Source organism: Dermacentor albipictus, chromosome 6 (genome assembly GCF_038994185.2).
Source record: "Dermacentor albipictus isolate Rhodes 1998 colony chromosome 6, USDA_Dalb.pri_finalv2, whole genome shotgun sequence".
Classification (NCBI taxonomy): Eukaryota; Metazoa; Arthropoda; class Arachnida; order Ixodida; family Ixodidae; genus Dermacentor; species Dermacentor albipictus.
The window spans coordinates 124973409-125218927 of record NC_091826.1 but is presented as its reverse complement, the minus strand read 5'-3'; the positions used below and the strand labels follow the sequence as shown (position 1 = coordinate 125218927).

Genomic DNA, 245519 nt, shown 5'->3' with positions numbered 1-245519 from the left:
TTGGACAGCGGCCCCACCCCCAGAGGTCGCTGTTCTTAGTTTCCCCGACTTGGGCTCGTGGCCCGGTTGCCCACGGAAGCGGAGAACGTAGTGTAGCGGCTAGGTGACGCCGATCGTCGAGGAGGTGGTGATCGTGACTGGCGCCTCTGCGGAGACGGAGATCTGGTCGTTGGCAGGGACTGTTCAACCGGTGGGAACTGCGCGTACGGCAACGAAGGTTGACTGGCCAGATATTGCTGGATTTCTCTCGGGCGCTCTCCCTCACGTGGGCGACGAGCGCCGGGGTGATAGCCCTGGAGTCCTATTCTTCGGTAGTAGCAGGCACGGTACAAGTGGCCCGCTTCGCCACAGTGGAAGCAGAGTGGCTGATAGTCCGGTGTGCGCCACACGTCTGACTTTCGCGTATTGATTCGGGGGCTCGTGGACCCGTATATATTTGTACGTGAAGCTTGGCCCTGGAAGTGGCACAGCGGTTCTTCAGAAGAAGGCGGGTTACGGTGGTTCCCGGGTTGCGATGGTAGCCTCACTGCTTGTGCATAAGTCAGTACGGGGGCGGCTTCAGGTCTGGTTTGCACGAATGGCTGTGCCGCCTGGCGGACTTCTTCGCGGACAATATCTGTGAGGGACTTTAGGGTCGGTTGAAATCATGCTCCCTGTAGTCGATCGAGCTCCTCACGCACGACACTACGCACAAGCTCTCGAAGCGCATTGGTGTCATAGGGCAACGAGAGAGAAGACGCTGATCCCAGGCTGATTTGGCGATCGTAGGCTGAGGAACGTTGCTGAAGGGCTCGCTCCCTTGTCGTAGCCTCACTGACGAACTGAGCTACTGTACTTGGAGGCCTTCGCGTCAGTCCAGCAAACAGCTGTTCTTTCACTGCACGCATCAGCAGGCGTACTTTCTTAGCTTCTGTCATGCCAGGGTCAGCACGCTTGAAAAGCCGCGACATGTCCTCGACGAACATGGCGACGCTTTCGTTCGGCCTTTGAACCCTGTTCTGAAGGGCTTGCTCTGCTCGTTCTTTTCTTGCGGGGCTGCTGTACTTATCGCGTATCTGCTGCTGAAATTCTTGCCAGGTGGTAATGGATGGCTCGTGGTTAGCGAACCATGTTCGGGCAGAGACCTCTAGGGCGAAGTACACGTTCCGTAACTTTTTCTGCTCGTCCCAATAATTGACGTCAGCCACACGATCAAAGTCGTCAAGCCAGTCTTCCACGTCCTCAAAAGGCTCACCATGGAACGGCCGCGGCCAGCGTGGGGTGTGGAGAACCAGCGACGCAGGAGGCTGTCCCGTACCGTACGTCTCCTGTGTCTGGCTTGCGGTTGTGGTGGACATCCTCGGCAGATCTTGCAGGCCGTATTCCGGAGGCAGTCTTTGAAGCCGTCGGCTTTTGCGTAGGTTGTCCACTTCCAGTTCCTGGGAGTCAGAGTACATAGACGCGTACCCAGCACGTCCACCAGTTTGCCACAGACAAAGCCACAAAGGACTTCGGTCGACGCTGGAGATCTCTTTATTGATCGCTGTCCTGGCACCTTCGTCGTTCTCTTCTTCTGCGAGCCACCCAACATGCCTAGCATGTGGCACCGAATTGCACCGTGTGGCTGTCAGCTGTGTCGAGGTCGTGGCAATATCATAATCATCTAAGAATGATTGGCCTGACGCCATTGGAAGCCAACCTTGCCGAAAACCAGGATGTAAAGTATACCCCTACATGTGCAAATCGCATCAGGTAACAAGTACGGCTTAAAACTTCATTTAAATACCAAAGGCGGTTTCAACTGCGTTACTAAAAACGTAATATATATGCTTGAATGTACACTGTGCAAAAACAGTACATTAGAACAACAGAAGGACCTTTTAAATTGCAATTTAACAATCACAAATCTCACGCTAATACGTTGCTCAAACTGTCCATCTCAAGACACGTACACCTCCCTGACGGCTCATTTGGCAAAATTAAAATCACGTTGCTTCAGTCGGGTTTTCGTTCAAATTATGGTAAAGAAGCCCATGAATCTTTTCTTATCTATAATTTTGATACCGTGACGTCTTTCTTGAACGCAAGTGTTGGAAAGTTGAATTGCCTGTCCACATAGCCCGTCACATCTTTCCTCGCTTCTATTCTTTTTGCTAGTACGGCACTATTTTTCCTTTTGACGTCACTATTTTTCGTTTTCGCTTTTATTTTTATTTCATTTATTGTTTTTGATTGGTGACATAGCACCTATTCGGTGACGCTATTGGTGTCACTTGACAATTTTTTCGGTTTTCATTTTTTGCACGTATCTCCAATTGATGTGTTTGCAAATGTCATCTGTTTAGACAGGTATCAGCTGCTTTTCAGAATGATTGACAGGCATTCTTTTCGCGCATTTACTTCGTTTTTTATGCAAACATATCTTGATCTCGTTAAATGTGCATGTATATAAACTGTAGTTAGGCCATACATTGCATTTTGGTGAAGGCCGGACCCCGGCCGAAACGTCAATAAATCACTTCAAAGGCACTTTTACTTCACTGTATATATTTGCCAGGATCGAGAAACGCTTTTTTTCTGGTATATTGCAACCATGGTTGCTGAGAAGACCGCGTAGCAGCATGTCTGCTGGAATTACCCGAAGAGTGCTCCGTCTTTAACCGTTGTAGTTGAGAGCCAGGCAGAACATATTTATAGTATTTTGATCGTACGTTGAGTGAATCACCAGCGCTTGGGTCTCAGTGTGGCGCATCGATCAGCGCCGTGCCAGGACTATTGGATTTCGTCCCCCAGAACAACACGGCAAACGTTTTTCACGTAGGCACCAAAAACCTTGCTCGAGTATCTGCACGAAGAGCTTTCGACAGCTAATAAGAAGTCAGTAGCCACATTGCCAAGCAACGCCCTGAAGTCACCAGAATCTATGCCGCTCTCATTCTGCCAAGAGCCATGAACCGCTGATGAGGGCACCCGAGTGCTACATTCGTTGATTGCTTCAACCAAGAAGCGTCCTATTTTAACGCCCTGCTGTAAAAATCCTGTAGACGCTCTCGACTGGCATCTTTTGTGAACCATGGATTTGAATGTTTGCCGCTGCACAGCGTGCTGGCCGCTGATGACTTACGCGCGAACCTCGAATGCGTCTCACTCATGGCCTGCCACATTTACCACCTCTGTTACAAGCCGTTCAGGGCAACGTCCCACTCTTGGTTACACACGTACCTGCGATCCGCCTCAGAAAGACACAGAGGAACACTCCATTGCGGGCCGATTTTCGGACCCCGGCAAGTTTTTACAATCGCTAGTAGGTACAGCGGGACGTGGCGCTTTTCACGGCGCTCGACGTTTTTGCGCAGGCGCGAGTAGAGCGGGTTCAAGAGAGAAATTCTCGGGGCCTTTGCTCCTTGAATACGTGAGTCTGCCTAGGCACAATGGAGGATGTTTTTTAACGCGTGTTGTATGCGTTTGTCCCCTAGGCATGCCGGCATTGCGGAGTACGGTCCAGTTTACGCTCCGCCGCTGGCCGCCAGCACGGTGAGGCAGTGGGCACGGACGCCCAATTTGGTGATCGCTGTGTCTGAAGGGGCAAGGTTCTGAATGGCGTTATGTAAGTCGCGGGTCGCTCTTTTAGCCGCTACAATAGATTACATTTTTTACAAGCACTGCTCCAGGAGGGCACATGTAACCGGCAAATGGAGGCCTCAGGGGAGCAACTGAGGTTATATTAAAGCAGGTGGCGCAGGATCTCCAGCGAACCCAAGCTGTAGCGGGGGCATCAAAGCTGGAAGCAAGGGCGGACCGTGGGTGGGGCCGCGGAGACCGAAGCGTGCCAGGGAGTAGTCGCATAAAAAATTGGCTGGCAGCGACAGCGGACAGCCGATCTTATGCTCTCCTGGCACGCGCAGGCCTCTACGAGCCCCAGCGCACGGACCAGTCCGGGTTCTAGCTTTGATGTCGCCGTTGCCGCTTTGGTGTGCTGCAGGCGCCGCCAATAATGCGAATAATGACACGTTCTTTTAATTACTAAAAAAACACCACTGGATAAATATAAGTGCGGCGAGCCGCCAACTTGCGATGCTAAGTTGAGCCCTACCGCGTCCCGCGACTTCTGCTGGCACGCCTATAGGGAAAAACGCATACGACACACGCTAAGAAACCCCTCCGTAGTGCCTAGGCAGAGTCGTATACTCAAGGAGCAAATTTTCCCACATTTCCTCTCTCGCACCCGCCCTTATTCACGCATGCACGCAAACGTCCGTCATTTCCGCAAGTTCCACGCCCTGCTGTACCTACTAGCAGTTGGAAATACGCGACCCGATGCTCATGATGAGGTAAACAACGAATCGTAGTCCCTCTCAAAAGGAATCATCACCCCACAAACGAAAAATTCAGCGCCGTGGAAAGAAGGCTATTTCAAGGAATCCACCAAGAAACGCGGCAGTGAGAGCTTCGTCAGCTGAACAGTTCCTTTAGCACAGGACACAACAGGTTGCTCCCATCGACGTCTTTGCTACGAGCTTCGCAGTGCCCACACCCAAGCCGTGAATGACGCAACTGCGAATTAACTAAAAACTGTGTCTACTGGTAATAATATCACTTATCTCTATTGAAATGGTTCTTTAGGCTATGGATGGTTTTAGAAAAAAGAATCCGCCATGATCGACATGTAGATATGGTAAATACCTACCTAGCTACGTCTGTTGCACCGAAGGCTCTCCGCGTCTTTGTAAAACCAGCTCTGTCTTACATACCTGAACGCAATAAGGCTAGATGGGATAACCTACTAACAAACGCCTAACTAGAACTCACGCGAGTTGTGTTGGATCACTGTCGTTCTTCCAGTAAGGAATTCGAGAACCAAGAAAGTCAAATTGAGCGAGATTAAACATGTCATCTACACATTCCGCGGCCATAGAGGCATTTGAGTAATAAAAAAAACGTATAGAAATTCACGCATTCAAAGCCAAGTCCCTGTTCCGTGATAGTGTTGGGTGCCGTTCTGCATTCCAGGACAGGGTATGTAATTCCGCCCCTTTTAAAACCAAGCCTTTTGAAATGAACTCCGTTACTTCTTCGTCAACCTCTGTTAGGAATTGTTTCAATTGAGGCCAGAACAATATTGGTAATATTTCTGACATTTTACGAGCAGCTGACGAGCGCAGCGTTCTGCCTCATGGTCTCCATTTTTGTGCAGGTACAGGCGGACAGAGTGAATGTCAACTGCTGAAAATTTGGATAATTTCGCCTGGAACCTACGCCTACGCGAATACTTCAATGACCAACCCTATTCTAGCTATTCGAAAAACACGTTACCTTCTGGCAAGCATTGGGTCACTCCTCAACAACGTGATAGCTTCAAATTAATTCATTTCCCTGTCTCTTTTATCTTCATTTATTCCACGCCAAACAATATCCCTCATACTCTCCCTACTGAAAATGAAACATGGGCTGCGGCCGAAGCCCTAGTGATTCAACACTGCAGTACACAACTAAACACCGCCATTGAACATTTAGACATAGAAAGAGCACACAGATTAGGTCACTTTAACAGTAACAGAAATAAGACTATAATTGTCAAATTCGCGCCTTTTATTAAAAGAACGCGTGTTGTCATGCGCTAAAAAACTAAAAGGAACTGAATATCGGATCTCGGAAGACTACTCTTCTAACACGCTATCTGCTAGAAGACACCTAGTTCAGATTGCCAAAGCACAAAAGAGACCCTTCAAACCACGCCACGACAAATGACTAATGGGAAATACAACTTACACATACCACCATAGTTCCGATAAGGTAGCCGCTCGATCACCGGGATCCTAGCAACCGACCGTCCCAACAACCGTCCGAATAACCATCCCTATAACTCCCTTTCATTTCTTTACACCAATATTCGCAGTATTCTTCCCAAACTTGATGCCTTCCAAAGCCTGCTCAGTACAACGGCATCGAACATAGTCCGTCTTACTGAAACTTGGCTTAATCCGTTCATCAATAATGCAGAAATTCTGTCACGTTTTCCAAATTTTTCTATATTCCGACGTGACTGCAGATCCCACAAAAGGGGGGGGGGGCGGCGTACTGGTATGCGCACACGAAAGTCTTCAGTGTGTTGAAATAACAGTAACAACGCCCTTAGAAATTGTCTTTGCGATAAGCAACGCTTCCCGCCCAGCCGTTGTTATCGGTACACGCTGTCGTCCACCCGACGCGAACAGCTCTTTCGTAGCTGACTTCTATGAGGTGCTTCACTCCGTAAAAGTGCTTTGTCCCCAATCACCCATCATACTGTTGGGTGTTTTCAACTTCCCTGCCATCAATTAGTCCAATATAGCTGAAACAACGTCAAAAAACAATGTCGAAAGTAATTTCCTTAATACGTGTCTTACGTTTGGCTTAACACAAATCATCAGTAACCCCACGCGGCACAATTATAAGTCTTCTAACATATTAGACCTTATTCTCACTTCTCACTCCGGTAATCTTTCACCACTGACGCACTTACCTGGCCTGTGCGATCATTCAGGGCTGCATACCTTATTCCAAAGTGACATCCCTGCCTTCACTAAAACTAGAAAAACTATTACGCTTTACGACAAAGCTAACTATACTGATATGAATATTAAACTAGCGGAATTTGCCAGCTCACTCTTTACCGGTTTCTTAGAACGTTCTGTTGAAATTACCTGGCTTCTTTTCAGAAATAAGATGCATGAGCTGATAAAAACTTACATACCTACTATCACTGTAACGGAAAAGCACTCATCACCCTGGTTCAATACGACACTAAAGCATCTGAACAATCAAAAGAAAAGGCTTTACCACGCAGCTAAGCATTCCAACTTTGAGTGCGCATGGCAGAAATAATACACCGCGGATAAAACGTACCTATCCCTTGCTAGTCAAGCAAAACGCTCCTTTTCTTCCATTACCCTACCAAACATCCTGCAAAATAACTCCGAAAAATTCTGGAATATTATAAATCCAAAGCGTTCGCAACCGCTTGCCCTGTGCGACGAGAAAAATAAGCCTATTCCTGGTCACAAAATCACCGAAGTGCTTAATCATGCATTCTCTTCCGTGTTTACGAATGAACCTACAGGTGAACTTGCTGAATTCCCATTTTTTCAGTTACCATACAATGCCCGCAATCACCTTCAGTTCTGATGGAATCAGGAAATGCATTAATTCCTTAAAGCTGTCGTCTTCATCTGGCATCGATGGTATTAATTCCAAATTCTTAAAAGATACTAAATATGTTACATGCGAGATTTTATGTCACATTTTACATCAATCTTCACCATCAGGAGTGGTGCCGGATGACTGGAAAGTGGGTAAGGTTATGCCAGTCCCAAAGAAAGGTCCTTCATCATCATGTAGTAGCTACCACCCAATTTCTCTAACTAGTGTCTGTTCGAAATTAATGAAACATGTGCTTTACTCCCACATTGCTACATTCCTTACATCTGTCAGTTTCTTCCACCCTAACCAGTATGGCTTCCGTAAAGGTTTATCTTGTGATAGCCAATTAGCACTCTTTTTAAATGACATAAGCTCTAACCTTGATCAAAACATCCCAATTGATGCCCTCTTTTTAGATTTCGAAAAGGTGTTTGACAAAGTTCCGCATCAAGGACTTCTAAAACTTTCTCGCTTGCACCTTAATCCCCTTGTTTTAGACTGGATACGAAATTTCTTGACTAACAAACAACAGTTTGTGTATGCTAACAACCACTCCTCCTCTAAACGCCCTGTTCTCTCCGGTGTACCCCAAGGCACAGTTCTCGGTTCCCTCCTATTCCTTATATATAAAAATGATTTACCGGCTAATCTTTCATCCAACATTCACCTATTTGCTCACGATTGTGTCATTTATCGCCAAATCCTAGCTGATACCGACAACCACGCATTGGAAGATGATCTAGACAAAGTTACCATGTGGTGCAGCATGTGGCTGATGTTACCGAACACTACAAAGACTTTACTAATGCCTTTCATTGACGGAAGCTTCACCGTACTCCTAAGTACGTTCTCTGCAACTCGGAAATATCATCAGTGGAGTCATGCAAGTACCTTGGCTTTACACTCTCAAATAACCTTTCTTGGTCCTCATATTACGAACATCAATAACGAAGCCAATCGCACGCTTGGTTACTTCCGCCGCAACTTGCGCAGACCTAAGCTAGAATACGCATGCTCTGTTTGGGACCCACACAAAACCACCTGTTCTAGCACTCTAGAAGCAGTTCAGATTCGTGCAGCTCGCTATATGTATTCTGATTATTCTTACCACACTAGTGTCTCTCAGCTGAAATTAAAAGCAGGAATTCCCAATCTAGATATAAGACGTCATGTTTTCATACTGTGTCTTTTTCACAAATTTTATCATTCTGCTCCTAGTGCTTCAGCCATCATTGCAGCACACCGTCAGTCTTGCCGATTACGCCACGAAAAATCTGTGTATCCTCCGCCTGCCCGGACCACTGCGCACCTACATTCTTTCTTTGTGAAGATTTGCCGGGACTGGAATGACCTTTCCGCTGACGCCGGGCACCACTCCAATCCACACCATTTCAAGGCTGCCATTGAGTCCATATTCCACTGAAGTGGTCACCCATCCCTCATGTAATGCCCCGCACTGGGGCCTCTTGAGGTAATAATAAATAAATAAATAAATACTGTGGAGGACAGCACACACTATATCATTACACCTGGGAGTGCCCACACTCTCCGGGTTACTGCCCTATTCCTTCATCTTCACCTTCCTTCTGGGAGACTGCGCTTACCGGCTTAGACGCGCAAGAGCAGCGGTGGCTGATCCGGCGGGCATGTGGAGTGGCGCGAGCATATGGGACCCTGGAGTAATGGCTCAATCTTACGAGGAAATGTCCCCGCCTCATAAGAAATAATCGTTTTTTCTCTCTGTCTTTCTCTTGCGCATGTGTGGTTGGATATGTGCCAATGGATATGTTACATTGGTTATGGCTCGCAAGGGCCACTGTGATATGTGCCATTGTGTATGAGCCACTTTCAATGAACCTATGACGCCAGCTTGGGCCCACTGTGTATCACAATGAACATCATGCCTACATCCCGGATCAATTCACACTTCGAAAAAGTCGCAGACGTTTACGCGGTACCCCTAATGAAAAATTTGAGTGGCGTCCTACATGTGTTTTTATTTCGCAATATATTAGAGGGGCAGCTCTTCTACTCCAGGTACAAACACAGAAAATGCCTGGTGCCTTAAAGCTGACCTTCGAGTTCAGCCAAGGTCAAACTGGGGCTTAGCCTGCCTACTTCATTATGGAGTGAAAACGAACAGCGGCTCAAGGTTAGTCTTTCGTGCCGCTACCACCAGAGGTGCTGGCTGCATCAAACTTCATTGGGTGTTGGCGCCGAGCAGCGCCTGTATACATGTGTTGTCTTGTGGTGCCATTGTACATGCGGTAGTTTCTGCTCCAAAAGAAATGCAACATGATCAAACCTTTTCAAAACAAGTTTCGTCCTATCTAAACCAAGAGAAGCAGTAAAATTAAATATCTGCAAACCAATGGTCTCGTCCTTTCCCAAATCACGCAAAACTAAGCTATAGCTAGACGTACTTGGTTTAACCGCATTCAACCACGGCAATTTTATTGGCTGGCGCAGAAAACCTGTCCCTTGCGGCACGTTGCAAAAGGAGCCAAGTGTGGCACGACTGCCTCCCTAATCGGGACATCGCGAAACACCGCGTGGTTGACGTGTGGGCGCGATTCACATGAGCCGCCGCAAACAGACCTCCGCTAATGCAGCGCTTGGTTTTCATATACATGTATAGTATCGTTGGAGGCGATACTATGCATACAGGTGCTATACGATACAGGTGCTACAGGTGCTATAAGATGCCACAGGTGAACACACGACGCTCTGCTCTCGCGCCATCGTCGGTGCAGAGCGGCACTACGCTTTTCTTCTCATCCTTTCGACAGACAATCCTGTTGAGCTTTACGCCTCGTGCTTTACCTGTAGCCTCTTCCTCCGCTTTCCTACTCGCGCTTTCTTGACTTTTTATCCACCGCTGCACTCCACGCTCGCTCGATTACGCCTACGACGACGACCCCGAGATACGCCGACGGTAAATGCAGCAACGGGCACTTAAAGGCTGAGCTCTGAAATCCTTAACTGTTCGCCATAAAATAGCCGATATGATTCATAAGAACCAATCTGTACGAAAACGATCATGCTTTGCAATACGTAGTTGTCAAGCGGAGTTGAGGCTGCTTTAGTTTTCGATACGCAATAGTGAAACAAACCCGCACCAACCTGGATGTGTGCATTGAGAGTAGAGTGCGCTAACCGCCCTAATATCCTTCTGCTTACAATTGTGCTCTTATTTACAAACTAGGATGTAGGCGCTTCTCGGCCGCTGCGGTATACCAGGCAATGAAGCATCGCGCGCTGCTGTTAGCGTGATACCAACCTTTAACCGCGGCAGCGATGTAACAGTCTTCGTGCCTTCACGAAGTTGCAGCAAACCCCTACATCCTTCTTAGTGTAGCCACACAGACAGAGCGCAGAGAACACCAACACACGATAGAAACTCTGCGCGCTGGTTTTTCTGCGACGCAGACCACTTGTACGTAACTCCCACCCTGGTGTTGCCTTTACGCTGTAGTTCTTGCGCACTGGCCACCGTGCACCGAGAAGACGCCTGTTGGGTTGCAAGCTGTACAACCCGGCCACCATCCCACAAACAGGCACCTACCAAGAGAGTTCATTAGGAGACAGCGCTCCTACAAATGCACCTGGGGCCAAATGACCAGCTTCGCTGATGATGACAAACGTTTTAAGTGCATGATAAGAGTGGCAGTCCTAGTTTGGCAAGTGCGTCCATTCGTCAGCGGAGGCCAACAGACTCCTGCTAACGCTCTGCCCTTTGGTTACCGAATCTGGTATCTTTCGCATGGTGCAACTGTGCGAGGAAGCATTAGTACAAAACGGAATTTGCGGCCATTTTTTTCGTTTCGCTTACTTCGTTACCACTAGCAGGCCGAGGAACCATTCACACTAATAAAGCTTTATCACTCTCATCAAGGACCACGCTGTGCTAGGGCCATAACTTTCTGCATGTACTTCGGAGGTCAAATCAGGCAACAGTGAGGTGTAAGAAAAGAAAACGTTATGTGGATCATGAGCGCAAATTGGTTGTGAAGATAGCGGTGTGCGCTGCGAGAAACTCATGTCAAAGCAAACACGGTGAGAGCCAAAGGAATTAATAAAGCAACATTTTGTTTTCTCTTCAGCAGCTTTACGAAAGCACGAAGACCAGCAATGGACAAATGAGGTCAATTCGCTGTACAACGACGGGAACAATGATAAATTCGTAAATAAGAGGCACATAAGTAGTAAGAGGAAAAATGTGCGCTTTATTGGCCGGCGCTAAGCTTATAGCATGTTCCATGCGTAACATTTACGGTGCCTTGAAGCATGTCCTCCTTAAGATACACATCTTACTATTTTGTCGGCATGGTTGAGCAGTTTGCTTCGCTACTGTGTTCACCGCTTTCATGTTCTTCCTCCCATTTCGTGAGATCCATATCTGGTAGGTCACTGCACATTACTGTATCATCTCTGCAAAGAGGAAGAGACAGAGAAACCAGATAACGTCATTAGGGCACGAATGCACCCGCCGTGGTTGAACAGTGGCTATGGTGTTTGGCTGCTTAGAACGAGGTCGTGGGATTGAATCCCGGCCACGGCAGCTACATTTCGATGGGGGCGAAATGCGAACACATTTCCGGAGTCCTCCGCTACGGCGTGCCTCATAATCAGACAGTGGTTTTTCCACGTCAAACCCCATAATTTAAAAAAGAACAGGACAGAAAAGTCAAGTGTGCATGCTGATGCTTTGAAACTTGAGTGCGATATGCAGTTTCTTGTGAGGTGAGTTTAACTGGTCTATGAAAGTACTTTTCTCTTCTGTAAAAAGCTTTTAGAAAGCCGATTTCACTGATTGTATTTGAATGAAATAGCTGCGAAATGTTAGAAATTATTCTCCTGCGAATTCACGTCTTTCCCGTTCAGCTCACATTCTGGAACATGAGTATGTCTCGCCGCCGATAACATGATGCGAATATTGTGCACTTCCAGTTTGCATAGACCGAATGTTTCACCGCCTGTTTCAGTTGCGTTCTCATTATTGTGGTGATGATGACCTCCAATTCAAGTGTGCGTGTAGCTTTCGCGTTTTCTTTGGCGTGTGCTCACTGAACTGCACACCTTGCCCACATTTGTCGCGAAAAGAAGAAACCTTAGTGCAGAAGCCTCCTTTAGGAAAACGAAGATTGCAGCGGTGGCAAGGACCACGTGGCAGGAGCACGTGAACAACATACGCCATTGTGCGATAACAAGATCGAGAAGGTTAGTGCGATGACCTAATTAAAATGGCACTTTATGTTAAAATAATCAATTGGGGGAAAGCAGAGACGTTTCTGCGATTGTAAATTGGCGGTACATGCACTGTAAACAAACAGGTATGCGTTAAAAAAATATATATATATTCAATGACCTGTTTCTTGCCATGAATCAAATTACCTACTTTGTGAATCAAAATGTTTGCCTTAGATCACCACACTTTGTCGGCGGAACACATCAGACGTTCAGACCTTCCTTCGAAAATGCGCGGAGGGCAACATCATCTGGTAGTGCTGCTGCAAAAAATGTTTTACGCCACGTGACCGAAATTGCCTCTCACTGGTTGCTCCACGTAGCAACCAAAACTGCTCTGCCAAAATTGGCTTAGTGGAGTGTAAATAACGACTGATATTCTTGTTTCTTCCCAGCTTGCTTAAAAGCCTCTGTTTACGCAAATACCGGCTGATGTAACTGGCACCGCTATATCGCGTCGGTGCAGCGGTGGCGTCGAGCTAGAGCACCCGCCTCGCGTGCAAGAGGTCCGTGGTCTGAATCCGGTGCCGCGCAATTTTCCACCGGATTAAATAAAAAGAAGAAAAATCCGCGGGTAGATAAAATTGCATAAACAGGCCTGGAGTGTGGCCTGACCCCGGTGACCAGAACCGGTAACGCACTCCCTCACCAGAGCAGGATTGGTCACCCTGGTGCAGTACTTGGCCACAACCTCCTATATGAACACAACAATCAAACCCCGGCCCTCAGTCCCCAGCAGCTGCGAAGCAACTGACCACGGCGGCGGTGAGACCTGCGACGCAGCAGAGCGTGCTAAGAATCCCTGGCTCCGGACAGGCCGCCATTGGAATATGAACCTGGCAACGTTTAACGCTAGAACGTTATCTAGTGAGGCGAGTCTAGCAGTGCTATTGGAGGAATTAGAAGGCAATAAAGGGGATATAATAGGGCTCAGTGAAGTTAGGAGACCAAAGGAAGCATATACAGTGCTAATAAGCGGGCACGTCCTTTGCTACCGGGGCTTAGCGGAGAGACGCGAACTAGGAGTCGGATTCCTGATTAATAAGAATATAGCTGGTAACATACAGGAAATCTACAGCATTAACGAGAGGGTGGCAGGTCTTGTTGTGAAACTTAATAGGAGGCACAAAATGAAGGTTGTACAGGTCTACGCCCCTACATCCAGTCATGATAACCAGGAAGTCGAAAGCTTCTATGAAGACGCGCAATCGGCGGTGGGTAGAGTGAAACCAAAATACACTATACAGATGAGCGACTTAAATGCCTAGGTAGGCAAGAAGCAGGCTGGAGACAAGGCAGTGGGGGAATATGGCATAGGCACTAGGAATAGCAGGGGAAAGTTATTAGTAGAGTTTGCGGAACAGAATAATATGCGGATAATGAATACCTTCTTCCGCAAGCGGGATTGCCGAAAGTGGACGTGGAGGAGCCCGAACGGCGAGACTAGAAATAAAATAGACTTCAAACTCTGCGCTAACCCTGGCATCATACAAGATGTGGACGTGCTCAGCAAGGTGTGCTGCAGTGACCATAGGATGGTAAGAACTCGAAATAGCCTAGACCTGAGGAGGGAACGGAAGAAACTGGTACATAAGGAGCTGATCACTGAGTTAGTGGTAAGAGGGAAAATAGAGGATTTGCAGATCAAGCTACGGAACAGGTATTCGGCTTTAAATCAGGAAGAGGACCTTAGTGTTGAAGCAATGAACGACAACCTTGTGGGCATCATTAAGGAGTGTGCAATAGAAGTCGGTGGTAACTCTGTTAGACAGGATACCAGTAAGCTATCGCAGGAGACGAAAGATCTGCTCAAGAAACGCCAATGTATGAAAGCCTCTAACCCTACAGCTAGAATAGAACTGGCAGAACTTTCGAAGTTAATCAACAAGCGTAAGACAGCTGACATAAGGAACTATAACATGGATAGAATTGAACATGCTCTCAGTAAAGGAGAAATCCTAAAAGCAGTGAAGAAGAAACTAGGAATTGGCAAGAATCAGATGTACGCATTAAGAGACAAAGGCGGCAATATCATTACTAATATGGATGAGATAGTTCAAGTGGCTGAGGAGTTCTATAGGGATATATACAGTACCAGTGGCACCCACGACGATAATGGAACAGAGAATAGTCTAGAGGAAGTCGAAATCCCACAGGTAACGCCGGAAAAAGTAAAGAAAGCCGTGGGAGCTATGCAAAGGGGGAAGGCAGCTGGGGAGGATCAGGTAAGAACAGATTGGTTAAGGATGGTGGGCAGATTGTTGTAGAGAAACTGGCCATCCTGTATACGCAATGCCTCATGACCTTGAGCGTACCGGAATCTTGGAAGAACGCTAACACTATCCTGATCCATACGAAAGGAGACGCCAAAGACTTGAAAAATTATAGACCGATCAGCTTACTGTCAGTTGCCTACAAACAATTCAGTAAGTTAATCGCAAATAGAATCCGGAACATCTTAGACGTCTGTCAAGCAAAGGGCCAGGCAGGATTCAGTAAAGGCTACTCAACAACAGACCATATTCACACTATCAATCAGGTGATATTGAAATGTGCGGAATATCACCAACCCTTATACATAGCTTTCATTGATTACGAGAAAGCGTTTGATTTTGTCGAAACCTCAGCATTCATGGATGCATTACGGAATCAGTGTGTAGACGAGCCATATGTAAAAATACTGAAAGATATATATAGCGGCTCTACAGCCACCATAGTCCTCCATCACGAAAGCAACAAAATCCCAATAAAGTAAGACGTCAGGCAGGGAGATACGATCTTTCAAATGCTATTCACAGCGTGGTAACAGGAGGTATTCAGAGACCTGGATTGGGAAGAATTGGGAATAAAAGGTAATGGAGAATTCCTTAGTAACTTGCGATTCGCTGGTGATCTTGCCTTGCTTAGTAACTAAGGGGACGAATTGCAATGCATGCTCACTGACCTGGAGAGGCAAAGCAGAAGAGTGGGTCTAAAAATTAATCTGCAGAAAACTAAAGTAATGTTTAAGTCTCGAAAGAGAACACCAATTTACAATACGTAGCGAGTGTACGTAGCGTAGTGTACAATACGCTGGAAGTGGTAAGGCAATACATCTACTTAGGGCAGGTAGTGACGGCGGATCCGGATCATGTGACGGAAATAATCAGAAGAATAAGAATGGGCTGGGGTGCGTTTGGCAGGCATTCTCAGATCATGAACAGCAGGCTGCCATTATCGCTCAAGAGAAAAGTGTCTATTAGCTGTGTCTTACCAATACTCACCTACGGCGCAGAAACCTGGAGGCTTACGAAAAGGGTTCTACTTAAATTGAGGACGACGCAACTAGCTTTGGAAAGAAGAATTATGGGTGGAACGTTAAGGGACAAGAAAAGAGCAGATTGGGTGAGGGAACAAACGCGAGTTAATGACCTCTTAGTTGGAATCAAGAAAAAGAAATGGGCATGGGCAGGACATGTAATGAGGAGGGAAGATAGCCGATGGCCATTTAGGGTTACGGACTGGATTCCAAGGGGAGGGAAGCGTAGCAGGGTGCGGCAGAAAGTTAGGTGGGTGGATGAGATTAAGAAGTGTGCAGGGACGAAATGGCCACAATTAGTACATTACCGGGGTCGTTGGAGAAGTATGGGAGAGGCCTTTGCCCTGCAATGGGCGTAACCAGGCTGCTGCTGCTGCTGATGATGATGATATCGTGTCGTGCGCGTTTGCTCGTGCTGCTTAGAGCGACAGCAGTCAGTATGACATCCTAAATTCGAATAGTTTAGGGGTGATTCTGACCGTGACGGTAAAACCAGCGCTTTCGATCAAGCCTTCTAAATTATTTTACGTTCCTGCCAAGAGACCAAAAGCGGTCGACTGCCTCAGGTCGCTCACTGCTATTTGCTGAGCAGTTGTGTGGAACTTGTAAACGTATAGGAGTTTGCGAAGGCTGGAATGTAAGTACTAGCATAGGGTCCTGGGAGCCTATGATACAAGTTACGCGCCCTGATGTCAGAATTCTACTTCATACGAAACCAAACAGAACTCGCGGCGATTGGTGCCTGACTCACCCCACTCGCCATTGACATTATCCTAATGCTAACTTCTGATGTGGGTTATTGTTGTGTACTGATATCGCGTGTCACACTGACCCTGCATTCTCAGGCAGTTGTAGTCAGCTTTCGAAAAGCATGGATAATACAGCGGTAAAGAAATAGGAGCTGTTGCTCTTAGCAGCAGAGCTCGGTATATAGATTAACCATAAGTTGAGGAAGCCTGTAATTCGTATGACGATTCACGAAGTGGGTTTCGACGCGGGCGAGCGAAAAGGAAGAGGAGAGCGAGAGGATAGAAAGAGCGGAAGTGAAGATGCGCCAGAGCAAAGAAAGAGCGGAAGAGAAAGAGCGCGAGTACCAAGAGAAGCAGACACCGCATGAAATTGAGCTGTCGGAAATAATACCGGTGTCGCAGGCCCACTTTCGATTGCTGTGATGCCCGATCCGGATCGAAATTCTCGACAACGATTGGCTCCCTCGCGCAGCTTGCTCAAAGGAACAAATCGTGACCGAGAATTTCTATCCATATTGGGCTTGCTCGCGATCAGACATGCGCCATGGGACACCCGTATAAGACGAGAGATAGTGAGATCAATGCGCAGGTCAGATACGGCGCCACCACAAATGCAAAGCGTAGAAATGACGAGTTTGCTTCAGCCGTACGAAACAGGCGATGACATCGTTCCGTACCTGATTAATCTGGAATCGATGTGTGAGATTTGATTATTTCACCAGCCCAGATGGCCGAAGCGTTTGTTTGAGCTGATGCCAGGAGAAGTAGCGCAGGTCGCAGTCCGACTGAGCTCTGCCGAGGCAGGCAAGTACAGTTTAGTGAAGGTGGGTTTGCTCGCTAAATGGAAGCTCTCCGCAGAGGAATTTCGGGAGGAACCGATTTCCTCGACCAAAATTCAGAAGGGAGGTCTGCCGCTGGGTTACGACGCGGAACACAGTGCAAAGAAAGACGATCTAGTAATTAGCTCGAGAGGTGTAGTCAAGCCGGAGAGGGAAATCCTCCCGATTACCTCGAAATGAATTCAGAAAGATCAGGTGCTGTGTTACGGCGTGAAACGCAGTGCAAAGAAAGACGACGAATTAGCTAGCTCGGGAGGCGTAGTTAAGCGACAGTAGGAAATACTTCTAATTTCCTCAACAGAAAATCAGAAAGAAGAAAAGGCATGTGTTGCGATGCGGAACATGGTGCAGAGAACGAGGTTGAAGTAGCTAGCTCGGGAGGCATAGTTCAGCCGGAGGAGGAAATCTTAACGAGTCGGCGCTTAATTACGTTGAAGAACTCCGTACAAAGAAAAAAGGATGAAATAGCTACTTCAGGAGGCAGAGTTAACCGGAGGTGGAAATCTTTCTGATTTCCTAGACAGAAATTCAGGAAGTTGGTCAGGTTGAGGAACCACAAATAGGAATAAATAAAATGTATTCGGAAATGAGCACCAACAGTGCTAAGAGAAAGAGGCGTCGCAAATTCAGAAACGCGTCAAAGAAAGCAACGCATCTGAACAAATCTAAAGCCACTGAAATCTGTGGGGAGCACAATGGAAGGCATAGAAAGGCGCGTTTGTCGGTTGGAATGTCTCGAGTCAGAGTGCGTCCGATTGGTCAGACGAGGTTGCAAAGAAAGCGACGTTGGGTGGCGAGGGGAGAGACAAAACCCAGCGGGCAATTACGTTCGCCCTCCTTTAGTTCTTTTGGAAGTGCAGCCTCTCTGGCTGGGGAGAACGCGCCAATCCGGCGACCCGACGTAGTGATACCAAGTAGTGCATTCCGAAGGCAATGCCAGAAAGGCAGTTGGACAATACAAAAGGTACCACTCCTCTACATCGGGGAGAATGACATAGGTGCCCTTTGTATTCCCGGGTAGACAAGTTTCACACGAGATATCAGAGAGCGCCCCACTCGATTAAGGTTTAAGGAGACGTTTTTCAAGGCGTTAAAGTTTGGGAACTTTGTATTTTGATATGTCGCTCTTTTTAAGCATATAGGCTTCATTGTTTTGTACGTTTGCACCGCCAAGTCTAGGTTTGTAAAAAACCTGTAGTGGGAGGCTTTATTATCAGTTTCCATTTAGACAGGCTCGTGAAATTTTTCGTTGAAAGTCAAACATGCTATTAAATGGGCCGCTGAACCACACATTTTAGAAAGGCTAGAACTGTCCCTTTGATGCACATCATTCTCGGACACAAAGAAGAAAAACGTTGGTGCGTGTCTCGCTTGTGTATTCATCAGACAGCAGCATTTTAGTAGCGTTTAGAGCGCGCATTGTAGAACTTAGAAGTAAACTCAAATCTTGGTGGAAGTTCAAGTGCGCAAGTTGCGCCACATATTTTGGATCTTTCATTAGCGCGGGTCATTTGTGGACCAGAGAAAGAAAACGCTAGTGCGTGAACCGCACGCCAGTTGAAAGTTAGCGGAGCTTATTCGGAAAATGTGGGTTGCTCGAGACGGAAGCTTTGTGTGCATGGCCCTTTTTTGTCTGGCCAGATTTCTGCAGAGAATGGATTCTCTGGTGTGACGCTAGTAACCGTGGTTCAGATGTCGTCCTTGCCCAAATTAACTAAAGCGGTGAAGCGCATCCAATGGGGTACCTCCGTCAAAAACTGACACCGCGAGAAGAGGTGGTTAGCACCTCGGAGAAATAATGTTTTTGCATGGAATGGGCAATCCAAAAGAAAGGATGCGATATTCAAGGCGCTAAATTCACGGTCGACAGTGACCAAGGCCCTCCTGCATGGCTGAAGCAAATGTCGAAAGAAACGGGAGACTGATGAGATGGTCGCCTTTGGCTAGGATCAGAACGCAGGCAAGTTCAGCCGGGGCCGCAAGCTCAGTTTTTTTTAGGAACATGTTTTGCACGTATCGGCTAGTGATGTTATTGTGGTAGGCAACCTTTTTCTGTCTTGACCACGGCTAGACAAGAGGAAGACGGAGAGACAGTAAAGAGGGAAAGGAAGGAGAGGAAAGGCATGGAGGTCAACCAGACGAGCACCCGGTTTGCTACCCTACACTGGGGGCGGAGGAAAGGGGAATAGAAAGAGGAAGAAGGGGGAGAGTAAGCACTGAGTGGGTGTGGGAGGCACACTATACACAGGGCCGCTATAAACGCTCCCTTAAGCAGGTGCACTTCTAGTACTGAACTAGTGCAGGAATCGCTTTTCGTGTCAGTTACAGGTGTGGCCATGGTCCAATTATCATTCACTCGGTGAACGGTCTTCAGTCCAGTCGGTGTAAAGTTGACCGAAGAGAGAGGCGTTGTATATCGTAGCGAGGGCAGGTACAAAATAGGTGCTCGATGGTTTCCTAGCACCCACAGGAGTCGCGCACCTTGCTATCGGCCATTCCAAACGACAGGAGTAGGCATTCGTCTGTAGGCACTGTCAGCCACAAGCGGATAAAACTTTATAAAGCGATATAGTGATCATAGCGTCTGGTAGGCGTGTCGCTCGGACACGCCGACGAGTGTGTGTGTGTGTGTGTGTGTGCTTTTGTATTTGCAGGTAAGTGGACAGAACAATGTGGGAGTGGGGCTCTCGAGCTGCCGTGTAACATCAGCCATCCCAACTAGACCAATCCCCGTGGCCGCGACCGAACATCTACGCTTCGATCAACCTGACCCACAGGTCGAAGCTCTTGACCGCGGAGGTGTTTGTTACCTTTCAACCGCATAAAGGCGGTAATTGGACGTTTTCCACCTGTCAAACCACCACACCTCCTATCCATACGTGCAGCCTGGGCACCAACGGTTGAAGAGTCCTACGAAGGGCACTCACCACATCATTACCTGGAAACCTGAGCAGAGGTTGAAAGTGAGAGAAACGCGACAACTAACTGAAAGGCACAGTTAATTAGACGTTTGCGACTAGGAAAACCACCGCCTATGCCTCTGCGCTTCTCCAGACGTCAACGCAGGGTGAACATCATCTGTTGCAAGGGTCCACGAAAGGCTCTCAGCCCACTTTTACCTGGAAGCCTGAGCAGAGAATGAAAGCAACCACGACAGCTAACTGAGAGGCGCAGTTAATTAGACGATTGCCACGAGTCAAGTCACCACCCATTGCTCAGCGCTTATCCTGGCGCCAACGCAGCGTGAACACCGACTGTTGCAGGGTTCCACGAAAGGCCCTCTCCCTGCCCTTTACCTGGCAGCCTGAGAGAATAAAAGGGGGGGATAACGACGACGAATGGGGGGTCGCCGGTTGCCTTGCTTGCCACACATTCCAAACCTGGCTCTTCGGAAGCGGAGTTATTGCGGGTTATTGCGAGCAGGGGCGTGGTATCGCAATGAAGTCGACGAGAGGGATTTGCTGCTGGTCAGTCTTGAGCTGCCATAGTCGATTCGACGAGGGAAGACGATGGTATTAAAAGCAGAGACCTTTCAAGAGTGAGGACATAGGATGCTGAGGTGAACTTCCACGTTTAACTTTCTCCGGCATGGGGTTTGCTTCCGTAACCGGAGACGTGTAACTAAGCGAAACAAACCCTTTTTCTTCATCGACTACAACCAGACGTAGTAGTCGATGGGCTTGGTAGATTACGTGCCCTGAACACTACCATAGCCACAACACCGCGCAAACACGGTGTCAAAACGCTGGAGTGAATAATTGCGGCAGCAGCAGCAGCGAGCGAATTGGCTTTCGTGTATTTCTCGCTTCAAGGTGAACTAAACGTCGAAAGCACAGCGCATACGAAGCTACCCGCATTACACGCACTATGCAAACATCGGAGATCGCTTTGAAGATGAGGCCAGCGCGGGCGCGCACGTTGGCCACATCGCAGGTCGCTTTCAAGATGTGCCACCCGCAAGGCCGCGGAGAAGAACGCCCGCTTTCGTCGCCACACTCCCCTGCCCCGCGTGGGACGGAAGAGGAGCGGTTTCTCCCCACCCTCCTCGCTCGCGCACGCGAGATTAAACTGCGTTCACCGGCTCACCCTTGCAATCTTGCGCTCGCACATACAGGATACGGCGCGCGGCGAAGATTTCATCACCCTTGAACTTTATATGGAATCTCACGGCGCCGCCAGAGATGTGCCTGGAGTGTCCATATATTTGCTATCGCAGTATTAATAATTAACCCAGCTGAAACAAGACAGTGAGGAAATGGAAATGTCCAAAACTGTTTCGTTTCGCTCGACTGACTTAAGTGAAGACAGCAAAAGGCATGCACATTACACAGGAAATAGGAGAACAGCAAACTTGGCTCCCGTTTTCCCTACTTCATGTTGCGTGTCTGTCTTTAAAACAACTTGCGGTTTAGGAAAGTATACTGATTCTTCACTAAATAATGATGTGAGCGAGAACAAAACAAAAGCCACTATGACCATACAGTTCAAAGGCAAATATTCGTTGTAGTACGTAATCCATACGACTGACATATCACACTTTACAAAATTGTCCTACAAGATGGTTCATTGTTTTACAAAAACTACCGGGGCGAATAGAATAAGCGACCGACCACCATTTATTTAGTAGGATCTTCCGTAGTGTAATCGCCTGCATGTGTCGTGGTCAAAGAAAATGTGCGTTTCAAGGACTTTCACCTTACTGAATACCCTATAGACTCGTGTAAGGACCGCACCCATGTAATGGCCGCATTCCCAACTTGACAGTCAGAAAATTTGGGAAAAAAAGTTTCAGTGAAGAAGAAGTCGCGCTCGGTACCCCGATGCCGCGCGCGCGCGTCAGGCAATTTTTGTTCATGGCGTACTGACGGCTGCCGATACATGATGGCGAGAGCTGCGCGTTGACCACTGATGCAATAGTACAACCGGGGTGCGCGCAAGTCAAAGCTGTGCCGGCACCATTTTGAAGAAAAAGTTCGGTTGATTGCCAGGGCGGCACTTCACCAAAATTACGAAAAAAGTGCGGATCTTACACGAGCTTATGCTGTAGTTTAGAGATAGAGAAGCAACAAAGGCGTTCACGAAAGCAGCAGATCATCGTATAGTAGCTTGTAAAAGAAGTCCAGCAAAAAGAGGCTCCACGCCAGAAATACAAATGCGAGTTGCGGAGGCTGCAAACATACGCGTGGTGTTTACTTTTTAGTACCACGGAATTCGAAATATATACCTGTGGCAGATAACATAACTCTATTCCTTAAGCTGGGTTATTGAGAGAGGCCGACATTACTTGCAGGACAGATCGAAAAACATATTCAACTATTTGGAAATTCACTCACTTCTTAATTAGGCACTTTAGGACACATATTGCTATTTACGAATTGTAGCTCTGACGTTGCAAGACAAATTGGCTTGAAATGGATTTCTAAAATCACACCAGTTGGGAGTTATGCACCTTCAAACTCGCCATGAAAATACTCTACAGCTTTACTTACTTTTTGGACAAGAAGTTCTTTTATGGATTGAAGCAGACAAGTAACTTGTGCGCCCATGTATTTTGTCCCACACTTCGGAAAATAATATTTGGCAACTGATGTCATCTTGGAGGTTCAATCAGCTAACTCTATAGAGTGAGGCTAGCTTAGCGGGACTCTTTCAGGAGCTATCAGAGATTGTCTGGGATATGATCGGCATTTGTGAGATTAGCAGAACTGCTGTGGCTTATACTTTGCTGAATAACGGCGTTTTTCCTCTGCTATAAAGGTCTCCTGCTATAAAGGTCACAGGGTAGGATTCCTAATCTATCTGGACATAGCCGGCAGCATTGACGAATTCTACAGCACTAATGATAGGGCAGCAGTAGTCGTAATCATACTTGATAACAGGTATAGATTAAAGCTAGTACGAGCCTACGCTCCAACATCCAGGAACGATGACGATGAAGTAGATCAGTTTTATGAAAATGTTGATTTACCAATAAGAAAATTGAAAGCTCTGTATAGTGTAGTAATGGGCGACTTCAAGGCAAAAGTTGGGGAAAAGCAGGCTGGGGAACAAGCAATTGGAAACTACGGCGTCGATTCTAGGAACGCTACAGGAGAGATGCTGGTAGAATTTGGAGAAAGGAATAGGCTTCGATTAATGAACACCTTTCTCAGGAAGCGTTGCAAAAGAAAGTGGATCTGGAAATTCCCCATTGGCGAATCAAGAAACTAAATTGATTTCATACTTTCTGCCGATCTCAGCATAGTGCAGGATGTAGAAGTGATAGGTAGGGTAATGTGCAGTGATCATAGTTTAGTGATGGCTAGTATTGACCTCAATTTGAAGAGAGAAAGAGCAAAATTGGTAAAGGAGAAACAGGTCAACCTAGAGGTAGTCAACCTAGGTAGTAGGCTGCTACTTGCAAACAAATGTGCAGCCTAATAACAGAGATGATGATGACATAGAGGTAATGAATGAAACCATATCTAGGCTGGCGTCAGAGGCAGCAGTTGAAGCGGGAGGCAAGGCACAAAGGCCATCAGTAGGCAAGCTCTCCCAAGTAACAAAGGACATAATAAAGGAACATCAAAAATGAAAGTGTCGACTAACTGAAAAGACAAGATAGAATTTGCGGAACAGTCAAAACTGATCAACAAGGCGAAAATAAGTGATATTCGAAACTATAACGTGAGAAAGACTGAAGAAGCCGTAAAAAACGGACGCAGCCTGAAATGAGTGAGAAGGAAACTTTGCATATGACAAACCAAGAGGCATAGACTGAAAGATAAGTAGAGTAATATCATCAGCAATCTCGAAGGTATAGTAAAAGCAGCGGAAGAATTCTATACTGACCAGTACAGTACCCACAGGAGTCAGGATACCTCCGTGAGAAACAGTAATATACAGGATACCGAAACTCCTCCTATACCTAGCAATGCAGTAAGTAGGGCCCTACAAGACATGATAGGAGGAAGAGCGGCAGGAGAAGATGGAATAACAATCCGAGATGGAGGAGACATAATGCTTGGAAAACTGGCGGCTTTTCTACCAGGTGTCCATGGGCGGCTAGAGTCCCAGAAAACTGGAAGAATGCAAGTATTATGCTAATCCACAAATACGGAGACGTAAAAAAATTGAAAAACTATAGGCCCATTAGCCTACTGCCTGTATTGTGTAAAGTATTATCCAAATTATCGCGAATTGAATAAGGGCAACACTGCATTTCAGTCAGCCAAGCGAACAGGCTGACTTCAGCAAGGGATACTCCACAATAAATCACATCCATGTCATTATTCAGGTAAACGAGAAATCCGCATAGTTCAACAAGCCTCTCTATACTGCTTTCATAGATTACGAAAAGGCACTTGATTCAGTAGCGATACCAGCAGTCATAGAGGCATTACGCAATCAAGGAGTACCATACCGCTTACATAAATACCTTGGAAAATATTGTTACGTAGGAGGACGAAGACGAAAAGCTATGTACAAGTATATTTACAAGAAAACACGCTGCGCTTGGTCAAGAGGCAACAGTCCGCGCTAGCTTCCAATCGTCATCGTCGTCTTCACACTGCTCGCCTTTTCGTGATCGCACATATTGTTCCGTAGCACTACCTCCGGCTGCAAAAGCGACGTCCCGGAGAGACTAAAGATCGGACTCGGAAGCAGCGTAGTAGGCCTTGAGCCTACTGACATGCACGACATCACTGGAGGCCAGAGGAGAGGACGAGGTTGAACCCACAGGAGCAATTTCTTAAGTCACAGGTGTCACCTGGCGCAGCACGTGGTAGGGCCCTGTGAATCGCGATAGGAGCTTCTCCGAAAGTCTGACGTGACGAGAGGGCGACCACAGGAGCACGAGCGCACCAGGCGAAAACTTTACGTCGCGATGGCTGGCGTTGCACTGACACTGATGAGTGGTTTGTGAGGCCGTCAGTCGAGCACGGGCAAGCTGGCGTGCATGGTCGGTGAGGGCGATGGCGTCGCGCGCATACTCGCTTGCTGAGATCGCAGCAGGAGGAAGTGCCGTGTCTAGGGGCAAGGTAGGTTCGCGGCCGTACAGTAGATAAAATGGAGAAAATCCGGCGGTGTCGTGACGGGAAGAATGGTACGCAAATGTTACGTAAGGAAGGGCAATGTCCCAGTCGTGGTGGCCCTTGGAAACGTACTTGGACAGCATATCGGTAAGCGTACGGTATAATCGCTCTGTCAGGCCATTGGTTTGAGGATGGTACGAGGTAGTCAGTTTGTGTTGAATGGAGCAGGAACGCACAATGTCAGCGATAACTTTCGAGAGGAAGTTTCGACCACGGTCAGTAAGCAGCTGTCGCGGGGCGCCATGAAGCAAGATAATGTCACGCAAGAGAATGTCCGCAACGTCAGTGGCGCAACTGGTAGGGAGAGCCCGAGTGATAGCGTATCGGGTGGCGTAATCAGTCGCGACGGCTACCCATTTGTTCCCAGAGGATGACGTGGGAAAGGGACCGAGCAGGTCTAATCCAACCTGAAAGAACGGTTCCACAGGGACGGTGATCGGCTGGAGATGACCGGCAGGTAGCACCTGAGGTGTTTTCCGACGCCGGCAGGGATCACAGGCAGCAACATAGCGTCGAACGGAGCGAGCGAGACCAGGCCAATAGAAGCGGCGGCGGACGCGGTCGTACGTGCGGGTTACCCCAAGATGTCCTGCAGCGGGTGCGTCATGCATCTCAAAGAGCACAGTCTGTCGTAGCTGTTTTGGCACGACAAGAATAAGATCAGAGCCGCCAGTGAGGAAGTTCCTTCGATACAGAATGCCGCCCTGGAGGACATATCGGCGAACGGATGCGTCGGTAGGTGTAAAGCACAGACGCTCGATAAGTGCTCACAGCGATAGGTCTCGGTACTGCTCATCGGCGATGTGAGCAAAGGCAGACACAGAGAAAATGCCGTTGGCGCTACTACTGTCGGCGTCGTCAGGCTCGTCGACTGGGTAGCGAGACAGGCAGTCAGCGTCCTTGTGTAGTCGGCCAGATTTATAGCTGACAGCATACGAATATTTTTGGAGGCGTAAGGGCCAGCGACTAAGTCTTCCTGTAGGATCTTTCAGTGAGCATAACCAGTAAAGCGCGTGATGGCCTTTGACAACGGAGAAGGGTCGGCCATATAAGTATGGTCGGAATTCCGCAACCGCCCAAACTAGGGCCAGACACTCACGCTCAGTGATGGAATAGTTACGCTCCGCGGGTGAGAGGAGCCTGCCGGCGTAAGCGGTAACACGGTCCTGGCCACGCTGGCGCTGTGCCAGTACTGCGCCAATTCCATGACCGCTGGCATCAGTACGGACTTCGACTAGCGCAGGAGGATCGAAATGGGCCAGAACGGGAGGCGTTGTGGGAATGTCGATTAGATGTGAGAATGCAGAGGCCTCGTTATCGCCTCACTGGAAACGGGCGTCTTCTTTCAAATGCTTGGTTAGTGGTCGTGCTATGGCGGTGAAGTTTCTCACGAAACGGTGGATGTACGAACAAAGGCCGATGAAACTGCGCACATCCTTGACGCACTCTGGAACAGGGAAGTGCGCAACAGCATGGATCTTGCCTGGGTCCGGTTGCACTCCGTTCCCGTCAACGAGATGTCCAAGGACGGTAATCTGGCAATGGCCGAATTGGCACTTCGATGCGTTGAGTTGCAGACCGGCTCGACGAAAAACGTCCAGGACTGCTGAGAGGCGCTCGAGGTGCGTAGCGAACGTTGGGGAGAATAAGATGACGTCGTCCAAGTAGCACAGGCACGTGGACCATTTGAAACCGTGAAGAAGGGAGTCCATCATGAGTTCAAAAGTGGCAGGGGCGCTACATAGACCGAACGGCATCAATTTGAATTGATAAAGACCTTCGGGTATTCCAAAAGCAGTCTTCTCGTGGTCGAGATCGTCCACGGCAATCTACCAGTAGCCGGAGTGAACGTCAATAGAGGAGAAATAGCGAGCACCGTGGAGGCAGTCAAGGCCGTCATCAATCCGAGGTAGGGGATACACGTCCTTTTTGCGTGGACTATCGGCACCTTAGCCCTGTTAAGATGCCGATAGCCCACGCAAAAGCGCCATGAGCCGTCCTTTTTTTGACCAGTACTACAGGTGACGCCCATGGACTATATGATGGTTCAGTAATGTTCTTGGCAAGCATTTTGCGAACTTCTGCGTGAATAACTTGACGCTCAGCTGGTGACACTCGATACGGGCGGCGACGAATAGGAGGGGCATCGCCGGTATTAATGCGATGTTTGACAGCTGTAGTTTGGGCCAAAGGACGATCGTTAAAGTCAAAACTATCGTGGTAGGAAAACAGAACGCGATAGAGTTCACGAGCGTAATTGGACGGCAAGTCGGCGCAAACATTTTCTGTAAGTCAGCGATGGTACAATTTGCCGACTGCGATGGTAGAGGAGTATCGGATGAAGTGTCGACTACTGCAATGGATGCTACTGGGTGATCCTCGAATGAGCAAAGCTGGGCCAGAGACATTCCGCGTGGCAGCACTTGTGTCGTCAAACCAAAGTTGACCACTGGCAGGCCGACGCAATTCGCCGTAATAGATAAAACTGTATGAGGTACTGTGATCCCGTGTGTAAGGAGGACGTCTTGCATAGGAGCCGCGATGTAGTGACCGTCGGGGACTGGTGGGGATGACACTAGGTCAACGCAGGTCAGTGCCGAAGGTGGCAAGCGAACGAAGTCGGCGGAACTGAGGCGACTCGGGTGTGGTTCAGCAGGATTCAGAACAGGCAGGTCAAGGCGGAGAGCACTGGCGGAACAATCGATGAGAGCAGAATGTGCGGAGAGGAAGTCTAAGCCGAGGATGATGTCGTGGGGACAGTGGGCGCTGACTGTGAATAGGGCGATTGTTGAGTGATCGGCGAAGGAGACGCAGGAGGTACACATACCAATTACGGGGGCTGTTCCACCATCGGCGACACGTACAACAGGCGTCGTGGCGGGCGTGCTAATTTTCTTGAGCCGGTTACGAAGGTCAGTGCTCATTACGGACAAATGCGCCCCAGTATCTATGAGTGCAGACACAGAAACACCGTCGACTTGCACGTCAAGAAGTTTCAGATTAGTGGGTAACGTCAGTAGAAGATTTGGCGGCGTAGGGAGCAATGCAGCATCACCTCGAGGCGCTGCATCGTCTAGTTTTCCGGCTGGGAGCGGCGTCCGAAGGGAGTCGGCGAATGGGGGCGACGGGGCTGGGGACAGCAAGATTGTCGTCGTTGGGGCGAAGGCGGACGAGAATAGGGGTTGTTCAGTGCAGGAGAAGCAGCGGCGGCATTATCGGTGCGTGCGGCATAGGGACGTGAAGGGCCACCTGGGGCGCAAGGGGGCGAGAGTAGGCAGTATAAGTAGACCAGGTCGGGGAACTCCAGCGACTGCGACAGTGCCGAGAAATGTGCCCGATTCGACGGCAGTGGAAACAAATGGGCTTGTCGTCAGCAGTGCGCCATTCAGATGGGTTGCGGAAACGTGGTGGGTAAGAAGATGCGGGACGGGGCGAAATCGAAGAAGCCGGGCGGGTATCAGGGCGATGGGCCGAGCAGATGGTGTGAAGACTCATGTTTTCGAACTCCTGGCGGAAAACTGCCTGGATCAGTGAGACCGTGATTGCAGATGTGTTGGTGGGACTGGAGTCGAAGGCAGCCGGTTAGGCAGCCTCGATCTCACGCCGGACGATCCTGGTAACATCGGCAGTGTTGTTGGGATGAGGAGCGTCGGCACAGGAAGATGTCGCTGGGGTGTTGGGCAGACGGGCAAACTGCTGGTCAATACGTCGGCTTTTAGCTAGTTGCAGGCGGCGGCACTCTTTTATAACAGCATCCACCGTCGCTACGTTGTTACAAACGAGCAAGTTGAAGGCGTCATCGGCAATGCCTTTGAAGATGTGGGAAAGCTTGTCTGACTAAGTCATGTGGGTGTCAGTTTTGCGGTGCAGAGCCAAGACGTCTTGAGTGTACTTGGCAAAGGGCTCTGTTGACGTCTGCACACGGTCGGAAAGCGCCTTCTGCGCCGCAAGTTGGTGACCGTAAGGGTCGTCGAACAAGTCTCGAAGCTGTGTCTTAAGTAAATCCAAGCTGGTGAGCTCATCTTCCTGCGTGCGATACCTAACTCGAGGTGTGCCACCGAGGTAAAAGACTACGTTGGCAAGCATATTAGTAGGGTCCCACCGGTTATTGCGGCTGACGTGTTCATACAGGCTGATCCAGTCATCGACGTCTTCCCCATCTTTGCCCGAGAATACGCCAGGATCACGGGGAGCGGGGAGAGTGATGTAGGTCTTTGAAGTGGCAGCAGGGGTCGGACCCAGCGGAGTCGGGTTGTCGTCGCCGGGAGCCATGAAGGAAGGCTCGATGTACCGTCCACTGCGAAGCTCCGTGACGAGATACAGGGAACGTCCACCTCCACCAGATATGTTACGTAGGAAGACGCAGACGAAAAGATATGTACAAGTATATTTACAAGAAAACACGCTGCGCTTGGTCAAGAGGCAACAGCCCGTGCTTGCTTCCAATCGTCGTCGTCGTCTTCACACTGCTCGCCTTTTCGTGATCGCACATATTGTTCCATAGCAATATCTACAGAGATTCCACAGCTACCTTAATTCCACGCAAGAAAAGTAGAAATACACTTATAAAGAAAAGGTTGAGAAAAGGTGTCACACTTTCTCCGATGCTATTGACTTCGTGTTTGGAAGAAGTATTCAAGCTCGTAAACAGGGAAGGCTTAGGAGTAAGAATCGATGGCGAATATCTTAGCAACCTTTGGTTTGCCGATGACAATGTTCTATTCAGCAACAATGCGGACAAGTTACAATAGACGATTTAGGTCCTTAACAGAAAGAGTGTACGAGTGGGGTTGAAGGTTAATACGCAGACAACAAAGATAATGATGAGTGGCCGGGAAGGGAACAGGAGTTCAGGATTGCGGGTCAGCCTCTAGAAGTTGTGAAGAACTACGTTTACCTAGGTCAAGTAATCACAGGGAACCCTGATCAGCAGAAGGAAATTCATAGAAGAGTAAAAATGGGTTGGAGCGCATACGGCAGACACTGTCAGCTCCTGACTGGAAGCTTACCATTATCATTGAAATGGATGGTGTACAATCACGTGCGTATTATCGGTGCTAACATGGGGCAGAGACTTGGATATTGACAAGGAAGCTTGGGAACAGGTTAAGGACCGCGCAAAGAGCGGTGGAACGAAGAATGACGGGGATGACGTTAAGAGACAGAAACAGAGCGGTTTGGGTCAGAGAGCAAACGGGTGTAGCCGATATTCTAATATACATTAAGAGAAAAAAGGAACAAAGCATGACAGGTCATGTAATGCGCAGGTTTGGTAAGCGTTGGACCATAACAATTAGAGAATGGGTACCAAGAGAAGGGAAACGCAGTCGAGGACGGCAGAAGACTAGGTGAAGACTAGACTACTTGCAGTTAGTTGGCTCTGGGCAGGGGTAATTGGAGATAACAGGGAGAGGCCTTCCTACTGCAGTGGACAGAAACTATGTTGATGCTGGTGGATACGTCTTGCAAACTTAACGGCTACAATTCATAAATTCTAAAATTTGCAGGAAGGTAATAGTTAGGAAGGTAAATACTAAATTTTCGGCAAATATTTGCATATGTGTTTTGATTTCTCCTGCTACAAATGTCCGCCTCGTTGAATAATCCAGCTCAAAGTCATGAATTATGCTCACAGTCACAGGCGATTAATAAAAATTCTGGAAGACCTCAAATTGACCACCCAGTATATGATAAAAAAGAATACCCTAGAACATGAAAAGGCAGTTCCTTTGCACAATGTTGGGTGGGAACCGACACTTACATCATGTAAATTTTCGAAGCTACGGTAAGAGCACTGGTGATTGCATAGCTCTACGAACGACACGCGCGCATCAGAGAAAAACGCAGCTAACAGCATCGCAGCTTGAGTTTTGCTTACTCATTTGTGGGGCGCAAGAAGGCATTTCGATTAGTTGCGACGGTGTCCATTCTTGAGACATTTTCGCAGAGAATCTTCGTCAGTGTGGTTTTTCGAACGGTGGCCAATTGATCTGAAGAAAGAATAAAAATACGATAAACACGAAGTAGCTTGAGCCTTACCTGGATGTAAATATTGCAAATCAGTGCGAATGTCTGCTGGTATCAAGATATCTTTTTTCCAGTTGGATGATTTCTGTGAAGCAACCGATCAGTTTCGGAGTTGTGGTCTAAATATTGGGAACAGAGAAATTGATTTGTGCGCCATAAACGGCATGCCGTTTGACGAAAATTCTTGCCGCTCATGCAAAACGCTGTTTCTATCTAGTGACTGCAGCAAGCCCATTTTTTTATGATGCTGTCAATAATAAAAAAAATTGTTAAAAATTGCTGAGTCCAAGAAAGTCTGAAGTACCAAATTTTCAAGATTATAGCTTAGTAATAAATTACGATGTCAACATTCTGTAAGCTTCTCGCATTGAGGTACATTAAGCGGACGAAACTGATGTGTTGTAGTGGCTTTTATACACACTAATAATTTCTGAGTAGCACTTTCACAACACTTATGCACATTCGCATGAACTCTATGAAAGCTGCAGTCAGATATCAAATTTGTCCCCTTTAGATGCTCTAGTAGATTCGATTTACAAGACTGCAGTATCTGTTTTCGACGCACAGTTATATATTTGTGAACTTTGTTTTTTTTTAATTTTTTTGCCTATCAATTCATAAAAGTTATGAGGTCCTAGATGAAAATTATGCTTCTACATATACGAGTATTTATTTTTCTCAAATAGAAAAGAAAAGAAATATTCAAGCTGACCGAGGTCTCAGGGGAAAGAGCTGAGAGGGTTTTTTTTTCCTTACATTTCTGATGGGGCTTTATGGGGCACATGGGTGCCGTGAATCTTGCGAGCTACCATGCAAAAATAAAAATAAAAAGAACTACATGGTGTTAGTGTTGCGATGTTCTTGTTTGCGCCGACACCATCGATGCTTAGGACATTGTTTTCTACGAATAGGCAGATTGTAGGCGGGTCCTGTATTGCCGCTATGAAACATGCTCGAGCCTCATCCTCGTCATTGTCCCGTACCCATCGGTTGTGCTTGCGAAACCGCTTTCACGAACGAAAAATTACATGCAAGCACGACGCAATCTAGTAAAGAACAATTTTCATGGGGTGCACATATTGTCCACCTCGTCCACTATTCTATTGCTTGTCCCGGCTTTCGAAATACTTGTACAGATGCAGCCGCTGTTACAGTCAGTCTGCCACCCAATACCGGGCCGTAATTACTCGGCGCTGTTGTTGCGATGTATCGCCATGGTTATCGCACCCGCTTTCAAGTGTACATTGTCGCCGGGCATGAATTTTAATTTCAGTGGTGAGGCTTCTCTCTATGGCGACGGTGAAGCTGGGTTCACGAGCTGGCCTGACGACGACCAAAACATGTCAGTGATGTCAGGGGTCGCCTTCAGTGTAACGGAATTGACAGACGAACGAGGCAAATCCAGTTTCCAGGACACAACCAAATAAAACTCATGACATATACATACAATGCTTTGAAAAACCGTTTATGCCATGGCGCTAGGTGTGAGACGACCTCAGAGAGAAACACACTAGGGTGTAGGTGCTGGCAGAATTGACATCAGACGAGTGATAGTGTTTCCAGGTTCAAGGCATCTGGTAAGAGGAATTTCTCACGGCATACAAAACCTCATAAGCAGCATATTTCTCACTTCAAGCCTGTAATTTAAAACTTCGCAACAAAAGTTAATAGAGGGAACGGACTTAAAGGTGGCTGTCGTGCACTCCTAAAAACGTTTCCCCTTTTTCGGACTATCTGGTTCTCCAACAAATAATCATCATGTATCTTGCCCGCGTTTTATTCTTTAACGTTTTGCACCAGGTGTTCCAGGTCACGAGCACAATGTGCGGTTTGAGTGTGACACAGCAAGAATGGAAACTCAGGCAAGGCAGATGACGTTTATTGTTTTAAGACAACATAAGCCATAAGGGTGCAACACGTTTTAACACTGCAGTCTTCTAGAAATTTCAAACGGTCTTCATGCAAGCTTCTGCTGACGCTTGAGGCGTCTCCAATGACTGCAGCGTCATTTAAAGGTCGAATAAACAAAATCTTGTTGGCAGCAAGTGTGTTTATTATGTATGCGGACTAAACTTCCCCATTTCATTTATGTTTTCGTCCATGTCTGTGTACAATAAACGAAAATAAACACAGCAATTATCACTTCGCTGCTAAAAAGCTTTTCGTTCGTCCATCATATTGTTTCATACCATGCGACTACAAGCCTGAGGTTAAATACCCTATATTACTAGACAAATTGACGATACCTTGCCCGTATGATCGAATTGGACAGGCTGAAGGAACTGTTGCTACTGTTGCGTAAAAGCCAACACCTATTTAAAGTAGTGCGCAACATCTTAGAATACCAACGTTAGAATGTCCTTCCTCGAGTACTCATTTACCACCGCTCTCTATATATTTAGAATCTTATTTCAACGACTGATTGCTTTTCCAAGATACTTCAAAGCTATTACCTTCATTAAAGGAACCTGATTGGTTGGCATGCTCGTAGTAAAACCTGTCTGCGTATTTCAGTAGGCGAAACTGCCTGGCCACACCGCAGGCGAAGGTGGCGCCAAGCTCTGCACCGTCGAGGCGTGTCTCCGATAGAGCTCCCGAAACAAGATCGATGTCTCGAACATCCCTGCATGGCAAATGAAAGTCAAGCAGACGCTTTATGCTTGGCGGCAAAAATACGCTTTTTTCTGCAAATTGAGAAGCAGAACATGTGTTACAGCACAAGTATGCCCTTTGTTAAAGTTGCATAGCAATGCCACTGAAGCCGAGGTTGTGTGCTGACGTCAGGAGAGAGTGAACTTCCCTGTTCTTAAGATACTAATGTGCGACTTCTGAGAAAAAAAAATGTTCCTGCAGATACGCTTGCAGCGCCCCCTTCCAGCACCTTAAGGTGGCTCAGAATGAACAAGTAAAAGAGATGGAGAATGAGGGTGCGTGGTTCGTGGCGTGTACACGTGCACGACAAGGCTAGCAGTTAGGTTTCGGAGTCGGACGTCTTGTCCTCATGGTTCGCTCCTTCATTGGTGACCAGGAGTATTGCAGAAATAAAGCTACTGGCACCCTTTCACGGATATCACTTCTCCTACGCAAGCCGTAAACCTGGAGCTGATCACGACAGCGCAGCTCTAAGATGCGAATTGCAAGTGCTACGTAATATCTCCCGTCCTCTCCGACCGCAGCTGTTACGTCATTCGTGTGAATCAAGACAACTTTGATGCGACATCTCAGTGAACCTACCTCAGCATTTCCTACCCGCGTGACCTGCCGACGCGCTCTGTTTACTTATATTCACGATATTTATCTCACCCGTACGCGAGCAACGCCGCGCCGCGCAGCGCAACGCTGCGTCCTGGCCGCACATGAACACCGACATGCTCAACCAACCTCGTACTGACACCCCCTGCCAATTCGCCAATGTTACGCGCCGCACCAAGTAGCCGGTTCAGCCTTTCCCACCACCCGCCCAATGCTCCGACTAGTTGCGCATCGACGTTGTTGGAGGACTTGCTTCTTCACGCGGTTGCAGCTGCGTGTGTAATGATCGTGCCAACGCGTTGTCCTGAGGCCGCGCCCTAAGCAGACATCAATATTGAATCTGTTTCTCAATCCCTTGTCTCAACATGGGTCTCACGCTTCGGCAGGGTCCCAGGAGTGTCACGATAGATTGCGGGCGGTAGCCTGAATCCGCCACACTTACGTCCCTAGCTCATCTAGTCGGTACGACTCACTGCCTATCCATGGCCCACCGCACCTGGGTCAATGGCATGGTAGAGTGGTTACATCACCAGCTGAACACTGTGTTTACGGCAGGTATAAACGGCGAACACTTTGACAATTTCCCCATAGTACCGCTTGGTGTGCTAGCGGTCTGTCGCGAAGAATGAGATTGGTTAGCGGCCGACCTCGTTTTCTTCGCTGCTTTGCCGCTTCCTTGTGACTTCTTTACCCCCAGGCACGCACTACGCCAGCCACAGTCAGTTGCTCATGTACAGTCCTTCATATTGCGTTGCCGCTGTGTTTGTTTCGGCGTGCCGTGTAGGCGAGGGGCCTGTTGCGCCCTCTTCCGACAGCTTAAGGAGGCCTGCACAACTATCATGCATAAAAGGAAGAGAATAAAGATACGCGTGGAAGACCCACCATGGTGGCTCATTGGCCATGGTATTGTGCTGCTAAGCACGAGGTCGTGGGATCGAATCCAGGCTGGGTCGGTCACATTTTTATTGGGCGAAATGCAAAAACGCCTGTGTCCTATGCATTAGGGGCACCCTAAAGATCCCCTGGTGGTCGAAATTAATCCGGTGTCCCCCACTGCAGTCTGATTTTGGCACTTCAAACCCCAGAATTCGTTCAGTCAAAGATCCGCAGTTCGTGGAGTGGGCACGAGCACGACACGGCGTGCAGTTAGGTTTCCAAGGCCTCTTCCTGGTGTGGCGTTGTCTCATACTTTTATGGACCCGTTTGTATGCTTCATGTGATATAGTAGATAACTCAAGCTGAGATTGGGCAGCAGGTTGAGATCTCAGCGGGAGTTGCTGAGAACCATACCTTTTGGAAATCCCACGAAACCAAACGTCATTTCGACGGAGACAACCTTACTCTTAACCGCACGACGCTGTGTTGGCCGAGTTTATGGTGATGTTATATGGACTTCAGTGATACTCCAGTGTTCCCGGTACTGAATGATGAAATGGCTCAGGTGATGGTTCAATTAGTATAATGTAGAAATAGACTTGAAGAATAACGCTTCCAGGCGCATACTTCCAGAATTCTACACTTTGCTGTAGTAAATAACGGTAATACGAAAGCAGAAATAGGGGAAGTTGTTTAAATTCTGCTTTATGCCACCGGTAGACGCTAGGGCAGTCTGCTGAAAGAAGTAATGGGAGTCTCAGAAACACGTGGCATCTACTTTTGCCAATACTAGGTTGATCATGAAGGCGGTGCTGTCCATATTACAGTTTGGTATAATTATTTATTTCATGCATGCTAAAATCACCCCATGAATATTTCATCTGTGCATAAGAGAAACATTTTCAATGGTCACAGTGATCAGCAGAACCACATAGGAGATTATGTTCTGATTGCCTTTAGCACATCAAAGGAAATACACTCGGTTAGGTTTTATCAGGGACGCAGCCGCAGTGGGGTATGATCGTCTGTATGCTGCAGAGGGCGTATGGGCACTACGCTACAGAAATAATGTAACCCTATATATGTTGCATTGATTCACACATTTGGTGTAATTTCGCATTTGTGCTCGCTCCCTTTTCGTAGTTATTCCAATTTTTTTCCATAGGGTGTCCAGGCCTTAATATAAAGAAATGGCCGCGCTGATGGTGGTACCCGACACTGCTCTGCGCCACGCGAGACCGCCGCCGTCTCGGGGATGCCGCGTTTTTCTCAGTCTTCTACGTTCAGGCTTCCTATGGAGACGAACATGTTGTACAGAGAGAAAAGGGATTGGATAAGCCACGGCCTTGCTACCTCAGTTCCTTGACGCGATTTGTGGATGCTGCGTGTCGAAAAACCCGTAAAAGTTGAGCAATTGAGAAATTTCGGCACGAAATTGCACCCTTGTAGGCCTTATAACTCCTCATGAGCGCTAGTTTGTCGAAATTTGCGTACTATGAGATGGTGAGCTCCCTCGCACGTGACCATCTCTGCTCTGATGAACAAACATACAGCCGAACTATGCATGTGTCAGAGCCGCGCGCGAGTTTTAATTTAGATACTATTTATTCATGCACGGTGAGAGAATGACGCCATCGTCGTGCACGACACATGCATGATTGAAGAATGGCCATTCCTGTACACAACGACACCTGAGTTAAGGCAAGCGGCATACGCACGCAATAAAAAGATGACATGTTTAACTCACTAAACATATAATATGGATCCCGCCGCCCAAACTTGCAACTCCCTATTTGTAGTGGGCCGACAGTGGTCAAATGTGGTGACCGCGCAATGCCTTGCTGAGTCTTGCTGCCCGAGCCTCCTCACGCCTTTTCTGGATGCTGCGTATGGAACACGCCCGCACCATAAGTGAGCAAGCGTGGAATTTCTGCTGCACACTTTTATACATCTTTATAAGCACGGTTTGAGTTTGATGGCTTATACCAACTGTGGCTCAGTGAGATCACTCGAACGCGAACACTCTCGTTCTGTTCCTCAGAAATAGTGCTGACCTTGGCGTCCCTGAGCGCACATGCGAGGCTAAATTCAGTTCCAAATGCATTAGGACTGGCGCCAGAATGGCGCCATCTGTGCACGACACATTTGCATCGACAAGTAATGGCTTCTTTCCTTAACACAACGACACCAAGCAAGGTGCGTAGACAGTATGGTTGCAAAGTTATGAACGATATTATTATGTTTTCTTTTGGTCGCGGGATCGAATCCCGGCCACGGCGGCCGCATTTCGATGGAGGCGAAATGCGAAAACACCCGTGTGCTTAGATTTAAGTGCACGTTAAGGAACCCCAGGTGGTCAAAATTTCCGGAGTCCTCCACTACGGCGTGCCTCATAATCAGAAAGTGGTTTTGGCACGTAAAACCCCATAATTTAATTATGTTTTCTTTTGATGCGGTTTCAGAATTCACCCCATCGGCCCAATTTCAAAGACGTTTCACTTCAAAAGAAGGGTGAAGGAAAGAAAAAGTGTCCGCCTCCATTCGACGTTGCGAAAGTTCACATACAGCAATGATGGTGCAGATGTTAGAGAAGTGTCACCACCCTAACCGACGTTATACAGGCAAGTATTGCCACCACAAGCGACGTACGTCACGGGCGCACGCACGCGTTCGGAAGCGCAGCCTGCATCCTCATCCTTAAAGGCCGTCCGCCAAACGCAAGTGCGTTATTGAACTAAGTTGAGCTTTAAAAGTAAGTTGCATAAGAAAATACGTAAATTACGACTTATGCACAAGCTGCAGACATGATAGTGTCACGTAGTGTTGACGTTGAAGAACACAGTAGCATACTGTGAAAGACAAAACTAACTTTTATTGGGCGAACCTGTGCCCACAAAAACAGGTTACGCTTATAGTACAGCGATAGCGGCGAACACAGCCTGCGATCATCGAAAATCTGATGAGCGGATCAAGCGCGTCGGCTTTTATACATCAGTCGTTGAATGTTCCAAAGTAATCGCTGGGACCCGCGTGCCTTCCACGAAGTTCTATATTATTCGCTTCGCGCGCACATGCAATCAGATCACACAAGGTTCGGTCAGAGACAGCGGATGGAACCATCGGTAACATTCCAGAAACTTCCGATACATGCACGCGTCCTGCGCTGTGCGATAACATTTGTTAGGCGGTGTTAGGTTGTCGCCCGATAATGACAAGTACACGTGTCAATAAACCCCTCGTAAAAAGCATCGACCCGATGCTCCAAACAAACGTAGTAAAGAAGCAAAAGTAGTAAAGAAGGACTCTTTTTTTTTATTCGAAAGCATGCCCTTAGGCATAATACAAAAGATGTTAGAAATACACGAACAGATTCGACTCGTGCAAAAAATCTAGAAGTGAACGATGATGGGGTCCATGAATCCAACGTTCAAGGTCGGGTGGGCGGCCAGGCCGAAGGCCTGTTGCCCGGAGATGGCGGAGACGGCTTAGATGAAGCCCTGGGCACGTCCATAATAGGTGTGTTACTGTCACATTGTGGATTCCTGTGTTGCAAAATGGGCACGATGAGCCGTAAGGACCATGGTATTGTTGTGGCCAGAGAGCGGTCACAGACGGGGTGAGCGCGACCCCGACACGTAGCCTCCTTAACGTAACCTCCTCTCGGCGGGTTAACCCGCCAGGGAGGTCTGACCCACACGGAGGTATGAGAGCTCGTGTGGTACGTCGGAGGTTTTCCTTTTCCCGGATCAGTCGTCCACAGGCGTCTTCAGGAAAATGTGGAAGTGGGTATGTTGTAATCTGTGGGTGGGTTGCCATATCTGCTTCAAGGAGACCCGGCAGGGCTGCTCGAGGCACCCACTGGACGCGTATGAGGATATTCGTAGTGGCAGCAAGACGGTGAATGCTATCTGACAATAGGGTGGACCGAGATACCCTACGTATGTCGTGGATGGCTTGAGTCGAGTCTGTGCGAATGATGAGTTGAGAGTATCGAGCATCTTGAACAGTAGGTAGCAACGCGGCCAAGCCGTCTCGTATGGCAGCAAGCTCGGCAAGGTAGGCCGGTGGTGCAGGATCGGCAACATACGAGCACGTTTGGCCTGCCTCTGGTATCAATGGACACACGAGAGCTGTGTGAATCATGGTGCCATTAACACTGGCATCAGTGTATGCTACAAGAGTTGTATCGTCTTGGTTGTCATCGGCGCGATGAAGGCGGGAAATATGGGCATTCGCCTGACGAGGAACCGGGCTATACAGACGACCAAGAGGCTTATTGTCACTTAATTGTACCCTTTCCCACGGAGCTACATCGGGTCTCGTAGATGCTGGATTGTCTATTTCGTGCCCCATGTACCGGGCCAGTGAAGCAGCCGAGCCGAAATATGATGGCTTTAGGGCGCGCGCGCACCGACGTTGGTGTACGAGGTCGTCAATAGTGTTGAGTTGGGACTCAGCCTGTAGAGTTGGCAACGGAGTGAGACGTGGTAATCCCGTTATGGCCCGCATAGCTTCATTATTAATGGCCTCAAGGCGAGCCCATTGTGCCTTCGTGAGATGATGAAACTGGGCTCTGTAGACGAGTCGTGGTTGCAATACAGAACGGACCAGAAGGCGAGCCATGTTGGTGCTCGCTCCACCAGATTTCTTCGCAATCCGACGTATCAACTGTATCGTTTCTGCGGCCTGTTGCTTTGCGTTCTTGACCCATGGTCCCGCAGATCCGGAGGAATCCATTTCAAGGCCGAGTACACGGAGAGTTGAAGCCTCGTGTAATGGTTGCTGATCGAGAGTTAACTGAAGAGGCCGGAGTGCCAGTAGACGGCGCCCATACTTGTTCGCTACTGACATGTGCGTCGTCTTGTCCTTGGAAATGTCAAGGCCTATCTGAGCACACCAGTTGTGCGTCACGTTTAGGGCCTCTTGGAGCACTTGTTCTTGGTGGCAGATTTCAGGATCAACTGACCAGACAGTGATGTCATCTGCGTACATTATGTACTGTGCGTTATGTATCGTGGCTAGCTTCCAGGCTAGTGGAAGGAGAGCAATATTAAAAAGGATTGGTGCGAGCACAGATCCTTGTGGGACACCCCGATGTGCGACGAACTGACCTACTGCTTGGCCAGCCAGGCGAATGGAGAAGGTGCGAGCGCACAGGAAGGCTTCGACGAATGTGCAGACACGGCTAGGGAAGTGAAGCCAATGGAGAATTCCGACAATTGCTTCGTGACTCACATGGTCGTATGCTTTACGAATATCCATTGCCAGAATCGTGCGAATTCTTCGGGAGCGGCCTCCGATGAGAACCATAGAAGATAGGTACGCAAGGCCATCCTCTGCGCCTAGATGAGCACGGAACCCGATTTGACCAGGATGATACCATGAGTACCGCTCGAGCCACCATGTAATACGTGTCGCGAGCATACGCTCCATCAGCTTGCCTAACGTTGAGGTTAGTGCTATTGGGCGCATATGAGCGATATTATCTTGGGGTTTTCCGGGTTTGGGAATAGGGACCATTTCTGCATGCCGCCAAGAATTGGGAATGACTCCTGTAGCCCAAGCTTCGTTTATGGCCCCCAACAGCACTTCGAGAACCTTGCCTTCCGTGTTTTTATAAAGTTCATACGGTATGCCATCCGGTCCTGGTGCCTTGCATGGCTTCGACAGGTCGATTGCCGCTAAAAATTCCGCCATAGTGAAAGGAGCTTGTATACCCTCGATGTCAGAGAGCGTAGGTGGCGTGCCTGCGTCCGCAGGAAGGCAGTTTTGAACAACGAAGGGAGGCGGTGCTGTGTCCAAAGCCGGAAAAAAGGTGTGGGCGACAGTTTCTGCGAATACTGCTGGTGTCTGGCCCGATGCTAACAGGGCGCAGGCTGCGGGCTCTGGAGGGCGCCGACCACGTTCCATTACTCGGAAGGTGCGCCAAATGGAGGCATTGGACGACGAAGGTCCGAGAGAAGAGCACCAGTCCATCCAGCGGCCACGTTCTAAGCGGTGTACATGGCGCCGAGCTACTGCAGTAAGGCGTTGGGCCTCTAAGCGAAGGGTATTTGATGCAGGGTCACGTTCTGATGCAAGTTCTGCTTGGCGGCGCGACGCCCAGAGGCGCAGAAGTTGCAAATCAGGAGCGGTTCGGGATTCATCAACCTACGACGTACGTGTCGCCTCAACCAATGCCGCCTTAAGACAATGGGACGGGTCCACCATGAAGTTGGATACATTGCTTTCTGATACCACCCTGTATCGATCCCAGTCCACCACTCGACATAGGCGGCGGAGGCGGCTTGTTCCGCCCGAAGATAAGCCAAGGTGAATCGGATGATGGTCGCTACCCCAGCAGTCGGGTTCACATGACCACGAGATGGTCGTCCTTCCTAGCCACCAAGATAAGTCCGGTGAGTGTGGCGGTGCGCAAGGGTGGTCTCGCCGACGAGTAGGCACTGACACATTATTAAGGAGAGTGAATTGGGCGTCCGTAAATGTGTCCAGCACACATGTACCACGCGCACTGGAAATAGCGTATCCCCATGTGGTGTGGGGCGCGTTAAAATCTCCTGCGACCATAATGGGGCAACCAGGATGTTTCTGTCGTAGGTGCGCCAGCCAGCCGAGACACAACCGAGCCGCACGACCGCTGTAAGGCCGGGCATAGTATGAAACGATGATAACGTCCGTGCGTTGGAGACGAACCAATACGGCCACGACTTCTTGCCATAGAGTACACCACCGTGAAAGATCAACACGAGTCTGATGAAGAGTGCATCTTACATACGCTGCAGCCTTTCCTGGAGGGACATCGGGCGTAGCACTCCTACGATCCAACATTGAAGGCGATGAGTATGCCACAAATCCTGGAATGGGTGGCAGGCCGTTGGATTCTTGAAGTAGTAGAGCCCAAGCACGCAGCTTCCCATATCTGAGACGCTGACGCAGCTCTCCGACCTTCCCCGCGATGCCGCGACAGTTCCACTGTAAGATGCCTTCTGGCACTCTTGAAGACGTAGCAGCCATCATAGATTAAGATTGGCCAGTAGAACCGAGGTGAGATGCTGGAGCTGTTGCGCAACGAAGCGCAAGAGTTCTTGGGGTGAAAGAGGCTTCGACACAGATGCCGGGTTAGCCATATGAGCAGGACTAGACGACGACGGCGAATGCGACGGCCGCGCTCCGTCATGACGACGCCGGAGCACTGTACGGCGGTCCTTGAGACGTTGGATCTCCCTTTCAAGGTTGGCGAGGCGAGCGTCGATCTCGAACTCTTCGTCTGCCAAAGGAAGCGGCGTGTCTTCTATCGATTGAGATGCCCGTTGCGGCCGTGAAGTGGACGACCGAACAGCTGCGCTATAGGTACGAGTGGCAGCATCACTTGTCTCTGTACATGCTTCTGTCACCTGGCTAGCATCCTCTTCCAGCGAGGCCAGAACGGCGTAACGGTTGTACACAGGGACTTGTTTCATTGATGAATCTCGAGGGGTCCTTGCTGGCTGTCGAGAATGGCGTTGCCGAGCCTTCTTAGTGGCCTTCAACTTCGTAGGACACGTCGTGGAAGTGATGTCATGATCGTTTGTTTGGCATAGGCCGCATCTAAACGATGCCGACGGTTCAGGCTCCATGGTGTCGTCCTTAGGTGGGTAGGGGCAGGATGATTTCATGTGTCCCTGTCTAAAGCAAGAGTAGCAGTACACAACGGAAGGCTTGAACGGACGCGGGCGCAGTACGCAGCCGTAATACAGGATACGTTCAGGTGGGGAATTAGGACCTTGAAGCGTGATTAGGCACGTACGACCGCTGCCTAGGTAGCGAGCAGCCACGACCTTGTGCGTGGGACACGATAGTTCCTGCAGGAGCCTCTCGGGTTCTTCGTCAAGGTCAACGCCATTAACCACGTAGCGTCTTAAATCTGTACCACTGGCGAGGTACGCCTGGACTGGAAGGACACACTCTTCTGAGACTTGTATTTGTTGCAGTTCTTCGAGTTTATAAACTAGTGCCATAGCAGACACCCATACTGAGACCGTATTAGTGGGTTTGTGTAGAGCAAAACCTTGAAATCGGGAAGTCTCGAGGCAGGCGTCCAGGGCCGCTTGAATGATACGATTGTGCAGAGTGGACATGTCATATCTAGCACGAGGCTTGATAACCACTTTGTACCACGATGTCGTTGGCGACTCCGGAGACGTGCGTGTCGGTCGTGCAGGCAGGCCTTGTGATGAGCGAGGTCTTTTCGGGGCTGCTGGAGCTACATTTTCATCCGATGGGAGGCCAGTAGCTTCCTTCGTCCTCTTGGCTGAGGTGTGCGCCACGACAGCAGGGCTGTTCTGCTCCATGTTGGTGGTATCCATGCTCAGGGTGCCGCCTTCACCCGTTGCACTTGTCCCCACGGAGGAGACGTCCCTGGCTTGGATGGCAGTTGCATCGGTAATGTTCCGCTCCCTCGACGCAGCGGACAGCAGCTTGGATGCTCCGCGCCGGCGCGGCGAGTGCCGCGGGGGCACTCGCACTCGCGAAGCCGCACAAGAACTCGAGTTCGACGGCGCAGCAGGAGGGTGTAGATGACGGCGTACCTTGTAGATAGGCGCCAGTAGTAATTACGAACCGCCAAAGCGGTCCATAAACAACAGAGTTCCAGTAGCGGGGAAAAGAAACCAGCAAACGGGGCGAAAATCCGGAGCTACGGAAAAACACGTCCGTGCGGAACGAGCGCTGGAAACGCCCCCCCAAAGAAGGACTCGTCGTAAAGAAAACAGCAAAATAAGGCAAGTTCGTCAGCGTTCGCAAAAGGGTTTAAGACGCACCACATGGACCACTTCAGATCATGCGCGGCGCCACTGTAAATGCGAAATGCCCTCTGGCACGACCTCATAGTCCAGTGCGCCAATACTTCGGATGACCTTGTAGGGTCCGAAATAGCGTCTGAGTAGTTTCTCAATGAGCCCTCGTCGGCGTATCGGGGTCCAAACCCAAACACGGTCGCCGGGCTGGTACTCGACGTCGTCGGAGGTTGTAGTGTCGGATGTCGGTACGCTGATGGTTCTTGATCCCTAGGCGGGCGAGCTGTCGGGCTTCTTCGGCACGCTGGAGATAGGTAGCGACGTCAAGATTCGCCTCGTCAGTGGCGTGCGGCAGCATGGCGTCGAGCGTCGTCGTCGTGTTGTGTCGTAAACCAACTTGAACGACGTGATCGGTGTTTCTTGCACCGCCGCCTTGTAAGCGAAGGTTACATACAGCAGGACCACGTCGCGCGTGTTGTGCTCGACGCCGACCTACATTGCTAGCATGTCGGCGAGGGTCTTGTTCAGGCGCTTCGTGAGACCATTCGTTTCCGGATGATAGGCCGTTGTCCTCCTGTGGCTTGTCTTACTGTATTGCAGAATCGCTTGGGTGAGCTCTGCTGTAAAAGCCGTTACTCTGTCGGTGATGAGGACTTCTGGGGCACCACGTCACAGCAGGATGTTCTCGACGAAAAATTTCGCCACTTCGGCTGCGCTGCCGTTTGGTATAGCCTTAGTTTCAGCGAAGCGGGTGAGATAGTCCGTCGCGAAGACGATCCACTTATTTCCTGATGTTGACGTCGGAAACGGCCACAATAAAGCCATCCCAATCTGCTGCAATGGTCAGCGAGGAGGTTCGATTGGCTGTAGTAATACTGTTGGCCTTATCGGTGGTGTCTCGCGTCGCTGACAGTCTCGACATGCTTTGACGTAACGGGCAACATCGGCGGTCAGACGCGGCCAGTAATACCTTTCCTGTATCTTCGACAGCATCCGGGAGAATCCGAGGTGCCCAACGGTTGGGTCGTCGTGTAGGGCGTGCAGTACTTCTGGACGCAGCGCTGATGGTACAACAAGAAGATAGCTGTGCGGACTGGCGCGAAGTTCTTCACGAGCAGGTTGTTTTGTAGCGTGAACGAATACAACCCGCGTTTAAATGCCCTAGGGATAACGTCGGTGTTCCCTTCCAAATACTGGACGAGGACTTTAACTCCGGGTCTGCTCGCTGCGGTTTAGTGAAGTTTTCAGCGCTTATTATTCCAAGGAAGGCGTCGTCGTCCTCGTCGTCTTGCGGCGGGAGATCGATGGGGGCGCGTGATAAGCAGTCGGCGTCAGAGTGTTTTCTTCCAGACTTTTATATTACGGCGACGTCATATTCTTGCACTCTGAGGCTCCACCGCGCCAGCCATCCTGAAGGGTCCTTTAAGTTAGCTAGCCAACACAACGCGTGATGGTCGCTGACGACTTTGAAGTGCCTGCCATAGAGGTAAAGGCGGAATTTTGCTGTAGCCCAAATGATGGTGATGCATTCCTTTTCAGTCATAGAACTATTGCCTTCCACTTTTGACAACGACGGACTAGCATATCACCCGTTCAAGTCCGTCTTTCCTCTGGACTAGGACGGCATCGAGGCCTCGGCTACTGGCATATAGTTTGGATATCGGTATTGGCGTGCTCGTCGAAGTGCGCAAGTACGGGCGGCGACTGCATGCGTCGTTTGAGTTCTTGAAATGCGTCGGCCTGCGGCGTTTCCCACTTGAACTCGACATCCCAGTTGGTTCGATGTGTTCGCGGATCCGCGCTGCGTGAGAAGTCCTGGACAAAGAGCCTATAGTAGGCACACATGCCAAAGAATCTGCGCACTGCATTTTTGTCGATTGGCTGCAGGAACTTTGCGATGACAGCTGTCTTCTGCGGATCGGGCGTACTCCAGATTTGCTGATGACGTGCCCTAGGAATAGAAGCTCATCGTAAGCGAGGCGACACTTTTCCGGCTTCAGAGTGAGCCCAGAAGACGATGGCCTCTAGTACTGTCGCCAGCCGCCTAAGGTGATCGTCAAAATTTCCGGCGAAGACAACGACGTCATCCAAATTAACAAGACATTTCTGCCACTTCAATCCTACTAACATCATGTCCATGACGCGATGAAACGTTGCAGGCGCCTACCACAGTCAGAATGGCATGACTTTGAACTCGCAGAGGCCGTCTGGCGTGATGAAGGCGGTGTTTTCAAGATCTCTCTCGTCGACATTTATTTGCCAGTAGCGAGACTTGAGGTCAATCGACTATAAGTATAACCGATCCAATACGTCGCCTATCCGGGGAATGGGGTACACGTCCTTCTTCGTGATCGTGTTCAGTCGACGATAATCGACGCAGAAGCGTACGGTTCCGTCCTTTTTCTTCACCAGGACTACAGGAGATGCCCACGGGCTTTTCGGCGGCCGGATGATGTCGTCACGCAGCATTTCGTCGACTTGTTCTCTAATAGCTTCACGTTCTAGTGTCGAAACTCGGTAAGGGCTCTGACGGAGTGGTCGAGCGCACTCTTCGGTTATTATGCGATGCTTTGCAACAAATGTTTGTCGAATCCTCGATGACGTCAATAAGCAGTCTTTGTATCGTCGAAGAAGACTTCTGATCTGTTGCTGCTTAGTCATAGGAAGACTTGGATTTACATCGAAGCCTGGTTCGGGGACTATGCTCATCGGGGTAGACGCAGCAGAATCCGAGAGGACAAAGGCGTTGCTGGTTTCCACAATTTCCTCAATGTAGGCGATTGTCGTGACCTTGTTGATGTGCTTGAACTCTTGGCTGAAGTTGGTTAGCATAACTTCCGCTTTCCCTCCGTGAAGTCGAGCGATTCCTCTTGCGACGCAAATTTCACGGTGGAGCAGTAGATGTTGGTCGCCCTCGATGGTGCCTTCTACGTCAGCGGGTGTTTCGGTGCCGATGGAAATAATAATGCTGGAGCGCGGCGGGATGCTCACTTGATCTTCTGGCACACCCGAGGTGTGGTGACTACGAGAGCTCTTCGGCGGTATCGTTTGATCTTCCGACAGTGTTATAGATTTTTACTTCAGGTCTATGATTGCACCGTATTGGTTCAGGAAGTCCATGCCGAGAATGACGTCTCGCGAAGACTGTTGGAGGATAATGAAGGGCGCAGGATAAGTTTGGTCATGAACGGTAATTCTTGCTAAGTCAGCGCTAAGGTCATTACGGTAATTCTTGCTAAGTCAGCGCTAAGTCATTACGCTAAGTCAGCGTAATGAGGTGTCCTCCAGCGGTTCGAATTGGAGGGCCTTCTCATGCAGTTTTAACTTTCTTCATCTGGTTGGCGATGTGTCCACTCATTACGGAGTAATCGGCCCCTGTGTCCCCTAAGGTGGTAACTGCGTGGCCGTCGAGAAGTATGTCGAGGTCGGTGGTTCTTTGTCTGGCGTTGCAGTTAGGTCGGATCAGGGCTGCGTCGTGTTCAACTGAAGCTGGAATGTCGCGTCGTCAAGTCATGGTTCGTCGGTATATTCTTGGCTTCGTGACTTCGTTGGGACGGCGTCGTGTCGCTATTATGCTGTCGGGATGGTCTCTTCGTCGTCTTCGTCAGCGGCGGAGGATCTTGGTCAGTTCTACGAACAGCAACCGCACCTCCATCGTTCCTGCATTAAGTTTTACGGATATGGGCTCGCAGAGCGGCCCCGGGCTGGGCTGGTGTATGGTCGGCGCTGCGGCGACAGGTGGCGGCCTGGTGACGGCGAATGGGACGGTCGTCGAGGGCTCCACTTAGTGGCGGCGAGGTAGTCGGCGATATCGCGAGGTCGTTCGCCAGTCTGTGGTCGTGGCGCGTTAACGGCGAACCCTCGGAGTCGCATGTACCGGTATGGGCATCGAAGGTAGATGTGCCCGGCTTCTCCGCAGTGATAGCAAAGCGGACGGTGGTCGGGGGCGCGCCAAACATCAGTCTTCCTTGGAATGTTGCGTGGGGCGAGGGGTTGGCGTGCTGGCGGTGGGGGTGGTGTCGGCAGGGCCCAGTGACTGTGTCGTCACTGGGCCCTGCCGCGGGCACGGAGGGGGTACGCGATGGCGGACTACTGCGGCATGTGTGATCGCTTGCGGCTGAGGCTGGGGCGATTCAGGGGCTAGTCTGGGTTGTTGTTGGAGCTCTTCACGCACGGCGCCGGCAATTGGAGCCACTCGAGGCTGTGATGAGGTGAACAGCTTTTGTATCTCCTCCCTTACGACCGCTCGGATAGCCTCGCGCAGGTCGTCGATGGCCAGTGACTGAACTCCGGCCTAGGTTGTAGAGTTAGTGCGGCGGCGGAATTGCCGGTTCCGCATTTCCAGTGTCTTCTCGATGCTGGTGGCCTCGCGAAGAAACTCGTTGACGGTCTTCGGTGGGCTCCTTGCCCTTACGGCGAAACGTTCCTCCTTTACACCACGCATTCATAGGCGGACTTTCTTTTCCTCGGAAATTTGCGGGTCGGCTTGGCAAAACAGGCGGCTCATTTTTCCGTAAAAATCACGCGGTGGTGTCATTAGGCAGCTGCACTCGGGTTTCTTGTAGTGCTTGGGCTCGTTCTCGGTGTATGGCGCTTGTGAATGTCAGCAGGAAGCCGCTTCAGAAAAGGTCCGAGGTCGTTAAAGTTGCCTCTCGATTCTCGAACAACGTCCTGGCAGCGTCTTTCATTGTGAAGAAGTTGTTTGTCGTCGGTGTTCCAGCTGTTAAATGCAGCGACCCTCCCATAGGTCTCAAGCCAGGTTTCCGGGTCCTCGATTGTTGAAGCGCGGAACGTCCGAGGCTCCCTGGGCTGCTGCAGGACGATGGGGGATGCTGGGGCTGCCATTTGGGTTGCCTTGGCCGCAATCTTCTTGGTCTTCTCAGGTAGAAGTCCGTGCTCCGGGTGCAGCTGTTAAAGACGGTGGCTTGATCGATAGTCCGGGACTACGTTTGTGCTCTCTTTGCCGCCCGGGCTTGGATCACGGCTTGTCGGGGGCGTCCGGTACAGGAACGAAAAGCACCTCCACCAGATGTCACGTGGTGGTGACATTGAAGAACACAGTAGCAATACTATGAAAGACAAAACTAACTTTCATTGGGTGAACCTGTGCCCACAAGAACAGGCTACACTTATAGCACAAGGATAGCAGCTAGCATGGTCGGCGATTGTCGAAAATCTGATGAGTGGTCAAGCGCGTCGGCTTTTATACATCAGTCGTCGAATGTTTCAGAGTACTCGCTGGGGCCCATGTGCCTTCCGCAAAGTTCTACATTACTTGCGTCGCGCACAGACGCAATCAGATTACACAAGGTTCGGTCACAGACAGCGGTAGGAACCATCGATAACATTCCAGAAACTTCCGATACATGCACGCGTCCTGCGCTGTGCGATAACATTTGTTAGGCGGTGTTAGGTTGTCGCCCGATAATGACAAGTACACGTGTCAATAGCTTCGGAATATAGTACGAATATAGTTCTATTGTGCGGAAACTGAAAGACAAAGCCCTTTTCTTAGTTGTCGCTTGTAGTCCTTCCCCATTCTTGAAGGCACTCCGCCTGGTGCAAGTGAATTACTAAACTATTTAAATTTTTAGAGTAAAATAACAAAAAGTTTGTAAAGTGTGACATACAGACACGCTAGAGACATGATATCATGGCATTGTAATTGGAATATGCGAGAACACATAATTCTGTTACGCGGAAATTGAAACACAAACTTCTTTTCCAGCTGCCGTGTTCTTTTTTGTGAGCACGTCACGAGAAATGCTGGCCAAGTAGAGGGTAACAACTTGGCTGGAAAGCACTTAGCACGTACTGACCAAGCGCTAACGGAAGCTGGAATTTTTCCAACCCGCTTTACTTCCAGCTACATTTGTTAAGAATAGACGATGCCGGAACACCACAACGGTGCGCGACTTGCCCACTCCAGTCACAAGGCAAGTCTTAAACTGGTCTATTACGTTGTCAACTCCGGAAATACTTGTAGGCGAATATCGTATACACAGAGTCATCAAATCGCGGCTGCAATATAAAGTTATGCGGAAGCATTGTGTCCTGCAAGGAACTTATGTATTGTCAAATTCTTAGGGACCAATAAAGAAATAGACGTTGATTCCTCTGGAGTTATTCACTCTTCATTGCAGTAAATGCACTGTTTTACTGAAACTTACAGTTCACTTGCTGATTGACTTTTGGGATACACTGGTAGCTTCTCGATCGGTAAGACAAAAGTATGGAGTCGGAACGTATGGTGTGGAGTTCGGTGTAGACTAGTCTTGATAGGAACAATACTTGAAAAAGAATCTGCAGCGCACAATGCATGGCAAGTGCCGTAACGCGAAGTGGTACAGAAACACTTTCACTGATGTAGGAAGACCTCGAAACATGCGCGCTCCACATTTCAACCTTGCAAACCACGAACTGCAATTATCTGAATAAATGTGTAGCGAGAGCCCAGCAGTATCCATGAAGCTGCTTGCACGATCCTGTACAATGCATTACCTACGTAGGTGAGTCAGTGATCCTCAAACGGCTTGCTAAATGACACCCAATGGATTCCGCTATGAAAGGAATGACTGTTTGTCGCATACGAGCATCTTTAAAAAAAGTGGACACGGAAACAACTGCGATGAAGCATGATAATTTTTAATGGAAAAAGCAATGCACGTGACTTCCATTGGAACTCTCTTATATGCAGTACTATGTAGCAAGCGTTGGGACTTCAGACAATCTTCTTTTTCAATTTACGGTGGTCTTTGTTTTTCGTCACTCTAATTTTTTGCGATTTGCGGTGAACTTTCTGTTCCCACTCACTCCCCCTCAACCCCTATTCTGGGTGGTTGTTTTATTCATTTACTTGTCATCGCTAATCACGTTATTCGCTTCCTCTTTCCCTACAGTGACCACATCATTGATTCAGATTTTTCTATCTGCGCCATACTACAGAGTAGGGAGGCGTTCTGACGCCTCGAGTACCATTTGCCAGCTTGCTTCTTTCCTTCTGAAACGTGAATGTGCTTATAAAAGAAAGACAGACGCGAAAAATGCATTCAAGGAAATATGGCCACCACTACACGTACACAAAGTGTCATGTATACACAGATTGACCATTGAATTGCACCAAAATAGTGACCAAGAGGCTCGGATAGTGAAGACTGTCTTTATAGTTTTTTACCTGCGGTAATTAACTTCTCCAAGTGATCAACCATAAAGACTACTACTAGCCACTTTCATCAACATGATTCGTCGAGACGGTATGCTCGAGATTTCGAAAGATCCTGCAGTCAGCAGCGGCATTCACAGGGTAGTACCTTGATTGTGTAAAAAGGAAATGCTTACTTTTAGAGCTTCATAAAGGTATACCTGAAGCTGTAAAATTTCTGTCCCACAACACCGCAGAATCGCGTACTGCGTAAACCGCATAAAGCTGTTTCTCACAGTGGCCTCAATCCTGCACTTACTCGTAGACTTGCTGGTAAAGCTGGGCCGTCTCCGCGGCCATCACTTGGCTGAGGTCATCGAAATTGGTGATGGTGATGTTCTGGCACTCCTGAACCCAGTCAACGTAAGGTCGAACGCCGTGGTCTCGGGCCCTCTGAATGTCGATGGCAAACAGATCATCACCGTATGGAAGCCAGGGCTTCCGGAAAAGATAATGCGTGACACCGTGATCAGCAAACCTGCGATGTGTGGAAACAATAAAAGTAATTAGACCAATATTGAATCATGGAAAATCAGGAAGTGAATGACAGGCGTTCATGAACACGTTTAACTGCAGAAAGCTGTTCCAGTGCCAGCTGTAGGGCATTATAAGTAAGCGCGATTACCTTTATGGGTTATAGAGTTTGCCTTCTGAGGGCCACTAAACTGGGACGAGGAAAAGTTAATGTAGGGGACCACTACTGCATAGTCATGGTGTGTTTAATGGGACGACAGCCCCAAGCCCTAACATGAATATTGTTAGAACTGCGGAATACCATGGAGAAGGCCTTATTCCAGTGTGGATAACACCTTTTGATTGTCCTGCCGTATTTTATTTCTTTGCTTGAGCCGTAAAAATAAAGATTTGTTATAATAAAAACAGAAATAGGCTACGGCATAACAGATCTCAGGATGACTGTCAATGGTAACGCGATTAGCATTCAGACAATGTGGTTGTCCACCACATTGCTGAACCGGCATTTAAAATCTCTCAGTAATTTTTAGACTTCCAGAACTTTGGCTTTATATGACTACACAGTCCCCGCATTGGGCTACTTTGCTGTGGTATCCGCTTGCCAAGACCGCCCATGAATATTATGGCATGTGGACAACGGTATGACGACGATAGGATGACGAAGGTGTGATGTCGATGGAGCGACAAACGCGTACGACGAGGGCATCAAGACAATGAGGTGAGAATTCTTAAATAATGACGATTGTTTAACGACGACAGCATGAGGATGGTATGAGGACAATGGCCAAACATCGAGTGAATCACTACGATACCCTAACCACGACGATATGACGGCAACGGGATGACGTTGCTGGGACGACGACGATAGTACGACCACGAAGGCATTGCGATGACGGTGTGATAACGGCTTCATGTTAGGAACTGTTAGGCGACCACGTAAAGATGAGGACGGCATAAAAACGACGGCAAATTTACGGTTTATTGATGACAGCATGATTAGGATAAAATAAGGAATGGTGCTCCTGGCCCGACGAAGGCGGTATGACAAATGACGGCAGGGGGGGCAATTAAATGAATTCAGTGAGGTGAAGGCATTGGTTAAATGACAGCGTTAGGATGACATCAAGGCATCAATGCTACGAAGACCATTTTGTGATAAAGATGGCCTAACGGCTATGGTACGGTGAGACTCTAATGAAGACATTGGAATGACAACGATCGGACGACCACGATTGCATCGCGACGATGGTACGGCGACAAATACATGGAGACTGTATGATGATCGTGGCGTTCCGATTTTGTGAGGACAACGAGATGGTGAGTATGTGACTCTGTGACGACGTCTACATGAAACCGATGGCGTGACGCTGTTGGAATGACAAGAGTAGGATGACGAAGCTGGAGTGACGACTATGGAAGGACCATGACGACTGAATGACAACGATGGCGTGACGACAGTAGCGTGATGGGGTCAGGTTAACAAAGCAGGAAGGATGACGATGCAACCATCCCGACAGCATCATGACTGTGGTAAGGTACGAAGTGGCAACTAGCCGTTACGTAACTTGCGTGCCGGGTCGGTGCAGAAGGCGTGACGACGACGGCAAGACGAGAATTAGATGACGAAATCAGAATAGAAACGACGAAACGATCAGGATGGCATCGCGACCACAAGCACATCCCTTTTTGCCAAAGCTGGTAGACAGTATGAGCCACTGGTTCAGCATAATAGGCCCGATATATAAGCACACAGGCTCAAAACACCCGAGGAAGGCAAAAAATCTTAATAGCATGAGTAAATGTTTCAACGAGGGCAAGTAGCGAAAAAGTTAAAGATGCGTGGAAAGTCATATCAGCCTTAAGGAAATGAACAGTCATGAAGATGAATAATTTTTTTGTCGCAAGTTTTATTGACATGGAAATACAGTGTTTAAAAAGAGCTAGTCCTGTGATGTTACAGCCAACTTGTCGAAAAGGCTGAATTTTTTTTCTTTGTTTGTGGTAGAAGTTGACAAGAAAAATTGGCTTAGGGCTATGTTTTGCAAGCTATTATAAAAAAAACTAGTATTGCAGGTAAAAAGAACAGGACACGAAAATTTGGCGCCAGATACCGTCAGCGCGCTTGAGGGATGCCCCTTTAGAATACCGACATCGTAGCTGGCAATCGAACCCACGGCCTCGTTATCAGAGGCAAACATCTCGACGCCCTGAGCTACCTACCGGTTGAATGGTTCCATTGGCTGCTCAACTGATCCCCGGAGAACGTCGTCAACAGGATGGTAGCTGTCATTCAGTGGCACGAAGTAGGCGTCTTTCAGTTTGAGAATAGTTAGATTTTGTCCTTTCTGGTCAATCCTGCGAAAACAAAATATTCGATACGCAACATTGCGGCAGGCGTTCGCTCCTTAGTTTTCACATAACTGTCTCTTTTTTTCTTCCAGTCAAAATTTATGACATACTGCGTTATCAGCCACTCATAGTTAAGTCAGTCTGGATGTTGGGTAATGAAAAAAATTAGAGTACCGTCTTTGATGGACTGTTCTTGTGATACTGGAGTGTAGCTATGGGGTATATACACTTTTCGAGCTGATTTTTATTGTGTGCTGCTACGATACGTACATGAAAGCTTTTTATTTAAATTTAAATACCTGGCTAAGAGGGCAAAACTTGCAACTCATATGCGTGGAAGGAATAACCATTTCGTCGGGCTTCCTATGGCAAAAACGTCATTTCATTTCAGAGATCTAGATGAAGCTGTGTGTAGTTAAGGATGCCCAATATGGCAACGCGAACATTACCATGTTGCTGTTGCATCCTAGTTTTTCCCGCAATCTCGGAATTTTCAAAACACGCTTCAAGATTGCTTTCCGCCGCCAGTGGCAAAACATAGGTCTAGATCTATTTAGTGCGAAATTTATCGAAAGCAGATAAGAATAAAAGTAAACCATTTCCGAGTAGTTCCATATGCACTCGATTTATTATGCAGGATAAATAATATGAGTAATCGCTTGCGAGTTAGTATTGAAAAAAAAATCGTTGATGGCAATGTGCAATATAAAGTGCAAAGGGTCTTCGGAGGCTATTGCGATTATCTAGTATCACACGCTGCTAAGCAGCTATTAAATTTTTCGCCGACCCTCCTGAATATAACTATGGAAATGCACGTTGAAGCATCGGCAAGAATTTGATCATGAAAGTGATGCTAATGAAGCACATTGTCCTAGTGCTGACATACTACCATGCATGCTTTTATTTTCTACATTTGGTTGTAATCATTCGTTATTTCCAGATTTAGGACTGTTATTTGATTGGGTTTGGGCATATAGAACGCGGTATATCTGAATTGTTGTGAATTGTGTCGTAAATTTGCTATAAACAAACCCTTGCCTAATCATATTCTACGTGCGAATTGAGTCATGCAATACATTTCTCAATTCTTACACGAGCGTGTCACCGCTCGGGGAGGGAAGTGATGCATGTTGAGACACTGGGCATATTTCTGCCCTGTAATGTTATTTGAGGAGGTCCGACCATGCTCACTGCTATTGCAGTTATATAAGTGCTTCTATGCTACCGAGGCGTAAGTGAACTCGGTAAGCAGTCGCAATTTTCCATTCACTTATGCTAGTGTTCCTTCAAACGCACCGTCACTCCCTTCTGAAAAGATACGCTTGGCTTTCAGTTTTTGCTGTAAATCCTTAAGGTAAACATATGTTAACTTCGTTATTACCGAGAGAAAATTTTATTCGTAATCTTAATTAACCTTCCCGTCCTTCCTCTTCATCTTTCTCTGTCTATTCTTAATGCGACAAACGGGACCAGCAGACATATAGTGAACTGGTTGAAACCACCGGCAGCCGGCAGGTATTTAAAACGTTCCTCTGGTAAAGTACAACTCCATCTGATCACCTAAGAACCATGCAGATAAAACAGGCCTTCCATAAGCGAATCCTGCAGACTGTGAAGAATCAGCAGAATAAAAAGGTAGCTTTCAATTTATGAGCATATCAATCACAAAACAAATATTAAAAACTATTAACGACATGTCACACTAGATGCAAATATTATTAGGTGAACTGAAATTTATACATTGGTGTTCCACCCTATTTGTAGTACTGCTTTTGATTGAGCAAAACTTCGTAAGTGACAATATGCGTGTACGACAGCAAAATCGTACTATTTTACAATAAAAAGGCAAAATGATATCTCATTGGCGTAAATGCCACTAGCCAGTGCATTCAGAAGTACCAAACACTTCATATCAAGAAATATGTAGGTCGCCTCGGAAAATAAATTAAAATGAGACTTTGTCACGAAGGAATTTTTGCGGGAGAAAACTACGTGGCATTAGATATGCGTGCGTTCGCCTGCGAAATACTTCGTAAAGCTCATTTAATGAATAATGAACTCTTATTCATCAAACGCCGAAAGCGTATCCTCCGAGCCCATTAGTGTGAGGACGTGGCATTTTGAATGAATTATATCTGTTGCTTTTCCTTTGCCGACAATTCAATGGGACCAGAAAAAGGGCAGTCCTGAGCGATGAATTTCCTTCCAACTGAATAGTTTACTTTCAAGAAAAGCATGCTGAAAATGTTCATGAGCGAAAAGATCAGATGAATTTGTTTGCGATGTGTCTTATCGGGCTGAAAGCAATTTCTCTAGGGATACTTGTGTACGGGAAGTGTCCTGCTGCACGGTTGAGGTTCTTAATTTGGAAACAAATAATAAATAATACCATTCAAGCAAACACGAGGCTCTTCCTGCATTCTGTACTTGTAATCGCCCATAGTTAGATTATCGCTAGAATATAGTGCGAACTTGGCTCTAGAGTGTCACTCTTTGTAAATCCTCAGTGGATGTTGATGCAGAAGCTAGCGGTAAGAATCTGTCAGGGAAAGAGAATGTAACACCTGTCCTAGAGTGCTCAAGGAACACACCCTCATATGAAGCATACCTCCAGTATCCACCAGGCACGTTGGTATGTGCGTAGCGAAAGTGGGCGGACGAGAATTCGTTGCTCAGTGTAGCATCGAGCGTATCGTCGTAAGAGGTGTAACCCCTGTTATGGACGCTCAGGTCGTACTCTTCCATCACTTTTTGACCCAATTGCCATGGCAGCCACTCCGAGAAGAGGATGTGTTGGTAACGCCCCTCCAGGATCCTCCTGTAACGCGAACGCAAAAAAAATGGTACGTATAATTATACTGCTGTCTTGTATTTCGCGCATTTGTTAATCCATTCTTTGTTTTACAGGTGATTTACACGATTCCTTAAGCAGCTGTTTTTTTTGTATAAGAAATAGTTACTAACGTCGTTGATCATAAGCGGTCGTATGTGTCCTTGTGTTCTTGCTGTGCATTTTTGTACCGTTTCACTGCGGCGGTTCTTGAAAACTGCCGGCATGCTCAGGGACGTAGTTGGGTGTATTGGCTAGCCGTACATAAGAGTAAAGAAAGAAATAGAGCCTTCGTCCGCTGTTATTGCACGTGCGCAATATGCTTCATGCTGCTCCAATACTGCGGCCCTGCGCCAATTTTTGAATGCGTTAGCATTCTTTGGGTACTTCATGCACTTTCCGGGATGCTGCGTATGTATCTATGTATGTTTGTAGCTAACAATTTCCTGCCTATCAGGGTCACTAGGTTGACTATTATTGAATAGTGAGTGCATTGGAGCGCTGTGCCGAGGTAACAGGGTTGAAAACCAACTGTCGCACGACTTCGGTCAGGGAGTATGAGCCAATGCGTGCATATATGCCAATCTTAAACTATAACCCCTTTAACGCCGACATGTGTCATTGGAGATGCGGGGCTGGGTACGCACCACTGTTCGAACATACTCTTTGACGAGTAATTGGAGCACTGGGAATAGACCACTCTGTCGGATGTTTTTTTTTTTTCAACTGTGATGCTTTTCTTTCGAGGAACCCGTATGGGTTCTCTTTGTAACAGTTGCTACGAACGGGTGGATGTCTGATTTCCCCTTTATTAATTGCTTCTCTCTGCCTTGCGGGTCTCCGCAGAACTATTACGTCAAACAGTGAAATAGTGTTTGATTTGTCGTACATGCTTAAAGTGATGTATGCGGACAACAAAGTGCTACTGGCGGACAATGCAACAGATTGACAGACACTTGCAAACGTGTATGACAAGGCAGTCAGCAATCTAGGTCCTAAATTTGGTACAAAGAAGTCGGGAAATACGATCTTGAAGGAAGCGACGAGATATTACGTGGAGTCCGTTCAACAGCACCTGAATACCATAGTCAAGCAGTAATAATGCTAGGCATATACATTAACGATGGAGACTTATCAAACACGCACCAAGGTAACCTGACAAAAAAGCGGTAGCGGAAAGGAGCAATAAGGAAACATAGAGAACTTTCGGGCCACAATAAGTATCAAGTGGTGCGTGGATTCTGGAAAGGAGTAATGGTGCCAGAGATAACGTTCGCAAATGGCATTTTATGCCTAAAATTGGATACCTCGTGGTCAACCAAAGATCGGCAGGTCGGTTGGCACTGGGTGCCCGTGGCAAAACCACAAATTAGTCATTGCAGGGTTACATGGGTAGCGCCTCGTTTGAAGTCAAAGAAGTCATTTTCTGAGAAAGGCTCAGGAAGACGGATCCAAATAAATGGGTGGTTAAAATGCGCAAGTATCTGTACCGGAAAAGCGTGGACACAGAATGGAGAAAAAGGTCAGGAAAGTTGGCAACCAAGTACAGGAAAATTGAAAGTGTAAATAGGCAACCAGGAGTCATCAGAAAGAAAGTGAGAGAAACTGCGAAAGTAAATTGGATGCAAAGAATAGAAACAAAAAGGACCACGCAGATTTACAGAAATATGAAGAAAGAAATTATAAGGGAAAATCTGCGCGATACCTTGCAGGGAAGTGCCTCGCTATTTAAGGCTCGAGCTGGTTGCCTAGAAACTAAAACATGCTGGAGCAAATGTTTGCCACTAGAGGAGGAACGTGTATGCTGCCGCGAAAATCCGGAGAACACTCAGTACGTTCTAATGGAGTGCAAAGGGATCCACCTTGTGGGACACAGAGTAGACCTGTTCCCAGAGTAGACGTACACAATTCTGGGACATGTTTTTCAGAAGTCGTATGTGACCCGTGTTCTTCCAAGTCGTCGATGCCAAAGAATAGCAGATTGCAACGTCTAGAACAAGTTTCAAATTTATCCACTTTGTTCATCACAGTTTGCCACTCTGACCACTGCTTTCCACTACTCACTCTACAATTCTCATCAATAGCCCGCATTTCCTTGAGACTTGCAACCTTTTATTCCAAATTAGCCCTACGGGTGTTTAGATCCAACATATCTGTTTTATTTTCATCCTGATATTTTTCGATGGTTGTAAGTTTTTGCTCATTCCTGTCTGGGCTTTCAAAAGCTGCTGCAGGGGAGCTTCGCCAAGACCTGGGCTCATTTCTACGTTTGCACAGACAATGAGAAGCAAAAGGTAAAACGCAGATCGCTTCAGAAAAGAAAACCGGTACCTTCCGCTTAACATGGGCCTGTGAGCTGCAAAATAAGAAGCAACACATGCATATACATAACGAGGTTGAACCGGCAAACTGTACACAAAACACACATCATTGAAATGTGTGTCACTAATCTGCGCGAGAAGCAGTAAATGAGTGAGCGGCAACGCTATTTCGGTACCGCCGGTTCGACGCCCCAAAGGCGAAATGACGATGTCCGCCTTTTGTAGAGTGTAGCGGCATGGGCTATAAGTTCATCGTCGTAGTTTGACGGCCACTGCACATTGTCCAAAAGCAGTTGCAAGGCACGCTTCCTCAATCATTCGCAGGTATAGAAGTCGCGCCAAAAATCACACGCCAAAGAAAGGAAGATTGATACGCTGTGTGTGTTTTTGGCGCTGCTGTTATGCCTTTAATAAGTGACCAAATCGCCCAAGAATCCGTTTTACAAAAGTATATCCCTCGGTGAAGCCGCCCGTAGTTGAAACAGCTGAATGTTTGAAAAACAAAACAGTGTTCACAGTTGACGAATCATGAAGAGCAAATAATTCCTTGCCATGAAAGCAATGACTTGTATTCCCAGCGATGAACACCTGCAGGAAAATCAGTAAATGTGTGAGCGGCAACACCATTTCGGCATCGCTGGCTCCATGCCCCAAAAGCGAAATGATGATCCCCGCCTTTTGTAGAGTGCAGTGGCACGGGCTGTAAATCCATGGTTGTTTCACTGGCACTGCACATTGTCCAAAAGCCGTTCCGAGGCACCCTTCCTCGATAAAGTCGTTCGTAGACGAAACAGCTGAAGCTTCGAAGAAGGAAACAGTGTCTATGCTTGACGAATCACGAAGGGCAGATAATTCCGTGCCATGAAAACGGTCACTTGAATTAGCAGCGATGAACACCTAGGGAAAAGCAGTAAATGCGTGAGCGGCAACTCCATTTTGCTATAGCCGGTTCCACGCCCTCTTCAACATCACTTTAGGCGGCTTGACACAAGCCTTAGGCTGCCGAACAAGAGTCAAAGTGTCAATATACTTTGATGACATATGTGCCTGCGTGCTAGAGTTTCAGCACAAATGTACAGCACGGATAAGCCAGGGGACTATTTCATCACTTGTGGTCTCCCTTTCAAACACTGGCCTCTCTTCATCAGCAGCAAAGCCATCTTTGACACTTCTTCCTGGAATATGTGGGCGACCAACATGACTGCAGCCTATTATGGCAAGTATTCCTATGCGAAAAGATACGAGTGTTAGTTTTTTGGGCGTCGTTTTCGACAGCAATATTATGAGTGGGTGGGCTGTGGACTACCTTGGGGCAACCTCATTAAGATAACTTACGGCAACTAAACGCATCACAAGCGTCCACTGGCACAATAATACCACTTTATGTCAACGCTGCACTCAGCTCCTGTTGTAAGCAGAGTTTTTCAAACTGCCATTGACGGAGCCATTGGAAAGCCAATACCAACGCCTGGACGTGACCGACAGGACATGGCTTCGTTTATATCCAGGTGTTCCTATAAAGCATGAAGCAGAAAAATAATGGGTGAAGCGGAGTCTCTATCTCCTCGCGTTCAAGCCTGTCACACCCTACACAATTGCTTTGGTTGAATTCTATAAGTGAAATAGCCTTGCTTCGAATAAACTGTGCTCGACTTCTATCCCATTTCTAATGCAATACACTCCATGTCTCGAGCTTTCAACAACTTAAGCAAAACCAGTGACTTGACCCACCATGTGTGCTTGAAGAGGTTTGTGTGCTGTTCCCCCGCTACTTTCGAAACAATCGGTTCCTACTGAGCCGGATCTATCGCTGGTGCTGGAACATTTAAAACGAACATACCAGTGTAACTTGCAAGTTTCTACAGATGGGTTGGTCAGTGTACGAATCGATAGTGTTGCTGCTGCATTTGTTGTTCTGATAAAATGTCAACTTGGCCCGGTTGGTACACAAATGAGTTACACCGCAACGAATTGAATGTGCAAGCTGATACAGACGAAGAGCTTATTCACTTGATCCCAATACTCACCTTGAACTGGGCTGGACGACTACGGAGCCTGGTTTAATCAAAGGTTGCAGTGGGAGCTGCTGTAAGTGCCGCTCCGAGAAAAATTAGAGATACACTGCGCAAAATATGTTCGTTCGTGATGACTGAAACTGCGCACTTTATCTGTCGCGAGATATGTAGTCAAACAAATTCAGATGACACTCTAGAGACTTTCAACAGACCTCAAAAAGAAGCATATAAAGGCAAATTTCACTATATATCTTAAGTTCTTGGCATTCCAGTACATGGAACATATTAATGTACCGCACGTGCAGCGTTATCAACCACCGCAAAGGAGAGTGTACCAATAATTTTACAATTAATAAAGAACCTAGTCACAATTTTCTTTTTAATTGTGGATGGCGCCTCATAAGCCTTGCGAAATGAGGAGGCTAACGGGTTAGATAGCTACAATTCTAGGGAGTTTTAGAATAGGGGCGCTAAACGTTTGGGCCCAAAAAAAATTGCGTTGAAGCCAATGCGCATGCGCGAAACGCAAACTGCGTTTGGGTTTTGCGTCGGGCACCCCATTTCACTGATTTAGCAGGAGCTCAAAAACTGCCCCAAAAGACTTTCGTAAACAAATATGGCGGCAGCCATCGAAGTGACGGCTCTAACCTAGCACCAAACTGCACAAGATTCGCCGTACCGCGTGAAGTTCGAAAGCTAGGAGAAGTGACTGCAGTTATTGTTTTCTCTCGACTGAAAACAATAATGAAGATTAATAAATAATGAATCTCGAATGAAGATTGATTCATTAGACGCCGCTGATTCCGAATTAGATTGTGGATTTCATAGGTCATAGGCCTAACACAGCTTAGGTTGGCTAGTGAAGGCACGTAAATTTGTTTACTCAAAACTAAGCGGAACCAATTGTTTTCTGCTAATGCAATCACCTCTAAGTTGTAATTAAACGCTGAAAAACGACAGCCAAAGTTGCTACTCTTATCATAAAATGAAATATTTATTTGTTTATAGAGCTTCTCGTTGACGCCGTAGTGGCACTTTCAGCACAAGAAGCTCTCAGGAAACGCAAAGCGTTATTCTAAAACTCTTCACTTCTGCGTGCCCCCACGCTAACACCCCCAAATCTAGTTAGGGCCCCCAACCATTGGGGCACCTATTCTAAATCTCTCTGCTGTTTAGAATCAGAACATCTACGGTGTAGACGGTAGTTAGGAGGTTTAGGACTGGCAGAACGTCTTGCCCCTTCAGTAAAAACAATAGAGACATAATCGACGTGGACCACTTCATATGGTCTTGACATTACAGTGCGTTGTGCTAAAACAATTGGCGCCACTATTCCAGATTAACGCAGGTTTGGAGCAAGTGTAAGGGTGTTATTCCCTTTTCGTGCATTGAGCATGGAATGTTTTAACAAAACTTCGATTATGTGTAAGTGTGGCGGATTTTTCAAGGCTCATATTTCATTTTGTATGCTTTATATCCGTTTTTGGAATTTTATAAAACGTAACCTGCCATTAGTGAAGATGAAGGTAGTGTAAGAAAATGCACAGTCCTTATTTCAAGAAATACTATTCACACTTCATTTTCCCATTCTCCGTCAATTTCTGGAGTCTCCTGGGCACGACAAGCCCGCGCCTTCTGCGGGCCTTGAGGAGGTTGCGCCCAGCGCTTGGCGACGGCTTCGAGGTTGGTCGACTTTATCTCGGCTTACCACCACTTGCGTCGCTGCTGCATCCTTCTCGCTCGGCGCCCGATCACGAAACGAGCACACACAGTCCATACCGCACACAGAACCCGCAGCAACGGCCAGAGGAAGTCAGCAAAGCGTGCCTCCGCTTACCCTCCTCCTCCGTGAAGCGTCGCCCCTTTTTTTCCTTTCCCGCTTCACTCAACGCCACCTAGACATTCCTTTAGGTGGCGGTGCTTTGCTGCGCACTCAGCGCACTTCTCCGTACTTTCCCTGGCGCACGAATGTCGTCCTGCAAGCGCCTTCCTTCTCCGGTGCTCCTTTCCCTCGCGGCGGCATGCATAATGTCCCCGATTTCCCAGATTGGGCATGTATGGTTGACCGTAAACAAAAAGCAGGCAGGAGCATGGAGGTAGCGATGGCGTGGCGGTCTGGAGCTTGTCCAGCATAGATGGGCCCAGGCTCAGATGCGAGACAAACCACACAACAAGTAACAAATGAGCTTTCATTCGTTACGGAGCGGGCAGGTCGGCAAGCTTCCTAACGGAGAGCGACACAAACTGTAGCTTGTGGTCAAGTCTGCTGAAAGCTGAAGTCCATTGGCGGCAGCGTCCTTTATTGAGTCTGCAACACCCTGGCCCAGTAGAAGGAGAGAGCGAACACTTTCCAAGCTTTCGGCAACCACTCAGTAGATGGAAGCCAGTTCAACGGTTACTCCGAACGCCACAGGCACAGCAGAGGGAAAGGTGCCTGTGTGTGCCATCCACACACAGGCACCGCCGCTGTTTCCCTCACGAAGCAGAAGAAAGAGGGACACATGAAGCTTAGCCGTCCCGCTCGCTGAAGGGAGACAGCACTGGTGAAACTACACCGCCATCAGGATGGAGGCAAGAATGCACGCGCAAAGACTGACGTCTTTCAGCCGTTGCGGCCTCCAATTGAAGCGTTCTGCCCTCAGTTTGGCTTTGGCGGAGGGGGACAAATTTTTCAGCACGCAGCACAGTCGCAAAAGACTGCCCCGCAAGGGAGAGAGATCCCGATGAGAAGGGGACTGCATTCACGGTCCACAGGGATTTCACTGGCGGTCGTAGCCGCAGGCAGTTGTCCCACAGCATGTGTCTGCTAGACATAGCACAATTGGCTTCCAGCAGAACATTCTGACATGAACAAGAAGAGACGACGACACACGCTGGACTAGCAACGGAATGTTTATTATCGATTTCCTGCACTTTTTATAGCACAACCCAACCAATGCGTCTTTTTTGTGTAATCCCGATTATGAGGCTCCTTAGGTTGCAATGGAGGTCTCCTTCGACGCAGCAGTCACTTCCTTTTTCTGTTAGTAGTATTGATGGTGTACTGATACAAAATTTACCGCTTCTGGGAAATAATTTATTTTTATTTGTTTATCTATATATCTATTTATTTCTTTATTTCCAGGTACTCTTGGGCGATTGGGCCATTTCAGGGGTGGGGTACAAATATTGTACAAAGCCCATCATTGCTTACATAAACCACCATTGTATAGCTAATACATACATTTGCAACTCACAACCTGCCATTATACATAAATATAATACAAAATATGACCTAACAACTATAATATGAAACATAAAGCACCAATGTATTGCCAAAGAATGCATCACGATACTACATGCTACAACTTACACGAGCAATTTTAGATCATGAGGATTCATTTAGAAAATATTTTGTAAGCTCGGTTTCAAATTTTCTACAGTTTGGGAATCACATGTAGCATTCAGTAAGTTATTCCAGTCTGTTATATTTCTAGGGAAAAAAGAGTATGCATATGTGTTCACACGAGATTGGGATACTAGAACGTTGCAGCAGTGGTCACTTCATAGGCTCCAGACTTGTCGCGGATTTAGGTACTGCGCTGCACCAAAGTCAAATAAATTTTGAGAAAGCAAAAACAAGAATTTCAGCCTGGCTATGCGACGGCGTTCCAAGAGAGGGGTAAATTTAGGTCTTGCAACAACTCTGTTACAGAATAAGTATGAGAGTACATTGAAAGAATAAATCTAGCCGCCCATCTTTGCACCCGCTCAATGATATGAATTAATCCTTTTCGATAGGCGTCGCTTACGATGCTTGCATATTCGAGTGTATGCCTTACTATTGTTAAATACTCTGTCAACTTTGTGGGGGCAGTACCGAGTTTTATTTGCGACTAAAGATCCATAGCTTTTTTTCAGCGGTAGAGCAAATGTTATTGATATGTTGAGTCCAGTTGAGGTCTTTAGATAGTATTACTCCTAAGTGTTTATATTTGTTAATGGTTGTTAGTGCAGTGGAACTTAGTTGATATACAAAACTTAGGACGTGCTTAACGCTGTTTGTAACGCGTAAAACAACAATTTTTTTTTTATTTATTTACTTGCATTTTCTAACTTTCACACCATTCTTCAACAAACGCCAGTGCACCGCTTCACATTTTTTTATCCTTGTGGTTACATATTTCTAGATAAATTTAACACTCTTCGGCGAACAGCTGCACAGTTAGATTTTTAATAATATCTGAACAAATATCTTTAATATAAACGAGAAAAATGCTGGTCCAAGGACGAACCCTTGAGGAAAGCCTGAAGTTACAAATAAATGATCGGACTGGTAGCCGTTTACGTCCACGTACTGCGTCCTACTTGAGAGATATGACCTGACCCATTCCACTATATTGCTATAAGCTGTTGAAATTTCATAATTATTGAATTATGAGGAACCCTATCAAAAGCATTTGAGAAATCAAGGCATGTTGCATCAACCTGTTTTTCCGTATCTATTGCTTTTGAAAAGTCGCGGATGGTTTCAACGAGTTGTGTGACAGTTGACAGTTTTTGCCGGAAGCCATATTGGTTAGAATGTAGTGCTTTCTTGTTTCTTAGGTACTTATATGTTGCTTTTGACATTACATGTTCGAAGAGCTTGCAGCAGGCGCAGTTTAAAAAAAAATTCGATAATTTTCAATTTGCTGCTTGTCACCGGTTTTGTGCATAGGGATAACTTTTGCAACAAGCCAGTCGTCTGGGACCAGTTTTTGTTGCAAGGATGCATTAAAGACAACTTCTAAGCATCTAGCAGCCTATTCAGCGTATCTTCGCAAAAAGGCATTTGGAATTCCATGCGGACCAACAGATTTTTGTTCTCTGATATTTAGCAGCACTGATAGTATTCCTTCATAGCAAATTCGTACTTCTGGCATATCTGACACGTCTGAAAATGATCTTACTGTAGTTGGAGCAGTAGAATTAGAAACATTTGAAAAGACAGAATGGAAGAACTCGTTATGGTAAGACGAAATTTTTGAACTGTGAGTTATGATTTCGTAGTTAACAACATTGCTGTATTGGCTTTCAGTGGCTCGCGACAAGTGACGCCAAAACTTTTGCGGAGAAGATACCATAGAGTTCGGAAGTGTTTCCTCGTAGTATTTCTTTTTTGCTGCCCTAAGCTTTATTCGCAGCTCTGCTGAGAGGTTAGATATCTTTCCACGAATTTTTACTTCTCTTTGCCTTCCTATTTTTCACTTCAAGCGAACAATCTCTCGCGTTATCCAGGCATTACTTTTATTTCTTCTTCTTTTTTTAATGGTATGAATGAGTTCACGCAGTGCATGATAATGGTTTTGAATCTTGTGCACAAGACGTCATCATCAGAGCTCAGATTGTCTAAATGAAATGACAAATAATCAATTATTCTCATATCGTCAGGTTGAGGAAAATTGGGAATGTGCGTACTGCATTCTTTAAGATTTGTTGCGGGAACCTTGGTTTTGATCAGCACAAATACAAGTTGATGGTCTGATATGCCAGCTTCAACTGCTACCTACCTGATAATTTTCAAACCGTCCATCAAGAAATGCTAAGTCTAATATGGACTGCACTATTGCCCCCGTTTTTAAGAGGGCTCTCCTGTGTTAAATCATTAGCGAAAGCAATATCGAGCAAGACTTCACAGTCAGCTCGTTCTCGTGACTGTATAGCAAACGAGTTCCATTCAACCACTGGCAAGTTAATATCTCCGGCAATTATGATTCTTTGGTTTCGCGCCTTCTGTTTTTCTAAGTAGTCTTGTATGGCCTCCATATATTCAATCGGTGCGTTAGGGTATCTATAGATTGCTCCTATTACGACTGAAATAGTTCCCAGTTTGATTTGGCAGCAAGCGCTCTCGTGAGCAGGGATACCGTTCATCCTTAAACATTCAATATTTTCAGGTATTATGATTGCCACTCCTTCTCCTCTAGTTTCTCTATCATTACATATTATCTTAAAACCTGGAGGTAACAACTCGTTATCTTGTATTTCTGGTCGCAGCCAAGTTTAGTTAACAATAACTACACAGGAACTAGCATGGGAACTAGCATGGCAACATGGGAACTAGCACATGTTCTATATCGCCGACTTTATTCGTGAGGCTACGAGCATTAAGGTTTATAAGTCGAAAGACTTTCCTGGAAGACGGTATCCGTTCAATGGTTACTATCTGTCGGCGTAGCCTTTGATTGTGCCAGTTTGGTTTTCCGGAATCGCCGTATCCTCACACGGCTATTGCCATGACTTTTAAGATTTCGCGCATCAGCTTGTCTTTACTTTTTCTTAAAACTTTTATCTCGTGAAATTGAACGGTGCAGTGGTGCTGGCGATAATGAAAAGCGAGATGCCCAGTGGAAATTCCTCCCAAAGATGCTGCATGCTCTCTTGTCCTGTCCTTGATACTCTTGCCTGTTTTCTATATTCGTCGGCCACATGATAAGGGCATATCATATATATCACCCCTGTTTTGCAGTTAGTCTGCTTCTTCTTCTGATTTATTGTGCATTGCTTATTTTGGTGGTCATTAGTGACTGGTGCGCACATTGAATACGCCTTGTTTGGTGGTGAGCACACAACCGTGATGCCTTCCTTCCCTGCTATCTCGTTTAGCTTGTGGCTAGGCCTTAATTGTACATCAGACACAACGGCAACCTTCATCCTTTTCTGTAGATCGTTTGCTTCCTCTTGATATTTGCTGTTGAAGAGTCGCGTATTCGTTAGAAACCCTTCGGCGACCACTGTAAGCAGACTATTTGATTGCGAGCGCTGTTGAGCCTGGTTACCTGTGCATGAAGCTGTCTTCCATTACGTCATGACAGGACTTCTTTAGGGCGGCCTGTAGTACTGTTGTCATGGTGGCTCGTTTTGCATTCTTGAAATGGTCAGAAACGTATGGCAGGAAACTGTTGCATGAGCATGTTTTGTACTGCAGCACGAATGCTGCTTTCCGAAGGTATATCACCAAATCAAGAAACTTAATTCTTTCTTTCTTTCTGGCATTTGAAATGTGAACTTTAAGTTTAGACATCCTTCATGCAAAGTGGTCAGGACACCTTCCCTGCATTTATACAGCTCTAGCTTGTCCGCTGTATTGCAAAACACGAGAAAATCATAGCCGTAGCGAAAAATTGTTAGAACGTGGCTGTCTTTTAAGACATCCTGAATTCTGCTGCCCGCTGCTGGGAGGACAAGGTCACACAAGTACGGTGCGACTAGTGAGCCGATGCACACTTCATTTCTCTGAATGTAGTGCTGTTCTCCAACACAAATGACAGTTGCATTGAGATAGGAGGATAGAATTTCAAGGAAGGTTGTCCATCGAAATGCCAGCATAATTCCGGAATCGTAGAATGCCTTTCGCCTCTGTTGCTCCTCGTAGCCCCGCCAGCAACAAGACATTCCGCAAGTTCGACGTCGTCGGCCACCAAGGCGAGAATAGCCTCGGGAAACTGGTTCTTGGAGTGTGTCGGACGTATCCAGGCACAACTCCTTCGCAAGCTCCAACAACTCTGGTTGACACAACTACTTTGACTTCATGGCTGAGTTCAGTAGCGCTTTCTCAACTGGACACACTACTGCCTTGACGCTCACACACAGTAGGCGACAACGACAGCTTTTAGTGGCTTTGTTACCTACACTGATAAAAAGCCTGATAAAACTCACAAGAGAATATCGTCACCCTCACCAAAACTCGCAGCCAAGAATCTGGCGTAGACCATCCCGACGCACTGTTGTATATCACGCAGACAACGAGTGGGTATCGGATCACACCAGTGACAGCGCTTAGTGTGGTACCACGCTGTGCACACACCCCGAGACACCACCCCCGAAGACCACTTCAAAACAACCATGCTGTAACGCAAATCTGTGTCTGTGCGCAGGCGCCTACAGCAGCTTCTTAACAAAGAAGGTCGGGGACCGTCGGAACTTTCACGTCGTATTCGTGGGCTCCTCAGTGTCTGTAGGCTGAACGCCAACGACCCCTTTCGCGTGAACTGTTCCTGCAGCGCCTGCCGCAGAATCTGGAGGTCGCCTTGGTTAGACAGCAGAAGACATTTCGCCCAATAATCTTGCAGAGCTGGCCGATCACATCCCTGACGATTCAGCAAGAGGTAATGTGGCAACAATTACCATTCCACTGTCGCACCTCGAAGATCACCAGTCTCGCTTTGGTCAAGAGGTTGGCGAACATGCTGAGGCCATTATTATATTACGGTCGTCGCGCTACCGTCACCTTCTAGGTTCCCGTCTCGGTCCAGCTCTCGTTATGGCACTCACCACGGCGCATATTGCTGGTATCACAACAAATTCGGTGCTAACTCACGTCATTGCCGTTGCCCTTGCAGCTGGCTGGGAACATGGCACAGTCACTGGTGGTGGGCGGTGACTCTTGCTGTGCGACAAGCCACCTGTTCTACGTCATTGACAGGATTGCCGGACATCGTGGGCACAGGTGCAGAGGTCAGCTTCCCTCCTGCCGCGAGGCTGGACTTGAAGCGTGCGAAAAAAAAACGCGCCCCTTCAATCAGCCAATAGCTCTTCTATCAACACGTATGGCCAGCGCTCTCTTACCATCGACTTGGGTCTCCGACGCCCCTTTCCATGGTCTTTAATTGTTGCACACCTACTCATGGCCATACTTGGTGCAGATTTTCAGACCTCCTTTGACCTTAGTGTTCCCCTCCACGCTCGGCGCCTCGTGGACACGGTAACTATCATGTCTATACAAGTCATTCTCACGCTTATGACATCACCTGCTAGAACGGTACCGCGGAACTTGAACGAGGTAGCACACCACTGTGCGAGAGAACTGACCCACTGCGCGGAGTCGGATACCCCCTCTTCGAGTTCGGACATAATGGTGTGAAATACGCGAGAACGCTTAGATAAATCACCTAGCATTACCAGTTAGGCAAGCTAATATTGCCCCAGCCTTACCCCAAGCTGAAACGTCGCCAGGCAGTCGTCTAGCGACAACTACAGACACACACTTCCCCAATCCGGTATGATTGCGGCACATTTTCTCCATGTAATAACGGAGTGTGTTTCCCAAGTTTTGCCAGGCAACAAGAGCGACACTGTCGCACATATTGTGGTAGTGTCCTGTCATAACAGCTAAAATGGCAGTAGCTCCGGAGGCTCCTGCGTCGAAGTCGGCCGCGGCTCTGCGCAACGCCAACCTCAAGACTAAAAATTGGGCAGTCGAGCGGGCGCCAGAGGCGGCAACGAGGCAACGCCTCGAAGTCCTCTCTCGACGGCCTGATCCCTGGATGTTACACTTCGCCGGATTTTCAGTGGAGCTGCTTCCATCCATACATATTCTAGATACCATCATCCGCGTTCGCCTCGATTATCTCAGTCTTTTCAGCTATCAAGAAACCTTCCAATCTTAGCTGCCAGTAAGTCACATCACCACGAATTATATTGCCACCACAGACTCCCCAGTGTTTGCTGACCCTGGCACCTCGCCTCGCCGTCTTGCCATCGCAAGGAGAGAACTTGACCACATGCTGCAACTGAGTATCATCCATCCCTTGCCAAGCAGTTGGTCTTCAGTTCTCCACATGGTACCAAAGCGTGACCCGGGGCATTCGCTTCAGTGCGGCAGCTATATTGTGCTCAACGCGCGGGCCGTCCCTGATCGCTCTCCATTCCGTCACATTCATGACTGTACAGCCAGCCTAGCTGAAATGGTAATAGTCAGCGAGGTAGATTTCGGAAAGACCTACCGTCCAATTTCTGCCGAGCCTTCGACCATCCCGAAGATTGGAATTGCGACATCATTCAGGATTTTCGAGCACATCTGAATGGGTACTCCCCTTTGTCTTTCCATATTTCAATGACCTCCTGGTGGCTTTAATTTAGCCCGAGCAGCATAGCAACCATTTGCGCCGGATATTTTCTCGGCTTCAGGAACACGGCCCTCTCATCAACCCCACGAAGTGTTTCTTGGATGTCCACGATATTCAGTTTCTCTGACATCCATGACACCCTGAAAAATGCGACCTATGGCAAAGAAAGCTGAAGCCTTCTACCAGTTCGCTCGCCCAACGTCATTGCGAATGCTGCGTGATTTCCTTGGGCTGCTCTACTTCCACCACCGTCTTCTTACCAACATCGCCGGAATTATTATACCAGTGACCGAGCTTCTCTAGAGCACCAAAGCACCATTCGCTCAACTGTCCTGGACGTCTGACGCCGAAGAGTCCTTCCGAGTTGTTAAAAATGTATCGGCAGATGCCACCTCGCTGGTGAATCCTCTACATGTTGCACCAATGCGTCTTATCACTAATGTATGTAGCTCGGCTATTCAAGCCGTTTTACAACAGTTCCAGCGCAACTCCTGGTGCCCACTGGGGTTTTTCTCTCAGAAGCTGAAGCCTTCAGAAACACGCGACAGCACTTTTGGTCGCCACTTCTTTCGGTATACAAGGGCGTTCAACGTTTTCAACAACTGCAGCATGAAACAAGTTTTCACGTCCTCACATACCACAAGCCTTTGACGTTGGCTTTTCGCGATATAATCACAACACTTAAACCGCACGAGAGATACAGCCCCTCAATTTCACCTCCGCGTTCACCGTGGACATACGATGCCTTGAGCAGCCAGTCACCGCAGCAGCGGATGGCTTCTGCCGCATCGACGCAATATCCAAGGCCACACTTCGAAGAAATTGCCGCAGAGCAGCTTTCAGACGTGAACGTCGAGACTTCCGGTCCTTAGCGCCATCCGATGCGTCCTTTCAATTTATTCAGGCACTATCGCTTGCCGCTACTCAAGGGGTTGAACACCGCCATTCGTACCATTCCGACTCCCCGATCAAGTATTTGACAAGCTACACGGCGAAAGTGATCCCTGAGTTCGTGCCACCCTTCGGTTCATTACATCCCACTTTTTGTGGCTGAGTGTGAACTCTGACGTGCGCCGCTGGGTTCACGAGTGCCGTAAATGTCAAGGCTCCACGACGACATGACATGAAGCAGCCAATTCTCTCCTTTGATCCACCTGACGCCCGGTAGGATCAAATCCACAACGGCATCGTTGGCCCGCTGCCACCGTCACGATGTGCTCGCGAGGTGCTCACTTGTGTAGGCCGTTATACCCGCTGGCCTGAAGCATTTCCTCTGATGAACGTAACGGCACTTATGGTGGCTTCCGTGTTTCTCAGTGGCTGGACCTCACGCTTCAGACGTCCCAGCGTTGTTACGACCGATCGCGGCCGACAGTTCCAATGTGATCTCTTCCGGAAACTGACGTGCCTGCTTGGCGTCCGCCGTAGTCATCCTACCGCGCACCACACATAGAAAAATTAACTCATTTTGAAAGCCGTCACTTTCAATTTGAAGCAACCTTGATGGCCCGCCAGGCTCGCTCTTCTTAGACTTACAACCTTTATCTGGCCCTGCTAGGTGTGCGCTCTTCTTTCAAGGACGACCTCAGCTGCATAGCAGTGGAGTTGGTCTATAGCATAACTTTGCGTGTTCTCAGTGAATTTTTTTTGCCCCAGCCACTGTTGCCACGCCCGATCCAGACGGTCATATTCAGCAGCTTCGCTTCCTGTTTGCACGCTTGCGTCCTTACCATAGCAAGGTTGCATCTTCAAGTAATATGTTTGTCAGCAAAGGCATGCCTACAGCATGTCACGTTTTTATACTACGTAAAGGCATCTAACCATGTCATGGGCCGCCCTAGGACAGTCATTTCAAAGTACTCAGATGAGCAGAAAAAACTTACTATCGACGTCAACGGATGTGAACAAGACACCAAGTCATTGCGACAGACAGGGTCAAACTAGCCTACTTAGGCACCGCGTCAACACTTTCAACAATTTTAGAACCGCCGAAACGACGGATCTACCTGATCGCCCGGTATCAAAGGCTGTTTCATGGGCACAGCTGCCCTGCTGCTCTTCGAAATGGGGGGTGAGGGGAGCCTTCAAGGAGTCGTCGTCATCCTCCTCGACCACCTTTAATATATGGTGCGCTGCGGTGCTTGTATGCCGTGCCTCGTACTGCGATCAGTGAGGTGAGAAGGAGATTTAAAAAAAAGGGCGTCTTCGGCTCAGGCAAATGGTCCGAGTAGTTTTCAGGCCTTTCGGTCACTGACTCACACATTGTTGTAGTGGACCTAACCTCAGTCCCTATACCTCTAATAAAGAAGCGAAACTGTACCTTCCGCAGTGCAACGGAAGTTAAAGTAGCGGTGGAGTTGTGACCTAAAGTACACGAACGAGAGGGGGTGCTGTCCAAATATACATTATTATAATCATCCTCACTTAGTGAGCAGTATAGCAACTGTGTTAGCGGCTGGTCGCACTTCCCGCTTGCTGGGCTTAGGCGTTTTGTCAGCGCTGTCGGGGCCGCATACATGTGCACGGTACTCAAACATGACTACAGGGGCCCTATAACGTAAATATATTCCAATATGTTTTTATGCCAATATCCTGACGTGAAATTTCTGTAACCGCCAATGCAAGTATCGAGCGCTGACCCACATCGTTGCCTGACTGAACAGCCCAATCAAACGCTCTCTTAGTTTCTAAAAGGTCACTTTGCTTTAAAAATGTATAACATTGCCTACGTGAGCGATTTTTTGTTTGTAATTGGCAACCAGGAGGCGAAGAGCAAGCTCAAGTGGAGAAGGTTTCAATAGGGCCGAGCCAGCGCGCTGAAAATGCATAACCGGATGAAGAAGGTGGTGCTGGCATCTGCGATTGGTCTGCTTTCCCTTACATAGCTTGCGGTGGCTGGTAGCAAATCGAGGCGGCGTCCAACGGGAAGTTAAAAATGCCGCCAAAACGGATCCTCAGCAAATTAGGGTTAGCGGAGCGAGGGCGCAAACGTGCCGAAGGAGTTTGAAAACTTTACACGGCCGCGCAGAAAGTTTGATTATACGCTAATAAACCCATGCTCTCCGGTAGGTGCGAGTAGCCAGTGTTTGAGTGATCGGCGGCAGCTATCTCTTATTCCTTTCGGAACGGGGCAGCCTGCGGCTCTACAGAAAAAAATTCCCTTTTGTTCACCATATTACAGCATCTCTAAAGCGTACATGACGCGCTCAGTTCTCGTGGTTTTGTGACGTCGCATGACAGACAGGCGAAGTTGTGGGGGAGGTGCAAAAAAATTTTTGTCCCATCGCGGATTGTTGATTGCAGAATTGGAATAGAAATGTTTGGGATACCTTTACGTTATAGCACCCCAGTTATGTGTATTATGTCGCCGGGTGATCAAGTGACCTCAACTGACAAAAAAGCACTTCAAACAAGTAAGATCACATAGCTTATTGTCAGCGGTTAATGAAGCTGTAGAGGCCCACAGTTTTTGTGCATGTCAGGCGGACTTGATGCTCTTAGTCATTGAGTTTGCAACACACAGAAACGCGGATAGCCATCTATTCATTGGAATGGGATGCCGAAATCGAGCAAAGTTTTAACATCGTATTCGGCGTGCCGCTTGGAGCAGAAAAAACGAAGCACCGGACAAAGATATTTATGTTCGGCTAACTTCGTACTGTAGTGTTTCACACTATACGTATATAGTCTGCGTTCGACTATCTTAGGTCGATTAAAAAAAAGAAACATAAGAACTGCTCGGCAAAGATATAGTGTCAGAGACATATGCTCGAGCTGCAACGTCCAATTCTTTTCCTAACACATTAACGAGAGGTAGGTTCTGTAGGAAAAAAAAAAACAAGAAACGTTTTGCGAAAAATTTTCAGCAGATTTATTGCCTGATTTTGATATGTCTGCTCACATACAGCGTTCAGGTCCAGCAGTAAAGTTTTTGACGCAAGTGGCGTACTCGTAGGAAATTAAGGAACTTTGCGGTGACAACACTGTTTACAATGACTTCTGCAAAGATGGTGCGAATAAACGAAAACACTACATAAACATATAAGCAAGCCTAATTATTTCTTGCAGATCATCGGAAAATGTAATTTATGGTTTTATGTGGAAAAAAAAACTTCAATTTTTGTATTCAACCGACAAAAAAGGTTTCAAGGACATGAATATTTCAAATGAGTAACAAAAGGAAACAAGTGAAGCTTCAGCATGGATCCAACGTTTCACAGCCAAAACATCCTTGTGAGGACGGAGACAAAGAGAAGTTGCCACACTGAACATTATCTTGCTCTCCTACGGTGGATTGGCAGAATGGTAAGCAGAACTTACTATTCTACGAGATGCTATTCAAAACGTTTTACACACTGTGCTCAGGTTTGTCATCTGCTGTTGGAAGAGCAAGAATAATGTTTTTTATGATTTGTCATCTTTGTGAAATCTGCAGTAGGCGAGCTGTGTGAGCTTGTCATTTCTAGCATCGCTTATCTTATCTCACTGTGCTGGGCTTGCCTAGTTGTGGATTTCATGATAAATTTTCGTGAACCATGAAGAGTGACAGCCACAGATTTAGTCACCATGAAGTGTCACTTTATAAAAATTGAATTGAGCACTTTTAATCGTTTTGAAATTCTTTGAATTTGTATGTAACAAATTATCGGTGTGAGGGAGCATTCTATACTTTGTGTTGTGCCCACCTAGCTGATTTGCTCAAAGCAGATGAGAGAGATTGTGCATTCAGAATCAGAATCAGAATCGGTTTTTATTGAGATCATTAGAATGATTACAAGTTGTTAATATTCAGGAGGAGGTCCCGGAGTCAAAGACTGCAATGGGACCTCCTTTACAAAGTAAACGTAATAAAACAAAAGTACAGCAGTTTTCAACACATTGGTAAAAAATTACAGGTTTTAGTATGAATACCATGATTGAAGAATTACATATGCATAAAATGTAATGAAAAAAAGCTCTGTAACACAATCTCGTTGACAACTGATGAAGTAACTACGTAGATGACGTGACGAACACAGTAGAATTTGTTAACTCGAATGTATATGTGATGCAAGAACAGAAACCTAACGGTATGGCAATGAAAATGAATTGAAGGGACCCTGAAAGAAATGTTATGAGTATGGACTAGGCATCAGTATTCGACATAATGTAATCTTTTAGTTGTTTCTTGAATTCGTGAATTTTAAGTGTTTTTATGTAAATTGGTAGTGTGTTCCAAAATGCGATAGATGAAAAATGGACGCTCTGTTTGCCATAATTAGTATGGATTTTAGGTAAAATGAAGTCCCTATTTATTGCAAACCTGGTAATATTAGTATTTAATAGAGAAGACTGTGGTAACAAGCTATCGCGCCGTGTGTAATTGATTTGGCGGAACAAAAAGGTACCTAGATTATATTTAACGAGTTGTGTGACTGTAAGAATGTGATTAGTTCGTAAAAGATATGAGGCGTTGTTATTATATGGGCTAAACGTAATTATCCTAATAGCCTGATTCTGTAGAATTTGCAATGAGTTTAAATGGGTTACGTAAGTGTTTCCCCAGCAAGTAACGCAGTAAATGATGTGGGAATGAATAAATGAAAAGTATAATGATAGTAATATTTGATGGTCAAATATGTTTCGTGCTTTTAGAAGTACCCTAATCCCGTAGGCAATCTTCTGTTTTAGTTTGGTTATGTGTTCAGTGAATTTAAGATGTTTGTCTACTTCTATGCCAAGATAATTGCATGAAAAACTTGCAGGGATAGGACTTCCACCTAATAAGATAGGAGGAATGGAGTGAAGTGTTCGTTGGTGGGAAGTGAATACAACAAATTTTGTTTTAGACGGGTTTATCTGTAGCTGGTTAGTTTGGCACCACTCCGTCAGGCTGTGTAAGTCGCTATTAAGGTTAGATACTAAGGTTGTAATACATTTATTGGAATTAATAATAGTAGTATCATCTGCATAAAGTATACATTTCGAAAAGGACAGGCAGTTAGGCAGATCATTCACGTATAATAAAAACAAAAGCGGACCCAATATGGAACCCTGGGGCACACCTATATTAGTGAACATGGTTTTAGAATGAACGGCTGAAATGGTTACTACTTGCATTCTGTCTGTTAGGTAATCTTGTAGTAACGAGAGCGCTGGGCCGGTGATTCCCAATGATTCAAGCTTACGAAATAAGATGCGGTGATTTATTTTCTCAAACGCTTTGCCCAAATCTACAAACACTGAAGCTGCATAATTCCCTTCATCGATAGCTAGTTTTAGTTGATCGGTTAGAGCAATGAGAGCCAGTTCGGTCGAGTAACCCGAGCGAAAGCCGTATTGGAATGGTGAGAGAATATTAAATTTTGTAAGGTAATTAGTTAAACGTTTTTCTATTAGCTTTTCGATTACCTTACTAAAGAATGGTAATACACAGATGGGGCGATAATTGGAAATTAAAGAGCGGTCACCTTTCTTAAAAATTGGGGTGATCTTGCCTTGTTTTAGCTCTTGTGGGAAACTGCCTGATTTAAACATGACGTTGATTATGTCTGCAAGGACATCACTTATTAGGGGTGCAATTAATTTTATATGGGAAGGATGTAATTTATCGATGCCGGCGCCAGTTATTTTCATGTTGTTTATAATGTTTAGAACTTCCTGAGATGTAGTTGGAAATAAAAAGAAAGAATGTGGCAGGCGCTGGGGCACGGGATTGTCATGCGCAGGTGGCTGTAGCTCGCTGCTAAAGAAGAAATCAGCAAACGCATCAGCTATTTCTTTGGCGGTCTTGTATACCTTACCCTGATCTGCAATTCCTGGTATAGTTTCGCGATTATTTGCCCTGTTTAAGAAGGAGTTAACAATTTCCCATTTCTTTTTTACGTTTTTATCGCATTCCAAAATTTTCCTTTCGTACCATGTTTTTTTAGCTTTTTTCAATGTGGCAGAAAGCTGGTTAGAAAACGTTTTGTACCGGATTGCTAAATTCTTGTTAAATGGTTGTCGTTTGGTTTTCTTATAAAGATTATCCTTTTTGCGCATTAAAGCTAAGAGCTTATCTGTTATCCATGGATTTTGAGGGGACGCGTACTTCTTCTTGCATTTAACTTGAACGGAATGACGATCAACACATGACTTAAGCATAGAGATAAACAGTGCAAATGCTTTTTGTGGATCATTTGTAGAAAATATGGGGGACCAGTCAAGGTTCGACACGGCGTCAAGGAATGATTGTTTGTCTAATATAAACTTCGTGTACGTGATTTTTTCGGAGCCATGAGTGTAGTGAAAATTTAGAAATATAGGATAGTGATCAGTTATGTCGGTCATCATAACACCTGCGTCTGGTGGATATGCCAAATTTGATAATGCATGGTCAATTAATGTACCTATGGGGTGGTTAGCACATCGTGTCGGTATCTTAATTAAACATTCATAACCAAAGCTGTTAAAACAATCAGAATAATGTAAAGCATTAGTAGACGTACTATCAGCGAGGTTAATGTTGATGTCACCTATAATTATTACATTTTTGTTTTCATCTGCTAGCAGTCCCATGACTTTATGGAGAGCAGTACAGAAGTCTATTGCTGATGACGAGGGTGAACGATATATGCAACCATTTATTAGGTCTTTGTTGTCTATGTTGAGGAAGTCATTTTTAAGTTCAATCCAAACGTCTTCGCAATTAGTTACATTAAGTGTAAGATCGTTTCTTCGGTTGTAAGTAATATCTGAATAGATGTACAGCGCTGCGCCGCCATGGTTGCTGAACGGACGATTGGAGTATTCAGGAACAAAACTAGAAAAACAGAAAAGGTGTTTATCATGGTCGCTCAACCAAGTTTCAGATACTCCGATGATTGAAAATGGGAAGGTGAATGAAGAAACGAGATCGGAGAATTCATCGAAGTGCTTGCGCAGACTGCGCGCATTCAAGTGCAAAACAGATCGCTGATGATTTAAAAGAAGATTGTCTAACTGGTTAACTGTGAGATAGGTCGAAATTGTGAGACTTGCCTACGGGACAGGCGTGGCGCAAAGGTGGATTAGAGTTAGGTTATTACTGAAAGGTCGGATTCGGTTGCGATGCGAAAGACGCGGCTTTCAGTTGTTTTCCGGGCCTTGATTTGACAGTTTTCTGTCCACAGAAATCTCCAGTTCTTCGTTTTTTTCAGACCCAAGGCGAGTAAAAGACCCATTAGACCCATTACCAAGTAAAAGCTTACTAATTGTTTTCCTTCATGTTATCATGACTGTAATGGCTAGAAAAGAAACGATTCGGGACTCAACGTGTTACTCATGCGGTTGTCATAAAATGCCCTTGAAAGCAATTAGGTTTGTAAGACAAATTTTAGCCTTCCCGCTCGGTATGATACAATAATGTGTACTCTTGCCTTCCTGATACGGCCCACACTTGTCTATTGTATAGACTTGTAAACATTTATTAGTGAGACATGTAGTTCAATAAAGCCTGTTGGCAATATATATGGTGACCGTTGAGCTACTTATGCCTCGGCATGGGCAGCTGGCGGACGTATAAGGTCTCATTTATCCGTCTTCCTGAAAATGAAATGATGAAGCCTTACAAACGTGTAAATAAAGATGGTAAAAAAGGTAGGCTCATAATTGAACAAATCACGGGTCTAGGTGAACTGCTCAAAAACATACCTTGGGAAGATGCTGGGCCTTGATGTTACTTCCTGTGCTGATAAATTCACTGCTGACTTGCATGTCCAGAAACAATAGAGTGCAACAACGCGAACAAATATGAGGATCGTTTTGGAGGTTGGTGTCGAAAGAGAAAACGAGCTTCAATAGCTATGGTGGAAGCTCCGATGAGTTTGTTAATAATTTCTGACTAAAAACACTGCACGAAATTCTCCATAACAGAAAAGCACCAACACACATGGCACTTATCTTTGCTTGTGAATTTCTTTCAAAGGTGTCTTAGCTTGGGCAGCGCTTAGTCAAGGCTCGATTACATAGGAACTGCTACTGCCAGGTGTTTGTAAAAAACAGCCATCTTGTTATGTAATAAATGCAATCATTCTAACTGACTCAAAAGTGCATTTGCCACTCACGTGAACTCATCGCCATGTATCATTTATGTAGAAATAACCACAACTATTTATTATTTATGCTGTACTCTATGTTGGGAAGTATAGAAACTTGTCAAAATAACAAACGGAGTCATTTGAATTGTCTTTAAAGAACAATAACTGTATAATTATTATTATTTGTTGCTTTTGGGGAAATGACTACAGCAACAGGTTTTATCCGTCTCACAAACACGAAAACTCAAATTTTAAAATGTGAAGCACTGCTCTTTTACTCACCCGTCCACTCGTCCAAAGCCTGCGAGGAGAATCCGCTTTCGCGAGTAGTCTCCGAGCAGACTGCTAAGTTCCAGCATTGCATTTTGGTGCTAGGTAGCACATGTTTTATCAAGCAGCCAGCCAACACCCTCGGTCAGGGGAAGGACAGAGTAAGTGCTCTGCATGCTTGCGGCCACCGCTCCGTACATGGAAGACTGCTCAACGGTTTCTCTAAGCACCACAGGCCCAGCAGAGCGAAAGGCAATGACGCACCCACACGCACAGAGAGAGACTGCCGGCTTCTCCCTCGCCGAGGAGGGGAAGAAGGAGGGCATGCACATATGATGCTTGAACGAACGAATTCTGGGGTTTAAAGTGCCGAAACCAGGATTTGTTTATGAGGCACGCCGTAGAGAGGGATAAGAAACTCCGGATAAGTTTTTGACCACCAGGGGATCTTTAGCATGCCCCCAAGGCGTGGGAAACGGGCTTTGTTGCATTTCCTTAATTGTCCAGTTTGCGGGAGAGAAACAGCACTGCCGAGCCTACTCAGACATGAGGGCGTTGCAGACATGAGGGCGTCGAGGCGAGAATGCGCTCACTAAGGCTAACGTTACTTCGCCGCTGCGATCTCCTAGGCGTTTTTGTATTGTTGCGGGTGGCGCGGCACTGTTGAAACGTCCGGGCCCTCGCTGTGGCTTTGGCGACGTGACACAAGCTGTTCACCACGCAGGCCAGTCATAACAGGAGCGAAACATTCTACTTGACGCAGTTAAAAGACGTGTCCCATATTATTGCGCAGAACGTCGGGTGTTTCCACTAGGTCACCCGAGAATTCGAAATGAAGGACTGCGCCTTCATGCATTTCTTAGGGACACTGAAGCTTCAGATGTGGTGACAAACAGTAAGCCTAGAAAGAGGCCCTACAGGCGGAGAAATCGCCGGCCTCAGCTGCCAGGCTAAAACCGCCTGTAACACCACCTCCAGCACCACGACATTATCTGCCCGCTTTGTTTTGTCCGTAGCATGACGGCAAAAAAGTGCAAATTATTGCATTAATCTGTATTATTTCAATATACTCTACATAAACAATCCAGGTATATTTTGGCCGCTGCCGTCGCTGTTCGCATCAGCTTTACCGTGGGGGTCCACCAATTTTTATGTGCTTACACATGCCCTATATGCAAGAATTACCTGCCGGCATTGCTGAAACAAAGTCTTACGTTCGTCACCAAATATTTCCTCAGAAGATTGAGAATGACAGCCCACAAACAATGTCATAAAACATGATATTCCCAGTGCCTGGCTATTACCTGGTATCTTCTCAGCATAATAAATAAAAAAAGTGCAAAACAATATTAATGATCGAACTTCAACACAATGACATTTTTCTGGTGCGGCGTTTTACGGGAAGCGTGCTGGTGCCTGTCGGATGCCATTACACGGCATATAGGGCGTGTCAACGCTTTTGACGTTGCGAGGAATTCGGCGCACCCATGTATGTTGCGTCCGCGCTACCCGGACTCGTGTATAGCTAGAACACCATCTGAAAATTTAAAGTTAACGCTGCAGGCTAAACATTGCTATTGCACTCAGTGCTATGCCCATAGGGCGCAAGTGCAAATGTTTAAAAATGTTTTACGTGTTTAAAACTTCTTAAATTTGTGGTTCACATTTCGTGCTCACGTGACTGTCGTAAGCCTTTTCTCACTTTCAGTGAACTCCCTTCTAATGAATGTGCGTGACGCATGGATGCCGTAAGGAAGAAATATCACACATGAGTAAAAGCATTCGAAAATTTGTTTGCTGAATTTTATATTTTGTTTTGTAAAGAAAAGTTGCCTCCAAAGCATGTACAGTTCTGATCAATTCCTTCAGTGACCTAAAGAAAATAAAAGAACTGACGTAAAAGTTTAAAGGAGTCCTCGAGTCAAGATTTTTGCATGCGATCGCTTTCGCCTATAATCCACAATAACTGTGCTTTTATCCGCGCGCATGTAACGTGGCCCACGAAACAATGTGTCACCGTGATCCACCTCAATTCCAGGTTTGCCTGGCTCTTGCTACTAATAGCAACCTCTCTGCGAAAAATTGCGCTTCTTACTTGGTGACCTGGAAAAGCCTCTCATCGTTCCAATGAGGGTTGATACATGTCAACTGACGGGCGATGCGGTTGTGCTCCCTCATCCACAGTGTTTGCATCGACAGTATGCCAGCCTGTTGGTTCGCCCGGACGTCTCCTGTTGAGGTACAGGGTTACTCATTCACTTCACACGAGTTACAAGAGCATATGAACTTGTAGAGTTGCATAAATCCAAATAAGAACAAAGGAGGAAACACAGGAAATGGGAACCCAGAACGTGCGTTTATGGCACAGGAAACCGACGTGTTTACTCGCACATCATAGGCTTCAAAGTTAGGCATAGCAGGAACGGGAACACTGATGAGAGGAATACTACAGAAGAGGATAGCAGAAATTCAAAGGATAAACCCTTAAACATAGATCCTATCATATAATATTGTCGCCATGTCCCATATTAACATAATCGTGTACTAAACAAATTGGTATCATATGTGCGTGGTGCCATCCGATGAGCATTGTGCTAAAATTCAGGCATGGATAGAGTGTCCTAGAACGAAACACAATGATAACACGCACACCGAGCCACGAGTTAAAAAAAGGCAAGCTAAACCAATACCGACAATAAATATGTGCGTAAGTATAAAAAAAACACAAAACGACGCCCCCCACCCCCCCCAAAAATAAAGAACAACGCAGTAGCGTGATCACGTGTCATAATACCGATATTGTTCTTGAATATGAAGCACTATCCTGAAATTGTTTTTTTAGGAACTAGTGACACCGACGAATCAATTATGAAAGATTCGAAATAGGAAATGAATGTCTACACTATTAATTAACTAATTTATTTATTTATTTATTGTACCTTCAAAGCCCAAAGGCGTTAAACAAAGGAGTGGAACGAAATACAGAGCATGTGCAGATAACAGGATATAATAATAAAGAAATTAGAAACTGCGGATTAACAAAATTATTCTTCAGTAGTAGTTCTAAAAGCAGATGTATTGGTTATGTTAACAATTGAGGCCGGCAGACGATTCCATCTATTGCCAGTTTTAGGAATAAATGAATAAAGAAACAGGTTCGTGCGACAGTGTGGAACGCTCAATTTATGGCGATGACCAGTACGGGATGATATGTAGCAGGTTCGAACAAATGTTCACTTTTTAATTCCGGATTGTATAAATAAATTTCGTGCAGCAGTGATAAGCGTGCAACTTCCTACGGGATAAGAGGAGAAGGAGGTTTGAAGTTGTCTTCATAGATGTGACGCTTGATGTCCGAGAATAGGTAGTAAGAATGAAACGTGCGCTACAATTTTGTATAGATTCTATTGCATTTGTTAAGTAATCTAAGCCAGGGTCCCAGACAGAAGAGGCATCTTCAAGCTTAGGACGTATTACTGTTTCGTCCAGAAGTAGCTTAAAGTTAGCGGATGCCATTTCGGGCAGAGGTAACCAAGCGTACAGCTAGCATTGTTTGTGATGTGGTTTGTGTGTGTTTGCAAGGAAACATTTGATCTTATGTGGATGGCAAAGTATTTATAGGAAGTGACTTCTTCGAGTGCAGAGATCATCAAGTGTTAGTTGGATAGGTACACGAAGCAGTATTGCGGGAAATCCTTATCAGTTTGCATTTTTGGCTGGTAAGTTACATTTTAAGGATGTCGTACCAGTTAGTTACCTTGTCTAGTTGAAATTGTAGCTTTAGAGCGTCACAATTTTATGATATTACTCTGTAAATGACCCAATCATCTGCTAATAACCTTATGGAGCACGCTACGCAGTTAGGCAAATCATTAATATAAATGAGAAAAAGCAATGGTTCGAGAACAGAACCTTGCGGTACCCCGGAACTAACAGGACAACGCGATGAGTCAAAATTGTTAGTTGAGACAAATTGTGTTCTATTGGATAATGAGTTTTCTATCCATTAGTTAATATTACGGTCAATGTTGAGGGTATTTAATTTTAGACAAAGTAACTGGTTGAAGACGATATCAAATGCTCTAGAAAAGTCTAAGAAGATGGTGTCAATGTGAAATCCATTATCCAACGCGGCAAAGATTTCACGTGTAAATGAAACGAGTTCAGTATCACAGGAAAACGATTTATGAAACGCATGCTGACGAGATGAAAAAAAATGAACTTGTTTCTAGGAAATTGAGGAGATTAGAGTATATTATATGCTCTAGAATGTTGCATGCTACTTTTGTTAGAGAAATCGGCCTGTAATTTAAAGGTGAATGCACGTTGCCAGACTTCTATAATAGAACCACCTTGCGGAATTTCAAATCTTTGGTAATGAGCACGACAGAACACACTGCGAAAAGATGTTGCACAAAATTTTTCTTTTTTCTTCTCACTGCAGTCAGCATAAACTGGTGATTACGCCAATGAATAAATGAGACCTGTCCAACGACTATTCAAACTTACATATAAGCATGATACCCTGCCCCGCAACACTGTGAACGTTCCCGCTGTGAAATAAAATACTCAAGGTTAATCGAAAATTATTGGACTTCATCGTTCATTAAGGCAATCAGATTGCATAAAGAATTATGCCCACTTAGACATGACATGCAAGTGCATATGTTTAGTCGAATTTACTACGTTTGGCTGATCCGATGAATGGCTGCTCATTACTGCTATGATGTAAGTATGCGGTTTTGTGGCGTAACAACCTGCTGCATTTTTTTTCCGTGCCCGCCGAGGAACGCTTAAAGCGGGGGGCCACTAGAGGGCACCTCTTTGCATAGATGGATCGATCTTATGAGCGTCGCCTTTGGAGAGGGGCGGTGGGTTGCGCCGCCAAGCTCCTGTTAATATAGGTCTTACCTGTCTTCTTTTTTCTTCTCACTAAAAACAAATTCAACATCAACAGTAGACAGTATTTGACAGAACGAAAAGGCAGAACGCTACGGAAAAGCAAATATAATACTTTTCAAATACCTCAGATGCACCATAACGCTTACGCATTTTCCTTTTCCCCAACCAATAATGAACGGAATGACATGTAGCGTTCCTAGTTAAAGGACACAGTAGACTTAAAGCGTTGCTGTGGAACTGGCGTCCATCTCGTCTACATTTATTTCTCACTTCTCTCTTCTCTTCTTCTGTCCCCCCGGTTCCCGCGCTTCTTCATCTTCTATTCGAAGGCTCATACCGCTTCACCCTTCCAGGTTTCTTTTGCTAACCCCTCCTGGGGTAATACTTGAAAACGTTTCCAATCGAAGCACATTCAACTGAGCCCCGTTCACCAATGTACCACACAGTCTTCAATATTCCTTTCTGAGTGGCTGTCTTTGTCACAGAGTAAGGACCATAAAATTTGGCACTGGATTCTCTTACTCCTTTCCTAACTAGGATGAGGTCGGTGACTTGAATGTCTGGGATAGCTGAGCAATGTCTCTTGTCAAAATTTTTTTTCATTCGTTTACGGTACCTCTCCTCCTGTGATTTTTGTTTCCTTTCCTCGACGATCTTGAGATTGTCTAACAGCCCCAGTTCAAGGTCCGCTTGAAGAATAGGGGTCTCTCCTGAAGAAGCGAACTGCGGGCTGCATCCCAAGCCACTGGTGTAGGAGCGATTGTGATGTCTTACAGCTGCTTCTAAAGAGCATTTCCATCCACCAGGGAAACTATCGTACATCCTGATGTATTGCTTCACATCTCGTATAGCACGCTCTGCAAGCCCATTCGCCGCGGGATGGTATGGTGCACAGAATTTGATTGATATATTGTGGTCTCGAGCCCATCTTGCTAATTTTTCACTCTTGAACGCTGGTCCGTTGTCACATACGATCTTTCTGGTTGTCCTAAACATATCCCGTTTGAGGAGGGCGATGACACTATTCGCATCTTCTTGTCCTGCCCGTGCCGCGACCATCCTGGTGCACTCATCTATGGCCAGAAGAAAAGCTTGCGTTTTTCGGACTCCTTCTCGTTTCTTATTTAGCTCGGCAAAATCCAGGTGTATAACTTCAAAAGGCACGTTCGAGTGGCAAGGTATTATCATGGCGTCTGTAGGCTGCTTGTATTTCACTTTGTTGACTTGACAAATGTGGCATGAACGAACGTATTGATTGACGTCTTCTTTCATGTGAGGCCACGTAAATCTCTTGACTAGCTTGTTGTATGTGCGCCAAAATCCGTCGTGTCCTCCAGATTCTGGGCTATCGTGGTACAAATAAAGCACCTTGGGAACCAGCGTTGGCGGGACTTGATAGCGACCTGCCATAAAAATTAATTGTTCAGTGCCTTCACACAATTTTACTTCATTGATTTCTTCCGATTGTTCTTTATTGGCCTGTATCATCAGTCGAGACAATGCATCTGCATCAGTCAAAAGGGGTCCAGGTCTGTGGGAGATGGTGAAATCAAACTGCTGCAAGTAGTTCACCCATCTGGCGATACGTCCCTTAGGTTGGGTCATATTCAAGAGATGAGTGAGTGCCTGGTGATCCGTGAACAAAGTAAACTTCGCACCTTCTAGGTACGTACGGAAGTACTGAATTGCTTTAAGGACAGCAAGAGCTTCCTTTTCAGTAGTGGTGTAATTGACTTCAGGTGGCTTGAGGGTGTAGCTGTAGTAGCCTACTACATGTCGCTTTTCTCGGCCGGATGCTTCTGGACATTTCTGGTACAAGACTGCACCTGTTCCATAATGTGAGGCGTCGGTATTCAGTTCAAAGGGTAAAGTGAAATCTGGTATGCGTAGAATAGGGTCAGCAGAGATTCTGTGCACCAGATCACGGTAGACTCTCTCACATTCCTCATCCCACTCAAATGGAACTTCTTTCTGCGTTAGGCGCGTGAGGCATCTTGTTTTTATAGCAAAGTCTTTTATGAAAGGTCTGAAATGTCCTGCTAATCCCAAAAATACACGCAATGAGTGGACGTCATACGGTTTAACCAGTTGGGATATCCTCTCGACAGACTCTTGTTTCGTGCTTTTGGTAGTCCCATCAAATACTCTTCCAAGAAACACAACTTTTCTTTGAAAGAATGCACTTTTCTTAAAATTAACCTTGAGTTGTGCCAAGCTCAAGGCATTTAATACCTGAGAAAGGTGTTCCTGATGTTCAGCCTCTGTTTTGGAGAAGACGATAATATCGTCTATGTACACGTTACAAAAGACACCCAGAAAAGGCTTCAGGACTTCGTTCATAATCTTCTGGAACCATGCTGGCGAGTTTTTCCAGCCGAAAGGAAGCCGGTTATACTCGTACAGATCAAAGGGCGTGATAAAAGCAGTGTACATTTTTGTTTCTTCGGTTAGCGGGATCTGCCAGAAACCTTTGCACAAGTCAATGCGTGAAAAAATCCGGCAACCACCTGTCTCATCTATAATCGTGTCTATCTTCGGCATGGGAAATGGTATAAGGTCTGTTTGGCGATTGAGAACCCTGTAATCTGTGCACAGTCGGAAAGTTACATCTTCCTTCGGCGCAATAGTTATGGGAGAAGCGAAGGGTGACACCGAGGGCCGGATTATATCGGCGTCTAGCATCTCCTGCAATTCTTTCTTCAACCATATCTTACGTTCTCGTGACATGTTATAAGGTGATTTTCGGATGACGGTCTTGTCAGTTAGTTCGAAAGGCACCTTGTGCGACTTCATCTCTTGTGGATAGCTTCCTACGCATACCAGTTCAGGGTAGGTCGTTGCAATATCTTCCGCGCACTTGACAATTCGCAGGTTATCTTTTCTATCTTGCTGTGTCTCTTCCCTTGATAGTCCTTCCACTAAAACTGCATCGTCCCAATATACGTTGATTTTTAGTTTCTTTATGTCTGGTCTGGATAGCAGAAAGTCGTACGTCACCCCCGTTATCACCAGTACGTCACTCTCTATTTCATGACCTTGGAACTCGATGTTTACTGAGGCCCACTGATTATGCATTGTCACTTTTCCATCGTACCCTTGCACCCGTAGTACTCTTCCACTATGCAGGTGACTTGAATCTACCAGCTTGGCATTTATTATAGACACAGAAGCACCGCTGTCAACCAAAGCCATCATATGTCTATTTCCCACTTTGACAGGAATGTGAAGTAAGCTAGAGCAAGTTAAATAAACAGTCTCAGTTGTGGTCATCGGGTCGGACTTATCACCCTTGTTTATTAGTTTTTTGTTGTCGGAGACTCTTGAGCGTCTGAAAGTATGGGGACAGGGTCGTTGTCGACGTTATTCACTCGACCTCTGGGAGCACGCCAACCCAAGCTCTCTGTACTGCCTGCAAGGCGGCTCGGTTCTCGCGGATTACGGCTTGACCAATCCGCGCCGGTCCGTCTGAAGCGACTGCTTGAGCCAGCGGTTATATTTTCGTCTGAAGTAGATGGTATGTCGTGAAGGCACTCCAAGAGCCTGTCTATAGTTTTAGGTGATCGTGCTTGCGCTATCTTCAGGACTTCCGCGGGCAATCCGTGCATTATTAGAGCTACTATGGGAGAAGGAGGAAGCATAGGCTCGGCCAGCTTTAAAAGGCGGCGTTTTTCAAAGAAATACTCGACGGGGGAGCCCTGCGTGAATTTGAAATTGAGCGCGGCGTCCCATCTTTGCACTGGGTTGCTTCGGAATGTCTTCAAGAATTTTTCCTTCCACTGGTGCCAAGAGTTGCCAACATCTTCAATAATGTGCAGATCGTACCACTTACGTGCAACACCTCTTAAATAACTACGCATGTTGGTAATTTTGTCCTCATTAGAGTGCCATTTGTTCTTCCCAGCGGCATATTCATAGAATTCAAGCCAACTTTCTGGGCTTGAAAACTTGCCGTCGAAAGTATCGGGTTCGACAAATTTAGTCGCCGGCTTCTCAGCGTTTAGAGAGCTTATAAGTGACGTCACCAGTTGGTTTTGTTGCGCCATCTGTTCTTGTTGTAGCTGAAGAGCTTTCAAAACGAGGCTCACCTCTTCTGTCGAAGACCGTGATGTAGTGTCCTTTCGAAGCATGGGTTCAAGAACTAATTCGTCGAAGATCGCCAGACGCAAGTTCACTTTCACCGCACCCTTCCGACGTAGTTCAGCAATGTCTATGGAAGCCTTCTCTAAAACCAGGTTCACGAGGTCTGCCGAGTTGAGTTCGCGAGGTAGTTCCACCGCTGGTTCGTCTTGAGCTTGGTATCTCGAAAAGATGATCTTCTCTGCGGAGGTCTCCTCGAGGAAAAATGTCACCCACATGTTGGAGTCAGTTGTCAGCTGCGCCAAAATATTGTAGCGTTCCTAGTTAAAGGACACAGTAGACTTAAAGCGTTGCTGTGGAACTGGCGTCCATCTCGTCTACATTTATTTCTCACTTCTCTCTTCTCTTCTTCTGTCCCCCCGGTTCCCGCGCTTCTTCATCTTCTATTCGAAGGCTCATACCGCTTCATGACATACCAGTGCTAACGCGAGAAAGCACTGGTGCTGAACAATTTGAGGAAAATTTAAAGCTACAATGAAAGGTGCACGCACGTGTACCTGCTCACCGCCTTTTTTGTTGCAGGGGGCATGTGTAACACTATATTTATAGTCTTGTAGTACTGACCGGACTATGTGCGGAATATTTCGCTTCTGCATCTTTTGTGTTCGCCTATTCCTGTATTGCCTTATTCATGTACTGTGATAATTGTCGAAATACTGCTATTGATCGTTTTTTTGTTTTATATGTAATATTCGAAAGGTCATGTATTCTACTAATTGTTGAAGTGCTGCTTTTGACCCACCCTGCAACGACCGACAGGCCAACAGTGTGAGTAAACACAGACACACACACACTCACACACGAACACACACACGCACACACACACACACACACACACACACACACACACACACACGCACGCACGCACACACTAAATTCGCGTTCCTGAGCATTCTGAAGCGCTATATGGGAACTCTGTTTTTGTGCGCCTTCATTGTTTGTCGTTTCCCTGCTTTTCTTCCACCAATCTTCCAATCACCTGTTACTAATCACTGCTGCGGACATGTTTGCTTTCCCCCTGCTCTCGCTGGATCCTAGGGCTTCAAGCAGGCCACAGGTGCTTAGGTTTACCGCAGGACAGATATTTTCACATTCTAACAAAACATGCTCCATCGTTTCCTGGCTTTACCGCAGCAAGCACATGCTTCTTATTTATTATATCTCGCTTTATAGGTGCATGTTCTAAGGAATCCTTATCTCGCTTCGAAAATTAACGAGCTTCCGTTTCAGTTATCATAAATTGTTTGTTTCCTCTAGCTGCCTCTCTGGCTTTCCGCTTCACGTTCGTTACTTCCATGGTGCCCACCATGCTGGTAGCATACTTGCTGCTAAGCCTCCTAATGCTTTTTCTCCACTATGAATCAATGTTTTTGCTGTACAAATATCTGAGCCCTTCCCCAGCCCATTTACTTTATACTATATCCCTCAGTGTTCCTTGATAATCAATTTCACTCTGAGCTTCCTTCACTTCAAAACTTGGCCAGCCCATATGACCATATACAGCTTCGTTTGTAGTCTTCCCGCGAGCGCCCACTCCGAGGTGTACCACTGACTTTTGGTTGCCATCGAATCCTGATGGTAATCCTGATTTCAAGGGAACAACCGAATTACCAAAATGTAAGCTCTGAAGCCACTGCACCTTTTCGCATACCACCAATCCCGTGCTTGTTGCATCTCCATAGTGCTCTGTGCTTAGTTATGGCCGCGTTTTTCTGCCCCTTTACTGTCATTGTTTTTACCTATGTTTCCTTATATCTAGTGAATTCGTTTATCCCTATAAATAAGTATATATATTATTGCGCACATGGACACTCCAGGTGAATTCCTACCGTCAGCGAAGGCGCAGCCGTCGCCGTGAGGTTCCGTAGCAAGTACAACGGCGATAATACTAAGCCACCTCAACAAAACTAAAGGTAGCGAGATACTTCTACCTTGCCGCTGCTCTGCGTCGAGGAGCACGAGAAGAGGCAGGAGAGAAGGTCTGCGTCTCCCAATTGCTTGAGCGATGCCACGTGGTATTTTTCGCGACCTTTTCCTATGATTTCATCTTTTCCGCGACTCAGCACACCTGTCCTTTTCACAGTTGGCCGCCGATCGGCCATGGTGAGGCATTCTTCATTGATTTCACATGTTATGGCTAAAATTTCTGCCTAGCGACGTCATTGAAAAACTCTGCTTTTGTTTTGTTTTACGTTAGACAATAATTTTAAGGGGACTGTAGGTGTGAATGTGTTTAAACGGAGCTTTTTTCCTTTCTTAACGCGCTTCGGAGCTCACGCATCGGTAAGCTTATGCATCAGTGATACTCTTGGTGCTCTGTTCAGATTTGTTTTCCTGATTGCGCTGTAGTCAACAAGTGTCCGCACGTCCTGCTTGTCAGCATCCCTACAGAGTGTCTCCAGTGGAAAGGGAAGCGATCAAGCATCAGGTGAAAGAGATGCTCCAAGACGACGTGATCCAGCCGTCCACCAGCCCGTGGGCCTCCACTGTAGTGTTAATCAGGAAGAAAGACACCACACTACGCTTCTGTGTAGATTACAGAAAGTTGAGCCGTGTCACCAAGCGCGGTGTTTATCCATTACCATGCATCGATGACGAACTGGGTCGTCTACAACATGCCAAGTTTTTTTCTCCGTTGGATCTTAAATCAGGGTATCGGCAAATCGAAGTTGATGAACAGGATCGGGAAAAAACAGCGTTTGTGACACCTGAAGTGCTTTATGAGTTCAAAGTTCTCCCCTTCCATCTCTGTTCCTCACCTGTCACCTTTCAGCGGATGATGGATACCGTGCTTGCTGAACTCAAATGGCAAACCTGCCTCCTATACTTGGACGACGTCACCGTGTTCTCGAGCACATTTGACGAACATCTCGCACGACTGGAGAGTGTCCTCGCTGCGATCCATACTGCCGGCGTCACCATCAAGCCTGAGAAATGCTACTTCGGGTTTCAAGAGCTCAAATTTCTTCGCCATGTCTTTGGTCCTCAAGGCGTACGACTAGACCCTGACAAGTTAGCTGCGGTCACCAAGATTTCACCAGCAACAGGCAAGAAGGCTGTCCAACGCTTCCTTGGTTTGTGCGCACACTATAGGCGCTTCCTCGAGGGATTCTCGAGAATTGTTGAGCCTCTGATACGGCTTACACACGACGATGTGCATTTCATTTGTGCGGACGAGCAGCAGCAGTCATTGAATGAATTGCGCAAGTGTTTGCAAGAGGCCCCAATACTTGCTCATTTCGACGAAGACGCTGACACTGAAATTGATACTGACGCCAGCAATTCTGGTCTCGGCGGAGTTCTTGTGCAGTGGCAAGCTGGTGTGGGACGCACCATTGCTTATGCAAGCCGCAGTCTCACCAAGGCTGAGAAAAACTACTCAACCACGAAAAAAAATGCTTAGCTGTTGTGTGGGAAATTAGTAATTTCCGACCCTATTTGTACAGTAGACCCTTTAAGGCAGTCAGTGACCACCACGCGCTGTGCTGGCTTGCCAACCTCAAGGATCTTTCAGGCAGACTAGCCTGCGCCTACAAGAGTACGACGTTACAGTTGTCTACCGATCTGGACGGAAGCACAGTGACGCTGAGTGTCACGCGCACCACTCGCTACGACGTAATCGGAACCTGACCATGACTTGCCATTTGTCAGCGTTATCAATGCCATAAAAATGGCTGAGCACCAGCGCGCTGACCCTGAGCTGCTGCCGCTGATCGAGCACTTTCAAGGAGCTGAAAGTGTTTTACCCCGCTGGCTCGTGCGCGGCGTATCATCATGCTACTTGGACAACAACGTCCTTTACAGGAAAAAGTGCGGAGGTGGTCCCTATACGTACCTCCTTGTCATGCCGTCGGCGCTGCGCCAAGGCGTTTTGCAAGCCTGCCATGATGAGCCATGCGCGGGACACCTGGCATTCGTCAAGACGTTAGCAAGAATACGACAGAAATATTATTGCGCCTTGCTTTAATCTTCTGTCCAACCGTACATGAAGACCTCCCGCGATTGCCAGCGCCGAAAGAAACCACCAGTCAAACGAGCCGGCTTTCTCCATCCTGTAGACCCTCCTCAAGCACCGTCCGAACAAATAGGAATGGATCTACTTGGGCCATTCCCACTGACCTCTTCGCGCAACAGATGGACAGTCGTCGCTACCGACTACTTAACCTGGTATGCCGAAACCGAAGCCATCCCTCAAGCAAACTCGTGTGAAGTGGCCAAGTTCTTTGCCACGTCGTCCTACGACATGGTGCACCGTTTGTTGCCATCACCGACCACGGTACAGCATTTACAGCGGAACTTATGCAAGACGTTCTCCAGCTGACGCATAGCTCTTACCGCAAGAGCACATCGTATCGCCCTCAAACCAATGGTTTCACGGAATGTCTGAACAGAACGCTGGCTGATATGCTCTCTATGTATGTCGACGTAGAGCGCAAGACGTGGAACGTGATTTTACCCTAGGTGACTTTCGCGTATAACACTGCTGTACAGGAGACTACACAGTTTACGCCGTTCAAACTTGTACACGGGCGACACGCGACGTCAACACTTGATGCCATGCTACCTCTGGCTGATAATAGCCCGACCAGCGAACACGCGGAAGAGTTTGTACAAAGAGCGGAAACGGCACGCCAGCTTGCTCGGCATCGTATCAGGAGTCAACAGCATACCGACACCCTTCGATACAACCAGGGTCGACACGGCGTCCATTATAATACCGGCGCCTGCGTGTGGGTCTGAGCGCCCGTCCGTCGCCGTGGACTCTTGGAAAAGTTGATACGTCGGTATTTGCGTCCCTACAAGGTTGCACGCCGCCTCATTGACGTGACCTACGAAGTCGTCCCCTGTAGTTCTGACCCCGGTTCGCTCCGTCGTCGTCCTCGCGCTGAAGTTGTTCATGTAGTGCGCATGAAACGATACTGTGTGCGTACGTGAACGCCGAGATGCACCTGAGGAGCTCCATTTCTTGTGTCGCTGAAATAACTTTGTGACGCGACCGAGACGGTCGCTTTTCGCATGGGTGCAATTGACACAAAAATGTGGGGCGGCCGCACCGCAGAACGGCGCGGGCAGAGGTCGCCGCCATCAAAGACGATCAAGTGCTTAAGCTGCACGCTGTTCTTCTGGCCCGCCTATAAAGAAAAACGTCTATTTTGTAACACTCCGTCTCCAATCTACGTTAAAGTATAAAGCTATGCAGTGCGTACGCTGTATGCTGTCTTATAATGTGCTAAAACGTAACACGCGTTATTCTTGGAGTACTGAGAGTGCGTAGCTTTGTCAGTGCATGCTTCTGTTAGGCGCTGACAATATATTTTGCGAGGATAAGCTGCTGATTATGAAGCGTAAATGATTTTGCCTATTGTCCGTAGGTTTTCTTCCCTTCACTTTCTCTGCAGAAAAAAGCGGCCCACGAGTTTGTTGCCTCATATTGATTTGCAAACTGCGTAAAAAATTGGGGAAAGTGCTCAGTGATAAAACTAAATTTATGTGTAACTTTTGGTGCATCCAAGCGCCGCAAGGACCGCAGAGCATTTCGGACAGGAATGGCAGAGCACTTGACTTAATGCAAGCGAGTGGACGCCTGCTGTAGAAGACAGGCCCGGCGCAGGAGGAACCAGAGCTGGGGGAGCCTGTGCTCCAGCATCAAGGACCGTTCAAGGAGCCCCCGAGCCTGGTAACTGCTCAAGTCACTCACCGGCAAGCAGACGAGCCATCAATCCGTCCTCGCTGCGGCCATCTCGCTAGGAATAAACGAAGAGGCCCTCGCGGAACTTCTGGCGGACAGGTTCACCCCTCCGGTCGGACGCTCCCCTGCCCTTGCGCCCACCTGTCTACACAGCATCCACCCTGCTTGGACGTCCGGCCAGGCCGCTGCCCTCTGCCAAGAGCCACTTGCCCTGCACGAGCTCCAGGCGGCTCTTAGGCGAGGGAAACGCAGCAGCGCACCAGGAGTAGACGGTGTAACGCCACAGATGCTCCGCAACCTGGCCGCCAGCGAGCAGCAGCACCTGCTCGAGTGCTTCAATGAGATATGGAAGTCAGGGCAGGTGCCAGAGGCATGGCGCACAGCCATTGTGGCACCCATCCTCAAGGCCAGAGAACCGGCTAGGGAACTGTCATCCTATCGACTGGTCTCCCTCACCTCCGCTGCCTGCAAGGTGATGGAGGCCATTGCTCTAGCACGTCTGGACTGGGTGGCCCATGCTCGCAGCTTCCTGGCAGATCAACAGACGGGCTTCTGGGGGTGGTGGTGCACTGCAGACTCCATCGCTGACATGGTGTCCACCCTGGAGGACGCCAAGGCCGGCGGGGACCTCGTGATGCTCTCGCTGATCGACGTACAGGGTGCCTTCGACAGCCTCCCTCACGCAGTTGTCCAGCAGGGCCTGGACCTCCTCGGCATCTATGGCAACCTGCGGGGGTTCCTCTCGTGGGCCTTGCACAATTGCACCCTCAGGGTACGTGTGGGTCAATCGAAGAGCACCCCCCGTCCAGTCGCTGCAGGTGTACCACAGGGGTCAGTGGTGAGCCCCTTCCTTTTCAACTAGGAGTCGGATTCAATGTGGCTATGGCACGGTTGCCTGCTGCGCTGCCGATCGACCCCCACTTCCCGGTGCAGTCCTCAATCTACGCGGACGACATCGTCATATGGGTACGGGGACCACCGCAACACATCCGCAAGGCACATGCGGCACTACAGAGAGCCCTGGACACTGTGGCTGCTTATTTATGCAGCATGGGCCTCACCATCTCGGCCAGGAAGACCGAGGCCTTGCTACTGCATCCCAGAGCATCAGCCCACCGCTCAGCTGCCCGGCTGCGCTTGGAGGGCGTCCAGATCCCATGCAGCAAGGCAGCCACCTACCTGGGGCTGCGCATTGACCACCGGCTGACCTGCCTGCCGGCTACCAAAGCCCTGTGCACCCAGACGCTTCGGGTCCGCAAGGCGATCTCACAGCTCATTGCCCGAGGACAGGGCTGCACCACCAGGTGGGCTCTGCAGCTATTTGAAGCTGCAGCCACTTCACGGCTACTGTATGCCCTCCCTCTTGTGGCGCTGCCCCCACCCCAGCTGCGGTAACTGAAGAAGGTGAAGCAGGCGTTAAGCGCCCCCCCCATACGTGGGCCAACCCAGAAGGTTGTGGAATGCTGGGCCGACCCGCAGCGGAGGTGAAGCAGGCGCTAAGCACTCGCCATACGTGTGCCGATCCCGAAGATAAGGCAATGTAGGGCCCAACACGCGTCGGAGGTGAAGCAGGCCTTAAGCACTTCCCATACGTGGGCCGATCCCGAAGGTAGTGCAATGCCCGGTCAGCCCGCGGTGGTGGTGAAGGAGGCCTTAACAACTCCCCATACGCGGGCCAACCGAGAAGGTTGTGGAATGACGGGCCGACCCACGGTGGAGGTGAAGCAGCCGTTAAGAACTCGCCATGCGACCGCCGATCCCGAATGCAGTGCAATGCCGGATCGACCCGCGGCGTAGGTAAAGCAGGCCTTAAGCACTCCCTATACGTGCACCGATCCCGAAGATAGTGCAATGCCGGGCTGACTCGCGGTGGAGGTAAAGCAGGCGTTAAGCAATCGCCATACGTGCGCTGATCCCAAAGGTAAGGCAATGTAGGGCCAACACACGGCGAAGGTGAAGCAGGCCTTAAGCATTGCCCATACGTGGGCCGATCCCGAAGGTTGTGCAATGCCCGGTCGACCCGCGGCGGAGGTGAAGCAGGCCTTAAGCACGACCCATACGTGGGCCGATCCCGAATATAGTGCAATGCCGGGCAACACACGGCGGAGGTGAAGCAGGCCTTAAGCACTCCGTCTACCTGGGCCGATCCTGAAGGTGGTTCAATGTCGGGTGGACCTGCGTCGCAGGTGCAGTTCGCCATAAAGAGGCGCACATACACACCTTCTCTGGTCATCCTTCTTCACAGAGAGGAAGGGCACTGCGATTTTTTTCTCATGTATTTCTGACAACCAACGTCCACACTCACTTTTTATCTCTGCCTAAATCAGTATTTGAACTATAGATTTTTCCTGCTTGCATAGTTTCCATTTTTTGACCACTTCAACCTGCGACAACTGCGCGTTTTTTTGTTTCTTTCTTGCCTGGCTGTGCTTTCGTCATGCTTTTTGTCTTTCGGCGATCGCTTCTCGTATATTTCTGTTCAGCCAGCGTTTCGCTTTCTTTTTTCCTTTCCAACATGCATAGCTTTCGAATAGATTCTCTTTGCACATTTATGTCGTAAATACATTGGGAAGTTCACTATATTCCCACTCTTTCCTTGGCCATTTGCCAAGTGCTACTTCGACTCTAGTGACTATATTTGGTATTTGTTCAGCGTTCAAATTTCTTCGCTGCTTGCTACATTTCTCAACTGCATTTCCCATTTTCAAAATGATACGTTTATGGCCACTCTCTATGTTACTAAGCTATTGCTCGTCAATGACCCTTTCTTTCAACTTATCATAAATTCCGTATGTCATCAGACAATAGCAACCTAATGAATGTATGTTATGAGTGTCCGCTTTGGAACGGTGTAGTAGGTGGCACCACTAAGCTCTTGCTATTATACTGCCTAATAGCATACCCAGGTTAAAGAAAAAAAATAACACAATGAACTCCCAAAGCCAAATTGTCTGACCCGCTATTGTGAACTTTCCTTTTGTACATCTCGGTTTCCTGCCGTTTCCCTACTTTTCTTCAAGCAATTTTCCGATCGCCTCTTACTAATCTCTATTGCGGACATATTTACTTTTCTCCTGCTCTCACTGAACCCAAGGGCTTTGAGGAGGGCAGTGTTGCCAAAATCAACCATTACGTACCACAGGCAATTCTTCTAAAAATTTAATAAAACTGAAATTGATCACTTTGTATAGAATCGCAGCGTAAGAAATGAAATCGGAAGTGTCGAAGTGGGTGGGGAAAAAGGGTGTGCCTGGGGCACTACAGAATGAGTTCAGATCAGGCAGATGCTTAATGAATGAAAAAAATTACAAGGTCTCTTATGTTATCCCTCAGAAAAGTTGAAGGCACCTGCCGTGGTTGCTTAGTAACTATGGGTTTGGGCTGCTAAGCTCGAGGTCGCGGGATCGAGTCCCGTCTGCTGCGGCTGCATTTCTTTGGAGGAAAAATGCGAAAACACCCATACACTTAGATTTGGGTGCACGTTAAAAAACCCCAGGTGGTCGAAATCATTGCGGCGTGCCTTTTAATCAGATCGTGGTTTTGGCTCGCAAAACCCAATAATTTAAGGCGAGTTGAAGGCGGAAGCTGAAGTGCCGATGCTATACACATGCACACATGATGTATTCGGAGGTACTGAAATCTCTATAGGCTATTTTAGTGTAAACAGGTTAATTCGAAACACATATATGTCTCATCCGTCAGTCGACCGTGAGGGAAAACGCTTCGACGACACAATAGGTTGAAAAATGCTACAAACCCTCGACCTATGAATGCATGGCTCCTTAGAAACTTCAGGGGGAGGCTTATGGACGTCAGACTCTGTAGTTTTGCATAAAGCCCTTTAAACTTCGTAAAGTAGTGACACTCTCCTTCTCCGCCTTCCCTCCTCCTCGTTTCTCCTCTCTTTAACACTCCCTCCTCGATCGTGGCGCCGCCTACACTGCTCGAGCGTAGCAACAGCGCCAACATGCACTCCTCGCCACTCCGTAGACGCTTCTCAAGCAAAAATTGCTCTGATGCACGGCGCGTGGCCCACATGATGCTATTAAGCCAATAGCGCCGCGGCGTCGGCCTCGGCCAGTACGCGCGAGGAGGAGGAGGCATTCTTCAAAGCTTGGCGCTACCTTACGAAGTTTAAGGGACTTTAGTTTTGCAAGACACGTAGCGCCACCTGCCGGTGCGAAGAGGCAGTAATTGACTAGTGCGAAGCCCGACTTCCTTGCTAAGTTGCCTATGCAGCTAGCTACTGCGAAACAGTGATTTAACTAGATTTTGGTCCATATTGCGACTGTTTTGAGCATTTAGCACCCAGACATAGAACTATTGATTTCTACGCTAGTCGGACGCGCAGACGACCTGCCATAAAGCGCTTGCTGGCTCACTCATCAGACTGATAGTATAGAAGCGACGGCAGCCATGAACGTGAAGGACGGAATAGCAACGTTCAGTTTTGCCGATTTCACTTACGATCGCATGAAGGGGAACGGCGAGAGCACTCGACACGGGCCGTTCAACCTGTTGGGTAATCGGATTACTCACATTCCCCACAAAACAGCGGCTCGCATGAGAAAGTGCGACAATGTTGTTCTTCTGTAATTGTGTTGCGTAGTCCTGATGGAGGATCGTGGTCACCAAGCGAAAACTCAAGACTCTGCAGCCGCCACTTCACTGGTAACAGAAAAAACAACGTTGCGAACCATCCTGCTGATGTGCCATCGATATCTCCACTTTTTAACAGACGACCGCCTCCGCTTGACTGAACAAGTGGAACGGAGAGGTTTGACAGTTCAGGTTAACCAAACATTTTGGTTCATTTACGAATTTAAAATCCTGTTCTGGAGCATCGTTGTATCGCGAGCTCATTTCTACTTTCGGTATTTTGCATGTCCTGCGCCAATACAACAAGCACGCTTCGCAGTGTGCTGAGCCAGTGTCTCAGCACACTGGTACACTGGCTGCACACTGGCCTGCTCGACAGCGTTTTTCAAATGTGAGCAATAAAGTTGGTGTAGGAGCACTAGATGAGGAACTGCGAAATAACGCACATGTGTAAAGAAAAAAATGTCACGTTTATTTAAATTGATTTGTGCGTGCGTATTTGTCCGGACAGGCCGCCATTGTAATATGAAAGTGGCAACGTTTAACGCTAGAACGTTATCTGGTGAGGCGAGTCTAGCAATGCTATTGGAGAAATTAGAGGGCACTAAATGGGATTTAATAGGGCTCAGTGAAGTTAGGAGGCCAAAGGAAGCATATACAGTGTTAAAAAGCGGGCACGTCCCGTGCTACCGGGGCTTAGCGGAGAGAAGGGAACTAGGAGTCGGATTCCTGATTATTAAGAAAATAGCTGGTAACATACAGGAATTCTATAGCATTAACGAGAGGGTGGCAGGTCTTGTTGTGAAACTTAATAAGAGGTACAAAATGAAGATTGTACAGGTCTACGCCCCTACATCCAGTCATGATGACCAGGAAGTTGAAAGCTTCTATGACGACGTGGAATCGGCGATGGGTAGAGTGAAAACTAAATACACAATACTAATGGGCGACTTTAATGCCAAGGTAGGCAAGAAGCAGGCTGGAGACAAGGCAGTGGGGGAATATGGCATAGGCACTAGGAATAGCAGGGGAGAGTTATTAGTAGAGTTTGCGGAACAGAATATTATGAGGATAATGAATACCTTCTTCTGCAAGCGGGATAGCCGAAAGCGGACGTGGAGGAGCCCGAACGGCGAGACAAGAAATGAAATAGACTTCATACTCTGCGCCAACCCTGGAATCATACAAGATGTGGACGTGCTCGGGAAGGTGTGCTGCAGTGACCACAGGATGGTAAGAACTCGAATTAGCCTAGACCTGAGGAGGGAACGGAAGAAACTGGTACATAAGAAGCCGAATAATGAGTTAGCGGTAAGAGGGAAAATAGAGGAATTCCAGATGAAGCTACAGAACGGGTATTCGGTTTTAACTCAGGAAGAGTACCTTAGTGTTGAAGCAATGAACGACAATCTTGCGGGCATCATTAAGGAGTGTGCAGTGGAAGTCGGTGGTAACACCGTAAGGCAGGATACCAGCAAACTATCGCAGTTGACGAAAGATCTGATCAAGAAACGCCAGTGTATGAAAGCCTCTAACCCTACAGCTAGAATAGAACTGGCAGAACTTTCGAAGTTAATCAACAAGCGTAAGACAGCTGACATAAGGAAGTATAATATGGATAGAATTAAACATGCTCCCAGGAACGGAGGAAGCCTGAAAACAGTAAAGAAGAAACTAGGAATTGGCAAGAATCAGATGTATGCGTTAAGAGACAAAGCCGGCAATATGATTACTAATATGGATGAGATGGTTCAAGTGGCTGAGGAGTTCTATAGAGATTTATACAGTACCAGTGGCACACACGACAATAATGCAAGAGAAAATACTCTAGAGGACTTCGTAATCCGGAAGGTAACGCCGGAAGAAGTAAAGAAAGATTTGGGAGATATGCAAAGGGGGAAGGCAGCTGGGGAGGATGAGGTAACAGCAGATTTGTTAAAGGATGGTGGACAGATTGTTCTAGAGAAACTGGCCACCCTGTATACACAATGCCTCATGACCTCGAGCGTACCGGAATCTTGGAAGAACGCTAACATAATCCTAATCCATAAGAAAGGGGACGCCAAAGACCTGAAAAATTAAAGACCGATCAGCTTACTGTCCGTTACCTACAAGGTATTTTTTACTAAGGTAATCGCAAATAGAATCAGGAACACCTTAGACTTCTGTCAAGCAAAGGACCAGGCAGGATTCCGTAAAGGCTACTCAACAATAGATCATATTCACACTATCAATCAGGTGATAGAGAAATGTGCGGAATATAACCAACCCTTATATATAGCTTTCATTGATTACGAAAAAGCGTTTGATTCTGTCGAAACCTTAACAGTCATGGAGGCATTACGGAACGAGGGTGTAGATGAGCCGTATGTAAAAATACTGAAAGATATCTATAGCAGCTCCACAGCCACCCTAGTCCTCCATAAAGCAAGCAACAAAATCCCAATAAAGAAAAGCGTCAGGCAGCGAGATACGATCTCTCCAATGCTATTCACAGCGTGTTTACAGGAGGTATTCAGAGACCTGGATTGTAAAGAATTGGGGATAAGAATAATGGAGAATACCTTAGTAACCTGCGATTCGCTGATGATATTGCCTTGCTTAGTAACTCAGGGGATCAATTGCAATGCATGCTCACTAACCTGGAGAGGCAAAGCAGAAGAGTGGGTCTAAAAATTAATCTGCAGAAAAGTAAAGTAATGTTTAACAGTCTCAGAAGAGAACATCAATTTACAATAGGCAGTGAGGCACTGGCAGTCGTAAGGGAATACATCTACTTAGGGCAGGTAGTGACGGCGGATCCGGATCATGAAACGGAAATAATCAGAAGAATAAGAATGGGCTGGGGTGCGTTTGGCAGGCATTCTCAGATCATGAACAGAAGGTTGCCATTATCCCTCAAGAGAAAAGTATATAATAGCTGTGTCTTACCAGTACTCACCTACGGGGCAGAAACCTGGAGGCTTACGAAAAGGGTTGTACTCAAATTGAGGACGGCGCAACGAGCTATGGAAAGAAGAATGATAGGTGTAACGTTAAGGGATAAGGAAAGAGCAGATTGGGTGAGGGAACAAACGCGAGTTAATTACATCTTAGTTGAAATCAAGAAAAAGAAATGGGCATGGGCAGGACATGTAATGAGGAGGGAAGATAACCGATGGTCATTAAGGGTTACGGACTGGATCCCAAGGGAAGGGAAACGTAGCAGAGGGCGGCAGAAAGTTAGGTGGGCGGATGAGATTAAGAAGTTTGCAGGGAAAACATGGCTACAATTAGTACATGACCGGGGTAGTTGGAGAAGTATGGGAGAGGCTTTTGCCGTGCAGTGGGCGTAACCAGGCTGATGATGATGATGATGATGACGATGATGATGATGATGATGATGATGTGGTTCTTGTTGCTCGAAGCGTCTTCAAGCGTATTCGAACTAAGGTACTGAGCGGTGCTGGAGCTCCTGCGAGAAAGAAAGGGGCAGTGCGTAGGCACTGTAGAAAGCTTAATTCGTTATGACTGCACGCTGTTTGCTGCCTTGGAAAACATTTTCTGTTTGCTGCCCTGGAAAATGCTATGAAATGTGAATAATTGTAAATATTATCTCTGTAAATAATTGCGAGACAGAACAGTACGATAAAATACATAAAGATATATGAACCATTTTGAAATGCTTAGATTTTAATGCTGAGATGCCTACAGACAAACCTGATGCTCTCTGTACTGGTGAGTTGCAGCACGCCGAAATAACACTTGAGCCTTTATTTTATATTGTACAGGTTCTTCGCCCTGCTCAGCTCCCTTTCCGAAGCGTGGAAGGGCGGGAGAAGCTTTGCAGGTCCTTGATTTTTAGGAAACCGTGCCTCAACACAAACGAAAGACAAGGGTCCGTTGTCGCCTATGCACCTTCGCTTGCGGACAGCTCTCCTTGCACTACTCAGTACGCGCCAAGGCGGGTTTTTCCGCAGCGCCGCCTGGGCAGAATCTGAGGTCTATAGTAGGGGTGGGCCAACTGATATTTGGGCGCGGGCCAACCGAATGTGCTGGGTGGGGCACCAACTTAAAAGTTGGAGGTGGGTCAACTTGAACTGTCAACAAGGGCCAATTGAAATTTCGGGAGGGTGAACTTACATATGGGGGTGGTCTAACTTGAAAACTGATGTTGGGCCAAGTTAAATTTAGAGGTGGCCCTATGTACAATTGAATGCCGGTGAGCGTCCTTCATGTTAGGAATACCTCGCGCGCAAGTGATGGCGTTGAGACGTTTGACACATTTTTGTTGGAGCTTACCAAGGCACAGACGGAAAGGAGGCGACCCGCGACGTGGAAAAGGGACGCGTGCATAGCACAGGCTTGCAAGAGCGACTGGGACGGTGACATAGCTCGCATCGATGCGTTATTCTCTCACGTAAATCCCAACGTGCTACTGGGGCAGCTGGGGTTCCTTTTCAATCCCTCTGCTGGTCGAGGAGTGCTCGTGCCCGGCGTTCCTGCTGAATACGTAAGATCGCAATGAAGGGACCGGATGTGGCGAGAAAATATCCCAATTGTCTACTGAACTGTAAGCATATTTTCCCACCGGAGAGCCCTGGGTAGACGCCCTGAATCTAAGATAAGCAAGTAAGCAAAACTAAAAATGATGTCACAGCCGAGCCAGACAATGCTTACGCTTTACGGGACAATTCTCAGAATATCTGTAGTTTTCTATGCGATGTGTAACAAGCCAAGCCGAACCAAGTTGTTCATTGTTGACGTCGGACGTGTCGCGGTAGGAAATCAAAAGGCAGCATAGAGCTGCTGCTTCTTCAGGTAATAGGTCTGCAGCAATCATTGGCGTCCAGGCAACTTGCATCCCGTGGGCATGCTGAAGGATCAAAGTAGACGTCTACTGAAAATTCGTGAAGTGGTCATTTGCTGTAGCGCTCAGCGTGCCAATCGATGTGCGTTGAGGTAGAACTTGCTTTGTCAGTCAAAAATAGGCGACGGGGAGGCATGTCCAGTTATTAGCAATGGTTACTTCGTTGTGGGTCACAATAATATTGTGCATCAAAATGTCATCAGGAACAGGCGTGACGACATAATCACCATCGGGAACAGGCAAAGATGTCAACAAACTGACGAAAGTCAAACCGGCACGCGGACGAAGGCGGTCGTACTGAAGTTGTTCGGGAGTCTGGCACGAATATGCGGGAGGAAAGGAAGTTCGAGTTCGAGCAGAACAGTCGATCAGAGCGGAATGCATCGTAAGAAAGTCTGCTCCGAGAATAATGCCATTGCGACAATTGTTCAGCACTCTAAAAGAATTGGAACGTGGCTGATGGCGATGCTTAAACAGGCAGTGCACATTCCAGTGACCGCAATAGTGCTGCCGTTGGTGACGCGTATGGCTCATGTGGTACTAGACGTGAGAACCTTCTTCATTCGCTGACGGAGGTTAGCACTCAATATGGGAACCTGTGCTCCAGTATCAGGTAACACAGTTAAAGGACACCATGCACATGAACGCAGAATTCTGGTTCGTTAGGAGTGTCGATAGAGTATTTCAGCACGATGAAAATAATGCAGCACTAGCCCAATGCGTTGTCTAGTTTCCCGTCTGGTAGGGTCCACAATTGGTCGGTGACCATTAGCGGCGGAACTCGGGTGACGGGGACCAACGGCGCTGAGATGACGGCGAGCGAGCAGGACGAGTTTCATCTACTGGAACGTGAGAGGCAGGATACACACGGAGAGGGGAGTAGCGGCTAGGATCGGTATATGAAGGAGCAGAGGGGTGTTGGGATCGTACGTTCACCCCGCGACAACTTGCGGTCATGGCTAGCGCGATTATTGGGTACGGGCCGACGGCCTCGTCAAAATTGTTCTCAATACGGATGACTTATGGCCACCACTGGAGTACCTCGGTCAGGAGGGGTTTGGGCAATTAGCAAAGATACGGTCGTTCCCCTTTCAGCCACCCAAATCGATGTGTCCACGCCGGAGACGTGGTCAGTTCAAGGATACGATCCATCAGCTGTCAGCCGCCGAAATTGTCACGTGTATGCCGGAGATGGAGTGAGTGTACGATCTTCCATCCCCTGTTTTGGCTGAGTGATATGCGTGTGTTTCCGGCCAAACTCCCTTCTGAGGGAAAAGGCAACAAACCTCTGGATTGGTGTGACCTGAGCTCATCGGTCTCCTGATGCCGAATTGGGGGAGGCGACGGAACAGTGACCTCGCAAGGGATGAAAAGAGCGACGGACGGCTGAAATCAACGGCTTCTACAACTTCTTCTTGAACGTTGCCTGGACTACTTTGAATTTCATTGTAAATATGTAATATAATCTTGTTTGCCAAATGTCCTGGATATCGGGCCCAGCCACACGTTCCCTTACTCCTACACGAGCACAGTACATCCCACGTCTTTGGGCCCCCAGTCACAACAGCTGTAAAAGTACCTCTAATATAGGAACATCCAGGAGGTGCGTCAGTGGTGAGCTACAAAGTCGATTCAGTGGCAATGAAAGCAGAATGACTTCTCGTTTGGAGTTCTTCACTCAGTAGGGTTGCAGAATCTGGGTGGAGGATAAAGGTCACTGCGAGGCATAGCTGTCAGCACCGGTCTAGAATCAGGTCGTGAGAAAAAGCAGGCAGCAGGGAAACTGAGGCTGCCATGTTCTTGCCGCACAACTGTCTCAATGAGGTAGATCGCTGATGCTGATTGGTTAGTAATAATAATATTTGGGGTTTTGCGTGCCAAAACCACTTTCTGATTATGAGGCACGCCGTAGTGGAGGACTCCGGAAATTTTGACCACCTGGGGTTCTTTAACGTGCACCTAAATCTAAGCACACGGGTGTTTTCGCATTTCGCCCCCATCGAAATGCGGCCGCCGTGGCCGGGATTCGATCCCGCGACCTCGTGCTCAGCAGCCCAACACCATAGCCAATGAGCAACCACGGCGGGTTGATTGGTTAGTAGTGTGGTCAAGTGGGCACGGATGGAATGGGGCTATACTTACAGCCTAGAGTTTGCAGCAAACAGCACGAATCATGTTCTCATTGAAGTGGGGTGCTGTGTGTTAGGGAGACGAGATAGCTATGGAATGACGCGGTGACCTTTGACCAGCTCGAAGCAGCGGCATTCCTTGAGATTGACGTCAATGGTGGAACCGTTGTTGTAGATCAACAAGATGAACGCGTCGCCCGCATTCCCTTTGATGATGTGCCTACATTGTCAACGTCGGCCATTTTTTCATTGACTTTCTGACAAAGAGCGAGCATGGGCATATAAAGTAAAACCAATTCAATATCTTTTATTCCAATCGCCTGACGTCAAATTTGCGTTACAACCGATGAAAGCACCGGGCGGTCACCCACAGGGTTGTCTAAACAGACCAATCAAACACTCTCCTCATTCATAGGAGGTATCTTTTTTTTGCTTGAAAAACATATAAAATTGCCTACACTAAGCGGCTTGACGTATCTAATTGGCTGAGAATAGGCGAGGAGAACGTTCAAGTGGACAGGGATTCTATGGGGCAAAACCAGTGCACTGAAAATCAAAAAGCGGACAAAGAGGGTAGTGCCGGCGTCTGCGATTGGTCCGCTTTCCCTTACTTAGCTTGCGGTGGCTGGTCGAAAATCGTGGCGGCATGCAACGGACGCTTAAGAATGACTAAAACAGATCCTCAGAAAAAAAAATTACCGACGATTACGTTACTTCCTAATGCGAAATTTGAGCGCAGCAAATAAGCTGTTTCACCTTTTCGATAGATTGAGGCAAAGAAATCGAGCAACACATGTATGCGCTATCACAGAATTTTTTTTTATTTTTCACACGTATTCCTTTAACAAAGACTCCACTAACAGTTCTTGACAGTCATGAAGGAAGCTTTGTGGTCGGAGAAATAGTCTGATATATGTTCGACTTGGTACACCAATGCTTGATTCTCAAAGACGAGATCTATACAAGTGCCTCGCGAGGTTGTCACAGCCGTGGGACGCGTTACGAGCGAGAGGAACGGGATGTTCTCCCGCATAAGTGTTAGGAAATTGCTGTTTGTCTTTATGTCAACATTAAAGTCCCCCACTACTAACATCGGTGTGGACCGATGGACGGTTAATGCGAGTTGCAGGAAGTGCACGACGTCTTTCGTGAGTGCGGTAGCGGACTCACGAAAGCGGTATCAGTCGGTCGCTGCTAGCGCTGGGGGGATGAAAGGGGGGCGGAGCTGGTTACGAGGCCGACGACAACGCCGACGCGAAACCCAGGAACGGACGCCAAAGAGCCATTTGTGTAGCCAGCCCTCCTCCACAGTCTCTCCTCCTCCCTTCCATCATCCTCCCTCGCCCGGAGAGCCGACAGCGCGCATGCGCGGCGGCGGAGCAGATTCGTCGGCGAGCTGGTTACGAGGCCGACGACAACGCCGACGACGACGCGAAACCCAGGAACGGACGCCAAAGAGCTGCGCTCTAAAAAAGTTGGCCGAATGAGTTCGTAAACGTGTCGAAAGGGCTCGAAAACGTTACACGGCCACGCAAGAAGTTTTATTAGACGCAAATAAACCCATGCTCTCCGGCAGGTGCAATAGCACGAGATTTTAACGCGCCCCACGGAGCCTGGGGTTATGCAAGGCCAGTGCCTAAGGGAGAACGGCTATTGGAGGCAGTCACTATGTGCTCGCTAGAGCTGGTGGCCGACACCCGCTATCCGACTCGACTAGGCACGTCGGTGGCGCGGGAAACGACGCCCGAGCTGACGTTCGTCAAGAACGTGCGAGGGGCCGACTGGCGCAACCTGCACGAGAACCTCGGCAGCGACCACTACATACTGGCGGTCACGATCCCCGTCAAGGCGACACAACCGAGAGAATTTAAGGTCACTGACTGGGACGCCTTCCGCAAAATAAGAAAGGAAGACAAAAGCGAATATGCGGACCTAGAAAGCCTTTTTAGAAGACTCAAAGAGGACGTTAGCACCGCGACGAGGGTTGTCCAAACTGAACTGAACGTGGAAAGGATGGACGCGAGATTGGCACACCTATTAGAGGCAAAGAATTCCATCACGGCCAGGTGGGAAACGCAAAGGCTAAATCGCAGACTGCGAAAGAAAGTAGCGGCACTAAACCGGGAAATCGAAGCGCACTCGATCGAGCTTTCCAAGCAACAGTGGAACGAGGTGTGCGTGTTGGTAGACGGACAAATGAGAACGGGGCGCAAATGGAACCTCCTAAAAAAACTGTTAGACGACAAGCGACCCAAAGGCAATCAGAGATCGGCAACAGATAGGATTTTACACAAACAAAAGAAGCAGGGCAAAACGGAGAGCGAGTTCGAAAACGAGCTGGCGGAGACGTATCTGCCACTGGGCCCGTCAGGCAATGGCGACTATCCACAATACGCCGGCACAGAGGTCGAAGAACTCGACGCGTCCTTCACGGAATCGGAAATTTCGGATGCCTTACAAGGCCTCAACGGACGCTCCGCGACGGGCCCTGACGGGGTCTCGAATAAGCTGTTAAGATACCTCGACGGAAAGTCGGTCGAGAAGCTCACCGAAGAAATCAACAAAGCGTGGGAAACGGGACAAGTGCCAGAGCTCTGGAAAGAGGCCTCGGTCATACTAATTTCGAAACCCGGTGAACCACTTGCGGCGGAGAACATGCGGCCAATATCGCTGACTTCGTGCGTAGGCAAGACGGCGGAACATGCCATACATAACCGAGTATCGCGGTACATAGAGAGAGCCTCTTCCCATATAATATGGTGGGCTTCAGACCAGGCCTCTCTACACAGGGCGCTATGTTATAACTCAAAAAGCACATAATCGACGGCATAACCAGAGACATCAGGGGCATACTGGCCCTGAACGTAACGAAAGCGTTCGACACGGTGAAACACAGATTTCTAATGGAAACGATCTCGGTGATGGGGCTCGGGCGGAAATTCCACTCTTACATAGGCTCCTTCCTCAGAGACAGGTAAGCCACGATCAAAATAGGACAGCAGGCCACGTCCGATTGGTACACGCTGGGCGCGAGGGGCACCCCACAAGGGGTGGTGCTCTCCCCGCTATTATTCAATCTAGCATTGAAAAGGCTCTCGGACCGGCTGACGAAAGTGACCAACGTCAATCACGCCCTGTACGCAGACGATATTACAGTGTGGTGCCCGGGAGGGTCCGACGCGGAAGTCGAGCGGGCTCTTCAAGAGGCGCTGGACACAACGGAAGAGTACCTGAAGGAAACGGAACTGCGTCTGTCACCCAGCAAATCCGAACTGTTGCTCTACAGGCCCTCGAAACAAGGCATGAGGAATTTGACGCTGATCGATCAAATACCAATCAAATTACACATGAGTGACGGCCACCCGATCCCCAGAGTGGACACTATAAGAATCCTGGGGCTGCTAATTGAGGCTAAAGGCGGTAACACGCAGATGGTCATGAAACTCACGTCCAAAAGGGAGAACATGCTCCGGCTGATCCTCAGGGTGACCAACCGCAGGGGAGGGCTCAGCGAGAGCAATCTCATCAGACTTTACTACGCCTTCCTCATGAGTCACGTAAATTACGTGGCCTCGGCGCTAAAATGGACCAATAGAGATGCGGCCAAGATAGACACACTGATGCACAAGAGCATCAAGAGGGTGCTAGGTCTTCCGATCAGTACAAACACGGAGGAGCGGCTCGATCGGCTAGGGGTCCACAATTCGCTAGCAGAAATCATCGAAGCCCACACCAAGGCACAGGTCGTGCGGCTGTCGACCACCAGGGCCGACAGACGCATCCTAGAAGAAGCAGGGATAAATGCAGAGGCAGAGTGCAACGCACGCAGCGTCGTGCTCAGCGCGGCGGTCAGGGGCACTTTCAAGGTAAAACCGCTTCCGAGAAACGTCCACCCGCAATTAAACGAGGGGCGCCGAAAGGCGAGGGCCCGAGCACTGCTGAAATCGACCGCCAGCTGTCCAGGACTGGCGGCATTTGTAGACGCGGCCCAGTACGGGCGCAGCAGCCGGTACGCGGCCGTCTCGATACGCTGGGATGGTATGATCATCAACGCAGCATCGGTCAAGGGGGTAACGTCCGAGGTGCCCGAACAGGTGGCAATAGCCATGGCAATGAGGGACCGCGAACTTCCATACGTATATACGGATTCGCGATCGGCGGCCAGAGCATTCGCCTCGGGCTCGATATCGCGGAAAGCGGCGGCCGTCCTCGGCAGTGAGGGAGCGCCGGGTCATCACATCCTCAAATGGTTTCCAGCCCACATGGGGGCCGACGTGCACCCCGACTTTCCCAACGCCAACGAGCTGGCACACGGACGCGCGCGAGGACTCATGCACCGCGGCGATCGTGGCGAGCGAAGTGGCGGTGAGGGAGGGGAGAACCGAGACCCGCTGCTCACCTTCAACGAAATAACAACGCATTATCAGCTGTCGAGGAGGACCTTCCCGCTCCCCCACGCTAAACTTACTAGACAACAGTCATCTATATTCAGAATGCTGCAAACAAGGTCGTTCCCCTCGAGAGGCAGAATGAGCCTTTATTCACCGGACGTAGAGCCGCAATGTCCAGAGTGCGGCGAATCGTACTGCTCGCTATCGCACATGCTTTGGCAATGCTCCGCGTTAAGCGGCACCGTGTTCAGCAAAGAAGAAGACTGGATGGACGCCCTGCGAAGCGACGACCACCAGACCCAGCTCCGGGCCGTCCAGAGGGTTCACGAAAGGGCGGAGGCTCATGGGCTTCCCGTCCCAACGTGGGTGCGGCCCGCGACCCCTGCCGACCACTAAACCAAGAGTGGGTGGGAAGGGGTTCCTCAGGACCCAATAAAGTTCTTTCCTCCCTCCTCCGGCAGGTGCGAGTAGCCAGCGTCTCAGCGATCGGCGGCAGCCGTCTGTTATTCCTTTCGTAACAGGACAGCCTGCGGCTATTAAAAAAAAAATTCACTTTTGTTCGGCATATTAATGCTTCTTTAATGCACACACGTCACTTTCACGCGGTGAGTTTTCGCGGTTTCGTGACGTCGCGTGACAGGCAGGAGAAGTGGGTGCAGCCCGAAAACTTTTGACCAATAGCCGGCGGCTAATGACGAAAAGGCGTCGCATCAGAAATAACTGTTTTTCTTTTTTCGGTGAATTCATGCATAATCAGTGCATACACATCATATCAGATGGGGAGGTACCGCGGTTTTCGTGACGTCACGCGACAGACAGGTGAAGTGGGAGTAGTCCAAAAAGCTTTTGGACCAATCGTGACTGATAGCAGAAGTGGAATAGAAAAATTTGGAACAGTTTTACGTTATTGCACCCCATGTCTTGTATCTATGGCAGATACGATTGAGGGGAAGACCATATTTTTATAGCAAACTTTTTTGTTGCAGCCAGTTGGCTACCGGTCAGGATGCCAAAGCGGTCGCGAAGCTTCTCGTTAAAGGCATCCCTGTTACACCGCTCGTCCTCACGCGTCCAGCACCAGACGCGCAGTGCTCCACTCAAGTAGAATATTACATTTGTTAGCGTTATGGCTGAGCCCCAGCGATTGTGCTGGCTCACACGCTCATACATGCTGAGCATGTCTCAAAGTCAACGTTATCTTGGCCGTAAAATATGCCAGCATTGTGTGGATTGGTAATCGTGACTTACGTTGTTGTTGCTGTCGCAGGTGCAGTTGCAGATGACGCGTCCTCACTGGGAGCCATAGTGTAAAGCTAGACGATGCGGCCGCTGCGTAGCTCCGGAGCGAATTCTTCCACCAAAATACTTCCACCAAAATATTACAGGAATGAGGGATAAAGCACTGAAGACTACTTAAAATGTGTATTTACAAAAGCAACTACAGCGATGGCCAGTTCAGCCGACAGTTCGAGAACCAGGAGCGTATGGTCTTCTTCGTAGGGTCGCCCGCGCGCATTGTAAAAAAAGCACGCAATATACATGCAGCAATATAAAAGGAGCACAGGACAACAAAGGCAGGGGTGGTTATTGGATATTCACAAGCACGAAGGCATAGATGACAATTATGTGGAGCTGCTGCTGCAACTTGTCACGAAATGACGCCTGAAGGTTTCCACAGCGTCGACAATATAGGCAGCTAGACAAAATGGCGCGGATATTCTAAAGCCTACGCTTTCAGTCTCCACTTCCTCTTTATCAGAGCCCGCATCTTGCAGAGAGCACGTCCCCGTCATACCTCCTTTCTTAACGATGACTCATGACACCTAATTGCAGTATTCCCCCATCAAAAAAAAAAAAGAAATATCAACCCGATGATTACTAAACTAGAAAGAACAGAACAGCAGAGTACTGGGTGCACATGAAGCGCAGGATAGCATTGGGCGCTCTGAGAAGCGAAGGTGTAGAAGCCGCGTGAGGTCAGGACTGCGCTGCCCTAACGCACGAAATACGGTTTGATCCGAACAACGTGCACTATTTCTGAGTGGTGCGATCGATGCCTAGTCTACGCGGCACCGTTCGGAACGACGTCGTAGTTCATTTCACTAACGTGGCGTGGCACATTGTAAGCGTCAAAGCATCGACTAAGGAGCTTTCAGGTAACCCCTGGCGATGGATCGCAGTGCCACGCACAATAGGGCACCTGGCTGGTGTTCGACTTGTCGATGTCGAAGGTTGTAGTTTAGGGCGTCTGTACCCTGCTGCTTCGTCATGTGTATGCGCGCGAGTTGATGAGCTTCCTCTGAGTGTTAAGTTGCTAGGCGTCGGAAGCGAAGCCTCCATGTCGTTGGAAACATTGGGTGTAGCGCGGTCTGGGCCTCACGCCCGTAGAGAGGACGCAATGGCGTGAATCACGTGGTTTCGTGAATGGCAGTGTTGTACGCGAATACAACGTACAGCACGACCTCATACCATGTTTTGTACTGAACGTCTATATAAATAGACAGCATGTCCGCAATGCTTTTGGTTAACCCTTCTGCCAGTCCATTGGTCTGCGGAGGATAGGCATTCACCTTACGATGCTGTGCGCAGGTCAACTTGCTGATGTCCTGAATCAGTTGTGCCGCAACGGCAGTTCGTCTGCCGGTGATGTCGTATGACGGGGCACCTTGTCTGAGGAGTATGCAATCTATAAAGAAACTAGGCAACTTCATAGGTCGTGGCACGCATTAAAGCTTTCGTGTCAATGCAGGGTGTTAGATAGTCTGTAGCGACAATCAATGACAATGATTTTTTCCGCTGGCTGACAAGGGAAAGAGGCCAGCAGATCCACGCCGATTGAATTAAACGCGCTAAGTGATACGATGGTACCCGGGCTTCATATACGGTGATTTTCTGCGTTGACACTCACAACAGCTTTGCACGAAATGCTTGACTGATGGAAAGACTGGGCCACTAGTACGCTTGGCTTAATCTGGCAAGAGCACGTGAAAAACGGAAATGTCTCGATGGGGAGTCATTAGGGCAGGAAAGGAGAATGTCATCATGTAGTTCGACAAGTACAACAAGCAGGTACTCTTTGTCGCTGGCAGTAGATTTCTTGTACAGGATAGATTTTTCAAGGCAGAAGGTCGAGAGATTGCAAGAAAGGTGTCGAGGTACTGTTACTTTTTTGCCTTCAAGGTGATCAATGAGAGGGAATAATTTGGTGATCTTGCGCTGCCGTGAGACAGATACTGGTCAGATACAGTGAAGGCCCCAACGAATCCGCCATCTTAGTCCATGTATCATTGCAAGGTCCGATGGGAGCGCGCAAAAACATGTCCGATACTTCATGTTTGCGGCTTGATATTTATGCGAAGGTAACATCGATCTCCTACAAAAGAAGGCTACGTCATGTGAGTCACCCGCACAGCTCACGTTAATTGGCTGACCATCACAAGGCGTAGTCACATGTCACCACCTTGAAATTGCGACCGTTTAATGAGGGCGAAATTGTCTAGCCATCATGTGTGGGCAATAATGGTTAGAGACTATTGCACGGAGGTGGACTAGCTGATTTCGGTGCGTAAAAGAGTTCTACTGGTGTAAGCAATCACGCGCTCAGCCGTTTCCTAGATTTGAGCAAGTAAAACGCCAAGAGCGATGTTGCTTGCGTCGGTATTCACATTGATGGCAGCGTCCTCGTCAAAGTGAGCAATAACGGACGGTTCTTGCAGGTGCTGCCGTAGCTTCTTGAAAGCTCCATCTTGCTCATCAGTCCAAACGAAAGGTATGTGATCTTGCGTGAGGTTCATGAATGGTTCAGCTATCAGGGAGAAATTAACGGCGCAGCGGCGATAGCCCGCACGCACTGAGAAACCGGCGTACTATTTTCTTGTAACGAGGAACCGGAAAAGCAGGAAGAGCAGATATTTTGTCAGGGTCAGACCAGATGCCGTCGGCGCTCACGACATGCCCGAGAAACTTAGGCTCTTCGTAACGACTCCCAACTCCGAGAACTGATCGTCACGAAACGCAACCCCAACGCCTTGGAGGTGAAGAGAATCAAGAACACCACAGCCGTGACAATCCTTTTCCAAGGAATGCAAGTACCAAATTACATCTACTGCGGAGCAAGCATTGTTCGATGCACACTCTTTCGCAGACACACAGAAGTTTGCTACAACTGTGGCAACATCGGTCACCGCGCGGATGTCTGCCCTAACCCCAGTACGACGTGGTGCCGGAAGTGTGGCATCAAAACTCCAGCGGAAGATCACCAGTGTTCCCCTCACTGCACCCTGTGCGGCGGACCGCACCCCACCGCCGACAAGGACTGCAAGCGCAAGTTTCAGGTCCCTTACATCGTTCGACAGAGACGCCGCCGCAGACGCAACCGACGAGGCCATAGCCGCTCCCAAGGACCAAGCGGCGCCAGTCACAGTGACTCGACCGCCACCTCGGGTATTCCCGTAGCGACCACAAGGAGTCGCTCGGTCACGCCGACACCCGAGCGCCGCAGCGCCCTACGCAGCAGCCGCTCCCGCTCCAGGGGCCGACGCAACAGCCGGTCCTGCTCCAGGGGGCGCCCTACATCCGGCCCCACCGAACTGACGTGGGCCGCCCGAGTACGAGGGAGACATCACCAGCAGCAGCAACGGGACGTTTCATCTACCAGACAGGTAACGCGGTCTTCATTGCCCGAGCATGAGAGCGAGATAGTCACAGCCCTACGACAGGAACTAGCGGGTCTCCGGGCCACCAGACAAGTGCTTACAGCGCAGCTTAATGACGCAAAACAGGAGATTCAAAACCTTAAAGCTCCCAAACAAGCACCACCCCAGGAGACAAACGTAAAAGTTGGCACAGCCAAACGCAAGCCCCCTCCTCTCCCAGAGACGGAAGAAGAGAGTAATGCACCGCAAGACACCCTAGGCGAAATTCTGCGCCTCACGCGAGAAAACCTAGAAAGTATTCGTATCCTAACGAATCTTGTAGAGGTGGTCGAAAATAAAGTCGCCATAAAAATTAAAAACAAAGCTAGTCAGCCACAACAGATGGACACGACGACGCACCCCTCGTCACCAATAAATCCCCTGCAAAACCATCATGGCTAACACGACACAGGACACCTTAGAAATTTGGCAGTGGAATTGCGCTAGCTACGCGAAACGCAAATCCTCGCTGCAACAGTACCTCAAAATTCAACCCAAAAAGCCGCACGTAATACTATTACAGGAAACCCTATGCGAAACCCTCACGCTCTCAGGGTACAGCCCCGTCTCCCAAAAAGGAGGGGACGCCAGGAGAGGCATCGCCACGCTCGTTAATAGAAAATTCGCGCATATCGTTCATAACGTCCTTCCGAAAAACAGTCGCATCGAGGCGATCCTAATCGAGCTCGTACCTAACCGACTCCTAAAACAAAGCATTTTTGTACTGAACGTCTACAGCTCCCCTGCGCACTACAAACAATCTTTCCACGCGATCCTTACTAAAGCCACATCATTGGCACGAAACTCACCGCTCATTATCGCAGGGGACTTCAACGCCCCCCACCCGTCGTGGGGTTACCCCACAATCAAGCCTAGCGGCAACAACCTCTCGCGAGCTATCGACGACCTGTCCCTCACCCTGGTGACGGACCACAGGTTCCCCACCAGATTGGGTACGTCGACACAACGCGATACTACGCCGGACCTCACGTTACTCCGAAATGTAGCAAACTACACATGGACGAATACGCAAGAGAACCTGGGCAGCGATCACTTCGTCATACGCACAGAAATACCAAACACGGCGGCCCCACCCCGGTCTTTCACCCTTACAGACTGGGATAGCTTCCGCCAGCTACGGAAGGAAGACACGAACACGTACGATTCCTTCGCAGAGCTCCTCTCTGCGATAAAGGGCGACGTAGCTAGAGCCACGAAAACCATACAAACGGAATTGGAGGTCCCAAGGGTTGACCCTCACCTCGCACACTTACTCGAGGCCAAGGCCTCGATACTTGCGCGATGGAGAAAACAACGTCTCAACAGACGTCTGCGCAAACGCATCGCGATACTCAACCGAGATATCGAACAATACTGTACGGAGCTCACAAGACTCCAATGGCAGGAACTATGTTCGGCGGTCGACGGCCGCATGCGAACCGGAGGTAAGTGGAACCTCCTGAAACGCATGTTAGACGACAGCCAAACAAAGGACAATCACAGCCACGCGCTAGACCGACTTTTACACTTACATAAAGCGAAAGGGGGAACGGAAGAGTCCTTCCTGGCAGAAATCGCCAAACGTTACCTTCCATTAGGCGACGCTCACCCCAACGATTACCCGAGCATAAAGTGCGACACCACTCCCGAATTAGACGCTGCCTTCACGGAAGCAGAAGTTCGAGAGGCGCTACACAACCTCAACAGCAGGTCGGCCTCAGGACCCGACGGGGTAACCAACCGAATGTTACGTAACTTAGACGACCAGGCCATTACACTACTCATTAAAGACATCAACCACGTGTGGGAAACAGGAGAGGTACCAACGCAATGGCGCACGGCCACGGTGGTCCTTATCCCAAAACCCGGCAAACCACTTAACCTCGACAATTTACGCCCTATCTCTCTTACCTCATGCGTGGGTAAAGTAGCCGAGCACGTCATTCAAAACCGAGTGTCACGCAACATTGAGGAACACGAACTCCTCCCACACAACATGGTAGGGTTTCGACCCCACCTTTCCACGCAAGATGTCATGTTGCTCCTAAAGAGACAGGTCTTTGACGTTAAAACAAGAGACGCTCGAGGCATCCTCGCCCTCGATATCACGAGAGCATTCGACACCGTCTCGCACCGCTTCATATTGGAGTCTGTGGCAAGCCTCGGCCTCGGCCAGAGATTTCAGGAGTACGTGCGCTCCTTCCTTAAGGACAGAGAAGCCCTACTGCGAGTCTCACAACTTAAGTCGGACTGCTACACGCTGGGTTCCGTCGGAACACCGCAAGGCTCAGTCATCTCTCCATTACTCTTTAACATAGTGATGAAGGGACTCGGAGACAAACTACGAGACATCCCGAACGTAAATTGCGCTCTATATGCAGATGACATCACCATCTGGAGCCCGGGAGGCTCCCTGGCAGACATGGAGCAGGCATTACAGTCTGCCCTAGATGCCACGGAGGAGTACCTACTAGAGACAGGAATGAAGCTATCTTCCAAGAAATCGGAACTCTTACTATATCGCAAGTCTTGCCAAGGAGTCCGATACCTAACTCCTCTAGACGAACTTCCGATCGCACTACATACAAGAGACGGCCAACAGATTCCACAAGTCGACCACATACGCATTCTTGGGCTCCTAATCGAAGCCACCGGATGCCACGCACACTCGATCAAACACTTAACCGCCAAAACCGAAAATATGATCAGACTCATCCACAGAGTCTCAGGGCGCAGGAAGGGTCTCTGCGAAGATAACCTTCTGCGCGTATACCACGCATTCCTTATGAGCCATATTAATTACGTCGCCTCTGCCCACAACTGGACGAAAACAGAAAAGACGAAACTAAACACACTCATGCGCAAGAGCATCAAACAGGTCTTGGGCATTCCACAAAGAGCAAGTACAGCAAAGGTTGATCAGCTAGGCATGCACAACAACATCCACGAAGTGATCGAGGCTCAGACTATGGCGCAAATACTCCGCCTATCCTCGTCCAAAGCCGGTAGACTAATTCTAAGCGATGCTAATGTCTCCCCATCTCCCTATCTCGAGCACGATGTTACCCTACCGAGTGAAATTAGAGACAACTACAGAGTCTCACCGTTTCCCAGAAACGTCCACCCACTATACAACGTGGGTAGGTGTCGGGCCCGCGCCCGCGCGATTCTCGACCGCACAGACGCGGATCGTGAAGCCACCGCATTTGTTGACGCGGCCCAGTACGGCAATACATCAACTTTCGCGATAGCAGTTGTGGACGACAACGGAACGTTACGGTCATCGGCATCGGTTAAATCGACCACCAGCGCTAAAGCCGAACAGATAGCCGTAGCCATCGCCATGGCAGACCCCACATTTACCCATGTCCTCACGGATTCGCGTGCTGCAATTCGGGCTTACGAAAGCGGCAATGTACCGAAAGAGGTAGCGCATTACATTAAACTCATAACGGTAGCATTACATTAAACTCATAAAGACCATCCGGAGTAGAAAAGGCGGTCTTTTCTTTGTCCGCTTCGTGCATTGGGATTTGCCAATATCCGGAGCGAAGATCGAGGCAGGAGAAATATTGCGCGCCTTGCAACGAATCAAGGGCGTCATCGATACGGGGCATCGGATATACATCCTTACGGGTGATCTTGTTTAGCGCACGGTAGTCAACACAAAATCGTACCGATCCATCCTTCTTCTGCACCAAAACGACGGGTGATGACCAAGCACTGGCGGAGGGACGTATGACGTTTCTTTTCAGCATATCGGCGACGTTCTCCTCGATGATTTTGCGTTCGGCCAAAGAGACTCGGTAGGGACGACGGCGTACAATAGTCTGGCCATCGGTGTCGATACGATGGAAGGCAACGGAAGTCTGTCCGAGGGACGAAGTATCCATATCGAAGGAGGCCTGGTGCTTCGTAAGCAATTTTAGCAACGCTTCATGTTGAGCATCAGTAAGGTCAGGGCTTATCACGGAAGTAAGGGCAGATGAAGCAGATTTGTCCTGTTGAGGAAGAGCTGGCGAGGCGGCAAGAGGAAGCAGGGAGACTGGTTGGGTATCCACATAACAGGTCACTGCGGAGCCTTGAGGTAGGAGGATTGTCTCAGAGGTCGCATTTAAAGCGATGATTAAGGCAGAGCTTTCTTTGAACCGCACCATGCAGGAAGCGAAGACAATCCCACGGGCAAGACAGCGACCGTAAGGAGTGATGAACACGTCGCCATTGGTGATGTCCGTAGAATAGAGACTTATGACTTGCTCGTGGCCGGGAGGCAGTACAGAATCGGCAGCAGTGAGAAAGCGCAGTCGTGGCTCATCGGTACTCCCGCCGCAATGAACTGTCTCGCTCATATGGACTACACGTTGACGGCAAGAGATTAAAGCGGACGCTGACGAGAGAAAGTCCCAACCCAAAATTAGTTCATGAGCGCACGGGAATAAAATCGCGAACTTAATGTGATGACAGATACCATCAATGAAGACGCGTGCTGTACATTGGGCTGATGGTCGAATTATTGCTCCATTAGCCCCAATCAGGGATGATCCAGTATAAGGCGTCTTCACTTTCCGCAGACGAGAGCACAGGTCGGCACGCATAACAGATATAGTAGCTCCCGTGTCAATCAGAGCTAACAAAGGCACACCCTCCACAGACACCAATAACATGTTCGAAGGACGTTCAGGAGGACTTGGAGCACTTCGCGGTGATGCAGTTTTCCCTCCAAAAACTGCACTGGTTAGTTTTCCGGTCGCTGGACATGGAGTTGGGAGACAGGGCGAAGTGGCGAAACAGAACGTCGGAGCGGCGATGGGGAGCGGCGTCTCGAGGCACGTGTGTTGAGTGCGGTGTTGGAGAAGTCGGCCGGAGATGGAGATCGGCGAACGGGAGGATTATCGTCATAAGTGCGGTAAACGCGAGGAGGTGGCTCATCGCGTTCAAAGGCCGCGTAACCACGACGTTCGTCTTGCTGGCGGCGTCGGCAAAACCGGGAGATATGTCCTCGAAAGCCGCAGTAGTAGCAGGTAGGCCTCGACGAACGCCAGGCAGAGTAGTGAGGCGGGTTCGGAGCTCGGGTGACCAAGGGTGCCAGGTGATCGTGAATAGGCGCAGATGGTGTAATTGGAGGCGGCGCGGCTGGCATTGCAGCAATCTGGGCGTAAGAAGCCGGTTGTGGGCAAGGAGAAGCGTTGGTATGCTGGGCGTTATGCAGGGAGGCCAATTCCTCCTTAATAATACCGCGCAGGTCAGTAGAAGCAGGTTGGACGTGAGCGCTGCTGCAAGGGGTTGAGCCATGCGCTTGCAATTCCTCACGAATTATGGCTCGAATGATAGACCGGAGCTCAATACTGTTGGCCAGGGAGTTGTCGGAAAAGTCCGGTTGCAAGCGGATTGACTGCAGGGCGTCGAGGCGCTGACAGACGGAGACGACGTCCGACACCGTCGAAGGGTTTTGAGCGGCGAGTGCGTTGAAGGCAGTAGATCCGATACCCTTAAGAAGGTGTCGCACGCGATCAGGTTCTGGCATGGCACTGTCGACACGGCGGCAGAGCGCGAGGATGTCCTCAATGTACGAGGTATACGATTCGCCATAATGCTGGACGCGCTCAGACAGCCTCTTTTTCGCAACTTCCGAACGAACCGTGGGCGTGCCGAAAATCCGCCATAGCTGCTCCCTGAAAGACGACCAATCACGGAAGTCTCTCTCATGATTCAGGAACCATGTCTTGGCTACTTGAGAGACGTAAAATGGCACGTTGGTTAACCGCGATGTCTCGTTCCAGTTGTTGTATTCGCTGACACGATCGTAGTTGTCGAGCCAGTCTTCAACGTCCTCACCTGGAAGGCCAGAGAAGATTTCAGGGTCGCGATACCGGTTGTTGGCAGGGCTGGGATTGGGGGTGGCTGGAACTTGAACCGAGATGGTGGATGCTGCGGTCTGGTCTTGCGACATGGCGGCCTCTTGGCGTAAGCGGCGTCCCGAACGTAGCTCCAGGAGAGATCTTGAAGTGGATTGAGGTCGAAGGGATCTTAAAGCACCTCCACCACTTGAAATACTACGGTTGAGACGACGCTTTATTCCAAGAAGGAAAAATGGCGCCGACGCAAAAACGAACACGAGCCGATGGTTGATGATGACTTTGTACAGATGAAGATGAAGTCCGCATAAATGCTTACACTATTACTAGCGAGCTCAAACGAGTGCAAACGGTGCCTCTCCTGGTTCCCCGCTCACATGGGGAAAGACATCCACCCGCAAAAACCCAACCTCAATGAAACGGCCCATGACCGTGCGCGAGAACTTGCCCGCCGCGACGGTCCCATGGCCTCCGAGGGGCTGGACATTCAGTTTAATGACCCGCTACTCACATACCAAGAAATCACCTCACACTATCAGAAAGGCAGAATGAAATACCCGCTCCCGCACGCCAAACTCGAGCGCGCGCAGGCGGCCGCGTTTCGAATGCTGCAAACGGACTCGTATCCGTCACGAGGCCTATTAAGCCACTACAATTCAGAAATCCCGGCAAATTGCCCAGACTGCCCAGAACCCTACTGCTCACTCTCGCACATGCTTTGGCAATGTACCGCGTTACCAGAGGGCCCTCTCTCCAGTGAGCCCGAATGGGAAGAAGCCCTGAAAAGCCCGGACCTCAAACTGTAATTCAAGGCCGTCCAGAGGGCCCAAGAACTGGCGGAGCGTCACCACGTTCCCGTCCCGACTTGGGCGTCGACTACGGTTTCGGCCCAAGGAGCTCGCCGCGTGCGATCTCCAACGGCTTAGACCCCTCAGGACCTCAATAAAGTTCTTGACTGACTGACTTCGTAACCGAAATGACACTACCCTGGCTTTAGCGTGAGATTGGCGGAGCGGAGTGGCCTCAAGTACCACCTCTAAATGCTTCGGATATTCTCTGAAGGCCGCCGCAAACAAGACGACATCATCTAGGTACACTAAACAAGAGTGCCACTTCAGACCGCTCAGAATACTATCCATCATTCTCTGACATCTGGCTTGTGCAGAATGAAGGCCAAATGGGAGTACTTTAAATTCCTACAGGCTATCCGGGGTAAAAAAATATTTTGTTTTGCGATCTCGTTCTTCAACTTCGATTTGCGAATATCTACTTTTCAGATCTGTGGAGTGAAAAATACCTTGTTGGCCGCAGTCTACCTAACTTCGATCAATACGCGGAAGCGGATAAATGTCTTATTTTATGACGTTAGGCGAGTTTCTGTCGACAGTGCAGAACCGAAGTATTTTGTCTTCTTTGACGAGGACCACCAGTCACGAACAAGGGCATTGGGATGATTGTACGACATCATCATCAAGCATATATTTGACTTGCGCATTAATCACATTGCGCTCTTTCACCGAAATGCGGTTAAGCAGTTGGATGGGCGTCTGGCACTAGAGTTTGAGGTACAGTAGTGGCGCCTGGTGGCGGCGAGAAACGTTATCTGGGTAGTACCAGCTTGGGTAGTATTGAGCCCTGGCTGTGGCGAAGCACGTTTCTAACCAGAGTTTTGCGTCGATTTGCACTTTTTTTGCCCTGTTGCGAGTACGAAAAGGCTCGCCAGTTTTCACAGACCACGCTGACCACTCTGCGAGCTGGCCGCAGCCTATAGTTTAACGAAAACGAACTCTCCATGTGCCGTGAGATGTATTGCTGGAAGCAGAAGGAATGGGCGGCGCCGATCCGGAGAGACCTACCTCAGCCTCGAAAAAGCGTCACCGTCATAATTGCTGCGTCGTGTGTTGCCATGAACAAGAAGGCCTGAATCCTAACGTAAGATTGTACCATTTTCCTTCAAGGCCTCACGAAGCGGAGCACCGGGCGCGCTAGATAACTGGAGTTCGTCGCACTGGGTAAGCGAAACTTCGTGACATGCGGACTGCTTCGCCTGTCAAGAAGTGTGCTTGATTATTTGCGTTGATAAAATTCGGTCTTTTGCACTACAGTCCTGACGGCAAACCATGGGTACCAGCGCCGAGCACCAGGATATGCAGTTGCCACTTTGTGGGCAACAAGAAAAGCAATTCGGCCAGTCACCCCGTGTATGTGCCTACAGTATACAGGTCAAGTTCAACATCTCATTTCAGATAATCACTATTAAATGGAAGACAGATAGAGCAGCAGGCATGGCTAGTGATTCACGATTCAAGACCCCACCACAGCGACAATTAACAATTCGACTGGTGCAAAGTGGTGAAGTGACCAGGTGTGTGCAAATGACCACAAATGACTCGCTGACTTGGTGACAATTCACTACCCCACTACGAGCAGCACATGTTAGAGACTTAAATGTGCTCATCCTTGACCTCAAGCCAGCACGTTGAGGCAGCGCAGCCAGGTGGTATTGATTACAGCAAATAGAGGTTCGAGCGCTGTCATTAAAAGCTACATCAACGAGCAGCGCGCGAGCTCGCGCTGCAGCGCGATTCGCACTTACGTTACTGTGAGCTCATATGCATTGCATCAGCTATTTATCAGTTGCTAAAGGGACAGACGGCCACTGCTATTGCGCAGGCATAACTTCTTGTCTAGGGGCATGCACTCGACAAAGACTGCAGGAGGCCCGCCGGTTCGCGGGATGTCGAAAGACCGCTGCCGTAGTGGCGCGCATGATCTTCCACTCGAGCAGTTCGTACATCACGGCATGCGCAAACACCACTGCCGTCGCGTACCGTCATGCGTTCGAGCAGTTCCGTACACATGATGTCTGCTTATCGCTGCTGTGAATTCATTTATAGCAAGCATTTACTAGCGTTTCTGCACCTGAATCTAGCAGCGTGCAAACCTTACCTGAAGGTCAACTTCGTACGCGACTCGCTTCACTTGCGATTGACACAGCGCTAAAGCTTCGCCGCTAATTTCATGAATGGCGTACACGTATTCGGCGTTGCATCATTTCTTGCCTTTACGTAGCGTGCCACTTCTGATAAAATGTTCGGCGCCCGATATTCGCTGCAAGCAGTGGTACAACACAACCGAAAATGGCGGGTGCATATTGCAAATGTGCTTTGCGAATCGGACGACCGAGCTTGGTATTACCCAGTTCAAGACAGAGGGCGCTTTTTAGCACCATATTCGCGGTGCTCCCTGGGCAAAGCAGGAGCCCCATAGGACGAGAATCGTCAAACGTGATTATGCGCTGTCTCGTGAGGGGAGTCTTCGTACCTTAGAAGAAGATGTGAATCACTCCTTGTAACGAAGTAGCAAATTGCGCAGTGCTTTCTGCTTTTCCTCCTGAATGTCTGAATAGAAGTCGATATTGGTGAGTGTCGTGTCTGGGTCGTCCATTGTCAAATAGGGAATTCCAATGGCAGATACGGAGAGGCTGACAAACTCTGCGCCGGGGCAATCCGCTATGGCGGAAGGCAACAGAATGTAATCTGCGATTGAAAGAGAGGCACTCCCGCCAGAGCAATTGGCAATGGACGCTAGCACACATCCGCGTCCGAAAGCACCCAGTATTTCTTGCGTTTCTTTCCTCGTTTTTGACCTTTCCGGCTTGCACTCGCGCGCGCGTTGTGTTTATAAGCTTCATGTATTTTTTTCGCCCCCTGCGCTCTTAAACATTAAACATGGCGTTTTACGTGCCGAAACCACTTTCTGATTATGAGGCACGCCGTAGTGGGGGACTCCGGAAATTTTGACCACCTGGGGTTCTTTAACGTGCACCTAAATCTAAGTACACGGGTGTTTTCGCATTTCGCCCCCATCGAAATGCGGCCGCCGTGGCCGGGATTCGATCCCGCGACCTCGTGCTCAGCAGCTTAACACCATAGCCACTGAGCAACCACGGCGGGTCCCCCTGCGCTCTAATGGCATTGACACCGTATTTAAATCTGCTTCTCTCGTTTATTCGCTGTGATTGTTTGTCGAGCACTTTGCAGACGCAGCTAAGCCCATGATAAGTTCGGTAGCAACACATCGAGACAGCTTGAAGGGCCTTCGGAACTGCATTTCATCAAAAAAGCAAAGGGTGTCAAAATGTGAACTGCCGAAAAGAAGCCGTTGTTGCCATTTCATCCGAGTACTGGCGAACGACATCGTCAACAAAACGTGCAACTTTCGGTCTCTTTTGACCAGCGGCGGAAACATGTTGCTGAGAGCTTGCTTGAATACACTAGCTTCAGAAGCTTCTTCGTGGCTTGAGTCGCCGCTGGTCGATTCGGAACTTGAGCTAGGTGAGTCATCGCTCTCAGCAAGCAGTAACACCACAAATTTGCCATGTGAAGCCCCAGTCATTGCTTCCCAGAAACCGCGATTAGCATTCCCGGGCGCGCGCGCAACAGCACTGAGTTGGCTGCGGGTGGCGTGACATCGTATGACTTCCGGTCGACTATATCAATCTTTTACGGAGCAGAGAGCGCTGCTCTGTCGAGTAGATCTAGCGGCGGCGATGCTCCCAGTCCAGCAATGAAATATACGGGAGGCGCTCTCAATCTCGAATTGGAATAGACTTGCTTCGGAGGGAGCAGAAAAACTACTACCGCTATGGCTCTGAATCTGCCGTTGGAATTCACCAAAAGACACAAAGGATTCAGCAACGTCAACTATCAGCTCAGGGAAAAATATAGTAGTATGATGAAACAGGTGCCGATTTTCCTTGCTGAATTTCGTCACGAGAAGCTCACAACGTCCACCTCGGAGCAGACAAGACTGCGGGCCGTACATACACAGTGAATGAGCATTCGAGAGAAATTGCCCTTTGAATCAACTTGGAGATGACGCAGATCGTCGCACACCATGGCTACCAGGATACCTGCGCGTGGCGGTAACGTTACACTGTCGGCGTAAACCTGAAGCGCTCTGCAACAGTAACTGTAGATAATATTTCCTGCCTTTGTACCTTCCGGATCTTTGTAGTGGCTCTATACGCGCCGTGCACGCCGACGGACGTGCCACTGGTGGCGGCCTTGCGTAGAACACGCGGGAGAGGAGCCTAGCGCGCGCCGTAGTTGTTGTGTCGTTGATCGTGCTTCTATGTTTTCTTCACGTTTTCAGAGCAAGATAGGTAACACCGTTCGCACGTGTGGGGTGGACAAAGCTTCAGGGAATGTGGAATAAGAACTGTTGCAGGGTGGGGGGCTCAAATACCAGTGAAAACGGGCCGGCGATACGGTTCTAATCATTCCCGGCAAAGCCTCATCAGCGGGAGCAACGGTGGCAAAAATGGATCGTCGCTTCGAAGGGAAATTTCTTGTTCTCATTCTTTCCCTTGTCTCGTCGGTGTTTTTTTCCACTCGATCATGGACGCATGAGCAACGAAGTTCGTCTGCAGTGCAGCATGACGTTTAAAGGCATTTCTCTAAAGTTCGGAATGCTGTTTGCCGCTTATATTGTTTTCCGCTTCTTTGCCGCGTTGCGCTAGCTAGGCAGCACGACTGCACGAGCGCATTGCATTGTATGGTAAATCTACTGAAGTTTGCAAGAACTGAAATTGCTGGTTTGATGTGGCGCGGAAAATCCTTGCACTAGTTGTCGCGTACTTCATGTTCTTACATCTATTTTATGTGTGGCTTTGCACGTGTTTAGCTGTTGCTAGTTGCTCCATGCACAACTTTTGTCGATTATTCTGAGCTGCGAAGTTTTCCCCCTGCCATGTTTGTAGAAGGTAAAAATCACGCTGTGTTTCATCGGAATGATACCAAGGAAGTGCTTCTTTAACAGCTTTATTCCTTTCGCCCGAGGCCACCTTAGATATTGTTTGCATTTTTGGAAATGTGTTTAGAAAATAGGTAGTTCAGGGCGAGAATTGCTAATAGCTGCGGCATATGGTATTTTTGTTCCATTTCTCGCTGAAAAGTTCGTGTCCCGTTTGGGAAGTCATCACACCTCGATGCTGCCTGAGCAAACTTAACACGCCGAGTGATTTGTTTGTTTCACAACGTAGTCCCTTCTTGCATGTGAGTTTTGTACTCAAGTGAATTCTTTCTTATACTTACGCTGCAGACGACTAAACCGGGCCTTGCCGCTAAGCTCATCTACTTTGACTGGCACTGCTCTGCCTTTAAATATACCATGTGGCACCTCTCTCTAGTAATATAAAAAAGTACTGAAAAGTTAGGCAGTCTTAAGCTTTGTACGTTTCCAAGCAGCTCCCTTGGGGAATTTAAAATTGCACAAACTGCAGCGCGAACGGTAGTTCATCGGCGTATGCAGCATGATTGCATCGGCGGTAAAGCACTAACACGCGCTTTTATTAACCCGTGTGTTTGGTGACTTCGTTGGCTACTGTACACATTTCCATCAATAAGGTGGCAATTACTCTTCTTGAGGCGACTTCGACTGCACTTATTCGGCGATGTCACATGTATTCGTCGGCAGAAAAATCACAACGACATATGCAGAGATGCAGAACGACATATGCAGAGCACCATGCGCATTTGCTTGATATAAGTCTGCACTAACGACGGGTGCTTATTATTCAGGTAAAGAAGCAGCATTGCGGCAAGGGTGGAATAAAAAAAAACTATCGACAGATCGCATAACTCAGCAAAATTTATCGGCTGGTGAACATGAGCTCCACGTCATGTAAATGGGGTTCATGGCGTTTGTCTGCGGGACACACCTTGCACGTATGTGGACCATGTTGCCCCAAACACCGGTAATATTGTGTTCATACCCGCTCGCACAGAGGTAAGCATCTTCCCTACAGCTGTCACCACAGAAGCAGCAACCTGGCACCCGAACAAAGGAGAAATCGCAGCCGTGAACTTCAGCCATCCTTGCAGCAAAGGGTTATCGTTTGCTACTGCTCCCGCGTGTACTGTTGGAAGCGCCCGCTAGGTGGCTTTCAGTGGCGCCTCTATAGGCGGTGCACGAGGCGTATACTCTCGCAGAAAGTAGATGCCTAAGATCAGGTCAAAATACAAGTCGCGTAAGCCCATGAAATTGTACTATGGCCGTGTACATACCCAACGGTGCTACAATAAGCCCACCAGCAATACAAATTTGCGTCCCAGGCCAAGGAGCGGCAACATTTCAAAGTTCCGTCGCTAGTTTACTGTAAAAGATTGAGTAGTCGGCGCGCGTGTCCAATAACGCACTAACAGGGTGCCCATCGAGCCCAAAAGCTACGTCTAACGAGAGTCGGTCGCGGAGTTGCGCTTCTGTTGTTGTTTAAGTGCGTTGAATATACCGCACTCGCATCAACGGGAGGTGTTTGCAAGGGCAATTTTCAGTGGCCTCACCCCCGAAGGTCGGTGTTCCCGGCGACGGCTTGGCGACCATCCCTGCGCTGTCATTGGAGGGCTTCGAGGAGCTGAGTAAGATCACCTGCAAAGACGGCGAACGCAACTGCCACCTCGAAAGCAGTAGCACGCTCTCCTAGTTCAAGTATTAATTAATTGCCCTAGGCTTTTCGCCATATCTGGACCATGGTGAATCCGCTGCAAAACCTCGCAGTCGGATGTAGCGGTAGGGACACGCTCGGTATACATGACCGGCTTCGCCACAGTGATAGCAGAGCTTCCACTTCCATTCGTTCCTCTTCGTCTGTCCGGGGCACGCCAGATGTCAGATTTCCTGTAGAGCAGGCACCGATCCTCTCTACGCTGGGTTGGTTGCACTGAGGACGCAGGACACAGTGTGTGGTGTCAGACGTGGTGGTGACTAAAGGCGTCACAGGGTGACAGAGCCTCGCCTCAAAACTTTTGAATACAATGAATGCTGCAGTTGTGTTGCCACAGGCGGCATAGTGCTACTTGGAACGGGACCTTTGATTGCTTGATAAACTTCATTTCTCACGAGAGCAGAAATGCAAGCGCAGCATGGGCCGAAGTGAGCAGCAGGGCCATCGAAGGTCATCATGCACCACACATCACAGAGAGGATAACGTCCCGAAGAAAGTCAGCGTTTCTAAAGGCACCCGGGTCCATCGGTGAAGCAGCTTTCACTTGCCTCTCATACAAAGCTGAGCGCAGCTGTAGCATCTTCTCCATCGTGATGGCGTCGGTGAAGAATTCAGCCACAGTCTCCGGAAAGCTTCCACCAAGGCCAGCAAATAGCTGTTCTTTAACTCGATGCATGACATGGAATAGGTTCTTTTTCGGCATGGTTGCCTCCCCCTGACGAAAGAAGCGCGTCACATTTTCTACGTATGACGTCCCGCTCTCATTCGGCAGATGGATGCGGGAGTGGAGCGCCCGTTCGAATCGTTCGCGGCGATAAGCCTTGGCGTTGGTTTCTAGCAAGGAATGGCGGATCTCCACCCCCGACTTCGTGAGCCCTTCTCATTTCTCGCACCCATTGCGAGCACCATCCTCCAAGCTGAAGTGCAGGCTCAACTTCGTCGGGTCGCTCCATTCGTTCATCTCGCGCTTAAACTGAGCCAACCAATATTCTACCTCTTCGAAGATTTCTCGGTGGAACATTTTCGGCAGTCGTAGTTTTTGAAGCAGGTAGTGAGTTGCCGTTGTGCCGTGCCTTGTATAACAGTCGGTTGAGACTTCGACATTCCTTCTGAAAAAAATTCCATGCCAGGCCGTGGGGGCACCGGCACTGTTTCGGAAATATGTTCACGCTCCGGAGGCAATCCTTGGATGCGGCTTCTGGCGTGGAGGACACGCGTATCCAGTACAATAGGGCTGGTACTCAGGCTGCAAAGAAAGGCTTCTTGCATCGGATGAACTATCCCCCGCTTAAGTGCCATCGCGAAATGATACTTGAAGAAGTGCACAGCATCGGCAAGGCAGACAGCTGGACGGGACGCTCTAAAGCATGCGTCATAAGTCTCCACTTCCTCTTTTTCAGCGCCCGAATCCTACAGTGCGCACATAACAATCGTAACTTCTTTCTTAGCGCTGGCTCATCACTCCTATTGGCAATATATAGAGAGACAACCGCGTACAAATTGTACGGGAAGGCAGAAAATGTAATGAAGTGGTGAACATTTGCCATTTGCTGCAGGAAAGATATTCTTAGGGGAGATTATGCTCCTAAAAGTGCATTTATCAAATTAGACATCTCAAGCATACATGCGAAGCAAAGCTTAGTGAGATGTTTGCGCTTAAGTTTGTTGGTGTTCAACCTTGCGTCGGAGCACATGCTTATGAAAAAGCACGCGAGTTATCTATGGGAAGTTCATACGGATTACAACATGCTACATTCGTACTGTGCGTTGGATCTGCACAGTACGCTAGCACCCAATTACACCTTCGCGATTCACGGCATAATCTTTAACTGCCTGTTCCGCAAAACGGACCTTCTTGGCCTTCTACTTCCCCGGTCGTTAGAATGAGCTTCGTTCTTATGATGAGCACCCAGCTTTTATTCCTCACCGACAGATGACAAGTTCTCTGAGATCGCCGTGCCTACTAGCCTAGAAAACGACTATAGAAGCCATAGCCTGAGTAAGAGGCAAAGTAAGAAAGGTTTCTTATATATTATTTAAGTTTTCATACCCTTTGTGTTACAATAACAGGCCCATCCTGTGTGATTTGAAAAAAATGGGCGCATAAGGATAGATATGCTGTTTCACACATCCAGTGACCGATGTTTTCTAGCAGGCCAGAGAGCAGGCAAAATCTCTTTTCAAGTAGGCTCGGAACAACATCATTTATTTCGTTCGCGCAGCATTATTCATTATTTAGGAGCTTGGTTTGTATTATTTGGGACGCCTAGTAAAAATGCTCGGTGCAACTGTACCGAGCGTTCATATTCCACCGATCTGTACTCACCGCTAAGCTGACTCGTGCATTGATTGTTTTCTGGTGAGTAGTTCGGCGCATGATCAGTTATATTCTCAAGTACCAGTATTGGCAGTGTTCGATTTTTCACCGTCGCCATGACATGGCTCAAATGAGTTTGGCGGGGCAAACATGAAACTGTGTATTCCTGCTTGGTCCCTTGTAAATATTCGGTGTATTCTTTGACAAAGCGTACTGGTCACACTGAGTTATAATACTAAATCACAAAGCCTACTTACCTGCTCTCGAACAAAAGGCGTTCTGTTCCGGGAGACTGCAGTTGTCAGCGTAAGGCAGAAGGTTGTCCACAATGTATTCAGCGCCACCAATGTCCTTAGTGAGCATGAGACCTGCGTCCCCCGTAAAACAGGGTAGGACATAGACCGAATGTATAGATTGCAAGCGATCAATCAGCTGCGTACCGTAATCTGCCCTAATTATGCACTTAACCCATAGTGTCGCCACACTGTAGGATTCAGTAGGCGCCTTTAACCGCGCCCTTTCACCGCCATAATTGTCGCTGCCAAGCCCAATGTCTTCTACTCATCTTATGAAACCGTTAGCAAAAAAAGATTTAAAAACTACGCAAATTTGTATTTCTGCGATGCACACGGTCACTATTTCTTTACCTATTGCTTCGGCCGCAGCATGCATACATTGCCGGATGATGCAGTATACATTACAGAAATTGAAACACTCAATTTTGATGTTGGAATCCTGGTGAGGCTGTTAAAAACGACGAGGCACCCACCGTATTGTGTACCGTGCATTGAGCACAATATGCAACATGTCAATAACGTAAAAAACACACCTTTATTTAAAATCCCTCTACAGTAGTGATCTCAAAAACAATTTCGAATGAAGACAGTCTTATTCTGCAATGAGGATATTTGGGAATGAGTGCTTTGAGTATGTGAAGGAACCGAGTGCTACATACGGATACATAGAAGGGTCGGCTAATGCTTAGTGTTGTACTAAACAGGGTTGTGAGAAACGATCGGAGCGGATAAATTAGACTCGTTTATTGTATACATGATAGAAAAGATTGTCTTGCTATCTTCACCTTCCCGCACATAAAGAACGTGTGAAGACGATATATTTGAAGCCGCACCACCACTGACTCAGTGGTGACATTAGCAACGGCCAGCCACTAGATTGGTTCGAGACTTGTATTGAATCTTGCTTGTGCAGCTCCTAGATAACGTAGTGAGAATTTGGTAAGAAGGGTTTACCTTCCCGCACATAAAGAGCGTGTGAAGACATCTTCGAAGCCGCACCACCGCTGACTCAGTGGTCACATTAGCAATGGCCAGCCGCTAGATTGGTTCGAGCCTTGTATTGAATCGTGCTCGTGTAGGTCTGGATAACGTAGTGGACGCTCGTGAGGAAAAGAAAAAAATGCAGTTGGTTCACTTGTCACTTTGCATGCTTACCACACTTCACTGTCGCCATCACAGCATAATTTTGCACACACAAATTATTGGGCCATTGTTGAAACACACATAAGGTATATTCAGCATGTTATATATGTTATACAGAGCAATATATTGCCACGACAAACTTGCTGACATTCAAGTTGCGCGCCCTTTGCATTGGGCACTGTGCACGCCGTACAGTGGTGTTGTTCAGCAACAACAGGCACCGATCTTCGTGGCACGGGCAGCCAGTTGGACCTGGCTCGCATGCGCCACGCGCACGAGGTGTCTCGCGAGGAGAAGAGGAAGACGGTTCGAGCCCAGTTTGAGAATGCGACTGCCGCGGACTCCTTCACGATCGCAGTGACTTTTACTTGCGGGCACAAGTTTGCCTTTAATAATTATCGTTGTTTTACTCACATTGTTACAATATTCAGCATGCACAAAGCTGTTTTGTCCGGAAATGCAAGCAGAACACCAATTAGAAAATGTTTTAGTGTAACGGAGGAATTCTCGCACAACGCAAGCCAAGAAAAAAAAAAACATAGAGTTATAGGCAACACACTTTGCTCTCCGTGCGTCGCAATGGACACTCATGTTAGCCATTTTAGCACATGCCTAAGCTTGCTTTAATTCACACCCAACCCATATAAGCTATGAAGTCACCGACTGCAAGGCAAAGCAGTGGTGAACAATCATAAACTTTGGCACCTCCTATCATACTGCGAAAATGACGCAGTCCAGGGTTAGTTACTTGAACGCTCCTACGTGCGTCAGTACGTAGGAGAGCTCAGGTACAGGTTTGGGCGAATTACTCGTGAATGCGAGGATAAACCGTGCTTCATGTTGCGCACTCAGCGCGTGCATTGCTTTCAAAGTATATGCCCGTAATTCTCCAAAGCTCAGATATCTAAAAACATGCGTAAGGATATTCTAATTCGAACTTGTCCATGTTGTTTTGCACTCTTGAAAAAGAGGATGGACCGACGGGTTTCCTCTTTGGATAGGCACATAAATGCTTACACATTTAGAAGTTTGCACCCGTTGGGGCTTATCTTGTTCCACAACGGTAATGGTCATCTCCCTTCGCGTTTCTTTTCTTTAACGCTGTGCACTTGGTACTCACAGGTCACGAACGGCATGCGCGTTGTCAATGTGACATTGCTTTCTCGATATTAAAGATTTTGGCCATTTCAACTTGCTTGGCATAGACTGAACGCACTCACTATCTCGGGGCCCGATGACGTTGACAATGCACGCCTACTTCTTGATTCTTCATTTTTTCCTGAGTTGAAGCAACTACTTTTTATTCCGACTCGCGCCACGAGTCGGAATAAACTACGCAATCGATTCTTAACCTCGTATTTGTGAAACATTTTTATGAATATCACTCAGTACTGCTGATGGTATCTCGGACCACAATATTCTTCAGGTTACTCTAAGAATAATTAACACAAAAATGTCTCCCTCGGTAACAACTTTTCGTGGATAATGCTGCAGATGGTAAATCTGTCCTGGACGCAATGCATCTCTCGCTTTCTGACTTTGAGCATGGTGGCGATGTTTCTCATCTTTGAAACGTGTTCAAGGAACTATTGTGTTCATGCATTGAGAGGTATGTTCTTTTGCGTAGAAAGACTACAAAACTTCGAAACCCATATATTAGTCGGGACATTATCCATCTTGAGCGGCATATTGAACGAAAAGGGAAGGGTAAAACTACGTCAGCATTAACCGGCCTTAAAAAAGAGCTGGTTACTAAATTATAGCTTGCGCGTAGTAAATGTTATGGGCCAAATCATACAGCTTTCTTGAGGGAATCTCCTGAGAATTGTGGCGCTACATGTCAGAATCCGAACCGTGTGTGAAAAAGCTAAGGATTTATTGTAACATTTGTGCAAACATCACATCAATTGTAAATGAATTGAACACTACTTTTCTCGAAGTGCTTACGAGGCCAAACGTTCAATATTTGCGAATGCAACACTCTGATCTACCAGCCGTTGCAAACAAATGCCTGGCCTAGCTCTTGCTCGTGAAGGAATATTTTCTCTTCGTTTAAATGTTAAAACGAAAACGTCAAGCAGCAATGACGGCGTACCGAATGCCTTCCTTGTACGATACTCAGAAGTTGCATCGCATTACCTTTATGTTCTGTTTAACGCTTCCCTAAATGAAAGCTCCTTATGCACAGATTGGCTCAAAGAAAGATTAGTTCCAGTATTTAAATCAGGAAGCAGACCAACAGCTTTGAACTACAGACCAACTTATCTAATAAGCGGATGCTGTAAATTGTTTGAATATGTAATAGCGCACGAGTTATTTCGGCACATCGAATCGCAAAAAATTCTTCGTTGAGTATCATCACCATAGTTTCCGGGAGACTGTCTCAAGGACTACGCAATTAATTTCGGTTACACATGGTTTTGCTTCAGCTCTAGATAATATTTAGGTGTTCACCTAACCGCAAACCTCTCCTAGATAGACCACATTGCAGCCATCTGATCAAAAGCTTCAAGGACATTAGGTTACCTACATCGTAATCTAGGTAATCCACCTTCCAACATCCGCAAATGGGCCGATCAAACATTTGTTCGTCCACAGCTGGAATATACATCATCCATTTGGTCCCCACATCCTGCCGGCTTAATCGACATTCTTGAATCAGTCCAGAACCGAGCTGCCCGTTTCATCTCATGTAATTATAGCCACCACTCCAGCATAACGCAAATCAAACTCGATCATTCCCTGCAGTATTTGGGTCTTCACCGCAATATCGCTCTCTTATCCATGTTTCAGGATTAAATAACCACTGACTTGCGCATGTATGGTACGTCGCATGCTTTTAACTTTTCCACACTCGCTACGGCCATTCACTTGTGGAACAATCTTCCTGATAACATTGCTCCCGAGTAAGGTCAAGAAATATTTCTTCATCTCCTGCACGAGCATTCTTCATAATAGCACTTAGAAATCATTTTGTCTTGTTTCTTGTACTTGGCAATGAGTTTCGAACTTCTTGCGATGTTTTCATTTCAATTATTGCCTTGCTATCTCGCTCTTATCAATTGCTATTTTATGTTGCGTCACGTGTTAACTTGTATGCCCTACATATATTATTTCTTTTTTGCCTCTTTTTCCCCAAATATCCCTTCAAGCATTGTATTCCTTCATCTATTCATTTTTCCTATATTGGACTTTCTAGTATTAGTGCCTTACATTATTTTCCTCGTGTTTTTTTCCCTTGAAGTGTGCCATTGTGGCATTTTATTACTTCAGTTTTTTTTTTTCGTGCTTTGATCTTTCTAGTAATGTTGAAGAGCCCTGCATTGGGACGTATCCTTTTTACCAGACTTCAGAAGGCTGCTTAGTCTTTTTTTTATATGCCTTTGGTATAACCACCTTACACAGTGCCCCCATAGAGCCAGTAAGGTATTTTAAATAAATAAATAAATAAATAAATAAGTGCCCTTCTTGGCATGTCAAAAGCTTTTGGTCGTGTGCAACACACTTTGCTCATTGACAGATTTAGGAATGCCGGGCTTCCTGAGAGATTGATACTGTGGTTTCAGGCTTATCTGAAAAATCTCACACAGTTTGTAGAGTGCACAGTTGTCAGGTCTGCTGACCTACTGGCCTTGTCAAGGCTACCACAAGGTTCCTTACTTGATCCTTTGCTAGTGTTAATTTATAGAAACGGTATTGCTTCTAACATCGATCACTCTGTTAAAGTAAAATGATTAGCTGACGACTGCGTGATGTGCAGTTTTGGTAAAAGCACCTCTTGTCAAACACTACCGAACAAGAGCCTCTGTAAACTTGCAGACTGGTGCGAATGAAGCGACATGAAAATCAAATTTGATAATAGCATTGCTATGAGAACAACCGCAAAGAAAAAGCCACTGTCTCATATGTATCGTATTGCTCATAAAAATATTCAGTCAGTAACGTGTCAAATATCTGGGACTAACTATAGCAAGCAACTTAAAATGGGATAAGCGTTTGAAGAACGTTTGCACAACGTCATTTAAATAACTTTGCTTTCTGCACAGAAAATTAGGAGTCGCCGTCAAGTGTTACCAAAAAAAAGCACTGTTAAAAAGCACTGTATTTGGCTCCGATCACCGATCACCGAGCTCTAGTATAGACACGTTTTGCTGCGCTCTAAATAAAATTTTGCACACTGTTTCGAATGAAAACATGAACATGGGTATCATGGTAGACATAAATATCAATCTTCTGGATGAGAACTGTGCTTACAGCAGAGAACACATTAGCATCTGTCATGGATACGGTATCGAGTCTTTCTTACAACTACCTACTAGGTGCGTCTCTAACTCGAGTACTCTCATCGATCATGCACTAACAAAGCTGCTTTATCCCCCTAAGGCATTTATCGTATGAAGTGACATAACCGGCCACTTTTCAATTGTGCTCTGTTTTACCCGTCTTAATCACGCCATGAAAACTCTGTACTAAAAACACAGGTTTGACAACGAAAATTTCATAGAGCTAGTTAACAGTACAAATTGGTCGCGCGTAACATCATTATATGACGCTGAAGGCCCTTATAATGAGTTATCTGGTATAATTAAAGCTTGTATATCCTCAGCAACAACAATAGTTAAGTGCCGTAAACATTTTGCATCCTCTTCAAACCCTTGGCTTACGCCAGCATTGTTGAAAAGCATGCGCAAGAAAGAAAATCTGCAACGTAAATGCAAAAATAAACCATTTAATCAATCTCTTAAGCTTCGCAACAAGATGTTTTGCCCCTTACTGACATATCTACTTATACAAGCGAAGGAAACTAACTGTTCAAATGTCATAAATCAAACCGGGAACGATACCCGGAAACAATGGCAGATACTTAATGCATTTTTGAATAAGAATCCTACTAGGAATAGATTACTGAAAATTCAAGAAAAAGACTGCATACTTACAAACTCTGAAGATATTGCATGCGCATTCGGCAACTTTTTTGCTACTGTACCTTATATCCCATGCGGTAATGACACTCACATGTCGCGCTTGTCACAACAATCATTTTATCTCTTCCCAAGTACACCCAATGAAGTTCGCGCAACAGTTATGAGTCTTAAAAATTGCAGTCCTGGTTTAGATTACATATGCTCGTATCATATCAAAGAAATTGTTGACAGCATATTTGAAGCTTCCAGTCACGTTGTCAATTTAATCTTTAAGACTGCCATTCTTCCTAGTGACTTTAAAAGAGCAAAAATAATTACTGTGCACAAAAAAAGGAGACGTCACCTTACTAGCTAACTACAGGCTCACATCCATCTTGCCATGTTTCAGTCCAGCAATAGAAAAAAATAGCACAGCGCCTATCTAACTACTTGGACTAATTTTAACTATTAACACTAAGACAGTTTGATTTTCGTGCTGGATATTCTACTAACCTAGCTTTAATCACCCTTACTGACTAGATCAAAGCGGAAATTGATGGGGGCAGATTCGTAGGATCTTCATTCATCGATTACTCGAAAGCATTCGATTCACTTAATCACAACATTCTCTTTACTAAATTCAGCGCATATAGCATAACAGGTCCATCTTTGGAGCTACTGTGAAGCTATTTACACGACAGACAGAAACAGGTTTGCATTTCAGGAGTACTGTCTGACACAAAAATAATTAACACTGGCGTTCCACAGGGGTGCGTACTCGGTCCCTTTTTATTTCTAATCTTCAATAATGATTTCCCAAACTGCCCAACTACTACAGAATGTCTTTTGTACGCGGACGACACCATTATTTACGCCTCCCACAATGACATCTTTGCGCTAACTGATCGTTTAAATGATGGAATAAATTATGTCAGTACTTGGTGCAAAAAATATTGCTACTTAACCCTCGGAAAACAAAGGTTATGGTTTTTAGTTCACACAGTAAATCTCGACCTAACCTTCCACCACTGTACATAGCTTCTCACCCAATATTACCATCTAATGAGTGCTCATTTTTAGGTGTTCAATTAGACTCCTTTTTAAGTTTAATTTGCATGTCAGTTTCATAACAAGGAAAGCTGCCTATGGTATCAGGGCGCTTTTAAAGGCCAGACAGTACTTTAAACAGCACACTCTTCTGACATTGTGTTATGCCTTCGTCCATAGCCATTTAAATTACTGTATCAGTTCTTGGGGTCTTACATATCGCGTTCATATATCTCCCTTGACTCACATCCAAAATAACGCTGTACGTATCATCGCTTCAGCTCCTTATAACGTTCATGTTACCCCCATCTTCATTGAGTTAAGTATCCTCACAATAAATAAAAGGATCTGGTAGAGCCACAGCATCGTTATTTACCGCCTTCTTAAAAACCCACAATTACATTATATCATTGGCAGGAATAGTCTTGCTAAACCCAACACTACCAGGTTCTCTTTACAAAATAACATTTTACTTCCAAAATCACGGAGCAACTATGGCAAACTAAGTGTTGGTTTTACTAGCGGGAAAATGTTAAATAATTTACCTGCTCATGTGAAATCCTCACCTACATTATCGTCATACCAACGTTCACTGAGGGTTATAATAATACCTTGTAAACTGCATCTATTCTTTGAAGTATTTCTTATGTTGTTTATTATGTACATTTTTTATGTTGTGATGTGTTGCCATAGGTTTTATTACTAGAACACTGTAGAAATTGTGTAATCCGTTCTTTGTTTATAACCGCAACTGATGCCTCTTTATTGATATATTATTCTGTAACTAAGGACAAGAGGTCCCGCTGCAGTTTCTAACTGTGGGACCTCTTTCTGTATAAGTTCTACTGCATATATGTACCACTAATGAATGAAGCAATAAACTTGAAACTTGAAGTGTTAACTGGAGGCATACCGCACTTTAGTTCAAACAGTTCTTGAGCACGCTTCCACAGTGTGGGGCCCACACTACGTTAAAGATAATGCACGGGCAGAACCAATTCAGCGCCGCGCTGCTAGATTTACTGTATGTGACTATCTTTCTCATCTGTTATCGACATGCTGCTGCGACTGGATCTGGAGCCCCTCCGTGTCCGCCGAATGATTGAGACTAAAAATGCTTCATTTCTTCTATCAAAACAGAATTGGCCTGCCACGCGAAGCTTACCTTTCCCGTGCGCAACACAGGTCATCTAGAATTAACCACTCGAATGTTATCCGCCCGTACTTTGCGAGGACGAAGATGTTTCAAAAGTATTTTTTTTCGACTCACGGTTTTAGAGTGGCATTGTCTGCCAGCGTCTATTGTTGATTCCAGAAATGTAAGTACCTTTGAGAATTCTTCGTCATTGCATTTGATGTAAAAAAAAAATATGATAACCTCTTCGGCGTGGGCAGGAGTGTCAACTGCAGTATTTTGAAAATAAATAAATAAATAAGAATTGATAAGGTTTGATCAAGGTCGGACCTAATCCTATAAGTGTGATAACGATTGATGAGGGTTGATAAGGGCTTATGTTGGTCAGATCAAGTTTCATAACCATGATAATGATACCGGGCTGCACGGAGATGGGCAAGTGGCCCAGTGGTTACGTGTACTTAACTCCAAGAGCAGTTTGTGTATAACTTTTTTTAAGAGTGCGCGGCGTTTTAAGTGAAGGAGACTTTTGTTAGATGGTGGAGTGGAGTGGTTCCTGCCATGGGACGGAGTCGCCAATATGTGGTATGGTCTGAAATAGCGGCGACTATGCTTAGATGCGGTAAATAGGTCAATATGCAGAACAGGGCCCTTCAGCGAAAGGCCTGGAAAGCGTGTAGTAGGATTCTGACGTATCTTAATGTTTGCGACAGTTTCACGCCACAGCAAACTTAAAATCACATTTTCTTTACACAATGTGCAAGTGTTAATACGACCGAGATAATGCTGACAATACTGACGTCACTACGCTGGCAATAACGATGCCTGCAGTTATAGGTAAGGCCATGTAAGTTTATTATTTTAAATGTCGAAAACAGCGACAATGAGGCCTGCGCCCTCCTCCTCTCCTGCCACTTTCATGTTTTTGCGTACGTACCACTTCGGAATTTTCGCACGGCGGTGGTGACTTGACTGTTGTAACCATACACTTGAGACAGGTCGGCGTACGAGGTCTGCTGGTTTAGCTGGTCCACGGGGCCTGCACGTTCAAATAACAAGCTGTCAAATCCACCAATTCCCGCCTCTCTATTGAATGGTGCAGGTGGATGAATTTGTGCGTTCAGCCGTCACGTTTTCGGTTCAACTCCGCAATGCAGACGACATCGTGTTATCCACGTTACTATCCACTGGTAAGTGGCAGGTTAGCTACAAAAAATACACCAGTCAGGTTCCTTAGGAAGCAAGATTCGTCGTCGAAGAAAAACGTGCCCTCCGTGTATCCAAGTAGCAGTATTTCCAGTAGTAGTTCTATCAAGTGCGCTAAACGGTGAGTAGCAGATGACAAGGCGAATGTGGGGAATAGGCAACTCAAGGCGAAAGTCAGGATAACATTCTTTAGGGGCGCGTGAACATATGAAGTTTTGAATACAAATCAAATTTTCTTTGCTTATCGCATTATAGTCGATTCGAAGTTGTCAAATATTCATTATTCTGGCAGATTTTTTTTCGTAGTCTACAGTAGAAAGCGGTGACTGCCGTGATTTGCTTCTGGCGCAGGGGAGCTGGGGTTACAGCGAAGAGGCGGCAATTGTGAAGCGAGCGCATTGTAAGTCTGGTTTCTTCTAAACTATTTACAGTAATTCATTGCGGATGCCTTGCCTTTAGGGATTTTATGGGTTGGTGGTCTCGCTTTTTGGCTAGGACCTGTTTTATTTCACAATCTCAACATCGTAGCATCTTTTCCAAGGATCCTGCAGTGATGCCAATATTGCACTTTGCTTCGTTTGCATACTGTCATTCTGGTAGCACTCCAGAAACGAGCACCCTTCAGTCATTGTATATTCAGCACACCGTATATTCAGCACACCGTACCATTACACCTATCAAAAGGTGCAAATGAGCTGCCATTTTTTACACCTACTATACCTGTCATAAAATGTTTAAAGGTTGTTTTCCTTTAACATGTGCAGTCAACGCCATTCTGAAACTTCTTTATTCGAATACATTACTTTTCAGTTACCAGTCGTGCTAGACAGCGTTTCCAAGTGTGTATGCACTAAGCAGCATCAAAGGAAAGCACAAGGTGTCAGATGTGGAAGTTGTCTCTTACAAATAGCATGGTTGTTTTGTTTTCTTCTAGCTTCTTCCTGTTTTAACCTTATTGAATATTGACCGACGAATACAATGAAAAAATGTATAAAACCACTCTCGTTCTAAATTATTTCCTCAGTTCCATTGACCTAAGATCTTTCTAGCAATTATTTGTCGGTTCCTATCGACTACGGGGCGAAATTCATTAGAGATTTCTTTTGGAATAGAAGACGCTGACTTGTGCACACTCTCTCGGGACATTTTGAACTGACGTCTAGCAACAGCTGAAGTGCTGCAAGCGTGCACTGAACCATCACTAACTGCTTTCTTGAAACGCACGTTTCGAAAATTTTGCAGGAAAGCAACAAATTGCAGACATCCATGTCTACGCGAACTCTTTAAATAAATTTTCACGGAATGATAGTGTCGGAATATGACGTGTGGTAAGGCCTCACCCTCGGCGTTGGAAATCGTCTTATATGTAGGAGAATCTGAGTGCCTGAATTGCGAAATTTTGCAATCATCTTGAAATGTGCGGAAAGAGCTACAGCAGAGAAATATTGTGAATAGGCAGAAGACAGACAGGTGCGATTGCTCTACGTCGAAAGCACCCAGTAACAAAAACGATAAGTACCGAGAATGGTGTTGGCCTTTTTGCATTTTGAGTCTCTAATAATTATATTTATAGCAAAAAAAGCTGTACGACGAAGAGGCCCTCTTTGAATAAACATTGTACTTAATCTATAGTCTTGTATCACTTCTAATTTACTTAAATAATTATCTTTCAAGCTCTTACTAATTTTCTGCAAGAAACAAATATTTGCCACAGAGAAGCTTTTAAGGGATGTTCTGCAGTAGTTTTCGCGCTGTGGTGAATACCGGTTTGCTGCGGTGGGGACGATAACAAACGCTTATAGGATGCACGTATGTAGGTGGCCGAAATTTTCTTTGAAATGCAACAATCAATAATTGTGTAACAAAAGTTACCTTGCATATGTCACTTGAATAGAAAGCAACTGGTATGAATACTTTGGGTAAAGAACAATCAACAACGCTTCTTTCTCAGGTCGTGTTACACCTGCTCCCTATTAGAAGTCAATTTGTACTTTGTACGGCAGCGGTGGTGTAAAAGGACGCCGTGGCGCTGCGACGTCGCTCTCGTGGAGGACGTCCTTGGAAAAAAAAAGCAGGAGAGAAAGAAACGTTCAAACGATATGAAGCTTTTATAAATGTAAAATGTCGTAAAAGAATGCATATTGTTGAAATGTATTGGCAAAAACAACAACAATTTGAGAAGGGTCTGCTTCATATTTATGTGATAGTATATAGCTGTATATGCATGATTGCGTATCTTCTTTATTTTTGAAGATATGCTCGACACAATTGGAAATTTTTAAATTACAAACACGTTATACGACTTCAACAACTTCCCTTTAATTCAGCCAGTGATGACCGCGCTGAGACGCTATGTTCGAGCGAGGAAATTATCCGGCACACAGAGCCCTAGTGCTTCCGATGGGTGTGAAAACTGCTTTATACAGCATCGCTGATTTTAGAGAACACCTGACATTAGAAAACACCTGACGAGTTTTTACAGTTCATCATTAGGCCAGCATGCATGTACTACCGAGATTCTGGCAAAGACTTATCAGTACATATATTGAAATTGGCTTGATTGTTGTACAGCGTATGTTATTCGTCTAGTACTGGTCTCCTTGTGGTCCTGCTAAGGATTCTCGATATCCTTTGCCCTAGAATACTTAGTTAAATAACTTAGGAAGATGCCGGATAACTGGCTTTAATATGAAAGCAACCTGGAATGCGCTTGTCACTAATGTTATTTCATCAGCTAACAAAACATTGGCAGTTCTAACATGTCATCTACGCTTTGCTTCATTGCATGTAAAACTGTTAGCCTATAGATTGGTGGTAAAAACTGTTCCAATACGTATCTCCACTGCGTTCCAATACGCATATGGCATCTTGGATCCGCATTAAACACATCTCGCCAATACCATGCCCTCGAGGCAGTTATATTCATTCAGGTATATATATATATATATATATATATATATATATATATATATATATATATATATATATATATATATGTGTATATATATATATATATATATATATATATATATATATATATATATATATATATTATATAGTCAGGTATATTCATTCCACATGCTCCTACAACGTCAGCATAAGTATACTTGAAAGAGAATATTCCTTATCGCTTCTCTATTTTCGTCGCCGCATCGCCACTCTCTCCCTCTTCCGTAGGTTTGACTATTCGACGCTTAATCATCCACCATACATTGTTCCCCCAACGCCCCAGTCACGACGCATTGGCCATCCCCAGCAGGTGGCAGAATCACATTCACGCACAAATGCATTTTCAGCCTCATTTTTCTACCGAGCATCTAAAGACTACAACAACCTTCCTCATCAAATCGCTTCCATCATCTGCTCTTCACAATTCGTTCAAGGTGTAAGAACTTTTATTTACAGAATTTAATGCCTAATAACACATGTTCGTATACGCTGTATTCCCACTCCTTATGTAATACCCCTACTATGGGGTCTTTCAGGAAATAAAATGAAATGAAATGAAAACTACGTAAAAGTTCTCGTCAGTAGCTGAACACAAAGCCCTTGCCGCAATTATCCATGGTTCTTCCCGATGTAGCAGGACCTTATTGTTTATTTTTCATTGCTTTGATCGATCTGTTCATGTGCTATTACATCACTGATAGTAGTAACGCCAGCTTTATTATACATTCATTACTCATAATATTTGCAATTAATAAGAATAAAAACGCTGCTTTAATTTTATCATCATTCCACACTCAGAACATGTTGTGATCCCGACGGCTGACGGAAAAATCCAGAAAATCTCGCTTACTCAGTGCAAACTGTTACTAAAGGCGTAACATAAAAATATATGCGTAGTAGAAAAAATTTTTTTCATAAATCAATGAAATTTCTATGGAAACGCTGATTGCAATTCTAACACAACGCGCTCTGCAATTCCAATGATTTTTAACTAAATTTCGAAACGCTCCTGTCTAGTTGTCCGTTTTACCGGGCCTTGTTTTTGTGCCCAGGTTTTTGCTATGAACGTACGCCATCCAGCACAGTAGTGTGTTTTAAACATGCAGTTCATTAACCTGCTTTCTGGATGGTGCAAGGCACATGGTGTTACTTTATCAAGTGTTGTGTCACGTAATGGAGTAATAAATTGTGGCTCGTATTTCATCTAAATTTTGTCGAAAATTTCTTCAAACAAATCGAGGAGCATGCTTGAGGCCTCATGCTGTTATTAAATAGCAACCCATTTTTGGAAACACGTTTTACTGAAGTAAGAACTACCTTCAAGAATTCCAGAGTTTGGCTATTCTTTATAACTCTATAATTTTAGCAGAAGCACAGATAGCTTTACATGATGGCAATGGTGTTGGGCTGCTGAGCACGAGGTCGCAGGATTGAATGCCGGCCACGGCGGCCGCATTTCGATGGGGGCGAAATGCGAAAACACCCATGTACTTAGATTTAGGTGCATGTTAAAGAACCCCAGGTGGTCGAAATTTCCGGAGTCCTCCATTACGGCGTGCCTCATAATCAGAAAGTGGTTTTGGCACGTAAAACCCTATAATTTAAGAACTTTACATGAAGATAGTTGAAAATTTCAGCCCTTTCCAGTAAACTATAAAGCACGCAGTCCTCTAGCAAACGTTTAGTGAGACGTGACCTGATCTAGAGAAAAGCTTATAAAGACATGCAGCTCGTAAACACCCGGGCTGAGACTCCACATAGCTTTGCTACTACCTCTTTGATGTTTAAAAATCGCATAGTTTGTGTACTATGGTTTAACAGTTCATGCCACCTCCGTAAAGAACACACCCGCCATGTGCATGGTTTTCTGGCCACCATTTCTGCACTTGTTGCATGGGTACGTCCGCATCATGCCGATCTTCGTGACGTTGAACTGCGTGTAGAAATCGTCGTTCTCGGGCACCTCGATGGGCATGCAGTCCGGTCCTTGAAGGCAGGAAGGATTTGGGCCTGGTCCTATGGTTGTTCGTAGCAGTAAAGAGAAGAAAAAGAACATGCAATTACGTACAATGTATGAAGGCGTGACAGCGATAGGTTCGCGTGGTCATGTAAATATTTGCTTGTTTATTATCATCGAATGCCTGTACCTGTAAGCAAAAATATCTGGAATAACAAGCTTGTAAGATATATCACGCATGCGAAGGACCCAAGAATAAAATATATTTTGCGCTTCTCGCGCGTACGCTGATTCCGCGAGGCAAATCTATGATGAATAGATTTAGTAAATACTTTTATTTCACTGAAGGAAAGGTGAACACTAGAGTTAGCGAAGTATTCTAGTGACACCGGGAGGATAATTGTCTGCAATGTGAAGGTGTACGCAAAAATACGCTCCTTACCGACATTAGGGGTTCCCGATGCTTAGGCCAGTGTGAGCCTATGTGTATTGAATGTCCCTTGTGCAACATGGTTCACGAATGTATATGCCTTCTTGCGCTGTCATCTTTAAACCTGCCCTCGCGATGCTTGACCCAAAATATTATGTGGATCTCCTCCCTGTATATACACACACACACACACACACACACACACACACACACACACACACACACACGTATATATATATATATATATATATATATATATATATATATGAATAATTATGTTAGTCGAGAGACTAACACTCGGTACGGTCAGCTTCCCCCAACCTCCGTTCGAATTTTGCTGCTGCATTCGGCTTGTCATGTTCTGCGATGGGGGTTAATGGCGACTGAGGACGTGTGAGAGCAAGTCAAAAGCCGATAACACCTATCATAGCAAAAAAAAAACGCAGCTATCTGGACTATTTCGGGAAATGAGTCTGGACGCGATAGTTCATGAAAGACAAGAGCAGGATATTCCTCAATGATTCTGCTTGTCTGCGAAGTTTATCTTTTACTCAACGCTGAAACACGCGGGTGCCTATTATGTGCCCTGAAATGTTTAATAGCTACGAGTACTTTCGATCGATGTGTCACAAGCTGCCATGACGCATGCATCGAGGTAGATGGTGGAGGCAACAGTTTACCAAACACCCAGAACATCCAAGCTATCGAATCAGTTCCTAGCACCCTTCACATAATGTTGCGAGGCTCCTGTGTGAGTCATGAATAAACCGTAAGAATGGAAGAGCTAAATAAAATTCCTAAGCATTCATAACGCTTTAATGTGGTCATTTTGCCACTGTGTTGAGTCCAATTCGAATGATCATTGAACAAAAACTTGATACGCAACTTTTAGAATGATAACGCGCAGTATATATGGAATAGCCTTAACCTCAGTTAGGATTAGAGGGGAAACAAGGAAAGCTACTAAACTGCAATGCCAAACTTTTGAATACTATCATCGCTCGCAAAAAAATGTACTGCAGGTGTTTTGAGAAATATCTGCCGGCATCGCTGCATGTGCCATGGGCGGAACGCGCGGCAACGACCACGTCATCCTGTGCAGCTGGAAGCACGATGAGGCTTACGCAGCAGGTCGTCGAGCGATATTCGCGCATGTATGTGTGCTCGCCATTTTTGCGGAACGTATAGAAAGCCGTGCAATTGCGTGGCTTTTGAAAATTCTTATGACGGAGGCATTGCCACATGCGCCGTGACGTTATGCAACGAAGGCAGACAGACAGACAGACAGACCGACAAAGAACTTTATTAATGGTCCTGAGGAACCGGCGTTAGGGTACCTCCCTTTTCAGGTAGTATATTATGCTCTCTTACTATGTGCGCTGTGCCTTCGTTGGTGACAGACTTAGACACGGGCCTGAGTCTGTCACCAACGAAGGCACAGCGCACATAATAAGAGAGCATAATATATTCAATTTGTGGTTCAAGGCATGTTTTAAGTACTGGTGATTACCAGCGGGCACGATTCACAGAAGCCGCCGCCGACAAACCTTGCAGATGATGCGCGCTACTGTGGCGCCATCTAGTAGCCACCGTCGCCGTACTAAGCTTCTCACGCGTTTTCGCGTCGCGTCCGCTCGCATCTTTCGCCGTGCTTGTTCGCTCGGTTACGTCGTGAACGCCCACGCTCGCCGCAGAAACGGACGCCCAAGAGCTGCGCTCTAAAGAATACCGCAGACCAGGCCGTGCGATTCTCATCACTACTCAGTTCGTTCTAGCCCCCAGGCGCACTCGGCCGTTTTTTAAACGCTTAGCTGGGACAGCCTGTATATTACCTCAATGTAATGAAGGTGAACAACCACAGTCACGCACGTCAAGAAACTAACTGTTTATTGGGCAAACTTGCACCCAGCAAAACAAGCAATACTCACTGCAATGTTAGCGTCAAGCACACTCGCTTCGTGGAATATTTGATCTCCGGGTCAAGCGCGCCGGCTTTTATATATGACTCGGTGAATGTTCCAGCGTAATAGCTGGTTTCAGCGTGCCTCCTGGAATGTGCTACACAATTCATGGCTTGCACACAAGCAGATCACACAAAGATTGGTGACAACAGCCAACGTATACAACGAGCGAAGACACTCGCGAAACTTGAGCTACAGAAATGCGCGTTTAGCGCTGAGTAATAACGTTGCTGCGCAGATTGGCTCGTAAAAAGCAGTGACCAAAAATATAAAATCATCCGCCTGTGAACGTCCCCCTCCTAAAAAAGTGGGTATAAGACAAGGGTTAAAAACCGAAACAAAAGCATATGTAGCAGGAAACAAAATGAGTCACTTAACTATCCTTACGTGATTTGAATGCGAAAGCATTAGGGTTTTCTTAAGTTATTAACTTGAATTGAAACCACCTTAATAAACCTTGCTCTAATTTGTACGAACCGTATTCCACTTTATTCTACCTTAATTCGCCTGAACTAAAATTGATTCACGTTAATCCACGTTGCTGTAATTTTACCAATTTAATCCCTTTTCATCCATCCTAATGTTCTTATAGGAGTGGGCTAGATTTGTTTATTGAGTGTGTGCCACGCCATCCGTCTGGCTCCGTGGCCATTCACCGTGAGATGTCGTAGTGTGAGGGGAACAGGTCCATCGACGGGAACCTCACGACGTGTCACCACTTCGTCACGTGAGTTTTCTTGCCAAGCGCTGTTAACGCCGGACACTCGAGGGATTTTTCCCTTCGTTGGGGTATATAGGGCTTTCGCCTTTCAAATAAGAGAACCAAGGTTCCAAAGTTCATCAGTGCGCCTGAAATCGCCTGAGACGTACAGCGTAGATGACTTCAGCTCGCGCGCGGCGCTGCTGTGTCTGTTTAATGCCGTGTGGCAAGACCTCGTAGTCAAGTGTGCCATTACGTTGAAGGATCTTGTATCGTCCGAAATGAGATCGCAGTACCTTTTGACATAGTCCACGATGGCGCGTTATTGTCCAAACACAAACACGTCGCCATGATGGTGCTCCATGCAGCGTCGAAGAATCTTGAAGCACCACTATCGGTTCTTTACTAGTTCTTCACTCGTACGCGGGCGAGATGACCGCCTTCTTCAGCGTGATGAAGATAAGCGGTGATGTGGAGCTTGTTATCATGGGTGGCGTGCGGCAGCGTGGCGTCCAGCGTCGTTGCCGTGTTCCTGAGTCACTTCGGTTGTCTCTTGTACTGCCGTGTTTTTAGCGAAGGTCACATACAGAAGCATGGCATGACACGTCTTGTGTTCAATATGAACGTACACCGCAGCACTACTATTACTACTATCTCCATCGGGTGCCTGCTGCAAGGGTGCATCGAATGTCGACAAACTGCGGCCTCACTCTCATGGGACCAAGTCACACGCTTGCTAAATTTCAGGTGCGGCGCTCAGCTGTTTCACTGCTTATGGTCAGTGCACTTGGGGGTGGGGTGGGGGGGGGGCGTTTCCATTTTGCTTCGTTTGCCGTGCTGCCGTAATTCTTGGCACGACGGCGGCAGACGGCCTGCAGGCACGGCTGGAAGGATCGGATGGTTTCTGCAATGTGAGCCTAGTAACGCTTTAGCCTTAAAGGAGAATGGAGCACTAGACAGGACAGGCTGCTACTATGCGCCAGTGCATTGACATGGCGTCTTTCGTTAAGAGCCTTCGTGCACGTGCTGTAATGTCTGGGGTCGGGCATGAAACAGATGGTAGCTGGCCGATGCCGTCGTCCAACTCATCCACACTGAGGACGTAGCTGAAGCGAGAGACTTGTTCTCATCGAGAACGAGGAATATGTGTATATTTACAGCATCTGCATAAGGATGTCGCAGTCCGTCAGTCTATGCATGACTGCGAGAGAAAGCACCCTGAGGAGCCGCGCAACAGCTCCTTAAATATACTCTGTCCTCCCTAGATCCCTAGGTAAGGGAAAACGTTCGACCAGAAGCATCGTAGCCGAGCCGCTTTTGAGGGGAAGGGCTTACACACACACTTCCGCACAGGTTTCACTGCCCCAATCGAGGCGAGATGGTCTTCGCAGAACTGGGTCTTGCCCAAAGGAGGCGCCTCTTAATCCCCGAGCTGACCGCCGCAGAGTGGCCGCAGTGGTTCTCCATTGCCTTGCGTCTTGAAGGGCGTGTGAGACGGTGCCGCGAAATACATTCCTTCAGGAGTTGCCCCACTCCCGACAGACCAGGTTGGTGATGGTGAGTTCACTAACAAAGCCCGGTTCGCCGACCTCGTCTCGGCATTCCGGCGACGAAGAGTTGCTGACTCGGCGTATTGTCCTCCTCACAAAGTCAGTTGCCGCAGCAGACATCGTGACGCCAAGAGGCTGCGGTGGCTGCGGAATGACGTCTTGTCGTTCTTTCAAAGCAAGTCACCCCAGTCCTAGTGGCGCCGTTCGGCTGGACGCTGACGGTCGCTTCCTAGAAAACGCCAACCCCGCTGCGGCAGCTGGCTGGGAAAACTCTGGCCGCACTGCTGAAGAACCTCTGGCCGCTCTTCTGAAGACCCAACCAGTAGTAGTTCGCGCGGACCGGCTACCTTATATAGCCCATGTTGTGCGCCTTCAGCCGTTCTGCCAGCGCTAACAAACCTTGGGACATAGTTTCTTTTACTTTGTCATTTTTTGTTTAGCAAGTGTGCTTTTGTTTTTCGTTATCGTGCTATGTATAGCATAGGGACGACGCTTTTAAAATTGGGCCATTGACACACTTACTTTGTCTTTCTTTGGTGACCGCTTTTCATCGGTTATCAAATATGAAACGTTATCACTCGGTGCAAGACACGCCTGCGTGTATCAGAAGTTTCTCGAATGCTATTGATAGTTCGATCCATTGCTTGTTGTCACCGAACCTTTTCTAATCTGACAGTATGCGTGACACGAATGGTGCAGCACTTCGTGGAAGGTAAGCATGCAGGAGCGATTTCGCTGGAATGTTCGACGAGTCATATGTTTAAAAAGCGACGCGCTTGTTCCATGAAATATTACGACGATTGCCCACTGCGCTCGCCGGTATCGTTGTGCTTCGACTGTAGCCTATTTTCCTTGGCACGTATTCGCTCGATAAAGAGTGTGTTTCGTGATTCACAGTTTTGCTACACTCGCGAACAACTTTCTGTGGCTATGAAGCGAAAGCTACGGAGGAAAAGCGTGTACGCGTAACAGTACTTCTGAACAGTCCCACGTTTTATTACACGCTCGTTTAGGCTGGGCCAGTGAAAACATAAACACCTTAATAGCAACAGTTAAATAAGACGGAAGAAATCAGATTAAGTGTAAAAGTTCGCTTATTAACCGTGACAGCGTTGACAAACCCGTGAGCAGAAAATTCCGCGTGGGTGTCCGGTGTCGGACGCCGTTTCGGTAAACATAATTTCAAACCACCCATACCAAGGTCCTCTATGTGACGCAAGGAATTGATCGAACTAATTGAATTTCCCAAGCTAAAATACGTCAACAATTTGTAAACCATGGCATATACACAACCTAAAGACAGGATAGCTCTGGGATTGTAATTTGACTATACGGGAAACATAGGTCTGTTGCACAAAAAGTACAAAAAAAAAACATTTTCTACCATTTCTACCAATCACAGACCCGCCGCGGCGTCCGCCATTTCTGCGCGCCGGCTCGCAGGTGTCTTGCGGGCCACGGAGCGGTGCGCCCGGTTCCTTAAAGGGACAAAAGTAAAAAATGATTTCTCCTGCATTAGTAAGTTACCCTTCTACAACACCAAAAACACCACTGTTACAACGATAAGACGTTTGGTAAGCGAGAAAAAGCGCAAGAACGAAATACGGGTGGCGACGCCTACATAAGTTCCTGCACCTGGGGGCTGTGACGTCTTGGATTTTGATGGAATCTTATAGGGCCTACTAACTATATATAGCGGTACAGATTGACTACATTGTGTAATAAAAGAACCAAATATTAAACACGGCAAGTTTCAGGAACCTTTATTCAGCCAACGTGCCCCAAATGCGAAAACATACTTTGGAATCCCTGACGTCACACTGACGTACCGGCGCTGGGGTTTCGGCGCGAAATTCAAGTACTGATACTTGTACCTTCATTTTCTTATGTAATAATCAAACTATGTTTTTTTTAAATGATTGCCTGCAGGGTTCTCAAGCAATGCTTCATTAGCCTAACCTGATTTATTGTTTCGCTTTAGTGTCCCTTTAATACCTCGAGCTGGCGCTCACCTCCCTCGCATCGCGGCCCAAGCAAGAGGCCACGTTTCTACATCAAAGCCCGCCTTCGTCCATAGCGTTGGCGGCCAGCGTTTCTTGGTAAACATTACGGTTACATGCTCTCCAGTTGCCGGGAAGCGTGAGAAGCAGTCAGGGATCTTTGTGTGGTATTGCGCTCCACTCTTAAAGGCGAAGTTTAAGCGTGCTCGAAAATTACTTTGCGGCTTTTGCCTTCCGTGTCTGGGCAAACGCGAAACCGTCGCGCGCAGAAACAGCGTCTGTTCTGAGCAATCAAAAGCACTGTCAAACGCTGTCGGACTACTTGGCGCGGTAAAACATGCAGCAGCCAGCGCCCGTAGCTTTCCCTTCATGGCCGCAGAAAGATATCCGCTAGTACACTCTGTTCTTCGGCGTCACTACAACGTGACAATATAACATTGATGTCGAACTGCAGCCGTCTGAGGTTCCACCGTGCTAGATGACGTGAAGGGTCCTTTATGTTTGCCAGCCAACCACTGCTCCCTTATGAATACCAAGGCATCACTCTACACTGTGAAAAAACGCTGTCAATTTAAAGAAAATTAACAGACAAATATTTTTCTGTGTAGGCTCTATGACGGAAACCTGTTAAAAGAAAAGCGAAATTTGGTTCTTCTTGGTCAGTAGTCTGCAAATCGAGTCAAAACTAATATATAACCGTCTCAAATTAGTCTAACTGCATCAAAAACTATAAAATACACTTTTAGTTTTTGCTATTCATACACGCCATTTTTCGCATATACCACGCACAACGTGCTGTTTGCGGTACTGCTTTGATGCCCTGTGTCATAATCAAGATAGCGGCTATTGAACTAAATGCATTCCGGCACTGCTCCGTTCTTGCTTTCGAAAATCGTCAGAGCTGAGTCGTTTTCTTTTCAAGTGCATTGCAAACTGTGCACGACGTATTCTTTTACCCTATACTGGCCGCTTGTTCATGACATAGAACAGGACCGCGTTGTAGCCCGCAAAGAAAGTTCAGGCGGACAGTGAGAAAATTTAGCAACTACGTGTTCCGACATTTCAGCGTACGTTGCACTTTGTGAGGTAAAGTGGGACTTGGGTATTAAATTTAGCTTTAGTTTTTTATTACAGCACCCGTAAGGGATACACAGTGGGCTTGACAAATGTATTATTGTCTATTCTTGCCTTTTCCAAACGTCCTTCGTTTTCGCTGTGGCTGCGAGAAAAAAAGAACCATATGGGAGCTCCCAACAAAACTCACTCAGTGACATTAGCTCTAAGTTACGATCAAGTGTTTTGTTTATTGAAGTGACTCGAATGTGCGACTTTCTTTATGTTGTGTCAGATTATATTTGGTTTGATGCTGGGATATGAACCCGCCGCATATGAAGGTACATGGTATACGGTATTGATTTTGTTGCTTCGTAAGCTGCGGTTCAAGTGTTTTAGTACTTTACCGTCGGGAAATCATTTCGTCTGGCCACTGACTAAGTCGTTTCATATTGAAAATATTTAGACGCAACACTGACTGCGCGGCTTTGTGTATTATGTGGCCATTTTAAAAGCACAGCGTGGAAGGTGCTAGTATCTGAACCGCAAAAATATACTGTCATCATGCTCTTGGCCACGAAGAATTGCTCGCATGTTGCCTGATAGCCTTACTTCCGTACTTTGACTAAGAAAAACTGAATGTATGAAGGGCGGGCTGCAAAAATCAGAAACAAATGGTCAAAACTTGCATAAATTGAACTGCAGCAACACATCTAGTAAAAAAAGTTAAAGGCAGCATGTGTCATTGTATCACGTGACTAATATTGTACAGCTAACGTAATGTGTCCACTGTTTTAAATTATCAGGAACATTTTCTACGTTGTGCTTTTGAGGGAACAAACGCGAGTTAATGATCGTCCTGATCGTTAATTGTCCCTTTTCGGGCGCTAAAAACGTAAAAGTTAAGATACCGACATGCCCAAACCTACGCTCTTTTGAGTTAATGACCTCTTAATTGAAATCAAGAAAAATTATCGGGTTTTACGTGCCAAAACCACTTTCTGATTATGAGGCACGCCGTAGTGGAGGACTCCAGAAATTTCGACCACCTGGGGTTCTTTAACGTGCACCTAAATCTAAGTACACGGGTGTTTTCGCATTTCGCCCCCATCGAAGGAAATCAAGAAACACAAAGGGGAAGGACATGTAATGAGCAGGGAGGATAACCGATGGTCATTAAGGGTTACTGACTGGATTCCAAGGGAAGGGAAGCGTAGCAGGGGGCGACAGAAAGTTAGATGGGCGGTTGAGATTAAGAAGTTTGCAGTGACAACATGGCCACAATTACCACATGACCGTGGTAGTTGGAGAAGTATGGGAGAGCCATTTGCCCTGCAGTGGGCGTAGCCAAGCTGCCTCTGCTGCTGCTGCTGCTGCTGCTGCTGATGATGATGATGATGATGATGATTTCGCGACCGAGCGCAAGGGGAACAGACGGAGGCAGCGCGGGAGCGGACTTCGCGCGCGCGACCACGTGCCTATCTTGGAAGTGATCTCCTGACGGCTCATGCCTTTGTACGCACTGTGGTCTCGCCGCTCTTGCGTTGAATTGATAGAACGCGCGAAGGTCACTTAGGTCGCTGCTGTTGCTGCGCTTGCTAACACCAGCGTTCTGACGGCGAGTGTCCGCGCTCATCGAGTGCGATGTCTTCATATTGATTTGTGCGCCCAGACACAATGCTTGTTGAATCATTTAATAAGCGAATGTTCCCAAGATTATACTGCCGATAAAATTAGTATCCTGATTTCGTATAGCTATCTATTAATTCGCTATCGCTACCGATGCTTAGCCTTTGGGGCGAAACTGCGGCCTTTTTGTTTCGTTCAAGAAATTTAAAACTTGCATGGAGCACAACTCGGTCTATTGATATGGATTAAACGAAATAGTGTGCTTGAGCGACAGACTGCAATGTTCAGGTTGCTGATTAAAGCGATTCACTAAATAACTTCATAAGCATTCTATTTGAAGCACATGTACAAATTGCGGAATTGAGGCCATGAAGTAACCAAGTCGTCGCATCACTTCTCCACTGATCGGCTTCAATTCCTCAGTTTGAACATGTCCCTAAAGCTAATAGTAAGATAAGTTTAGAAGAGTTATAAAAGAGGAAGTCACGATTGAATGTGCATATTCGTTTTTGACATCATGTTCTAACTGGCTGCATGGTTTAACAAAATGTTTCAACCATAGGTGCACAAATGGTATGTTAATATTGTCGTGAATAGGTGACACGCATAAAAACAATCAACAAAACGGCCAAGATAGTGTGAGGGTGCTAGTTAAACTTCTAGCTGAACCAGGGGGGACCAACCTGTTGTTCCTTTAAAACGTAGCAATAGTCATTCTGAACGTGTCTCCTTTCTATTCTTAACTGTATTTAAAGAAAACCATGCGGGCTTCATATATCCTGAGGTTCACACATCGTCTAGCTTATTTATTATCTGCAATAATAAAATGAAGCTTGTCAGTGCAATATTCTGTATAGGCTTCTACTATTTTTAAAGAAACAGTTGTGTGTGCTGCGTAGGTTCTGTGTGTGTTGTGTGTGTGTGAGGGGTAGGGGGAGGGCGTGTACATTTTGTCCCATAGTGAGTGCTGTTGGTTTCAGAGTGTATGCGGTGCCACTGGCTGCCCATGTACTAATATTCTGCAGTAACCTGAAATGAAATAGTCGTCTGGCTGGAATAAGCATTATTTGGAAGTGACCTCCTACACCGTACTCACATAGGCGCACACTGTAGGGCGTTCTTGATCACTGTTCAAATCCTGGCCGCGGCAGCGGCATTTGGATAGGGTTGAAATGCGAAAACGCATCTGTTCCCTGCCTTAGGGGCACGTTGAAGACCCACTGGTGATCAGAATTATTCCGGAGTCCCCTACTACAACGTGCCTTATAATAAAATTGTAGTTTTCGCAGGTAACATCCCAGACTTTATTGATAGAAAACAAAAACAAAGGTTAGACTGAAATAAGATTAAAGAATTTTCTGGTGAGAACAATTTTGTGACTCTGCTACGATGGTTAAACCAATATCTAACTTTACAGTTCCTTCTTGCATAAAAAAATCATTCGATTGTACCTTTGCTTTGAAAGTGCGGACATCTCTTCAATGTCCACTTCACAATATTTGGACACTATGACATAATGCACACCTACCGCGATGCCTCATGCACACTGCTCACCCATCTGGATTCTACTACGTGTCAAAAATTTGTGCATGAACACATGCCATGAATAATTCAAAACAAACTTACTGACAGGGTCGGCGAGTTCCGTAACATGCCCACCAGTGCCTCTTATATAAAAAGATGTGCCTATTTATTTACTTTCCTTGCCTTGCTTTCAAAGGTCTCCACGTACGCGTGCGATCTATGGCAAGCGGAAGCTTATCTATAGCCCAGGAAATTGACTTTTAAGATGTTATTAACCCCTGGAGGGATAGCGATGCTCCTTGTTTTCTCAACCTACTGCGCATAAGCAGTCCTCTTAATATACCTGTTTTCATATCTATCTGTCCAGTGACGTTCTGATGTAAAATAAAACAAAAGTTAATTTTCTTCTTGAATGTCCTAAATTACACGTTATTTCTTACAGCCGAAGAGAGAAAGTGTTGACCACATTTAACAGCAGCGCAAGAAAACGTAGTGAAGTAAAAACGGAGACGCACACGAGGGCTACGGGTGACCTTCGTCTTTTTGTGCTGCAGTTGAACATTTTCACCTTTAAGCGCAAAGTATAATTTTCGTTTCGAGACCAGCGGCATATTTTATGATATTTGTCATTTTATAATGGTTACGTGATGCGTGGTAGAAAAATCAAACATGAGAGGAGTTCAAATGTAAATGCAGTCCGGAAGTTATACGTAGTGGTCGAACAAGGAATGTCGGTTGCCATCAATGTTTCGACAAAGAAAATTATCTTCATGAGGGCGACAACTGCCCTCACGAAGAGAAATGCTCTTTCAAAGCGTTGGCTTCAGCGACAGTCCTGGTTCGGCCATTATTCACCGCGATAGAAAATTGTCTTTACTCGTCACAGTTCTGTACAGTGGAACAGAAGAAAAAGTGAAGTAACAGAAAAATATTAACATAGAACAGAGCTTTTTCTGGGCCTCAAAATGAATAATTGCTTTACACATACATTTTCTCTGAAATAAAACAGGAAATATTAAAATAAATGAAAAATTTTAAAGAGGAAATAGAACTTTTTTTGTAATATAGAACAGGCAACTGTCTTTAAACACGATATTTCTCTTAATGTAAAACAGACCTTTACAGAAATTTTCTGGCAAGGCGGCTGCAAGGATATTTCTGTTTTTTTTTTAAGGAAACATACTGTACAGTTATCGCAGACGGGGTGTGCCAGATAGAGTGCCAGCTCTGCCACAGACGCCTGTGAAGCTTGATTGAGGCGCCCTGCTTTTTGATTCGGGTGGATGGTGAGTCACATGATACTTTTCATTTTTCGCAGGCTTTCTTTATCACACGGAAAAAATAAACCTGCAAAGGGTAGCTGGCTGAAAACATGCCAGTTTGAGGTTTCTTTCAATTTTCTACAAATTTGTTATTTTCAGCAGACCTTTCAGAGCAGTTGTAACGTGCCAAGGGAGACGACGCTTACAGCAGCATGGTCAGTGCAGGAAAGAGCCAAGGTTTATTGAGAGCGTGGCTTATAAAGACATGATTGCAGCACGCTGTACACACTGAGCATCACCGATGCGCATCCACGCGGATATAATCAGTACACGTGTCCGATACAGCAGTAATAAACAAATAGACAGTTGCAATTATAAGACATTGATTCGCATCAAGAGAAAGATTACTAAAGGCTGCTGCACTTGAGTGTGAACAATATGTACTTGATTATATTCTATAGAAGAGCCCTTCTGTTTTAAAAATACGGTGCATTAGAGCTAGGACGTAATGTATAGTGAGGTAAATACTATGGCTTTAAGATAAAGAGATTCGAAAGGCGTCTGTAAGCTATTTTTATAATTCCCAGACATAGACCCGATCATCGGTCACACATGCTGAAGTATACGGACCAAAATTATTTGAATTTTATTTATTCCTTGGAAATATGCAAAATCTCAAGATTAGGGATGGAAAATAGGCAATGAGTCCCTGGCAAAGGCCCCTGAAGTCGCAGAGTAGGAGCAGTAAAGCAAATATAAAAAAAAACATTTGCTAGCAAAATATTTGTTAATAAAAAAAGAAGAGTAGTCCTTGGTGCTTAAGCATGCTGCAAAAATTTGTCGCTAATTAAGGCAATAGTACTCTCGAGGCAGTGGCCTACCAAATATGTCTCGAGTAGCGGGAAACCGCGAACCATCTGACCCTATCTATCTATCTATCTATCTATCTATCTATCTATCTATCTATCTATCTATCTATCTATCTATCTATCTATCTATCTATCTATCTATCTGTCGCGCGTTTGGTTTTTCACCTTTTACTTCATCTATTTATAATTTCTTTACTTCAGTTAACTACTATGAATAATCTATGCTCTGCTGTCTATCGTGTCATTGTCTATCCGCTTGTTATGATTGGGACCATTGTCATATGTATTGCTAATTACTATTGCAATAAGTGAAAGGGCCTTGAAATGCGTCTGTCAGTTGTTTTATTTACTTAAGCATGTTTGTGCTTACCCGATGAAGAAAATTACCCGCCCATCCGTCCCGAAAGACGATCGCTTTCAAGACAGGGTTTGCAGCAGCAAGCAAGTTCACGTTCGTACTGCCTCTTGCTTCAGCGCAAACTAAGCGGCGCGTACACAACGCTCACGAAGCTATCAGCACTCGCCGCACTATGCCCCCTTCGCAGATGGCTTTCAAGATAGGGGCCCGCGCGTCTCTCTTCAACACCGTCTAAGCGGCAACAATACAGGCACAGGACGCTATCAGTACTCGGTTACCTCTGTCCCCATCACAGATTGCTTCTAAGATACCACCGGTGTCGCCATGTCCATACCGAACCGCTGCCGAAGTACGATTGATCACTGTTGATAATTGTTCAACACGGATGGATAAGGTGCGAAAAAGTGACAAGGGTCTGTAATGATCGGAACTTCACCAATTGACCTTGTGCCGCCATCCACAGCAGTTCTTGTTGCGGCAGTGCTGCTGTTTGTAGTGGTCGGATAAATTTCGTAACTTTCATACTGACATCAGGCTGTGTTGAGATAATAAAGTGGCACTGCTTACGAATGTGGGCGAAGAGAAACCTGACAGATGCTAGTGCCTGGTATCAACAAATTATATTTTTAGTCGAGCCCGCTCAATGAGGCGGAAGCCTGATTCCGCAGATTCCCCTTCTCGCGTAGCGTCAGCGTGCTAGGCGTGACACGTACGGAAGAGGACGTCCATGCGACGTATCACAAGCGAGAGCCACGTCAACGTGAGGAAGCAAGATATTTTACGTGTCTTCGCCTGTCATTGAGGTGTATAATTTTCGCATTTGCTTTCACATGTCAATTCTGCGGATTGTCATAATTTGTACACCTACTTCTTCCTTCTCTCTAATGTCCATTTCTATAAGTGGTACGTCTGGCGTTTTCATGATGCACTTACTCCTTACTGTAATGCCCGAATGGGCGAAGTGTAGGTATACTAATAAATAAGTAAGCGGTACGAGTTACCGTCCGATGCTTGCGTCGGTGGCTATGTACATTTGATGTCATGACGTTGGAATAAAAACAGATTGGAACAGTTTTACGTTATAGGTATTGAAATTGTTCTGCACGTTCAACCAAGGTAATATTCTAGAACATATGTAAGATCAGTCTTGATTACACAACGGAATTCGACAGCTAGACGTGCGAGAGGTTTGTTTCCCTTTGATAGAGCTCAAACACTGAAATTGCAACACTATGTATGCCATCTCCGGACAATAGTTAAAATAGTTAAATTCAGTAGTTAGAGCATTTCATAATCCAAAGATCTCACGCCGTATGGCACACAATTCTTTGGGCGCAGTTGCTTATATTACTTAATCCGGAGCCCTTCCTTCACCCGCAGGTTAAGAGCAAGCTTTAGCTCGGGTCCAGCTCCGACGCGGCCTATTAAAATACATGTAAAACGCAAAAACGTTTTTCTGAGATAGCTCCTGAACAGATTTTAATGAAATTTGTTGCATTTGAGAGAGAAAGTTAAACTCTAGTGATTGTCGGAAGTGGAATTTGGATTGAGGGCTTGAATTTTGTTAAAAATATTTTCAAATATCCGACCGTTTGAAAAAAAATAAAAGGACGAAGTTTACAAATTCATAGCTCTGCATTAAGAACAGATATCGCGGTTCTGTAAACGGCATCCATTAGATCATTCAAAGCAGACAAATTAGATATGTCATTTTATATCTTACGTGAAATTGTTACGTTGTTTACAAGGACTCTTCAAAAGCTGTATTTCCATAATACTAAATTTTTTGATATTCACGTGTAAGATATTAATTTTGTCCGCTTTAGATGTACTATGTGGGGATGCACGACTCTCACGCGTCCTCTGATATGTTGTTTTCGGGCATAGCTCCCGTCTCCTGTAATTCGGCTTTGCCGCGTGGCCTGGGGCCCGCGGTGGTCGGTGTGGTTGAAGCGCAGTACAAGAGATGGCGTGAGTGTTGCGCTGCTAACGCTGCGTCATGGCGGGGTTACTTGGGCGCCGAAAGGACAAGGCGCTTCCTCTTGGGTTGCGGATCGGCGAGCGCCGCGGACGTCCGGCGCGGGCGCCGATCCATGCTTCTGCGAGGCCGTCTCGCGTGGGCTCCTTCGAACGCGCCACCATTCGCGTGACCGTACGCGCGAACAACCAGGCGTTGGGATCCAGCATGGGGCGAACATAATCGCTCGCTATCCGGTCGGGGCGAGTCGTGGACTTCCTAGATTTTTCGCGCGCCCAGCGGCATGTTTTGTGGGTAGCAGCTCGGCTAGCAGGCATTGATCTATGAATGGTGCAATTAATGCCCTTGTGATTGTTAGCACTACTGTGCTGTCGTTCCTTTGTCCCAAGAGCACGGGTATGAGAATTCCACAACTACTATATGCAATTCACAGAATTGTATAATACTGTTTCGTTGTTGAGTTGCAGAGTTGAAAACTTCATTGTATAATTTCCCGAAAACTTTCGATTTTCGCCAATTTTGATAAAAAATTAAAGACCAAACTCAATTATTCTGAACCAACGTTCACGAGATTTTAAGTTTTTCTTTCAAATGGAACAAACCGCGTCAAATTTCGTGCAGTGGTTGCTGAGAAAAACGAATTCTCCATTTACATGTATTTATGTAGGAGCAGCCGAGCTAAAGCTTCGGCTTAATATTGTAAGATTGTGTTTTTTTAATGTGGTTAGGCGGTCCGCAAGAAACTGGGCATGACGGAAGTAGCGCATGCAGAAATTTTTTAGGGCGGGGAAGGCCTAACGCCAGTCCTTTTCTGCAACGCGAGCGTGCACCGCAAATCCCGCATGTCATCCGCGCCAGCGCATCGCGTGGAGGCAGAAGAGACAATTTTCGCAGCCCTAGCAGCGGAGTAAAGAAGAATTAAGGGGTTTCACGTGCGAAAACCACGATCTCGCTTATGAGGCACGCCGTAGCGGGGAACTCCGGACCAACCGGGGTTCTCTAAAGTGCACGTAGGTGTAAGTACACGGGTGTTTCCGCAATTCGCCCCCATCTAAATGCGGCCGCCGTCGCCGGGATTCGAGCCCGTCACCTCCTTCTGAGCATGCCAACACCATAGCCACTAAGCAACCGCGGCGGGTTACGTAGTACGTAGTTAACAAAAGCATCAATTATATGTTGACTCTATTATAAAAGAACACTTAGCTTAAGATGTTTTTTCATTGGGCTTCCCAGACTGCAGCCGAAAGTGCCCGCTTTCAAAAATGATGGGGGAGAGGGAGGATAGGAAATAACATATTTAGCTCACACACGTTTTACAGTGGGAAGGCAAGTGCCCCCCGGCAACTACGCTTATGCGTCGTGGTTACACATAACAAAATACAATCAACATAAAAGAGTTTCATTATTCACCCACACATACACACAAAAAATAGAGCGACCGCAGGTGTACGCGGCCTTGCAGATTGCAACCCAGTTTCTAGTGCAGCTGTTGCTTTCGGGCTGTTGCAATCTGAGTTCCAGTTTCCTGTAATTACATCGCCTCAAAAAATTGTTCGTATATTGCTGTTCATTATAAAATCAGTAACTTATCGGCAAGCATTTCACTTCACGTGCATAGGGTTCCACCTCCTCTCACTAAATCTGTTCTTGGTGACAGTTGCAGCTCTATCAGGGCAATTCGATAAATTCTGCCCCTCCGATCAGACGCGCTCCTAACGCTCCAGAGCACTTGCGTACGTATGTAATTGCCAAAGACCCAATCACTCACGGACTCTGAGCATTCCTACACATAACATCCATTATCTGGTTCTTGCTGGCCGCAATCGTAAAGATGCTGCCTAGTTTACTGCCACTATCTGACGCACTAAAGTACGAAAGAAAAGCGAGGGTTCAATAATTAGTTGTAACGCTTCTAAATAATAACGAACCGTCAAAACATCGGAACGCATTCTACTTCAGTTTAGCTCATTCCTTCCCAGTGTATATTTTCTGAAAAGCCGAGTTGTCTTGAAAATTCAGGAATTGTAGTTGATAGCGGCAACTGACTCTTTCAATCATTTGCTAAGAATCCTTTTTTGAAAAAAAAAAAAAAACGCTATATCCCATGAACCGGCAATTAACACAGCAAAAACGCTTGCAGTAGCATGTCCCTTATATTTTCAAAGTTTGACCTCGTTAGTACAAGTAATTATGACAGGGCAGTGGTCTTAAGTATACGCCGCTGGAGAAACGCACTGATAACGCTCCTAAGCTCTTGCATACGTAGTCTATTACCAAATACCTATTTGAACCACCTAGTTTGAACGTTGGCTATGTATTTACCATACCTTGCCCCTAACATTTTCCAAATATGAACAACGTGCCATGTTTAGAGTTCACGAAGGGCACCAGAGAAACAGACCATGGTCCTCGTATGCCGCAAGAAAATAGATAAAGCTAGGGTTCAGTAATAATTCGGAACACTTCCATTTAAGCAGGAACGTCAAATTTTCGCACTGCATTTGACGTTCATACCTCACTCAGTTGTTCGAGGAGTCTGGTAAACATTTTGAATAAATCTAGTATGCCGCCTGGAAGCGCTTGAATAACTAACTTTCAACGAATGCTGTAATGAACCGACAGCTATGAAATATTTATCGCTCATAATACTGAACACGCTTCATATTTAAACAAGATATAAGGACCACGCCTGGTATATAGTTAACCGTGGAAATCGTAAAAATGAGCTAAACGCCTTTTTTTAACGCAGAAACAGCCTGAGAAAGCGAGTATCTGGTAATTATTTTCGAAGCCACCTGTGTTACCCTAACAGTTCTAAATTTCTGTAGGCACCACCCACAAATGGCCCCCACTTCGTGAAAATATTAAATCTCTGTTGGTTTTGCCTCTACTGGGAACATGTGCTAGTGTAACTCTTGTGCAGAAACAGGCTGAAAATGAAATGTACAGACAATGTCCAAAGTGATACATTGCCGATAAAAAACAATCAGGTCCGTAGTGTTGTAACGATATCCCAATGGCTCTACGCATTCGACAAGGTCGTTTTCATCAGCATATCTAGGATAGCTCATACTTACAGAGCGAAATTTGACAGTTAGAGCAGTAATAGGTTTTATTCGTCTTTTTATTTTGTGGTAAAAAGAAAGTGAGACGGCAACGCTATGCCAATAATCTCTGGACAGAGACTGAGTAGTTGCGGTGTTTGATAATCCAACAATTTCATGTCATAAACATGCACATAAATCACACAATCGTTAGGCGCAGCGGACTGTTTTTTTTATTTGGACTCAAGCCCTTGGTCATAGGTTAAATATAGGAAGCCGATTTTGCGTTTTCAAATATAATGACGCGTTTCAAAAAAGAAAGAAAGAAAAGACTGGGCATCATCAAAGAAGTGCAACTGAAATTTGTTATGCCGGGAACTGAGTGGCGTTGCCTTCTCCGCAAATCGAGCATGTATGGTGCATAAAATTCATGGTCTGCTACAGCTCGTCCTGGCAAGCCATAAAATACAACATTTAATGGCCAAGCAGGGGACACGGAATTAAAAAAAAACAAAACATTACTTCCATGGGCAATGTATTTAGAAAAAATATATCATGTTAGCTCTCGTTTAATTGGATGCGGCGGCATGCAGCCGGGAGTGCCCACCTTCGAGAATGGTGGAGGGGTAGTAGCGAATGGCCTAATTTTGCCCTGCCCTTCTCACGAAAAAGGTGGCAAGTGCACTTTCCCCCCTCCCCGTCTTCACAACCTCTCCGGTAAGTACGCCTGCGCTGTTGCAGCAGAAACGACTGGCCGAGCATGCATTGCCCTCGGTGTTATTGCCTTGACAGTAGAATGTCACACTACAGAAGCAGTACGTGGCCGCTAATATTGAGTTTAAAATGACAGTAAAGATGAACGCACTACGAAATGAGCGCTATTTTATACGAGCAGCTTGCTCTTGAGTTGATGCTTTAGGTGAGAATAGTGCGGCTCTGCAGCAGAACTGATAGCTGGGCGAGTTTTTACGAATTCAAAGTGAAATATTTTGCGCGCACGATTGAGAAGGACACAGTGAAGGGGGACACACGAGCGCTCGTGTGTCCCCCTTCACTATGTCTCTGTCAATTGTGCGCGCAATGTATTTCACTATGAGGATGGTTGTGTTTGAAGGCGTTAATGTATGTAAGCTCGTCTTGTAATCGAGAATGCAAATAACAAATGTCAGACCATATGTCGCTTTGGACAGTCAATGATATATGCCAAGAATGGAAAAATTGACGCTCTACTAAAAAAATACAGTGCTGAGAAAACTATGAACAATTTAGTGGCAACGTGTGCAGCTTTTGTGCAGATGCTGTGAGTAAGACTGATTTCATTTGTGTTCAAAAAGCTAAATTGACAGTCGGTGAAGTTTACTTAGGATGATGGAAGGAGACCCGCAAAATCATTCCCTAAATTGCTTACCGAAATCGGTCTCCAGTTGTTGCAGAAGGGCGGGTCCAGCCAGCGATATGTCGTGCGTTACTAACTGGCCAAACATTACACCTATATTTGTCAGATGCCGGTCATGGGCGCGCTTTTGCGGGTGGATCGTCATGGACACCAGCCGGGCACTTGGAAGAGGATCGCCGCTAACCGAGAGCCGCACGGAATACACGCCTGCAATGAAGTTTATTTAGCGTCCGCAGAGTCTCAGGCAAGTAAATGGAGGTAGTGGTACCCAGCAAAAAATTCTTTTTTGGCGAATGTTTCATCGGATTTTTTAGTATTCATTCTGCGCCACCTTGTTAACCCCTTAACACCGGCTTTGAGCAGATATTTCTAGCACTTGAATTCCATGGCACGTAATGTGAGGAGAGCTGGAAACACGATAAAATTATTCCCTGCACCATTAATGATACCACAGAGCCGTTCCACTTTCAGAACTGTTGCCTAAGGTTTCCCATTTGCTCCATAAGGAAATGATGCGGAGGACAATAGTAAAATTCTCACACGCTTTTTCTTAATGGATTGTTTTAGGGAGATACTTTTGTATGGCTCAAAAAGTTGTGCTTAAAAAACGACGCACCAAAGTAGACGCACCATCAGGGCTCCAATCGATCACCTCCATGTCGGCGGCAGAACGGCGTTCTGCCTTCCGCTGCTGGCTTGAGTGTTGGCATAAGCACACTAGCGTTTTTGTTGATTAAATGTATCTGGTCTGACCGCAAAGGAGAGTTAACGTGAAGCTGGGGTTTTCTGACATCTCACTGAGCGCTGACTAAGCGCTGACTAACGCCGATGCTTTGACGTCTGTCGCATATCGAGCAACATCAAGCCTACAACGCTATCCCCATCAGGTGAGCGTTGTGAGACGCCTGATAGCTGTCAGGGCGCTGTTCCTTTTGTCCAGTGCCAGCTACTTTGGGCGCTGCGTCTCGCCAGTGTGCCGCACATGTACATATAGCTAGAACATCGTCAGAGGAGCCCACGTTCCACACTAACACTTGCTATCGCGGTCAATGGTTCACCCGTTATGGGGAAATCACCAATTTTGGCCTAAGGCAGCTGCCACGCAGGGTAATGTTTAATAAAGAGCCTAGGCTAAATGTCAAAGACAATACACGGGCTTCGTCGAGCCGCGTAGCTAAAGTGCACCGTGTCGACATTACTACACACTGCGATTTTATTCAATCGTGGTTCGTACGAATAAACTTAGGTTGTGAAATTTGCTTCCGGAATTCGTCTCTTCAATCGGGAATTATTCTAATGGTGCAAAAATATCTACCTTTCAAACTTTAACTGCAGTCACATAGGCTTTGAAGGTATGCAGGAGGACAGGTATATTATGAAATGGGACATGTGCGCCTAAACATACATAAGAAAACAGCAGTTGAACACCATCCATCTTGTGATAACTACCCTGACTGACATCATAACGCGCATATAAATGGAGCTTCATTTGTAGACATGCTGCTACATGAAGATTTACAGGAGTAAAGTATATTTCGTTAGATATCAGCATGTGGCCTCTTTTCTTCTAACGCTGCTGCGTATTGTATAATGATCAATGTGGTTCGTGTACACATCTAAAGAACTTCTTAGTTTTTAATTTATCATGTTATTGATTTAGTTGGTTGAGCGCTTCCTATTGAACGCCTTGGCAAAACAATGTACTTAGGGAGCATAAATGCAGCTACAGTACCGTTAACTAGGGAATTACAAAACTTAGTAGCGGTAAAAATCATGCTTATGTCAAGCGGCAACAAATATTAGGCCTACCATAATATGGAACATTGCGTCTGCGTTGACCACTGGGGGGGGAGGGGTCATAGGTCATCCTAGGGAAGCTCGAGTGATGGAATGAACTCACCGTCGTTGTACGCCGACGGTAGCTCACGTCTCATGCATGAGCCTGCGCTGCCCCAGTGGGGGTGGGCCAGGTTGTTGCACGTGCCATCAGGCTCCCGAAAGGGCTTGTCAGGATCGCAATTCACATTTGTTGCACATTTCACCGAAGCTTTGAGCGCTTTGAGAGGCACATCCTCCTGAAACTTGGACCTTTTTTTTTTTCGCACGGCAGTGCAGGGAGGCGCAGCGGAAATGAAAGGAGAAAATGAAAATCGAAGTACATTGGATGCAAGGGAATGCACTGGCGATTCCCAACAAACGATGTGTAATACAAAAATTGCAAAATAAATATATGTTATTGCAATGCATTGTAGAAGGTAGACTAAACTTTCTGTAGCAGTGCAACAACTACTAACACTCCATTTTGCGGTAATACGGCATCTCGGAATTTTCCTTTGCAGAACAGGCCAATTCTTGTGTGCTTTTGTAGTCCATAGTCGTTGCGTTTTGCACCTAACAATTTGGGTTGCGCTGATCCGTGTTATAGCTTTAGGAAAGGTCAGGCAGCTTTACAAGTTTCAGTGCTGCTTAAAAATGCCTATCTACATTCTTGCATGTGGCATTCTTTTTGCAACTAGTCGTGTGTCATGACGTGATGAAGCTCATGGGTCCCGTATTCCACTTAAAAGCGACAGATTCTGGTTTCCGATTTTAGTCTAAACACTCTGACCACTGATGTGTGCCATTGAATTTTGAATGAACTTACGGAGTATCTGCCTGGCGTTCTGTGCCACGTTGTTATTGTGACAAAGATGCTTGTTTTGTTCTTCGGTAGTTCTCTAGTCTGTCTATTTCCATTATTCTTGCTTATATCTACCTCAATTTCTTTATTAAGGCGAAAGCCTTAAGTGGTTCATACCCGCGATGACATTGCAAAAAAAAAAAGACGCACCGTTCTGTGCAATAGTACAAAAACTATCAACATCAGCAATGGCTCATACCCGGCTAAGCAAGCAAAAACTGCAATGGGTCATCCCTCACGTAATGGAGACGCTACAAGCACTCACAAAAGTAAAGCGTAGTGTGCGTACATTCAATCACGCATATGACGTACAGAAATGCGACGACTAGTTTGGTGGTACAAAACACAACCAAGTGACCTTCCCAGTGGCGCATATCCCCGTAAGCAAGAAAAAATGCAATGGGTCATACACCGTAAGGCTGAAGCTACAAGCGCTCGGCAAATTGAAACGACCAGTGCATACATTCATGGAAATCACTCATACGGCGCACAAAATGACATTTCTATGAATGCACTGCTGAGATGATGCAACGTAAAGTCGAAGAGAAACGTCGTTGGCGCTTGTGTGACCCCTCTACAGGAGGGAGTGAAGCCGCAGCTAAGCGCCGAGAACGTGCCGAAGAAGCCGAACTGTGAAAGCGGCAACGCGACGGGGCGAGATGGCGCATTACGAAGTGTGCCGCAGTCTTTCGCTTTCACGTGTTATAGGAGTGTAACATGCCGCCGAACTTTTCTCTGTCCTTTACTTCATTCAATACTCTTATTCTGTGTACCCTTCCCTTCTAGAGCAGGCAGGCCTTGTGCCCCACTTGCTTACAGCTGCCATCTATTTTTCTTTGCTCCCTGTGATCTCCTCAAGAAACGTAGAAAATTACCTAGCAAGAAAGGGGTAAGGAAAGAAGGCTAAATATCTCTAATGCCCGCTTGCAAGTATTCAAGCTGATATTTAAATGCCCACTTCCAAGTATTCAAGCTGTTAGACTAAAATGCTATTAGACTGTATTAGGAGTGAAGACCAACAGTGAATATTTCAACAACCTTCGGTTTGCAAGTAAAATTGTCCTGTTCTGCAACCCTGGATGAGGAATTGGAACAAATAATTGAAGACCTTAAAGGAGCAAGTGGAAGAGCAAGGTTGAATATTAATATGCAAAAGAGGCGAATATTGTTGATTTGACAGGCAAGGAAACAAGAATTCGACATCGCCAGCCAGCCTCGAGAATCCGTCGAGGAGTGAGTTTATCTAGCTCATATTAAAGTTAAGTCGACTTGTCTTCAAGTCTTTAAGTGCACTTCAAGCTTTTAAGAAAAGTCTACTTGTCGAAACATTGGCTCCTGCTTTCACCTTGTTCTCGTTTTGCTCATCGTCTTGAATTTCCATCTCCCGCCTTCCCCGTGTTTTCCCTTTATCTATGTCAGTTACAAGTGGCCCTGATCATGAGAAGAAAGTATAGAACAAACTAAAATTGGGTTGGAGTGCATACGACAGGTATAACCAGATCCTGACTGGAGGCTCATCAGTTTTGTTGAAAATAAAAGTGTATAATTACTGCATCCTACCGCGGCTCACACGTGTGGCAGAAACATGGAGGTTAAGAAAGAAGTTCGAGAACAATTTAAGGACCGTGCATAGAGCGATGGCACGAAACATGTTAGGGGAACATTAGGAAACATGATTCTCATGGGGATGGAAGGGGAAAACGTCGGTGTATCTTTGTTTAGATGCGTCTATGACATAGGTATTCGCATTCACTCAGGAGCCCCTCATTACGTCGTTTCTCCTAGCGTGTGCAATAATTTGCAAGTCAAGACCCATAATTTTTGTTGTTTTATTCATATGGAGAAAAATCAATGGCAAAATTTCGTAAAAGAGATAACGGAAAAGCAAACAAGAACAGCAAAGCGAGTTTCGAGAATTTGGCGTCTACGTAATGGTTTTCGGCCTCCCTCTTTAATTCGTGTGACCACGTGGCACGAGAAGCGTCCCCAAAGAGGTTTAACGTGCCGCTGTTTAAGGCCAAAAATGTCGATCCTCAGCGGACATGAAACCTAGGTAGCAGCGCTCTCCTCTTGCGAAGTCCAGGACAGTGTTCCTAAACACGGGCTATTTTTCAAGCTCAATACGTTTCATTTCCAGTGGTCCTATCAGGAACGAAGTGCAGGTGCCTACGTAAATTTTACATTGAAGTAGGATCGTGATAAGTTGACACTGAGATGTTCCTTGAAAATGTAGCGTTATGTTGCTACTTGTTCCCGTGGTACCTGCGGTATTTAGTAAATTTGGGCAATGTCAGTACTTAGCTCTTGAGTTCTGATGCCTTTTTAAGCTTCTCATAGTTATAATCTGACGTACCTGCGGAACACAGCTTCGAAATGATATTACAAGAACCTTAAAAGCTTGGTCATTGCACTTGATATTAAAACTGCAATGTCATTGTTCTCTGAACGTCGAGACAGCACAATAAACGAGAAATGCTAGCTGCATTATACTTGTAAGAGCCAACGAAAATGGTCGAAAGAACGCGGGGCGCTCAGTAGCCTGATCTGTATCGGTAGTTGCTGTGAATAATTGCTGTTAACTGATATCATGTCCCCTCACGTTCGACTTTAGGAAGAGGAAGTCGTGGTTCTCCGACCTGGAACTGAACCGGAACAGAATCGAACCTGAACCGAACTGGTTTTTTTTTTCAGTTTGACACCCTTATTTAAACGCAGTGAAACTTGATGTGTAGGTGCACAATCCTGCATGGTGAAAGTGTGAGACCTGCAAAGCTCTTGCCCAATATGCGAGCCGAAGAAATGCACGAGTAAAAACGCTGCACCACACCACACGTGGCGGGAAATGCAAATAAAGACTAGGTGCTTTAAGTGTACGCCAAAGGATTTTTGAGGCGCAAACACCTCCATAACAGCTACTGCGCGTTTTTTGTGAAAAGCAAGCCCCACAACCATATACTAAAATTCGAAGAAATCTAGAAATTCGCTCTATTAGCTCGATTGGCATTCTTAGGGTACGTCACACACTTTTCGGTATGTATGTATGTATGTATGTATGTATGTATGTATGTATGTATGTATGTATGTATGTATGTATGTATGTATGTATGTATGTGTGTGTGTATGTATGTATGTATGTATGTATGTATGTATGTATGTATGTATGTATGTATGTATGTATGTATGTATGTATGTATGTATGTATGTATGTATGTATGTATGTATGTACTTCTATCTATCTATCTATCTATCTATCTATCTATCTATCTATCTATCTATCTATCTATCTATCTGCTTGTATCGAACCATTTTCCTGCCTACCTGGGTCACTTGGTAGCACATGGTTGAATGTGTGGCGCATCGCGCAGCTATGCGGAGGGGACAGTTATACCCACAGTGCAGCGTCATAAATACCTCGGCGTACGTATAAACGAAGGGCAGACTTACGCAAGCATCCACTAAAATAGTATGAGAATAAAGGGGAAGCGGAATGCAGCGATAATTAAAGAGAGATCACTTTGTTGCCACAATATATCTAGACAGGAGTAATGATGCAAGCGCTAACGTTCGAAAATGCCATTCTGTGGTTAAAATCAACATCTTGACGTGGTTGGAAGGTAACCCAACGTATGTAGGTTGATTGGCTGTGGGAACACATGCTAAAACCACAAATTTGGCAGTGCAGAATCACATGGTTTGGGCCACTTTTGAAGTCAGAGAAGCGCAAAGCAAAATTAGTTCTGAAGGAAGACTCGGGAACGTGGATCAAAATAAATGGGCGACTTAAGTGCGCAAGTATTTGTAGCTGAAAAGCATGGTCAAAGAACGGAGTAAAAGGGCAAGAAAGTTGCAACCAAGTAGATGGTAATTGAACGTGTAAGTAGACAATCAGGAGTCATCAGAAAGAAAGTGAGAGAAACATAGAGAGCGGATTGGACCCAAGAAAAATGGAAACAAAAATGCCATGGAGATTTCCGAGAACGGGAAGAAAGAAATTAGAAGAGAAAATCTGTGCAATACCACAAAGTATAGTGCCTTGCTGTATGAGGTTCGAGCTCGTTGCCTTAGAGCTAAAACATACCGGAGCCATTATGCGTATGCTGTAGTGACGATCTCGAAACCACTCGACTCATCCGAAAGGAACGCGAAGGGGTTACCCCGTAAGACACGCAGGTAACGCACACTTTCCAGAAACAGTCAACCTACGAGATAGGCAAGAGACGTTTACAGTAGTGGTGGAAAAAAGCAGGAGAGAGAATACTATGACCAGATGCGCTACATGTATAGGTAGCGGTACAAGGTAGATAGAAAAGTTTAGAGGATGAAAAAATTTATAAGGATATATAAACAAAATTGATAGACTGAGAAAAAAATGTATAGCGTACTTCATTATGTCAAGCAGGCTAGCTCATTATTTGTCTCCGCCCCGTTTCAAAGTGATGCCAAATCATCATCATCATGGAAGCGCGAAAGACCAGCCCCGCTGCAGTACATGCCTCGTACATAACTCTTTTCGGCGGAGGCAATATATTGTGTCGTTATAAGGCTTCAATGATAAACGTATTACCGTCGATATTTCTCGCGTGATGAGCGCTGTTAATTTTTTTAAGGCACTCATCGAGCATGGAGAGCAGCAGTGGATAATGACATTTATTTGAAATACAACGCATTCATTTATTCGGTGAGCGGCATGAGTTTCCGTTGCCTGAAAGAAGGTCGAACATCCTCAACCCTCTCCTACCACCGCCTATCAAGAATATGTGCCGGCGCATCTTTGGAGCGTCTGGTCCACTTACTGAAAGACAAATGAATAAATTCCACGTCACGCTGGAGACGACGGCGACGAGCGAGGTGCGGCTTGTACTCTGCTCCTCAGCTGCAACTGACCAGGCTAACATGTGGCCGGATTGAGTTCACGAAGGATGTCGCTGTCTTATACCAGCCCTTGTCCAGGAATGGCCTTAGCGCTGTGCATTCCCCCCAAAAGAGACTTGTGTTGGGAGTTACGTCGCATTCGCATGGATCACAATCCCCTTCCGCTGGAGATGGCGCACATTCTTTACTAGTCGTTGCTTTGGGGCCACTACTAGCACACCGTGATGATGTTGTCCATCATGGCGCATGTTCGAATCTATGTCGGGCGAACGCTATTACCTGGACCTATTGAGACAAGCCGCCAATGAGAATCGTCACTGCCTTAAGAACTTCCGCCGGGTGCCTTCTTCGCTGAGACTCCGGATCATAGTGGACCCCTTCGAGGAAGAAAATTGTTGTATACAAGAACCGACAATATTGTGGAACCCGCCGCGCTAGCTTAGTGGTAAATGATTAGTCGCCCTTAGCAAGGGATCGTACTCTTGTTCCCTGCTTTGGCGGCCGCATTCTGATGTCTGCGAAGTGCAAAATCTCTCGTTTATTGAGATTCAGGGGCATTAAAGAAACATAGGAGATAAAATGTTCAGGAGCACTCTATAAAACATCGTCATAAACCATTTGAATGTCGCTCTACTCTAATGCCATTTTTTTTCAAAGAGAAGCTCCATGATGTGAGGAATGCGCCACTTTCAAGTTGGGGATGTGGTGACGGCAGTGTAAGGGCCCACAATGAACCTGGACTATCTCTAACCAATGTAACAGATGGTACGAGCTTAGAAATATATGCAAGCACCCGTCGCCTTGCGTAAGAATGCGCAGGAGGGATTACAGCCTGGACTAGCACCGACACACGGCGGCGACGTGCTCTGCGAAGTGGATCCGTCCAAGTGTTAACGTTAAAGAGACACTCATGATGCTTCACAAGTGGTTCTCTTATAGAAAGCAATATTTAGTTCTTTCTTCCTTCGACTTATGAACTTCCGCAAAATGATATCAAGCCACGATGCTCCAATGTTCTTCTTAAAACCTCTGTATGCATTCAGTTCTGTGCAAGGACTGCAGAATCACGCGTAGGAAGCGTGACAAATTGTCGCGAATATTGCTTGCGTATTCAAAGTTGTATGAAATAGTGCTTTCTCAGAGTTGCAGGGCACAATTTGTAGGCTAGGTGACAGTGATGCACAAAATATTGCTGCATTGCGCCATCGCATGGTTCTCACTCAACAGAAAACCACCGAGAATAAAGTTGTCATTAACTACACCATAGTTGAGAGCGTGGCGGAAAATGAGTCATAGTCTGTTCGCGATACTATCGCTTCAAAAATTATATAACCTATGATAGCAATAAGAACTGCTAATTTGCCATATAGCCGATTAGGTTAATTGAACAGCAGAAATGCTGACGTATTTCAAAGAGGAGAGCAAAAATTTCTATGAAGTTGCAAAGAACCTCGAAATATAATGGACCCCCATAAAAGATGAAGCTCGATTTATTTAGCACGACTAATTCAGCTAATATCATTGACGTAGTTATGCTGACTGTCTGGATCGCCACACTCGTAAAGCTGCAGTTAAAGTTTACGTTTAGCTCTATCCCACTCTGATCGTCAGGATTCACTAAAGAATAAAGAAGAATGAAGATGCAAGTTATCTTAAACGACAGCGAATGCAACTCTGCTTATTACGTCAATCTATCTTCGGAGAGGTGAAGTGCATGTAGAAAAACAAATTAGCTTGGTTTGTAGGCTCATCATTCGAAAGCATCAGCTACTCGAGAGCGTTCCGAACGCCTAATGCGTTTGCTGTGATGAAACTCAAATGTAATGGGTACTTGTGATTACACCTGTTTTGTGAGCATTGCTAAAGAAAGTATGGTTCTCTTGCAATAACGTGCGAGTGACAGCCTAAGTCTTCATGAAAATTCTGAATGAAATTTTTAACCTTTGGTTGAGGCACCTTATAGCAGCAAAGCAGTGCGTTTTGCACTATGATTAGCCGGGATCTCGCATAAATATTCGACTGCACATCGTCGTACATCCTAGTACATCAACTAACTAGGTAATGGACATGTGCATATTTAGACAACCACAAGCAGCTGGAGGTATTTTCATTCTTACCTGGCACCTGAATTTTCCGACAAATGCGGGAGCACGTGACCTCCCTGGAGGGCATCACGAAGCTTGGAAGCGTAAGGGCACCGTGACATTCGGACCCCTGCACAGCAAGTCAGTCCATACTCCTGATGATCTTCATAGGTTAAAAATCATATTACCCGTTAATATAACTCATTAGGTTTCTTTCAACCATCTCGCGAAGGGTTACACAGAATGATAAAAGAGTTCTAATTGGCAAGTAAATGCCGCCAAATACATTATCCTCATTGACAACAAAACAAGAGTGATTTAGCTTAGTCCATACTAGTTCGCATTTTCGTAGGTTATAGCTAAGATCCGATATTCGCTTGTAACTTACCCCGGGCAGAAAAAAAAATGCTGCACCGTCATGGCTAGATATACATTGCCTGTTGTGCTTACATACGGAAATATGAGAACAACGAGAGTTAAAGTTATCGCTCTCCAAGTCTCTTGCTTAAGGAAATCAAACATCAGAACAGGAAAGTACACCCGATAGTAAGCTCAATTAAAAATTGGCAAAATGCTTGACGGACATACCACTTATGCGCATCAATATGTAGAGCATTTTGCCATCCTATTACAAAAAGCAGAGCAAGAATTGTTTTCTATGACCGAAATATGTGTCATTTGAAAACAGCTAGCCATTGAATATACCCGACACAGAACGTTAAATCCAACACCCTTGAATATGATCCATCTCAAAAGCACGCGTTAAGTAGGATGCTTAGAACTTTCTAATATTGTTAAGGCGACAGCCTAGTTTGACATTTTGTTGATCTGCTGTTGAACCTTCTGTTGAAATTCCTACATTTATATTCAACATTCAGAGAAGGCCTGCGTTGCTTTAGGACCGCATAGCGCTCTCGTCGGGCCGCTACCGCAGCTTCACACATAGCCGCTTCCTCCCGACGGCGGTTACGACGAGCCGCATTTCGAGCTGTTCTGGCCTTTTTCCCCGTGGCGTAGCTACTCGGTCTTCCCCGCCCACGACTGTGCTCCAACTCGCAAGCTGCTCGCAGCACTTTCCGAAAGAACAGGGAGCACACATGCAATATTCTTATGCGTCGGCATATAGTTCCGGGCGTTACTGGACTCTTAATGGCTACACTAGAGAGTTTTATTTGCGCTCACTATATGATACAATTCAGACGTACTCAAAATGAGAACAAGGTGAAAGCGGAAGCCAAAGAACGGAGAAGTTGACTTCTCTTATTCAAGGCGCCTTGAAAAAGGCTAGTCGACTTGTCGAACGTTGACTTCCGCTTTTACCTTGTTCTCATTTTGCTCGGTGCCATGAATTTTCATCTCCCACCTTCTCCGTGGTCTCCCTGGCACAGAGTTACATTACAAGTTAGGACCTTTGCACATGCACGTCGTATACCGAGAATTATTGCGGCAGTTACCGCTAGTAACCCTAATTGCCACCCTAACCGTGGCAACATGGCAGCCCCCATACAGCGCTGACCACCCGCTTCGATCCAATTTCGCGCTTTTTGCTGGCTCTCCGCCGTGTCAGCTAGACACAAGCGGCAGAATCCGTCATCGCTAAGTCTCATGTCATGCTGAGGTCAAGTGATTAGATATTTTTTATGCCGTAATTAGTGAGATCGGCGTTGTTTTGACGCTGTTAGGACTACAGACATTGCACCAAGCCGTAAAACAGGTTTGATTTCTTGTTAGCCGTTCTCACCACAACCTTAACATTGGTGATGCGTTGATGATGCGGAAAGCTATTGAAGCCAATCGCTCACTGCATCTAAAATTTACTACCTCGCTCTAGCATGACACGTGATTACGGTAGCAAGCAAACGCCAAGTAGACGCCGAGCAGACGTTGTGGCGCAGGTGAACATTTGTAACCACATTCACCCGTAGTCCTTGATAAGGAGGCTCAAGGTAATTGCCGGGCAAGCGTTCAGGTAAAGCGAATCTCTGCTTTCGAATGCATATAAACGCATCTTATGGTTATGGCGTCAAAACGTTTTTGCGTCAATCGGCCAACCATGGAGCATGTTACAGGATGGCAAGCAGACGCTGAGCATACGACGCGGCGCGGACGAGCACACCTCGAGAGGCATTAAGCCTGCCTATTGGCTAAGAAATCGTGTAGCTTCCACAGTGCTGCAACCAGCTTGTGAAATGAAATATAGGGACTGGTGCGTCGTCATTGATAGTGGTGTGGAATGAAGCCCACGTGGCGACGTATACAAGGCGCGCGAGCATGCTTCGAGCGTGCTCCCGCTGTTTCCAGAACGTTCTATACGGGCGCCACCGCTGACATTTCCTGCGTAACTGTTTCTCGGAATACTCTAACACTGCTATTTCCTTTTCCAGGTGAACTCCGTAACACAATGAATGGCTCATACCTCCGTAAACTTGTGTACCTCACAACGCGACCTTGAAACATAAAGATCTAAGGCGCGCAACTTTAAAGACCCTGTTGTCAATAGACTGTCAAATGTTTATCATGTTTTTGGCAGCCCTGGATAATTGTCAGATTTTCTGTCTCTTTAGTTGTGGCGCCTGAGTGAACGGCCACTGATTTCCGGTGGGACACCGCCGCTCACTCAAACTGGTGGACTGCACATTTACAGAATGAAGATCAAGAGTACGCAGACCGGTCTTTCGCGCTTTCTAAATGAGTTCGGCTTTCCTTGCGGAAAAGTAAAAACAAGCAACAGTATTTATATTTCAGTTAGGGCTTCTTGGGCCGTTATGTCAACTACATGCAACCTCTTTCAGAACTTGCCCGAAACGTACGTGCTGCTGCACCGGGGCGCTTCACTCTGTGGCCCGCGCTTAGGCCAAGGTTACTTAAGGTGAGGAGGTTGCAGTGTTGGTAGCTTTTTTTTTCTTTGCAGAAAGTCGCATTGTCACAGCAGGTCATCATAATCATCATCAACCTGGTTACTGTATCATTTGGACGGAATCCAAGAATGAAAAGAACGTTTATTTAGGAAACACCCAGGGTACATATAGTCGTCGGCATTCCCAGGCCCGTGTTGCCGTAATCTTCGTGCTGTCAGTCAGTTCAGGCCGATACGTGCGACGCATGCGTAGCCTGCACAATACATCTTTCTTAGTTTATTAGTTCGATAAAGCCGAGATACACAATGCACTTGATTGAAATTGTGGTCGTACTGTAGCCATCTTGGCTGACGAGTTATCCACCTAGACCGTCCTGGGATCGGTGTTGTAAGTTCAGTCGGGTTTGCGTGCACTCCAGTTGGAGATGTTACCGGCTTGTCGTCCACGCTTTCCGGCTCATCGCTGTCAAGGTCATCGTGTCGAAATGGCTCACGCGTTGAAATCAGGTGTCTCCGATTCCGATGAAGTAATTGGCCATCTTCAGTAGCAATGCATTAGGACCTCGGCGCTGGCGGTCCCACTACCTGCACTTTGCGGGTCCATTTTTTTGTCTCGGATCCTGACCACATCCCCTTTTCGGTGTACTGGTAGGTCCTTTTTGTGGGCGCCAAGTTGTCTAGGCTTAGACACAAGATTTTAAGGTTGCGAGCTGATGTCTGGAAGCCTAGTTCGTAGTCTCCTGCCTTGCAACAGCTCACCCGGGGAACGACCGTGCTCCAGTGGCGTAGATGGGTAGCTGAGCAGGCCCAGCTAGAAGTCGTCATGATTTTCTTGTGTTTTTTTCATGATCCGTTTTACTATCTGGACGCCTTTCTCCGCTAGTCCATTGGACTGTGGAAAGCCAGGACTAGATGTCACGTGCTTGAAATCGTACCTGGACGCAAAGGTGGCAAACTAATGAGACGCGAACTGGGGGCCGTTGTCACTGCATACTTCGACTTGGATTCCATAGCGCGCAAAAATGCAGCTCAATTTGGCAATGATCGTGCTCGCCGTGGTGTTGCCCAGTTTTTCCACTTCCGGGAAGTTTGACTGCGCATCGAACACGCACAAGTACGAGCTTCCCGCATGCTGAAAGATTTCAACGCCGACTCTGTACCAAGCGTGACCCGGCGTTGGTCTGACCATAAAAGGCTCGCTTGGTTGCCTGTATGCATACTTTCGGCAGACGGCGCAACTTTTCAACACAGTTTCAATATCTGCATCAATTCCTGGCCAAAACAGCAATCGTCGGGCTCGTGCTTTGCATTTGTTTATGCACATGTGCCCTTCGTGTATACGTTGAAGTATTTCGTCTCTCATTGACTTTGGAACAACTACTTTGATTCCTTTTAGTACACCTTCTTCTATTAGTGACAGCTCAGTTGCAAAAGGTTTCATGCAGCCATCAAGATTGCCGCTGCCGCTGATGTAGCGCATTGCTTCTTGTAATTCTGGGTCACTTGCAGTTGCGGCAATTAAGCGGACAAGATTTTTTCTGCTTAGCAGGTCTGAGACTGCACAAAGTGTGTGAACCTCTATTTCTTCTGTTGAGCCACTCGTGTCCCCTGGGTGGTTGATGGGCGTCGACCTTGAGAGCATGTCGGCCAGCAGCAGTTGCTTCCCTGGTACAAACTCGAGCACATAGTCGTAGCTCAGTAAGCGCATGAAGAAACGCTGAAGACGCGGCGGCATGTCGCAGATTCCTTTGGATGCAATGGCTAGCAGTGGTCGGTTGTCGGTGTCTATGGTTATCTTACGTCCGTATGCGAAGTGGTGAAATTCTTCACACTCGAACGTTATGCCCATTGCCTCTTTTTCGATTTGCGTTATCGTTGCTCAGTCTCATTCATCACGCGTGATGCATATGCAACTGACAGGCAGCTGTCACCGTGAAGCTGTAGAAAGGCAGCGCCTAGTCCACATTTAGAAGCGTCAGAAGAAATTTTAGTTTCCCTGGCAGCATCGAGAACAGCCAACTCAGGTGCGCCGTTGAGCCATGTGCAGATGGCTGTGCGTTCATTTGCGTGGTTGGCCGACCATTCAAACTTGGTGTCCTTTTTGATGAGACTGCGCAAAGGTTGCGTCTTTTCTGCCAGATTCGGAATTTATTTCCCAAAGTAATTGGCAACACCTAACATTCTGTGCACTGCAACTTTGTCCATTGGTTGCAACATTTCTTTAAGGGACATGCTCAGTGTAGCATTTTGCCTTATTCCGTCTCGGCTGATGACATCACCCAAAAAGTCAACTTCAGTAAGCCGAAACTTGCAGTTGCTTGCGTTAAAAGTGAGGCCCCGCTTTTTCGCCAGCTGCAATGCATTTCGAAGGCCTGTGTCATGTTCTTCTTTAGTGACGCCCCAGACAAGAACGTCATCTACATATACACGCACCCCCGGAGCCCTGTAAAAAATTCCGCTCAAAGTTTTTTGAAAAACTTCAGGAGCCGCGGCGATACCGAAGGGCAGCCTCAGAAAGAGGTAGCGACCAAAGGGCGTGCCGAATGTGCAGATTTTTGATGTCATCATCATCATCATCATCATCATCATCATCAGCCTGGTTACGCCCACTGCAGGGCAAAGGCCTCTCCCATATTTCTCCAACAACCCCGGTCATGTACTAATTGCGGCCATGCCGTCCCTGCAAACTTAATCTCATCCGCCCACCTAACTTTCTGCCGCCCCCTGCTACGCTTCCCTTCCCTTGGGATCCAGTCCGTAACCCTTAATGACCATCGGTTATCTTCCCTCCTCATTACATGTCCTGCCCATGCCCATTTCTTTTTCTTGATTTCAACTAAGATGTAATTAACTCGCGTTTGTTCCCTCACCCAATCTGCTCTTTTCTTATCCCTTAACGTTACACCTATCATTCTTCTTTCCATAGCTCGTTGTGTCGTCCTTAATTTGAGTAGTACCCTTTTCGTAAGCCTCCAGGTTTCTGCCCCGTAAGTGAGTACTGGTAAGACACAGCTATTATATACTTTTCTCTTGAGGGATAATGGCAACCTGCTGTTCATGATTTGGGAATGCCTGCCAAACGCACCCCAGCCCATTCTTATTCTTCTGATTATTTCCGTCTCATGATCCGGATGCGCCGTCAATACCTGTCCTAAGTAGATGTATTCCCTTACGACTTCCAGTGTCTCGCTGCCTATTGTAAATTGCTGTTGTCTCCCGAGACTGTTAAGCATTACTTTAGTTTTCTGCAGATTAATCTTTAGACCCACTCGTCTGCTTTGCCTCTCCAGGTCAGTGAGCATGCATTGCAATTGGTCCCCTGAGTTATTAAACAAGGCAATATCATCAGCGAATCGCAAGTTACTAAGGTATTCTCCATCAACTTTTATCCCCAATTCTTCCCAATCCAGGTTTCTGAATACCTCCTATAAACACGCTGTGAATAGCATTGGAGATATCGTATCTCCCTGCCTTACGCCTTTCTTTATTGGGATTTTGTTGCTTGCTTTATGGAGGACTACGGTGGCTGTGGAGCCGCTATAGATATCTTCCAATATTTTTACATATGGCTCATCTACACCCTGATTCCGTAATGCCTTCATGACTGCCGAGGTTTCGACTGAATCAAACGCCTTCTCGTAATCAATGAAAGCTATATATAAGGGTTGGTTATATTCTGCACATTTCTCTATCACTTGATTGATAGTGTGAATATGGTCTATTGTTGAGTAGCCTTTACGGAATCCTGCCTGGTCCTTTGGTTGACAGAAGTCTAAGGTGTTCCTGATTCTATTTGCAATTACCTTAGTAAATACTGTGTAGGCAACGGACAGTAAGCTGATCGGTCTATAATTTTTCAAGTCTTTGGCGTCCCCTTTCTTATGGATTAGGATTATGTTAGCGTTCTTCCAAGATTCCGGTACGCTCGAGGTCATGAGGCATTGCGTATACAGGGTGGCCAGCTTCTCTAGAACAATCTGTCCACCATCCTTCAACAAAGCTGCTGTTACCTGATCCTCCCCAGCTGCCTTCCCCCTTTGCATATCTCCTAAGGCTTTCTTTACTTCTTCCGGCGTTACCTTCGGGATTTCTAATTCCTCTAGACTATTTTCTCTTCCATTATCGTCGTGGGTGCCACTGGTACTGTATAAATCTCTATAGAACTCCTCAGCCACTTCAACTATCTCATCCATATTAGTAATGATATTGCCGGCTTTATCTCTTAACGCATACACCTGATTCATGCCAATTCCTAGTTTCTTCTTCACTGTTTTTAGGCTTCCTCCGTTCCTGAGAGCATGTTCAATTCTATCAATATTATACTTCCTTATGTCAGCTGTCTTACGCTTGTTGATTAACTACGAAAGTTCTGCCAGTTCTATTCTAGCTGTAGGGTTAGATGCTTTCATACATTGGCGTTTCTTGATCAGATCTTTCGTCTCCTGCGATAGTTTGCTGGTCTCCTGCCTAACGGAGTTACCACCGACTTCCATTGCACACTCCTTAATGATGTCCACAAGATTGTCGTTCATTGCTTCAACACTAAGGTCCTCTTCCTGAGTTAAAGCTGAATACCTGTTCTGTAGGTTGATCTGGAGTTCCTCTATTTTCCCTCTTACCGCTAACTCATTGACCGGCTTCTTATGTACCAGTTTCTTCCGTTCCCTCCTCAGGTCTAGACTAATTCGAGTTCTTACCATCCTGTGGTCACTGCAGCGCACCTTGCCGAGCACGTCCACATCTTGTATGATGCCAGGGTTAGCGCAGAGTATGAAGTCTATTTCATTTCTAGTCTCGCCGTTCGGGCTCCTCCACGTCCACTTTCGGCTATCCCGCTTGCGGAAGAAGGTATTCATTATCCTCATATTATTCTGTTCCGCAAACTCTACTAATAACTCTCCCCTGCCATTCCTAGTGCCTATGCCATATTCCCCCACTGCCTTGTCTCCAGCCTGCTTCTTGCCTACCTTGGCATTAAAGTCGCCCATTAGTATAGTGTGTTTAGTTTTCACTCTACCCAGTGCCGATTCCACGTCTTCATAGAAGCTTTCGACTTCCTGGTCATCATGACCAGGAAGTCATCTTGATGTAGGGGCGTAGACCTGTACAATCTTCATTTTGTACCTCTTAATAAATTTCACAACAAGACTTGCCACCCTCTCGTTAATGCTATAGAATTCCTGTATGTTACCAGCTATATTCTTATTAACCAGGAATCCGACTCCTAGTTCTCTTCTCTCCGCTAAGCCCCGGTAGCAAAGGACGTGCCCGCTATTTAGCACCGTATATGCTTCTTTTGGCCTCCTAACTTCACTGAGCCCTATTAAATCCCATTTAGTGCCCTCTAATTTCTCCAATAGCCTTGCTAGACTCGCCTCACCAGATAAAGTTCTAGCATTAAACGTTGCCAGGTTCATATTCCAATGGCGGCCTGTCCGGAGCCAGTGATTCTTAGCACCCTCTGCAGCGTCGCAGGTCTGACCGCCGCCGTGGTCAGTTGCTTCGCAGCTGCTGGGGACTGAGGGCCGGGGTTTGATTGTTGTGTTCATAGGAGGTTGTGGCCAAGTACTGCACCAGGGTGGCCAATCCTGCTCTGGTGAGGGAGTGCGTTACCGGTTCTGGTCACCGGAATCAGGCCACACTCCAGGCCTGTTTGTGCAATTTTATCAACACGCGGATTTTTTTTTTTAGTCCGTTGGAAAATTGTCGGCACCGGGATTCGAACCACGGACCTCTTGCACGCGAGGCGGGTGTTCTACCTCTACGCCACCGCTGCACCCTGCATCCAAAGGGATTTGGTGGAGAGAGAGAGAGAGATAAAACATTTATTCAGACCATCGAGGTGGTTGCTCTTGAGGTCGAGTGAGTGGTGTGCTCATTCCGGGACTCCACTGGCCATGGCTGCTCAACGTACTTGCTGGACGAGAGCTTCTTGTCCCGCCAGGCTATCGCTGGTCAGCTGTACCTCCCACCGCTCAAATGACGTGCTACCCGTCTTTAAGTGTTGAGGTTTGCCTCCACACCCCCACGAGATGTGAAAGAGTGTAGGGGCGTGTGTCGCCGCACCAGTGGCAGATGCCGCGATATGTATGTGGGAGCATTTTACTCTATCTGTGTAGTTTGGAAACCTGTTGGTCTGAATAAATCGGAGAGCTACGGCATCTTCAGTGCTGAGCTTTCTGTGAGATGGAGGATAAATTCTGTGGTTGAGTCGCTGGATCTCGAGCCCGTCGCACTATTTGGACGGCAGGGGCATGGGGGTAAAGGGTGGGGATTGATGAGAAGATTGCTCTTGCCCCGCTCGTTTGATTAGCGCTCGAGCTAGCGCATTCGCCCTTTCGTTCCCCTCCAGACCCGCGTGGCCCGGCGTCCACGTGATTTGATGGTATTCCTGCAACCTCGGGCCTAGAATCTGAGCGGCCAGCAGCGGTGTTCGTCCATTGGTAAAGTTACGGCAGGGCTTTTGCGAGTCGCTAACGACATGGACTTCCCTGCCTACCCTGTCTTCTTGCTTTATTAGCAGCACCACGGCGGCCGGAGGCCGCGAGGGTCAAGAAGTTGTCTCTCCCGTTCACGGCGGCTACCATGAAGAGGCTCCCTATAGACCGTTTCATCGGGCGAGGAGGATAGGGCGCGCGGAGAGCCTTTCCTCCTCTCTGGCTTGGGCGATCCGGCGCGGCGCTGCTTGAAAGTATTGCTGTCGCGTGCTGCGGAACGATTTGGAATTGTTTTCGATGGTACTTTGTGAAATTTACGCCATGTCCGTTCATATAAGGTCGTCAGGGAAGCCTTTCGGTGCATCGGTAACTACAGTAGGCGGAAATATCTCTTGGGGGCGCAAAAATGTGACGCGTTTTATCAGCCGCGGTGTACGCACATTATCAGTCGCGGTGTGTGTATGTGTTGTGAATTATTTTGCTTTTATAGGTTTTAATTCAACAAAGGAAAGCGGTGTCTCTGTATTAACAGCATGAAATGGTAAATCTGCTCACTATCTGATCGCTTGGCGTAGGGAGGAAAACATGAAGCATAAGAGCGCATGCTCGTGCACGGCCAACCTAAGACAACCACGAAACATCTAAGCTGCAGGCGCTATCAAATATTTGTGATGCGCCGGCATCGTTCTCGCGCATTTCAAGTCTAGTAGGCATCAAATTACCATATGTCTACGCTAGCCTTCCTGCATGAGGCCGATGGCGCTGCTCAGCACAGCGATCACTGCGGTTGGTGAACCAGCACGATACGTATGTAAGCTGTGCGCTTCGGCATTGCCTTTTTGGCCTGCATACAGCCATAATATATGAGAGGGATCGCATAAGAAGAATGCCATGCCTATTTTTGAGGACAAAATTTCCGTAATACCTGTGAATGCGTCGTAGAGAACGGAATGAACACAACCGAAAAAAAAAATTCGGTTATCATCATCTTTCAAGAGCAAGAGAAAACGGGCTAACGCCGGAATAGTACCTCGCATAGTCACGCCGCAAAACGTTTATAAATAAATAACCGCTGATGCCGTATGCTTGGACTATGCGGTATATAGAACAAAGATATATGTAATCCAGCACCTACCACTGCTTGGGACGCTCGCGCAGTTCGTAAACAGTCCCTTTGCTGGACAAGCCTGATTCAGACTGTAAGGTATGCTGCTATTACTTGCCAAAACTATTTCATTCGGGGGCAAAAACCTCATCCATCGAACCAAGTAGTCACGCAATGAAATCTGCAGCGAACAGTTTGAACGCTTGTCAAAGTATAACATCACAGCTCCTATCGTAGCAGAACGTACCCACGCTGTTACGATCGTCGCGTATGTTTCATGGCTCCTAAACCGCAGCTTAGAATTAGAGGATAATACTGCAATAAGGTCACATTATTGACTAGAACATTCAGAAATACACAATTGATCTCCGAGGCTGATTGTAGGCTCAAATATGCGCGCACATATCGCGCTGCGTGTTCCGTCCACCTCAACGCCAGCAGAAATTCCGGCCATAACGTCTTAAACCACTTCAGCACGTCTCACAGAACCGTTTACCACGTAGGATACACACGTCATACTAAACAGAGCGCACGACCGCGAAAACAAACGCCAGAACCGACCGCCGAGCGTATACCTGCCATGCAAAAGACCGCTTTCACCCAAGCCAGTATGGCGCTGCTCATAGGCGGCGCCACTGAGCTCACAATATGGCGGCGCCTACGAAAAAACGGTCTATAGGGTACGCCGCCACGTCCACGTACGTTACGTACGGGTCACCCTTGAATTCTCGGCACTGTCTGTCGACGCGAGCCTTGTGCCTTCCTTCATGGAGTTCATGACCCATGTGGTTCGGTAACGGGTTCGCCTTGATCTTGTCTCTGACTTCAGGCGGGAGTGATCGTTGCCCATCGAGGGCCTGGAGCTCCGTTGCCGTTCCAAGCCAGTGGAGGATGGCTCTGTGCGCCACCGTGTTCCGTAGTCTGGCCTTTTGCGAAGCCATAATCGCGGCCGACAGCTCAGCGAAGGTGTTGTGGATCCCGAGGGCCGCTAACTCCTCGTTTGAGGTGGTGACAGGGAGACCCAGGGCTGTTTTGTACGCGCCTCTGAAGGTGGCATCGAGTTGCTCTTGGTCGTGTTTGTTTAGCGAGTGATAGTGATACGGCATGCTATACGTATAATTTTGTTGAAACTTGAATTCACATCGAGGTGGGAAAAATATTCAGCGCCGGCGAGCTCAGCCTCAATGATTTCTCGGTTAGGCATCCGATAGTGATCACGTTTCAGGCATTCATTGATATACCTATGATCAATGCATACACTTAGTGTGCCGTCCTTTTTACGTACAATAAAAAGCGGGCTCGCCCAGTCCGTTGGTTCTGTCAATTTCGTAATGATGGCGGCCCGTTCCATGCAGTCCACCTCCTCCCGCAATGCTTCTTGTGATAAAAAGGGTACGTGCCACACTGCCTGGAGTACAATATCGAACCACTGCGTAATATTTATTTATTTATTTATTTATTGAACATACCTTACAGGCCCCTTTACAGGGCATTGAGTAAGGGGGGTAATAAAGAAAGTACAAAGTAACTTGTCGGTGTACAGCGTACGGCTCAAATTTGCAGGTTAACATAATGGAGAGGAATCGATGATAATGTGGTATGGCGGCAAGTACAAGGTCGGGCGGGAAAAAGGATAACACGAAGAGAGAAAAAAAAAATATTGGCTGGCAATATACATATGGAAAAACTGGATACAAGAACTATAAAGTATACCGATAACAATGACAACAGTAACAAGAAAAGAAACTACAACCAAAGATAGACTGACAAATATGCGGAATCTAGGCGCATGAGCAGTTGGCAGAGTTTAAAATACGCACAATGGTAGGGCATGATAAAAACGCAGGAACTAATGGCGTGCACAGTAAAAACATTTATCAATATAAGGAATGCAGTCGGGCACAAAGTGGGATACTTTGTGCCCGACTATTTGCGCCCGCCAGTATCATCTGATACTGGCGGGCGACACAGCCTGTTCCTTAAAAGAGTGGAGGAAATTCCTGCAGTATTTCGCCGGCAGCGCTAGCGTTGACAGCATCAACCGACCTCGCGACCTCTCCGAGCGCCTCACTTGCACATAGTCCGAGTATTTCCTGGTTGCCTTTTTTTGACTCTGAAAAAGTCGAAACTCGCAGCCTCATCTTTTATGGTGACTGATAACGACGCAACACCGAAGTGTCGGATGGCGTCTCAGCTATATGAATGCAGAATGGAACTGCTCGGCTTCAAATTGTGCATTCCTTTGCACTTCCGATAGACCGAGTAAGGCAGCAAGTTAGCATTGGAGCATGTGTCTACCTTCAAGAAGGCATCCTGGCCGGCCACTTTAGCGTTTAGGATCCAGTCCGTCGACCTTCTCACACTGCAAGTTCTTACATCAAGGATGTCAAAAGTGTCCTGCACGTTGACCACTTCGCCTACTGTAGACCCTTTCTTGCAACACGCTGCAATATCATTGGCGCCACCACATACAAAACACGTCTTCCCGAACGCCGGACACCTACTACGTTCGTGCGAGCGGTTGCATTTCATGCATTTAAACGGACGCTTCTTTACCGACGCGACCTGTTTTTCCGCCTGAGCCAATGCCTCGTTCTGCTGGCTTTACAGTTCAGCAGCCTTGCAGATTTGTTCTGTCTTGGCTAGCGTCAGGTCTTTTACTTTGATGAGGTTCTCCCGCAACTTGGGCTTATGTACGCCGAATACAACCTGGTCACGGATCATTGACTCGGTTAAATAATCGAAGTTGCAGCTTCGGGACAGCTTTCGCAAGTCGCGCAGGAAATGTTCAAAGGGCTCCGCTTTGTCCTGGGCTCTTGACCGGAAAATGTACCTCTCATAGACTTCGTTTTGCTGTTTTTCACAGTACTCTTTAAACTTCCGCCCGACCGTCGTGTAATCATCCTTGCGTTCAGCCTTCAGAAAGGTGAAGTTGTTAAACACCTCAAGTGCATCGTCGCCAGCAACACTCAGCAGCATCGCAGCCTTGACAGCTTCTGACCTTGATTCTTTCGTAGATGCTGTCGCTTGTAGGAACAGTTAGAATTTCTAGATAAACAGGTTCCAATTCTTCGCAGTGTTGTCGCATGAGCCCGAAAGTTGCAGATGCTTCAGTGGCTTCACTAGCTCCATTGCTCTGAATGGTTACGTTCATTCAGTGGCCCCACTTCTGACGCCATGTATCGCTTGGACGGAATCCAAGAATGAAAAGAACGTTTATTCAGGAAATGCCCAGGGTATATATAGTCGTCGGCATTCACAGGCACGTGTTGCCGCAATCTTCGTGCTGTCAGTCAGTTCAGGCCGATACCTGCGACGCAAGCGTAGTCTGCACGATACAGTGACGCCCACTGCAGGGCAAAGGCTTCTCTCATACTTCTCCAACAACCTGGATCATGTGCTGTTTATGGCCATGTTGTCCCTGCAAACTTCTTAATTTCATCCGGCCCCCTAACTTTCTGCCGCCCCCTGCTACGCTTCCCTTCCCTTGGAATCCAGTCCATAACCATTAATGAGCATCGGTTATCTTCGCTCCTCATTACATGTCCTGCCCATGCCCATTTCTCTTTCTTGATTTCAACTAAGATGTCATTACCTCGCCTTTATTCCCTCACCCAATCTGCTCTTTTCTCATCCCTTAACGTTGCACCCATCATTCTTTCCATAGCTCGTTGCTTCATCCTCAATTCAAGTAGAACCCTTTTCGTAACGCTCCAGGTTTCTGCCCCGTACGTGAGTACTGGTAAGACACAGCTGTTATACACTTTTCTCTTGTGGGATAATGGCAACCTGCTCTTGATGATCTGAGAGTGCCTGCCAAACGCACCCCACCCCATTCTTATTCTTCTGATAATTTCAGTCCCATGATCCCGATCCACGGTCCCTACCTGCCCTAAATTTTATGTATTCCATTACCACTTCCAGTGCCTAGCTGCCTATCGTAAACTGCTGTTCTCTTCCGAGACTGTTAAAGATTACTTTAGTTTTCTGCAGATTAACTTTTAGACCCACCCTTCTGCTTTGCCTCTCTAGGTCAGTGAGCATGCATTGCAATTGGTCTCCTGAGTTACTAAGCAAGGCAATATCATCAGTGAATCACAAGTTACTAAGGTATTCTCCATCAACTCTAATCCCCAATTCTTCCCATTCCAGGTCTTTGAATACCTTCTGTAAACACGCTATGAGTAGCATTGGAGAGATCGTATCTCCATGCCTGACACCTCTCTTTATTGGGATTTTGTTGCTTTCTCTATGTCGGACTGCGGTGGCTGTGGAGCCGCTATAGATGTGTGTTAGTATATTTACATATGGCTCGTCTACACCCTGATTCTGTAATGGCTCCATGACTGCTGAGGTTTCGACTGAATCGAACGTTTTCTCATTATCAATGAAAGCTATATTTAAGGGTTAGTTATATTCTGCACAATTTTCTATCACCAGATTGATAGTGTGAATATGGTCTATTGTTGAGTACCCTTTACTGAATCCTGCCTCGTCCTTTGGTTGACACAAGTCTAATGTGTTCCTGATTCTCTTTGCGATTACCTTAGTAAATACAATGTAGGCAATGGACAGTAAGCTGATCTGTCTATAGTTTTTCAGGTCTTTGGCATCCCCTTCCTTATGGATTAGGATTTTGTTAGCGTTCTTCCAAGATTCCGGTACGCTTGAGTTCATGAGGCATTGCGTATACAGGCAAGCCTGTTTTCTAGAATTTGCCCACCATCCTTCAAAAAATCTGCTTTTGCCTGATCGTCCCCAGCTTCCTTCTCCCTTGGCATAGCTGTAAAGGTTTTCTTTAGTTCTTCCCGCGTTACTTGTGGGATATGAAGTTCCTCGAGACTGTTCTATCTTCAATCATCGACGTGGGTGCCACTAGTACTGCATAAATCTCTATAGAAATCCTCAGCCACTTGAAGTATCTCATCCACATTAGTAATGATATTGCCGCCTTTGTCTCTTAACGCATACATATGATTCTCGCCTATTCCTAGTTTCCTCTTCAGAGCATTTAGGCTTCCTCCGTTCCTGAGACGATGTTCAATTCTATCCATATTATATTTCCTCATATGAGCTGTTTTACGCTTGTTGATTAACTTGGAATCTTCTGCAAGTTCTATTCTAGCTGTAGGGTTAGAGGCTTTCATACATTAACGCTTCTTGATCAGATCTTTCGTCTCCTGCGATAGCTTACTGGTATCCTGTTTAACGGAGTTACCACCGACATCTGTTGCACACTCTTTTATGATGCCCCTAAGATTGTCGTTCATTGCTACAACGCTAAGGTCCTCTTCCTGAGTTAAAGCCTAATACCTGTTCTGTAGCTCGATCGGGAATTCCTCTATTTACCCTCTTACCACTAACTGATTGATCGGCTTCTTATGTACCAGTTTCTTGCGTTCTCTCCTCAAGTCTAGGCTAATTCGAGTTCTTACCATCCTCTGGGCACTGCAGTGCACTTTGCTGAGCACGTCCACATCTTGTGTCATGCCAGGGTTATCGCAGAGTAGAAGGATAATTTCATTTCTAGTCTCGCCATTTGGGCTCCTCCACGTCCACTTTCGCCTATCCTGCTAGCGGAAGGAGGTATTCATTATCCGCATATTATTCATTTCTACAAACACTACTGATAACTCGCCCATGCTATTCCTAGAGCCTATGCCATTTTCCCCGACTGAGTTGTCTCCAGCCTGCTTCTTGCCTACCCTGACACTGAAGTCGCCCATCAGTGTAGTGTATTTTGTTCTGACATTACCCATCCCAGATTCCACGTCTTCATAGAAGCTGTCGACTTCCTGGCCATCGTGACATACAGTCATGATGACTATGAAGTCGAGAGGAACCAGGAAGTTCCACCGCTGCACTGTCCGCTGCACAGCATAAAACAAACCATTTTCTGTGAAATGTTTCAGGAGGCGATCTGATCGTCACCTCTTCGATCATTAGCTTCGATGATGAGGACCTGTTTGCAATTTTTTTCCTTTAATGCGTTAGTTGCTCACGCACGTCTTCCTTATTCTGGTTAAATTAAAGCTTTAAATTATATCATGCAATTGCGGGTGAACAGCTGGAATTTTGAAACGAATAAACCACTCGTACCTTCCTCTATATGCCAAGGTTTCGTATGTCGTAGAAAAGCGTCTTTGTTGCCCCAGATGGCTCAATAAAAATGCTCCTATGTCTTAAAGTATAGCAACAAATGGAGGCTTATATATCGCCAACGCAATAAACCGAGGTAAAAGCAGTGAAACGGGGTCGAAGCCGCTTGAAGAACGTTACTATAGGACAGGACAATTCACTGGCTGCTTACGCCAATGAAAATTCACTGAAAAAACCGCTGAGATACCGCAAATAGGGTGTTGTAACGGTGACTAATCACTAATTTTAAAATTTGTCTCGCTAACCTAATAACACTGTAGGGGAGGGGTGTCACTTGGAGTTGGGCGCACGCAGGTGAACGAGTCGTCCTGTCCACTCAGTAGCAAGTGCTCCATTCCTTTGTCATTTTCTCTTGCTTTTCACTCCCTTCCGACTGCGCTTGCCTTAGTGCCTGGTCCAAAAAGTTCAGCGAGTGGGGATGATGATGATGCTCTTTTATGGCTCGTACCCACTAAGGGAGATGCTCCGCCGGCACTTCCATGAGAGCTCTCCAAAAGTTCTGATATTTTTGCCTGGAACGACGTCTTCATAGAAGGTTTCGACTTCCTGGTCATCATGATTGAATGTAAAGGCGTAGACCTGTGCGGCCTTAAATTTCTACCTCTCATTAAGTTTCACAAAAATGCCTGCCACCCTCTCATTAAAGCTATAGATTTCCTGTGTGTTGCAAGCTATATCCTTACTAATCAGGAATCCGACGCCTAGTTCTGGTCACATGTCTCGTTGCCGTCTCATTTAATTAGAAATCAGTACATATGCGCATGCGTACGGTGGTGTCTGTTACCTATATATATGTGTACCGTTTCGTGGAATAAAACAATTGTTGGAAGTTAGCGCTGTGTCCGGGGATTGCCCGCCAGGGGGCCGTGGAGTACCGACATCTCTCACATGGGGTCCCGCTTCTCGTGCTTCTCACCCCGGAACAAGGCCAGTGACGAACCAAATTTTTGCACCGGGGTGACCGGCAAGACGAGAGAAACCGGCGGACACTAGCCGCTTTCGGGTGAGTGCACCTTATCACAAGATATCAAGTGTTATTTCTGACGACCGCCCGCCCACCCGGTTAAGCCTAACGCCAGAACCAGCTCCGCGCGCCGCGCGCCGCATGAGCACGAGCACACGAGCGGTCGCCCACGCCGCGGCGAAGAGCCCCTACGATGAGCCGAGAGGCAGCTGCTGCAAGCGAAATGGCAAACCAGAAAGAAGATGAAGCGAATGCAATGCAAGCAGACAGGACGGAAGAAAACACCGGGGAAGGTACCTGGAACTATGATGCAGAAAGCGGCCGAACAATCGAAGCGGAAAGCGCCTGGATCACAAGAAACAAGAAAGCCAAGAAGGACACCTAGAACTCAAGGACGCCGGCAAAAAAACCAACCGATGAGCAAACGCCCAATGCAGCACCTTCACAGCGACAACGCAGACCCAGGATGCCGCCCCTGCCACTTGACGACTTTAAGATCGTATACCGCCCGGAAGCAGGTCTCGACCTCGCCAAATGGAATACTGTCGCAGTCGTGCACGCCATCGGTAGAGCGAGTGGACTATCACAGCAGGATTTCAATGACAAAGTACGCGTACAGGTACAGAGAATCGAAAATTTAATCATCGCAAGCACGGCCGACAAGGAAGACGCAAAGATGCTGGTCAGCATCAACAGAATACAGATCGGAGGCACTTACCACAACGTCAAAGGCAACATACGAACTCCTGACGACGTCTCCCGAGGCGTCATCAATGGCCTCATACCAGGAACAAGCACCGCAGAACTTATGGCAGGAATCCGAGCACCGGCACGATACACCGTTCTTCACGCCCGAATGATGGGTCAGTCAACCGCGGCAGTCGTATTCTTCGAAGGACCGCACATTCCCTACTACATCATCTTCCAGAGCGTAGAATTCCGCTGCAGACCATATCGCAAGTCAGTGCAGTACTGCCGCACCTGTGGCAACATGGGACACCGCCAAGACGTCTGTCCGAAACCGATCCCAGATTTTTGCTACAAATGCGGCAAGACTGGACAAGCACAAGACCATGACTGCACACCGACCTGCAAGCTCTGCGGAGAAGCGCATGAAACTGCAAGTACAGAGTGCAAGAGGAGACTGAAGCCAAGTCCTCCACCCTACAATATACGGCAACAGCGGCTTAACAGACAACAAGAAAGAGACAACCGCTGGAGCTCCAGCAGTGAAGAGTTCCCGGAGCTGGGCACCTCGGCCACCAGCGCGAGCAGCTCCCCTAGACGCAGCAACTCCAAGCCAATACTGCGAAGTGCTTCGCGCTCACGTTCCCGCTCTCGCTCCCGCTCAGTCAAGCGCGCGAGCTACGCCGACGCGGTAAGCGGCTCGAGCGGCTCGGGTGGTACGAGCAGCTTGGATGCATCGGCCCAAGCCGCAGTCATACGGGTCCTAGAAAACAAAAAGCAGAACCAGCAGAGCAAACTGGAGAATCAGCACAGCCAGTTGCAAAGCCAGCAAAACCTCATAGACAAGCTACTCCGCAGTCAACTGAAACAGCAAGAGCTCACCGATAAACTGCTTCAAAAATGCAAAGAATAACAAGAACTCACAGACAAGCTGCATCAAAAATGCCAGGAGCTCGAAAACATAAACAGAGCGTCGGGAACGACGCTGACCAAGGCCGACGTTGAAGCCATAGTAGATGCAAGGTGCCTGATATTTCAAGAAGCCTTTATGAAGAACATTCACGCCACAATGGAAAAAGTTGTACAATCAGCAGTCGAAAAAACAGCCGCTACCTTCGAGAACAAGATCGCCACGTTAAACGCCAAAATAGATGGTATCGCACCACAGCTCAACAATTTTATCGCGCATGTGAAGAACAACTACATCACCAAGGCACAGCTCGAAAATTCGCGCCCCACGAGTCGGAAGAAGGCACGGGCGAACAGCCACAGCGATTCCTGCTCGGTCTCGCCCACTCGCGATCGCCGACGCGAATTCGAATCCATCGACGATGGCGATCCCTAACCACAAGGCAAAGAACCAGCAGTCAACTATACGCATATGGCAATGGAACTGCCGATCATACCGCCCTCGACACGCCAATCTACAAGAATTCGTCAAGCTGAACCAGCCCGATGTCATAGCACTACAGGAAACCAACACGCAGAACGTCCGACTGCAAGGATACGCCACATATGCACAAACCCGACGAACTGCCATATTGGTGAAGAAAAACTCTGACAGCCCAAAAACATGACATAGAGAACACCCAGACCGAACACACCTTAATCGAGGTTTTACCGGAACGAAAGACGCAGAAAAGCCTATTCGTGGCCAGCGTATACAGCCCGCCTCGCGACCAGCTACCGGCCTTCGATCACTTTGTACGAGAAATGAGGAAATCCACGAATGGACACCAACTCGTCATAGTGGGAGATTTTAACGCCTCGCACACGGCATGGGGCTATCATACCACCACAAAGAAGGGTGCTAGAGTGCACGATGCCGCACAGCAACACAGACTCACCCTCTGGAATGATCCCCTCCAGACCACGAGAATTGGAAACAGCGTCTCCAGGGACACAAACCCCGATCTTACCTTTACTGCGGACGTCCCCTGGGCAGAGTGGAGTCGACTCCAGGAAACCTTAGGTAGCGATCACCATATTCTCCAATTAGATGTAGCACACACCCGTAAACAGACCAAGACCGGAATTGCACGGCTAACCGATTGGAAATCCTTCAGGGACAAGCTAGATTCCGGAGCAAGCATAACTGACATTGACGAATGGCTCAAAAATGTATTAGACACAGCAGAACGTCACACCAAGATCATACAACTCGATGCCAATACACCCGCGGTCGACGCGCACCTCCTACATCTCTGGGAGGCAAGAAGTGGCCTCCTGAAGAGATGGAAGCGACAAAAGCTTAACAGAAAGCTATAAACACGTATCGCTCTCCTGACCAAGCAGGCTCAAGACTATGCGGACCACCTCGTCAGGCAGAACTGGCGCGCTTTCTGTGACACGCTACAGGGGACTCTGAGCACGAAGAAGACCTGGCACCTCCTACGCGCACTCCTGGCCACTGAACCCACCAAAACGAAACAGAAGCAACATCTTCACAGTCTTATCCACAACCACGCCGGATCAGAAGAACACCTCCTGCGAGAACTACAAAAGAAACTATGCGGAGACGCACCCTCTACCACGTCAACTCGCAGCAAAGAATACTCTGGAAAACCGAACCCAGAACTCGACCGACCCTTCACGCAGGCCGAAATCCACGTAGCCCTATCCAAGCTGACTAGAAATACTAGCCCAGGTAAAGACAGGATCGTTAACAAACACCTACGCAACCTACCGCAGCAGGCCACCGAGGCTCTCCTCTGTTACTACAATGAGTGCTGGGTGAAAGGAGAACTGCCTGCTGTGTGGAAACACTCGGACATCACCATGATCCCCAAGGCCAACAAACCTCTCAGCTTGGAGAACCTACGCCCGATCTCCCTCACCTCGTGCGCGGGAAAGCTCTACGAACATATGGTGCACGACCGCATTACCGAGTACCTAGAAGACAATAACCACCTACCAGAAACCATGTTCGGTTTCAGGCAGCACCTCTCAACGCAGGATGTACTCTTACAACTAAAGGAAGGCCTTCTAGATCACCTAAACAATCGAAGCAAATAGTCCATAGTGGCAATAGACGTCAAGGGAGCCTTCGATAACGTTAGCCACGACGCGATCCTCAACAATCTCGAAGGAACCGGCTGCGGCACTAGGACCTACGCATACGTCAGAAACTTTCTGATGGACCGCACGGCAACAGTCGGAATCTGCAACATCCGCAGTGAAAGCTTCCTACTTCCAAACAGAGGCACCCCGCAAGGGTCGGTCATTTCCCCGCTACTCTTTAACGTAGCTATGATCAAGCTACCCCCACTACTCGAGACCATACCAGATCTGCGTCACGCGATGTATGCTGATGACATCACGCTCTGGACCGGAGCTACGAACGTTGGAAGGCAAGAAAGTAGCTTACAAGAAGCCGTCGACACCATCGAAAGCTATCTCCGAAACTGTGGCCTCCGCTGCGCCCCAGAGAAGTCTGAACACCTCATCCTGAAAGCAAGAACGAGAGGCCGACCACCCAACTACGAAGAGCCTGACCCCAGCATCACACTCAACGGGACAACAATCCCGAAAGTCGACACTATGCGAATACTTGGACTCCACATCCACAAAGACGGATCGGGAGCTGCCAGCCTACCGAGACTAGAACGCACCCTTTCGCAACTAATGCACCTCGTCAAACGGATCTCAAGCCAAAGAAGCGGGCTCAAGGAGCAAGACACTCTAAGAATAATACAGGCGCTCCTCACCAGCCGCATCACATACGGAACGCCGTACCTGGCTTTAAAGAACGCTGAAATAGAAAAGCTGAACATCATGATAAGGAAGGCAATCAAAGTCGCCCTGGGACTACCCGCCATGGCCTCTACATCACGTCTCCTTAAGATGGGCGTCCACAACACGTGGCAAGAGCTCGCCGAAGCGCACAAGAACAGCCAGATGGAACGACTCAAGCTCACGCCCACAGGGAGATCAGTACTCCGACACCTAAACTACAGCGAGACGTATGTCGCAGACATGGACATGAAAGAACGAATACCACCGGACGTTCGAGAGTGCATTTGCATCGCACGTGTCCCGCGCAACATGCATCCCATATATCACAAGAGCAGAAGACAGGCTAGAGCCAACGCCATCAAACGAAGTTTCAGGCATGACCCGAATGCCCGCTACACCGACGCGGCCAAGTATCCGCATCGAAACGCGTACGCTCTGAGCGTCGTAGACTCCCAAGGCTCCGAGCTAGCATCGGCAACCATCAAGGCACGCAACCCGGAAACGGCTGAAGAAGCGGCAATCGCTCTCGCCACCACCACATGCACAGACGCAGCGGTTATATTCACCGACTCTCAGGCCGCCTGCAGAAATTTCTTGAGGGGCCGCATCTCGGCCGATGCACTCAAAATACTAAAAAGACGAAGCACTCCGCTCCCGTACACCTGCGTAACGTGGGTACCCGGACACGAGGGCCTAGAGGGGAACGAAGCGGCCCACGCCGCTGCCCGCGAGCACGTCAGCCGCGCTCCCCTCTCCCCACGCGCTCTCGGACCCGTGACAGAAGAGCCGGAGGCCGTATCCACCAACTATTCGGCCATATTGCAACATTACAGGCTCGAGCGTCGAGTGTACCCTCCACCGCACCCTAAACTCGACAGAGAAGAAAGCCTAATCCTTAGACGCCTGCAAGGTAATACGTACACGCACGGAACGATAATGCATCGCCTCTACCCGACGCTCCACGGCTACCTCTGCCCACTTTGCAACGTACCCGACATTCTGGCACACTTGCTCCTGGAATGCCCGTGGCAGGAAGGCAGCGAAATGCAACCAGAAACGCACGCAAAACGAGCAATAGAAGCAAACGACCTATTCGAAACGTGGGAGGCTAAGCTAACCCTCGGGGACCTGGAAGACCAGCGACAACTCGTCGCCAGGGACAAGAGGGCAGTCGAAGCCAGAGGGTTCCTGGACTAAGGAGCCCTCCCACCTTAGGGTGATACCCGGCCTCGCTCGGGACACTGTTTCGTTTAATAAACGTTTCTCTCTCTCTCTCTCTAGCGCTGTGTCCGCGTCTTGCCGCTGTCCCTTTTCGTGCGCTAAAAAACCTCAGTTTCACCTGGAGCCGCGAAACCACAACGTGTTTTATGCGAAGCATATTACGAGAGCTCAACCCAGCTCCTCAGGCGCGGCGGTGTCGCCTTCAATACCACGTGATACCGTGACGTCACGACAGAGGAGAAGTGGCTTTGGCTCAAATCTTGCAAGATGGGCTGGGTGGGACTCGAACCACGGTCTCCGGAGTGTGAGACGGAGACGCTACCGCTGAGCCACAAGTACGATGCTTCAAAGCGGTACAAAAGCGCCTCTAGTGAATGTGGTGTTGCCTTAGAAACGAGGTGTTTCTAACGCTCAGGCGTGCGTCGCTTGCAGGCGCACATTTCGTTGCCGCGCCGAACGCTGCGTTGCTCGACGCTCACCGCGTCCAATGCGGGGCGCGTAGTCACTGCGCCGTAGCCCATTGTAATGGCGGGTCGACGGGAACGCTGTCGCGTTCCACTCTTGAAGGCGAAGCAGAGTAACGCATGAGTTGTTTCTTCGTCTAGCCGAACGAAATATAGCCAAGCAACAACAGTTCACCACGCTAAACAGTGGTTCAACAACTAAAATAAAGGCTAGTATGCTTCGCATCCTGGGCTTAACCTTACCTAAGCCACAGTCATTTTTTTGTTTACAACGCCAGCAAGCCCAACGCAGATGAAGACATGGGCGACAACGAACAGCAATGAAGCGCGTGAAGGCCACACCAAGCACGGCACGAGCATTCGGTGGATATCGCGGGGATTGCTTTCGGATACACCTAGAAGCGTAATGACCCGCACGAGCTACTGCTGTAGAAAAGAACAAAGAGCGTTTTTCGGCTGGGCAGCTTGAAGGGACCCAAACCACATTCTGACGAAGTCGAGAAACCCAGTTGGAGTCAAAACAGACTATTTCCGAAATACTTTGCCGCAAATTGTACTTCGATTCGTTCAGCAGAAGCTGAGTTATCAGCAATCAAAAGTCACCTATGATCCCCTTTGCGGTGCTACCGCGGTCAACAATGAGCAGCCTCGTCACGGCAACCCGCGGCGGCCGCGGTATCTACGCTATGTAGCAGACCGCAGCGTCCTTCTACTGTATCGCTTATGGCCAGCGTTTGCTTTGCGCACAATCTTTGTTGGATTTTGCCCACGCTGACTGTGCTATGTCATGCAGACCGGCTTTGTCCTGCACCAGCTTAACCGACGGATAACAGCCACACCAAGCTTGCGGATTTCGAAGCGCTGTCAATGCCTGAGTACGATGCGATGTCTGCCAAGGTGTCTGGCCAGGAGCGGCCAGGAGCGGCCAGGTGTCAGCGCGCCCTCGCAAGCGTACGTGTGGTCCTGACATTAAGCTTCAGGCTGGCCGAGACAATGGGTGAGGATTCAAAACTAATCGAATGTAGCGAGTCCCATCAGCTACGACACTGACAAGGACTGTGACTAAAGTTTCCTTCCTTCGCCGGTGGGTACGGCACAGCGTTAACAGACGATACTCGGTTTCATATTGAAATACATATTTATTATGAAAATTCTGGAACACATTTTCGATTACTTCAGCATGTTTAATAAATGGGGCCAATAAATACACACAGGAACAGCATGAAGATGTGCACTCATCCAAATGCCCTTCTTGACTGATGTCAGCCATTGGCCAATAGCAGACGCGTATAGGGGTCTGCTATATGAGGAAATGTAGCAGCTCGAAATGAATGAGCGGAAGGATGTTGTTGAAAAAAGAGGGTTTGAGAAAAGAGTGAATTCGCATTTCGTTTACGAGCTCCACGCGCCACTCACGACTGCCAAATATGGCTGTCACATTCAAAGCACAGTATGCTCTCCTCGGACTGCGTTTCTTCACCAAGCCGGAGGTCTGGTTCAGAACTCCTTTAAATTAAACGCAGCAGTACGTATGTAGAGATCGAGAGGCAAAATGGGCACAGCAACACCCTTGAAAAAAATCTGAGATGGTACGTGCCATAACCACGACATGATATAAAAAATTATGGGGTTTTACGTGCGAAAACCACTTTCTGATTATGAGGCACGCCGTAGTGGAGGACTCCGGAAATTTTTACCACCTGGGGTTCTTTAACGTGCACCTAAATCTAAGTACACGGTTGTCTTCGCAGTTCTCCCCCATCGATATGCGGCCGCTGTGGCCGGAATTCGATCCCGCGACCTCTAACAGCGACATGATTGGGAGGCGCGTTGTAGTGGGGACGTCAGAATAATCCTGTACAGCTGTGGTTCTTTAGGATGATCTTTTGACCAGGCGCCGACACGAGCAATGTATAAGAGCATCGAAGCGCAAGAGAACATAAAAAAATGGCAGTGGTTTAGCTCTGCTATGCCAGGATATACGTAGCGAAAGCTAAGGCATAGCTTGATTAGCCTTGGTTAATCTTGATTGCAAGTCCAAGTTCGTCTGGCTGTCTAGCTATGTTACGGCATTTAGCCAGTCGTTCGGCGCGCTGTTCGTCTGTTTCCTGGGCGATTCGTTTCTTCTTCATCTCGTTCCGATGTCGATACCAGGCCTCCTCCTGCTTATCAGAATTGTCGCCGTCCATACTGTCGCCTCAACTGTGGTTGCGGCACATGCGAGCTCTCCTTTTCAATCCTCCGACATGTTATCAGGCATGCGACGCAGCTGGCGAAGCCAGCGGAGGCGAGCGCAACGACGAAGAACGTGTTGTGACGTCATACCAAACGGCGGAGGCTGAAAGGCGCGGCTCTGCGCAGCGGCGCAACACCTGTGGTTTGGTGCTACTAGTGGCGCATGCGAGGTAGTCACTAGGGAGAGACAGAGAGAGAAATATTCGTGGCGAGGCCTGTGTTGTGACGTCATGTGCCTCCTCAGAGCAAGGCCATGGCAAAGTCGCAAGTTCGCGGCCAGTAAAGCTTTCGCATTAATAAATGAAGCTTCCTACGTGATATTCAATATATTTCGCCTCCGGGTGCAAAAGGGCAAAAGTGGCTCTACCTACTCACGTTAAACAATTTTTCCCTACAAGTGAGCGCAGGCGGCCGGAGGGCGCCAGCCTGCGTATTTTTTTTATTTGAATATACTGCAGGCCCTTCACGGACCGTGCAGGAGTGGTACAGAAATGCAATGAAAAAAAATCATGATGACAAGTCTATACACTGAATGCGGTTAATAAAAGAGTCGATGTTATTGCAACACACAATATCGTTAGTTAACTTGTTCCACTGGGAAACGACCGACGGAAAAATGGAATGCTTGTGACCATTAAGACGACCTCGGGGAAGATACATTGTTGTGGAATGATTTAGTCTGGTTGAGCGTTTTGGAGGATCTTGCAGGTAATGAGAGCGTGCTATCTGGAAATGACCATGGCATAATTGATCGATGAATTTCAGTAGCTAAATTACTTTTCTCTGCGAGAGGGATTTTAGGTTTGCGCTTGCTAGCAGACCTCAGATACTGGACTGCCTTTTGTAGTCCGTATATATAAACCTAATTGCTAATTTTTGTATGCTTTCTATTTTATTTAAAATGAATTTTTGTCGAGGGCTCCAGATTAGATCAGCGTATTCTAGGCATAGTCTTATTAGTGTTTTGTACCCATTTAGTTTGAGGTGTGGTGGTGCTGCGCACAGTTTCATATTTAAAAAGGATAGCCTGCCTATGGCGTTTTGACACATCGTCGAAATTTTTGGCAAAAGTTGTGCGTTTTTTTTTCAGTTACAGGGTAATTTATCTTTGCATCCTTTTTGCTTTATTCAGCATTTCCATGCAGGCTACACAAAGAGTGCACAACACAACCGTGATTTTTAGTATGTTCTATCTGAATAGTGCGCCATTGCGCCTGAACTTCCTGGAGCTGTATGCATTTCAGAAACTTACGGTGATATCGGCAGCATTTGACACTGCTTTGAGAGATTTCAAGGCCTCCACCAAAATGTGTAAACAATTCACTTTTCTATGAGGTCATCCTAAACCAAACGAAGCTCAGCTTGAAACGTCGCTTTGCTTTTTGCGACTACATGCTCCATACGAACGTCATATTTTTCTTCAGCACGTGGTCCAGCTGTTGCATGCGTTCTTTCATTCAAGCATAGGGAGCTTGCATAATGCCGTCAACCCTTTCGTTAATTCACGTGACGCTAGCTTTCTTCTTCCATTGTAAGAAATAGACATGAGCGGGCTCAAGTATCCGGTTACCAGCTGCCCTGGTGTACATCTTTACATATTATGGTGCTTGTCTGCAATTATCGGCTGAAGTTCTGCATTCCGATCTAGGTCTGCGGGTCGTTGTATACGCACTCCATTTACGTGTACAGTACGGTCCGTAAGTGCGCTAAATTAAATACGGTGTTTACTCCAGCAACTTCTCCTCTGAACACGGCGTCATCCTGGCCGTGTCAGGAATTTATAAATATTGCGCGCTAATTGCAATGTTCAAGTGTAGCAACTTTGATTCACCCGTTGCACAGCATATTTCAAGGATTCTACACAACGTTTTTCACACTGATATGATACAGGGAATCGTCATTATGAGCTGTTTAGCTCGCCTAAAACCTCGTAGGCGACACGAGTCCCATTTCTTAAGCCTGAGATGTATCCGTGTGATGGTGCCAGCGACAAGCTGACCCGGTCATGTGGCCGAATTCTCTTGCTTTTCCGAGGCCACGTGAGCCGTGCTAGAACGTGATCCCGCGGGATTTCTACATCACTACACAGGATATCACAGCATGCCACACTTCTTCATTTGCTTCCCTATTTATCGTGTAGTTGGCTGTGATGGAATCCGAAATGGCGTTAAACTGGGTAAATGCATCTCCTGCACTCAGGGTCTCTCCGCGGCGCCGCTTTCACTAGGTAACAGTCAACGATGCCCTCATCAGGCAATCGCGGGATCAGGATGTTTCATCTGTCCCGTTGTGGAAAACGGAACTTTGGCTCGTAGAGCCATGTTTATCGGCGAACGCCTTATGCGGATGTCAGAGCACGCCATCAAACTCAGCGGGACTTGTAGCAGAGTGCGTGTGATTCAAATACTTTCTACGTACGCGTGTCTTGCGGCTCGCCCACACATCGATCCTTTACTGTGGTGGCGGGAGCTTAATGCGCGCAAATGTCGGTATTGTGCAAGAGGTCTATTGTAGTGCGGCAATCGTTTATAAACGAATAGTTAGATAACATGCACGCACCTGTTGACAGTGGTTACATAATGGTATGCATTCTATTTGTGTGCCGTCATTTTCAGATTAAACATATTCAATGAAACATGTTTTGCCCAGGTGTAGTAACACTTGCAATTTTAATAGCCCTTTTGTTTTGAGAGGATGTTGTCTCACTCGATATACTTTTCCTTGCCTCTTCCAGGCATTCATTGAATGCAGTATTTATTTCTTGTTTATTCACAACAATTTACAGGCCCATTGAATGGCACTGAAAAAGGGGTAAATATGTACACCGTAATCAGAGGTGGTCATTGACTGCTGCTGTCTTACCTCCGTGTCCACTTGAATCGACGGTTCTCCGAAGCCGCTGCTTGCTTAAGCCACCAGTGTAGCGACCCCAACTCAGCGATGCAAAGGCGACCAGGAACACCGCAGTAACAAGGTGAAGTCTGCAGGTGTGGGAAAACATTTCAACGTCACAATATTCTGTTGTTTACTGTGGAGGCTGACGACGCCGATTAAAACAAAATGCACCAGATCAGAAAAGTTGGAATCTATATATAGCAAAGCTTTTTCTAAATGCACAAAGAGTCGAAACACGAGTGTGCGCCAATTTATGTCCGTACAAAGGGACACAAAAGGCCTTATTCGTGTATTGCAGCTAGGCTAAAGAAATGCCGCCGCCGCTGACCTGGATCTGCGAAAGCGAGCTTTCTGATTCTTTTTCTTTTTTCCCCCTGCGTTGTCAGCGCCACCACCGTGCGTTCGCCTCCGCGGATGTGGGAACGTCACCTGGTGGTGGTGCAAGGGAGCCAGTCCGCTCGCGGGACGCGACCTCCGCTGTGATTGGCTCCCCTACTGCGCCTGTGAACCGCCCGGCCGCAGCGCCCACGGTCACGAAACCCGGCGAGGTACACAAAGTCAAGCTTCGCTTTTAAAAGGACGCTGTCCCTTTAAGAGTAGCCTTCGACGCATCCGCCAGGTGGTCATGTTATCGCTCGAGTGCAAGAGCTTTTCAGTCACAAGTGAGTTTATGCTAGAAACTTCATGCTGCTCGCGAGCAGCAGCACATGTAGGCAAACGTTGTTGCCTATCAGCAGTTTCAGAACAATGTGGAACACTCTTTGCACAAAAGCAGATTTTACTTACGCTTACACATAAGCCATCATTTGGTGCATCCCCGCTCCGACCTAAACGCGCATAGAATTTACGGGGCCTGCGATGTGAAAAGAGACGAACTAAAATTGTTTGCGTATAATCCACTCATCCTTGGCTCTTTTTCAAGATAAAATATTAACTTAGGCAACCATGTTGCTGATAGTCTGTTTTGAGTTTGTGCTTTTATCTTTTTTGAGTCCAATGCTGAAGATGGCTCTTGAGGATTAACTTCCATGTGCGCATACGTGTATCATGGCCGTTATATCATATTCTAACGCGATATATCTACTGCGCAATGTTGAAGTTCCTTTGTCTTTTGTTTGATATAGTACTTGAGCCACGTTCATTGCATGTGCGTTATACGAACTTCAAACAATAGTAGCGCAAAAGGACCGGCAACACAAGACAGACATGTGGTAGTTGCTAGCTCAGCACCTGTTCTGTGTACTTCTCGGTCTTGAGAAGTGCACAGAACTAACAACTACTACTTAGACTCTCTTGTGTTGCCATTTCTTTTGCGCTAACTTTACAATGAAGATCAACGAACTTGCCCAGTTTTGCACTTTATTGCAATATGAGCTCCTCCTCACCTCAACAAGCTTGGCGCTCATTGTGCGCTGACAGAAGGTTGTACGGATATTATAATTGCAATAGTCATATATTTGAAGGTATGAGTTTGAGATTTTTCAGAACTTGTAAGAAACTACAGTTTTAGATTTTTGTTACAAGAAAACCATAGAATAATGCTTGCTGCAATGGGTCTATGTTTATGACATTTCGCGTCTGAGGTGACAGGTTCCACCCTCGACCCCTTCGGTTGCCCTTCAATGTGGAGGAAATGCAATAACACTCATGCACTTAGATACAGTCGCACGTTAAATATTTATTCATAAGTATTCCAGAGCCACCTAGTGCGGCGCGACTCAAAGCTGGCTGTGCAGCTTACAAACGCTAAACACCGCATTATAAAAAGTACGAGCTTTTGATATCTTTTCGTTGAACAGTTTCGGTAAGCTGCAGCTAGTAAGTTGGGAAGAGTAGAAAAATACTACGCCGAACATAATCATTCGTATGCAGCTTTGTTGTACTCCACTATCCCCCTATCCCCTATCCTGCTCCCCTATCCTGCCTTCTACATTCGACTGCTGGTATCGCCTATATTGTTTCACGTTGGTGCTATTTGTACATAAGCTGGAGAGTGTGGCGCGAACATGACATTATAAGGTAGTGACGTCCCCGACCTGTTAAGCTACTGGATTTTCTTCTGTAGCAGCATCATAGAAATGCTGAGGCCATTCTTTCCTTCTAAATTTCATTTGAGTGAAATGATGGTCCACTTGATGGGCATGTACAATCTAACGGAGTTTTCCCTCAACCGGAACCACGCTTTGATAGGATGCCTGTCGGGGCCGTTTTTTTAGGTGCCAGATGATTGTAGTTTTCTGTGTGGCAAATTGTGCACTACTTGTTTCATATGTCCTTTTCAGCCCATCAATGCATGATGTGTTGGCTTATGTTCATGCAGTTCTCGTATAGAGTTACAATGGATGGAATAAGTACCATGAAAGAAAAAAAGTGAGAATGACCAAGAGATGAAACTGGCCATATGTAGGACCACAGCTTGAATACATGTGCGGCACAGCACATCTTGCTTTTCTAAATTTTTTATAAACATATAGGAAAAGATATTAACATTCCTTCTACAGACACCGGTGCCACTGGTAGACAAAGGAACGACAAAAAAGAAAGAGAGGGCGCGCAATTTCGCTGTAAATAGAAACACAGTGCCATACAACAAAACGACCATAGAGTGAAGGCTGTGCATTGCAATACAGGCAATACATTGTTTTATATCACCCCATTAGTTCGCTAAAATATCCTTCATTATAGGTGTAGGAGGGTGGCGTTGACCAAAGGAAAACGCCCTTAAGGGCGTTTTCTGGTGTCTAGATCACCGTTTTCGAACAAGGAATCAAGCAAATTTAACTGGTTTATTGCTATGTTCATGTTGAGATGGGCTGGTCGGCGGTGCTACGTTGGGTGATGCGCTGAAGAGAGTGAGTAGCTGCCTGTTAAGACTCACGTAGGAGATGTATCCGTAAGTCTTGAAATAGTGGAACGCCCTTGCGCGATAATAAATTCCCTGTGCTTGCTCTAAATATTGTACCCATATTTACGAGGCCACGTCCCAGTGCTTCCTTCGTGAATATAGGAAATCATTTGGTTCATTGGTTCAAGATGTCGTTGTTTCCGAAGCACCGTGAGCATGCGTGCTATCTCGTATAACTTTACGTTTCAATGGCGTTACTCTGCAGTATCTGAATAAGCAAGAACACGCTCCTGTGCTGGTCTTGTTTGTAATTATCTATCACACTCCTCTTCGCTTTTCGCAGTGATGGGACGACGGTCGCTATCAGCACGACGAAGTTTATGCAATTACATCTTTCCCGCTGTATGAGGGCACTTTAGTACCGGTGCCATTATAGAAATTATACAGGACACAATTATAATGTTAATATCCCATGCCTTCGTTAGAATAGCAATTTTATATACAACAGCCTTGATGTTTGCAAACGAACAAGCGTGAATAGAAAGGCACACTACGTTAATCTCACGACAGTGCATGGTAGGGGTTGTATCTATCTTTGTTGTGGAATAAATCGCGGTAGAAGACGCACTGCACTTGACGTAGTTCCTGTTTACTATGCTACGTTTTCTCTTTCATTCATCCATTCCATCATTAGGTCGGCGTGCTTTAGAGATACATATGAGGCAACACTATGTGTACAGGTTTTATGCGTTGATTTATTGCTTGTTCTTATTTTGCGCAGAGAAAAGGCTCCTTCTATTGCACTACACTGTAGGCAGCAATCGAGCCATATAGTGTCCTGCCCACTGTAAAAAGAAAGTCGCCGAGTAAAGGCTGTTTCACATTCTGCGACTGGAACGACGAAAATCGGTGCAGTCGCACGCGTCGCAATACAATTTTTAGAGGGCCCATTTCAAATTATTGCGATTTCAATTATGCGACTGGTGCTACGCCCAGGTTTTGCTTCTTGCCAGGTTTTCTGGCACAGGCCACACAATTTTTTAACATAATGGTGAAAACATGTACATTATAATATTATTGACCTGTGCTTATTAGGAACAAATATTAGGCGTCTCTTGCAATTTAAAAACGCCTTGAAGTTTAAATTTGTTTTGGAGTGTACAATGGCGGTTGTTGAAGTTCGCTGCGATACCCGCCGTGGTTGTTCAGTGGCTATGGTGTTGGGGTGCTTAGCACGAGGTCGCGGGATCGAATCCCGGCCACGGCAGCCGCATTTCGATGGGGGCGAAACGCGAAAACACGTGTGTACTTAGACTTAGGTGCTCGTTACAGAACCCCAGGTGGCCAAATTTCCAGAGTCCTCCACTACGGCGTGCCTCATAATCAGAAAGTGGTTTTGGCACGTAAAACCCCATAGTTTAAGTTGGCTGCGACGTCAGAGGGGCGTGCCTAAACAACAGCTATTCGCAGCTGGTTCGCTGGTTGTTCAAGGCAGTGTGTTCTTCTTCTTTCTGCCTTCTTTGACCGTTCCGTTCAGCCTGCGCTACAACAATCTACAACATTATCTATCAACAAGGTCATATAGCTACCCTAACCGCACGTGCAGCATTCGAAATTCGGTTCCCACGAAGTCGTTGTGTGAGCCGCACAAGATCCTCGAACTACCCGTGCTCGGCGTCAGCTTTATGTGTACATTGCTCGTGATTGCGCATGAGCGGTTCCTACTCCTAGCCATAATCTTGCATCAAAAGCAGCAACAGGCACCAAACCCAAAGCCCACGTCTTCCCCTGAACGAGCCGGGAATGATGTATGTGTGATTACTGAAGGTGGAATGGAAATTGTGTTGTGACATTCAACCTTAGCTCTATCTTGCTTCGTCCATCTAGCGCGTGTGCTGTGAATATATATTGGAGTTTTTTCTGAATACTACTAAAGGTGTCAAAGCCTACAGACCAAATTTTTTGTGCAGCTACCGTCACTTGTGTATAGAAGCGTGTACGTGGCATCATAGCATTCTGAAAGACATGCCTGTTGTTTGCTTTGTTGTCCTGTGTCTCGTGTTGTTAGTGTACTGTGAACCTCTAACAAGAAGACCATATCTATACGTGCTGTGCAGGAACGTAGGCCAGGGCGCGCGCACTTGCCGTGGCACTTTTCACCTTTCTGCTAAGCCTCACATAAATGTGTGTGCATGTGTGCTTGCACATAGATTTCGATGTGAAATTGGGGCCTTGGGTGGGGGCAGCCTCATGAATTTATTAATTGCAGCGCTACAGAATGACAATAGACTAGAACGAACTAAACACATACAGTGCTTCGATCTTGTCCATTGTCTAATCTAAGCACTGTATTTAGTAATGAATACACGCCAACTCGTTCAGTTTTCAGCTTTTATGTTGGGCTCCTGAGCCCCCTTGCGTCCTTTAATATCTGCGTTGCTATGTATCGTGTAACTTAATTTCTTGACCATGTGCTTGCAAGTTCCATGTCCGTCTCCCGATCTTCCTGACAATCTTGTGTGATGTGCAGGCCCTGACACTTTCTGGTAAATCCATGCAGGTATGCAGCATGTTCTAGTTTCCAAATTTGCACTGCGAGGGCGGCTTTCATTGCTTTCAGTTCAGATTTTCTGGTTGTATGGCATTTAATTCTAGCGTTATACTACTGTCACACTGTTATTGCACATCAGTTTACTATATGTGCCTGGTGCTTGCTGTTTCATGATTAGCAACTTCTGTGTGTCTGGCAGTCGCATATATTCTCCTGGCCTAATTGTTTATTCCCATAGCGCACAGTACGGGCATGTTGTGTTTCAAGTTGAAGTGCTCTAGAGGTTGTGTTTCTGAAAGCAGTCTTGGTCGTCTTTGCAACTGATATGCTAGCTGGCATAGTATCTTCCAACTAGCTTCCGAGCTTTCGAGACAAAGAATTTCGGCCGCGGACTGCAAGTGCTTGCGCCAAGTGCATCGGTCCAGGTGCTTGTTCGTTTGCTCTTTCACGTAGAGGTCTTCAAGCATGGTAAAGTTGGAAAGATCAATATTCCTACGCTTGTACCCGACGCCTGTATTCGATGAGCTGACTTATTGTGTGCTGCTGGTAATTCATACCGTACATTAGGTTGCACAAAATTACATCATCTGCTATTTTTCACAGTATCCGCTCGTCCACCTCCCATGATTCTGGCACTATTCTTTTCACAAGGTGTAAATTTGTGTCTAGGCATGGAATAATTGTTTCGCCCACGTGCTGGCTCTCAGATCTTGGTCTTACACTAGCTGGGGATTGGGGGATGTTTACCTGCAAATACATTTGTCCAGCTATGTGAAGCACAACGTACAATCTGGGGTAGTTCTTGATTCCGGTCTTATATCTGATGACAGTGCAACTGGCTAAGCAAGTCTGCTATGTTGTACAGAGTGTGTGCATCATCATCATCAGCCTGGTTACGCCCACTGCAGGGCAAAGGCTTCTCCCATACTTCTCCAACAACCCCGGTCATGTACTAATAGTGGCCATGTCGTCTCTGCAAACTTCTTAATCTCATCCAGCTACCTAACTTTCTGCCGCCCCCTGCTACGATTCCCTTCTCTTGGAATCCAGTCCGTTACCCGTAATGACCATCGGTTATCTTCCCTCCTCATTACATGTCCTACCCATGCCCATTTATTTTTCTAGATTTCAACTAAGATGTCATTCACTCGCGTTTGTTCCCTCACCCAATCTGCTCTTATCCCTTAACGTTACACCTACCATTCTTCTTTCCATAGCTCGTTGCGCCGTCCTCAATTTGAGTAGAACCCTTTTCGTAGGCCTCCAGGTGTCTGCCTCGTAGGTGAGTGCTGGTAAGACACAGCTATTATACACTTTTCTCTAGAGGGATAACGGCAACCTACTGTTCATTATCTGAGAATGCCTGCCAAACGCACTCCCGCCCATTCTTATTCTTCTGATTATTTCCGTCTCATGATCAGGATCCGCCGTCGCTACCTGCCCTAAGTAGAGCTATTATCTTACCACTTCCAGTGCCTCGCTACCTAATTTAAATTGCTGTTCTCTTCCTAGACTGCTAAACATTTCTTTAATTTTCTGCAGAATAATTTTTAGACCCACTCTTCTGCTTTGTCTCTCCAGGTCAGTGAGCATGCATTGCAATCGGCCCTCTGAGTTACTAAGCAAGGCAATATCATCAGCGAATCGCAAGTTACCAAGGTATTTTCCATTAACCTTCCTCCCCAATTCTTCCCAGTCCAGGTCTCTGAATAACATGCTGTGAATAGCATTGGAGAGATCGTATTGCACTGCCTGACGCATTTCTTCATTGGGATTTTGTTGCTTTTTTTATGGAGCACTACGGTGGCTGTGGAGCCGCTATAGATATCTTTCAGTATATTTACATATGGCCCGTGTACACCGTGGTTCCGTAATGCCTCCATGACTGCTGAGCTTCCGACAGAATCAAACGCTTTCTCGTAATCAATGAAACCTATACATAAGGGTTAGTTATATTCCGTACATTTCTCTATCACCTGTTTGATAGTGTGGATATGGTCTATTGCTGAGTAGCCTTTACGGAATCCTGCCTGGTCCTTTGCTTGACAGAAGTCTAAGGTGTTCCTGATTCTATTTGCGATTACCTTAGTGAATAGTTTGTAGGCAACTGACAGTAAGCTGATAGGTCTATTATTTTTCAAGTCTTTGGCGTCCCCTTTCTTATGGATTAGGATTATGTTAGCGTTCTTCCAAGATTCCGGTACGGTCGAGGTCATGACGCATTGCGTATACAGGGTGGCCAGTTTCTCTAGAACAATCTGTACACCATCCTTCAACAATTTGCTGTTACCTGATCCTCCCCAGCTGCCTTCCCCCATTGCATATATCCCAAGGCTTTCTTTACATCTTCCGGCGTTACCTGTGGGATTTCGAATTCCTCTAGACTATTTTCTCTTCCATTATCGTCGTGGGTGCCACTGGTACTGTATGAATCTCTATAGAACTCCCCAGCCACTTGAAGTATCTCATCCATATTAGCAATGGCATTGCCGGCTTTGTCTCTTAAAGCATACATCTGATTCTTGCCAATTCCTAGTTTCTGCTTCACTGCTTTTAGGCGTCCTCCGTTCCTGAGAGCATGTTCAATTCTGTCCATACTATACTTCCTTATGTCAGCTGTCTTACGCTTGTTGAATGACTTCGAAAGTTCTGCCAGTTCTATTCTAGCTGTAGGGTTAGAGGTTATCATACATTGGCGTTTCTTGATCAGATCTTTCGTCTGCTGCGATAGTTTACTGGTATCCTGCCTGACGAAGTTACCACCGACTTCCATTGCACACTCCTTAATGATGCCCACAAAGTTGTCGTTCATTGTTGAACACTAAGGTCCTCTTCCTGAGTTAAAGCCGAATACCTGTTCTTTTGCTTTATCTGGAATTCCTCTATTTTCCCCCTTACCGCTAACTCATTGTTGGGCTTCTTATGTACCAGTTTCTTCCGTTCCCTCCTCAGGTCTAGGCTAATGCGGGTTCTTACCATCCTTTGGTCACTGCAGCGCACCTTGCCGAGCACGTCCACATCTTGTAGGATGCCACGGTTAGCGCAGAGTATGAAGTCAATTTCATTTCTAGTCTCGCCGTTCGGGCTCCTCCACGTCCACTTTCAGCTATCCCGCTTGCGGAAGAAGGTATTCATTATCCGCCTATTATTCTGTTCCGCAAACTCTACTAATAACTATCCCCTGCTATTCCTAGTGCCTATGCCATATTCCCCCACTTCCTTGTCTACAGCCTGCTTGTTGCCTACTTGGCATTAAAGTGGCGCTTTAGTAGGGTGTGTTTTGTTTTCTCTCCACCCATCGCCGATTCCACGTCTTCATAGAAGCTTTCGACTTCCTGGTCATCATGACTGGATGTAGGGGCGTAGACCTGTACAACCTTCATTTTGTACCTCTTATTAAGTTTCACAACAAGACCTGCCACCCTCTCGTTAATGCTTTAGAATTCCTGTATGTTACCAGCTATATTCTTATTAATCAGGAATCGGACTCCTAGTTCTCGTCTCTCCGCTAAGCCCCGGTAGCACAGGAGGTGCCCGCTTTTTAGCACTGTATATGCTTCTTTTGACCTCCTAACTTCACTGGGCCCTATTATATCCCATTTACTGCCCTCTAATTCCACCAATAGCACTGCTAAACTCGCCTCACTAGATAACGTTCTAGCGTTAAACGTTGCCAGGTTCATATTCCAGAGTGTGTTGCTTCCTTTTTATTACTGTATGAAATAGCTGTCCCATAGACTGTAGTACTCTATATACTGTAGTTCTTGTAGTGTGCCTGTGTGTTGGTGTGGGTGCGCGAAATGCACCTGCAACTATCACCTGTAATTTTTTGTCTTTCAAAATGTTACAGTATAACTTACGTGATCTACCACCAATCTAATTGCTGCTCAACCTTCTTCCTTTGAGACTAGCTTGAGGTACTATATTAAAAGGCTATTCGCTTTCTTGATTCCTTCGCAACTGGGATTACACAATGCCCTCTAATAAAGTTTCTGCTGCTTATGGCCCAGTCCAATTTGCCAGACGAGACAATTCTTGAAAAATGTTTTCTCTGTGCTGTGTGGATGATGTAGTATGAGCATTCATTTCTTTTGACATTTATTACTCTGTACAAGCAGCTACCTTGTATATTGCTTACTACGCCTATACTTATTTGTGCAGTGCAGTTGAACAATACATATTGATGCCATGAATGTTTACACATTCGGAGCATCAGGACGGATGCTTGTTTTACAATTGTGCCCTTTGCTTTCGATTGGTGTTACTATTGCTTGTTAGATAGTATATATGCATGCCTGGAAATATACATATGCATGCCTGGAAAAGACAGGACATGTATTGAGGGAGCTTCTGAACACTGCTTTACAGTCTGGTTATTGTGGTTTAAATTGTTGATCCGAGAGTTCAACAATGTGTGACACATCGAATGAATGAATGAATGAATGAATGAATGAATGAATGAATGAATGAATGAATGAATGAATGAATGAATGAATCCAGCTGTTTTACCTGCAAAATACCATGATTTGATCGATGCACTCCGTCGTGGGAGATCCGGGATTAATTTCGACCACCAGGGGATCTCTAACGTGCCACCGATGCATGGAACACGGGCGTTTTTACATTTCGCCCCGATCGAAATGTGGCCTTCGCAGCCGATGTTTGTTCCCGCAACCTCGTGCTTAGCAGCGCAACTCCACAGCCGCTCAGCCACCGCTGTGGGTGCGTGCAGCATAATGCTAGTGCAATTGTCTCGCATTTGCAGGCCACAACATTTTTTACATGTAACCAACCTCATCAAATTTGGTGGAGTGTGGATGCTTAGCAGAGCGATGCCTTCTCTTTCTTTGTTTAGATAGCAGATTCTTGGTTAAGCAGGTATGGAGCGTGGGCGACAGTTGGTGCGTGTGCGTAGGCGGCGCAATGGATGCGAAGCATTAAGTGAACCTATTTTACTTGACGTTTGCCGCCGCCCCCCGCGAGCAGACACTAGCTTAACTGACAAGCTCAACTGCGTCCCAGATGCGCCAATGAAAAAATACACTAACGACTATAAATTCCTAAATATCAATTAGGATAGCTATCCATCTTCGTCGCATATTAGAATGGAAAATGATTTCCTCGAAGTATGCTTTAATTTAAACTTAACGCAGATAGTTTTGGAATTAACGCGCGTAGTGAAGGACTCGGCCAACCTTTTAGATCTCATATTAACTAATAATTCATCTATCCTAGCTTCAACATCTTATGTCCAGAAAATTAGCGACCGTAATGTAATTCACACAGTCTTTAACTTCATCCTTCCGAAGCGAAAATCATGGAATAAAATAATACGCTTATACGACAAAGGCAACGACGAAGCCATGAAGTACAAAGTTGTGTCCTCCTACCTTACTTTTAGTGCTTTTTCCACAACACACTTCAAGCAAATCATCTTCAAGCGAAGCATCTTCCGCCAAAAAATCACTGACCTTGCTAGTAATCACATTGCAGTTATTCCAGTACGGACTAACACCAATAAAGCTTGGTTCACAAAAAAGAATGAACTCTAGAAAACAAGAAAAACGATTTTTTCTTTCGGCAAAGAAAAGCGATTCAGCTGTGGCCTGGGACCAATATTACCATGCAGTAACCCGCAGAAACTCTGCTAATTTCTAAACCACAAGGCACCGGATGCTATCAATATCACCGACCATAACGACACATCGATCCCCAAACGAGATCGTGCCGATACATTTAACCACGCGTTTTTATCGGCATTCACCACTGAACCTGATGCTACGTTACCTATACCACCTTTACCTGTGCGATCTGGTAAGTCACCCATCGAATTCACTGAACATGGCATAACGATAATAATTTAAAAGCTAAAACTCCCATCTTCATCAGGGGCGGATGACATCAAATCTATACGGTTAAAAAATAATAAACGCATCTACAGGGCGTACTTCAGATTAATATTCTCGCAGTCTTTAACCTCCTGTAGCATTCCCGTCGCCTGAAAGAAAGGACAGGTCATTCCAATCTACAAATCAGGTAATAAGAACTCACCTCGTAACTACAGACCAATTCTCTAACCAGCATACCCTGCACGATAATGGAGCACGTCATTTTCACCCAAATTATGCACTTCCATGACACTAACAACTTCTTTCACCCATCTTAACATGGTTTCCGTAAGTGTTTGTCGTGCGAAAAGCAACTTGGTATGGTCGTTCATGACTTGCGCGTTAATCTAGATGCAAACGCCCAAATCGATGTCATTTTTCTGCATTATGCAAACGCATTTGACAAATTACCTCACCAACGCCTATTACTCAAGCTCTCCCGGCTCAACCTGCACCATGACATCTTAAATTGGGCTATTGAATTTGTCACTAACCGATCACAGTCAGTGCATGTCAGTAATTACGCTGCCGCATCCTTGCCTGTAACATCTGGCGTCCCACAAGGTAGTGTTCTAGGCTCCCACTTTTTTTTCCTTATATTAACGACCTTGTTCTGCATGTTCCTCTCGAATGCGTGTGTTCGCTCATGATTGTGTAATCTGTCGCATAATTACTAACGACTCTAACCACAGTATTTCACAAAATGAACTTAACAAAGTGCAAGACTGGCGCAACGAGTGGTTAATGGCCCTTAACCCCAATAAATGTTAAGCAATGTGCTTGACTCACAGCCATCAGCCCTTGTACTCACCGTATAATATCACTATACTACCTTAGAAAAAGTGGACACATTTAAATACCTCGGCGTCACCCTGTCATAGGACTTGACTGGTCTGTTCATGTAACGCGCATTACTACCTCCGCTAACCAAACATTGGGATTCCTAAAACGCCATCTGTGTCATGCACCGCATCACTTTAAACTGCTAGCATTAGAGACGCTCGTACGTCCAAAACTTGAATACTCATCCCCCATCTGTTCACCACATCAAATTTAGCTTATCAAGGCACTCAAAAGAATTCAGAATCGTGTGGAAAGATTCATTCATTCATCGTGTTACACCTGCGTATCACAGTCTGCCGTAAGCACGCTATCATCCCGGCGTCGAATGGATTCGTTAATCCTCTTTCATAAGCTTTATTACACCTCGCTTCAATATTTACCATATGTGTTGGCCCCACCCCCTCGCCATTCCCCGCGCACGCGGAATTCCTTGCAAGTAACCCGTCCACGCAGCCACACTACAACCTTCTCTGCGTCTTTCTTTTACAGATCTTGAACCACTTCGAACAGCCTGCCCCGTCACAATGCCGAAATCACATGTTCATCAACGCTTACTGATAAGCTTAATACTCATATTCTTCATTGAACTCATGTGGCCACTAATTAGTATAAACAGCATTTGTAAACTCCAATCCTTATGTAATACCTCCAGTGAGAGGTCCTTCGGAAAATAAAAGTGAAGTGCGTCTTTGCGTTGAAGAAAAAGCAGGATAATGATAAAGTGAGCACAACAATCTAAACTTACGTGGCTCGAGGAGAGGTCAAGCTGGAACAAGAATTTATTTTAAAAAATGTATGTTTGCATCTACGCAAAAAGCAGCGCCAGCGTGTTTACTTGTAAGCATTCGGATGTTTCCTTTCTGCTCATGCTTCCGAAAATACTCCTGTTTTAAACGTCACTTCTGTACAACAGCAGCCCGTATCTTCTACGGACAATCTTTGACCTCAAACTAGAAAAGCACTTCGCAAAATATTTGAATGGCCAGGATCTTCTGACCCAGATCGACAGGCATAAGCAGCTTCATGCATTTGGACTCCGATTCTGTCAGAACCACCGGTTATTACGCTAATTCTAAAATGTTGTTCACTTATTAAACTCCCTCATACCACACGGCGCAGCCTACGCCAAGGCAATTTGCCGTTTTACTGGTAAATGCGACAGACGTTTTAACTTTACGCAGCATATACGCTATAATGGTGCCGATTGCACAAAGAAAAAAGAAAATGCCTTCGGGTCGGCTTGTTGCAGTTACTAGAAATGAGTTGGCTCACCTATACTTCATGTTGCCTTTGCAGTGCTGTTGCAGAGGGACGTAGAAAAGGTCTCTGTAGCAAAGGCCGAGTTTCACTGCACGGCTGCGAACAGGCCAATACTCGGCGTTCCAGGAGGTGCCTGAAAAACGCACCTCTATCAGAAAAAAAAAGTAAGTCTTACACTGCCATTAGCAAGATCCAGAGCACAGAAAACTTGGTCGGATAAATGTGCTAGAATATTTCGCACTGGGAAGAAATTTCATAATTTACCGTAAAGATGAGTACTGAAGTTGCGCTGCCGGTATAGAGTCAGCGGAATGGCGTCACTCTCAGCACAAGATGACAAACGTTGGGAAAGACGTGCGTTAGCAATGTTTTATGGTGACTCGTTTGTCGAGAGAAGACTTACCCGCGACTATTTAGCTAACTGAGCTCTCTATATTTAACCACGGGGAAATGTAAACTGGCATGAAAAATAAACGTGCACTACAGTGCTCCGACACGTATGAATCCGCCAGACGCACGTTCAGCAAAACTGATACCTTAGTCTAAGCACCCACGCGACCCGAATCGTGCTCTGTGCTGAAATTCCATACCGTGCCTGCTTAGCGTAGACACGGCGTGTAGCAGCTGTAGCGACAGCTGCACACAGCTGTGCGATGTACTCTTGTGAGCCTCATGAAAAGAAATAGTGGGGTATTAGGTGAACTCGGTGTCCGCCAATAGCCATACGTCAGGGCCAAAGTTTAAGGAAGGAAAAGACAGGAGGATACGCTGGACCAGCTTCCTATTTCGATTCATAACATTCTTGTGGTGGTTTCTCCGGCCTGCCCGGTGCCCTCAAACTCACATCGCTGCATGGACTTCATGCGCGTACTCGCGAAATGACCGTCAACGCCACCTTTTGTTTGTGCCATGAATTGGGAGTTCTGTAGTTAGCCCGCCAATTGAAGGTTGCCTTTAGTACTGCATTTAAATTAGCCCCACGAAGTTCGAGTGCTGCCTTTTCGCGTGGGAAGTGTGATTCGAGACTTCGCTGCCACAGTCGCCACGTGAAGGTCCCTTCAAGCATTCGGTCGACCGGCACTGCTCGAGCTCTGAAACGTGCTATGTCCGCAGGTTTGTAATGAAGTTCGTACGAAATATTAGCGGACAATTACCTGACACTATTCCCTGCTTATACCCGGTATAACAACATTAACTCGCACTAGTGAGATGCACTTAGCAAAAAGTAAATTTACTGTGGTGGCACGAGATCTATGTTTCATAGTGGATTCTTGCACACACTAAGTAAAGCTGTTGCTGCAATGCAGTGAGATAATGACATACGATTTTGAACGTGAAGTAGAGACTTCTTTAGTTCATTTTATGTGCAACGTGCTATAATAAAGAAGTCGCACATTCGCCTAAAAGGCAAAGCATCGATTGCGCAAATCAGCGGAAACCTATACGAAGTAATGATAGCAGTTTTGTCGGCCGTATAAACTTACTCACACTCGCTTATAACTAAAAAGCAAGCATGGTGTCACACGCACACAAGCAAATCCGAACAGATATCACTCGATTATCGCGGAACCTTGCTGTCAAAATGCTGGAGTGAGGAAGCGCGGCAGCAGCAGCGAGCGAATCCACATTGGTACACTCTCTTGAGTCAACGCGCATTAAGAGTAGGGAATACAGTGCACTCGAAGCTGTCAGCCCTTGTCGCTCTTAGACTCTGTCCACATTGTCGATCGTTTTCAAGTTCGGGTGCACGCGAACGCGGCATACACTACAGCCGCCGGAGTAGAACGCCCACCATCCTCGCTTCCCTTCGTCCGGTTCCTTGCGTGCGACGAAGAACGGTGCCCTTCCTCCCCACTTTCCTCTCTTGCGTGGGAGATATCGCTGCCATCGTCGGCTCACGCTCGCAGGCTTCCACTCGCACATACAGCATACGGTGCGCGGCGACGATGTTATCGCCCTTCGAATTTATCGGGTACACCACGGCGACGGCATAAATGCACCTGGAGCGTCTACGTAGTTCCTATCACAATAATTATCACCAAGCATGATATCAGCCTGCATTGAGGAGAGAAAGGTTTAACGCCCCTCAAAGCCTTCGGCTTGTGAAACCTGAGACAATTATATAAAGATCCAGTTGTAAGTAATTAATCAGTGCACATCCGGACAAAACAAACAAATTGTTAAGATCACCGCGACGGTATTACGAATAGGTTTTAGTGTAAACAAGACCTAGCAATCAGAAGAACGCCTTCATGAGAGTTTCTATGATCTACATCTTTGTATTCAAGTATCCTAAACTAAAAGACCATACGGGAATTAGATAGGGGTGTTACAATAAATGAACGATGGTTACAGTACGCGCGCTCAAGCAGACAATGCATGTTAAGATAAGAAAACAAGCGCATAAAAACGTCAAAGCAGTGCAACGACACATCCTATGCCTCGAGCCATATGCCGAATAAAAATAGGTGTTCCTTCCATTTTCTGCAATTTTTCCTGCCAATATACTGCCATTTCGTGCCTCAACTTGATCGCTATCTCAGCTTTCCAGTCTCTAGTGGCGCCGGCCCTGTCGTGTGCGCTCTTCTGCCCTGATCTATTGCGCCTTGCTCTTTACTCATTCAAGCATGAACCAACCAGCCCAAGCAAGAGTTTTACTTGAGAATACTCCTTCTACATTGGGCCCTTCTTTCATCGAAGCTTTTGCACCGATCCTGCCATTTTGTGCGTCAATTTGATCGCTGTCTCAGCTTGTCTGTCTCGAGTTGCGCCGGCCCTGTCGTGTGTGTTCTTCTTCAGTCCTGGTCTATTGCGCCTTGCTCTTTACTCATTCAAGCATGAACCAACTAGCCCGAGCAAAAGTTTGAGTTGAGCACATTCGAATTGTTAGGCGTTTCGAGCTTCCAGAGTGAAACCGATTCAGGAAAAAGGTCAGCCGTATGGTTGTCGAAATCGTACTCTTGCATAGAACACACATTTTCTTTGGAGGCTGACAAGAGCTTTAGGTGTAGAGTGCTGGTGCTATCGTCGGACGCCGAGCTCGTCGGCCAGAGCAGCTGCCCGAAAAAAACTAAACAATTATCTTGTGGTCGTAACTCACTGCTTTTCACAACAAAATATTAACAAGGGATGAAGCTACCCGCGTGACCAAATTCAGGCAAACGTCGACAAGGAAAAAAGGACAACGTGTCAGGGGGGCGTATTTCAACAGGTGAACTTTACAAGCACGCCTTTCTGGCCATTTCAAGAGCTGCATTACATTGCGAGTGATAGCGCGTCAACGCCCCCGGTAACGATGGACGCTGAAAACAAATGTATTTATTAATAATAAAAGATACACTTGTGTTTTCTTAACTCCTCACGAAAATATAAAATAGATCAGAAATCTTATTTTCGTTTAATGATTATAACTGTCTCGCTTGAATTAAAAACCGCTTTTTCCTTTCCCAGTGTCATTTCCCTCCCCACACAGTCGCGCTTCTATCGCTGCTCCCATAATCACCCTGGCCTGATGTCTGTGCCAATTTGTACTTAACCGCCTTTCGCACGAAATTTCTCGACCTATTTCAATTGACCTCGGTACATAGCTGCACCTTGGCTGCGCGAACTAATGTGTATCGCCAGTTGTCAAACATCTGTCAAACACAGGCGCGCTGACCAAGTGGATTTCAGCTTTCAGGTTTTCGAGGATGTATCCTCGAAAGCACACATTTCCTCCATGAAATGGACAGGCCTGGTACAGATGGGTAAAAAAAATTATGTGTACAGCGCTGAGTTCCATCTGGTCAGGAATCTGCGTTGGCAGAGCCAGCGGTGTCAGCCAATAGATAGCGCAGATCTGGACAAGTAACCGGCATAAGCCCACAGCGAATGCGATGTCATGCGTCCTCGCAAGCTGAGCCGAATTCTTACAGTAGATATCGGAAGAGTTTTTGAGAACAATATTCTGCACGCCATATCTGCTGAACTCACATGTACATAATTTGGCTCGCGGGTGTATAATTGTATGCGGGCTTTCCTCCGTGCTCGCACATAAATACTAGTATTGCAATTTGTTGGGCGTGTTGGTAAACTTAAAGCATATTTAGCGCCAGCAAACAAGGATGGAAGGGAGACGCCAAATGTGTTTATTTGTATTATACATTATTTGTATTATGATTATTATTATTTGTATTATAGATTTTATTTAGCGCATTGTGGTGTCGTCTCCCTTCCATCCTTGTTTGCTGGCGCTAAATATGCTTTCAAATACTAGTAGTTACTGTCAAAGTCAAGCGCGTTTATAAAGAAGCGCTCTGAAGCTCCAAAATCCTTTGTTATACAGGTTACTTTGTTGTAACGTTAGGGCACTGTAAAGCTCACCATGGAGCAGGCTAATCGCGCTCAACAAAAGAAAACCTTTCTTTAACACTCATTTGAGAGAGACTTTGTGCAATAGGTTGCTTACATTTCTCCGTACGCTTTGTTCGACAGAATATGCGACTGTATCAGTTTACAATATCTTTCACGGTGAAACACAGAAGCAACGCAAAATAGTGCTGCCGAATAATAAATGCCATTATCGCCTCTCTTGCCATCATAAGTTTTGTTTGCTGACATGATCTTCATGACCGTCACCTTCATTCACATTCGTGGGGCTTCCACTTTTGATGACTTTGAAGACTTCATTCGTCATCCGTTACGACAGCATCATCACGTTTTGATCTACTGTTAGGTATTTGTAAGCCGTCGCACCCGTCAATACGCTTCAACAAGTAGCCTACCAGTTGAGCGATTCCTGTAGCACTGCAGCAGAACTATATTTCTGATATCCGCAGCTTCGTCAAGTTCGTTGGGCCGTTATCGCTTGCACCAAGCGCACCTTGGGGGACATCGGTGGAGGGCAGTAGTGACACCGCTACAAGGCATTCGTTGTAAAGCAACAAATCAGCCATCGGGAACGCCTAAACTCATTCGTTGAAGATGCAAATGCATTGTACAAGTACGCAAGGTTTGAGGATTGGGCGAGTTGGTATGGCATTCTAAAAGTGGTACAGTGCAACATACAAAGGAAGAAATGAGCCGAGACGGCAAGATCATGATCAGTTTAACCTTGCAGTTTAACGTTGCGCGTTATGTGTCTCATGATGGTGTAGCCTTCTATCGATGTGACGTTTTGTGAAGTGTCGTGACGACATGTCCTGATCATTTCTTGTAGGTATATAGTTCGTGCAAGTTGCCAATAAACCAGTTGGAAGCCAGTGCTCTGTTCTTTTATCTGGCCGCCTCACCTTGTTTCTTCCTTTGTATGTTGAGCTGTGCGAGTTATGTTGCGCTGATATGAGTTGTTTGGATGGCATAATCAAGAAGAACACTCTAATACGTGATGGAAAAGGCTAAATAAAAAGCTGCTGCCTCAGGTACTGTCATTAGTCCAAAAATGCATTGTCGCATGCAGCGGATATATTTCATAAATTGGCTTACATATAAGTATGAAGTGTTTCAACTGCATCACGTGATAAAATTCAAATACGAGCAGCTGAATACAGCGTGAATGTCTCTGATAGGGCCTAGTTGGTGCGACATGTTTTGATATTAAAAATTGTGTTGTTTTATTCGCAGACACATGCACGTAAATGTGAGGTACGCATAAAATTTGTGTGTACGTATTACTGCGTGCTTCGAATGAACAGCACAACTTACACAATTGAGAAATAAATGTAAATGATTTCTTGTACTGGACTAACTTCTATTATTTATGCAATGATTTCTTTTTCTCACATCCAGCAAATGAAATTTATGCATAAGTCAAGCTGATGTTGCTAATCTACGCTGGCCTTGGGTATCATTTCCAGAATATCTTAAAATGAAGATGTGGCTATGTGTATGGGCCTGAAACTGATGGTTTGACAACCTTATCTGGCCGGATAATAAATTTAGGTCAAAAGGAAAATGCAGCACAATGACCAAATAATATAGGGCACATACACTCCGCCGGCAGAGTCACTTGAAAATTTTGTCGAGAGTTTGTCCTCATTGGCTGGCTTTGAGCACATAAGAAATGCTGGCTCAATAATCAAAATTTATGTTCAGAATATTATCATGAAAGCCAATAAGCATCCTTTGTATTGTGATAGAAGCTGAATTCTCAGACGCAATGCACAACGAGAACAAGGTTAAAGCGGGAGCCAACGTTTGGACAAGTGGAATTGCATTGAAAAGGCTTGAGAAAGGCTTGTGTACTTGTGGACGATAAGTGGAATTGAAAAGTCCCCCTATCGAAATCTTGGCTGCCACTTTCATTTTGTTCTTGTTTTGCTCATAGTAAAAAATGAACTGTTCTTTAAGGATTGAAAGCTTCTCCTAAACGCTCGCATCCACTGCAGGTATTCTACAAAACACAAGTTAAATGAGAATTAATATGAGTGTGCTGTACTGAAGGGCATCTGGTTTTATTAACGTGATAGCAGGATAGACGTCACTTATCCGAAAACCGCCGCAGCAAGTAATACCAAAAATTGCATCAAATATGGCATACGGTGCAAAGAGTAAAAACACGTCAGAAATTGGTGAGATTGACTTTAAATATCTCAGGGAAGTTTCTGTAACAAAATGGTTGTTTGCTTTTAAAGGACATTTGGTACATTTTGTCCTGAGTTGAATTGAGGCCAGGCTTACGGGGCGTGGCATTAGCATGCTTACCCTGCGACCCGGTGACTCAGCGGTTCTGGGTGGCTAAGTGTGTGCCTAGTGACTGTGTCATTGCACACCTCCTGTCATTGCCATCTGGTTCGCGAAGCGTGTGGGATAGTTCGTGCGTCATTAGGTAGGAGACCGCACAGCAAAGTACCAGAAGGTTACGAGTCATGTTAAGGTCATGAGTTTCTAACATGAATGCGTGCATGACGTTCCGAGAACTGTAGGCGGTATTGGCACGTGGTAATGATGATGAATAATGCAGCGGCAAATCTGTGAATGACGAAGCTAGCGCTGTATTAGGAGAACTTCTGCCATGAAAAACAGGCTACGCTCAATGAACGGCGACATGTCGAACAAAGTCAGGGATTATCGAAAATTTGATCCGCCGGTCAAGCACGTCGGCGTTTGCGGATGTATCATCGAAGGTTCCAGAGTAATCAGTTGTGCTCGCGTGCCTCCCCGAAAGTTCTACACAATTTGCGTCGCACATGCAATCAGATTACTCAAGCTTCGGTAACAACAGAGTCATCGATAACATTCTACAAACTTCTGATACATGCGGGAGCATCCCACTCTGAGCGATAACATTCGTTAGATGATGAAAAGCACCCGTAAAAGATAAACAAATCCACGTGTAAATTTCCCCTTCTCAAAACGCATCGTCCGGATTCTACAGACATAACAGGAAAGCGAAACGGCACCGCGGTTGCGGTGTCACGCTCACCGTTGACGTTCTTCCAGGTGCTGCTGCTTTTCTCGGGCCAGCTGTCGCCTCTTACGCCGACACCACTGCGGCTAGTCATGCCATAAGCCTCTTGGTGTCCTGAAGTCACGATGAATTATACGGCTGGATCGCCAGCGAAGAGCGAAGCTTAGAACGACAGGAAGCTGAGCTAGTTGGTGAGGATTCATTATGCGAAAGAAAGGTAATGCGTGCAGACAGGACACCAGAGAAGAGAGGCGGATGGCATTCGTGTTGTCCACTTCTCTTCTTTTGTGTCCTGTCTGCACGCCTCACCTTTTTTCGCTTAAGAGAAAAGCGTCATCAAGTTGCGACACCACGTCACGTCACCGACATCACGTCACCGCAGTTACGATCTCACGCTCAGCATTGATGTTCTTTTAGGTTAGTCTGTGGAAACATATAGTTACCGTGACGATGATATTTGGCTTTGCCCGGTGTCGTGGCCATAATATTGCTCCAAATGTCTCAAAAGTGCTCGCGCTGCTTTAGTGTACCCTTAGCACCTCGTACTTCTTGGTGGCGATATTGAATAAAATCCCGGTCCCATGACCAAGGCACAGGAGGACAAATTAGACATTTTGACTTTTGTGGTCCAACGCACGGAAAGAAGCAACACTATAGACTTGGACTCATAAAATAAGCTCCTTAACTTTCATGTAAGCCTTAAAAATGACTTCCATTCGCTAAACAAGCGTGTTGTTTAATTAGAATTAGAAATCAAATTGGCACATCTGCACAGTCTCAGTTCACCCCTAATGAAAAACAAATGCAAGACAAAATCTGAACGACCCAATGTTTTCTTTTTTTGCTGTCCTGATACAGCCCAAGAAACTTGGGCGACTTCGTAGGAGCACGTGCGCGACTTTTGTTCTAATAAACTTGGTGTAGTGGAGACCACAATCGTGAGAGCGCATCGTTTGGGCTGCTTTTCGACGAGTAAGAAGAGGCCAAATATTGCTATCTTTTACAATGATAAAGAAGTTAAAAATGTGGTAGTGAACGGCCCCATGCTCAGGAACACTGGACTCTGTATCACTCGTGATAATTCTGAGGCCGCCCCAGTGAAGCGCCGTCACCTGTGGCAGTACGCCTAATCTGTAAGGAAAGACGGAGACCGCATTCGCTTCGTCTTTTATAAGCTTCACAATAATAATGGTGCTCATGTGTGGGACAGTGAAGCTGGGCGCGTAATTTGTATATCTAAGCGAACCACAGACGAGTGACGTGCTCCTGTTTTTACCTGATTTTATCTAAGATCAGACCCCAGTTTCCCATCCTTCTCAAATATCAATATATAAGACTGATAAAACATTTTTTTTTGCTTTACACTAACATAAGAAGTTTCCTGCCAAAAAGTGTCGAAATAGCTTCACTAATCCATGTTCCGCATCGATAATAGCACTAACTGAAACATGGCTCACTGATGTTATACCAGATGACACAATTTTTGTCAGCGAAACATGTTTCAACATTTTTCGGCGTGATAGATCAAACCGTAGACGAGGTGGTCTACTCTTGGCAATAAAAGATGATTTGCTGACCGTGCCGGTAATGATTAGTTCATTTCTCGATTGTGTATGGGTTTCTTTAAGGTGCTGTTCTATTGGTATATTTCTTGGTACTATCTACCGGCCTCCTAATATGAATGTTTTCTTTCCCGCCGAATTTCCTGTAGTTGTGGTTGTGTATGCACTGTTGGGATTTTTCGCCTCCCCTTTCCACAATGCCCTACGGACTTGTAAGGTACCTGAAATTAAAAAAAAATATATATGTACAAGTTTCCGGAACTATACTCTACTCTTATTCGGTGATTACAATTTCTCTAGAATAAACTGGTTCATATAATCCGTCAGAGCTAGTGAAAGCGAAGCTCATATTTTTCATCGATCATGTCTTGATTTCTCACTATGGCAAACTATTACTGATCTCACGCGTCGTAAATCGAGCACCGCCAGCATTATAGACCTAATACTCCCAAATAATTCCGACATTTCTTCCGACATAACTCACTTAGCACGCATTTCTAATCGTGACGTAATAACTGGACGCATTGCAGGTTCCTTTAACGAAAAGGGAACTACAATTCAACAAACAAGATGTTACAACAGAGTTAACTATTATAATATAAACTCTGAATTGGAATGTTTCTCTACTAAGTTCTTGAATCAGTATTCCTCGCGAACCATTGAGCAAAATTGAGGTTTGTTTAAAAAAATGTTTAATAGCCTGATCAATGAACTTGTACCTGCCATGTCCACTACATGTAACAGCAGTGTACCCTGGTTTAATCAAAAGTTGCGGCGCATGAACAGTAAGAAAAAGTGATTTCATCCACAGGCAGTAAAAAACGCTTGTGTGAGCGCCTGGAGAAAATACAATAAATGTGAAAAAGAGCAGCAGTCACTGCTGGGAATCCACTCGACGTTTCTTTTTCAATCATGACTTCGTATCTCTGTGAAACAACCCTCGCAATTTCTGGCGCCTCATAAACCCAAGCTTTCAACCCGACATTTTGTTTACCGACAGTAACGGCGTCGTGATAGATGAATCTGAATGTGCTCAGATTTCCAATGAAACACACTCATTACTTTTTACGAAGAAAGATATTAGTTCATCTCCAGAATTAAATATATTTGATGACATTCTCGTGCCTGAAATAATTATTTGGTGCTGGTATCTTAGCCTTGTTAAACAACATTAAATTACCAGTAGTTCGGACCACCTTGGCTTCAACTATGAGGTATTTAAGAGTACATCGCAAAGCATTTCTTTGGCCTTGTCCTATCTGTTTTCATAATAATTATCAAACGGGCATAGTTCCAATGACTGGCACATAGCAAAGGTAATACTATTGTTTAAGTCAGATGAGCATTCTTCCCCTCTTAACCATCAACCCAGCTCACTAAGCAGCACCATTTGCTAACTTCTTGAGCATGTCATTCATAGCCAAGTAATTAGCTACCTCGAAGATCATATCATTACTTTCAAATATCAGCACGCCTTCTACGAGGATCTTTCATGTGACGCTCAACTCACTTGCTTTAACGACTTACATTTGTCACTTAACGTGCACTTTCAGGTCGACGCAGTTTTTCTGTTTTTTTCAATGGCTTTTGATCGGGTCCATCAGCCCAGACTTCTACTGAAATTAGCACAGCTCAACATCCAAACTAATATACTCGCCTGGATTAAAGACTTCCTATCGTCAAGAACTCAGTTCACTTCTGTTAAAAATTCTAACTCCTCTTCTGCTCATGTGACATCTGGTGTACCCCAAGGAAGCGTACTCGGTCCTCTACTGTTTCTAATCAATATTCATGATTTGCCTGACTGTGTAGCGTCCAAGGTTCGACTGTTTGTTGATGGTTAGTAATGTTACGGTAAATTAGGCAATGACACTGACCGCCAATTCCTACAAACTGACCTCAATGCTGTAATCACTTGGTGTTCATCCTGGTTAATTACTCTTTACATTTCTAAAACAAAACATATGTATTTTACTCACCTTAAATCTCATATTCAAACCACTTGCATCCTTAATAGAAGTACTGTAGAACTAACAACTTATAAGCACCTTCAGCGTGACTTAACACGGCGTCACCATATCAGCCTCACCTTTGCGTCTGCTAACCGCTTACTCAGTCTTCTCAAACGTAACATCAAACGTGCTTCAAAATCCTCAAAAATCATCAAAAAGCCTCAATATTATCCTCTAATATGCCCTAAAATTGAATATGCTGCGTAGATTTGGGACCCCGATCAGGCCTACTTTATCTCTAACATAGAATCCTTGCAGAGCCGTGCTGTTCGCTTTTCTTTTTCAGACTACTCATCCTATACAAGCGTCCCAGAACTAAAAAAGCGTGCCCAACTGGAAGACCTATCGTATCGCCGTAACCTTCCTCCTTCAACACTTTTCCATAAGGTCTATCCCCATCCATCCCTACACAACGATTTGTTTCAGTCACCCCATACTGTCTTTCAATGACGTGATCATTCCTCCAAAGTTAAACCCGAAAGTCGCCATTCATCCTCTGATGCCAACTAATTCATTCCTTGCAAGATCATTCAGTAGAACAAATTGCCAACGCACATCGCCACAGAAACTGACAGAAAAAAATTTAAAGATTTACTTCACTGTGATGGAAATGTGTAATAATTGTTCTTTTGTTCATCCACTCCTCTCGTATTATGCTTTACGTTTTCATTGCCGTTTTTACTATTGATCTATGTATTGGTATGGCTTTTTCTAATATGTACAGCGTTATTAATGCTTGCATCGCCCCCCCCCCCCCCAATGTAATAGCCTGCCCGTGAGAGCCTTTAGGGGTGACATGACTAAATAGAAAGGGCACCTATAAAACAAAATAACAGAACAACAAAAAACAATGTCAAAACTAACACAGTCTAAAAAAACACATTCCAAATTTAGACACTCCAGAGTGCCGAAGTTTGTAAGCGCTGGTAGAATGGCTTAAGTCGCACAACATGGACTACTTCGGGTCGTGAGCGGCGCCGATGTGACAGCGAAATGCCATCTGACACGACCTCATAGTGGAATGAGCCAATGCGCGGGATGATTTTGCAGGGTAAGAAGTAACGGCGTAAAAGATTCTCGCTAACTGCTCGCCGGCGTATTGGGGTCCAAACCCAAGCATGGTCACTGGCCTGGTAATCGACGTAGCGTCGTCGAAGTTTGCACTGTCGCCTGTCGGTCCTGTGCCCGTTCTTGATCCGCAGGTGGGCGAGCTGTCGGGCTTCATCAGCGCGCTGGATATAGGTGGCGACGTCAAGATTCTCTTTGTCGGTTGTGTGCGGCAGCATGGAGTCGACAGTTATTGTCGGGTTTCTGCCGCAAACCAGCTTGAACAGTGTTGTCTGTGTTGTTTCTTGAAGCGCCGTGTTGTAAGCAAAGGTTACGTACGGCAGGATGGCATCCCAGGTGTTGTGTTCGACGTCGGCGTACATTGCCACCATGTCGGCGAGGGTCTTGTTCAGGCGCTCCTTAAGCACATTCCTCTGCGGGTGGTGGGCAGTTGTCCTCCTGTCCATTGCCTGGTTGTATTGCAGAATGTCTCGGGAGGGCTTCACTGTAAAACCCGTTCCTATGTTGGTGATGAGGACTTTGGGGGCGCCATACCACAGCAGGATGTTCTCGACGAAAAATTTCGCTACTTCGGCTCCACTACCTTTAGGCAGAGCTTTCGGTTTAGCGAAGCGGGTGAGATTGTCCGTCGCCACGACAATCTGCTTGTTTGCGGGTTTGACGTCGGAAAGGGTCCCAGTTAATCCATCTCGATCCGCTGAAATAGTCGATAAGGAGGCTCGAGCGGCTGTAGAAATCCTCTCTTAGTTGCCCTAGGGAGAACGTCGGTGTCCCTTACCAAATAGTTGTCGAGGCTTTTTAGCTCTGGGTCTACTCGTTGTTGTTCAGCGAAGTCTTCCCCGCTTATTATTTCAAGGAAGGCGTCTTCATCCTCTTCGGCTTGTGGTGGCGCGTCAATGGGGGCGCGTGATAGCTAGTTGAATTGTTTCTGTCGAACTTTTTGGACTTCCTCATATTTTTAATTACGAAATATCCTCTTTGCTACCAATGTCCACATTAGTGGGCACTTTTGTGGTCATGTACTCCTAAGCGAAAGGCTGTGAAACATTTAACCTGCGTTAATTTCTCAGTCAGGACATTCTTTTTCATATCTTTCATATAGGTAAGGGCTGTGTCTTGGCTGATGCGGCTGTGAAAAAAAAAAGAAACATGATGGCGGCGAGCATTTCCATATATTTTCCTGTTCGCTACCGGTGTCCACAATTGTGTGCTCGTTTTCTACAGCCAAGTAAGGCTCAGCGAAAAGTTGCGAGGAATCCTAATCAACCAAGTTTGTCCGCCGGCATCCTGGTTTACCCTGCTGCCAAACCAGACTACAATATCTCGGCTGAGGCGGCAGTAAAAAAAAATGACAATGAAAATGAGTGCGAGCAGCTCGTAAAATGTGCTCACAACTTGTGTTCGCAATTGTGGACACGCTTTTCTTTTTCAAAGTCTTTCTGCCAGCTATTTTTTGTGAGCCATTTGAGTAATCTGCAATAAAGTTTTAAAGACGCTCATTTGCTTGCTTACATTGACGTTTGTAGCCAAGTGAATATAGTCACGGAAAATTATCTTGTGCATGCTGACTGCGATGAGCTAGCAGAATCAAGACAAGAAAGGTGCTTGATTTCAGTTACATAGACCCGCATGAAATCACAAGACAATGTTAGCCTAATAGATTTTTTTTTGTGAGCGATATGCAGAAATAATAAGGAGAAGGAAAACAAAAGCGGATGGGAACATAACCAGACGCAGGTGATAGGTGAACCCAAGCCTTCGCTATTACGCGTGCGACACTGTGCGTGAACGTCCAGCTACTGCGTTAGCCTGCTTTCTTTGGTGGTTGTATGTGTTCGCTGAATTCGCCCTTTTAAGTGTTAGCGTAACGCACAACCATGACAGAAGACATGGTACATCATTTGAGTCGCTGGTACTGTCCATTGTACGTGTACCTGGGAGTAGATGCTTGGCAATTAAATGCTAGTATAGGCCTTGATGAATTCAACATTATCATGTGGGAGCCGGTTCGCCAAGCACCCTGCTGCTTGCTGCGTGTTACATCACTCATAGACCAATAAGAGCTTATTGCTGCAAAAAGAGACTACATTAACAATCACCAGGGAATGAGTTTGCTCATCCTGTACAGAAGCTGATAACGCTAGCATTAAAATTACGTTACTCCACTGGCAATGCATTCTGGTTGCATTCATGCAATGCAACCGGGCTTCTGAATATGTTCATCAAATTATTATTCCAACCTCCGCAATGTATGAACGAGTAGAAGGGGAACCGATGAAATAGATTTTTAACTATTATGACCACGGAAGACAGCAAGCAAGGAAAACAAAGAAAGCACAGTGTTAATTGGCTGTGTTTAAAGTTGAAATATCTCGACATCATTATGGGTAAGATGTGAGGACTTATTAGCCATGTGCCTGCTCTTCTAAGTTACCGTGTTATCTGACGCCGTCGGACAGAAACGAACTCTTCACATCCGGCCGTCCTCACCCTGAGTGCCGCTCCCTAACACTACGAAATTTCTATATAGCATACATGAATACCGAAGATTGTTGAAGAGTTCATTGCCGCCCCCGTAGCGCAGTTTTCTGAATTAGCAGTGCAATGCACGCGTAATGCGAAAGTTGTGGGCTTGTCTCCCACGAACAAGTTATATTTTCTCCCATTTCCTTTTCCTCCTCATTTTCTACATTTGTACTTTACCCATAACACATTACCGCAATGCTTTGCTTCGTATCATTGCGTGTTGCATTTCATACCTAACCTAACTAAATATAACTAAACTAAATTTAACCTAACTAACTTTAACCTAACTAACTAACTAAAGTAACTATATTTGTGTGTGGGAATAAAATTGCTGTAGTTCTTTTTTCCTTTCAAACAATGAAAAGCAATTAGGACAAAAACCCACACAAAAAGATTATCGCGGCTACAAAAGGGCACAAAAGCGCTCCTCCGATTTTTGAGAGCTACCTGATTGAGGGACCGTCCGTTATCCGGAATGAGTGACCGTCAGTGTTATAAAGCAGAAATCTGTTACCACGTCGGCTATATCCACACTGGACTTTCTCTTCTTCTCTTAATATTTCCCGCCATTTTCCCCTCCCCAAGTGTAGCTCAGTCCCTTATAGCCTCCTTGCCATTAATTTGTCATTTTGTCCATCTCTCTCTCTCTCTTGTGCGAGAACACGGCCGCACTACGTGGCACCGCTCTCAATCGAAATATTTTGTAACGCATGCCACGTCATTGAGAAATATACTTGTAAAATAGTGGTAATTTTTGCCATGTTTCCCCCGAACTATGCTAAGACCCTAAGTACCCACGAAAAAGCAAAAATATACATAAGAACAATGATCGTTAATCCTCCTTCCTATATCTGTTGTTGTCGCTTTAGCACTGCTTAAGATGTTAGCCTGACAGACCAACATGTCCGGATTACAGGCTTGTTCATCGCCGAACGTGAGTACAGTGGCACACTCATTTCTTTCCCTCTGTTGGGGAAAATGGTGATCGTTGGTTGGAAAAAAGTACACTTCTTCTATACTAGGAAAAAGAAAAGCCTGTGAGCTGCTCAGGCCAATAAAGTTCAAAAGGGAGAGCGTACACGTAATTTCACTTCTTTTCGGAACGCAACGCTAAAGAAACAGTCCCACTAGCCTCCAAATACCATTCCTCTAGATGGAGTGATAGTAGAACAATACTGTACTGGAAGGGTGGGCTACTTGCATATTTCGCACCAGACAAAAAAAAATTCAACACGTGTTGTTCCGCTTGTTTTTTGTATGAGTTTTTCCAGCGTGTAACAGCCGAAGGCGAAAGGCCACCCTCTGCATTTCACAGCTTTGGCAATATAATTATGATGCAAGTTTATGGTACGGAATACTTGCAAAATGCACACAATTGCGTTTAGGCATCGTCGGGGCTAGAGTCATTCTGGCGCTAAGATTTACCATGGGAACTATTGCGTATTGATTGTGCGGAAGGCGTTAAAACGAAAGTGCCACGTGCAGGAATGACTTTACGACGCAACAAGCAATCTCGCAGCAGCGAGAAGTTCAGTCAGTTTATCACGGTTTCACAATAAACGGCCTTTACAAAGTTTTAAAAGGGTAATAATTATATAGCCTAAAATATTACGCTCAGTTTAGATCGCGTTTGTATTGTGCATATTGCACTACGAAGAAGTTTTGGGTTGGCATTGATCTCAATTTCTTTTTGTGTAGTATTCAAATACACCTATATCACACCGGATGAACCGCATGCCGCAGCAAAGTTCACAAACCTGGTGGCTTGCCACCAGCTGCGATATGCACATAATACTCCCCCGCAGAGAAGCTTCTGCGGGCCTTACTGCATTCAGTAGCAGCAAATAGTGTATAGAGACACACTTGATCAAACCTGAACAGGATGCTGCCTTTCTGACAGGCTGTGAAAACTAATACACGCCCAATGCGAAAGATTGATGGCAATATTCGTCTCCATTTACCTGCCAACTCCTATACGCAAGTACACCTACTCTTTGATGGCGGCAAAAGCGAGAGAGTTGCAAGGCCAAAGCAACCATTTCTACTGTGGTGTTTGCCGCTTGGTCGCTGTTTAACAGGATACTCGGAAACTGAAGTGATCGAAAGAAGGCAGTGTTCAAAGCGAATACCCAAAGAAATACAAGATAACCTAAGGCACTGGGAAAAGACAGCTCTGCAATGTTATGCTTCAGTATTATTTCACTGCGGGCAAGAAATCTGAGCAATTATTTTCATTTGGAGTGATCGAACATATCGGCCTCGATAACGTTCTTTATTAGGTGCCCGGCTAGGTAGTAAGGAAAAAACAACTGCCATATTCATTCAATCTACGAAATTTCAGTTCGTAGTCCATACGTACTTGTAATGTACTGAACGCACAAAGAAATGATGGTCCCCTCTTCTGAAACAAAATATGAAAAGTAAAAACAGGAATTGTTTGACATTAGTTGACTTTGTAGCTCTGGTGAGCAGTGCGTGGCTGGAGAATACGTTTCTATTGACCTTGTAATATGTAGAATACATCAGTTTGCCTGAGAACACTAAACCGGGGAATAGCGGTGGGATAGTAATCGCTTTGCAACACCTAGTGCTAAGGGCTTCGCTCCTACCTCGAATTACTTCATGTGCCGTTGACGAGAGGTCTTCTCTGTGAACTCTTCCACATGCGAAACACATTTATGATCTTCTAACTGCGTCAAATGCGAAAGAGGCTGATATTCAAGAGGCCCAGCGCCGATGTGGAAAGCAGCAGAAATATTATTTTACATCAGAGGAAAACACTTGAATTCGAGCAATGAATACAAGCACTCATGAATACGCACATACTGTAATGGTACAATAGAAAGTCGAAAGTGGTAACCTATGCGACAGTGCTTTGTTTTTCTACATTGTGGAATGACTTCATGATGTTAAATTTTGATATCAGCTTAGCTGTAGGCATTGTTTATGCCCCCCCAAAAAAGGGCTTCGCTACAGGTTCAGTACCTAATGTAAACTCGAGCACAAGTAGAAGATGGCTCCATTTACCACATCTTGCTGGTGCTAGTTTCTGTGGCTACATATTATCAATAATAACAAAAACCATTGCCACACCATACTTCATTGTTATTTCTTTTGTTGGTCTTTGTGCTTCTGCCGCGATGAAAGCTGCGATGACTTCTTTGTAAAGTTTGAGAGCATTACATGTCTAAGCGCCTTGATTAAGAAGGTAATCCGTAGTGAAAAAAAATTATTCAATACTGTTCCAAGCTTTTGTTCTTTTTAAATACGCTTTTGATATATATTGCCACGAGAAGACTATTGAACATGTACCGGCGTCGGCGAGACAGACCGTTGTCGAAGATGGTGTCGAGCAAGTAAGGGTCTGACCACACACCAGGCCTCGTAGTTATTTGCACTTCCACTGTACCTCCCAGGTAGACAGCTTATCATGCGTCTGTAGCGTTACGTCCACACATCCTGTTTCCATAGAGACGATGCTGCGCCGGTCACGTGCCGCTGGTTACGGCGACCCCACCGCGCTTTTCAACGCGTCGCCTCTCTCATGCGGCAAGGTGTTTCCTTTCTCAGCAGAGATATATTTTCTGCTTCTTGCATTAAGAACATTGTTAGGAAGATGTTTGTTATGATGTGTGCGCATATTTTGCACGCGCAGCATAGAATCTGAGCCGTGGTACGCGCTTACCGTGCAGCCACCCGTTTGTTTTTGCACCTATATTTCCCTGAAGAGCATGTGCATTACTTTCAGCGCGTAGTATTTCAAAAGTCACTCGCAAGACTGAAGGTCTTGGGAGTGACTTTTGGAAGATTACGGTGGGTGCACAGAACTTGTTACATGTGGGTCACCCGTACCTTCACACAAACGTTTAATTTGGCGCGGCTCTAGCAATGTAGTGCGCATTTAAAGTTGTGTTGTTAATGATGTTTAGCTCACAGCAAATGAACGCTGCATGCACCTGGCTTTGTTCGCGAGTGCCATTTTACTTGACGCGTTGTTTGTCGTTGTGTGACGCGTTGTTTGTCATGGTTAACATTTTTCTTGTAGTTTGTGGCTTTGTCAAGTCTGTGATCCAGTGTTTTTCTGCCCACTTCCTTACTTAAATAAGAAAAAATACACTTTTTTATATTGAACCACTGCTTTCGGTTGTGCGTAACTGAGAACAGCGACTCAGAAACGGCAAATTAATTGCATTGAGGAGAGCCCTGCTCGCATTATTTTTTGAGTCTACATGAGCTGATTCAGTCTTGCTGTTTATGCGAGAAGCTTGGCGACTTTTCCAGTAAAAGGTTTGCGATCGGGAATTTTATTGCGTCCATTTTTATGCCATGCCTAAGAACGAACTTATAAGTTTCAGCACTGCCATTTGTTGGGCGCGCTGATAAACTGATTTGGAAAGCATATTTAGCGCCAGCAAACAAGGACAGAAGGCGCAATGTGCTGTCGTCTCCCTGCTGTCCTTGCTCGCTGGCGCTTTATATGCTTTCGAAATAATAAAGCTCTTGCATTCCACTAGACAGGGCGTATTGAATATTTTTGCAGCCAAAGGTAAACAGAATCGAAAGCATTGTTGCTGACACCGAAACCAAAATAGAGCTAAACGTACCAGACGTCTAAATTCTCGGAAGCCAAATTGGCTATCTGACCAGCCGCTAGGAGTGCTGAAGGCAGTGCAGTAGCTCGGCCACAGGAGCCTACATGAGTGTCCGCTCTTTACCCATATGTTTCTCTATGTCATGGAACCTACGGAACTAAAGACAAAACAAAAGAATCAAGAAAACGAAAGGCAGGCTGCGCGCAGACGTTCGCACGCTTGTTTTTATCGAGATGGCGCGAGCGCCCCGACGTGACTGTGCTCCACCAATACGGACGTGGAGACGTCATCGCCTCCCCTCGTTGGAGGGCTCTGGCGAAAAGATAAAATACTGTCACTGCCTTCGGTTTTCTTCGGGTGGCTTAGTGGTAGCATTATTAGCTTGAGAATCAAAGTTCAGCCAACGCTTACAGCTTCGCACGGTCATATTACGATAGTAGTATCTTGTACCTTAAGACACACGATACCTTCCTTCATGTATCGGAAATAAAGATACTGGAACATGTCTGGCTTGATGTCTCACGTTACAGGTACAAGATACCCTAAAGAGTAGCTTAGTATCTAAGATGCAGGCATCTTCGGTACATCCCGGCACTGGCTTACCCAAAGTAGGAAAGGTAGCGCAAGTGATCAGTTAACAGAACGCGCTCAGCCCTGACTCAAAACATTTGTTATTGATATTCAAGGTCATTCTAATACTAAGCAAAAACTTGGCTACATAGGACAAGCAACCGCTGCAAAATAGGCTGTTTTTTAAGCGTCTTGCCTCACTAAAATTCACTTTTTATTTCTGCGAATTCAAATTATTTATGTCTGCTTTGTAAAGATGACGACAGCAGAGGCGAAGAAATACCTGTCAGATACAGCTTACAAATCCGCAACCCCCTTTCGCTTGGCGGTGGCTTCACAGCAAGACTTTTCAGAGAAAGGTAATTGCGCAGTAGGATAACAGTTATAGAATCACAAAAAAGCCCCCCCCCCCCCCCAAAAAAAAAAGACAAGCTTATACAATATTTAGAAAATATTGACAAAATGAAAAACACAACCTCTATGCTACGTTGCATAGCACGCAGACTACTAATAATATTTGGGGTTTTACGTGCCAAAACCACTTTCTGATTATGAGGCACGCCGTAGTGGAGGACTCCGGAAATTTTGACCACCTGGGGTTCTTTAACGTGCACCTAAATCTAAGCACACGGGTGCTTTCGCATTTCGCCCCCATCGAAATGCGGCCGCCGTGGCCGGGATTCGATCCCGCGACCTCGTGCTCAGCAGCCCAACACCATAGCCACTGAACAACCACGGCGGGGTTGCACGCAGACTACTGTTCGATGCACTGACGCGGTTGAAATTATTATATACATAAGCATTTATAAGGAAAGGGCAAGCGATATGCAAGCGTTCTCTACCTGAATTCGTTCGAGGGGTCGGCACTACCCAGTTCTCCGCATACATAAAAAAAATTATGGAGTTTTACGTACCAAAACCACTTTCTGATTATGAGGCACGCCGTAGTCTGGGACTCCGGAAATTTCGACAACCTAGGGTTATTTAACGTGCACCTAAATCTAAGTGCACGGGTGTTCTTGCATTTCGCCCCCATTGAATTGTGGCCACCATGGCGGGATTTGAACCCGCCATCTCGTACTCAGCAGTCCAACACCATAGCCACTGAGCAACCACAGTGGATATCATGACTGGGTGTTGGACTGTAGGCTTGTACTACCTTTATTCTATACATCTTAATAAATTTGCTTACTGCTACGGTAACCCTCTCATTAATGCTGCAGACTTCGATAACGTTGCCCGCTATGCTCGTATGGATTAGGAAGCCTACCCCAGATTCCTTCTTATCTAAGAGACCTCTATAGCGGAACACCTGGCCTTTAGTCAGCACTGCATAAACTTTACCAGTTCTTCTAACTTCACTAAGAACAATTATATCCCAAACAACGCCTATTGCCTCAGAAAGTCCTGCTAAGCTAGCCTCACTCGAGAAGTCCGGATGTGATAGGTTTCCAGGATCAGTTTCCATTGGCAGCCTGTCCGGGTCACGGGAAATAGGTATAGGTGCTACAATGTACACAGGTGAACGCCTCTGTGAGTGTACTGAGCAAATTGTAAATGATTGACAGATCCGCGTACTTGAGTAGAATTCATACGTGTAACTTTGTGTGTCTCCCCCTCCCCCCTTTACGCTTTTGCTGTTATAGCTTGATTCGACCATTTACTGTATGACGCTAGTCTCATCTAGCCTGCCATTTACCATTTAATGGCGCTCAAAGCTGCAAAATGGGAAACATTGGTTCACAGAATGAGACATAAATGTGCGATTTCCCGCTAGTTGTCACGAGCCAGCACTGAGAAAGAAGTTGTGACTGGAACACGCGCTCAGCAAGAGGCGGACGCTGAAGAAGAAGTGGAGGCTGAGAATGCCAGCTTGAGTTTTTTGCACGCCATCTGATACAACTTTCTGTCCCGCCGGCGCCGGTAGACCTTTAATTGTCTTTTCGGGACAAAACTGGTGGAGGTGCAGGGTACAGTTCATCTGATGCCACAAACCCCTCCTCGTAGCAGGAGTACCAGTCATATACTAGTGAACACACCTGTTCACCAGGCCAGCACTGGAATCCGAGGATGGTCTCTGGAGCTCGATCATCTCTCCGCAACAACATCGACGCCCTCACGGACCGGTATGGAAGGAACGTCGACGTCTCTACCAATCATTATGCAAGGTACGGCCATGACAGCAACTCAGTACCTACTGCAGAATCTCCCAGTGCCGAAAGTGTACCACGGGGATATCTTCGAGTGTGTAGAAGACTGGTTAGCCCAGTTGGAGCACGTTGCCGAAATAAACGATTGGAGTGACGCGGTGAAGTTGAGAAATGTCTCTTTCAGCTTGGTGCATGGTGCTCGCACTTGTTACGTGAACCGAGAAGGGCTCATCAACTCGTGGCTGGAGTTCCGCTGTGCCTTGCTGGAGACATACACCAATGCTGACTGCCGCCAACGAACCGAACGGGTGCTTCAATCCCACATTCCTCTGCCCAATGAGAGCGTGACGTTGTACGTCGAGGATATGACGCACCTCTTCCGTCGCGTGAACCGAACCATGTCAGAGAAAAAGAAGTTGCGCCATCTAAGGCGGGGACTTAAAGAACAGTTATTTGTTGGCCTTGTTCGAAGCCCGCTGAAGACCGTGGCTGAATTCTTGACCGAAGCCACCACGTTGGAAAAGGTGCTACACCAGCCCTCAGTTTTTTATGAAAGGCAGTTGAACGCTACTTCACCTTCGGACCGTCGCTCAGCTTCGTATGACAGGCACGCGAACGCTGCTTCACTGACGGACGCGATTGCCTTTGGAAACGTGGACGTTCTCTGAGACCTCATCCGCTCGTTGGTGGGTGATGAGCTTCAACGGCTCAGCTGCCCGCCTCAGCCGATGCTGGGTTCCATTTCTGCCCTCGTGAGAAATGAAGTGCAGCAAACAATCCAAGGTCCCGTTCCAAGCAGCAATACGCCGCCTGTGACAGCACAGTTGTAGTGGCCGTCGTATGCGGAAGTTTTGGGCGAGTCCCTGTCCCCGCTCTAGCTCATTTCGCCCCCGCCACGTCTTACGCCACGTCATACGTCCCACCGCTCCCATCAGTGCAACCGATCCAACGTATCGAGGATTGGCGACCGCTCGAAAGGAAATCTGACGTCTCGCGTAACCCGGATAGCATGCCTCTGTGCTATCACTGTGGAGAAGCCCGTCACATATACCGCGAGTGGCCATACCGCCGCCTCGGACTGTAAGGTTTTGCTGCGGTTTCACCAAGGCCCAGATATTGCGAAAGGCCTAGGGAGATTGAAGAATACCTGAACCAGCAGAGTATTCCACTGTTCCCGCGGTGGCAGTCGCGCTCGCCGTCCCCCAGGTGATCTTCCCCAGCTCCTAGAAGCCCTCCAATAGTAGCGCAGGGACGATAGCTAAGCCCTAGCCGGGCAAACTAAGAACAGCGACCTTCGTGGGTGAGGCCACTGATAATCACCCTTCCGAAGACGTCTCATCGACGCCAGCACGACCTATTCAGCACGATTCAACCATGACAGCAGCCGAACTCAGCCACATACTCTCGCTAGACATACCTGTTGTGCTCGACGGCCGACACGTTAGTGCGTTATTGGACACGGGTGCCGACTACTCAATCTTGTGAGGAAAACTAGCAACGGCACTTAGAATAGTTATCACGCCTTGGTCTGGAACGCAAATTTGTACTGCTGGCGGGCATATCGTGGAAGATGGAAACTGTTATGACGGGTCTGAATTGGCACTGTTGTTTAGTATACTTCGATGACGTCGTCCTATTTGCGGCTGTCTGAAGCGCTTAGAGGCGGTACTTGAGGCGCTCCACTCCGCTAATCTCACACTAAAGCCAGAAATGTGTCACTTCGGTTACGAAGAGCTGAAGTTTCTCGGGCATGTCGTGAACGCCGACGGCGTCCCACCTGACCCAGACAAAACATCTGCTGTTGCTGCTTTTCCGACTCCTGATGATAAGGAAGAAGTATGCCGCTTTCTCGGTCTGTGTGCGTACTATCGTCGCTGCATTACTAATTTCTCCCGGATCGCCGAACCACTCATACGATTCACGCGGGAAGACACACCCTTCATTTGGACGGTGGAGCAGAACACAGCTTTCACGGAGTTAAGGCAGCGCCTGCAGGAATCACCCATCCTCGCTCACTTTGACGAGGACGCTGACACTAAGGTGCATACCGGCGCAAGCAACATCTGTCTTGGCGCTGTACTCGTGTAACATCAGGAAGGCGTTCCGCGAGAGATGGCTTACGCCAGTCGCATCCTTTGACGCGCCAAAATCAACTAATCAACCTCCGAGAAAGAGTTTCCAGTGGTTGTGTCGGCCATCATGAAATTTCGGCCTTATCTCTACGGTCACCCTTTCAAGGTGGTGAGAGACCACCATTCCTTGTTTTGGTTAGCCAACTTACGAGACCTGTCCGGGCTACTTACTGAATGGAGTCTCTCAATGGCAGGAGTTCGATGTTACCATCCTCTACAAATCAGGCCGCAAACACGAAGATGCGGACGTGTTGTCGCGCGCTCCCGTCAAAACTTGCGACAAGAACATGAACGACGACCGCGCATTCTTTGGGGCCCTCACCGCATCGGACCCGATCATACGGCAGCGCGAGGATGCCGAAATACGCCCTCTCATCGATCACCTAGAAGGCAAGAATGTTACAATCCCACGACACATTTCTCGCAGTCTCTAGACCTTCTGCCTCCGAAAGGCTGACCTATACAAGAAAAACTCGAGTGCCAGCGACAAAGAGTATCTATTAATCATACCTACCGCCCTCCGTGATGACATTCTCCTAGCCTGCCATGATGAGCCCATGTCTGGACGCGGGATTCTCACGTGCTCTTGCAAGGGTGAGCCAGACGAACTACTGGCCCAGACTTTCTACCATGGTGGAGTGTTACGTGAAAAGCTGCCGTGAGTGTCAACGCAGGAAATCCCCGTCTTCGAAGCGCGGAGGGTTACTTCAACCCATCGCAGCAATTAGCGCACAGTTTCATCAAATCGGCATGGATCTTCTGGGACCCTTTCCCTTGTCAGCCAGTGGAAACAAGCGGATTATAGTCGCCACGGACTAGCTAACACGCTACGTCGAGAAGAAAGCTGTACAACGTGCCATGGCCTAGGAAGTGGCCCAGTTCTTTATTGTTCACATTGTCCTCAGACTTAGTGCCCCATCCTCACCTACAGAGGAACTGCCTTTACAGCCCAGCTGATAGAGGACGTATTCGAGCTGAGCTGCACGCAGCGTCGCAAGGCGACTGCCTATCATCCGCAGACCAACGGACTTACGGAACGGCTAAACAAAACCATCGCCGGCATGCTTTCTCTATATGCAGACGTCCAGCATAAAACATGGGATCAAGTCCTGCTGTACGTTACATTCGCGTACAACACCGCCATTGAGGAAACCACATAATTCACACCGTTCCGTTTTTTTCTACGGCCGTGAGGTCCAGACCACGCTAGACGCTCTGCTCCCGCGCGACACCGACGCATCAGTTACTTCCGACGCCGAGCAACTTACTCAACACGCAGAGGAAGCTTGTCCACTCACGCGCATACACATCATGAAACAGCAAACTACAGACGCACGACGCTACAACCTCCGACATCGGCAAGTCGAGTACCAGCCAGGTGACCAAGTCTGGGTGTGGACTCCATTCCGTCGCCAGGGGTTGTCTAAGAAGCTGCTTAGTAGATACTTTGGACCTTACAAAGTGATACGCCGCGTTAGTGAAGTCAGCTATGATACTTAAAGAAGGGAATTGCGCTAAAAAAGACACGGACGAGTAAGGACATGGACGGGCGCAAACTCGCGACTGATTTTATTCAGAAAGAACATATATATATATATATATATATATATATATATATATATATATATATATATATATATATATATATATATATATATATATATATATACCTAAATTTTTATTCAATCATTGCCTAAGCGCACATGCCAAGAACGTTTTCTTTTTCTTATGCAAATTGATACTAGAGTCGCTTACGCATTCATCACCTGCCTTATCAATGTAAAAGCCTCTGCGAGTTCACGTGCTACCTGGTTACGACTGCGCCTTAAGAGTTTGGTTCTAGCCAGCAAAGGCTGGCATGCTTTATCAGGCGTAGCCAAAGGGCATGCGCCGCAATGTAAGGGCAAATTTGACCCTTTTTCGTTAACCATAAAAAGCTTACGTTCCCTTAGTCGTTCATTTATACAACGGCCCGTTTGGCCAATGTAAACTTTTCCACATGTCAGGGGAATTTCGTACACAGCCCCGACCGAACACCTGACAAACTGGGTGGCGTGACGTTTCGTGCAGTCTCGCACGCATTCCTCGCCGGAGACGATCCGGGGGCACAGAGAGGCCAACTTGCGCGGGGCAGAAAATACCACCGGCACACCGTAGCGATTGGCTACATTCTTTAGGTTGTGGGAGAACCTATGAATATAGGGGAGAACCGCCGGTCTGGTCTTCGGTTGACCGCCACCTTCTTGAGGTGTTCTAGGTTTCAAGCTTTGCAGAAGCTTCTCTGCCACAGCAGCCACGACGGAGACGGGAAAACCAGCCTTCTGTAACCTGCCAATCTGATTGTTGAGGCTGCCCTTTACCAGGTGAACACATGTTTTCTGCAGGGCTTCCTTCAGGTACAGCATAACAATGGCGCGTTTTACCGTCTTAGAATGAGCGGAATCAAAAGGCAACAGGTCTTTACGGGCTCGTGGTGAGTACATCCAACACGTGTGATCTGGTGTTAAAGTGATGTTAATATCTAAACAGTGCAATGTATCTAGTTCAGGCAATTCGTGGGTGAAGGCTAGACCCCTCCCGTGTCGTTTAAAGATAGATAAGGTCTCTTGCACGGTAACCGTGTGCCTCAAACCGGGTTGCTTCTTAAAAATCACCAAATAATCGTCCAGGTATCTAAAAACTCTCAGAACTATCTTATCGTCCAAATAACACACCAGATCACGATCAATGCGGGCCAGGAAAATGTTAGCCAGTACCGGTGCCACACAAGACCCGATGCAAATGCCCTGACGTTGAACATGAAAATGGTTGTCAAAAGTTACAAAAGTGGACTCAAGATAAAATTCTAGTAGCTTCATGAAATTGTCCACGGTTAGGCCGCTAGTATTCTGAACATCTACCACCCCATTTTCGTCGATGCAAGACCTAACTGCACAAAATAGGTCATCATGCGGTATCGAAAAGATCAGATTTTCTATGTCAAAAGAGACAGCGTAACCTAAAGATGAGGAACCCTGTAGGAAAGAAACCACATCACCTGAATTCTTCACAACAAAAGGGTCTTGTATAACTAAATTCCTTAAACACTTTTGGAGAAAAGAGCTAATCTCTCGTTGCCACGTATCCCTTTCACTCACAATACACCGGAACGGCTTGTCATCTTTGTGCGTCTTCACGGTAAAAAACAGTTCTAGGCTATTGCGCTTACAGTTGTTAACAGCTCTTAAAAGTCTATCTACAGCCAAGTCCTTGCACAGCTCTATGGCATGAGCCTTTACCTTGGAAGTCTTCACGTTTTTGGTGACAAAGTTCCTTCCGACGGCCTCAACGGCTTTGTCGTGAAACATCCCCTTTGGTAGCACGGCAAATCCTCCCTCCTTGTCCACCTGTAGAAGCATCAGCTGATGTTTTTTGAAGAAAGAGAAGACTTCTTCGGCGTCCCTTTCCACAGTTGACTGCCTTAGGCACGCCGACAGTTGAAGCTTGGTGGCCGTACGCAGCAGGCACTCGACCCCATCAAGAAGACACCTTGCACGGTCCTCTTCACCAGTTTTGCGCGCCGCTTGTCGATTCAATGACAGCAAGTCGTGCGCTGGCCATTAGGCTCCATGCTGAA

General features: G+C 46.7%; 2 protein-coding genes across 7 annotated transcripts; both read right to left on the bottom strand.

Moving 5' to 3' along the window:
- Window positions 1–11361: 11361 nt before the first annotated feature.
- Window positions 11362–218484, bottom strand: LOC135899463 (salivary peroxidase/catechol oxidase-like). 6 transcript variants are annotated; one of them, XM_065428725.2, is made up of 19 exons: window positions 218308–218484; window positions 218169–218193; window positions 217917–218037; window positions 217390–217410; window positions 215965–216000; window positions 204485–204603; window positions 175792–175888; window positions 168023–168210; window positions 166135–166329; window positions 146260–146427; window positions 141194–141295; window positions 131989–132099; window positions 82758–82893; window positions 56928–57137; window positions 54191–54325; window positions 51756–51974; window positions 33847–34016; window positions 31245–31356; window positions 11362–11589 (listed from the first exon to the last, which is right to left on the bottom strand). In XM_065428725.2, exons 3-19 carry the CDS (start codon window positions 217925–217927, stop codon window positions 11472–11474), a joined length of 2148 nt encoding a protein of 715 aa, XP_065284797.1. In that variant the 5' UTR covers window positions 217928–218037; window positions 218169–218193; window positions 218308–218484; the 3' UTR covers window positions 11362–11471. The 6 variants fall into 6 exon arrangements, with proteins under 6 accessions (XP_065284797.1, XP_065284798.1, XP_065284800.1 ...); XM_065428726.2 differs by having other exon boundaries at window positions 217917–218052; window positions 218169–218484; XM_065428728.2 differs by lacking the exon at window positions 215965–216000.
- Window positions 218485–229755: 11271 nt separating this feature from the next.
- Window positions 229756–230379, bottom strand: LOC135899428 (uncharacterized). Its single transcript, XM_065428670.1, has one exon. It carries the CDS (start codon window positions 230377–230379, stop codon window positions 229756–229758), a length of 624 nt encoding a protein of 207 aa, XP_065284742.1.
- Between the last annotated feature and the right edge of the window lie 15140 nt (window positions 230380–245519).

What these genes read in the sequence shown, in the direction of transcription:
- LOC135899428 (XM_065428670.1), bottom strand. Translation starts at nt 230,379, where the DNA reads ATGGACAGGAGGACAACTGCCCACCACCCGCAGAGGAATGTGCTTAAG.
- LOC135899463 (XM_065428726.2), bottom strand. An exon ending in TCGGAAAATTCAGGTGCCAG is followed by an intron (nt 168,211 to 175,791) that starts GTAAGAATGAAA and finishes AAAAAAAAAAAG; the next exon opens with GTCCAAGTTTCAGGAGGATG. An exon ending in TTCTTGCGCCCCACAAATGA is followed by an intron (nt 11,590 to 31,244) that starts GTAAGCAAAACT and finishes TCCTCTTTGCAG; the next exon opens with AGATGATACAGTAATGTGCA.